Raw genomic sequence first — 280294 nt, forward strand, 5'->3', positions numbered from 1 at the left:
TAATAATTAATACCATTCCAAACAGAAAGCACAATGCCCTAGGTAGGTTCACTGATAAATTCTATAAGTATTTAAGAAAAAAATTATGACAATTCTCTACAATCTTTTTTAAAGGATGGAAGCAGAGGGAATACTTCCTAACTCATTCTGTGAAGCCAGCATTACCTTGAAACCCAAATCACACACATTACAAAAAAAGAAAACTGGGCTGGGTGTGTAGTTCAGTGGAAGAGTGCTTACCTACCATGCATGAGGTCCTGAGTTTGATCTCCAACACTACAAAAACAAAAACAAACAAAAAAGGAACATAGATGCAAATATCCTCAACAAAATATTAACAAATGGAATATATAATACAACAATATATAAAAAGAATTATGCACCATGACCAACTGTGATTTGTCTCAAGTCTAATTCAATATTTGAGAATCAATTAATGCAGCCCATTGCATCAATAGAGAAAAATAATCACATAATTATATCACTAGATTCGTGGAAAGCATTTGACAAATCCAACACCTATTCATGATAAAAACTTTTAGTAAACTATGAATAGAAGAAAACCTCCTCATTTTAAGAATATCTATGAGCCAGTTATGGTGGTACATGTTTGTAATCCCAGATATTCAAGAGGCTAACAGGAGAATAATAAATTTAAGGCCAACCTGGGCAACTTAGCAAGGCTCTGTCTCAAATTTTATAAAAAGAAGCAACTTGTATTTGGGGTAAAAAATGGGAGTTCATAACCCACTTGAATCAAATGTATGGAAGATGATATGTCATGAGCTTTGTAATGTTTTGAACAACCAATAAAAAAAAAAAAAGAATTGAGAATGTAACTCAGTGGTAAAGCATTTCCTACCATGTGCAAGGCCCTAGACCCTGGATTCAGTCCCTAATAGTGCTCTAAAAACATAATCCACAAAAAAAGTACAACTAACATCACACTTAATGGTGATAAACTTGAAACTTTCCCACTGGGAACAAGACAAGAATGTCCCCCCATGGGCTGGGGATGTGGCTCAAGTGGTAGCACGCTCACCTGGCATGCACAGGGTCCTGGGTTCGATCCTCAGCACCACATAAAAATAAAATAAAGATGTTGTGTCCACCAGAAACTAAAAAATAAATATTAAAAAATTCTCTCTCTCTAAAAAAATCTTTTTTTTTAAAAAAAAGAATGTCCCCTTTCCCCATCCCTTTTTAATATACTAGAAGTATTAGCTAATGCAATAAGACAAGAAAGTGAAATAAAAGATATACACATTGAGAATAAAGAAATAAGACATTGTTTATAGATGATATGATTATGTAGAAAATTTAAAAAAGGGGCTGGGGTTGTGGCTCAGTGGTAGAGCACTTACCTACCATGTGTGAAGCACTGGGTTCAATTCTCAGCACCACATGTAAATAAATTAATAAATAAAATAAAGGTCCATTGACATTTTAAAAAAGGAAATTCAAAAGAATAGACAAAACAAGATGCATGGTACTAGTCAATTATTGCAAGATTACAGGATTTGAGGTTAATATGCAAAAATCAATGAACATTCAAGTGTGTGAGTGCATATTTGAATCCCAGCTTCTTGGGACACTGAGACAGAAGGATTGCAATTTCAAGAACAGCATGTCAACAAGACAATGATTCATATAAATAAAATAAAAAAGCATTGGGGAGGTAGCTCAAAGGTAGAGTGCTGGTCTTCCATATGGGAGGCCCTGAGTTCTATCTGAGGACTGAAAAACAAAAAGAAATGGAATTTAAAATTAAAACCAGTACCATTTATATCAGCACTCAAAAATTAAATACTTAGGTATAAATCTAACAAGATATATACAAGATCTATATGAAGAAAACTACAATATTCTGATGAATAAACTCAAACAAAAGCTAAATAAGTGAAGAGATAGTCTATGTTCATGGATAAGAAGACTCGATAATGTCAAGTACATTGTTTTTCTCAACTCTTATTGTGTGTGTGTGTGTGTGTGTGTGTGTGTGTAGGAGTAAATCAAGGACCTTGTACATATTCGGCAAGCTCTTACCAACTAAGGTACATCCTCAGGTTTTTCTTAACTTGATCTGTAGTTTCACTGTAATCACAATCAAAATCTGAGAAGTGAGTTCAGTGGCAAAGCACTTTCCTAGCATGTCTGAGGCCATGGGTTTAATCCTCAGCACTGCAAAAACATTTTTTTCTAAATATAAAAAAGAAAATCCCAGCAAGTTATTTTGTGACTATCAACAAAATGTTCCTAAATACTTTAGAGAAAAAAGACCTGGAATAGCAAACATAATATTGAAGGTAAAGGAACAAAGTTAGAGGACTGAAACTACTCAACTTCAAGGCTTGTTATAAAGCTACCATAATCAAAACAGTGGGTATTGGTGAAAACATAGAAAAGTCAATGAATGAAACAGAATTAAGAAAGAGAACCATAGATATAGTTAACTGACTTGACAAAGCAAAGATACTTTTCAAAACAAGTGATGTTGGAACTGGAAATCCATCTGCAACAAAACTGAATCTAGACATGTCTTACACCCTTCACAAAATTTAACTAAAAATGAATGTTAGACCTATCTGAAAGATGCAAAACTATAAAACTCAGAAGATGACAGGAAAAATTCTAGATGACCTCGGGTATAGTAATACCTTTATTTCATTTGTTTGTTTAGCAGAGCTGGGAATAAAACTCAGGCTCTCATACATGCTAGGCAAGCATTCTATCACTGAGCTATATGCCTAGTCCTAGTGGTAACTTTTTAGACACAACACTGAGAGCATGATCCATGAAAGAAATCATTGATAAGCCGGACTTTTCTAAACTTCAAACCATCTGCTCTTAGAAAGACAATGTCAAAAGAATGAGAAGATATGCCACAGCCTGGGACAAAATATTTGCAAAAGATGTGTTTTACAAAGGAATATTATCCAAAATAACAAAGAACTCTTTTTAAAAAATGGTTTTAAAACATTGGCCAAAGACCTAAAAAGCACCTCATTAAAGAAGATATGCAGATGGCAAATAAGCATATGAAAGAATGTTCCACATTATATAGCATCAGGGAAATGTAAATTAAAATAAGAATGAGAGCCCGGTATTGTGGCATGTATCTGTAATCCCAGTGATTGTGGAGACTGAGGCAGGAGGATTGCAAGTATCTAAAAAAAAAGTCTGGGATGTAGCTCAGTGGTACAGTGTCCCTGGGTTCAATCCCCAGTATTGCAAAAATAATGATAAGATGTCACTCTACACTTACTAGAATGGCCCAAATCAGGAATACTAACACCAAATGCTGTGAGATGTGGAGAAGCAGAAGGTCTCATTTATTACTGATGGAAATGCAAAATGGTACAGCTACTTTGGAAGATGGTTTGGTCATTTCTTGCAAAACTAAAAATACTCTTACCATATAGTCCTGCAATCATGCTTCTTGGTATTTACTCCAGTGAGATGAAAACATATGTTCACACAAAAACCTGCACACAGATGTATATGGCATATTTATTCATAATTGCCCAAACCTGGAAATAAACTGTAGTACATCCAGATGATGGAATATTATTCAATGCTAAAAAGAAAGACATGGAGCCATGAAAAGGCATGCAGGAAGCTTAATTACTAAATGAGGGAAATCAATATGAAAAGCACTCAAAATATAGAACATTATGGAAAAGGTAACACTCTGGAGACAGTAAAAAGATCAGGGGTTGGGTTGGGGGAAGGTTTACTAGATGGAGCCCATAAAAGTTTTAGGGCAGTTAAAAGGGTCTCTGTGATATTACAATGATGGATACATATCATTACACATTTGTCCAAATCTATTGAATGTACAATGCCAAGAGGGAACTATATTGTAAACTGTGGACTCTGGATGACAATGATGTGCCAATATAGCTTCATCAATTTTAACAAACATACCAGTCTGGTGAGAGAGATCATAATGGGGAATGCTATGCATTTATAGGAGCACGGAGTTTATGGGAAATTTCTATAACTTCATCTTAATTTTGTTGTGAACCTACAATTACTCTAAAAATATAGATTTTTTTTAAAGCATGATATTGGTTCACAGCACGGTGTTTTTATCCAAGAATCCACTATACCATGATGATAGTCTCTCTTCAAAACAAACCCAAAGGGGCAGTTATACCTGAAATAAACAATTGATTCAGAGTGGCATGGAGATGCTCAAATTTCCAAGACTTATATTTCTGCAGGTTTCCCTAAGGGCTTAAGGTATATGCACCCTTAGTTGAACCAGTGATTTGGAAGGAATTTGGATAATAATTAATGCATTCATTATAAGGAAATTGTCTGGTTCAAGTTATAATATGTGCATGTGTGAGCATTTATAATACAAACATCATCTCAGAAACACCTGCGACTTGATTAAAGCACTTATGGTGGATGACTATGGCCTTCTGAGCTGCAATCATTTTCAGTTGATAAGTGGGAAAATCAGAGCACTTCTAAGTACAAAAACAACTCTAACATCCTCAAATATTTGAACACATTTGAAGTAAATTGATTCAATAAGAAGCTCTAGATATTTTTTCTTTAATTAGTCTTTAGTTTGGTATTTATATGCAATACAATTTTCAATGTATTTCAATAAAAATTAGTGCCTATTCTCATATGTACTTACTGAAGTGTACTTAGCTTCATTGGGAAAATTTTTATTACTGATTTTTATTTAATCGTATTTTTTTCTATTTTTCTGCAAAGTATATAGATACATGTATACTTTTCCCCCTAGTACTGGGGATTGAAACCATGGGTGCTTTGCCACTGAGTTACAATCGCAGCCCTTTTTATTTTATTTTGAGACAGGGTCTCATTAAGTTTCTGAGGCTGGACTGAAAACTTGCAATTCACCTGCCTAGACTCCCCAGTCACAGGGATTACAGGGGTGTGCCACCACACCCGACTCTCATTTGTATATTGCTATTTTACATTTAAATGTCAGATATACTAAATTTTTATTTGTTGCAATATTAAAGCTGATTAATATTTAAAACTTCGGTCTGAAAGTTATTGAAATAAACATATTGAAAAAATTAGAAAAGGATAGTGCACATAAAGAGTTAAAGGTTTGATATTTGTTTTTCCACAGCATCAACAAAACAGTCCGCTACTTGAGTTTTTTTTTTTTTTTTCCCAATGTAAACAGCAAAGAGGTGTTTATTGCAAGCTAGCTCGGTCCTCTGTGCCCGCTACTTGAGTTTTGTATTAGGACCCAAACTTGCAGCAAAAGAACAAAGATGATTTGGTAGAGACAAAGTTAAATTGGCCAATTCATGAGGGAAAAAAAGAAAAAAAAGTGATTCTTAAAAATATGGTATGTCAGTAAAAGGCGAAAGATTTATAGGATCTGAAGAGAAACCAGTTTTAAGAGGGAAATTCATTGCCTGGAGTTCATTCTTCAATAAAAGAAAAAACCAACAAATAAATGAACTCACACTCCATCTCAAAACCCTAGAAAAGGAAGAGCAAAACAACAGCAAATATAGTAGAAGGCAAGAAATAATTAAAATCAGAGCGGAAATAACGAAATTGAAACAAAACAAAAAAACATTGAAAAAATTGATAAAACTAAAAGTTGGTTCTTCAAAAAAATAAATAAGATCGACAGACCCTTAGCCATGCTAACGAAGAGAAGAAGAGAGAGAACTCAAATTACCAACATACGAGATGAAAAAGGCAATATCACAACGGACACTACAGAAATATAGAAGATAATTAGAAATTATTTTGAAACCCTATATTCCAATAAAATAGAAGATAGTGAAAATATTGATAAATTTCTTAAGTCATATGATTTGCCCAGATTGAGTCAGGAAGATACACACAATTTAAACAGACCAATAACAAAGGAGGAAATAGAAGAAGCCATCAAAAGACTACCAACCAAGAAAAGCCCTGGACCGGATGGATATACAGCGGAGTTTTACAAAACCTTCAAAGAAGAATTAATACCAATACTTTTCAAGTTATTTCATGAAATAGAAAAAGAAGGAAATCTTCCAAATTCATTCTATGAGGCCAGCATCACCCTGATCCCGAAACCAGACAAAGACACTTCAAAGAAAGAAAACTACAGACCAATATCTCTAATGAACATAGATGCAAAAATCCTCAATAAAATCCTGGTGAATCGAATACAAAAGCATATCAAAAAAATAGTGCACCATGATCAAGTAGGATTCATCCCTGGGATGCAAGGCTGGTTCAATATACAGAAATCAATAAATGTGATTCACCACATCAATAGACTTAAAGATAAGAACCACATGATCATCTCGATAGATGCAGAAAAAGCATTCGACAAAGTACAACATCCTTTTATGTTCAAAACATTAGAAAAACTAGGGATAACAGGATCTTACCTCAACATCGTAAAAGCTATATATACTAAGCCTCAGGCTAGCATTATTCTGAATGGAGAAAAACTGAAGGCATTCCCTCTAAAATCTGGAACAAGACAGGGATGCCCTCTATCAACTCTTCTATTCAATATAGTTCTCGAAACACTGGCCAGAGCAATTAGACAGATGAAAGAAATTAAAGTCATAAAAATAGGAAAAGAAGAACTTAAATTATCACTATTTGCGGATGATATGATAATATATCTAACAGACCCCAAAGGGTCTACAAAGAAACTGCTAGAGTTAATAAATGAATTCAGCAAAGTGGCAGGATATAAAATCAACACACATAAATCAAAGGCATTCCTGTATATCAGCGACAAATCTGAAATGGAAATGAGGACAACCACACCATTCACAATATCCTCAAAAAAAAATAAAATACTTGGGAATCAATCTAACAAAAGAGGTGAAAGGTTTATACAATGACAACTACAGAAACCTAAAGAGAGAAATAGAAGAAGACCTTAGAAGATGGAAAAATATACCCTGTTCATGGATAGGAAGAACGAACATCATCAAAATGGCGATATTACCCAAAGTTCTCTATAGGTTTAATGCAATGCCAATCAAAATCCCAAGGGCATTTCTTGTAGAAATAGATAAAGCAATTATGAAATTCATATGGAACAACAAAAGACCCAGAATAGCAAAAGCAATTCTAAGCAGGAAGTGTGAGTCAGGCGGTATAGCAATACCAGACTTCGAACTATACTACAGAGCAATAGTAACAAAAACAGCATGGTACTGGTACTAAAAACAGGCGGGTGGAACAATGGTACAGAATAGAGGACACAGAGACCAATCCTCAAAATTACAACTTTCTTATATTTGATAAAGGGGCTAAAAGCATGCAATGGAGGAAAGATAGTATCTTCAACAAATGGTGCTGGGAAAACTGGAAATCCATATGCAACAAAATGAAACTGAATCCCTTTCTCTCACCATGCACAAAAGTTAACTCAAAATGGATCAAAGAGCTTGATATCAAATCAGAGACTCTGCGCCTGATAGAAGAAAAAGTTGGCTCTGATCTACATATTGTTGGGTCGGGCTCCAAATTCCTTAATAGGACGCCCATAGCACAAGAGTTAATAACTAGAATCAACAAATGGGACTTACTCAAACTAAAAAGTTTTTTCTCAGCAAGAGAAACAATAAGAGAGGTAAATAGGGAGCCTACATCATGGGAACAAATTTTTACTCCTCACACTTCAGATAGCGCCCTAATATCCAGAGTATACAAAGAACTCAAAAAATTAAACGATAAGAAAACAAATAACCCAATCAACAAATGGGCCAAGGACCTGAACAGACACTTCTCAGAGGAGGACATACAATCAATCAACAAGTACATGAAAAAATGCTCACCATCTCTAGCAGTCAGAGAAATGCAAATCAAAACCACCCTAAGATACCATCTCACTCCAGTAAGATTGGCAGCCATTATGAAGTCAAACAACAAAGTGTGTTAGGTCTGTAAACAAGTCAGGATGGCGCCTGGCATTTTGCCAGGGGAATGTTAGAGTCTGTAAACAAGTCTGGATGGCGCCTGGCATTTTGCCAGAGGGAGTGGTTTGTGAAGTAATGCCAGCAAGCCATGGAGTGTGGAGATTCCTTATTGGTTGACTGCTGTATCGAATTTATGCTAATTAAGATAAGCTGTGTGGAATGTATAAATACCCCTCCTGTCCTATAATAAACGGCTCCCACTCCTGCTGTATCAATGTACACAAATTTCTCGTCACCCCTCCGATTATTCTGCTGCAGCCGGACTGCGGCAGATGGTGGCCCATACCGGGAGCCCCGGGACACTCGGGGGTAAGTGACGAAAAAAAGCTGATCGTCCATAGATAGGACAGGAGCAAATCTGCTCGTCCCTAGACAGATAGGACTAGAGAAAAAATGGCCATTTCGAGAAAATGGAGAAGATTGATGCAGTATGTTTGTGTCTTGTTTTGTCTTGGTGTATTGTATTGTCTTTGTGATGAAAATATGGAAGGGGTGAGAAGTAAATTACTAAGGGAAGGAGGCACCCCAGTGGAACCAAGAATAGTTAGGGCATGTGTTGATGGAAGCCCAGGAACTCTAGTAAGAAAGAAAAAGAAAGTTCAGAAGAAGAAGGATTATCAGGAAAAAAGTTGCAGCAAAAGGCTATTACTGAATACTTTTCGTTACCGGAGGGTGCGTGAAACGGCGCAGCGGCTGCCACGTGCGCGAGCCGGTCATGGCGCAGCAAGGACTTTCCAAGCAACGGCAGCGGGCTCTTCCCCGCTCCCCACCTGGGGAGCGGGATGCCACTGCGAGAGCCCAAATCCAGACCTGACCCGGAGGCCCAGTCTCAAAAGCTTTTGCTCCCTGTGCCTGGTAGCAGTTTGAGTCCGGGACACTCCCCAGGGCCATCTGGGGCTGCCCAGGACACTGCAGCCGGCAGAAGACGCTACCAGCGTCCCTGATGTTTGGTCATTTTCAATGCCAATAACTAAGCTACAATGGTTCTCCCATACCTGGAGGCTGATGAATAATGAGCACTATTAAGGCTTATTTTAAATGTAAAAAACCTTGAGATAATGTACTAAATTGTTCAGAAGGTTGTTTTCTTAGTGGAATGCTACAGGATTTTCTTTAGCCAGCGTTGCGGAGTTCCTGCCTTAGTCCCAGTGCCAATGAAGACGAGGGTGGAAGAATTTCCAGTGTTGCTGAGAACCGGACGAGACTTCGGATCAAGCTAGCTGCCTGCAGAACTTACCTGGACTGTGATTCAAGCTAGCTACCTGCAGAACTTACCTGGACTGTGATTTACCTGGACTGTGAGTTAATCTATTGAGACACTGCTTTACCTGGACTGAGACAACAAACTGTAATCTACAACAAATTGTAACTTGGTATCTTTACTAACGGTATCATTACTGGTATAATTTTTCCAAGGGCTTCTTGCATGGAGCCATCAAGTGGCTTGGTATTGTGGCATTTTGTATCCTCCCCTTCTGCTTGTAGCAGATTATTTATGGTGTTTGTGTAAAAACCACTATGGTCGTTATTTAAATTAAACAAAAGGGGGAAATGTTAGAGTCTGTAAACAAGTCAGGATGGTGCCTGGCATTTTGCCAGGGGAATGTTAGAGTCTGTAAACAAGTCTGGATGGCGCCTGGCATTTTGCCAGAGGGAGTGGTTTGTGAAGTAATGCCAGCAAGCCATGGAGTGTGGAGATTCCTTATTGGTTGACTGCTGTATCGAGTTTATGCTAATTAAGATAAGCTGTGTGGAATGTATAAATACCCCTCCTGTCCTATAATAAACGGCTCCCACTCCTGCTGTATCAATCTACACAAGTTGCTCGTCACCCCCCGGTTATTTTGCTGTAGCCGGACTGCGGCACAAGTACTGGCGAGGAAGTGGGGAAAAGGGTACTCTTGTACATTGCTGGTGGGACTGCAAATTGGTGCAGCCAATTTGGAAAGCAGTATGGAGATTCCTGGGAAAGCTGGGAATGGAACCACCATTTGACCCAGCTATTGCCCTTCTCGGACTATTCCCTGAAGACTTTAAAAGAGCGTACGACAGGGATACTGCCACATCGATGTTCATAGCAGCACAATTCACAATAGCTAGACTGTGGAACCAACCCAGATGCCCTTCAATAGATGAATGGATAAAAAAAAATGTGGCATTTATACACAATGGAGTATTACGCAGCACTAAAAAATGACAAAATCATGGAATTTGCAGGGAAATGGATGGCATTAGAGCAGATTATGCTAAGTGAAGCTAGCCAATCCCTAAAAAACAAATGCCAAATGTCTTCTTTGATATAATGAGAGCACCTAAGAACAGAGCAGGGAGGAAGAGCAGGAGGAAAAGAGTAACATTAAACAGAGACATGAGGTGGGAGGGAAAGGGAGAGAAAAGGGAAATTGCATGGAAATGGAAGGAGACCCTCATTGTTACACAAAATTACATATAAGAGGTTGTGAGGGGAATGGGGAAAAAAACAAGGAGAGAAATGAATTGTAGTAGATGGGGTAGAGAGAGAAGATGGGAGGGGAGGGGAGGGGGGATAATAGAGGATAGGAAAGGTAGTAGAATACAACAGACACGAATATGGCATCATGTAAAAATGTGGATGTGTAACCGATGTGATTCTGCAATCTGTAATTGGGGTAAAAATGGGAGTTCATAACCCACTTGAATCTAATGTATGAAATATGATATGTCAAGAGCTTTGTAATGTTTTGAACAACCAATAAAAAAATAAATAAATAAAATGACAAGAGTCACACAAAAAAAATATGGTATGTCGGAACGACCTTGAGCGCTCAAAAGCGAGGCGGCGGGTTCTCTTGAGGCTGGGTGTCCTCTGCGGTGCTCAAGGAGGCCTAGCTCTGTCCTCTGAACCCCATTGGTCAGACCTGCTCATATCTCAGCATTTCTCCAGGACCGACCTACCCCAGGATGGACTGGAACACAGCACATTCACCTGTCACCAAACCGCCATTCTGGTTTCAAGGCTGCATCTCTTCACTGGACTAGCGAGAGGGCTGTCAGTGTTTTGCTCCTGGGCCTGCTTCCAGCTGAATATTTGAATCCTTGCTCTGCAATGGACTACTCCTTGGCTGCAGTCCTCACTCTTCATAGTCACTGGGGCCTTGGACAAGTTGTCACTGACTATGTTCATGGGGATGCATCGCAGAAAGCTGCCAAGGCAGGCCTTTTGCCACTCTCAGCTTTAACCTTTGCTGGTCTTTGTTTTTTCAACTATCATGACGTGGGCATCTGCAAAGCTGTTGCCATGCTGTGGAAGCTTTGACCTTTTTGTCTTGAGAATTGATTGTATGCCTCTGCCTCTGTTCTGTCATTTAACTCACAATAAGGAGGAAATAACAGAAAGTTTATTGGTGGACAAACCTTCTTCTAATTACATGATTATTTTAGAATTTAATTGTTGAGGAAGAGGTTTGAGAGGAAATGTATTCAAGAAATTATGAGACCCAGTTCTGCATTCTGGTGAGTTAATGGGGTTGTCTTCAAGTTCATGAGACAGTATGACTAAACTTTACATATGAGCTTTTGCTTTTGTCAGTCTCTTAAAGAGAATTTAGCTTTATTATTATCAGTATATGATCATTTCTGCATTTGTCTTGGAAATAATGGACAAAGGGAAAGACTGTTAATTCATGACTTTGCAAAAATTAGATAGTGTTTACTTTTGGAAACTTCCCTGTCTGTTTAGTTGATACCAGCTACTGATGGTTTTATGTCCTAGGGAAACTTTAAAATTAGGAGATGCTAAAATCTCAAATTACAGATTTCTATATCCTAGGAAGGAAAGATTGGAGAGCTTCTGAATTTAGAGATGCTCAAGTTAGAGAAAGAAGTCTTCCTTGTAGACATATCAGAATATTAAAAATTCCAAACAGATGTAATTCTCCAATGTGTTTTACTTGTCCTAAAATAATCTGTCCACAAATATAATACTAAAAATAATAAATTACTTTCCCACTGTGGGAATTGGTAATAAGAAAATGCATTCCATGAAAAGAAAATTTAAAAATTAAATAAAATGTTATACAATAAAAAATATATAGTATGTAACATTTATTGACCTTTTTTTTTTTTTTTGGTACCAGGGATTGAACCCAGGTGTGCTTAACCACTGAGCCACATCCTCAGCTCTTTTTATATTACATTTAGGGACAGAATCTTGCTGATTTTCTTAGGGCCTCAGTTGCTGAGGCTGGCTTTGAATTTATGACCCTGCTGCCTCAGCTTCCAGAACCACTGGGATTACAGACGTGCACTACCACACCCTGCACATTTACTGATTTTTCACCACACTGTGCTAGTCACCCTGAAACTAAAGAATAAACAAACACTTTTCACAATTCTGCATGAATGGGCAGTAGAAGATGGTTTTCAACATAATGTCTCAATACTGTGACTATCTACAACTCCAAATTTTTAATCCACTCCTCTTAAGCAACTAGAGGACTGATTTAAAAATAAGAGGCATAAAAATGAAACCTCTAGCTCATATTTATTTATTTATTTATTTTTAGTTGTAGATGGACACAATACCTTTATTTTATTTATTTTTATGAGCTGCTGAGGATGGAACCCAGTGCCTCCCATGTACTAGGCAAGTGCTATACCATTGAACTACAATCCCAGCCCCTCCAGCTCATATTTTAAAGTAAGGATTCAAATGGTTCCCAAATAAGGATAAACATAAGATGTCTACTGACACTATTTTTTAACAAACAGCAAGAAAAACCCACATGGGACTTGCAAAGAAGTGGTAGAACAAAAACGATATAATAAAGGATATAGATTACAAATGAAGGGCACACTTTGGAAGAATAAAATTTTATGTAATTGTTTCAATTCTCAAGAAGACTGGAGAAGATATAGCCTTGGCAAAACAAAAAAAGAATGTTAAATAACTTCAACTCTATTTCTAATTATCCATATAATCTATACAGAAACAAACAGCAACATCAATAAAACACTTCAAGAATCTCTTTCTTGTTGGGTGTGGTGGCACACACCTATAATCCCAGCTACTTGGAAGGTGAGTCAGGAGGATTGCAAGTTTAAGATCAGCCTCTGTGGGACACTGTCTGAAAAAAAAAGAAAAAATGATGGGAGTACAGGTAATGTAAGAAACAGGCTACTTAACCCCAGCTAATCCAGTGTGGAAGAGATCTCTGAGTCTACCTATGAAAGTATCTAATAGCTTAAAAAATTCCATTATTTCATTTTAGACTCTGATGAAAACAATGCTAGTCAGCTGAGTCAAGTGTGTGCATTCCTTCCTCAACCCCAGACATCTTCCTAATGGTTCATTAAGCAGCTAATTAGGTTTACAATACTCTCAGCCACAGGATTACAAATCCCACCCAGTGGACATACCTTTGGCATGTTTTTTGCTCTTGGTGATTCTCACTGTTTTGCTATTCAGAGGCAGTACAAAAAAGATTTGTGTATTCTACAAAAGTTTATACTTTAGGCAGCCTGTCAATGCACTGATTTTGGTCTGCTTTGTTGAATATACTTCAAAAGAGGAGTAATGCTGGGCACAGTGATTCACACCTGTAATCCCAGTAACAGGAAATGCTGAGGCAGGAGGATTGCAAGTTGAAGGACAGCCTCAGCAATTTAGGGAGACTCTGTATCAATAAAAAGGGAGAAAGGGTTGAGGGATGCAGCTCAGGGTAACCTGTGCCCCTGGGGTCTATCCCAGTGTGTGTGTGTGTGTGTGTGTGTGTGTGTGTGAGCGACGTGGGTAATTCCACAGCTTAAATCTAAAAGAGTCCCAATGGAGTGGCTTGTGTCTCTAGTTCCAGCTACTCAGGAAGCTGAGACAGGAAGATCACTTGAGCCCAGGAGTTCAAAGCCAACCAGGAAAAAAAGCAAGACCCAGTCTCAAAAATAAAACAAAAAGTAAATGAAGAAACTCACTACAGTTGATGGGTAAGTGTCAAAACAGTGAAACAGACAGCACACCTAAGGTCAGATGATGATGTGTAGTTCTTTTGTGAAAAGGAATACTTTATTCTCATGGCCTAAAGAAAATTCCAATACATAGATACAAAATCCACTTATTTGGCTCTTAAGATGATAGAGTATTGTCATGGCCCTCTTATGTAGAATTTTTGCCCTGGTTCTGTTTTGAAAAAATACTAGTTTGTGGATAGCCACAACTTACAAAATGGCTATTTAAAATGGAATTTTTATTTTTGTTATAAGAATATTCACAATAATTGGGTTTACTCTGTTATTTTATAAATACATTATTTTATATACTTCAAACAAACATTTTGTTTGATTTCTGGAACTTTTTTAATCATAAATCATTGTCTTAAAATAAGAAAAAATTAAACTGACATCATATTGTCTGGATTACAGTTCATAAGTGCTGACATCTAGTGGTTGTTGCTAGTCTTTTGATAGCAGACTAGGTTGTCTGTGACTTATATCACAATACGTAGTTTGAAAAAGATTTATCTCAGAGACTAATATAATATTCCCATGTCTTGGGCATGTAATAAATTTTATGTACTTTTTTCCCTCTAAAAATGTATTTATTTTAAAATTTAGGGAATTTATTTCTCCTTATAAACCCCTATGAATTTTAAAATAATTTTGTTAAGAATTCTGAAAACTTTGAGGCTGGGACTGGGGCTCAGTGGTGGAGCACTCACTGTGCACATATGAGGTACTGGGTTCAATCCTCAGCACCACATAAAAATAAAATAAAGGTATTGTGTCTCCATCTACAACTAAAAAAAATACATATTTAAAAAAATAATTCTGAAACCTTAGAATTAAAGCAGAGTTCTTTTCTCCACTCCTCCATCCTCTTCCTCCTCCTTCTTTTCTTCTTTTTCAATTTAGGACTGGATATCAAACCCAGGACCTAACATATACTAGAGAAGCACACTGTCAGTGAGCTACATCTGAGCCTCAAATGCAGAGTTCTCAAAGTTATTTTCCTCTACAAGTATGACAGTCACAAGTGCAGTATTTTCCCATCATAACTTCCTGCTGTATGCATATAATTTTAAGTTTTTCTTTTTTGTCTGTTTATGAAAGCAGATAGCATCACTGGATATCCATGATGCTTAAATTTAATATGGTTTCATGGGAGATTAAATCTAGTACCATTGTGGTGATTAGAAAACTTTGGAATGAAAACATATACTTATTAGGTATGTGCTTTCCTAAGGACACAAAATGAATTCTCATGAACCTTATTGAGAAGTTTTAGGATAAGGAAAACAAATATGCCATTGAATAATTGCAATTTAGTGTGATAGATTATATGAGCTATGATAAAGGATAGCAGGGGGAAAAGAACAAAAAAAGGAGATTATTGGAGAGATGAGCAAAATACGTCACATGGGTGTAATCCCTGAACAAGGATTTGGAGTTATCCAGTTGACAAAATAGAGGAAGTCTGGACACTCACTTATTTATTAACCATCCAATAAATATTTATTGAGCACCTGCTGTCATGAGCCATTCGTGGACTGTGTGTGGACTCTGTTGCCCATAGTAGCCTCCTGAGGTGATAAGTCTGGCACTGGGAACTCCCTGGCGCACTCTCCTCAGGAATTGACCACCTGATGCAGGTGAACTTCCCCCTCAAGCTCTGCCTAAGATCCCACACAGCACCTGAGATGGATGTGACATGCCAAGATGTCAATCAACCTACTGACTGCAAGACATCACAAAGGAAGACTCCACCTTGAAACCTTACCCCTACCTTTGATGTACCCCCTTAAATAAAATACTGGAGCCATTTTGTCTAGTTCAATTTGTCTAGTTCAAGAACCCATGTGGTGGCTGGGGATATAGCTTAGTTGGTGGAGTGCTTTCCTCTCACGCAAAAGGCCTGGGTTCAATCCCCAGCATCACGAAAACAAAAAAATAAAATAAAATAAAAAACCTATGTGGACTAGATCTATCAGGGGCTTCATTTTTGTAAATATATTTCTGAGTGTTTGTGTTTTAATATTTGTTAATTATTTGTGATATTAAGATTTAAGGTGGCTATTTAGGGTGGCTTGGATTCCTCTGGTCAGAAGAACCCCCCAATGAGACGCTGGCTGTCCTCTCCCCGAAAACCTACTCTATACCTAGTGGAGTACAAAATGTGCAGAGGGTGGAGATGTAAATGGCATTTTCGGAGTATGTTGCTAGTAAAGCAGCAACTAGAAGAAACTGGGGAAGCAGGAGAAAATGAAGGTATGCAGTCAGAAAAGACAAATCCTATATCCACCACACTTACTTGCTGTATAAACTTAAGCAAATAACAAACATTAAATATCACATGCCCCATCTGTACAATGGGAGGAAAAACTGTTTCATAGGTGATTGTGCAAGTTAAATGAACCAATAGACATGAAAGTTCCTCTCCTGGTTTCAAGACTAAAATATTATATTCATCAGCTTTTGCTATATAAAAGCTAAAGAAATATTTGTAACATTTGTTTTCAAGCTCACTGGTTTTCAGACCAATTTCAGATCAGCCGATCTAGGCTTGATTTGAGTAGGAGATTCTGCTTCCAGCTGTGGATTCAGCCCACTTATATCATTCTGGGCTCAAGCTGTAGAGATACAGGCTACCAGGGTATGGTCTTCTCATGGTGATGCCAAAAGCACAAATGTAACCATGCAAACCTCTCCTCATGTCACATTCCTAATATCCCACCAATCAAAGCAACTAGATGGCCAATGAACTTTGTGCCTCTCTAGAGCCATGATCTATCTGGGTATAAATGTATATACTACTGAGGGGAATAAGATTTGGCAGTAATTTGTTTTGCTATATCTTTTATTACAGGGGTCTTATATGCTATCCTAAGGAGCTTGAATTTCATCCTGAAGGCAATGGAGAAAGACATGGTCAAATCTGTGATTTTAGCCTCTCATGGTGATACATGCCTGTAATCCCAGCTACTTAAGTAGCTGAGGCAGTAAGATTACAAATTCGAGGACAGCCTAGGCAATTTAGTGAGATGCTGTCTCAAAATAAAATTTTAAAAGGTCTGGGAATGTAACTCAGTGGTAGTGTGCTTGCCTAGCATGCAGAGGCCCTAAATTTAATCCCTAGTATCACAATAAACTGAATCTGAGATACTAGAATGCTCGTTCTTCTTATGCCACAGAGGGTGAAACTGAAAAGGGAAGAGACTAAAAACAAAAATGCCAGTTGCAGTAATTTCTTGGTCTACAGATGACAAAAATCTGAACTGGCAATACTCTTTTTTCCTGCGTGGATGTAAGAAACTCTATTAAAACAAGAGAGCAGTCCAATAAGGTTTAATCCTGGATCTCCATACTGAAGGATTTATTAGTTTTATTTTATTTGCCTTTTTTATTAGGTTATTGAATAAATCTGATCAGAGCAGTTCTTCCTTTTGACTTGAAAACTAGAATTAATCTTAAATCATATAAACCAATGTCTGATAAATAAAGAAAGTGAAGCTCAATCCGACATGTGTAAGAGGCACATCTTATACTGGCTTGTGAAGGTTGGTAGTCAAATTTTCAGGAATTTTGTGAATCTGTTGATTTACCCAGCCATCATTAAAAATCAGTTAGATGGGCTGGGGTTATGGCTCAGAGGTAGAGCACTTACTTGCCTAGCATGTGTGAGGCACTGGGTTCGATCCTCAATAACACATAAAAATAAGTAAAATAAAAGTATGGTGTCCATCTACAACTAAAAATATTTTTAAAAATCAATTATATAAACTTCCAATGAAATAAGTTATTCTAAAAATAAAGGATAACCACTTCTGCTTTCAGCCAAGATGAAGTAACAAGAAATGGATTCACTTGCCCAGTTGGAAAAAAAGAAAATTTCAAAAAAATCTGGAGGTGCTGATGTTGCCATACAATTTCTGAAGCTGTTCTTGATGAGTCCATTCATACAATGATAAACATGGAAAATGCCTCTCTTTCTCACTTACATCAAGCTATGTCCCTTTTGCTCCCAGGGTGCCATATAAAGTGTTCCTTGGATTTCTTTTAGTAATCCTCTCCTTGAGGATTCCAAGACAAATCAATGAAGCTGAGTCAGTACCTAAGACACACAATTTACTCTTTGATCCATCTTTTGTCTCAGGTTTATGGTTAGGGGAAATGTCCAGGTGTGGGAGATTGGAGGGGGAAAAAAGAAAAGTAAAAGAAGAAAAGCAAATGAAAAGTAGGTCCAGACATGTCTAAATGCTGGTTTTGACTCAATAGGAGCTATTGTGGTATTCAAGCTTGGGGTAGCTTTCCATTTTTCCTCTGGTGGTAAGAACTCGTCTTAAACTTTCTTTGACCTAATTTTCTCCACAAGGATAAGTCTGGGCAGTACATTTGGAGCCAGACTTTGGTTACCTAAGGAAATTGAAACAAGTGTCAAATCAGTCATTTCAGGGTATCCTGTAACAGAGTAGCCAACAGCTTGCAGAGCAACATGCCCAAGTTTTATGTTGACTCCTATGACACCTACCTCACCCATGATTCTCCATCCATGAAAAAGACACCCTGTGTAGTAGGAAACACAACAAGAATGTGAAAGACTACTATCAGAAATGGGCAGATAGCAAGCTGTGAGCCCAGCTAACTAAACAATGGCAGCATTTCAACAAGGAAGGAAGGAAGGATATCTCTTACTCTATTCTCTGCTCCTCATCTCCCTCCCACCTCTCCTCAGTTTACTGAGTCCTTCCTATTCTGGTATGATACCAGCACCCTATATGGTGGTGGGGTGTGGGGGGGAGGGAAGGTTATAAAAAGAGCAAACCTGGCCCCTGAATCTCTCTGGCTTCTTGTCCCATCAGGTGACTGCTCTCTTCCTCTCACATGCACTCTCAGCATGATGCCATCTAGCATGTTGTGATGTAGCCAAGGAAGCCCTCAGCAGGGGCTGAACTGAGGGGATCGCATGATCATAGACATTCAACCTCTAAAACTATGAGTTAAATATACCTCTATTCTTTATACCTGATCCAGCTTCAGTAATTTATTATAATAATAGAAAAAAGACTAAGATAATCAGTTTTGTATTACTTGTTCTACTTTGCCAAGAGACCATGGTACTATGATTCTGAGTGATTTCTAAAAGCATGAAACAGAAGATTTACTCCCTCTTCCTATCAAAAAGAGAATAGTTTGGGAAGAACTGGTAGGACCAAAAAAATGCAGTTATTTGTTATATGAAATATGAAAAAAAAATTGTCAACTCTTTTAGTTAAAAAAGTGTTGATTCATATTGTCTAATATCTTAGCTTCCTATATTTACTTAACCAATGAGAAAAGAGTAATTACATAGATTTTTAAATCCCATTAAGCTATTTCCTTAAATGATATACCAATGTGTATATTTTATGTTCTCTCTCTGTTACTGAATCTGGTATTTATATTTTTGTGGATCTCAAATGAAGGTTCAGAAGGATGCATGTGAAAAGGTAGGAAGAATGTAAAATAACTCTTTTTCCTTCTTTTGGATAACTTTAGTGTAAACTAAGGAATATATACCAGTATGAGATAACAGGAGAAAATGGAGGCACTGAGGGGTTAAATGTCTTAACTTCCCTTAAGGCAGAAATGAACTGAGTCTGTGTTTCTTGACTCCTGCATCAGCAAATCTCTGTCTGCTGCTTAACTTATGACTGCATATTATCTACTCAAATCATAGTCTCATATTATCTATCAAAGCAATCTGATAAATGCTGTAGGGGAACATCTATGTTGCATTTTGATATTTGTTCACGACTGCTGTCCATGTAGTTGCAGAAGATTTTCATGTTTAGGGTCTTTGTAGAAAGACACAAAAGTATTACAGGACAGTAGAGAGCATTTTGACAAATCATAACCCTCTAGGAACGCAATTTTGTGACAGTGTTTTTTTTTTTTTTTTAATATCTCTTGTAATTCTCCAGAGGCAGAATGCTGGCAAGTACAGGAAAATTTAAAACTCTGGAGGTTTAAAACATACTTGTAACTCTTCTATCAAATGATTTAGTTCAGGCAGGGGTTTTATAGAGCTCAATTCTAATATTAGACAAATCAGTCCACTTATCTCTAGCTGACCTATTTGTTCATCCATCCAAGTCATTATCATAATCTCTCTATAGCTTCTGTGTTCTGTAAGATAATTAGCACATATGGAATCCATTTGTTGTGGGCAGTACAACCTGCTTGACGATAAGTTTAATTAACCTAAATATTACATTTATGAAAACATTTTTCCTCCAAGACAAGTGGCCGGTAATTAAATAAAACAAGTAAGATGTACCTTGATGATAGTAGTCAGGCAAATGCAAAACCCTCCTCATTCCAGGTGTGTATTCTGTTCTATACAGCAATGCTAGAGACCTCTTTGCTACATCATTGAGTATATCCAGTATTTTATGGAGGTCTATCCAGATGGCTGTGCAGTGATGATGTCTACTCAACCATTATACTATATTAGCACCTTCATGTATTTTTAAATGATATTTGAAAACTGTTCACAAAATAGGAACTGTGTACTGCAGGAAATATACAAATGCATGTATTTATGTATTTATTATATATACATATTGTGCATATTCATGATTACATATGAAAATATGTATTTCCTATACATAAATATATATGCACATCTATATATTTTTACCATATGATATAGAAGGCCAGTTTTCTTCTTTAGGATTGCTGCTTAAACAGCTTTGACATGAGCAGGAAAGTTAAGGAGGGTAGTAAACACTTCACTTGAGTTTTTCAGTAGCCTTTCTTTTTCTTTTCACATTTTTTATTGTGCCTTATAGTTACACATAATGATGGGATTTGTTGTTACATGTTTGTACATGCACACAACATAACAATATAATTAGACCAATATCACTTTCACTCCCCAGAACTTCCCCCTCAGTAACTCTTTTAAGTTCACTTCTACAAACATAACTGCTCATATGGAATGGAAAAATCACATGATTTTCCAAGAGACAGAATAACATTAGTTGTCAAAGAAACCAAAATATGGATGGTATGGCCATACCTTTCTCTTGAGGAAAGATATATCATATCTTCTTTAGCAAGATATTTATATTTTCCTGATTCCAATATGTGACCTCACCCCAAAACTGTTTTGGGTTCAAGCAATTCTAATTTTCCTCTAAATGTTTTCCTTGCAGGAGATAACAAAGTATGTGTCCTGTGGGCCAAATCTAGCTGTGTCATCTATTTTCAGAGAGAACCACAAAGTAAGAATGTTTTTACATTTTTAAATTCTTTTTTGTTTGTTTGTTTTTTGTACCAGGGATTGTTGTTAAAATAAATAAATAAATAACATGACTTGGGATGTAGCTCAGAGGTATCAGTGGTAGAGTGCTTGCTTAGTTTGTCAAAGCCCTGGGTTTAAGCCCAGCACTTCAAACACAAAATAAAACAAAAACAAAGGAGAATATTTGACTAAAACAAAGCCTAAATAAACTCTTTACTATCTAGGCCTCTACAGAAAAAGCTTCTCAATGCCTCTTCTAGGAGTTGACTTAAAAATTCTTACTCACTGTACACTTGCTTTGTCCCTTCTAAAGAGATGGTCCTTTATTTAAAATATTTTAAAGGATAGTATGAGGCTTACCTTCTTGCCCTAAGTAAGAGATAATTTTCTTCCCAAGTGAAAAAACTTTTCCCTATAGGTAGGCATTGTGGCACACACCTAGCCACTCAGGAGGCTGAGGCAAGAGAATCACAAGTTCAAGGCCAGCCTCAGCAACTTAATGAGACCCTGTCTCAAAATTAAAAAAAAAAAAAAATGAGAAGGAAAAAAATGAAAAGATCTGGGGATGGAGTTCAGTGGTAAAGCACCCTGCGTTCAATTCCCAGTACCATTCCCAAACAAAACAACAACAACAAAAAAATTTTTTTCTCTATAAACAATGCTTATTTGTCCATTTCACCCAACTGTAGGAAGGCTCTTTTCCATTTCGGATAAATCCAAGATAGAAATTTGTGGGAAGCCGTTCTCGCATGTGATTGGGCACCTCCCTGACTGGGTGTGAGGCGTTCTGGCCAAGCTGTGTCAGAACTAATCCCCACCCTTTTTAGGTGCGAGAGCCCTTCCGTGTGGGGGTGTGACTGACCATTGACCCTGAGACCAATCACTGACCCTGACCTTGGAATGCTGTCCCCCTCGACCTTCATTGGATGGAATTTCCCCCTGAATTTCTTGTTCCCCAATAAAGGCCACTCACTCTCTGGCATGCTCCTTTCTCTCTCTCCTGCTAGTCTCTTGTGTAAACCTCGCTACCCCACCAGTGGCTCAAGGCAGGAGTGGAGAAGGGCCGTCTCTGAACTGGTCAAGAAAAAGGTAAATTGAGTTATGTGTCTTTATTTTGATCTCACTAGTTAACTTCTATGCTTAGGACCTCTAGTATGAAGCTAGTGTGCTGGTTGCGTGGCAGAGAAATTCTCAACTTAGGGGCTGGGGCTGTGGCTCAGCAGTAGTGCACTTGCCTGGCATGTGTGAGGCAATGGGTTCGATTCTCAGTTGTTGATAAAGGTTTATCAACAACTAAAAAAAATATATTAAAAAAAACTTAAAAAAAAGGAAATTCTCAACTTATATGCACATTTACACATGCATACACACAAATACACATGCTTGTGGTTTTCTCCCTAAAGCAAGTCCTTTTAAGGTTTTTTTTAATATTTATTTTTTAGTTGTAGTTGGATACAATAACTTTATTTATTTTTATGTGGTGCTGAGGATTGAACCCAGGGCCTTGCACATGCTAAGCAAGCATTCTACCACTGAGCCACAACCCTAGACCCTTTGTAAGGTTTTTTTTTTTTTGGTTGGTAGGTTGGTAGGCTTTTTGTCCTGAGAGATTAAAAAAAAAAGTTAAAGTGAAATAACATTATAAGATGAAGATGGGACTAATCATGTCAGTGCACATTGCTTTTCTGCTCATCAACTACCTTACTCTTCTTTTTATTGTTTCTTTTTATCTTCTCTGGGTTAGTGCAAAGGAATTGGTGGTGAATTAAAATATTTGCTTTCAAATGTCAAGGCCATGACAGCTTCAGAGGACCTGAGCCACGGGTGAAACCAATAGCACCTGTACAATCCTGTTCATACCTCTGAGCACTGCAAATTTGTCAGCTCTCATCTGTCCACAGCAGGATTACCGCTTAAACTATGATCTCACTGTTATTGGCATCACTGAGTGGCTTGTAGGTTTGAACCAATTTAAATTGAATTCAGTTCTAAGGGTAGAAAGATCTTGTTCTAGTTGCCTGCTCCTGTACTTGAAAGTGCTGTTTCTTGCCAGGCATGGTGGAGCAGGCATGTAATACGAGTGACTAAGAAGGCTGAGTCAGGAGGATCTCAAGTTCAAAACTAGCCTCAGCAATTTAGCGAGATCCTCTCTCAAAATATAAAATTGAAAGGGCTGGGGATGTGGCTCAGTAGTTAAGTGCCCATTAGTTCAATCCCCTATACCCCACCAAAAAAAAAAAAGTGTTTCTTGTTCTCAAGTCTGGATCCCTTCCCTTTCCTATTTTATTTATACTTCATTTATACCCTACTCTTTCCTTTGTCCTTAGATTTAACTTTTTCTTTCCCTGAGTATGATCCCCAAATATCTATTTTTGGATTTTATGGCCTTTATCATGACTCTGCCTGAGCTCTATGGATACCAGATTAGCCTCGGAACCTTGCCTGTGTCTTCAATTTTAGCTTCTCTGATACAAATTCTTTTCTGTATTTTTTGTCTATACAGTGAGATTGTTGCAGGAGGTGAACATCCATGTACACTGTCCATGGTTCTGAATCACCATTGAGCTGAAACATTGTTTTGTGTTGTGATCTGCCCATACTCCTATCATCCTGCTCTCCAGCCTGGTTCACAGTCCTGGCCTCCGAATTCTATTCTGCTACACCAAACAAGATCACTATTTAAGGATGCAAATGGCCTGTAGGAAAATGCTCTGTGGAGGCACTAAAATAGTGAACTGGGTCTGTGGCTGCCACATGATTATATTTTCATATAACCAAATGATGCCTAAAACCAAAGACCACAGCTTGAAAGAAAATGTTATGTGTGGATACGACTTTTAGATCTTTTTATCCTAAATTTTGTTTTCTGATCTCTTCTATTTTACTTTTTAACTGCTGGTGCACACTAAGTGCTTTATACACAAACTATCATTATAGTTCTTTGCAGAGGATTTTTATATTCTTTTATTGTTTCAGGGACAGAGAAAATCTAAGGAAATTATATTTAAGTAAGTTTGCTACAGATAGCAAACTTACTTAAATAAGCAATAAGCTTATTTAAAATAAGCAATCAAGTTATTAATAGAAGATGATTTTTCTTTCTTTTCCACAAGTTGCCCTGACTGGCCTCAAGCAAGCACCCGGCCTCAAGTGATCCTCTTGCCTCAGCCTTTCAAGTAGCTGGGATTGCAGCTACTCACTACCATGCCAGGGTAAAGTTGTTGAGAATGGTAAATGGATCAGAATCTAGATATTCACATCTTCTTTATCTTCAGAAAAAAAAAAGACAGACATAAAGAGAATAAAGTTATATAAGAGGAGAAAGTAAAATTTCATTTTAGGCAAACAAGGTTGGCCATAATTTGATAATCATTGAAACTGCATTATAGAGGGGCTGGGGTTGTAGCTTAGTGGTAGACCACTTGTATCACACACGTGAGGCACTGAGTTTGATCCTCAGCATCACATAAAAATAAATAAAATAAAGACATAAAAAAGACTTATTTGTTAAAAAAAATAAACTGCATTATAGATACTTTGAAGTTCCTTATGTACATATTTGCTCCATTTTTGTACATGTTTGGAAAACTCCATAAAAAAGGTTTCAAAAGTTGCTTTAAATTGTTGGAGGAAAAGATTAATGAATTAAATTATACTACATCTATACAATAAAATACCAGATACAAGCTGGGGATTAGCTCAATGGTAGAGTGTATTCATAACCTACTCAAGGCTCTGGGCTCAATCCCCAGAATATCTCTCTCTCTCTCTCTCTCACACACATACACACACACACACACACACATATACACACACACAGAGTCAGTTACATATTAAAATTACTTCTAGACTGTTTTATATAATGATGCTTATAGTATAATTGTTTCATAGTAACATAGTTATTAAGACCACCAAAAATTCTATTTAGCTAGGGTCAAATCCCACTCTACTACTACTATATGATATTGTCTTTTTTTTTTAATTTGCAAGATTAATAATACAATCTGGGATTAAAAAAATAAAACATTTTAAAAATGCAGAGATGAATAAAGTATAAAGAGCTGTGTGTGTGTTTTTTCATTCATTGTAATGGCCCTCCTTAGAAGTAATATCATTATCAGTTTTGTAGTCCTGGGGCTCAAAAATATGGCATCTTGTCATATGTGGTATCTTTTAAGATGAAGAAAATGAGGAAAGTTCAGAATTGGGAAGGTCATTCCTAGACCTTTTTGGCCTTTCTTTCCCTGAGGTGGACCATACAAAATCTCTCTAACCTACCTTCCCTGATAGTCATAAACCCTCATCCCAGAGGAGTTCTCCCTATACTCCAGGCCAAGGAGAATCTGAACAGATAGGAGTTGTTAAATGTCTTCCAGTTTATCATCATTAGATCATATACCTTTGTCCTCCAACTCTACACCTGCATGACTATCCATAAAACACACATTTTTTTCCCTGAGTTTTTGGATCTTCATTTTTGAAGGATCATACATATGTAAAATAAATTTATGGGGATTTTCTTTTGTTAATTGGTCTTATAGGGATATCAGCCAAGAACCTTGCAATGAGTGAAGAAGAGATATTCTTATTTTTTTCTACTACAGTGGGCAGTATCCCTGTAAAACCTTTTTTAAAAATATGAATTAGGGCTGGGGATATGGCTCAAGCGGTAGCGCGCTCGCCTGGCATGCGTGCGGCCCGGGTTCGATCCTCAGCACCACATACAAACAAAAGATGTTGTGTCTGCCGAGAACTAAAAAATAAATATTAAAAATAAAAAAAAATAATAAAAAATAAAAATATGAATTAATATTGATGTGTTAATGTAGAAATACTTGGTTCTATTAATGGCATATGTGTTAACATATTTTGTAATGTTTTTCTGCCTACTTATTTATTTATATTGGGGTGCTTTGCAGGACATGCAACTAAATCAGGGTCATTCCAAGTGAATTTGGGCTGACTAAATAAAGACACAAATACAGAAAGTATCTTTTTCTTAGGGTTCAGTGACTGCTCCTCAGCCATAGCTCCCACAAGGGGGCAAGGCAGACAAGAAAGAGAGGGAGCATGCCTATAACATGGGTTTTATTAATGGAGGGAGCTAATCCATGGAATATTCTATCCAAAAAAGGGCAGAAAGGTAGGATTACAACAAACAGGTGAGTATAATTCAATCCCTCAGGTGATGCCCACTCCCAGAGCTGCAACTTTCTTATCCAAGCAGAGGTAAAGTCCAGTTGCATTGCGGGGTAAAATACCAGTCCAATAGCTCTTACTCAGGACTTAAAGGTGTGTGCATAGCTCCTGGTCAGGGTGGCCCCAACAGTGCTTTACCATTGAGCTACCTCCCTAGCCCTTGTTATTTCTTATTTTGAGATGGGGTCTCATTAAGTTGCCCAGTCTGGCCTTGAACTTGCAATCTCCCTACCTCAGCTGGGACTGCAGGTACATGCCACCACGCCTGGCTTTCCAACTGATTTTTAATCTTATTATATTTGGAAGATGGTAATAGTCATTAAATAGGAATTTACTTCCTCTATTTAAAATACCTACTTCAGCTGGGTGTGGTGGTACACTCCTATAGTCCTAGCAACTTGGGAGGCTTCAGGCAAGAGGATCACAAGCTTGAGGCCAATCTCAGTAACTTAGCGAGACCCTGTCTCAAAAAAAAAAAAAAAAAAAGAGCTGGGTTGTAGCGCAGAAGTAGAGCACCTCTGGGTTCAAACCCTAGTATTAATTAATTAATTTTTAAAAATACCTACTTAAGGCTTGAGGATATACTGCAGTGGTATAATTCTTGCCTAGCATGTGCCCTAAGCTCTGGGTTGGATCCCCAGCTCTAAAAACAAAACAAAACCTATTTCTTTTAGGAGTAGATCTGTTGTCTCATTATTCTAATGACAATATTTGAGCCTTCCTGTGTCCTGTTATAAAAAATAAAACAAAGGATACAATTTCAAAGATAAAAGAAAATATTTGTCATCTGTCATTACCACAGGCAGTAGTGATTTGGAAATAGTTCTCTAGATTTTACAGTCATGATTCAGAGCTACTGGCCTCATTATTTATAGCCTCACGTGAAGAATCAAGTAACTTTATTTTGGGTCATCCATGTTCTCGAAGCTGCCTGTCAGTTGACCCTGTTGCTTTTATTGAGCAATTACTGCAGTTACAGCACTGGCAAGTACATAAACAATTAGATCTGATTTGATTAACAATAGTGACAGCACAAAGCCACTCCATAATATTGACATGTCAAAACCTTAAAACATTTATTTTGAGACAGGGTCTCACTAAATTTCCCAGGCTTCCTAAGTGGCTGGGATTACAAGAGTATGCATCACTGCAACCTTTCAACACATTGACTTTTTTTTTTTTGTATCAAGAATTGAACTCGGGCTGGGGATGTGGTTCAAGCGGTAGTGCGCTCGCCTGGCATGCGTGCGGCCCGGGTTCGATCCTCAGCACCACATTACAAACAAAGATGTTGTGTCCGCCGAAAACTAAAAAATAAATATTAAAAAATTCTCTCTCTCTCACTCTCTCTTTAAAAAAAAAAAAAAAGAAGAATTGAACTCATGGGCTGGGGATGTGGCTCAAGCGGTAGCGCGCCCATGCCTGGCATGCGTACGGCCCGGGTTCGATCCTCAGCACCACATTCAAACAAAGATGTTGTGTCCTCCGAAAACTAAAAAATAAATATTAAAAAAAAAAAAATCACTTGGTGAGGGACATGTGTAAGGGTCCTGCGAAACGTCGGAGAAAGAGACCACCAAGTGACCACTCATGCAATTGGCAGAAGGGGATTTATTGAACCAGCATGCTGGGGCTCCGTGCCCACTCAAGAAGGGAAAGCAGCCCAGAGCCCCGAGCAGGGGCTGAGCACTGCTTAAGTACACTTTTTGGGGAGGGCGGAGGGCCTTGTATACATCAGAACAAATCATCATGAGGCGAGGGAAAATTGAATAACAACTCCTAAACATGATTGGTTCATTCATTGGTGGGAACAGGTCAGGCTGGAGTGATAGGTCATTCCTAAGGAGGGGGTTACATTTAAACTGATTGGTCCAGGCCCTGCAATGCCTACGTGCGACCACACAGAGCCCTTATTAAACAACCAATAGTCAGGGGAAATATTTACTGGGCAGTTCCAAGTATTGTCTCAACAGCTACAGAAATTTCAGGTTTTGCAGGTAGCATAGAAACCTAACAATACCTAATCCTTTACATTTTAACTCAGACCTTGCAGCTTAGAAACTTTACAACACCCGGTCTTTTACCCTTTAACTTTTACGCTTTAACTTCAATTTCTTTTACCCTTACACATGGACAGTAAACTAACCTCTATATGGTAACATATGTATGCAAAATAGACTCCAGACAGACAGTGGGCCCTAACTCATGTAGAAATGAGCTTAGTCTTGAAGAAAGAGTGGTAGTTATGAGATTGGAAGAACATTCCAGGGAGACGCACCTTATGGGTACAGCTGTGATGTGTGAATGCAGGATATAGTTGGAGAACAAGTATTTTTTCACCATTGGAGTCAAGGGTCATATAGCAGAATATTGGAAGATGGTCAGGCTGAAAATGGGATGGGTCAAAATGGCTTTTTATGTCATTTCACTAATCTGAAGTTGATTCTGAATGGAATGAAGACTACCATTGACAGATTTTAAATTGGGGAACAATGTGATTTAATAGTAGAAAGATTTCTGGGTAGGAGTATAACCAAAAGCTCAGTAGTTGCGCCCAGTGCCAATTAATGCCAATTTAATAATGAGAACACAGTTTTGAGAAAAAAAAAAAAAGAAAAAGAAGTTTTATTGCTTTAGCAAAGGAGAAACACTCCGGTCCTAAAGGCAGAATCTCTCCATCAGGAGGGACGGGGTGGGGGATGGGGTTTAAAGGAACTCTTCAAGGGTTACATTCCATTTGTGCTCTGGTGGGGTGCGGGGTCCCAGGGCACCCCAGTTGGCTGTTAGGATTCACTTGTTAATTTGGGAGACATTCACGTCCCAGCTCCTCCGCAGGCATCTCCTTCCTGTAGTGGGTGTGTTCAAGGGCAATTAACTATGGGAAGAAACACTAACTCTGTCTTCCTAATCTTGTTAGGGAGGGGGAGAGGGGAGAAGAGAGAGGGAAAAAAATGTTCTTTTAAAAAATAAGCCTTAGAGCAATGAGGGGTATATTCAGAAGGTGAAGGGACTACTGTTATAGGAGCAGCATGAGAGATTGATTGCAAGGGATGAGGCTGGCTCAGGGGAATCACACAGGATACTACAGCTATTATCCAAAGAGACATTGATGAGGGTCCAATTGTTGTCATGGTGATAAAGACAGAAATTAGAGGTTAGATACAAAATGCTTAATAGGGGTAGTGGGGGCTGGGTTTGTGGCTCAATGGTAGAGCGCTTGCCTAGCATGTGTGAGGCACCACATCAAAATAAATAAAATAAAAGTATTGTGTCCACATACAACTAAAAATATTTTTTTTAAAAAAATAGGGATAGAGGAAGCAAAGAACCTTGAGAACTTATCAGATGTAGGGGTGAACAATTTGAAGATGATGCCATGATTTCCAGCTTATGCATTTGGATGAATGTAAATAAAGATTGGTATAAGTAATATAGAGTAACAAAATAATGGACTTTGTTTTTTGTGGTGGCCCAGCATTTCAACTCCCTTTCTTTTGGGGGGCAACTCTCCATATTATGAGTTTTAGCTCTTGTCAGAGGTCACTTCCCACTATAGAAACTGAAAATCAGACTCACTTTCCTAGCTTCCTTTGCAGCTAGGATAGAACTAACTCTAGATTCGGCTGATTAGATGTTCTGGCTCCAGAGTTTGAATTGGAACCAATGATATAAATAATCCACTCTTGTGGTAGCAGTGACAGTAATAGCCTTTCTGCTGTGTTGCTGTCAGCAGCTAACAGCTGGTAGCCTCTGTGTGGTTGTGTTGCTTGGCATTCACCATCAGTACTGTCACGTGGTTTGTGTGGAGTGATCCTGGTTGTCACCCCAACTGCTCTCCAGATTCCAAACTTGGCTGTCTAGGCTTTCTAGTGACTCCCCTTCAGAGTAAGTTCCTCATGCTTGCAACTAGGTCTCTGATGGATATTAGCAAAGTTAGAGGGTGAAGTCATGTGCTGCTGTGGAGAAAATATTACTGTGTTTTTGTACGGCCAGAACTTTGTGAAGAAATTTTACTGAAACTTGGTTCTAACAAGCCCTGAAAGGTGATTTCTGACTAACTAGATAGAGAACTCCAGAAAGATTTACCTAGGGAGGCACAAGTTTACAGTTCAGTGGGGGCTGAGAGCAAGGACTCCAGGCATCCCCTGGGTTATAAAGCTAGAGACAATGGTCTTATCTTTCCTAAGAGACATGTTTACTTGAAAATTCAGGATTCTTTCAATCCATCTCCAAAGAGATTTCAGTAAGGAAGAGACAGAGAGTTGTAACTCTTTCTTTTACATTTTTCTCTCTTTTTCAGCTTTCTTTTCCAACAACACAAGATTTGCATTTGTAGTGTTTGCCTTTTGTTACATTATCCCAGTGGAAAGAATCAGGGGATGGGGAGCCATACAATTGTTATTTGTTTTTAAGTTAATAATTGGTCTTTACTTCAGGAACCTCATGTGTGCATTTAAGATAATATCAATTAATATGGCTAGATAGGAGGGAATAGTGAATATGTCCATGAATCTGGGGATATCAATGGGCTGAAGGCAGCAGTTTTCGAGACATAATAGAGGAAGGATAAGGATATTGAAAATTTGAAGTAGTGACAACAGATTAAAAACTGGTGGCATTAAGAAAAAGTTGTACTGTGTTTTGGTTTGGATGTGAGGTGTCCCCCAAAAGCTCATGTGTGAGAGAATGCAAGAAAGTTAGGAGGAAAAATGATTGGGTTGTGAGAGTCTTAACCCAATCAATAAATTAATCCCATGATAGGGATTAACTGAGTGCTCTGAAGTGGTGGGTGTGGCTGGAGGAGGTGGGAATTGGGGACCTGACTTTGGGGTATATATTTGTATCAGGCAAGTGGATATCTCTCTCTCTCTGCTTTCTGATCACCATGTGAGCTGCTTCCCTCTACCACACTCTTCCTCCATGATATTCTGCCTCACCTCTAGCCCTGAGGAATGGACCCGGCCTTCTATGCACTAAGACCTCTGAAACCATGAGCCCTCAAATAAACTTTTCCTCTTTTACAATTGTTCTGGTTGGGTCATTTAGTCACAGCAGTGAAAAAGCTGACTAAAACATACTGGTAGAGGACTGATAGCTGGGGAGAAACTAACAAAGAACTGAGAGCTTGAGACCTGTAAAACATACGTCCCTGGGGACAGGTTCTAAACCACTAATCAGTAAATTAGAATATGAACAAATTTCCCCTTAACCTCATTTATGTTAATAAATATTTTTGTTCCTGTACTTGCCAGGTACTGTGCATGGTCCTGAGGAGGTTACTGGTTTAACAAAAAAACACACCCCAGTGAAGCTTCCAAGATAAAAAAAAAAAAAAAAAAGTTCTAGAGGGCTGGGAATGTAGATGAGGATGAGTGGTAAAGTGCTTGCTTAGCTCTTTGTGAGGTTCTGAATTCAATTCCCAGCACTGCAGGAAAAAATAGTTCTGGGGATGGATACTTGTGGAGAGTGGTGACTTGGCCCTTGGTCTTTGACTGTCTCTGGGCTATGGCTGCTGGGAACTGCTCTGGGAACTTCCTGTGTCAAGATGCAGGACAAGAATGCCCAGTTGCAAGGTACAGAACTATCAGTCTTGACCCTGAGTACCTTGTGATCCTTTTGCAGCCCAGCTACTGGGGATAGAGAATTATGAGTATAGTAAGATAACTATAATTTCTTACAAGCACATTGATGTTCAAGACTGACTGCTTTGAAGAAACTTTTTCACAGAAAGGCTTTTGATGATAAAACCTATATAATAAATGTGCTGAGCTAGCTCAGGGTCATTGTTCCTCCATTAAAGGATGGTGTCCCATCTGGTCCCAGCTTTCTCTCTATAAGTGTTTTTCTTTCTTAATCCCCTGTTTCCCCTTGATGGTTTCTCAGGTTTGGCTGTGCAGGTCACAGCAGATAGTGGTGACAGTTGCACAATAATGATCTGGTAAACTTACATTATGTGAGTTTCACCACAATTTTTTTTTTTTAATAAAAGGACCTTTCTGATAAGGAGAAATTGGAACAGAAGGAAGTGAAGAAGTGAGCCATGTGGACATCTGAGAAGCTCAAGAAGAGATTGACAGGATAATGGTAGCTCCCCAAATTACTGGAACATAGTTAACCCCAATTCAAAGATTCAGGGAAGCTGGGAACAGTGGCTCGCACCTGTAATTCCAGCAGCTTGGGAGGCTGAGGCAGGAGGATCATGAGTTCAAACCAGCCTCAGCAACAGCAAGGTGCTAAGCAACTGAGTGAGACCCTGTCTCTAAATAAAATATAAAATAGCACTGGGATGTGGCTCAGTGGTTGAGTGCCCCTGAGTTCAATCCCCACTACTTCTCCCCCTCCCCCTCAAAAAAAAGATTCAGGGAAATAAAAATTATAAAAGTGTTTACAAACTTTTTGATACCTTTGTTCAAATTAAATTCCAGAAGTGTGCTTTGAATTCTGCAAAGGCCACTCTTCTATGTTGGGAGAATCTGTTTCCCACTTAGGACCCTCAGGTCTCTTTGTCCTGGGAATAATAAACACGTTTAATGTATGTTGGCTGCTTTTTTGTGGCTCATGAGCCAGGGTACTTACACTGAGTGTTGTATCTATGAAAGTGGGGGAGGTGGTGGAGAAAGAAGAGGATTTCACCATCAAATATTCAGTGGAAGAGAATGCCAGAATTAACTAGCAGTGATGTGAATTAGGTTAATATGACAACACAGCGTCAAGTCCTCATTATTGGAGACAGTCTCAGCACATGGCAATCACAGAAGAGCCTCAGAAGGAAACACATGCCTTCAAACAGGTAGGTCAATCTAAAAAGCCATGTTCAGTTCTTTTCACCTTAGCCTTGCTTGGGGTCTGAACCCTGTATGTACTTCATGGATAAGCCAGAGATATGGGCAAATTTAAATGCAAAATTGGGGTTCTCCTGTTTGGGCTTATCTTTTCAGAATTTCCCTACAAACTTTGTAGGAGTTGTTTTCCTGTTTGAGCTAGTGAAATGGTGATTTTTCTACTTTAATTGTAACTATCTAATGCCAACTGGGATCTGACCCACTTCCTGCAAGAATAAGAAATTCACCTGTTGTCCCTTCTTTCAAATGTTGACTCCCATTTAGTTTTTGCCTGCTTTGTTCCTTTTCCAGTGCCTTCAGGTAGTTACTTTTAACATTTTTTTCCAGAAGGTTTTTATTTTTTATTTTTGAGAGGATCTTGTTTCAATAGGAATGTAAAGGTCAGGCGAACATCAGAGGAAAAGACCACCAAGAGACTGTCTCATGCAACAGCAAAGGGTTTATTGGGGGTCCAGCATGCTGGGGCTCAGAGCTCACTTCAGAGGAGCAAAGAACAAAGAGCCCCGGGAACAACTTGAGCAGAGCTTATATACATTCTTTGGAGGGGGCAGGGACTTTACATACATCATAGTATCCTTTAGCAAATCATCACATACCATGGGAAAATCAAATAACAACTCTAAAACATGATTAGCACATTCACTGGCGGGAACAGGTTGGGTGGGGGTGATTGGTCAGTACTAAGATGGGTATATATTTAAACTGATTGGTTTAAGCCCTGAGGTGTGTACGTGCGGGACTGCACGGTTTCTGAGGAAAAGGGGTTGTTCTCCTTGAGCAACTAGGTGGTCAGGGGAGATTTCGACACACATCTAATGGGCAGTTCCGGGAATTGTTTTATGCTTTCATAATTTTCAGGTCCCAGGAGAACAAAACTTAATCTTACTTCAGAAATGTGTAACTTAACAGAAGAAAGACTTTATAGAATCAAGTTTTATCCTTTACATTTTAGCTTCTTCAACCTTTCAGGAACAACATGGTCATGTCTCTTATCCAGCTTTGACTCCTCAGTTGATCACCGTAGTTACTCCCTTGCAAATACCTAAATTTCTTTTTTTTTTTTTAAATACAGTAAGCATTTTTGAGAGAGAGAGAGAGAGAGAGAGAGAGAGAATTTTTAATATTTATTTTTCAGTTTTTTTGGCAGACACAACATCGTTGTTTGTATGTGGTGCTGAGGATCGAACCCAGGCCACACGCATGCCAGACGAGCGAGCTACCACTTGAGCCACATCCCCAGCCCAGCCACATCCCCAGCCCCTAAATTTCTTTGCTTCTTTTGCCTCTCGTTATACTCACCTGGAAATCCCCAGGCTTAATGAAATACAACTTTCCATCTGGTCCAGAACTACATCCAAGAAGCCAAATTTGGCTATATAAAAATACAAATGCTAACTTAGTCTCATTTTAAATGAATGACAAAGCAGAACTGCTATACTTCCTTAGTTGATCCCATCTCTTATTTCCTTAAGTAACTATCTCATACTGCTTTGTCTTTCCACTAATTCCAGTGCTTCACTCTCAGCTTGCCACTTATTTAATGAGTATTCATATATCCCCACCAGTACATCTGCCAATTGTGTGCTTTTATACCAATAAATTTTGCCTTTTCTCCTGTGACATTGGTATCTGTCCAACTTCCTAAAGTCTCCCTTGAGCACTGGGTCCCATCCTTACTTCCCTATTCACAAAGAGCCATTGTCCTCTCTTTCTCTCTTTTATTATTCACTCCCCTCCATACCTTAATATTTCTATCCATATATAAACATGTTATAATATTGCCCAACTTAAACTATAAATGAAACCTACCAGTTTTCTACATGATCCTCCAGTTAGTGCCCCATTTTCTGCATTCTCCTTTAAAATCAAATTAATTGCTGGGCTCAGTGGTTCGCAACTGAGTTTGCAACTGGTTCGCAACTCAGGAGGCTGAGGCAAAAGGATTGCAAGTTTCAGGCCATCCTTGGCAACTTAGTAAGACCCTATCTCAAAATAAAAAACAAAAAAGGGCTGCAGATGTAGCTTAGTGGTAGAGCATCCTGGTTCAATCCCCAGTACCAGAGAGAGAGAGAAAATTGTGAAAGAATTACTCAGACTACCGTTACTTCTTCACCTTGTATTCTCTCTGTTGTTGTTATTATTATTATTTACTGGGGATTTCACCCAGGGGTACTCAACTACTGAAATGTACCCCCAGCCTTTTTTTATGTTTTATTTTGACACAGTGTCTTACTAAGTTGCTTAGGGCCTTGTTAAGTTGCTGAGGCTGGCCTCAAACTTGTGATTCTCCTGCTTCAGCCTTCTGTGTTGCTGGGATTACAGGTGTGAACTACCATGCCCAGCATTTTCTGTCTTCAAAAAATTAGTAAGTAAAACATTTATATAAATTCAAATTTAGATGTTATAAGAGGGTACCCAGTGTTCCTGTGTCCCAATAAACTAGTTTTTCAACTTGGAGGCAACAGTGTTAGCAGTTAATCAAAATATGCAATATACATACAGTTATGTAGTCTTTTTTTTTTTTTAAAGAAAGAGAGAGCCACATTCCCAGCCCCAGTTATGTAGTCTTTTTTCCCCCCAAATGTTAACACAGTATGAATTTCCTTCTGTACTTTGATTTTTACCCCTACTTAACAATACATCCTGGAGATTATTCAATATCAATAGAGTCCTTTCTGTATAAAATATAAAGCATTGTTTCATTATTTTTATGATTCTTGGTGACATATGATATATCACAATTTCACCAGTTCTTTATCACCACTACAAACAATGATATAAAAGTCAACTCTATATCTGTTGTTTTGTATAAATTTAAATATATCTATAGGATAAGATTTATGTTGAATTGTTTGATCAGAAATATGTGCATTTGAATTTGGATAGATATTGCCAAATTGTCCTCCAAATGGGTTATATAATTAAAACTCAGCAGTCATATAGGAAAGTGGTTCCATTTTCCATTAAATCTATTCCAATCAGGTTTTATAGTCATAATTCCATCAAAACCACAAGCTTCTAGGGTATGAAACCTCTATGTTGCCAAACCCAATTTTTTATTTCAATTTTCTTACTCTAACAGGAGCATTAAAATACTTGACAAGTTTTCTTCACGTGGTTTGGATCCACCAACTTTCCTGATTGCTCCTCCTTCTATTGCTTTGCTAGATCCACCTCCACTTGCCTATCTGTAAATGTTGGATGTCTTATTACCTCAAATTTCTCTATCTCTTATCTTCCCTAAGTGATTCCTTCCAGTTGTATGGTTTTAATACAATCCACTGCTGACAACTCTTTTTTGTTTCTTTGTTTATTGTGGCATACTGGAGATTAAACTCAGTGACACTTTATCACTGAGCTACCTTCCCAGTCCTTTTTAGTTTTTATTTTTAGACAGGGCTTTGCTAAATTGCTGAGGCTGACCTTGAATTTGCAATCCTCCTGTGTCACATGACTGGCTCTTCTTACATATCTAATAAACATCTAAAAATTTAAGGGACTCTGTTTCCTCTGTACCCCAACCACTCTTCTTCTGGTATCCTCCATATCAATAACTGGTGTCTCGATCACCTGGTAACTCAGGACAAAAATCCTTAGAAGTCTTAAATTCTTAATGCCTCTTTTTTTTTTTCTTCCTATCCTCAGTAAATTCTTAAAAGCCATAATTTCTCACCACCTTTATTAAAATAATTCTGGTCCAAGACACTGTCATCACTCACTGGGCTCTTAGCTTGCATCCTTATAGCCCCTAAGTTTGCTCTCTATTCAATAGCAAGGATAGTATTTTTAAAAATGTACATTTTTTACATCAGTCCACCAGTTCAAATCATTTAGTGGCTCATCAAACTCTCCTAAGCTATCCTACCACTTCTGTTGACCAAATTTCCTAGCTCTTTCACCCCGGCCGCATCTACTCTTATTATATTAGGCTTTGCACTATTCCTCAAACAGTCCAAGCTCTTTCCCACATTGTGATTTTGAATTTGTGATTCCTCATTTTTTTTGTGTGTGGGGGCATGGCACTTTTAAATAGCTAACATCATATTATTTATCCTTATCCTTATTTCTGTATTTTATGTTTTCTGTAATGGACTATAAATCCACAAGGACAGGGTATTATCTGTCTTATTTAATGCTATATCTCCAGCACCTAGAACAGCGCCTGGAACAAATTAGACACACAAAAAATATGAGTTCAAGTGTACATATAGTAATCTGTTTCTGCTATATCTTTTACCTCTCTTCCATCTCCACCAAAAGCTCTGACTTGTTATTTTCTTCTGGATAAAGGTAGTGTCTTATATTTATTGGTATCTTTTTCAGTACAAATTATAGTTCAGCATCTATGCCATGTGTTGAACATATGATGAAATAGGGATTCGTACAAATGAAGAGGTATTGGAAAGATGAAACCCCATTTCTTTTAATTTCATTGTCTGATGGCATCTTCCAAAAATGTTTGAAGTTATAATCAATAAGGGGGCTGGGGGAGCTGGCTCAGTGGTACAGTGTGTGCTTACCATGTATGAGGCCCCAGGTTCAATCCCCAGCACCAAAAATAAATAAATGAGTAAAGAAAAAGCCATAGTGGTTGTGAACATAATTTTGCCTGCCAAGTAACCCTGGCATACGTTAAGATAATCATCCAAGTGTTTTGTCCTCATCACTAACACCTGGATTGTTTTTCTTTCTTTTTCTTTTTCTTTTGTAGGGTCTCATGCATGCTAGGCAAGCACTCTACCACTAAGCTATGCCCTAGCCCATTTTCTTCTCTTTTAAACAACTCCTCTGATTTTCTTTTTTGAGGTGGTAGGGAAAGAACCCAGGGTCTTGCACATGCTAGGCAAGGGGTCTACCACTGAGTTATACCCAGCCACCAGACTGTATCCTAACTGATGCTTTGATATGTTAACAGTTTTTGAGAAAACACAAGTACGTTCTGGCTGGTCCATCTTGTCTGAGCATTTAAACTCTTTCCCCTTTCCTCATGGTGTAGGGACCTGCATTTCTTGCTGCTGCCTAATTCTGTATTTGTCCATCTCTTTCTTCAGTCTCTTGGCACCTTCTGCCTTTATCTATTCTTGTACATGGGTGTCTTTTTTTTCCCAGAAAATATTATCCCATTGAAAGTGATTTTATGTAAATTAAACCTGCACAATGTAGATGTGGAAAACCTGTACTCAGATGCATTTATGAAATGGACGTAGCATGGGATTATTCCACACTCCAGACTCAGGCTACTTAGAAACACAGCATGTGCATATGAACAGCAAGAAATATGGTAATATGCATTCATCCGCAGGTCCACTGCATTGAAGTGCAGGAAGGGACAAAAATCAAACATGTATAACAATAAATTCGAATGCCTCAGACCTAGCTTTATGAGAAATGGATGACTCACATTTAAGTACTGTCTCCTCCATTAAAATCTGTCAAAAGGGTTTTGCTGTGGTTGTAGCTGTGTGGTGGAGCACTTGCCTAGCGTGAGATCCTGCATTTGATTTCCAGCACCAAAAACAAAAGTGTGCATAGAACTTTTGAATTCGCATTTGTCCCTCAAAAGGTCTTCTGTACTCCTGGACTACCACTGACTTTCAAGTCATCTTCAGCTCTTACCCATGTAGTCCATCAACCATTTAGATTCTAGATTCTGCATCCTGATAATCCACAGTGCTTATCCTCATCTTCATTACTCACTTCTACCTTAATATGCTATATTTCCACTCACCTATATGATTGCAGTAGCCTCTTAGCTCATCCAGCTGTACTATTCTTTCTCACTACACTCTTGATGATGTTACCCCTCACTGCTTTTTAAACTGGCTTCAAGCTCTTAAAGCATGTCATTCATGGCTAAGTGAAATCAGGCTAAACATGTAAGCCTTAATTCTCCAATTACCCATAAGCCTTGGCTAAATCAGCTATTAATGCTCAACAAATATCAGCTGTTATTATTTGTTGTTAAGCAGATTGTCCTGCTCATTTCTATTCCCCATGTGTAAATGTGACCTGCTTTAAGGCATGAAATCTCCCCGATTCTCCCCTGCCCCACCCTGAAAGTGGTGCCTCTCTCTCACATCCCCAGGTTCATTAGTAAAACTTGAAGGATTTCTCTACAATTTACTGTATATTATTATCACAATTACATGTGTCTTAACTTTCTAGAAGTTGAACTCCTTGAGAGTATGAAAAATGTCATGCTCTTTATTGTATTTAAACCTCACATGAAAATATATGTGGTGAACTTGGGACTAAGTTACCCATAGAGAATTCACCAGCAGCTTTTATCTAACTGAAATTAAATCTTTAAAAAAGACAGCACTTCACTGAAATGGGGGCAGGGGGAGGAAGCCAAAGTACAAAAAAAAAAATGGCTGCAAATACCCAAGTTCAATGATACCCAGGTTTTATATATGTGTATATTATTATTATATTATTATATATATAAAGGTGGACACAATACCTTTTATTATTGATTGATTGATTTGATTTTTTAAAAAATATTTTTAGTTGTAGGTGGACACAATATCTTTATTTGTTTGTTTTTATGTGATGCTGAGGATTGAACCCAGTACCTCACACTTATGAAGGGAGTGCTCTACCACTGAGCCCCAGCCCCAGCCCCTGATTGATTGATTATATGTGGACTGAGAACTGAATCCAGTGCCTCACACATGCTATGTAAGTGTTCTACCACTGAGCACTGAACTCTACCACCCCAACACTAGTTTTCTTGACACTATTATTTTTAGTAGGAAACAATTTTTCAAGCTACTTTCTCAAGTGATCACTACAAGTTTCACAAAAATCATTTATAAGACTAATTTTTGATCTTATTTATTGTAAAAGTCACAGACTTCTACAAATTCTTTCATGGTTAAGATTTTAAGATTCTCATATAAGTCACATTTTGGATGTTATCTGTGTCTATTGATATCCTAATGCCTTACCAGGGAAGACCCAGTATTGTTTTTATATTAGCAGATACCCTGAAATTTGCAATAGATAAATTAAATTTTGAAACATTTATTGTAAGCATAGCCAAAAGCTTCTACTTTACACAATCAATTTATGTGACTTATGGAAATCCTATCATTTACATTTATCCTAAGAGCTAATACATTTTTAATCCTAACATAATATGAAAGTAGGCTTGCAAGAATCTATTCCTGAAAAAGTTCTGGTGACCTGACATTTCTTTCAGCTGCTGTTAGCATGTACGTCCCACTGTAGACACACAGGGAAGAGAATTGATATGTATGGAGCTGATTCATAGTTAGATATTGATTTTTTTTCTCTAAGTTCTAGGGATCAAACCGAGGGCCTCATACATGTTAGATAAGTGGTGCTTTACCACTGAGCTACATCTCCAGTTCCTAAAGATTTTAACTTAAATGTCCTCAATATGTGTTGTGTTATCTCAGAACTCAAGAAAATAGAAGTGTTTTTTTTTTAAATTTTTAGTGTGATTAGATTTTTCCAGGACTAATTCTCTCCCATATATTAAGTTAGATGTGACATCTGAAGAGGAAAACATCTTCTACCCTATCCCTTTATTATTTCATGTTAGTCTTAGAGAAGAAGCTTTTTGTCATTTATTCACTTTGTGTCATAAGAGAAGTTAAACTATCTTTCTGTTGTAGGGACCATGTTTTATACTTCTTGAGAGTAGTATAGAATAAATATCTTCAGTTTATTGGGTAATTTGTCTTTTGGTTGGTTGGAATTCTTCAAGTAAAAATGCTTTATGAGATATGTGCTTTGTGAATATTTTCTTTTTTTTAAAGTTTATCTTTTTTTTTTAAAGAGAGAGCAAGAGAGAGAAAATTTTTTAATATTTATTTTTTAGTCTTGGGCGGACACAACATCTTTTTGTTTTTGTATGTGGTGCTGAGGATCGAACCCTGGCCACACGCATGCCAGGCGAGTGCGCTACCGCTTGAGCCACATCCCCAGCCCGTGAATATTTTTTATTATGGAGAAAATGCCTAGTCTTTTTCACAATGATATTGTCTGCTAAGAAGTTTTTAAAAATTAATATCAAATTGTTGCCTTTATGCTTTTTTGCTTTCTGTTTCCTGTTCAAGAAGTCTTTGCCGGGCTGGGTTGTAACTCAATGGTACAGCGCTCACCTAGCACATGCAAGGCCCTGCGTTTGATCCTCAGCACCACATAAAAATAAATAAAAAAGATATTGTGTCCAACTAAAAAATAAATATTTACAAAAAAAAAAAGTCTTTGCCTTCTCCTAGATCATGAAAATAGTATCTTATATTTTCTTCTAAAAGCTTATAATTTTTGCTCTTATGTTTTATTTGTGATCCTTTTTTAATTAACTGGTGTACATGGAGTGGGGGTGGTGGGAGAAAAGGAGGCAGGAAAGGAGACCGAGACAGTGTTTGAGTTCCCCAAGCTTCCTCAGAAGGATAAAGAAAGTCTTTTCTGAGAGCTCTGAGCAACTTCTCATTTCTCATTGGTCTAAATTGTGAACTATGAATGGTCAGCAGTGGTCTGGGATGAGATTAGGCCCCTGAGCTACATGCCCTCAGTGTCAGGGATAGAGTCAACACATGGGCTGTGCAGAAGTGTGAGTACTTGAGTCAAAGTAGGATTATAATTAGGGTTAAGAGGGGGAAAGAAGAGTGGTACCACAGAATTAAAAAGCCTTCAGCCATATCTCAACAAAATGAGATATGTGAGCTCTTACTTGGATTCTGATTCAAATGAGTAAATTGTTAAAAATGTCTTAGACCTATGTCCACAGACCCAGCAACTCGGGATATTGAGGCAAGAACATCAAAAGTTTGATTTTTTTTTTTTAATTTTTTAAATTTTTATTTTCTAAAAATAAAAAGGGCTGGGGATGTAACTCAGTGGGAGAGTGACAAAGTGTTCCTGGGTTCAACTCCCAGTACCACATACACACACACACACAAAAAAAATGTGTAAGGCAACTGAGAAAATTTGAATATTCTCTGGATATTTGACGTTATCAATTAACTTTAGCAAATATTTTATGTATAATAATTACATTATAATTATTTTGTGGAATCCTTATCTTTGGGAGATAAATAATAAGTATTTATAGGTGAAATGCTATGATATCTGAAATTTACATTACAAAAAATCGGTGTGAAAATGGTAGAATAAATGGGGATATTGACAAAACAAAATTGGTTGGGTGATGAGTTTTATTTTGCTGTTTACTTTTTTTATAAGAAAATTTTGTAATAAAAATATAAAAGTCATCCACCACCCCCTCAAAAAAATGAGGATATATATTGCCACAAAAAATTGACTAGATGTTTTGGATACAACCACGATGCCCATTTTATGAATACTTTTCATACACAATGCATCTTTGATTTGGGTTGTTTAAAATAATGTTACCACTCCTGGGTGCAGTGGCACATATCAGTGGCTCAGGAGGCTGAGGCAAGAGGATCACAAATTCAAAGCCAACCTCAGCAACTTAGCAAGGCCCTAAGCAACTGAGAGATACATGTCTCAAAATAATAATAATAAAAAATTAAAAGGGCTGGGGATGTAGCTTAGTGGTAAATCACCTCTGGGTTCAATCCCTGTACCCCCCCACCCAACCCAAAATCATTTTTTAACAGGTTTGACTAGGCAATGAATCTGTAAAGGTAAGAATTAGAAAGATCTGAGGGGGTATACAATGATAAGTCTTCCTCACATGACTGGCCTTGACACACTCAGAGACCCCCAGGAACAACAGGACCCCCTTTGGACTAAGGGATAAAACCTTTCATAGGCAATAGGAGAACACAGCTAGCTTTTAGTCCTATGGGGCTAACTAATGGTCATATTAGAAAATGAGGAGTTAAAAAGTGAACTAGTTTTTGAGGCTATGGGATTAAAATAACAAGACAGAGGATAAAAGTCTGGGGAAGTCAACTCAGCCTTCTGAGATGATGATGATGGTGGTGGTGGTGGTGGTGGTGGTGATGATGATGATTGATACCAGGGATTAAACCTAGGGGAATTTAACCACTGAACCATGTTAGAGTCTGTAAACAAGTCAGGATGGTGCCTGGAAAATGTTAGTAAACAAGTCTGGATGGTGCCTGGCAAAATGCCAGAGGGAGTGGTTTGAGAAGTAACAAAAGCGAGCCATTAAGTGTGGAGATTCCTTATTGGTTGACTGATGTATCTAGTTTATGCTAATTAGATAAGCTGTGTGGAATGTATAAATATCGCTCAGGTCCTACAATAAAGGGCTCCTACTCCTGCTGTATCAATCTACACAAGTTATTCGCCCCCCCCCCCCCCCCCCCCGGTTATTTTGCCCAGCCAGCCGGGCTGTGGCAGAACCATATCCCCAACACCCTTTTAAAAAATTTTTTTATTTTGAGACAGGGTCTCACTAAGTTGCTTACAATCTTGCTAAATTGCTGAGATTGGCTTTAAATCTGTTTTCCTCCTCCTCAGCCTCCTGAGCCTCTGGGATTACAGGTGTGTGCTTTTGAGCCTGGCTAGCCTTCTGAGATTATATGATCAGCAGAAATATCAGTTCTGAAAGTAATAATCTTAAAGACTTTGCTAGATGATAAGGGCATACCAGGTGGGTGAGGGACAAATGCATGCATAGAATTGTCATTAAGGTAACTCACAGTTAACTTTACCTATTAGCATGGCAAAACACACATCCCTAGGTATAGACTCAAGATGGTTATAAAACATGCAACACATGAAAAAGCATAATAAGGAAAAGCACAGGCATAACTGAAGTCCCACCTCTTCATGCAATGATATCAAGAGACCAATATCCTGGGGCTGGGATAGCTCAGTTAGTAGAGTGCTTGCCTTCCATGCACAAGGCCCTGGGTTCAATCCCCAGCACCACAAAACAAACAACAACAAAAACACCAAGATCCTACCTACCCTGGGGATGGCATGAAAGATATTCTCCCTTTGTTCTTTGCTTGAGCCAACCTGGGTCTCTGTCCCTCATGTGATGTCTCCCTTCTGGCTCAAGCAGAAGTCCTTAATAAAGCCATGCCCATGTTTAAATTCCTTCCAGGTCCATTGTTTGTTTCTGAACTCTGAGTTCAAGAACCCAAGGTCAGTAACAGTTCTTGTTACTTAGGTCAATACTATTCTTTTCTCATATGTATCTTTTTTTTTTTTTTTTGGTACTGGGGATTGAACCCAGGGGTGTTTAACCACTGATTCACATCCCAAGCCCTTTTTATTTTTTATTTTGAGACAGGGTCTCACTAATTTAGCCTCGCTAAACTGCTGAGGTTGGCCTTGAACTTGTGATCCTCCTGCCTCAGCCTCTCAGGTCACTGAGATTGCAGGTATGCACCATCACACATGGCTCATATGCATCATTTTTAATGGCTGAAAAATACTACATTATATAAATACCACAACTTAATGAGCAATTTTCTTTTTGGGTGTTGTTTTTTCCCCCTAGTTTTAATTAATTTATTTACGAAGCTTCCTGTGCTTTGGATCTTACATCATCATTACTCTTTCTCTGAAATAGTCACTTAGTTTCAACCAGAGCTTGAAAACACCCTCAATGATCTGATAATTAAAAAAAAAAAATTTTTTTTTAGTGTCAATGGACCTTTATTTTATTTATGGATACATGGTGCTGAGAATCGAGCCCAGTGTCTCACACATGCGTGCTAGGCAAGCACTCTGCCACCAAGCCCTGATCTGATAATTTTTAAAAATTCAAAACAAAAAACCTTCCCTCAACCCCACATCCCACTCTATTTACTTCCTTATTAATACTCTTCTTTCCAACACAACCTGATCCAATATCAATATTCTACAGGGATAAAGTGCCTGCAGTGTTCATTGGACTTTTCAGGAAACTAACCTCCTGTATATGAGAGATCAACCTATAGGGGTGTCTTGGACAAATTAACCCTTCATTTCCAGTTACATACTCTCCTTAGGCTGCAAATGCCATTCATACAGTTATATTTCCAGATACGTATCTCTAGTTCACAATAGTCATGCAGGTCCAATCATCTACCTGGTATCTCTATTTCAATACCTTGAAGGTATTTCATATTTTCCATGACACGATCTTCTCTGAATCTGACTGTATTCCAGTGTTTTCTGTTCCAGAGAATTGTACTATCATACATGCAATTTGATAAGCTAGACTTTCCCCCCTATTTCTCTTACCCAATCCATCATTAAATGTTATTTATCACAAAAACAAAAACATTTCTCAATCTACCCAGTTCTCTCTTATCTTCAGATTTACCTTGATAAGATAATTATATCCTCCTCTGCGCAGGCGCGGCCTACAGCGTGCTGCCGGGATGCTTGGTCTGGTGCTGGCTCTACTACCGTGCAGCCAGTGGATCTCCAGTTCTCTCAGCCGCTGGTATCCGCGAAGAGGGCGTCAGCGACCAACCAGGTGGTGAGGAAGCTGCGCCAGTACCTCACCTTGAAGACGCAGATAGAGAAAAGAAGTTTCAGCCAAGGATAACTCCTAAAAATATGGAAAGGACTCTTCTACTGTGGGTGTAGTATGAACCCCTTCTGCAGGAGGAGCTAGCGAAAACTATTTCCCAACTCATCCATTTTGTTAACAGCTCAGAGGCTCTTAAGTTTCTGATGTTTTCATGTTTTTCAAAACTTCTCTGTTCATAGCATTTGTGCACCTGTTCATTCAGACCTTTTGGCAAACCATGAATAGAGAATGGAAGAGAATAGACGTGCTGCGCCTGCACAAATATATGTTGATCCATCTGGTCCGGAGGCAGTCTTTTGAAGTTTTGAAATGGAATGGCTGGGAAGAAAACTGAATCAAGATTTTTTTTCTGTATGTTCTGACGAAGTAGATCCTGTGTCCTGAGAGTCATTCTCCTGATGGAGTGAGATTCCACTTCATTAATATTTACCTGGATGAACTTCCCAAAGTGGGAAGGAAAGAGCTTTTGGCTTAGAACCTCAAGTTTATTGATCCGTTCTGCAAAATTGCTGCCAAGACCAAGGACCATACACTGATACAGACAATACCTTGGGGTGTTTTAGAAGTCATTGTAGATTAGTTTTCTTTTGTACCTGAAAAGACAATGGAGGAACAGAAAATGACAGTGTGTAATAGTGACCTCTGAAGAAGAGACTTCTGAAAATGAGGCAGCAGCAATCAGCTGAAAGAAGACAGCACTGGGAAAATACCACTCCCGGAGAGACAGAATCAATGAAGAAAGAGAAAGGACAGACTGTGGAATCTTCAAGGACACAGGGTTACTACTCCAGTTTGACTAAAAGGCTGTTGCCAACCAACTCCTTGAAATAACCAACAAGAAAAGCATCCCTCCTTTCAACCAGAAGCATCTCTGCAAACTAATCAAAAAGTTCCAAGTCCTCACTAAAGGTGACTTCTCAACTCAGTTTTCCTGAGGACATTTCTACTGATGAAGATGATCAAGCCCTCAGTCAAGGAAGGTGTGTGTGTGTGTGTGTGGGGGGGGCGGGGACATAAGCTTTTGAAGAAAGCTGACTTGGAGAAGGAGACAGCAAACTGTCTTTCTTTCTGAGAAAGAGGACAGTGAAGGCAGCAATCAGAAGAGAAAGAGGAAGAAAAGAAGAACCACCCCGAGCCTGAGACTTGGGACACCAGGGAAGTCGCCACACCCTCAGCATAGAGCAGGGACAGGGACCTTCAACTGCTCAGAGGCAGGCCCTACAGGTGCTTGCAACTTTACCCAGAGCAAGGGTAAAATCCAGCACCCAGGAGGAGAGTAGCTCAGAGCATCCCCTCCTGTTGTCCCCACACACAACAGGAGGAAGAGGCTAAGAAGAAAGAGGCTGAAGGCACAGGGAGAGATCTGGTATCCATAGGTTTTCCTCTGGAAGACAAGTCTCAGAGTGACCCTGGTAGGAGTCATCTTCAGAGATCAGCTGCCAGAGGTTCCCCAACAGATGAGCTCAAGTCCTGAAAAGAAAACAGAAGCTTGGAGCTGTCCTGGCCAACAGCAGTGACCAGGCCACACTGGCCTGTTCTTCCTTGAGCCTCAAAGAGGGAGAGTGTGGCCAGGTCACCCTACTCCAGTGCAGGAGGACACTGAAAAAGAAGGCAGAGCCCAGCAGCCCTGACCTCTACAATCTGTACAATTAGAAAACAACAGTTTTTAAAAAGAAAGAGAAGATGAAAGAAATGTTGACCTAGATTGAACACAGTGGAATACTGGGATCCAAAGTCAGGCAGATCCAAGATCTAGGAAGCATCAGGATGGTGGCCAATGAGAACAGAGAAGGACTTTGTGAAGTTTGTCTCCTATTTCTTACCAAACCCCTGTTCTTCAGAAAAGTCAAAAGCAGTGCTGCCCACTGCCCTGCATAGCTAGCTGTCCAGCTGAACAAAACACCTCTAGTCCAAGACAGTCACCTTTGGATTGCACAGAATTCAAGAAGACAGACAAGAATATGGTCAGCCCCATGGGCCCTGCCCAAGTGGCCTTTAACCCTGAGAAGAGGCCCCTCCACAGAGTGCTGAAGACCTCCACCAGCTCTCTGACCAGCACTTGAGATCCTCAAGTTCAAAGCTCGGGAGGCCTTAGCCTCCTGAGCTGTTGGGATTATAGGCATGTGCCACCTTGCCCAGCACCTTTGTATTTTTGTAAATCTAACATTTATAATTTAAAAGAATCTGTATTTCCTCTTTGTTAGGTGAAGTGAATGTTCATATATGCCCTTTAATGAGGCCTGTCATTAAATATTTTGAATGTTCTATATTCATACCTATCTTTTTTCTTTCTCTGTTAGTTCTATCAGTTTCATAGTGAAGGGTGTTAAAAATTTATGCCTGTGGTGGTAAATTTATTCTTGTAGTTCTGCCAAGTGTAGTTTTATTTTTAGTCTATGTTTTTAGGTATAGGCTGAGGACAATGATAAACTGCCTTTTGATTCTCCTGCACTCTAATAACTATTTTATTTTTGCTTTAATTTTGTTCATGTTAATATTGTTTATGATGGTTAATTTTATGTATCAAGTTGGATGATATTTTTGGATGAAGTTAACATTTAAATTTGTGAACTGTGGGTGAAGCAGATTGTCCTCCATAATGTGGGTGGGCTTTGACTTATCAACTGAAGGTCTGAATAGAACTAAAAGACCAGCTTCATAGAGCAAGAAGGAATTCTCCAGCTAACTGCCTTTAACTTCATTTGCAGCATTGGCTGTCCCTGGTTAGCAGTTTTTGGGTTGGAATTATACCATTGGGTCTCCTGGGTCTCAAACATGCTGGCCCACACCATAGACATTGTGTTTGCCAGCTTTAGTAATCATGGGTCAGTTCCTTATAATAAACCTCTTAAATACACACACACACACACACACACAAATTGGTTCTGTTTCTCTGGAGAAACTTGACCCCAGTGCAGGAGTACACTGAAAAAGAAGGCAGAGCCCAGCAGCCCTGACCTCTACAATCTGTACAATTAGAAAACAACAATATTAAAAAAGAAAGAGAAGATGAAAGAAAATGTTGACCTAGATTGAACACAGTGGAATACTGGGATCCAAAGTCAGGCAGATCCAAACACCTCATGTTTTGGTTAATATTTATCAGATATATGTTATCTCCAATTCCTCTTTGAAATTTGAGGAAAAGGTAGTCTCTTAGAGCAAATAGATGCTTTGTTTTATCTTTTCATATGTAAAAAATCAAATCAAATCAAGTTAGAAAAAACTTAAAAATTTATTGGCATTCAAAAAGTACAGATTGTGATCCAGGAGATTTTGAACTGTAGTAAGACACTCACCTTATTGCAGTTACAGCACAGTTTATCACAGTTTATAAAGCATTAACGGAGGGCTGGGGAGATAGCTCAGTTGATAGAGTGCTTGCTTTGTATGCATAAGTCTCTGGGTTTGATCTCTAGCATCACAAAAAAAAAATTAAAGGAGGAAGAACTTTGATTTCTTTTGTGATTGACTGGTATTATTAACATTTTTTTTCTTTAACATCAAACAGCTATTTAAGCTGATTTCTCTATAGCTGATTGGTTTAATTTCACTGAATCATGCTGACAGGGACATAAAGTTTATGTTTTGTTTATGGTTAGAGATAACATTTTGGGGAGTTGGAATGACTTAAGTTTTGGTTACATGGTTATAGACAGTTGAACTTAGGTAGACCTAAACTGTGGCTTCCACCTTTATTTTTCTTTCACACATACGACCTTCCCCCCACATCTCACATGGGCAGTGGAGATGTGGTTCCCCTTGGTGGAATGGGCTGGCTGTGGAATAAAAGCTAAGAAAAATAGAATGGTGGAAAAAAAAAACCACAGGATACAATACAGAAATAATTTCAAAAACCGGGGGTAGGACATTTAAGCCAATCATACAGAGGAAGCTTCTATACTAAAAAGCAAAATGGAGCCCGGGCTTGTTTTATTTATATAGGGAACATCAAAGACCTTCCAAAGAATGTTATTCACCATAAAAGACAGAAGGTGGGCTGTCCAGTTTCCAACAGGTTATGCCCATCTCCAGAGCTACTGCAAAGACTGGGCATGGTCCACGCTGGCTCACAGCATTTGACATACCTTCAAAGGGTTGACTTCTCCCATCTTGTTGCCAGACTGGTTTAGTCTTATCTGAACCAACAGGTTAGGTGAAGGTGATGGCAGTTATAGGCTAGAACTGATTTAGGATGGCTTTGACAGGGAACACCCAATCAGTACCAACCACAATCTGCCACTTCATATCTTGTATGGGCAGGTGAGACTCTCTTTTTTATACTTACTGCCCATCCATTGCAGGGATACTTTGCCTTTTTGAGGGAGAAGAAGTTGAGAAAGTCAAACCCTTTCCTTCTCCCCTACTCAGGCATCATCTTAGCACTGGTAACAAACTTAGGAAGAATTTCTTCCTTAACTTTTCATCATCAGTTGTGTTAACCAGGCTCCTATTAATATCCTGATGGGATTAATTCTTTCAAGTTTCAGGTGCTCAAATTTCCGTTGTAACCTGGCTTGGTGTTTAACTGCTATGCACAGATGACAAATACGATTTTTTCCCCACTGATATGCTTTCTATTAATTTCTTCCACACTTGTTGGTGTCAAGGTTTTTTGAAGTCTTTGTATTTACCATTAGGATGTCATCACATTGAGACTGCATTGTACCAAAATTTTCTTTCATGCTGTTTTTATTTCAATCATTCCCCAAGTTTCAATTTGGTGCTAGGTGTTGTGGTAACTACAAGGATCTAGCAAGGCTGTCCCTACCCCCAGGAAGTCACTCAGTATGAAACACAAAGTATGAAGCTATTGTTACTTTCTTACAGAGAAGGAAAACGCGCATTTTGCTTTCACATTTGTTTAACTTATTACTCCTCAAATTTGACATATAATATTTAAAGAGTTCATTTATCTGGAAAAAAAATGTAATCAATACCAGAATGGATAGTAGTACTCATTAAGTTATAGGGGAGTGATAGAATTGAAGGTAACTGCTCCTGTACAACTCCGGAGGGAACGCCAGGGAAGTCTCTCCAGGATTTGGAGGTACAAACAGCACTGCTCGCCTCACTGCCCTGGCCCAGTGGCAGAGGGGCTGGGCGGAGCTGGGCGGGGCGCACAGCCTCCGGCGTGGCTCCGCCCCAGGAGCGCGCCTTGCCAGCCCGGAACTACAGTTCCCAGAAGGCCGTGCGAGTCCAGAAAAAGAGCCCCGGCCGCGGTGGAGCGGCGGCCGCTGTAGGAACCTCGCGAGCTGAGGTGGCTGCGGGTGGTCCCCCGCGCTGGTGGTCTGTATAGAAGCAGAGGGTCCTGGAACCAGGACGCAGCTCCGAGCCTCTGTCACAGTCACGGGTGCTGGCCGGGGGGATTCCACTTCTCTGCCCACTGGCCGGGCCTGGGGCGGGATGTAGGGCGCTGGCGCGAAGGCCGCCGGCGCAGCACGGCGATCCCGTAGGACGCGCCGAGGATGGAGAGAGCGATGGAACAGCTTAACCGCCTGACGCGCTCGCTTCGACGCGCTCGCACCGTGGAGTTGCCGGAGGGTGAGCGGGGCTAGGAACCAGAGAGGTCTGGGCTCGGGCCGTGTCAAGGTGTAGTGAAAAAACTAACCTAAAGCCCACTTTACTTTCTTGAGCTGGTAGGGCCCGGACCGGGACCCCCAGCACCCCTCTGGCGGGTTGCTCCTGCCCTGGCAGGTGGGAGTTTGTGGGAGAGGCCCTGTCTATGAGGGATCTGCTGCCGGAACAATCCCAACAGAGGTCTTTCCTGACTGTCGATTTTGGGGGACTGAGCAGGAATACTAGCCAATGGTGGAGACCCGTATTCAGAGAACGCTAGTTACGAGCCATTTTACAGTATTGCTTGGGGGGGGGGGGATAGGGAGATGCTCCAAAGATCCTATTTACTTTATGCTGCTGGAGGGCGGGGGCGGGGGCGGGGGTAAGCAATTTTATTCTTAATAATTTAAGATGTAGGGCACTACTGTGTTTTGACAACAGACAAAAGATCATCAGTCATCACTTAGGTATTCTCAAAGTTGGTGTGTATACACAAATACATTTTTCTTTAATAGGCATGCCTCCCTTCATGCTTCATTTATTCAGTGGGCTAGGTGGAAACTGAGTTGCGTCAAAAAAGAGGAAGAAGACATGGTCCCTGTATTTCAGGACTCTTATTAGTTCAGTGTGCCAGCATTCCTTCAGGATAGGTAAAACTCTAATAATAAAAGAGAAAAATACTTCCGTTTTGTTTTGTTTGTAGCCTCACGAATCCAGATGTTTTAGTGCCTGAAGGAGGTGGCAGTGATGCCTCTAAGAGAATGGCTTTTTATGCCCTAGTGAGCAAGTGAGAGAAGGGTTAGGAGGGAGTTAGGGCTGGTGAATACCCGCCCACTTCATTGTAGTTTATGTTGTTATTTCATTTTTTAAAATAACTTTTTTTGAATTGGTGCTGGGAAAGTTATAGGTTATTGGAAGGAAGACTTGGGAATTTTTTTTTTTTAATATTTATTCTTAAGCTTTAGATGGACACAATATCTTTATTTTACATTTGTGTGGTGCTGAGGATGGAACCCAGTGCCTCGTGCATGATAGGCGAGCACTCTACAACTGAGCCGCAACCCCAGCCCGGGAATCTTTTTAAAAAATATTTATTTATTTTTGGTTATAGGTGGACACAATGTCTTTATTTTACTTTAGGTGGTGCTAATGATCTAACCCAATGCCTCAGGCATTGAGTGTTCTACCTCTGAGCCATAACCTCCTCCCCACCCCGTGGGAATCTTGAAAGAATTGTGGGATTGGGGACTTTGGGATAATTTTCTTGCAAAAAATTCCCCGAGTTTCTATTTAAGATTCAGAGTAAGGAAGATTTATGGCAGACATTTTGGTATTTTGTTAGTATGAAGTAGTTAAGTCCTGGATTTTAGTAACTAGATTTCCAGCTTCAACTTTTTCTCTCTATTCTAACTTCCATCTTTGAATCTGTTCTTTAAGTGCTGCTCTCACTTATTTTCCAAGTCAGATTATTGGTATAAGTTGATGAAGACTTTGTGTGTAGTTTCATTGACATTGGAATTTGTATTGCCCAGTGTGCATCCAATATTTTTTACATAAATATAATTTGAAAGAATTTGATAGTATTTCTACCACTATATCAATAATAAATATCAATAATAAATAATGTTAGCATTTCTTTATTTCCTTCCATTGTTAGTTCCTTTTCTTTACCCATCAAAATAAAATCGTACTGCATATAGTCTTAATGTGCATTTAGAAAACGTCTCAAACTTTTTTTTTTGGAGTGGTGCTGAGTGAGCATAAAACTCAGGTATGCCAGAAAAGTGCTCTACCACTGGACTACACCTCCAGCCCCTCATAAATATTTTTTTATATTCTTATATGCTTAATGACTTTGCAGGATTTCATAAGATGCATGATTTTTGTTTTTATAACTGATTTTATGGGTGCAACTTTATACTTAAGACTTAGTCTGCCTGTTTCCCCATGGTTAATTCTTAGAAAAAGAATAATAAGATTTAATTATATCAACATTTTAAAGGCTTTAAGCATCAGGTTCTCAACTTACACCTGGAAATTACCTTTAGCAGTCTGAGTGGTTAGAAACTAAGAGTATTACAATTAAAAGTAAGACTTTTTCCTATGTTGCTAGGAAAAACTGGTATCTTGTTTATCTGTTTTTTTTTCTTTGATTTATGATGAATTTATTCATTTTGTTTCTTAAATTTATCTTCGATCCTAACTTCTGATTAATATTTGAATTTTCTGAGTGTATAGTACATTCTACAAATTCACATTAACATGTTTGCATTGTGAGGAATGAACAGAAGTGCTAATAGTGTACATTTAAGAAATAATGAGTTTTTTTTGCCTTGTTAAAACTCAGCAGTCAGTAAGCATCTAATTAGACTAAATTCTTACAACTGTAAAGTTTTAAGCTGTCTTTGACTCTACAGTTAACTTTGTTGCATGATTTACTGACTTGGGGGTAGGGGGCACAGTTTTTTTCCTTGAGGTGGTGAAAACCTGAGTATGACCACCAAGAAATGGAGTCTAGGTTGTTGAGTCATCCTAGGCAGGGCTAATACAGAAATAGCCTTGTGAGAGAAAAAGAGGCTAAGGCAAAGAAATTATTTTAGGGATGTGGATTATCAAGGAACTTTAGAAGATTTGTGTATATTGTTTGCATATGTAGAGAAAATAGTTTAAATTATTGCATTTACAGTGAATGTAGTTTGTTTAATAAGAATTTGAGTACATTTTAACATACATATTTGAATGATCATTAGGATAATTATCAGCTTTAAAACAAATTATTCCCATTAATGGTTTGAAAAGAAATTATTTATAATAAATTGAGCTCCTTTTTCTTTAAGATTTTCCTTTTAATAGTTGATTGAATAAATCAAAACTATTAATAAAAATGGCCAACATATCTATAAAGCAAGAGGTTAAATTTTTCTTATCACTTTGAAAACTTACCTACGTTTCCTGGTATTTACTTAGGTGTGGAAAAGGAAGCATCTGGCAACAAATTTTATACTGTTCTTTCTTAGTCTAATATTTTTTAGTCTCCTTTTAGGAATATAGTTGTGGATATATTCTTTATTCTTACCTATCCTTGTAGTGACCTATATTTTTACAAGGTTAAATGTGACTTAAAATATAAGAGCCACATCTAAATTTAAAATTTTTAAATTTTATTTATTTTTGGTATCAGGAATTGAATGAATGCAGGGGCACTTAATCGCTGAGCCATGTCCTTGAGATGGAGTCTCACTAAGTTGCTTAGGGTCTTGCTAAGTTGCTGAGACTGGCTTGGAGCCTTGGATTCTACTGTCTCAGCCTCCTGAACTGCTGGGATTACAAGCATGTACCACCATGCCTGGCTTCTAAATTTTATCTAAATAAAAACCTTACAGATAAAACCAATGTAAATCTTATGATGCTCACTTACAATTATGTACTATTTTGATTTGTATTTAAATTTACAAAAAAGGGTATTACCTGTTTATCATTTTTTTTAAATTATGGAAATTGTCATTGTTTAGAGACTCAGATTTTTTTTTTTTTAATATGAGACTCAGATTTTTTTTAATTGGGGTGTGTATTATTGAGAGAAAGAATGTTGTTATACCAAAGGAGGCTTTGTGTAATCTTTTCAACTTCTGGTAGTGACTCATTAGTAATTATTGAGAACATTTTATTGGATTGCAGTTAGCATTTTAAAGAAAGAAATAGAAGAAGATAAAACAAATTAGAGTGTATCATATCATGGACTTTTTGGTTACTGTATATAGCATATTCTGGGTACACTATAAGGCATATAGTATTATGAGAGTATAGAATCCGTGGTTTGTTGCCATTACACAGCTTGTTACTTTGTGTTTCAGTTTTCTCATTTGTAAAATGGGGATAATGGTACTTCATAAAGTGATTGTGAAGAAAAAAGAGATCATGTATGTAGTTTTTAAAACAGTGCCTTTGGATCCCTAGCCTAGTGAAAACAAAAGTGCCTTTAAGATAATGGTTTTCAAGCTGGTTATGGTGGTGCATACCTGTAATCCCAGCAGCTTGGGAAGCTGAGGCAGGAGGATTTCGAGTTCAAGGCTAGCCTCAGCAAAAGCAAGACACTGAGAACTCAGTGAGACCCTATCTTTAAATAAAATACAAAACAGGACTGGGGATGTAGCTCAGTGGTTTAGTGCCCCCAAGTTCAATCCCTGGTAGCCCCCCTCCCCGCAAAATTCTCTAAAGTTGCTTTGTTTGAATTAGTATTCAGTCAATACATTACATTTAGTTGATCCATCTCTTAAGACTCTTTTTTAAAAAAATATTTCTAGTTGTAGATGGACATGATATCTTCATTTAATTTTTCATGTGGTACTGAGAATCGAAACCAGCGCCTCACATGTGCTAGGCAAGCGCTCTGCCACTGAGTCACAACCCCAGCCCGAGACTCTTTTAATCTATAACAGTCTCTCCTCCTTTAAAAATTTTCTTCCAGTAATTTTAGACTCATAGAAAATTTGTATAAATAATACAACATTCCCATAACCCTTCACTCAGCTTTCTCTGATGTTAATATCTTGTATAACCAGAGTACAATTATCATAACTAAGAAATTAATATTCATATAATAGTGCTGTTAACTACCTTACAGACTTCATTAGAATTTCACAAGTTTTCCTACTCATGTCCTTTTTCTATTTTAGGGTCAGTCCAGGATGCCACATATTTAGTTATGTTTCTTTATTCTTTTTTTTTTTTTAAATACCTTTATTTTGTTTATTTATTTTTATGTGGTGCTGAGGATTGAACCCAGTGCCTCACAAGTGTGAGGCAAGCGCTCTATCACTGAACCACAACCCCAGCCCTATGTTTCTTTATTCTTTCCCAAACTGTGAATAATTCTTCAGCCTTTCCTTTTATCCAGTGACCTGGAGATTTAAAGGGGACTGACTGATAAGGCATTCTGTGGAATTCCCCATAACTTGGGTTTGTCAGGTGTTTTCTCATAATTAGATTGAAGTTGTACATTTTGGTTAAGAATGTTACAGGTCTGGGGTGTGTGTGTGTGTGTGTGTGTGTGTGTGTGTGTATGTATACAAAAGTTATGTGTCCTCAGTTGATTATATCAGGAGCTACTGTGTATTGATATGAATTATTTTAAGTGATGTTATCATTTGTCAGTTGACTAAGGTAGTATTTGCTGGGTTCTTTACTGTAAATTTACCATTTTCCATTGTAATTAGTTAATATTTTGGGGAGATACTTTGATACAATGGAATACCTTGTTTCTCTTCAAACTTTAATCCACTGATTTTATTTGGGATTTTCAAGCTTTCCTCTCTGTAAACAATTTAAAAAATATAAACCTCTAAAATGACTTTGAGACATGACTATTAGTAATAATAAGTTCAAAACATTAGGTAAAATGTACATGAGTATAATATGGCATTATAGGTGTTGATTTTTAACCTTTTCTTTGGAATCATGTGTTTGTGAATTTACAGGATTACAAAGGATTACAAATCTGAATAGTGTAATGTAATAAGTAAAATTGTTTTTAATTCTGTTTCTTAAAACTTTGAAAGTAATTTCTTCTATTATATTATCAAGAAGGAAGTATCAGGTCTAAGGTTCTTACCTAAGAAGGTAAGAATAGTGCAGAATGGCAAAGGTAGTACAAAATTTACAACTACTACATAATTTCTCATCTCCTCTACTGTGGTCACAAAAGAGATGCAGCTTCCGGATATAAGGAGCAAACTGAAGAGCTTAAGGTTGCAAAATTATTTTAGTATATGCATTTTGGGGGGGGGGCAGTACCAAGGATTGAACCCAGGGGCACTTAATCACTAAGTTACAACCCCAGTCCTTTTCATTTTTTTTTATTTTGAGACAGGATCTTGCTAAGTTGCTGAGGCTGTCTTTGAACTTTTGATCCTCCTGCCTCAGCGTCCTGAGTTGCTAGGATTAAAGGTATGCATCACTGTGCCTGGTTTAGCTTAGTATATGTATCTTTAATATCCATAAATATTTAAAATTTCACAAAGTGTATACGTAAGTATGATAAAATACCACATTGGAAATACATTATGGTTATTAAAACTACAGAAAATATAAGCTCTTCAATTTGCTCCTTGTATCCGGAAGCTGCATCTCTTTTGTGACCACAGTAGAGGAGATGAGAAATTATGTAGTAGTTGTAAATTTTTCACTACTTTTGCTATTCTGCACTATTCTTACCTTCTTCTACCTCTCTTTCTCATTTTTTATGTAGAGTTAAGAAAACTCTAATCTTAGAGTGGGCATGGTGGTGCACATCTGTAGTCCCAGATAATGGGGAGGGTACTGCTTGATGATTGCTTAGGAGCTCGAGGCCAGCTTGGGCAACACAGTGAGACCTTGTCTCAAAAGAAAACTTTTTAATCTTAAATATCACCCTTTGGAAAAAGTAGACTATTAATTAATTCTTTTTCTTTTGTTTGAAACTCAGATAATGAAACTGCAGTTTACACATTAATGCCAATGGTTATGGCTGATCAACACAGGTGAGTGTCTTTTTCATAAATTTATGCCTTAGAAGTAAACTTTGTTCTGAATATTATGCACACAGACACACACAGATTCACAGTTTGCATATAGATATGTCCTGAGGCCAGTTTTAACATCTCTATTATAATTTTCTGTTGTGAAATAAGGAACAAAATTTCCCAAGAACTATATCTAAGCTGTAAAGTTTTATGGTAGGAGATTTTCTAAATGAATAATTAGATTTTATGTTCAGTATTTGATTGGTCATTGAAATAGAAAAAACATTGCAGTGGTTTCTTTTAAGGATTACTACTGATCTTTATAGGAAAGATTACATCTGAGGGTAGCTTACTTTCCTTTTGTGCTTCTACTTTGATGTTCTTTTTATAGAGGCGTGTTTAAAATACAGGCTTTGTGAAGGGATTTTTATTCTTGTAGCAGTCAGCTCTGCTGTAGTTGGCTAGTGGATAGTTGGGTGTACAATGAGAAGAAAGTGAAGAAAAATTATTTTGAAGCAATTTTAAAACATAAGTTATTTTTTGGCTTTATATTTTCTCTCTGGTATATTTAAAAGGTGTTTTTGTCTGACTTTTTTTTTTATTTGGCTAAAATTAATAATAGGTAGACTCAACTTTTGGCTAGGGGACCAGCTATGCCTATTCCCTTTGTTTCTCAAGGATCTGGGGAGAGCTGAAGCCAATGTACTCTGTTAGATATCCTCAGAACATGTAACAGCACAATTTGAGTGGCGAATTAGGAAACCTTCAGCACCAGTTTATGGTGAGGGCATTTCAATTATGGATAATATTTTCTGGCTACCATTCTGTACTTTACAATAGTGCTTTACTTTTTGGTTGATAAGAGATAGAACCTTTTGAATAATTATTATTATGTTTTTTTTTTTAGGAAGAATTTCTTATTTTTTTTCCTAGTTGTCCATGGATCTTTATTTTATTTATCTATATGTGGTGCTGAGAATTGAACCTAGTGCCTCACATATGCTAGGCAAGTGTTCTACCACTGAGCTACAGCCCCCAGCCCTTGAATAGTTATTAAGAAGACTTAAAGAGCTATTAACTTGATTTATTATGTTTAAATTTTTTTGTTTACATATTGATTTCTTTTTTTAATCTTTTTTTTTGGGGAGCATAGGTCTGTTTCTGAACTACTGTCAAATTCAAAATTTGATGTCAATTATGCATTTGGACGTGTGAAAAGAAGCTTGCTTCACATTGCAGCAAAGTAAGACTAAAGATATTTTTTGTTAAAATCTGGTCTAACCTAAGAATCATGAGTTTGACTCACCATTGTCTCATAATATTTATGGGGAGAGATAAGTACACGCAGTCAAATAGTCTTTATCCTGTTTAGGAAATAGTATGCTATGTATTCTCTCTAGATAAATGATTAACTTTGGGATTGAACTCAAGTCTCATGTTCCTATTGTCTTAGCTTGTTCTAGGTTAGGTGTGGGGTTGTTTTTTCTGGCATACACAGAGTGTGAATTCACCCAATTTTTCTTTTATCCCATCAATAAAAGGGATAGAAGGAATAAGCTAAATGTCTTTGAAGTCATTCGTTTTATATTTTTTTCCTTTTTTTTTATTCGTTGCTCAAGACAATACAATGATTTTGACATATCATACATTTGATTCAAATAGGGTATGAATTCTCATTTTTCTGCGTGTACAGATTGCAGGATCACATTGGTTATACATCCATGTGTATACATACAGCAATCTATATTTTTATCTTTGTGGGAGTACCATTTTTTTTTTATCTGTAGTCTTCTACTGTATAATCAATCAGTTAATTTATTGATACCTGTTCTTCTTTCTGGCTATAGGTAGATGTGTTTAAATTAATTGTTTATGATTAAGTTGATTCCTAGAAATCCAAAAATTGAGAGTACTATATAGCTTCTTTTATAAATGAATTCTTTATTTTGCTTTATTTGAACATCTCAAATCCTTTATAGCTTTCCTAATAGAATGTACCATTTTGAAGATAGAGGGTATTTGTAACAGAAGTTAAATCAAATTGTAGATAAATACAGAGTTTTAAAATAATGTTGTTTAATAGAAGTTTTTGTTTTTTATTTAAACTTTGCCAAGTGTGGCTTTCGTTGAATGTATTTTAACTGTCTTTTAATATTTTTTAGTTGTGGATCAGTGGAATGCTTGGTTTTGCTGTTAAAGAAAGGAGCAAATCCTAACTATCAAGATATTTCAGGCTGTACACCTCTTCATTTGGCAGCTAGAAATGGGTAAAATATTTAGTTTCCTAAAGTAGCTAAAGCTTTATTATTGGTATTTCACTCTACCTTGATTTGATGACCTTCCCCTCCATAATTGCCTTAGGGAGAAATTAGAAAAATAATACATTTTACTTGTTATAATTTTTTTGTTTCTTAAGGATATATAAGTATTTTTTCTCTTTAAAGTGGGTCTTGGATCATTGTTACATTTAAAAATATCATTTAATAACTTATTATTCACTAATATTTTTCTTCCTAAAAATATATTGCAATAGTTCATCATTACTTGTATTATAATGACATTTTCTGAAAAGCATAATTTTAACCTCTGTTTTTTGTTGTCTTTTTTCCTTGCAATCTTTTGCCACTCATAACTTCATGGCTTAATTTCCAAATTACTTGTTTAGTTAATTTTAGTAGTAGAATTAAGGACAGTGAGCACATTGTACCAAGTTTACAGTTGTTTGAGAATAACTGTATTGATGTAAACTTTCTAGTTAAGGGTAACTTTCAGTGTTAAAACTTTTTTCATTTTAACTGTGAAAAAAAGTTTCCTAAATAAATGATTGTGCTTAAAAAAAAAAAGTATTTTCAAAAAGTGAAAAACTTTGTGTATTGAGTATATTTTTGCTTCTTCCTGCCAATTCTTAATTCTGGTCATCATCTAAACATCATTGTGTTTTTGTGTGCTATTCTAAACCCTACTCTAACTTTTATGGTTTTTGTTTTTCTTTTCTATGAGGAATTCTGAGTGTCATACTTCTGTGTCTGCCTCTGCTACTGTTTTTCATCTAGAATTCTGTTGGACCAAGAAATGATACCAAAATGATTGGAATTAAATTTAAAATGAAAATAAGTAGATTTTGATTGAGGCATTGAGGAACTTTTTTGAGTACTATAAAACTTCTTTATGGAAGTACATTCCTGTTGTGTCTCTTGATTAATCTTGGAGATATTTTTGTTTCCTGTTCTAAACTGAGATAAGATTACCCACTGCATCAATCTGAGGCACAAATTTTGCATATAAGGATGAAAATTGAACCAAAAAGATAAAGAACCATAGTGATGTCTGGGTTGGGCAGGGGAAAGACATAGTCTTTTCACACTGTCTGATGTGTCTCCTTTTATGCGTTAACACATGAACCAGCTTAATTGTCTGTTGTTTTAACTGATAACAACATGCTGATTAAACAGTTGTTTTTATAAAAATCTTTAGGTATATTGTAGTGTGTCAACTCAAGATCATAGAGCTGAATTGATCTCAGATCTTTTGTCCCAGGTGTTAATAGGATAGTGACAACAGTCTTAACAGTCTTTTTTTTTTTTTTCCTTTTGGTACTGGCAGTTGAACCTAGGAGCACTTTAGGACCGAGCTATACCTTAGCTCTTTTTGTATTTTATTTTGAGAGGATCTTTCTAAGTTGCTTAGAGCCTCACTAAGTTGCTAAGGCTAACCGCGAATTTGGCAATACTTAGCTTCCCAAGTTGGTGGGATTACTGGTATATGCCACTGTGCCTGGCTACTGACAATAGTCTTTGAAAAGTTTATATGTGTTCTGTCAACCATCATAAAGGGAAGGACACATTGGTACAAGGCAGGGATTAAAAAGTCCACTGTAATTGTAGGTAGACTTACTCATACAGTTTCAATGTGAGGATCAAGAAGTATGTTTTAGACTTGAAAGACAGGATGTTCTTGATCTGCTAAAAGGATGTTTTATATATTGTTTTCCAGTATACAGGCCTTTTAAGTACATAGAAAATAGCTTTGATCACTGTTTTTGTCAATAGTAATTGAAAAGACCATTATACTTTAAAGATGAAGAAATTTGGCAGGTATTACATGATTCACTTATCAAGTCAGCAAGAGGAGGAATTAGAAGAGTTCATCACCCATTTGCTAATTTGGTTGCCTTTCTATTTTTAATAAAGTGTGCTTTTAATATCCAATATTTAAATATTTTAGCTTTTTAAAAATTGAATTGATGTCTTGTACAATATAGAGATGCTCAGTAAATGTTTGCTAACCGACTTGAATCCTTGTTACTTCCTAAAGCTATTGGTGTTTTCAGAAATAGCTGTTTTCTATGACTTCATTGTGAATTCAAATTTGTCCATACTGAAGTAGAAGTCACAGGAGAATTCTACTACTTTTGCTGGTCCATTAGTTTTTCTTTTGCTTCCTTTGCTGTCATTGTTAGATGGATAATATATTTCTGTTGGCCTGCTTTAGTATTTTTCTTGTCACTATTAGTGTTGTGTTGGATTGCCTTCCTTTCTAAAAGAAGCCCCATTAAGCTTCTACAGAAGCTGAGAATTTTCTTTTTTAACATCCTCAACTCTCTTTAAAAAAAACAAAACAAAACAAAAAAAAGCAAAAAAAACTTTGAAATAGGGTCCTCTTTGGTTGCCCAGGCTGGCCTCTAACTTGAGATCCTCTTACTTTCACCTTTGGAGTAGCTGGGATTATAGGTGTGCCCTACCATGCTTAGTGAGAATTTATTTTCTAAGATCTTCATAATGATGTGTTAGATGAGGAAAGTTTGTAAATATTCAAACTTAAGAGTTTATTCTGAGCTTTATTTTCTTCCATTTCTTTGATCATAATGTGATTTATTTATTTATTTTTGGCACCACGATTGAACCCAGAGGCACTTAACTCCTGAGCCACATTTCCAGCTCTTTTTATATTTAATTTTGAGGCAAACTAAGTTGCTGAGGGCCTTGCTAAGTTGCTGAGTCTGGCTTTGAACTTGGGATTCTCCTGCCTTAGTCTTAGCCTAGTTTATAATCTGACTTTTAAATGACATTTAACTTTGTTTTAAGTGTAAAACTCAAAACAAGAAAAGTAATTTGCAAAAAAAAAAAAAAAAAAAAAAAAAGTAATTTGCTAGTCATTTTTTTCTTTTAAAAGATTTATGTGATCATTAATAATTTTAATGATTGAGTAATGGAGTTTTGAGAGCCACTATGGGTCTGGCTATGCTTGATTATGAGTTGATTAAGGAAATATGATATAATACATAGCAGAAGTTTATGAATTAGTTGAATAAATGGTAATATATACATATCTGCCATTTACTCTGCATATACCACTATATACTATGTATAGTATATTATTAATACATATATTAATACTATATGCACTGTTTTATATGTATTTCTATTTATTCATTTAGGTCATAACTTCATGCCACAGATTATATTTCCTCAATCAGTTCAGTGCTGAGCATAGTTAAGCCCCTGTGTGTGTGTGTGTGTGTGTGTGTGTTGATTGCCAAATGAGTGATACCAGTAGGTAATATGCTTCCAGAGGAATATGAGGTTCCATGTAGTTCACAGGAATTCATACAGACTTTATTAATGAAGGGGAATTTAAGATGCATATTGAATAGTAACTAGGAATGGATAGGCTAAGAAGAAACTTTGGGAACAAAATGCAGTGAGTGGACTGTACAAAAATGGGCAAAATACTTGAAGAGACATGTCTCTAAAGATATGCAAATGGCCAATAAGCACATGAAAAGATGCTCAGCATCACTAATGAGGAAAATGCAAAATAAAACTGCAGTGAGATACCAATTCATAATCATTAGAATGACTACCATAAAAAAAAAAAAAACACCCCAGAAAATAACAAATATTGGCCAGTATGTGAGGAAATTGGAACCCTTGTGTAGTTGGTAAGAATGTAAAATGGAAGAGCTGCTGTGGAAAACAATATGATAGTTCTTTGGGGCAGGTGTATGTTGTTCAGTGATAGACTGCTTGTCTTACATGCATGAGGTCTTGGGTTCAATCCCTAGCACTGCAAAAACAAACATGAAAACAAAATATGGCAGTTCCTCACAATATTAAAAATAGAATTATTATGTGATCTAGCAGTTCTACTTCTGGGTGTGTATTCAGAAGAATTGAAAGCAGTGTATTGAAGAAATATTTCACATACCTGTGTACATAAGCATTATTTATAATAGTTAAAATGTGGAAACAAGTGTCCATCAACTGATGAATGGCTAAACAAAATATGGCATATATACATAATGAAATATTATTCTGCCTCAAAAAGGAAGGAAATTTTGACATAAGCTACAACATGGATGAACTTTGACTTTGTACTATGTAAAATACCACAAAACTTTACTCTTAAATGTTTAAAATGATAAATTTTATGTTATGTGTATTTTATCATAATAAAAATGAATGAAAAAAATGAAGTGGGTAGAGAGGAATGCATAGACATACATTTTACAGGTTTTCTGATTGTGTTTTTATAACTCAGTATTTAGTATTTCCAATCAAGAATGTGGAATACAACATTGAAACATTTTGCTATGCTTATATTTCTTATGGCAATTACTATTCCATTTAGTCAACACTAGAAGTTTCTGCAATTTGAATGATAAGTTTGTTCCAATGACATGAAAACTTAATGGTTATTTCTTTATCATGTTATCGTTGAATCATAGAAACAATTTTATTTTATTTCAAATAGTGTTCATTTAAATATTGCAGTTATAGTTGAAAATACAGATATATATATCAACTAATGTTGATTGTAATTAATATTTCAGTAAAATAATTGTAGTTTGTATATTTTTTCTAGTATCAGTTATCTGTGACTGTCTTTCTTTTTAGGCAGAAGAAATGTATGAGTAAATTATTAGAATACAGTGCTGATGTCAACATTTGTAATAATGAAGGCCTTACAGCAGTAAGTGCTATTTTATCTGAGATTTTTTAAAATAATTTTTTTAATACAATCTTGAATACGTGATGGCAATGAACAATGTAGTATGAGTGTTTCTGTGAGATCTTTATAGTATTTAAGAAGGTGTAGAATGATTTGAGATATAGTTTTCAGTTAAGTTGTAGTTCACTTCTCTTTATTAGATTATGACTATCATTTATTTTGAAGTCTTATTTGCCTAACTTTGGTCACTGACTTTCAAGGGACTTCTTAGGAGCATCTCTGTTAAGATATGTTATCAGTTCATTGTAGGAGAGCTGTTTTCATTATGTCCATTTGAGTACTGTTATATTTCATTTTAGGAAAATGGTGTGGCTAGAGAGAAAGGAATAAAGTAAAAACGAGAATTAGCACTTCTTATGATCCCTGGGTTCAGAGGTAATCACAGTTAATATTTGGCCTATATTCTTTTAGATGTGTTATATCTTAAACTAGTATTTTTATCCATTTTGCCATATTTTTTTTGGTACTGAGGATTGAACCCAAGGTCACTTTACCACTGAGCTACATCCCTATCCCTTTTTATTTTTTATTTTGAGACAGGTCTTAAGTTTCCCAGGCTGGCCTTAAACTTGTGGTCCTCCTGCTTCAGACTCTCAAATTGCTAAGAATACAGGCATGCACCCCTATGCCTGGCAGGTTAATCTAGTTTTGAGCCATATAAATATTGTAGGGAAGGTGGTATGAGCTATTACTAATAGGATTGTTGAAATCTCAGAATTTTAACCAATCATCATCATCATTTAATAGAGCCTTATTCGTTTTGAAAGTAGAGATAAAATAGAATTATTGAACAATAATTTTGAAGTCATGGCAGAAGATATTAAGTATTATTTGTTAAATTGAATTTCACCTTCCTTTGATAATACTTGTAGATTTTTATCTTTTTTTAAAAAATCTATTTCTTTATCAGAATTTTATAACTTATTTATTTAATGTGGTGCTGAGGATTGAACCCAGTGCCTCACACATGCTAGGCAATGCCCATCCTGATTTTTACCTTTTAATTTGTAAATAAAGAAGAATATTGACTATTTACTTACCAAGCCAGTTTTCAAGGCCTTTCTGATTAAAGACTTTTGGGGGAGATATAAGAAAAACAGTATTTTTTATATATGTTTATAGGTATATATAAAATTTAAAATTATATACAGAATATAAATCTATGTATATTTTATATATGTATTTTAAAATATGGTAAAGTTTATTAGAGGAGAAAGAAAAGATACCCTCAGTTGAGAGGGCAGGGTCCTTTCAGGAGAGGACCTTCCTTAAAATTTGAATTTTTTTGAGTGGCTTATTAAATAATAATCTTAATCATGATTATTATATGGGCTCTACAGGTTTTGTTATATATTAGCAATATAATATCATCTACTCTGTAAGGAAAGATTGTGTTCTGTGTATCTACAGAATTAGTGATTTGGTAGGTGCCACAGAGGTATGAACCCTTTGAAATGATGTAGATCTTTAGGATACTACCCAGTTTAAGCAATATAAGGTGTCTGTTGTTAATTTAATCTGTTGAATCACATATGTTTTTATCTGCTAATTTCTTTGCTTAATTCCTGAAATTCAAGGAAGATGGAGTAGAAAATAATTTTAAAATTTTTATTGAATAAAATTATTCATGCACAAATGTAGAGTCAAATGATTTGACAAGGGTTGGTGAAGGAAACAAGTCTTTTGGCCTTCCCAAACTTGTCCCCCTAAAGTCTACCTATCTCTAGGCAATTCTTCTCAGCTATTTTAATGGATTTAAAAATTTCATATCTTTGTGTCTAAATATTTCTGAGTGCTAATTTTGATATTTTTTGTATAGAATATATAATGCACATTTTGCTATAACATATTCCTGCCAATAATATTTGAGTGATACAGTTTTTCAATTTGTTGCCAGAATTTGCTGCAAGCATTTGCTGCCATTTTTCCCCCCCTTTTGTACTGGGGATTGAACATAGGGACATTCTATTGCTGAGTCACACCCTCTGCACTTTTTATTTTATTTTGAGATAGGGTCTCACTAAGTTGCTGAGGCTGGCCTTGAATTTGTGGTCCTCCTGGCTCAAGCCTTCCAAATCACTGGGATTACAGATATGTAGCCAGGAAGCTTGAATTTTTTTTTTGTGGAGTATTATGATGGATGTGTAATGATCTCATTGTGCTTTTAATAAGCATTTGTCTAATTGTCAGTGATGCTGAACATCTTTTCATAGGCTTATTTGCCATTTGTATATCATATCCTCTTATATGGAACGAAATGCCAATTCATGTCATTTATCCATTTTCTAATTGGATTTTTAAAAAAACTGTTGTGGGAAGTCTTTATATATCCAAGAGAAAAGGGCTTTATCTCAGGTATATGATTTTTAGATATTTTCTCCCAGTCTGTAGTTTGCTTTTCAAACTCTCATGAGGATCTTTTTTTTTTTTGAATTTTCATCAGGGTCTTTTGAAAAGTAAAAGTTTTTGATTTTGATGAAGTAGACTTTATCAAATTTTCCATTTATAGATCATGATTTTGGTATAAAGGCTGAGAGCTGTTTGTTTAGCTCAACATCCTGAAGATTTTATCCCTTTTTTTCTAAAAGTGTTAGTTTTACATTTTGCATCTATGTCTGTGATTTCTTTTGAGTTAATATTTGTATAAGATATGGGGCTTAGATTGAGGTTCTTTTTTTTTATTGGCATATAGATACTCATTTATTTCATTTAAAAACTTTTAATCTTAAGATATTATTTGTGAAATTATAAACTCATAGGGGACTACAGAAATAATAAAAATCCCATGAATGTTTTTTTATCTATGTTTCTTTTTTTAAAAAATATTTGTTTTTTTAGGTTTAGGTGGACACAATATTTTTATATGGTGCTGAGGATTGAACCTAGTGCCTCATGCTTACTTACTAGGCGAGCACTCTATCACTGAGCCACAACCTCAGTCCTTGTCTATGTTTCTTTAGCACTGTTTGTTGAAAAGGCTGTCCCTTCTGCATGGAATTGTTTTTGCATCTTTCTTAAAAATCAGTTGGGCATATTTACTTGGGCCTTTTCTGTGCTTTTCATTCATTCCATTGATTTATGTGTTTACCCCTCTGTGGGTACTACACTATCTTCTTTTTTTTGGTGGGGGGGAGGGTGCTGGGGATGGAACCCAGGGCCTTGTGTGTGCAAGGCAAGCACTGTACCAACTGAGCTATATCCGCAGCCTTGGTACTATGCTGTCTTGATTATTGCAACTCTGTAGCAAGACTTAATATCACAAGAGTAATTCCTCCCACTTTAATTTTTCTTTGTGAGGTTTGTGTTAGCTATTCTGGTTCTTTTTTATTTCTATACAAATTTTAGGGCAAATTTGTCTGTGTCTACAAAAATACCTTTCTGGGATTTTGATTGGAGTCATATTAAACTGAAAGATCAATTTGGGGATAATTGATATCTTATGTTGATTGAGTCTTCCAATCCATAAACACAGTGTATCCTTCCATTCATATATATCTTTGATTTCTTCATTAGCGTTCTGTACTGTTCAGCATAGGGATTTTGTGCATGTTTTATTAAGCATTTAGCCAAGAATCTCATTTTCTTTGGAGCAGTTGTGTAAATGGTATTGCGTTTAATTGTGTTTTTGCATGTTTAGTGTTAGTGTATATAAAGTGCAGGGTTTTTTTTTTTGTGTGTGTTAATCTTGTATTGTACAACCTTGCTGAGCTCACTTAATTAGTTTATTTATTTTTTCTCTTTTGCTTTGAGTTGTGTTATCTGAGTCTTATGTCTCTCTCTTTCACTTTGCTGGAGCACATCAACTGGTAGTTTCCTGAGAAAGGGTGCATGGGAGATAAATTTGTTGCCACTTTGCATGTTTGAATATGACTTGATTCTTTGCATTTGCACAATTATATAATTGATAATTTGGCTGACAATAAAATTCTAGGCTGGATATCATTTTCCCTTTGTATTTTTAAAGCATTGCTTTGTTGTCTTCTAGTTTTCATTCTTGAAGTTTGGTGCCATTTTGATTCTTGAGCCTTTATATGAAATCTGTTTTTTTTTTTTTTTTTTTGTCTTTAGAAACTTACAGAATTTACTTTGTGCTTCAGCATTCTAAAATTTCATGATTATATGTTTTGGTTGGATTTATTTTATTCATTTTACTGGATAACACTGAGTTCCAACAACCCAGAAACTTATATAATGGGAGCTCATGGAAATTTTCATACATTATGACTTGGATGATTCCCACTCCCCTGTTCTCTCTTTTCCTAACTCTTATGTTTGAATTTTAGACCACTTGGACTAGGTCATCAATTTTATTATGTTTTCTCTTTTGTTCTGTTTTTTTTTTTCTTTGTGCTTTATGGGAGACTTCTTCAACATCATCATCTAAATCTTCTTGCAAAGTTTTTGGTGATCCTCAGCCTAGGTACCATACTATTTTAGTCATCAAGTACTTGATGACGTAATACCTGATGGAGTAATCTGTATTTTGATGCCATGTGTCTTTCTCATGTTAAAAAAAAAATGGAAAAAGTATATGGGTTTAAAATATCTTTAATTTGCATATCATGTTCATTTGAGATAGTAGCATTATTTTTTGTTTTCTTATGAAATATTCTTGCACAAATATTAAGTAACTAAATGACTTCACAGATACACTGGCTGGCTGTGAATGGGCGGACAGAATTGCTCCATGACCTCGTGCAACATGTCAGTGATGTCGATGTTGAGGATGCGATGGGGCAGACAGCACTGCATGTGGCCTGCCAGAATGGGCACAAAACAGTAAGTACACCCATGAAGGCTTGAAGTTGCTTGTGCTTGTTTTGAAAACTTCACTGTGTGTTTTGGAACATGAAGCTTTATAATAAAATATTATTTTGTAAATCCTGTGGGCTTCTGGGGATTAAATTTTATGTAAGACAAAGGGAATAGAAGAAAATAATGCTCTTAATTCTTCAAAATATTTGTAATTTGTACTCTAATTTTATTTCTGATTCATAAATCTTAATAGCTAAATTAACGTTTTTTCGTGGTATTAGAACTTAAACTCAGGACCTTGTGCATGCTAGATGAGTACTCTGCCACTGAGTTACATCTCTAGCTGTTTTTTAAAAAAACTTGTTTTGGGACAAGTCTTGTTAAGTTACCCAGGCTGGCATCTAACTTGTGATCCTCCTACCTTGGTCTCTCAAGTAGCTGAGATTTTAGGCATGCTCTACCATGGCTGGCTGAGTACACTACAAATTTAAAAATGTATTTACATGTTTTCTAAGCAATTATAATTTTTCTTCCAGTTTAAACCTCAGTTATTGGAATTAGTGAGGAAAAAGAGTACTGATATTGCTTAAATAGTCTGGAACTTGTGAATACCAGTGTTTGTTTATATTTTTTGTCTTTTATCATCTGAAAACTAATCAGTGTTTTCAAGAAGTGTTCCTTCTCTTTGGTGCTTACTTTCTGAGTCAGTATTATTAAATTTAAAAAATATTCTATGTGAAGGAAAAAAAAAAAAAAGATCTGAGATATCTTGAATGATCCATTTTGTTTTAAAATGTGTGTGATGCTGGGAATCAATCCCAGACACTGGTGAGGCAAGCGTCTACCCCTGAACTACATATTCAGCCCCAGTGACCCAGATTTTTAAGGAACTACTGCATATTTGAAAGTAAGTTCTATATATAGCTCTCACAGGACAGAAAAGCACCTACTTAATTATAAAGGATCTCTGCTGTACCAAGTGAACAAAGTATCATAGTAAATGATACTTGCAGGCCTTTCTCTTGTATAGAAAACCCCTTGGGATTCAGCTTAGAAATAATTGACAAAAACTAATATTTGTTGCCTTGAGCTAGTGTAGAAACAAGAATTACTAAGAATACTTTGGTTTAAAACATGTGCATGGCAGGCTGCATTAAAAATTTAGAATAGCTTTTTGAAGTTATTGAAGATTAGGTTGTATAATATACTCCATATGGTTTACAACCTAAAGCAGGTGTGGTAAAGTAATAGAGAATTCCTCATAATCAGATGCCTTTGAACAATTGTATGCTCAAAAGATTTATAGAGAGCCTAACTTTACTAATGATGAGTTTCACAGGGTGAGATTTTTGCAGATATAGTAGAGGAGAAACAATACAGAAGCCATATTGACTTGTTGATTGCATTGGCCCATGAGGTTCCTCTTGTCATAGTTGATCAGTTGGGGTTATCTTTGAGGTTTGTGTACAGATAAAGGAAATATTTAGCACTGCTTTCTGAATCATTGTATATATCTTTCATTTTTTTTTTTTCAATCTGGACAAAAGAGCCTTAAAAATTAGTCTTATCTCCTTGTCTCCAGGCTGAATTATACTTCTAAAAGTATGTTGATAGTTGTGCTAATATTGCCTTTGTTCTAGAATTCTGGAACTAGTTCATATCTCAGTGGATTAGCTATCCTTGTCTCTTGAGTTGGATATAATGTACTGTTTTGTAAAATACGATAAATAGGGATTAATGACTTTTTAGAATCTTTGTGTATCTTTTCTTTTTTTAATTTTTTATTGTGGGTTGTTCAAAACATTACAAATTTCTTGACATATCATATTCCACACTTTGATTCAAGTGGGTTATGAACTCCCACCTTCACCCCATACACAGATTGCAGAATCACATCAGTTACACATCCATTGATTTACATATTGCCATACTAGTGTCTGTTGTGCTCCGCTGCCTTTCCCATCCTCCCCCCTCCCCCCTCCCCACCTCTCCCCTCCCCTCCCCTCCTCTCTCTCTACCCCCTCCACTGTATAACCCTGAGGGTCTCCTTCCATTACCATGCAATTTCCCTTCTCTCTCCCTTTCCCTCCCACCTCTCATCCCTGTTAAATGTTAATCTTCTTCTCCTGCTCTTCGTCCCTACTCTGATCTTAGTTACTCTCCTTATATCAAAGAAGACATTTGGCATTTGTTTTTTAGGGATTGGCTAGCTTCACTTAGCATAATCTGCTCTAATGCCATCCATTTCCCTGTAAATACTATGATTTTGTCATTTTTTAATGCAGAGTAATACTCCATTGTGAAAAAAAAATTTGTGTATCTTTTCAAAGTTGAATTTGGAGTGATATATTTTAGTGGCAAGTCAAAATGACCTTTTTTATTATCTCAAAAGTAGCCATCACTTGCACTAATTCACTAGAAAATCTCTAGAACTTATGTCCATGTAGAAAAATACTAGTATATGTAGGTTTCAAGATTTAAAAAAAATTTTTAAGTTTAAAATCTTGCATATTGATTGTATATATTTTGTCAGATAAAATATTAAACTTTCAAGTGGGAAAGAGATTGTATTAAAAATATTTTAAAAGTTTTTCAAATTAAAGAAACCAAGATAATGAAGAAATCCTTGAAATTTGCCTTCTAATCTCATTTTAGTGGAAATCTCAGGAGTGTATGAAAAGATTTTGAGCAACTGCCCAAGAACCTTAAAGCTCTGAAGAATTTGTAATTGAATATTCTTACTTGATGACCAGAAATGCTTTTCCAGATTTATATAACTTTGTTTTAAAGAGAAAAGATTTGGAAAATACATTAATTTTTGTAATAATTAAGAAACTGAATAATTTTTACTATGATTTTATATATAAACATCTGTCAGAGGTGAATATCATAAAGGCCTCATTATCCTTTTGTTAGAAGGATATGCTTCTGGCAGATGAAGAGTGCATTCTGGCTTTTTTGTCCTTGCAATGTAATAACATCATGATCTTAATTTACTTCTATTCCTATTTAAAAATAAGATGAAAGCAGTGATTATAATTAATAATTTTATTTTTATATAGTTTTCTTTATATCAACTGTTATACTGCATTATTAGGTACATACTACCAGAATTATGCTTTGTCTTTGAATATTGATTTTAAGAAATCATTTCAGACTATGTGAGAATGATGGTACATGAGAATGTGGCAGGAACATTGCTTGAACCCAGGAGTTTGAGACTAGCCTGGGCAACATATAGAGATCCTGTCTAAAAAAACCCAAAAAACGCCCCCCAAAAAACAAAGCAACAACAACAACAAAATTGTTTCAGTTTTGTTTTTTCAGTCTTTGGCAACTTTTTCTGCTCTTAACCTTCTCAGAAGGTATCTGCTGTCTAGTGATGATATAATTGAGGAAAATGTTGTGAATACTTTGATGGACATTTAACAGCATTAATATCTATTGCTGTTGTTACTGTCATTATTAATAATGTATGATGTGATTGTGTGAAGGTACAGAGAGCAATATGTAGACCGCTATATTCCTTTATGTTTGTGTAAGAAGCTAGTCTGTGTTGTTGGATTTTGTTGTTATTCTTTTTAAATTTTATTTTTAGAATGTTTAGTAAATAATGTACCCTTATTGTACATATGAAATTTACTCAGTTTTTTCTTTTTGTGACTATAAATTCAACTTCCTTTTTTGGTAATTTTTCCTTTTTTATCCTGTAAGATTTATAAATATGTTGAATTGCCACAAATGATTGTTTATTGTCTGGAATAACTTGGATTTAGTAACACTAGAGAACTGTCATATAGTTTAATCAAAATCTAAATGTTACATTACATAGCAAAATTAATTGAGGGATTAGTCTACAGTTTAGTTAAAAATAAATTATAGTTTATAAGAATAAATTTTATGTTCCTGAATTTATTAAACTGAATACGAAGCTTCTCAAGCAATATAAAGTGATGGTTGTACTCTCGTTTGGATAGATTTACACTCTTGTAACTTAAAAGAAATTGTTTTGATACTGAAATTGGACTGAATTTTGTAGATTTGTTAGTTGACAGTGTTTACCTACATTCATTTAGCTCTCTTGGTTGTTGTATCCTTAGCTATCTTATAAGCTTTTCATCCAGAGAGTTACCAGTTATGTGAGCTTAATGTAAAGTATTTGCAAAAATATTAATCAGATTCAGTTCTGAGGCCCAAAGGTAGGTAGACTAATATTTCACAAAGTACTTTTATATTCAGAGTAACTTTATTTATTTCAATGCTAGAATTCTCCTTAATTGCTTATGGGAAATATGAACAAAAAAAATAGAAAGTCCTATTACTGATATTTTTCCTAACACAACTGAAGAATAATCGTTATTGTGGGATATTGAATACAGGCTCAAACCCTCAATATATTTAGGTGAACAGGTTGCTAAAGAATCAGTCACTGATTAGTGGTTTGACAGTGTATAAGTTATGTGTACATTGTCATAAGTCATATCGTCAGAATTAATTTAATAAAAAATAAAGATGCTTTTTGGTTATTTAGTTCCCTTTTAGCAAATGATAATACCGCAACTTAGGCTTTTGCTTATAGCTTTATTATTGAATATCTATTGCTTTTTACTTTGACCAGCGTTATTTTGAGAGTTGACATTAATAAAGAAGAGCTGCTTTGGATTTTTTTGCTTTGTGATTTATCATTGTATTGGACTCAGGTGGTTTTAGTTATTATCTTCAGTTAAATGACTTTTGAGATTGACCCAGCATTAGCTTTGTACATTAGTTTTCCACTTAGGAAACTGTTTTATCATTTGAAACATTGTGAAGGTTATTGAAAGTGTGTTATTCCTTAAGGATCTGTTGAAGACCATATGAAAATTTCCTTTGTATGCTTTTCTTTCTAAGGTACCTCCTGAGCAGTTTATTTTCTAAAGAGAAGGGACCCCTATTCTAGATATTTGGGAATCAGGAGAATAGTTTTTGCTGGTAGTGGTTGAGGAAGATCGAGCAGGAAATTATAATTATGAAAATTTTAAGAGCTTATTTTGCTGATGTCATTTTATTCACCTATAGTGATCTCAGTTCACTATAGTTATTAAAATTATGTATGTTTTGGATAAACAGCTGTCTGTAGACCAACAGATATTTATGTTGGTCTACATGTTTACTTTTTTTTTTTTTTAATATTTTTTAGTTGTAGATGGACACAATACCTTTATTTATTTATCTTTATGTGGTGCTGAGGATAGAACCCAGGGCCTCACACATGCTAGGCGAGCGCTCTACCACTGAGCCACAACCCAAGCCCACGTTTACTTTTTTAAAAAAATTTAAAAAATTTTTAGTTATAGATGGACACAATACCTTTATTTTATTTATTTATGAGGATCGAACCTAGTGCCCCAAGCATGCAATGCAAACCTGTATCCCTGAACCACAACCCCAGCCCACATGTTTACTTTTTATTTTAAGCCACTGAGCTTAATTTTTATAAGAAAATGAAAAGCCAAAATTTCTCATTTTCAGAGAAATTATGATCTTATTCATTATGTTTTTTGGACCTTTTACAGATCATAGCCCAATGCAGTTTTTAGAGAATGTATTTGTGTATAGGGTTTACAGGAAAAGATATTTTCTAAAATAAATTGTATCCAAAAAATGAGAATCCTGGATTTCATTTTTCTGGCTACTACTGATTACCATTGAACACACTGCATGTTGTTTATTTCTATTTTGTCTATTGGCCCTTTGTACTATAATGTAAACTTCATGAAGACGGGGACCCCCCCTCCCCCCTTATTTCTTGTAACTCTAGAATCTAAAATAGTTCATTGTACATAATAGATATGAATTTTTTTTTTTTTAACTGAAGGATGGAATGAACCACTCAAATGCAATATCATTTTTTTCTGTGTTTTTTCCTAGCATTTGTGAATGTTTGTCACCTCTTTCCTTTTTTGTGTTTTTAAGTGGTGTGTTTATTGATGGCCCTGATTCTTCTAAAGGTTGTATTGGATTTATTTGTATCTACTGTCAAACTCTGGTTTTGAAAATCCTTAGGGGCTTTAAAAGTTAATTCTTTAATTATGTTGTGCCTTGTGTTTTGATGTGGTAGTGTTTTTCAGGAGCTATAATGTATTTAATTTAGTAAATAAATAATATTTTGTTTCCTCCTGAATTTTATCCTTTGTATACATATTAACAGTCTTACATAGTTGGAAACATTTGTTACTTTGTCATACTTTTGAAGATCATATAGCCTCACACTCTATTGTTAAACTGAAGTTGTTGAAGCTAGGCAATATGTATTTGCAATCTTATGTAGCTCTTTACCTTTCATGATATTTCACATCCAAATTGTATGTGTATATTGTCAACAAAAAAATAATTTGTTGTTGTGGTTAGATCTTTTGCTTTATCATTGAAGTATTGTCACTCTGGATTATTTGGGAATGAGAATTCATTTTGTACACTAGACTGTGTTTAATTGAGATGTAATAAGGGACCCAGGAGGACTTACTTCCCCTGCAGGGCTCGGTGGGAACTGCCAGAATAGTACAATGATAGGGTGAGTTGGGTAAGTGTTGTACTCTATGTGCCCCTGGTCTGACACCATGTAGGCCTGGCTTGCTTCCTTTACCACACACCACAATGTAGTCTACTAATTGTTGAGATGAATACCTCTTAGATCTCTTTTGCACTTATTTATTTATTTTTTAAAAATATTTATTTTTAGTTTTTAGGTGGACACAATGTCTTTATTTTATTTTTATGTGGTGCTGAGAATTGAACCCAGTGCCTCTCAGAGAAATGATTGGTGATAAAAAAACAAAAACAACAAACAAACAAAAAACTGAATAAGGTTATCTGTGACTTTCTTGCTACTTCTCCTGTTACACCATTGAATCAATAATTGAATTCTTTATTATCCTTTTCTCTTTTTTTTAATATTTATTTTTTAGTTTTAGATGGACACAATATGTTTATTTTATTTTATGTGGTGTTGAGGATCGAACCCAGTGCCCCTCGCATGCCAGGCGAGCGCACTACCGCTTGAGCCACATCCCCAGCCCTATTATCCTTTTCTCTCGTGTCAGAACTTTTACAAAAAGAAACCAGCAAACATTTTTTTTTAATCACAAAGGTTGATGGTTTTTCATTCATTATAGTGCTACAAGGCAATTTTTTATTCTTCACGTTGAAATTCATTTATACATTATTTAATACTTTTAAGAGAATTCTCCCCCCTCTTTTTCTTTAGGCAACATTTTATCTATAAGTGAAGCTATTGAAAACTTTAAGAAATGTTTCCTTTAATAGTTGTATATTTTGAAGGTCTTAACTGAAATAAATTTTTTTTTAAATTTTTTATTGTTGGTTGTTCAAAACATCACATAGTTCTTGATAAATCATATTTCACACTTTGATTCAAGTGGGTTATGAACTCCCATTTTTACCCCATATACAGATTGCAGAATCACATCAGTTACAGATCCATTGATTTACATATTGCCATACTAGTGTCTGTTGTGTTCTGCTGAAATAAATTTTTTAATACAGAAAAGCAGAAAGACTTCTGAATGGAAAATAAAATACTAGAATCAACAGTTTCCACTACCTTAATCAATCAGATGTTCTTTCATCTTAAGAAAGGAAAGTTTTTTTTTTTTTTTTTTTCCCCAGTGCTAGGAATTGAACCTAGGGATATTCCATTACTGAGCTATATCTCCAGGCCTCCCCTTTCTAATTAATTAATTTTTGTTTTAGTTGTAGATGGACACAATACCTTCATTTTATTTATTTTTGTGTGGTGCTGAGGGTCGAACCCAGTGCTTCACATGTGCTAGGCAAGTGCTCTGTCACTGAGATACAACTGTAGCCCCATTTCCAGCCCTTTTTAAATTTATTTTGAGACCGGATCTTGCTTAGTTGCCTAGGCTGGGTTTGAGCTTTTGCTTCTCTTATGTTAGGTTCCCAAGTAGCTTGAGAATTCAGGCATATGTCACTGAAGCTGACTTAAAAAAGAATCTTTAATGTCTTGTAGGGTGTACAATGATATGACAGGTATATAAGAAAAGAATTTTAATGTCTTTGTAGGGCAAGGATATGACAAGGGTATGACAAACATGTTTCAGTTCATACTATAAATGATGCCTTCTTGCTAAGATATGCTTATAAAGTTTTTCTCATTACTTTATTGAAAATAGTGGAGTAATATGTTAATCTAATGGCTAAATTGTTTTTATACTATAAGCTTTACAATATACATAAAAATACAGAAGCACTGTAAAAAGTATATGGTTTTAAAAATGGCTTTATTTTTAAACTGAACACAAGCAGCTGTTGAGTCACTTGAGCCTGGCTGTCTAATAGTTACTTGATAGGGGATTAGTAGATCATCTGTGTTTAATGTAGTTTGTGAAGGTATATGTCAGATTAGCCATAATAGTATTTAGTAATCTGAATTCAGAAAAATTAGAATTTCTACTTTCTGGTAAATAGGATTATGATTATGAACATAGGCTTAAGTTTTAATCCTTGCTTCACTGTGTGTTGGGGTACAAATTACTTGACCTCTTTGAAACCTTAGTTTCCTGCTTGTAGAAGTGGAGAGAATATCACATTTCTCACAAGATGATGCAATAAATGAATTGATAAATACTTATTAGGGTAGTGTTAGGCACATGTTAAGGTTATTCATATTCTTGTTACATAATTTTAACTATAATTTATCTGAATGTGTCCTGTATTTTGTTAACTTATTTCAGTTTCTGGCTCACTAGGTTTTAAATGTACATTAATAGATATTTTCAATGTATTTGCTTTCATCTTTCTTCTCTTGGGCTTTTTCAACAATGAAAGCTTATTGTCTATATTTTCTATAAGAGTTGTAGACACTGTTAGTGCTATTTCACTTCTGTTTTGAGATCACACACATAGAGCTGCTATGTCAAAAATCAGAAAGGTTGAAAACCAGGATCAAAGGACCGAAATATGTCTTCTCTTATAAAATAGTGACCTATAAATGCTTCTCATTTTCATATTTGAAAGTTCTTACTTGTGTAAGTTTAAAAGAGTTGTATAGCTGATAATATTAGTTTTATATAGCCATTTTTGTATTTAAGAGATTGAACACAATGCTTTGTGCATGGTAAGCATGTAGTGTATCTCTGAGCTACACCCTTAGCCCTATAACAGTATTTCTATTACTTAGATTTTAGAATTCATACTGGGATAGAAGTAAATTCAAATAGCAGTATGTGATAACTATATTTTTAAAATTTTTATCAAAATATTTTAAATAAAAAAATAGTTGTCCCTTAAACCAACCCTTATTCTTTATCAAATCATGATCATGAACAATTTTTGACCTTTTTAGCTTTTTCTCTGGTAGATAGTTCTAAATAATAGGCTTCTATGGTTTTACTGTTTTAATTTATGATGTTTAGATGTTACTTAATAATTTCTTGTTATGGCAAGTTAGGATTTACAAATTTTGGTTAAGTAACATTCATTTTATTTATTATTGGGTAAATGTTGTTTACAGTTAAGTCAGGTAGGGAACTATAACATTTTCTTTCTAGAAGTAATTGACTTTGCTCAGTTTACTTTGTAAGAATCAGCAGTTCTTTCTATATTTTATATTCCTGTAAGTATCTCTCAGTACTGTTTTCTACAAAGACACATTTGTTAAATAATCTTGTCAGTTTGCCTTTTTTTTTTTTTTTTTTGTCCCTTTAAACTTGGAGATTTCTTAGTGTCTGTCTTGTGTTTGACCTCCAATATTCTGGTTTCTACATCTTCTATTTTGGTTTATTCCCTTGTTTTGGGGGAGGATATCGTTCAGCTCCCAGGTATGCTTTTCTTGAGAAAAGATACTTTTTAATTTTTTAAAAAATTTGAAATCTTTCATAGTTAAGCATGTTTCTAAACTTATAACTGATATGAATAATAGTGTGGTCGAGAAGAGAATTTTGTATTTTAAATAGTTTATCTTATAGCTTTAAAGGCTTTTTACCTTTTAGATTTTGGTGTTACAGTTGAAATATATCTTATCAATCTGATTTTAGTTTATCTTTTGAGATTTTATATGCTTGGTATTATGAAATTTTATTTTGTTGCTTTGTTGACATATTAGACTAGGGATTTGATGAGCCATTTAAATTTGGCAATTCATTCTCTTTAGTTCTGGGGTTTTTTTTGTTTGTTTTTGTTTTTTAAAATTTATTTAATTTTTATTTGTAGTTGGACACAATACCTTTGTTTTATTCATTTTTACATGGTGCTGAGGGTCAAACCCAGGGCCTCACACATGCTAGGCAAGTGCTCTACCACTGAGCCATAACCCCAGCCCCTGGGGTTTGTTTTAGTATTATTTACTGATTCCTGTGTTGTTCCCCAACTTCTTCATTTTCTTTATGCTTACTTTCTGCAATGTGTCTCCTTGGATTGATCCACTGATTTTCTCATCTTTTCTATTTTCTTCTTATTTGTCTTTTCATTCTGTTTTCTGTCTTGTAGATTTTCTAAGCATTGTGTTTCTCCAGATTGTTGAATTGTTGTGTCTTCTTGATATTTTAATTTCTTATTCTCTGAATATTTTCCCCTTGGGTTTCTATTGTTTCAAGGATATAATAACTTTTTTCCTCTCCTCTCTGAGAATATTAGCAATTCTAATATTGGTTGTTTTCTTTGGTGTTCCCCTTATTTTTAATTTTTCTGGGTTTCTTTTTAAAAATTTTTGCTGTTTGGGTTTGTTACTTCACTGTGTCTTAAAATATTGTCTGTCCATCTGTGTGTAAGGCTGAGATACTAAGATGTTGACTGCAAGCATTGTATTTGGGGGCCAAATTTGTTGGATGTTTGGCTTCTTTGTATACCAAGTTTTCTTAATCTTGGCACTGTTTATATTTGGACTTTATAATTGTTTGTTGTGGGGACTGTCCTGTGCATTATAGAATGTTTAGCTGTATCTCTGGCCTTTCCTCCCTAGCTAACAATAGTCCTTCCCATCCCTAGTCTCAACAATTGAAATATCTCCTGGGATTGCCAAATGTCCCTCATGGGGAAAACATTCTTTGGTTGAGAATCACTCCATTGTAGAAACATTGCCTTGAACTGGATTATTTCATTAGGAACTCTACAGTTAATATCCTTAAGGCTAATATCTTTAGGGCTTTCTTTCTGGTGCCAGGCTATAGAGTGGAAACTTTCAATTTCTCATGAGGTTTGAAGCCTGGCTGCTGGATTTTGGGGACCCAAGAGAAATATGGGGTTAGAGGTTTTCACTTAGTTTTTTCCACCATGGCTCCTGAACCTTGCTTGTACTTGTATTTCTTGTTTGCCAGTCTAGAGCTTCCATTTTCACTTTGTCTAGAGAATAAACCACCTGTCTTAACATAGTAGAGTCTAATACTATGGCATGGGAGGAAGGGTCCTAGCTAAGGAGGAATTATTTGTTTTATAGACTTTTAACTATTCCTCCTATTTCTCAGCTCTGTGTAAACATCCTATTTTCAGAGGTATCCCGGTACTCGGTACTTCCTGTGGTAGGTTTTTTTTTTTTTTTAAATTTTGTTATTGTATATGTGCTATATTAAGAATTTGGTTGCTTCTTATTAGAATTCCCATTTGGACTCAGCTTTTTTTGATCTGCTGAGTCAATTTACTGGTCCTCCATTTGTTTGCCATCTTTCAAAAACCTTTTGGCTTATCTAGTACACTGGTGTATTCTTTCTTGTTCTTCCTTGTATAGGTGTATGTTAACACACTACTAGGTTTTAGAGCAGCAATCAAAATGAATACATGTGTTCAATCCAGAATAAATAAAAAAGTTTTGTTCAAAAAAAACTATATTTTTACATATTTTATTTCTTTTTGCAGGAGGAACTCAAATGAAGATTATAGAAATAAAACCAGAATAAGTGTGTGTGTATTTTTATATATATAAAATGTATATGTGTGTGTACACACACACACACACACATACACACACACATTTAGTTTTTAAGGCTTTTAGGTGTACTTTGCCTTATCTCTAATCATCAAGTGTGAACTTTTAATATTTTTATATTAGCTATGAAACAGTGCTGCTCAGGAGTTTTTTTCATGCTAAAACAGTTTATCTCACACTGATAATTCCATACATAGCATGTGATGCCTGAGAGACTCAGAGCTTATCAAAGTTGAGTTTGTGCAGCCATCATAATTGTCATATGCCCATTCATTTTCTCTTTAAAGCTTTTGAGTTATGGGAAGAACTTTCCTTATATGAATTTAAATTCTGAGAATTGTATCTTTTGACTTCTTTGATTTTAATTGTTTTTTTCCCCCCTCCCTAGACAGTGCAATGCTTGCTAGACAGTGGTGCTGATATTAACAGGCCAAATGTGTCAGGAGCCACTCCATTGTACTTTGCTTGCAGGTATGATATTTTATATTTTCATATATCCAAAAAACAAAGTTGTGTATCTACCATATTTTCAATCAAATATTTCTGTATATTATCTACAGCTCTAATTTCACAAAAATGTTATGTTCTCTTTTAAGATGAAGAAAAGCATTTTGGTTTTGTTACTTAACTACATGAGGGAAAGCATTTTCTCTTATATTTCATCGCCAGTGTTTTTATGCTGTAGGTGGGAGCTTTTGATTTAATTGATTATTTCAGTTTTAAGAAAAATCAATAATCCAGTAATTCCCATAGGTCACTTTATTAACTAACCAGGTGAGTTTCTTTGGGATAAGCTATTGAAATATGTTTTGGTCCAGAGCCATGGTTTTGCTTTCTCTGTATCTGTAACTTTAAAATATTGAGTCAGTTTTGTTAGTTACTAAGTTATACATTATTTTTGTGCTTGTTTCTTGATCTTTTCTTGACTTGGACATTTGTTCACTTATTCATTCACTTAATTGGCAAACACGTAGCTAGCACTGCATGTTATAGGTATTAGTGATATAGTAATAAGTAGGGCTAGGATGTAGCTTGGTGGTAGAACACTTGTCTGGCATGTACAAGGCCCTGGGTTCCAGATCTATCATCATAGAAAGCAAAACAAATAATAACAAAAACAAAACAAAACAAAAAAACCCCAGTATCTAAAGAGCAACATAAAAATTACACACATGTATTCACACCCACTTAGATATACGAGAGTTTGTGTGTTGGGATGGTATATAAATGTAGCTTACAGAGAGAAGCCGTGCACAAAAAACTATAGTGGTTCTTCTTTTTTGATTTAAATTCTAGTGCTTTCTTGGTGTCCCCTAGTATTGGTTCTAGAATTCTCCCATAAATACCAAAGTTCTCTAATACTCAGATCCCTTATATAAAATGGCCTAATATTTGCATATAAACTATGCATATCCTCCTGTGTACTTTAAATCATCTCTAAATTACTTATACCTAATACATTGTAAATCTTGTACAAATAGTTGATATACTGTATTGTTTAGGGAATAATGACAAAAAGTCTGTATGTTTGTTTTAGACTGAAAGACCTGCCTTTCCTCTTTAGCTTCTTGTTGGGTCTCTGATATTATCTTGATCAGACTGATTCAGATTATTTATTGAACAACCTTTGTTAGGAGCAGTTCACCAAACATTGTAGTGAATCTTGTCTTTGATTTAAATTTTATGAATTTAAAAATTTGTAAAATTTTAGACTCTTATGTTCAAGGGGCCCTTATGTACAGGAGCTTTTGAATCTTTATACATCTAGATTTTGTCTAAATCTAGTCATTTTCTTATACTTAAAATTTGGTTGGTTGGTTAGAATAGCAGTTCCTTCCATAGTGTTCTTAATTTATGAATAATATAATTGTTTGATTACCTGAAATCATACCCTATTTAGAATTTATCTTTAGATCAGAGTTTTCTTTGAACCTCTGAATTTGATTGTCTCTCATCACTCAAAAATCTCATAGAATCTCAGATGTTAACATGTCCAAAATACAGTTTCTGATTTTCTTTTTCAAACCTTTCTTTCAGTTTCCCTTATTCTCCAGTTCTTTAAGCCAGAGACCAGATCATTATTTTTTTTATTTCTCTCTGAACCCTCAGCTTGGAACTTATTTAGTAAGTTCTGTAAATTCTACATTCAGAATTTGTTTTGAAACTTTTCCACTCTTAAACTCATTGAAACTGTTACGTCTTGACTAGAGTACTGTAGTAGTTATCTTCACTTAGCATTATATTCTCCAGCTCCATCCATTTACCTGCAAATGCCTTATTCTCTTTTATTGATGAGTAATATTCCATTGTGTATATATACCACGTTTTCTTTATCCATTCATCTACTGAATGGCATCTAGGTTGGTTCCACAGTTTAGTATTGTGAATTCAGCTGGTATAAATATTGGTGTGGCTATGTTACTATAGTATGCTGATTTTAAGTCCTTTGGATATAGACCATGGAGTGGGATATCTGGGTCAAATGGTGGTTCCATTCCAAGTTTTCTGAGGAATCTCCACACTGCTTTTCAAAGCGGTTGTACCAATTTGCAGTCCCACCAGCCATATATGAGTGTACCTTTTTCCTCACATCCTCTCCAGCACTTATTATTGCTTGTATTCTTGATAACTGCCATTCTGATTGGGGTGAGATGAAATCTTAGTTTTCATTTGCATTTCTGTAATTACTAAAGATGTTGAACACTTTTTCATATATTTGTTGATCACTTGTATATCTTCTTCTGTTCAGTTCCTTAGCCCTTTTATTGATTGGGTTGTTTATTTTTTTGGTATTAAGTCTTTTGAGTTCTTTATGTATCCTGGAGATTAGTACTGTATCTGATGTGCTTGTGGTAAAAATTTTCTCCCATAATGTAGGCTCTCTCTTTACCTCAATGATTGTTTCCTTTGCTGAGAAGAAGCTTTTTAGTTTGAATCCATCCCACTTATTGATTCTTGATTTTATTTCTTGTGCTTTAAGAGTCTTGTAAAGGAAGTCAGGGATTAACCCGACATGATGAAGATTTGGGTCTACTTTTTCTTCTAGTTGGTGCAGGGTCTCTGGTCTAATTCCTTGGTCCTTGATCCATTCTGAGTTGAGTTTTGTTTATGGTGAGAGATAGAGGTTTAATTTCATTTTGGAAGATGTTTTTGAATGAATTGAGTCACTGTAATTTCATGCTTGAAAAATATTTTATATGAAACAGTGACATTTATAATAGTAAATATAAGTATGGTAATATAGAACTGAGATATTCCCATAGTCTGAATGTTGGAATGTGATAAAAAGATGTTTTTAGAAGTACATTCTGCTACTACTATATCCCCCTATATCATTAAGGGTTTTTTCGTTTTTTTGGTACTTAGAATTCACCAAGGGCCTTGTACATGCTTAGGTTCTAAACTAGCAAACATCAGATAGCTTTGAACAAAGATAGTTATACAAGTCCGTGTTGAGAAGTAAAACCAAAAAACATTTACAGGCAGACTTTTAATTGTACTTGTGATATTTAGATTTTCAAGTATTTTCTGTATCTTCAGATAACTTTCATTCTGTTAGGAAAAGTAAGATTTTGTTGAGATGTATAGATACAGTAAATTAGTGAGACATGTATTGAGTTTTAGAGCTTTGTAATAGTTATAAAGGGATAAAATTCAGAGCATGGATTCATAGTTCCTGCCAGGCAACTCCTTTTAGTTATCAAACTCTGTAAATAGCCAGTAGACCTTAGACTCAGAATTATAAACTTAGATTTGGAACATCCCCTTTGAAAATACGGTCATTTTGTTTCAGGCTATTCCAAAAAATATTGCTTCTATTTGTACAATTATATATTCTATCCAAGTTCTCAAATTCACAAAGTCTGAAGTTAGAAGAATGAAAGTGTTTGAGAGATCACTTCTATTTCCTCTTCAAGGAAGTGAAAATTATCTGAATCAATGTTAAAAAAAAATCCATTTTGTTAAGTTTAGTTGCTTTTCTCACTTTCAAAGTAAAGTTTTTGTATTAGATGGTCTTTTTAAATTGTGGAACTTCTTTGAGCATTTGTTAAAATCAGCCTTATATTTTAATGTCTCTGAATTGTAAATTTATTTATTTTTGTTGACTTTATTTTGAGTCAGAGGAACTCATTGAATAAAAAGACCTAGGGTCTAGTGATTGCTACCTCCAGAGTATAATGGTTCTAACTGAAAGAGTAGTAGTACAAGGAGAGCTATCAGAGAAAGGCATGTGGATAGGAGAGTTGTTTATTCTAGACTAGATTGAATAGCCAAACTGAGTGGGTTGATAAAGGTTGAAAGCTAGATAGATATTTTTTCCTTGTAATTCTCACTTGTGTTCTTCCCTTAAGTTCTTATTTTGATGCTCTTTTCTTTTTCTTTTTTTTTTTTTTTTAACAAAGAAAGTGCTATGAAATGTGTTTTTTAAAAAAATATTGTTTTTTTGTAATCATAGTTGGATACAATATCTTTATTTTATTTATTTATTTGTATGTGGTGCTGAGGATTGAACCCAGGGCCTTATTTTTAATATTTAAATTCTTTTGGAGTAAGTAGTCTAAAAATTTGGGTGTTTGTGGTAGAAAGGAGGTCAGGATAGACTTGAGAAAGGGATTAGGAAGTGAATGGAAGGAAAAAAATTGATCAGAGTTTGATAAATAGTTACATATCTCAAAATGTTATGAGTTATTGTAGGATTCATATTAACCATCCATAATTCATAGAGAAAGACTTTAAAAGATTTTATTTTTGTTATGGAATCCAGATATTTTACTTTTCTTTTTTTATTAAATTATTTTTTCTAATTTATCACATTTGACGGCAGAATACATTTCATTTCTTATTACACATATAGAGCACAATTTTTCAAGTCATTGTTGTACACAAAGTATTTTCACACTTTTTGTGTTTTCATACATGTACTTAGGGTAATGATGTCTAACTCATTCCACCATCTTTTCTACCCCCATGCCCTCACTTTTCCCCTCCCTCCCCTTTGTCCTATCTAATTTTTCTCCATTCCTTCCATGCCGCCCCCCCCCCCCCCATCACCATTATGAGTCAGCATCCTCATATCAAAGAAAACATTTGGTTTTTTGGGATTGGCTAACTTCACTTAGCAGTGTATTCTCTAACTCCATCCATTTACCTGCAAATGCCATGATTTTATTCTCTTTTAATGCTGAATAACATTCCATTGTGTATATATATATCAAAGTTTCCCTATACATTCATCTACTGAAGGGCATCTAGGTTGGTTCCACAATTTAGCTATTGTGAATTGTGCTGCTATAAACATTGATGTGGCTGTGTCCCTGTAGTATGCTGTTGTTTAAGTCCTATGGGTATAGACCGAGGAGTGGGATAGCTGGGTCAAATGGTGGTTCCATTCCAAGTTTTCCAAAGAATCTCCATACTGCTTTCCATATTGGCTGCACCATTTTGCACTCCCACTATCAATATATGAGTGTGCCTTTTCCCCCACTCCTCACTAACACTTATTGTTGTTTGTATTCTTTATAGCTGCCATTCTGACTGGCTTGAGATGAAATCTTAGAGTAGTTTTGATTTGCATTTCTCTATTCGCTAGAGATATTGAACATTTTCTCATGTATTTGTTGATTGATTGTATATCCTCTTGTGAGAAGTGTCTGTTCAGTTTCTTGGCCCATTTATTGATTGGGTTATTTGTTTTTTTTTTTTTTTTTTTGATGTTAAGGGTTTTGAGTGCTTTATATTAGTGTTCTATCTGATATGCTATTGGTAAAGATTGGCTTCCATTCTGTAAGTGCTCTGTTGACTTCACTGATTGTTTCTTTTGCTGAGAAAAAGCTTTTTAGTTTGAATCCATCCCATTTATTGATTCTTGGTTTTAATTGTTGCACTATAGGAGTCTTATTAAGGAAGTTTGGGCCTAATCAACATAATGGAGATTTGGGCCTACTTTTTCTTCTATTAGGCACAAGGTCTCTGGTTTAATTCCTAGGTCCTTGATCTACTTTGAGTTGAGTTTTGTGTATGGTGAGAGAGAGGGAGGTTTAATTTTATTTTGTTACATATGGATTTCCAGTTTTCCCAGCACCATTTGTTGAAGAGGCTATTAAAATATTTTATTTTTAGACTTACAAATGATTTTCAAAGATAAAAACTTGATCTTCCAAGATGTTTATGTCTGTTTGTGTATGTAAAGCAAATATATCAAATTAGTAAAATATGATAAATTGGCTATTTAAGTAAATTTATTAAAAATAAAAAAATATTTTATTTTTAATTTGGTTCTATTTCTATATAGTCATGGTCAGAGAGATACAGCACAGATTCTTCTATTACGAGGAGCCAAATATTTGCCAGATAAAAATGGAGTAACCCCTCTGGATTTATGTGTACAGGTATGTTTTCAATATATATTTTGAGCCCATTTAAGATAGAAACTGAGAATAGTAAAATCATTTTTTTCATAAGTGAGTGGGTGAGTGCAAAGATTTTTATACTGTGAAGTATAAATGACTGTTAAGAAAAACTTTATTTTCGAAGTTGAGTAATTTTAAGTCTTGTTTTTAGGGTGGATATGGAGAGACTTGTGAAGTATTAATTCAGTATCATCCTAGGCTTTTTCAGACTATTATTCAAATGACACAGAATGAAGACCTCCGAGAAAACATGGTAATATAATTGTGCTAGTAACTTGGAAATGAACAAGCTTTATTCAGGCTTATATATGTGAAACTTTCCAAATGTGCTTAGTAATTTTATTTATTAATACAAATATTTTAATAATTTGAATATGCTTATCTGCACTATAGAATAAGTATGAATTCCTTTTATTCCTTCATATCCATGGGTTCTCCATGCATGGATTCAACCAATCAGGGGTCAAAAACATTTTTAAAAATTGCATACGTACTGAACATTACAGTTTTTTTTCTTGTTGTTTCTTAAACCATATAGTACAAGAACTATTTGCATAGCATTTTTATTGCATTTGGTATGAAAAGTGATCTAGAAATGATTTAAAATATGTGGAAAAAGGTTCATAGGTTATATGCAAATACTATGCCATTTTATATAAAGAACTTGAGTATCTGCAGATTTTGATATCCTTGGGAATTCAGGTGTTAGTCCCCAGAGATACCAAGAAACATATGTAATAATTAACAAACTTTGGGCTAATATTTGGCCTTCTAACTCTTCTGTTCTGTGGATCTTTGATCTTCCCTTAGGATAACTATTCCCTGGGAAAGAGGAAACGAATCTGAGGAGGAATGTCATGTTATGATTTGTAATCACTAGTTTACCAAGCACTGTTTTTTTTTTATTTTTGGTTTTCTTTTTGCTATGCTGGAGATTAACTCCAAATCTTTCTGCTGCTTGGCTACATCCCCATCCCTGAGTGCTATTATTTATAGTAGCTATAATCTTAGAAAAATTATGGAATTTAAAATTTTCTGAAATTTGAGAAGTCTGGAGTTAAATTTTCAAAGATACACTAAGTGATTTTTATTCTCTTTTTTTTTAATTGTTTACTGTGTAATTTTCAACAAAATTTTATGTTATCATCTATCATATTAACTTTTAAATTTATACAAAGCAAAGTATAAAGGTTTCTATTTTAGCTGATTGGCTTTAAGGTGTTTATTAAATTAATAAGTACTTAATTTTTTGACAAAATTTAATAGTTTATTTAATCTCAATTTTTTACTTATAAATATTTAGCTACGGCAAGTTCTGGAGCATTTGTCTCAGCAAAGTGAAAGCCAGTATCTAAAGATTCTAACAAGCCTTGCTGAAGTTGCTACAACAAATGGTCACAAGCTGCTTAGGTAAGTGTTTCAGCATTTCAATAGGTAGCAGTTTCTACCTGAATAATTATTCTGTTAGGTGCCTTTTTTCAGTGGTAAGATATTATGAAAATTTGCTGACGTATCATTATTTTATTTAAAAGGACCAAGATAATCACCTAAAGAAACTTTGATCTTAAAGAAACTGAAGCATACTTGAATGAGTTTTGGCATATGTGTTTGGAATTTTTTGAAAGTATTACTTAGACTAGTTATGTAAGTAAATACACATGAAGAAGAATCCCAAAAGTAGTTCAGGAATCTTGCTCACTAATTTATAAAAGTGAGTATAGGCTTTTCTTCAACTTTTCAAAATACTTTTGAGATTTAGCATGAAGTTTTCTCCCTACCCTGTCTCATTTCGTTTCTTTATTCTTTTTTTTTTTGGATTTTTTAATATTTATTTATTTTTTTTTAGTTTTCGGTGGACCCAACATTTTTATTTTATTTTATCTTATTTTTAAATTTTTTTATTTTAAAAATTTTTTAAAATTTTTATTGTTGGTTGTTCAAAACATTACATAGTTCTTGACATATCGTATTTCACACTTTGATTCAAGTGGGTTATGAACTCCCATTTTTACCCTGTATACAGATTGCAGAATCACATCGGTTACACATGCACTGATTTACATAATGCCATACTAGTGTCTATTGTATTCTGCTGCCTTTCCTATCCTCTACTATCCCCCCTCCCCTCCCCTCTCCTCCCATCTTCTCTCTCTACCCCATCTACTGTAATTCATTTCTCCCCCTCGTTTCTTTATTCTTTCCAGAAGTTTTTGTGATTTTAGTGGCTCATCACTAAGTCCATGGAGTTAATGCTTTTATATTACTTCATTTTATATATATGGCATTTTCCCACAGCTACATTCTTTTGTGGTTAGAAACCCTAATTAGGAGTAAGTAGTTATTAAGAAATGCCCTTGAGCTATATAATTCTCTGTTATTACATATTAATTTATAAATTTGACCCTCTTTTAATTTAGATGCTTTTCCCTTTGTATTATTATTATTATTTTTTCACTAATCATCTCTATATTGATAGGTCATGATTGTCTCCTACCTTTTTAGTTGCTACTGAACTTTTTTCCTCCCAACAACATGCAGGTTCTATAATTCATCTACATTGTCAAATTCATGATTTTAGTCCTTTGTTTCATTTTCCCCTCAACTTTTCATATACTTCAGATGAGAGTCATTTTCTTTACTCTAAGACCCTTTATTTTTTCTTGGTGCCAAGATCACTTTCTTGCATTCTTTAAACTGTTCAAAGTTTCTTCAGCAGTTCTACTCAATATACAATTTGCTAGTTTAAAAAATTATTCTATTTGCAACTACTTTTAGAATCCTATCTATAAGAATTATTGAATTCCAGGTTCCCATAATGTGCCTCTCTTATTTTAGTCATTCCCAGTATTACACGTTGTTGATGAAGCCTTTCTAAGATTCAGATATGCTAATTAAAAGCATGGTCCTTGGAGCCTGCCAGACTCAAGTTTAAATCCACACCATTACTAACAGTGTGGCCTTAGCAACTAACTAACTAAAGACACACCATTTACTAACTGTGTGGCCTTAGCAACTAACCTTTTGGAGTTTCCTTTATTGTTCATCCATGCATCTAATGTGTATTTTTGAATGCCTGCTGCCAGACACCAGACATTCTATTAGGTGGTTGTGAATAAAACAGACAAGATGTCTCCTTATATTCAATTTGCCGTTTAGTTTGGATTTTGTTCCATTTTATTAGAAAGTGGTAGTAAATACTTTAATGAATACACATTTTCAATTCCCAAATTATTAATCCTTATTATTATTTTTTTTAATGTTAAAGGTATACTAGAAATGTTACCATGAATTGGGTAAAATATGCAGAGGACTTTTGATAATTAGATTCATTACAAACACAATTATGCCATTCTGCCTGAAAATTCATGAAACTCCTTACTCTGTTTGTGCAACAGTTATAATACAAAATAATTGATATTAGAGATTTCAAAATAAAATATTCCCTAGACCCCCAGAATTATTTATAGATATATTATTAAATTAAGTATGAATTTAACTGAAGTTCTTCAGCTTCTCTGTGGAAGAGGAATGATTGGTATTTGTGATTATGACTAATCCCAAGGTACTTTGGGGTTCTGAAGGGCTTTTCGATGTGTTTAAGAAAGTTTATATTTTGTATGATTTAATGTTAGTTGAATTTTTTTTCTTTTCCACATTGGGGTTTATTTCTTATGTTTATGTGGAGTCATAGTACAACCCATTACATAGAGAACAACCCTAATGCAATTAGTTGGTAACTTTAAGATTATTCAATTTGTGAATATTCTGTATGCCAATAATTGGTTACTCTTGTTGGACAGGGAGGGCTATGAAGTTATGGATAGACTAGATAGAGTTTCAGCGTCTTAGTTTAAACATTTGAGCAATGGGTTGGTCTGCTTTTGTGCAGCTGTATACTTTTACAACATAATATTTATAGAGTTGGTTCTTTGTGAAATGTTTTCAGAGTTCTAAATAGTTCAACTTAAAAATGTACTTTTGGAAGGGAGAATTGAAGATTACCTTGAAGTTGGTGTATCAAGATACCAATTGTTCTAGAGGAGTATTCCCCCCCCTCCCACATTTACACCTTGATCTTGGTTATATTCTGGGTACTTTAAAATTACCATTCTATTAATAAGCTATTCAAATAATGTATATTCGATACTTTGCTGTTAAACCATTTTGTTTCCTATCATGATAAAAAGAGAATTTTACCCCAGTTCTATTATGAAGCTAAAGGTCAGTGAAATGAAACTGTTGAAGATATAGTTTGTTTGCTCCATCTAATCTGTTCATGTTTTAATTTTTTCAGCCTATCTAGCAATTATGATGCTCAAATGAAGAGCCTTTTAAGGATTGTGAGGATATTTTGTCATGTCTTTCGAATTGGCCCTTCCTCCCCCAGTAATGGAATCGATATGGGTTACAATGGGAACAAAACTCCAAGAAGCCAGGTGTTCAAGGTCAGACAAGAATATGTTGTTGTTAGGCAGACATATGTAAAAGATGAATTTGACAAAGCATGCCTTCATTAATCAGACACCTCACAAACAGGGTGTAATTTTGGTTCATATCTGTACCACTTGTTTTTTGTTTTTATTTGTGGTCTTGGGCCTTGCACCTGCTAAGCAAGTTCTCTACTAAGCCACATCCCCAGCCCACCTCTACCATTTTTTAAATTAGGCACACCTTTTTTCTTTCAGTTCTCTCTAATCAACATAAAGTTTAACTGGTGAGCTTTCTATATTTTCTTACATATAAAATTTTTATTTAATTAGTGTTTTATTGTAAGCATAGAGATAGTTAATGTTTAAATTTAATTTTATTGGATGTTTTTAATGTAATAGGCAACTACCATTTAAAAAATTCTTATTAGAAAGAAAATATCTAGTTTTATTAAATTTTATTATTGTGTGTATGTATGTTGTGTGTGTGTCTCTGTATGTGCTTTTAGAAGTAAAGTTACTTGCTGGGTGTGGTGGTGCACACCTATAATCCTAGCAACTCGGGAGGCTGAGGAAGGAGAATATCAAGTTTGAGACCAACCTCAGCAACTTAGTGAGGCCCTAAACAACTTAGTGAGACCCTGTCTCAAAAAGTAAAAAAAAATGGACTAGGGATATAGCTTAGTGGTAAAGTGCATCTAGGTTCAATCTGTTGTACCCCCCTTAGAAAAAAGAAGTAAGGTTGCTTTTATTTACTAGGTGTACTAACAGTTAATTCCAGGGATTACCTCAGGAAAGAATCATTGAGAAATTTTCTTAAAATATTTTGTATTGCTTCTGCAACGTTTTTTAATACAGGTACAAATGAGTGGAAGATTGATCCTTGGAAGAATGATTCCATATAAAACCAAAGGCAGCATTGTTACCCATGTTAAATTGTAATTTTTTGAAGTAAAAAAAAAAATAAAAAATAATACACACACACACACAGGTAGATAGATATTACTTTATTGCTATTAATGCTTGTTTGTAGTACTGTATATATTTTATTTTTTGGTGATACTGGAGGGGTGCTCTACCACTTAGCTATATCCCCAGCCTTTTTTATTTTTTATTTTGAGACAGGTTCTTGCTAAGTTCCCCAGGCAAGCCTTGAACTTGTGATCCTTCTGCCACAGCCTCCCAGGTAATTGGAATTGCAGGCATGTACCACTGCACTCAGCATTGTGGGATTGCATTTAAGTTAATATATTTTAATGGTTATTATTATTATTACATATATTTTTTGTGGTGTTGTTTATTAAACCCAGGGCCCTGTGCATGCTGGGCAAGTACTCTGCTTCTGAGTCACACCCCCTGCCCACTAATGTTGTTTTTCAAAAGGTAATTTTTCTTCAGAGATTTTCATGGTATAAAGTTTTCTTTTGGCATTCATGAACTTATATTTATTTTTATTTTTATAGTTGTAGATGGATAGCACGTCTTTATTTTATTTGTTTATTTTTATGTGTTGCTAGACATCGAACCGAGTGTCACACAGTACTAGGCAAGTGCTCTGCCATTGAGCGCCATTACATCCAAAAAGCAATGTTTTTATGTGCTACTTCCTTGAAAACTAAATTAATAACTCTGCTATCTATAAAATTTGAAGCTAAATTGGTAGTCTCTGTTAAATGATTCTTTTTTTTGTAACATGGAAAAACTGGCAGATACTTAAAAATAAATGTTTTGCAAACATTTTGACACTTGTGTATTTTTAAGTATTAGAATAGGTATAAGAGAAAATCAGTGTTGGAAATAAAGTTTTCAGTTGTATACATGTATGTACATTTATAGGCCTTCCTCCATCGTGCTACCTTTTGGATGAAGAAAATTATGCATCATCTTTTAATTCAAACTGACTTTTCGTATATCACCTCCTCTAACACTAGTTAGGATTGACAACTTGCTGTCATTTTAAATCTCAGTCTAAATTATTGATTTATTCTTTTAGTGCTGTTTAAAGTGAGTTTTGATTCTCATTCATATCATATTTAATTGTTCTTCATGCATTCTGGCATAGCTCACTGTTAGGACTGATTCTACCCTTGATTTTACTTTCAGCTCATCCTTTCTGTTCATCTAAAATGATAAGTAGAAAATCAAATCAGTTATAGATATGGTCACTGTTATCTAAATTCGGTATAGATTATATTCAGTATTGTCTGATTTTCATTGTTTTTAAAATTTAAATCTGTCACTTACTTGCTAATTGATATCAGAAATCAAGTGTATGTTTTTTTTTTTTTTAATTTTTTTAAGTGTATGTTAAGTAGTCTCTCTACAGGTATTTCATGCTCGATTTAAATGTCAATTTTCTATTTAGGCAGTCAGTACACTTAGGGTAAAAGAAGATGTCATTCTTTTTCCTTTTTATGGAATTCAAACTTTGTGTTTGTCATGTATCTGTGATTGATATATATATATATATATATATCTCCAGCTATCTCGATATCTGTCTATAAAGTTGTTTTCTTCCAGTTTATTTTTTTAGTATCTTCATTTTTTTTTTTATTTTTTTTTGTGGTGCTGGGGATTGAACCCAGGGCTTTGTGCATGTGAGGCAAGCACTCTACCAACTGAGCTATATCCCCAGCCCTTCATTTTATTTTTAAAGGTGTTTTCTGCATCATGAATAAGTGCTTTTGCCTCTTTGACCGCTTATTTTCTCTTTAAATTTTTAATTTGCATTTTGGTAAAATGTTTTTATTCCAAAACTCAGGTAATTAAAAAACAATTAACAAGTGTTGACTTTTAAGAAATTTATTAGTCTCTTTCTATCCAATTTTATGAATAAAACATGGCATTTTGGGGAGATAGCAAAATGATCTGCCTTTCCACCAGTCTGGCTGAAAGTAGACATTGTACATTGCCATCATGCCTATAAGGTCTCCTGCTTTGTGGGGTAATACAGATTAAAAATCTTTATTGCTGTTGAGTTGCACAACATTAGACTGGGAATACTATTTTAACTTTACCACATTTTGTGTAAGGTAGCAATTGATCTCTACTTTCCATTTCAGTAACTAGGTACTCTAACATGTCACTTTATTGTTAGGATTAACTAATGGGTTTTCCATTAAGAATGAGTGGGTTTATAGGCCATGTGTTTTTAGTAGGTGAAATTGTTTAACATCCTGTTATTAGTTTTCTGATTTATATTAGAAGTCCTTTAAGTTAATCTCAATACTAACCATTCTTTCAGTGTTTTCAGAGATTTTCATCTAGAGCCTTTGGAACTTTGGAGTATTTGAAGGAGAAAGTTGTTTTTATTATTATAGTGAGTAAGCAAGCATGAGGAAGACAGTTTAGGTTATTTTGAATCTGATGTGCCCTTTTTTGAGTGTGAAATAGTAAGCTGTAACTGTTAATGGTTTCATAGAATTGTATTTGGAAAATTTGGAAGCCAAGAAAGATTGAAAAATTAAACTTCAATATCTTTTGGGTTGTGACATTTAACATTATTGAATTGAAATAGACTAACAAAGAATTTCAAGGCAGTACCCCTTATTAATGAACTGTTAGTATCAATTTCCTGTCACATTTCTACTTTACTTCAGTACATCTTAAAATTTAAAAAATTTGTTCAATAAATTTGGAATTCTGTATTATAGTGTAGAAATATAATTTTAAATGTTTGTAACTCATCTATGATTGTCTTATTGTTACTATAGAGGTAAATGTGGCAGTCATTCAATAACATGAAATGAAGCATTATTTTCAAAGTGCCGAGGAACCTGCTACTATTTTCTTTAGTAATTCACTTATTTTTCAGTAACAATTTATATGTATGGTGTTTTGTATCCTATCTAATATATTTATTATTTATGAATATTGAAAGCATCACAGATATGGTATGCAATAGTTTATTTTTATTTATATTTTTGCAATGCTGGAGATGGATGTTAGCCAACCACTCTGTACCAATTAGCTAGAAAACCAGACTGCAATATTTTATTTTAAAATTTAAACTTTATTTTAATCTTTTTTGTCTGTGGCTGCTGCCACAATTATAAATTAAAGTTATTTTTTATGGTATTCTTGTTTGTGATTCAGGAGTGATTTTTTAAATAGATCTTCAAAGAGACAATTTCTTATGTAAAGTTACCTCATGGTTTGAATTTAGGTTTAGTGTATGTGTTGTGAAAAAAGGAAAGGTGGTAGGAAAAAGAAAAGTAAAGAAAGACCCCTAGTGGCTTATATTCTTTTTCTTTCTATTCCTTATTGAAAACTCTTAACTTTTAGGATTTTTGTATCTATCTTTTCATACAGATCCATTGTATTGTTATTATTTTGGATTATTCAAAGTTTGCCTTTAAATTTTTTTGCACATTGCCAGTATTTGAAAATAGGATTGTGAGAGTTTAGGCCCAGTGTTCATCTATATGATCAGCCTGTATCATTCTTGCCTTAGGCCTCATCTCTATCCACTGTGTCCGTTTCCAAGGTTTTATCACTTTTCTTTTTTCTTTGGTTTGAAGTAATTTACGTGACCACCTGTTCTTTCTATTTTGGAGTTCTTTTTCTAATGTAAAGCTAAATAGTTTGTGACATAAAAAGTTCTTATTCAGCTTCTATAGCAGGTTTACTGTTTTGCTCATGAGGAGTAACTGTAGGCTCAAACTTGGATGGTGATTATAATTCTAAGCCATTTTCAGTAAAAGTGTCATGTCACTGTTTATAGCAACTGCCCTTCCTTAAACAGCAGAGGCCTCAAATCTTTCAGCTGTGGCCTAAATTTAGAAAAGCCCTGTTTGTGGATGAGTGGGGTCCTTATTTCAGTCTCATCCAGGGTAATATTAATTTCTCTTTAAAAAGGAAACTGCTTTCCTGCTTAATTAGTTAGTGTACTAAGTTTTGTTGATTGTAGTAGTGGTAGTTCAGTTTATTTGTTTTGTTTTTGCTTTTTGGTTCACCGTATGAATGAAGAACTAGGGATGATTTAATTATTTGCAAATAATAAGTACAATATTCTGGTTACTTCATAAAGTTCTGGATTATTGAATAAACAATGAAAATATTGTAAAGGTATTGTTAGATAATAATTGAGAAGAATTTTCTGGCATAACAGGTTATTAAAACATTCTCTAAGATTTCAGAAACAAATATGCTTGCGTGATCTTTTTTCATAGTATTTTCTAAAAGTAAGATTATTTGTTTAGTTAAAATATTTTAAAATATTTAAAATACTGTGTAAGATGAATGATAACCCCTCTACTCTCTCTTTAACTGTTAATCCTTATTTGGGATTAAAAATATTCTAGCAGCTCTTTTAATAAAAAGTAGTTGGACATTTATATTTGTTTTAAAACTACTAATTATTATAGATCATGTTTGTATTTCATTTTTTTTAGTATTTGGTCCTATTGCAGCATTTTTTATAAAATGATTTAAATATAAAATGTTATTTACTCTTAATTCACAGAAGACATTTCACTATTCTCAGAAATATTTGAAATATTGTAGGAGTAAAAAAGCAGTTTGATTCCCCTCTTCCCCCTTATTATTTTTAAATGTTAATCTTTTTAAATATATATATATATATATAAAAGTTGTAGTTGGACACAATCTTTATTTTATTTATTTATTTTTATGTGGTGCTGAGGATCGAACCCAGTACCTCGCACATGCTAGGCGAGTGCTCTACTGCTGAGCCCCAGCCCCAGCCCCATTAATCTTGGAATTAAGAGTTTGCAAGGAGCTGTGAAGGCATAGCTGAGTGGTAGAGTTTATGCTTAATGTGTGTGAAGTCTTGCATTTGGTTCCCCAAACCACAAAAAAAAGAATTTGCTAATTAGTATTTTGATAGAAGTTTGGTAATTGTGCTTCTTTATTAATTATTTGAGATGGAATGTATGTATAAACAAGATATATTGTATGATTATATACTTATTCATAGAAATGTCATATTTTAATCATTTCTTATGATAAATTATCAAAATTCTAGGAATTCATGTAAGAAAGGAGAATTTTAAACTGTTTATTAGGTTCTTTGGGAATTCTAATTTTATTTTAAGTTGGAAATGGCTTATTTTTGTTTTATTGAAAATTATTGATAATTATTGACAGTAAATGTTAGGGGTGTTATGAAAGTAATGTATAGTCTTAAAACTAAATTTTTGAAATTGAAAGAAGAACAATTGCTTATAATTTATTGTTAGATTTTAGTTTTATCTTTTTATTACCAGGAATACATACACAAATAATTAAATTTTGCTATAAATGAAGAAATTATAATTTATATGAAACATATATTTTTGTTACTTACCTTGAAGCATTATTGTCATTTTAATATGGGAAAACTGAAGTATCTAGAGTAAATTTTCTCTTTTACACTATATTTCTGGCTGTGTGGGTTTTTTTTTTTTTTAATTATGCAGTTTAAGAATGATGTCTAAAAAACTTTTCTTTTCTTCATAGCCTCTGGAATTGCTTTGGCACTCATTAGATGAATGGCTAGTTTTAATAGCTACAGAATTGATGAAAAACAAAAAGGACTCAACAGATATCACTTCTATTTTACTGAAACAAAAAGGCCAAGATCAAGATGCCACTTCCATTCCACCATTTGAACCTGGGAGCTATGAAAATCTATCCACTGGCACAGGGGAATCTAAACCAGATGCTCTTGCAGGGAAACAGGAAGCCAATGCAGATTGTCAGGATGTTATTTCTATGACAGCCAACCGGCTAAGTGCTGTCATTCAAGCTTTTTACATGTGCTGTTCTTGTCAGATGCCTCCAGGGTAAGAAGGTTTCAGCTTATTATTTTTTGCTCTCATAAGTGAAGAAGAGATATGATGTTTTTGTAATTTCAATAACAAGAAGTAATTATTGATGTTTAAAGATCCTATTCTAATCTTGTTTTAGAGTACTCATTGTACTAATCTGCTTCTAGTACAAAATTTCTTTGTAGAATGGAGAATGTCATTTTATATAGGATATCTTAATTATATGTTTGAAATTCATAGAGCAGAGATGCTCATACTTTCAAGATTTTTTAAAAAGTTACTTGTTTATGTCATCTGTTATTGAGAAGTTTTATATATATTATATATATATATATATATATATATATGCACACACATATGTGTGTGTGTGTGTGTATATCTATACATACATATATACTATTTCATTCTACGTATTGACTAGGCATGCCTTAATTTTCTGAATTTATAAAGAAGATCCAAACCCAAGTTCTTTCTTATGGTCTACAAGCCTGTCCAGTTCAATACATATTTATCAGATTTTCTGTATCTTATCACCAATGTTTGTCTATGTATTCTGATTTTTGCCTAATCCCCACAGAATGACTTCACCCCGTTTTATTGAATTTGTCTGCAAACATGATGAAGTTTTAAAATGTTTTGTTAACAGGTAAGGGTTTCTGAGATTTCATGGATTGTCTTGGCACTCTTTCTTCTCTTTAAGTTTGGTTTCTTCCAAATAGAAAAAAATGCTATTTCTGTTTCCATTCAAAATGTGTTCAATAACAATTCAAAATGCAGTAGGAGAGGATTAATATATTTTTCTTTTATTTCAGTTATCTATATATCTGAATTTGCATTTCATTTAATGGTATTTGTATTTCTTGTCCATTTAACAAAATATATTTTTCTTTTAGAAATCCTAAAATTATTTTTGACCACTTTCACTTTCTCCTTGAATGTCCTGAGTTGATGTCAAGATTCATGCATATCATAAAAGCACAGGTAGAAATTTTCTTCATCTTGTTTTTAGTCTTAGTAATGAAATAAATTTTTAAAATTCAAATATTATTGAGTGTGGTCAGCATTATACTTAAAACCTCCTGTAAGTAAGAGGGATGGAATTACATGTTGCTTTAATATGAGGAATAAATTTTCTTCTTGAAGAAATGTGTATTGAGTGCCTACTATGTGCAAATGCCCGTGCAAAGACTACAGAATACATTACTACATTTCCTGAAGTGAGTTTCATGAATCAATAGTCCTGTGTCGTGGATGGTCTTTGAGAAAAGGATTTTATCCCCAAATACATTTGGGAAATAGACTTATGTCCTGTGGAAATATGTAAAGTACATGAGTAGCATGTTAAAAGGCTTTGAGAAAATCTTTGGATAAAAATAGTGATTTAACATTGCTAATCTTTCTAAACTTACTTGACCTGACAATCTTTCCCCTTATGAAGATTGTACCTATTTATTCCATATATCTCATGTTTTGTGAAAAAATGCTAGGGAAAAACTTGTTTTGCTTCTAACCAGTTATATGACTTTGGGCACATTTCTTAACATCTTTGACCCTTGATTTCTTCATCTATAAAAGATAATGAACCAACTTTGTAGGACTGTTGTGAAGAGTAACTTGTGAAGAGTGCTTGGTATATATGCTTAATAAATGGTAGTTGATTTGGAGATAGAAATCACATTTCTCCAAGAGGATCCGAATTCAATCTAGCAGGGAAGGTAATATATATACCTATAAGTCAGTAGTTATGTATCACCTGGTTTTTCAGGAGTTTAAGGAAGGAAGAACTTGCTTTTGGTTGCTCTAGTGAAAGGAAATTTCAAAAAGGAGGTAGATTTTAAATGACTTTGAAAAGCTTGAGAAACGTGCAGTATTTTGATGGGAGTAAAGAGGAGGACAAATATTGTAGCCAAAATATGGGCTGGCACATGCAGGTGGAAATTTCAGTTAGGTGGAAGTACCTGGAAAGGTAGAATAGGTTCATATTGGAATATTGTATTGAGCCTTGATTGCCAGATTGCAGAATCTTCTTTGTTTGCTAGACTGTTTGGAAGCTTCAGGAGAATAACAGATCTTGGCAACATTTTAGAAAATCATTTTAGAAAATAATTTATCAGATGTAAAGGATAGAATGGAGGCTGTGATTTCATTAGTAGTCATGAGATAATAAATACCATAAGGTTTTTAATGTCTTTAGGAACACGAACCCTTTCAGAAGTTAAAAGAGCTAAGAATTCATTTTTGTAAAATTATACAGATGTACATAGGGATCTTTTGATTCCTGTTTAATAATGATTATGTAAAAGAAGGCAATGGTAATAACTTATGCTTATTGAATGCTAATTATAGGTTTAGTACCATGTATTTGCTTTACATTAATTATTTAATTCTCCGAACAATCAGCTGCTTTTACTGAATTGAAGGGGTTAAATGACATGTTTAAGCCATTCAGCTATTAAGTGTAAGAAATAGGATTTAAAAGTCTATCTGGTTCTTATGTTTATTTTTGTTGTGGTGGTGGCAGTGATGCTGGGTTTTAAAGCCAGGGCCTCTCACTTGCAAGGTAAACTCTAACACTGAGCTGCATCACCAGTGTCTTAAATCCATATTTTCTCTCTCTCTCTCTCTCTCTCTCTCTTTTTCTTTCTTTGTGTGTGTTTCTGTGCATATGTGTTTGTTTCTAGGGATTGAACCCAGGGCCTTGTGCATGCTAGGCAAGTACACTACCACTGAGCTATATCACTGGCCCCTCAAGTTCATTTTGTTGACCTGTACTATATGGCTATCTACTAGGGCAAATGAGATACTAGGTAAAAGAAGCTTTTAGTTGTTGAAAAAGATATAATTTGCTATTTTTAATACTATTTCTGTTTTTCATTTTTCCCCTTTCCCAAACAGTTTAGTCGAAAAGCATCTGCATTAGATATCTGTCCTTTTAACCAAGTGAGAGAGTTTTGTTAACTTACCAGGATGAAGAATATTCACATGCATCCTGCTGGCCTAATGTGGGGCTTTGGAGTTTGGGTGTAGTAAAGAGGTATCTGTTTAGAAGAGGGCTCATGATGAGATAGATGAATTGGAGTGGCGTAAGGAGGAGATCCATGTGGAAGATGGTGGCAGCTTCTCATAGTTACTTGACAGAGCCTCAGTGGGGTGGTGAACATTCTACAGTGAAGGGGTCATGTCAACAATAGGAAGTTGGTTATATATGGGAGGTGGAGAGGAGGTGAGTGTTGATCAGATAAGTATGGGAGCCTAATGTTGGAGAAAGGAGTTACAAAATGGAGGAAACTAGAACAAATTCTGTGTTATTAAATTTGAATTAACAGATATCAGTGTGAACAGAGTTTTCATTCTTTAAGATATAGCAAACTTGGCATATAGCTCTTGGTCTTTAAATAACGTTCTAAATGAAGCAGGGCCCATTGGAGAAATGGTGAATTCCAAGGTCAGGTTATGGAAAAGTACAAGATGAAACTGTAACATTTTCTTGTGCAGGAAAGTAAAGATGTGTTCAAAGAATCATGGAATTATGTCAAAATGACTCAGAATCCAGTTTGAAATGGATTCCTATTGGCCAAATTTGAAACAATTGGAATATCAAAATAAGTAATGATAATAGCATATTATAAATAAGATAGGAATTCATGTATCTATACTGGAAAAATTAATGAATGAATTTGGAAAGTTCTATAAGGGGTGGGTATTTATAGTCTCAAAATATCTCCTCACAGAGTACTTATTACAAAGAGAAAATGGGCGCTTTACAGTGGAGAAGCTTTGCAGTAATCAGAGCAGACATAGAAGTGTGCCAGCTAATAGGATACACTAAGAAGAACATGGCCTCACTTCTGTGATGTTTTTGCTAAAGATGCATACCCTAAATCTAAGTATGAGGAAGCATTAAGCTAACTCTGATAACAGGGATGTGCTACAAAATTAAGTGAACTGCAATCTTTAAAAGTGTCAAGGTTATGAAAATTAAGAAAACATTGAATAACTGTAACCAGAGTGAAGGAGATAGAGAAACAAGATAATTAAATGTAGTTCATGAATCATTATGCTCATAAAGGATATCTTTGGGAAATTGTCAAAACCTGAAATGGGGTCTGGGAATTGGATACAGTAGTGTACCCCAGTGTTCCTGATTTTTAATAGTTGTTAACTGGTTATGTAGGATAATTTCTCTGTAGGAAATATATATAGAAAGTATTTATGGGTGTACTGGGCAGCATGTTGGCAACTTACTCTCACATCAAAAAAAAAGTGTTCTGTACTCAGAAATTTTTTGTAACTTGGAGACTGTTTCTTCCAAACAAGTTGAAGACCAGCTATTTCTGAAGGATTGACTTCTTCTTCTGTTGGTGGTTTTCAGGTGGCCAGTAGTTAAAGGGAGACACATTTTGTGTTGCTGTACAAATGCTATTAAGAGGAGCCTCTGTAATCAGTCCTGTTTTGTGAATTATATATGGAAATGCAGGTACTCAGAAAGTTTACATACAAAAATGTGCCTTTCAGCTTTGTAGAGCTGTGTATGTATATGTGTGACTGTGTGTGCACGCATGCGTGCACATGTGTATATTGGTCTTATAGATATCTTTATTAGATTTTGAAGGTAGCAATTGGTACCTTTTAATGTTCTATATGAATTACTTAAAAAATTGCATTTGTTTTTATTTCTTGGTTCACATTTTATAGATCCAAGACAGTTTAATATCTTAAAATGGCAAGTAAGCTTACTGTCATGTATTGTCATAATTATTGACAATTTTAACATTTATGGGAGTGGTAATAGACCATCATCTATTTATTGTTGTGGATGTTGAGTATTTCCACAAATTACTTAGCTTCTTAGTGCTACATATCTTTTGCTTCTGTAGATGGGGCTAAGCGTACCTTTTTTTCAGTGTTACGAGGGTTGCATGTGATTAATGCACCTTAAGGTCTTGAAACAATACCTGGCTTATTGGTGCTTAAAAAGCATTAGCTAATTTGTGATTATAATTATGATTATTATGTTCTGTTGCATTATTTTTTAAATCCTCACAATAAATCCTTGAAGTAGGTATTATTTTATCTATTTTATGAGTAAGAAAACAAGTTGTGAGGGAATTAGTAATTTCCTTAGGATCACAAATTCAGTAAGTGACTGAGCCAGCATTTTAAACCATGCTTATGTGACTTTAAAGCTCATACTTAAATATGTTGCTTCAGTGTAAAGTTTTGTTTTCTCCTCTTTTACCAAAATTTTAGAAATAATTAGCATTGAAACTTCAAGTACGTTATATTCCAGTCTGTTTACTAAAAATTAAGTACTTAGATGCATACTATATGTGAAAGAGCAAATATTAAGAGATAGAAGTTAATCTCTCACCAGTTATCTAAACTAATAATATTGGTTATCTAAACTAATAATATTTTATTAAGAACTAATAAAAAGCGTTAAGTCTTTTAAAGCAAAACTAATATTTAGTTTAGCTCAACTAAAGAAGTTGACTGATAACCTAGAAACTTCCTGAAAGGTAACTTCTTTGTGGTATTGGGGGGTAGTATTGCTCATCCTTACCTTTTGAAACCTGTAGCTTCTGCGGTATTGTGCCACCTTGTTTATCCTTTAACTTTGTTAGTGGTGTGTGTTATTTGCTGAGCAAATTCTCAATCCTGACCTCGGATTGTAAATTTCTTTCTTCTTGGTGGTTATATTCTGTTCTCTTGAACAAGGTACCTTAGCTTGTTTCCAACTTCAGCTGGACTCTGTTTTCAGTGTTTCAAGTGTAGCAGAGTCAAGTATTTATTTCCAAACCCCTAATAGTTATATCCTACAATAAAATTAAATTCAGGATACATAAAACCTTGTTTATTGTTTTCCCATCAGTGCCTTCTAGGAGTGTGGCAATAAGTTGTGGGAGAAAGTTTCTTTCTCTCCAAGTTATATCTGTTAGTAAGTTCTATCTCTAGCGATCTTCTTTTACTTTTCATTTTTATTTAGAGGAGTAATGGCTCTTAGATTTACTTCATAGTTCCTCTTTCCTACCACTATGTGGACCTCATTATTTAGTAGCTGTTTTTATAACTTGTACTTGGATAATCTCCCTTTAAATTGGTGCCACACTCACTTTAATTACTGTATTATATTCTTCTAACCAATATACATAGTGGCTCCTGTATGTTTTACTGAATTCTCAGGATCCTTTATTATGTGCTCAGTTTACTTATACAAACATTTTTCTTTCAACATGTATAGAAGTAGAATTCTGTTTATACCAGTGCCTTCACTACATCTTCCAGAGGGACATGATTTCTCCTTCTGTACCTTTCTCTTTGTCTCTCTTTGTGCCCCTTTTTCTCCTTGCTTGAGCATGTCCTACTGAGCTTTAAATTCTAGTTCAGAAAATGACTTGTGAAACCTTTGTACTCCATTCATCTTCAAGTTTCTAAATTCTTAGTTGCATCAGTAGTTTGTACTTCACTTTTTAGAATTTGATATACACTATTGTACTGTTCTCTGCTATTCTCATCTCTTCAACTTTACTAAGTATTAACATGGAGAGTGACACTTATACAGCTTTTATGTTTTAGTATTGGCACATACTAGGTACTCAATAATACTTTCAGATTAATCATAAAAATTATAGATCACTTGCAGTTTGCTTTACCTGTTAGATGAATAAAAGGCAGAAATTTTCTTTACCATTTAAGAGATCTTATTCTTCAATGTTTAGGGTGGAGGAAAGAAAGACAGAAGGATAACAAATAACTTTCTAGTTGCTGTCTGTATTTCAAAAGAGAAATAAGAATGAATATAGGTATAAAAGATTATTTTCATAAAAACTGAAGTGGAACATTCACTGTAACTTTTTCTGGGTGTGAAAATTCATTCTTATAAGCTTTGTTGGGTTTAAAATAAATTGAGAATAAATATGTTCAATTATATATCCAACATTAAGTTCTTAGATATAACTTATCAGTATTTCCTATTGAAAATGTGGGAATTTTATGTTTGATCCTAGCCATATGGCCAAGAAGCAATGAAAATATAAGGATGTTAAAAAATACATTGTCTAGGTTGTCAAAGTATTTCAGCTAACATCTGCCTTTTTGTGAATAGTTACTGAAATGTTTGAACATTATCTAATAAATACTTATTGCGAATTAGAGGTCTAAGAATGATTATTTGTAGAAATTTACTAGCATTTAGTATGCTAATAAATCTGGTAATTAGGTGACTGAAATATTATTAATATATTTTCCTGTCATTTTTTTGGGTAGCCATTTAAAGATCGCTGTGAATGGTTCTATGAACATTTGCATTCAGGACAACCAGATTCAGACATGGTGCACAGGCCAGTAAATGAAAATGACATTCTGCTGGTTCACAGAGGTATGTTTAAAAAAGAAAATGATATATGTGTGAGGCACAAAGTACTTGTTATTATAAATTTTAATATGTAAAATTAACTAATGCTACATATTTAGATTCTATTTTTAGGAGTAGCTGTGAAGTTGTATCAAAAGCAAATTGTGCAAAGCTAAAACAAGGGATTGCTGTACGATTCCATGGAGAAGAAGGCATGGTGGGTATAAAAATAAGTTATTTGGAAATCACTGTATATAAAAGAAACACATTTGAATGAAGCTTAATATTTAATTGATAAACAAAGAAATTTAATGTTTTAATTTTGTTCTCATTCAGAAAAAAAGTTTCCAGCATAATATATTTCTGTTGATGCTAAATTTCATTTTCTTGAACCTTAGGGTCAAGGCGTTGTGCGAGAGTGGTTTGATATTCTGTCTAATGAGATAGTCAATCCTGATTATGCATTGTTTACCCAGTCAGCGGATGGTAAGTTGTGTGGTCTTGATTTTTTTGGTGACTTGTCATATTTTTCAAACTACTTCAGTACATTTTGTTGATTCCCACAGTAACCCTGTGAACTAGATGAGGCATTCCCATATCAAAAACTGTAATTCAGAGTTTTTGTCTATATTGACAAGCTGACAAGTGGTAGAACCGAAAGTGGAACTTAACTTAGTGTAGTAGAGTTGGTTTCCAAATGCTTGTCTTGAGGTCCTGAACAAGTTCTTATCTGCCCTTTGAAATTTATTCAATTGATATTTATCCTTTAGCCTACTTTTTTTTTAATATTTATTTTTCGGTTTTCAGTGGACACATCTTTATATTATTTTATGTGGTGCTGAGGATCGAACCCAGCGCCCCGCGCATGCCAGGCACATTACCGCTTGAGCCACATCCCCAGCCCTAGCCTACTTTTTTGGCTAACGTTTTCTTCCATAAAATAGTGTTGCTAGTAATGGACTTAAAAAAAAGTCCGTATTTGGAAAAATAAAAATTTGCTAACCCTATTTGAGTTTCTACATCTAAAATTTAGTGTGATTCCTCCGTTGTGAGAGTTCTGCTTCCTTTATGTTTCAAAAATAAATTCTGTTACTTTATTCTAAAAAGAAAAAAAGATATTGGTTATGAAAACCAAAATCTAGAAATTGTGATGTTAAATCTTAACTCATAATCTATTTATGCATGCTGACTTTTTTTTTTTTCAGTTCTTTTAAGAGATCAAGACCTGACAACTACAAAGCTCTTACCTAACCATATAATACAGATGAACAGCTCTCTTTGTGGAAATGGTTTTTGGACCTATAGAGTTGTAATTTGATATTATAGACTCAATGGAATTGGTTACCACCTCATTTTTGTGAGGGTATGTTTGAGAGCTCTGTAATAAAGACTTATATTTGAAGTGAAAGTAGGATTTTAGATTTCAGATGCTTTGCGCACAGTTCCATTGTTTTTTCCTGCAAATTTTTTCTTTCTCCAGTATTTACATTCTTTTACAAGGAGAGAATACCTAATTAATTGTAGCTTCTGACTGCTTCCAAACAAGTGTAGCAGCAAATCTCCATTTAATAAGAAGGATTACTTGAGGAGAGGCCAACAGGAGTGGGCTGCAATGAAGCTAGGAAGCTGCAGGCATTCACCTATGTAATGCGCTCCTTGGGTATTTGAAATTACTTAAGAATATGGGACTGCCTGCTTTAATTTTGTAACCTTTGATTGTTTGCTCTTGGTGAATTTAGTGTCTTTGTGAACAGTATGACAAGTTCAATGAAGCGCTAAGTTTAAAGATTTTAGGCCTAATCTCTAAAACTCAATTCAGCATATTTTAGGCTTTGCTTTTCTTTATAGTCCCCTCATTCTGCCTCTGTTTAGTTTCATACCTGAAATTCAGATTTGATGTGAAAATCATTACTAGAGGTACTTCCTTAATACCACGTAACAAAGCAAATGTTGAGGGGATAGACTGTAAAAATTGTGGTTCTTTTTGTAAACTACATGATTTCTCTTTAGGGTCATGGTTTTAATAATAATTTAAAAATCTAGGTGAAATATTATCTTGTTATTAAGTTTAGTTTCATGAAGGAATTTCATTTAGGATTTAAGAGTTCCTGAATGTGGGGAACATCTGGAGAGACTGTTATTTGTAACAATTTTTTTTAAAAAAACTTATTTTCTAATCAAATTAAGATGCTCATGATAGAGAAGCAGCTTATGATACTGTTTGAGTTTGGATTTTGGGGTTACATTAGGTGTTAATATTGGCTCTGCCACTTTTTAAATTTGATATTAGACTAGTGAAGTTAACCTTTAATTGAAAATGGTGATAACTTGTTTTATAACACAATGAGAATTCAGTTAGTGGATACGTCAGTTAGCTGAGATGTGAAAATGTTTATTTTGATGCTTGGCACAAAGAAAGCATGAAATAAGTATTAGATACTGTTACTATTATTCTTTGAAAATAATTATGTAGTAGGATTTCCTTCTTGAAATTGTATTTTCAGGGCTTGAGATATAACTCATTGGTAAAACATTTGTCTTGTGTGCACAGGGCCCTTTGACTGCCAGCACCACACAAAAAAGTTTTTCATTATATTTTGAAAAATATCTCAATGAATCATATTTATCTGAATAATAGTTCAGAATTTACACATGCCAATGTTCAGTCATCCCTCAGAATCTGCTAGTAATTGGTGCAGGCCCCCTCTAAACACATCATAATTTGTGGATGGATGCCCAAGTCCCTTCTATAAGATGGTCTGGTATTTGCATTTAACCTATGCATATCCTCCCATATACTTTAAATCATCCCTAGATTACTTATAATTTTTTTAAACATTTATTTATTTTTTTAGAAGTAGTTAGACACAATAGCTTTATTTTATTTATTTATTTTTATGTGGTGCTGAGGATCGAACCCAGCACCTTGCATGTGCTAGACGAGCACTCTACCACTGAGCCACAGTCCCAGCCCCAGAATTTTTAATAGTGAAAACAAGAACCTGGGACCGTCATAGTTGTGAGTATTTTGAACTTAAAAATCTTAATATAAATTTTATACTCTGTTTTAACTAGTTTTCAAGTTAAAAACTATTTATTATTCCTGTCCTGAAGATTTTTATCCCATTTGCTTCCTTTTTTTCCTTTAAATTTCTCCTTATCTATTCTTTTTAAGAATCCAAATTTCCCAGAAAGTATTAGATAGTGAAAGAATTACACAAAGCTAGGAGAGGAAAATAGACTCATCAAAAATAAGTGCTGGTTCACCAGTAACCCTAATGTTCTCTATTTGAACAGATAAAAAAAAATTGTGATATTCTCATTATAAAATAATATGGTTTTGGAATTATGGTTATGCTGATCTTTGATGTCTTTCTTCTTCTCCAAGGCCTTGCTCTGTCTTTTCATATCCAGTCATACCTCGTGACTGGAAATTATTCAAAGGTATTTAAGAGTGAATGATGAACTTCATGTGGCTTATTTAGGCCATTCAACCATAAGCTTCTAAATTTTTTCCCTTACATCTAATTAAATGGGTGACAGCAGTTTAATCCAATTTCAACAATGATAAATCAAAGCTCAAAGTATTATCACAAGTATGTATTCCAAATGACCAAACATTTCACTAATAATATTTTCTACTTTATTTTTCTTTGATTCTATTTCTGTTATATTTATCAGTTATCCTTTCTTTTAGCCTCAGTACCTAGAAAGTAGTACATAGCATGAGTTCATGTTTCTTGAATGAATGAATTTTTAATCCAGGTTAATGATCATCACAGAAAAATCAGTGGAGTTGAAGTTGAGAAGTTGACATTAGATTTTTCGATTGGACTATGTGTTTTTGTGTGGTAAAATATGTAGTATTGATCATTTCAACCATTTGAAAGTCTGCAACTTATTGACACTATTGACCTATTATGCTGTACAACCATCACCACTGATTCCAGAACTTTTTTGTCAGCCCAAGCAGAAATTCTGCTTGTTAAATAACTCCTCAGTCTTTCCCTAGCCTCAAGTAACTACTTGAAGTATAATCTACTTTGAATATATATGAATTCACTTATTCTAGATATTTCATAAAAGTGGAATTATACTCTTAAAATTAGATTTTGACACTGTAATCAGTAACTGTTACTCTTGCCATTTTTCCTTTTACCTCAGCATTAATTGTTTAAACTTGATTATTTGCCATGTGAAAGAAGTGGTTGACTTGGAAACTTAGATGATTTTCTGATCATTGTTTAACAGGCATTAAGTTCAATGACTAGGTCTATTAAGAACAGTTGTACATTTAAAAGTTTTAGTCTTTCTCATAACTGTTTGCTTTCCTTGAGAAGCAAAAATAAGTGAATAATAATTGCCCTGGACATATATAGATGAATGAGACAATATCTGCCCTAGTTTATAGCCTAGTATTTATTGCCACACTGCCTAGGAAAATGGGTGTTCATACGTGTATGTGTATTATCTTTTACTAGGTTTTTTGAAGGTATCTAATGTTCTTCCAACTACTTTAGTTGAAAGTATTCTAAAATTTTCTCTTTATATTTGGACTTGTCCTGATAATGTATGTGAATTAATGGTTATTTTCAGTACTTCCATTTCTACTGCCTGTTTGTGTATCCACAAAGAACATTCCTATGGAAGCTTAATATGATTAGCTTTACTGAAGTTATATGTGAATTAATTTATTTGCATTTAAGTTATCTCTCTTCTGCATATAGATTCCTAAGTATAATTTTTTGGTATTTATTTTAATAGGAACAACTTTTCAGCCTAATAGCAACTCCTATGTAAATCCTGATCACTTGAACTATTTCCGGTTTGCTGGCCAGATCTTGGGATTAGCTTTGAACCATAGGCAGTTGGTCAATATTTACTTCACACGATCATTCTACAAACACATTCTTGGTATGGTTTTATTTTTTATTTCTGTACACATGTTTTTACAGTAATTTTCTTAAGCTTTTAAGGGTGAACTAAGTAGGTAATCAGTGGCATTTGAATGAGATAATTTTTATTTTGATTGGACACCATCTATGTGTAAGGCATTTGGGAGTCAGAGGCAAAAAAAATGACCTATTTTTAAAAAAACACTTCTAAATTTTTGTTTTTTATTTTATCATGTATATGTTTGTGCAAAGAATACAATTTAATAAGATATTTGGTACTTCTGAAATTTTATGACAACTTACGGAATATCTATTTTAAAGAAAGATTTCATTGTAAAGATGTGGAAAAAACAGGCTTAATATTTAGAATTACACATTTAGGAATTAGATCCATTTAAAGCCATGCTGTGAATTGGATTCTGTTTTGCAGTTTTTCAATGTATCCATAGAGGGCAGTATTTTACCATTAAACAGATGAGGAAAGACAGAAAAATGGACTGTAACTGCTGTGTTTTTGCATTTTTTTAGGTATTCCTGTAAATTACCAAGATGTAGCATCCATTGATCCAGAATATGCCAAAAATTTGCAGTGGATTTTAGATAATGATATTAGTGATCTAGGTCTAGAATTAACTTTTTCTGTTGAAACTGATGTGTTTGGAGCAATGGAAGAGGTGCCTTTGAAACCTGGGGGTGGAGGTATTCTTGTGACACAAAATAACAAAGTGAGTATTTGAATGTTTACCTTAATTATTGTTTGAAGTTTGGATTTGATAATTTGCCAGTTACGCTAAATTGTTCTGGTACTTGCTAGAAAAGCTTTTATGCTGTAGATTAAAACATTTGAGTTAACAAAACTATCAAATGTCAAACTTGAATTGGAAAGGATCATTTCAGTATTGTTTTACCTAGGTAGGCTGAGATGGTTCCTAAAGCAGTCTGGACGCTTCAGTTGATCATACCAATTGTACATTTACAAATGCATTTGAAAATTTTAATAATACAAACTTAATCAAAATATAATACTTGTAATAATCACTATTTCAAAAGTGTGATTAAAGAGTTTTAATATAGGACTGGGATTGTGGGTCAGCGGTAGTCCACTTGCTTGGCATATATGAGGCACTGGGTTTGATTCTCAGCATTGCATATAGATAAATAAAATAAAGGTCTATCAACAACTAAAAAAAATATTTTAAAAAATATTTTAAAAATATTTTAATATAGAAAAGAAGAAATACCAATGTTTAAACTTTGGAAATGCTTTTAAGTTCCAGTAAATCTGTTAGACCTCTTAATGTATATATTTCTAATTTTATATCTTGGTTGTTTTTATTATTGTATCTTCTCTATACATGTTATCACAAAATCTTGCATTTGTTTTAAATGTTGAAAATCATAAACTTTTGAAAATCATAATCAAATATACAATACAGTATTATATTTTGCTATATTATGAAGGACATTCGGAATCAGAAAATCTGGTTTTGAATTCCAGTTATGTATGAATAGCATCTTCTTGTTAAACAAACCTAAAACCTTTTTCCTTTCCTTAGTCATGTTTTAATTCCAAGACAACTTCAGAATTAACCATAAAGATTGTCTGTTAAACCATTTTGTAGGTTGTAGACTTTTTGTTGTTGTTGTTATTATAATAGTGCTGGGGGCCAAACCCAGACAGAACCTTACTCAATGATAGTCATGTTCCCTGCTACCACTGAACTGCATTGCTGGCCCAAGACTTAGTCACATTTTAACAACTCATTGAGCCTCAGTTTTCTACATCCTATAGAACTAGAATAATAATACCTACCATACGGAATTGTCATTGACATTCTGTAAAATGAAAAGTAGCACAAAAGTTGTAGTAGTAGTAAAGAATGCTATTGGGTAGTATTCTTTAAAAGTATGTTCTTAGTTTCACATATATAAAGGAAATTGTGAACCTGTATTAAGACATACAATTTTACTTCTTAAAACTCTTGTGCTATACTTACACAAAAATATGCAGTTGAGTTATTAGAAATAAAATCGGGAGTTGAGCTTTTATTCACTATACTTAGAAATTTTTAGCTTTCCCTCTGATTTTGTATACAAGGACACTGAATCCTAAAGAGTTAATGGCAAAGGTGATACCAAAACTCAGGTCTTCTAATTTCAAGTCTAATGTTCTTCATGCTGTATGCAAAATTAATCATATTGAGGAAAAACCTACCTAGTTTTTAATATAATGAGTCATGTTAGAATGTTGAAAATTAAGATAGTAAAGTGCTTAAATTAATTTTGAAATTTGTATGAACTTGGGAGTGAATGAAAATATTTTAAAAATCTTTAGATTGTTCACCTTGTAGTACATTTATTATTTTATTTTACACCAAAGACCAACCTTCAATTAAAGGTTATGAAGTCATAGAATCTTTTTTTTTTTTTTTAGTTGTAGATAGACACAATATGTTTATTTAATTTATTTTTTCATATCCTAAGGCTCGAACCCAGTGCCCCACACATGCCAGGCAAGCGCTCCACCACTGAGCCACAACCCCAGCCCCCATAGAATCTTTATTAAGCAGGTGATTGCTTTTCAGGGAAGAACCATAAATGTAATTCTTATTGGTGAATACTGTATCTGGTGAGTAGTTTGATGAAGTGGAATGACCATTTAACAATTCAATGATACATAGCTGTGTTTATACTTGCATTTTTTAGCCACTCCACTAATGACATGATTTTTATTTAGATTTTATAAAATACTTATTAGTTTTTACATTCATGTTTTTTATTGGAATCTAGAAAGAAGGAAAATAGTAATTAAATAATTATAAATTAAAATATGCTCATGGAGGATGTACCTTTCATTGTGAGTCTTGTCTGAGGATGGAATACTATGGTAATTAAAGAGTTTGAAACATTTATTTCTAAGTGTAACACTTTTTAATTTGACCAGTTGCTTGGTTGATAATGGGCTAAATTTAAAAAAAAATAATTAGGATTGATAATAGCAGGATCTCAGTCATAAATATTTTAATAATTATTCTCAACTTTTATTTTTCTCATATAAAAATTTCTCACAATAAATCGAGTCTCCATTTTCTAAAGTTACCAATATAATTGTATTATCAAATTTTTGGTTGTTTAGACATTTAATTTTTTTTTAATAAACAACCAGATTAATTTAAAAATCTTTAGGAACATACCACATCTTAAACTGATTACTTGCCTTAAAATTGTTAAAGTATTTAGTACATAAAATGTTCATTTAAAAAATCAAACCTGAAGAATATAATTTTTTTTCAATTTATGCATTCTACCATGAACTTTACTGTCACTTTAGAACTAGTCCATTATTTACTTATGTTTATAAGTATATAGTTGTAATTGTCATATCTAGAGTTGAACTTTATAATTTTAACTGTTTTGAAATTTAAATGACTTGCCAAACTTATTAGTAAGAGAGAGCCTATTTAAACTGATTTCCACATGAGGGAGTTATTATTCCTAAATTTTATTAAAGGCCTTTGTTAATTACAGAATGAAAACAAAATGCCTTTTCTCTAAAATCCAGTATATTAAATGAATGCATGTAATACAGGCAGAAGAATATATATTAGTTCCACATTTGGATATATAATGTTTTTAATTTTGTAGCTGTCAGTGATTTGTTTTAAAAGCTAGAGGGGAAAAAATCCCTCATTGTTTTCATTTTGGAAAATAGTTGTATTATCAGAAGTTGAAATTTTAACATTTAAAGAGTTTTTCCATCTCTTTAAAAATAATTTTGATTATTAAACAAAACCTGAAATATTAGAGCCGTAATTCTTGAGTTAGATGCATCCTTTTTTGCTTAGATCTTCAGTTTCAGCCCTTGGAACTGAATGATAAACTACATGGATTTTAAATACTAGCATTGCTTTTACAATATTAATCATAAAGTTCATGCAGACTTGGATAGTGGAATGAGCATGGGGTAGGGCAGGATCTCAGGGAATGGATGGAGGAGGCAGTAGGAAAGTTGAATTATAGAGAAATATAAAGTGGTCAGGTAAGAATAAGGAAAGGAAGAAGGAAATGTTCTGGGCTCATCAGAAGGCACACAGATGACACAGAGCATGGCATATTTGAGGACCCACAGTAGCTCAGAGTCTTGGAGCTTGGCTTACATTGCATAACGAGTGAGAGAGAAAAGATGAGGTGGGGGAGGTAGACTGGGGCCAAATTATGAAAGACTGCACCTATAACGAGAAATTTGAGGCTATAGGTAGGGATGATTGCAAATGTTAAATAAGGGTTCTGGGTTTTTGTTTTTGTTTTTTTTTCATTTTTGCTTTAAACTTAATTTTGAGCATGAAGAATGTGTTGAAATGGAGCAAAAAAAAATATTGTAGTCAGGCAACCAATAGGAGGCTGTTGCATTGTTTTCAGGGAGCAAGCATGAGGAGTTTTCTAAGGCAGTGGTAGTGAAAATGGAGAAGAGGACATAACTTTAATAGAATTTATAGAACTTGGTTGTAATTGTTTGGAAAGATGAGAAAGAGGAAGGACTAAAGGGCGATTGCAACTTTTGTGGATTCGGCTCCCAAATGATTCATAATGTTGCCATTCTACTCTCTATTTATCTCATTGCCCTTTAGTTCTGTTTTCTAGTGATAATAATAGGATTACCTTTTGTATATTTCATATACTTGAATTATATACTTTTAAATTTTTCATTTACTGTAGTAACCTTTTGATTGAATTATTTCTCTTTATCCAATATGAAAATAGCCTTAATATTAAAACTATCTGACATTTATTAGGTGCTTATAATGTGCTAGGCAGTGTTTGAAGTGCCTTATGAGTATTAGCTTAAACAAACCTGTACAGGTGAGGAAATGGAAATATATAGGGCTAAATGGCATCACCCAAATCACAGTTAATAATTGGTGAGGCTAGGATTTGAACCCCTGTGCTAGATACATTTTTTTTAAAATAGTTTTTTAGTTGTAGATAGGCACAATACATTTATTTTATTTGTTTTTTTTCATGTGGTGCCAGGGATCGATGCTAGGCAAGCGCTCTACTGCTGAGTCACAACCCTGGCCCCTTAGATATATTTTTGAGCCTGCTTTTAAGCAAGATACTGTATTCTTTAGGAAAAAAAAAATTGAGTTCTCAATGGAGAAATTTTGAGACAGAGTCTTGTTAAATTGCTTAAGGCCTCACTAAGTTGCTGAGGCTGGTCTTGAACTTGAGATTCTTCTGCCTCAGCCTCCTTAGCTGCTAGGATTACAGATGTGCACCACTGTGCCTGGCCCTTTTATTTTTTGTATTGAGATAGGGTCTTGCTAAATTGCTGAGGCTGGCTTCAAACTGTTGATCCTCTTGTCCGGAGTCACTGGGATTACAGGAGTGCGATCCCATACTCATTTGAAATTTTCAGTAAAAACTATTATATGCCAGAGCAATAATAATCAGGGAGATAAATCCAGGAAGGAAGGTTTTGTTACCAACAGTTTATATAAACAGTGAATTGAATTATGTCAGTAATAGTACCATTTAAACAGTTGATTGGTTAAAAAAGAAAATCCAACAAATGAAAAAACCCACAAACCATTCCAAACAATTTTATAAATGTGGCCAAGAATATCAATCTACTTAAAGGGGGAGAAGAGCATTTTGTTTTTACTATTAAAAATTATTTAACTGTTATTCAAATAACTGTGCTTTATTTAGGTGTATATCAAGAAATAGTAAAAAAAGATTTTCAAGAAGGAAATTAGTTTAGAGAAATGTGTCAATTTTCAGTGTCCCCAATGCACTCCATAGGAGGACATAATTTAGGCCTAAAACCTGAAGAAAAGTTAAAATTTTAAGGAATATCTTTGAGGGATGATGTTATTCATTTCACATATTAAGAAGATTAGGAGATTACTGAAGCAAAATGTTTCTATAAGTAGACAGTAATTGAACTGGAATGTAAATGTCTGAAAGTTGAATCACCTTAGTCTTAGTGTGCATTCCGTTTATAGTTACTTTTCTCTTATATCTTTATATCAATTATCAGGCTCGGAGGTTGTGCTGGAAAAAAGTTGCTAGAGCTCTTTTTTTATTCTCTGTTGAGGCTTTCTAGGTTGAAATTTTCTGTATGTTAACGTATTATCTTATATATCGTCACTTCTCCAGTTTAATTCCATAACATCTCATATTTTATGCCCTCAAAGAATTGACTGCAAAACTTATTAGGAACAGTATATGCTATCTGTTGGGGATAAAATATCTTTACTCTTAGCTTTTATCAGTTTTATTATTTTAAAAAATTTTTAATTATATTTTAACAAATTATGTTTGTATATATTTTATGGATACAAATTGATGCTATGACTTATGAATAAGTCAAGCTAATTAACATATCCATTACCTCAAATACTGACTATTTTTTGTAGTGAGAATGAATATATTAGTTTTTTTAATACCTTAGAGAAAAGTCAGATTTTAGATTTGATTTATATTTATTGCTTAGTTTTGAAACTTGTCATTCCACTGTTTTATGGATTGGCTATCATCTATGTGTGTACTGTTTCCTTAAAGCTTATATGAAACAGTGTAATTTTGCAAGGATATAAAATCACCTATAAACCCTTTATAGATAATGGAAGGTAGCTGTTATATTTCTGCATAACAAAAACAGTTGGAATGTTAGTGTGTAAAATTAGTAAGTGTTCATAGTAACAATTGGATTGCCAAGAAGATGTTAATTTGTGTTGTTTTATTTGAAGTTGTGCTATTTAAAGAGACAGGGAAAAATATTTTAGAGGCAGTTTGATTAATCACAGTTATCTTTCACTTATCTTTATTCTACTAAACAACTCAAAGTTTATAATGACTAGGATTTTATTATTTTACTGAAAGGTAATTTAAACCAAGAGACAGTCACATTTAAATTCCTTAATTGCTATGAGGATTAGGATGTGAAGGAGCTGATTTTCACAAATCCATATCTGGTAGCTATGGACTGGTTACTGAAATAAATACAGAAAATAATTAATGTTTGAAGGAATAAAAGATAAAAGTGTGAGGAAAGATTAGCACACATAAAAATTTAAAAATTGAATGTATGAGGACATAATAGGAATTGATAAAAAAGAATGTGTATTCCAATAGATATGGAATGCAACTAATATAGGTAAACTTTACTTGGGCAATTCACAAATCTTATTTTCATACTTTATAATTCATTAAGACCTTTTTCTCCTCAGTGTTTAGAGTTATTGAGAACTCTACATAGCATATTGCTTTTTAACTCTCAAAAGTTTTACTTAGGCCAGGTGTGGTGATGCATGCCTGTAATCCCAGTGGCTCAGGAGGCTGCAGCAGGAAGAACTCAAGTTCAAAACCAGCCTCAGCAATTTAGTAAGGCCCTGAGTAACTCAGTGAGACCCTGTCTGAATGTAAAATATACAAAAAGGCGAAGGATGTTGCTCAGTGGTTAAGCACCACTGTGTTCAATGCCTGGTACTAGGGAAAAAAAAGTTAGAAGTAATTTAGAAAAATATATAAAGGATAACATCCAATAGTTTATATACACATACATGTATATATGATAATCATTCATTCTGGTCTGTGCCAAAATACATTTTTTATTATCAGTTAAATTTTAATAATAATGTGTGAAAATAGTTTAACTCAAAATTGAATTGGCTATGATAAAATGAGTCATTTTATTAAGCTTAAATTGTGTGTTGTTAATTTGTTAATGTATGCATTCATTTTTATCACTTATTTATTAAATATTTACAAAGTAGCAGCCACTCTTAGGAGCAGGGGATATATACTGATAGATATATAAAACAAAGTTCTTGTCTGCAGAGAGTTTATGTTCTAATGAGACATTTCAGTTAGAAAGCCTCAAAGTGTAAAGACAGAGAGGCCTAATTGAGCTTGTGTTTGGGGAATAGTTGGAGGGCCAAGGAAGAGAATTGAGTGAACCGACCTAGGGGAGGAGTGAAAAGGAATGGGATCAGTGAGCAAAGCAGAGCTCAGATCAATAAGAGCCTTACAGACTGGGAAAGGTTTTTATTTGGATTTTACTGTGTCATGTGAAGTCATTGTAGGGTTTTGAGCAGGAAAGTTATGTGTTATATATCTGTATTTTTTTTTAAGGAGAGAGAAGAGAGAGAGAGAATTTTTAATATTTATTTTTTCAGTTTTCAGTGGACACAACATCTTTATTATATTTTTATGTGGTGCTGAGGACCAAACCCAGAGCCCCGCACATGCCAGGCGAGCGCGTTACCGCTTGAGCCACAACCCCAGCCCAATATATCTGTATTTTTAAAAGCCACTTTAGCTGTGGCAGGAAGCAAAATGGAAACAGGTGTTGCTGTAATCAAGCTAGAGATGATGATGGCTTGGATCAGGATGCTAGAAGTAGAGGTAGTTAAGACTAAGTCAGATTGAGAATATTTTTTAAAGGTAGATCTTACCGACAAAATCTGAGAGAAGTCATGGGTGATTGATTACTAGGATTTTGGCCTAAACAACTTAGTGAATGGTGGTTTACTGGTTTGTTGAGTTTTATGAATATTGGCACCAAATTAATTCCAAACCTTTACCTCTTAAATGAGAAATTTATTCTATCAACATTATCTTAAATGAGATTTAAAAAGAAGTCATCACAAAAACTTTTTTTTTTTTTTTTGTAGGCAGAGTATGTCCAGCTTGTTACTGAACTTCGAATGACAAGAGCCATTCAGCCTCAGATCAATGCTTTTTTACAGGGCTTTCATATGTTTATTCCACCTTCTCTCATACAGCTTTTTGATGAATATGAATTGGTAAGGAAAAATGTGGGTTTTGTTATTGTTGTTATTCAAGAGTGTAGAACTCTAGTTGATTAATTCAGAAATAATTTTAGAGTACTATAATGAATGGAATAAGGTATAATGAGGCATTATGGTTTAGTATTCATGTTTGAGATTTGTTATTAGGTTTGTGGTTGTAATTCTCTTAAACTTAATAAGCAGATTAACAATTCCCTAATGTGAAATGGGGTGAGGTTTTGATAAACAAAAATGGATGTATTTCTAATGTCTTTTACATAGGAGATGTTGAAGGCCTGTCTTCTTCCTGTAAGAATATTCCACATTACTCCTGAAATTTTTATTTGGCCATATCAAGTAAGGATGCTGATAGTAATTTGTTGTGCTTACAAAAGGAATTCAAAGGGCTTTTTCTTATTTTATTTATCTGGTCTTCTTCAGCTTCTTATTTTATCATATATGTAATTTTATAAATTTCTACTTTAGACCTCTGTAGAGTCCACTCTCTTTGCTATCCTTTAGTCCCTAATGTTTGTTTGTTTTGTTCCTGTAACTTATCTGCCATCTACAGTGATCTAACAGGATTTCTAATTTTATATGATTTATGTCTGGGTTTTTCTTCCATATCCTTTTTCCTTTTTTTGTAATAAGTTATTTTCAAATTCTTTGCATTATAGTTTTTAATAAAACAGTATTTTAAGTAGAAATAGCTTCTTATTTAAAAATTATAATTAGGAATAGTAAATTCACTTTGCCTTTTCATTTTACTATATGATGGACACTGATGTATACCTTTACTTTTACATATGTTGATATTTTCAATTTATTGTTCATAGTATATCTTAGTTTAGTAATGAAAAAAATTTGCTAATTTTGAAGTTCATTGCAACTTAATTTCATTAAATGTAAGTTTTGCAGTTGTTTCATGCTGAAAGATTAATGGCTTCATTTGGCATAGATTCATTTTTTAGGTAATTATAAAAGTTTTAGCATTTAAAAATGAAGGAAGTACTTTTGAACTGTTACTAGACATTACTTAAAACTGACTTTTTCTATGTAGTTGTGTTAAATTAGCCATGTGAAGTTCAAGAAAGAATTAAGTTATTTTCTAGACCTATGTGTATGTAAAAAACAGCAACAACAAAATTAATTGGTGAAAAAATTGCTTGATAATTTACTAATACTGATAAATTTATAAAAATAAAAAGCTTGCATAGTAAATGGAAAGCTCAGTGAATCTTAATGAACTGAACACACTTGTGAAAATAGCTCCCAGATTAATTCAGAAATCCTAGTACCTGAGATTTTCTTCTTGTGTTCCCCTTCCAGTCAGTATCCCCTCTCAAGTATAATCATTCTCTTAACTTCTAAAATCATATTAGGTTTACATATTTGTAAAATGTATGCCAATGGAAAGAGCTCAGTTTTTTGTTGTGAGAATCACACCTATTATTACATGCAACTGTAATTTTTTCATTTTCATTGCTGTGTAGTATTTCATTGTGTTTGTTTCCTATTGTCATTTCTACTTTTGATGAACATTTGTGGCTTCTTTTTTATTAAAGGCTAGTTCAAGTAGTGCTACTATAAGCACTCTAGTATGTCTTTAGGAGGAAAATATGTATATGTTCTGTAGTAAGTACATCTTGGAATAGAATTGCTGGGATATAGAGTATGTGTGAATTCCATGTTAGTAGATAAGTAGCAAATAGTTTTCAAAATTTATGTGTCAATTTACACTCCACTCAGCAGTGAGATTTCTGGGTGTTCCATATCTTCAACCAGTATTTGATATTTTCTGTTTTTTCTTTTTTCATTTTTGCTATTTTGGTGGATCTGTAGTGTTTTTAAATGATATTAATTTGTATTTCCCTGATGACTAATGAAGTTGTTTATTGGTTATTTGTGAATTCTGCTTTTGAAGTGTCAAGTAATTTGTCTATTTTACTATTTTCTGTTGTTCTGTTTGGAGGATTCTTTATGTGGGTCCTTTATCAGATATATGTATTGTGAATATCTGATATCTTTCAGTGAATAAAAAATTTTATTTTTACACAGTTCAGCCTATATTTTTAAAAAATTTTAATGATGCACTTAAAAATTTTTTTCCTAATTGTTTTTTTTTTTTTTTTAGTTTACATGACAGTAGAATCCATTTTGACATAATTATACAAGCATGGAATGTATTTTATTCTAGTTAGGGCCCCATTCTTGTGGATGTACATGATGGTGGGATTTACTGTGGTGTTTTCATATATTTACATAGGAAGATCAAGTCAGATTCCTCTCACCACCTTTCCTTTTCTGTTCTTCCTCCTTTCCCTCCAGTCCCCATTGTCTAATCTATTGAACTTCTGTTCCCCGCCCTCCCCATTGTGGGTTAGCTTGTACATATCAGAGAGAGTATTCAACCTTTGGCTTCTTAGGATTGGCTTATTTCACATAGCATAATAGTCTCCAGGTCCATACATTTACTGGCAAATGCCATAGTCATTCTTCTTTAGGCTGAGTAATATTACATTGGGTGTGTATGTATATGTGTATTTATCTATCATATTTTCTTTATTCATTCATCTGTTGAAGGGCATCTAGGTTGATTCCATAGCTTAGTTATTGTGAATTGAGCTGCTGTAAACATTGATGTGGCTGCATCACTGTAGTATGCTGCTTTTGTGTGTGTGTGTGTGTGTGTGTGTGTTGCTGGGGATTGAACCCAGGTTCTTATGCATGCCAGGCAAGCACCCTACCAACTGAGCTATCTCCCCAGTCCTAGTATGATGATTTTAATATATTTTTTTTAGTTGTACATGGACACAATATCTTCATTTTGTTTATTTATTTTTATGTGGTGCTGAGGATTGAACCCAGTGCCTCATATGTTTGAGGCAAGTGCTCTGCCACAGAGCCACAACCCCAGCTCAGTATGCTGATTTTAAGTCCTTTGGATATATACTGAGGAGCAGGATAACTGGGTCAAATAGTGGTTCCATTCCCAGTTTTCTTTCTCTTTTCTTTTTTTGGTACCAGGGATTGACCTCAGGGGCACTCAACCACTGAATCACATCCCCAACTCTATTTTGTATTTTATTTAGAGACAGGATCTCATTAAGTTGCTTAGCTCCTCGAGTTGCTGAGGCTGGCTTTGAACTTAAATCCTTCTGCCTCAGCCTCCCGAGCTGCTGGGATTATAGGCATGCGCCACTGTGCCATTCCCAGTTTTTTGAGGAGTCTCCATACTGCTTTCCACAGTGGTTGCACCAATTTACAGTCCTTAATGGTGAACCTTTTTATGTCTTGTTTAAGGAACTTTCTTATTTCAAGGTCATAAAGATACTTTTCTGTGTTTTAAAAGTTTTTATTCTTTCACATTTAGATCTGCTACTGGGTGTTTTTGATTGTAGTACTTGAGTCAGGTTTCTTTTTTTTTTTTTGTGAGTGTAGGGGATGGAGTTTTTTATTCTTTAAATTTTTTTTTTTTAAAAACACAACAGCAGTGGAAAGCATTACAATTCTTATTACATATATAGGCATAATTTTTCATATCCCTGTATATAAAGTATGTTCATACCAATTTATGCCTTTATACATGTACTTTTTTTTGCATTACAATTTTAAATATACATACATACCACAATTTTTCGTATTGAATCAGGTTTCTTAGTTTGTCTTTGACTCAGGCTTTAATTGAGTTGATTCAAATTTGAGTTTAGCAGCATTGTAGTTATGGCTCTGATTTATACAATTTAAAGCTTAAATAAAAAGGGCTGGGGAAGCAGCCCAGTAGTTCAATTCCTAGTATCAAAAATAAAGAAAGAAAGAAAAAGAAAATGTTGCCAACGGTGTTGTCATTAATCCATTCTAATACTGTTGTTATTGAGGGGTTCCTACCTAATGTCTGAGAAACTATCCTTCCATTCTGTGGTGCTCAAGAATTTACCCATGATGGTACTAGAATAAAAAAATAACATTGAGTAATGTGAATACTAGGTAAGGTTATAGCTATGAACATTTGCATGACTCATATTCTGCTAGTATTGATGATAAACATTATATCCAGTTTCAATAGACATTTCTTTTGTTATATTTTAAAAATTTAGTTCTTATGTTAATATTTTTTAAATGGGTAAATTATTCATTGGGACTTAATAGTTTTGTTATGTGCTTTTTAATGTGAAATTTCTATTTATCTATTTGATCTTGGTCAATTTAATAACTTTTTTTTGTGTAGTTGTTTAATAGGAAAATAAAAGATTTTTCCTCTTCACAAAAATTGGAATATGATAGTCATAAAATGCTTTAAATTTCTTGAGAGACTATAGTGCCCGTCATTTTTATTCATAATTATTAACAATAAAAGCACACTTAATATTATTAAAAACTTATCTTTAAACTCGTGAATTTTAAGAGACATGTAAAATTCATCACTACTTCCTTTTGGCAGATCTATCTCAAATTCCTCCCTTGAATTTCCTCATATGGCTCAAAGAAATTTTACAAAGGGATTATTTACAGAGGTGTTTATAAGGAATGAAGAAGTTGTGATGAGGCATCCAGAGACTGGCAACAGTGAAAAACCTTAATCATAACTAGGACTGGAGATACAAGTGGAAGAATAAGTGTGAAGAGTCTGAATTGCCTAGAATGTGTAGCTGTGGCTTAGGAGACAGGCTTATTGCACAGACATGGTTCTGAGCAGGGAGGGAGCAGACTCTTCCCTGTGTTTCCCAGTAGTGAAATTCACCTCCAGACTCTTCCCTGTGTTTCCCAGTAGTGAAATTCAATCTGAAGCCAGTAGCAAGGGAGCCAGTCTGTAGTACAGAGGAAGGTGGAGAATATGTTTGGGGGTGGTAAATGGAGATCGAAACATTTTTATTTAGTAAGAGTATTTAATAATACTGTGGCAAGGAGGAATAATACTTTCTATACTGGCGTTCTAAAACTTGATCTTTGGATCCCTTATAACAAAAGAGTTTTTGTTTATGTGGGTTATATCAATGAATATTTATGATATTTGAAATTCAAACAGACTTTTAGTTTATTAATATATATGACCATTCACTACATATTAACATAAACAACATTTTAAAAAACCTACATTTCCCAGGAACAAAGCAAAAATAGTGGAGGAGTGGCATGTTTTAGCAGGTTTTTGCAATTTTGTGATGTCTGCTTTAGTAGAAGACTACTGGATTGTCCTATCTACTTCTGCATATAATGAGTTGTGCTATCTTGCTTGAAGTATATGAAGACACTCCAACTTCACACATAACTTAGAAAAGGGAGAACCTTGCAGACCCACTGAATAGGATTCAAAATCCCTAAGAGTTCTCAGACATTGGCTTACATTAATTTTGTTCAGAGTACATTCTATATTAGTCAGGTATATGTTAATTATTGCTGTGGGAGATATAGCTTTGAACTACATTGTGTCTAGTCCCTGTTACAGCAAACATACTGTTTTGCTTAATGTGTAAGCACATATACACAATCATTGCCTTACCTCACTGTGTGAGCATATCCATAGTGAAATGACCATGCTGAGAGATATATATATATACAAGCTCATGTTCTCCTTTCCCTTGGAAAATCTAATTGTAAATACTCTGCCATTCTCAATTTCCTTTTTAGTTATATAATTGAGATTTTATGTATGTGTGTACTTGGTGATCTTCCTGAAAATAAGAAGCCTATCAAGAGTGATTAGAAGGCTTAGGGATATAGCTTAGTGGTAGAGCACTTGCCTAACATGTGTAAAGCCCTGCGTTCCATTCCCAGCACTGCTCCCCTGCCCCACAAAAAAAAAAAAAAAAAAAACACCACTGTGGGTGTTCCAAAACAGTTAAAAACAGATAATGCCCCTGGTTATACTTCTACCTCTTTTAAACAATTTTGCTCAACATTTGGCATTACTCATATAATAGGAATCCCATACAATCCACAGGGACAAGGCATACTTGAAAGAGCTCATCAAACTATTAAAATGTACTTATTAAAGCAAAAAGAAGGAATTGGGAAGGGGTATATATTCCCCAAAGATAAACTTAAAATAACCCTTTTTACTCTAAACTTTTTAAATTTGGATTCATCAGGACTTAGTGCTGCGGAAAGGCATATGTGTCCAAAAAATGTGCATAAGCCCAAGGTACTTTGGAAGGATATTCTAACAGGACAATGGAAAGGTCCTGACCCAGTAATTGTCTGGAGTCGGGGGCCCAATGCTCCGGGGCCCCAAACCACAAATATACGGAGCACTGGAGGAACCCAGCAACCCCATCAGGGTAGTGCCCAGGACACATTGTCCATCAGATCCCTCATCAGACAAACCAGAGGGAGCACAGGGTTGGACATCTGCGCCTCCGCCAGAGCAGTACTAACTCCAGAGATGGGAGTTCAAATCATTCCCACAGGGGTGAAAGGACCTCTTCCCAAAGGAACAGTAGGCTTATTATTGGGACGCAGCTCTTCTACTCTAAAAGGACTTATGATAAGTCCTGGGGTAATTGATCCCGATTATGAAGGTGAAATAAAAATTATAGCCAGTTCTCCAAAGGGTATATCAGTAATTTCACCAGGAGATAGAATAGCACAGTTACTAATAATACCCAGCCTACATGATAAATTTTCCAGTCGTACAGTAGAAAGAAGTTCCAAGGGATTAGGCTCCACAGGTGTAGATTGGGCTATGCTTTCTTTAAATTTAGATTCTCGCCCCATGCTAAAACTAAATATTCAAGGACATGAATTTAATGGGCTACTGGATACAGGTGCAGACCTTAGCATCATCTCTCGTCAAGAATGGCCAAAACATTGGCCATTACAACAAGCCACTCAAACGCTTCGAGGCCTAGGAGTGGCAACTAATCCCCATAGAAGTGCAATGGTATTAGATTGGAAGGATCCTGAAGGATGTGAAGGAACTATACAGCCATATGTATTGGATCATCTTCCCGTAAATTTATGGGGACGAGATGTCCTAGATCAATTAGGTTTGACATTAACAAATAACATCAACCAAAATGCACCCACTATTATGACTAGACAAGGTTTTAGGAAAGGAAAAAGATTAGAAAAACAAGAACAAGGTATAGCAGCACCAATACAAATAGATCAAGGAACAGACAGACATGGGTTGGATTTTCAGAAAGGGCCACTGAGACAATCAAAATTACTTGGAAATCAGAAAGACCAGTATGGGTTCCTCAGTGGCCCCTGACTAAAGAAAAGATACAAGCAGCCCATGACCTGGTCAAACAACAATTAGCGGAAGGACATATACAACCTTCTGTATCTCCCCATAATACTCCCATTTTTGTCATCAAAAAGAAATCTGGTAAATGGAGATTATTGCAAGATTTAAGAGCCATTAATAATGAGATGGTTATTATGGGACCTGCTCAATCAGGGATTCCTCAGTTGTCTGCTTTGCCAAAAACCTGGTATGTTTTAGTTATAGATATTAAAGATTGTTTTTTTTCAATTCCAATTCATCCTGAGGATAGTCCACGTTTTGCATTTACTATCCCTGCACTGAATCATGAAGGTCCTGATCAGAGATATGAATGGAAAGTACTCCCTCAAGGGATGGCTAACAGCCCAACTATGTGTCAAATTTATGTTAACAAAGTAATCCAGCCACTTAGAAATCAAAATCCTGAACTACAAATATTTCACTATATGGATGATGTATTATTAGCACACAAAGATAAAAACACATTGCTAGAATGTTATGCCACACTTACAAACTTATTAAAAAATTATAATCTAGAGATAGCAATAGATAAAGTACAATTAAATTTTCCAATTAATTATTTAGGAGTTCTATTATCCTCAACCATGGTCCATCCACCAAAAATTCAAATACGAGTAGATCAACTCAAATCACTTAATGACTTTCAAAAGTTATTAGGAGACATAAATTGGATAAGGCCTTATTTAGGTATACCAACAGGAGAGTTGGGACCTTTATTTGATATCCTAAAAGGTCCATCAGATCCAAATTCACCCCGAATGTTAACGCCTGAAGCAAGAAAGGCATTAAAAATCATTGAAACATATATGGAAAATATGCATTTGGATAGAATTGATATAAGTTTGCCTTTATTATTTATTGTACTACCAACAAAAAATATTCCTACAGGAGTATTTTGGCAAGAAGGTCCATTATTATGGATACATTTATCTTATTCTCCTAACACTATTCTTACTAGGTATCCTGAGGCTGTAGGACAATTAATACTCAAAGGAATAAAAGCAGCAAAGGGAGTGTTTGGAATTTCTCCCAATAAAATTATTACTCCATATACTATGAATCAAATTGATGAGTTAGCTAATGAGTTAAATACTTGGGCAATAATCATGTGCAAATCTAGTGTTTCATTTGATAACCACTTACCATCTAATCCTTTATTGTCTTTTTGGTCATTGCATCCTGTAATTTTTCCAAAAATGACAAGAAAAACACCTATCATGAATGCTCCAAATATATTCACTGATGGGTCAAATAATGGTACAGCAGCAGTAGTTACCCCTGATCAAACTTTTACATTTTTAGTACCCAAACAATCAGCTCAAAAGGTAGAGCTTAATGCAGTTTTACAAGCTTTTGTGATGTTTAAAGATTCTGTATTTAATTTATTTTCTGATAGTCAGTATGTAGTTAATGCTATAGTATCTCTTGAAGATGCTGGTAGGATTTCCCCTTCTTCTACTGTTTTCTCTTTGCTTTCCACTATACAAAGTCTAATCTGGGACAGAAAAGATCCATTCTTTATAGGACATATCAGGGCACATACAGGATTGCCTGGAGCCCTTAGTTTGGGCAATGATTTAGCAGATAAAACTACACATGACATACATATTTTCTCTACACTAGAAGAAGCTATAAATTTTCATAAAAAGTTCCATGTCAATGCTAATACTTTACAAAAGCGTTTTAAAATAACTAAGGAACAAGCTAGACAAATAATAAAACAATGTCAAAATTGTGTGACCTTTTTACCACAAGTTAATCTTGGAGTCAATCCTAGAGGATTGATACCTAACCATATTTGGCAGATGGACGTCACACACTTGCCAGAATTTGGAAAATTAAAATATTTGCATGTTACAGTTGATACTTCTTCTGGATTTTTGATGGGCTCCCTTCATGCCGGAGAAAAAACTAAAGATGTTATAGCTCATTGCTTACAAAATTTTGCCACTGTGGGTGTTCCAAAACAGTTAAAAACAGATAATGCCCCTGGTTATACTTCTACCTCTTTTAAACAATTTTGCTCAACATTTGGCATTACTCATATAACAGGAATCCCATACAATCCACAGGGACAAGGCATACTTGAAAGAGCTCATCAAACTATTAAAATGTACTTATTAAAGCAAAAAGAAGGAATTGGGAAGGGGTATATATTCCCCAAAGATAAACTTAAAATAACCCTTTTTACTCTAAACTTTTTAAATTTGGATTCATCAGGACTTAGTGCTGCGGAAAGGCATATGTGTCCAAAAAATGTGCATAAGCCCAAGGTACTTTGGAAGGATATTCTAACAGGACAATGGAAAGGTCCTGACCCAGTAATTGTCTGGAGTCGGGGGTCTGTTTGTGTGTTTCCACAGGGAGAACAGCAGCCGATTTGGATTCCAGAGAGATTAACCAAGGTCCTGACCCAGTGATTGTCTGGAGTCGGGGGTCTGTTTATGTGTTTCCACAGGGAGAACAGCAGCCGATTTGGATTCCAGAAAGATTAACTAAAGCGATTTCTACAGACCAAAAAGAAGATGATTTGGCTCAAATCCATAACAACTGATATCCAAAACTCCAGTTTGGCTATTCTTACATCTGCAACAGAACCAGGATGCTTTTTTCAATATCTATTTTATTATTGCCCTTTGCCATATCATGAAGTTCTATTTTGTTTTTTGAGCTCATACAGACCTAGGTTAATGTTTTGCTGATCAGTTCTATTTTTTGACTATAGAGTTTTTAAACATTGCAATGGAGATTTCACCTGTAAAAAGTTATAAGGCCTTTACTATAATGTTATGTGTTGCATGTATTATATTATGTGTGCACACTTGTGTTTTGTGTTATATGTTTGAATGTACGTATGTCCATATATCATATATGATGAGCGCTCATGATAAAATGGATCCAAATATTTTTTCTCACGTGATTTATATGGTTTAATTTAAATTGGGTAAACAACTGTTGAGGATTGTTTTAATATGTAAACAAAAAAGAAGGTTAACAGATCTGTTTGTTTACTTTCACCTTTCCTTTTCATTATATTTAATAATTCTCTTAAAGATAATGTAAATTGTTAAGAAAATTGTTTTCTTTTAGTGCCTTCTGTAGTGTTACATAATTTTTTCTTTAGCCATTATTGCCAGAATTCCTATCTTCATCCCAGTGCCGGTGAAGACAATGTAAATTGTTAAGAAAATTGTTTTCTTTTAGTGCCTTCTGGAATGTTACATAATTTTTTCTTTAGCCATTATTGCCAGAATTCCTATCTTCATCCCAGTGCTGGTGAAGTGAAAGATAAAACCAATCTACAGCTTCTACAATAGCCATCACTGAACTGCTTGCAGAACTTGCCTGGACACATTGTGAGCTCACCTGTACGCATTGTGAACTATCTGTTGGTACAGCGAATTGTGGTAGTGCTGGAGTATTTTTGCTGATGGTGTCACCGGTGGTACAATTTTTCAAAGGAGCCCTCAATTGGCTTAATGTCATGGCATTTTGCATCCTCCTCTACTAGTGATGGTCTAAAATTTGGGGGCCAACAGAGGTGAGGCAAAGAACCTCACCCCCCCACAGGTGCAAAGGCCTAGCCACAAGTATGGCTGTATGCTGGACCGGTAGTCAGTGACGGGTATGATCCAATTGCAGTGGTACCAACCTAAGACAGGAGGCTGACGCCTAGAGGTCAGTTCATCCGATGACGGGTAAGGACCATATGTTGAATTGGACTGCCTAACAGGCACGGTCCCTAAGCCACATGCTTGTTGTTTAAACAGAGAGGGGGAGATGTTGAGAGCCACAGCCAAAGGGGCCCCAGCAAACTTCCAGCTGCCAGCAAACTTCCAGCTGCTGGCTGATGATTGGCTCACAGCGGCCCCAGCAACATCTAGCTGATTGGCTCCTCGGCCCCAGCAACATCTAGCTGATTGGCTCCTCTGCGGTGATGCTCATTGGACTGTTTCCCTGCCCTTTCAGACCACGGAGCTGCTCATTGGGGGACTTTTTTGGCTCCGCCCACGTGACCCAGCCAATCGGCCTCAAGAGCAGGAGGATTGTGGGAGGTGGAGAGAAGCTTGTGTGGGAGAGAGAGGCTTGGGGAAAGCCGGTGGTGGCAGTTGAGGCTCTGAGGGTTTTTCCTGAGAGACTATTTTGTTTGTCGTGTGTGGTTCTAAAAATAAAGTTAGTTTCTTTTGACAAGTGGCTCCTGATTGTGCCCAGCCAGACTGCGGCAAGGAGAGTTTTATTTTTTTACTGTCTTGGGGAAAGTTGACTTTTGATATGAATTATTCCAGAATAGAGTTCTTAAAAGACTCTATTCTGGAATAATTCTTTTTTTGTAAACAATTACTTTTTATTATATTACCCATTTTTCCTAGTGATAAGGATTTTTTGAAGAGCTTTCTTTGTTTAATCTTATATTTATTTCAGGACTTTGTTGTCACTTTCATTTGAGAATATGGTCTTCTAATAGAATTTAACATATTTGCAAAAAAATCATGAAATAAAAATAAAGTAAATCAAAGGTAATATTCATAAAATTGTTGCATATTTAAACTGTTGTTGTGTATGTTTATGTATAAACTTATAAGCATTTTCTTTTTATATTTTAATTGTACTAAAGTGATAACATCTCCACATGTCATAATATTTGAAATGATCAGTACAGGGATTCTTTCCCATGTAGTGCTTGTAATGGATGGCATGCAGAAACTGTCACAAAAATAAATCAGTTTTATATGGGATTAGTTTCTAATGAAGGCAAATTTACTATTTAAATGTAATAACCTTTTTATTTCCCAAAGAAGATTAATGAAATATTTTCCTTCTCCCCCAAAGGAGCTACTGCTTTCTGGCATGCCAGAAATTGATGTGAGTGATTGGATAAAAAATACAGAATACACAAGTGGCTATGAAAGAGAAGATCCAGTTATTCAGGTAAAAATCTCTCTAGAGCTTAAAATGAAGTTAAATTTGCCATTTAATTTTGTAAGCTTTTCAGCACTATTGGATGATAACCTACATTAATTAACAAAGTAAAGTTTCCCCCTAAATTTTTCTTGTGGGAATATTGCATATAAAAGCTTTGTGTGAAATCATTATTGATAAATGAGTTTCATAGAATAAAATATGCTTTATGAATATTGCATATTTCTTTGGTATTAAGTCTATATTTATTCTGAAATATGAGTTTTTGTTGTTAGTGGTTCTGGGAAGTTGTAGAAGACATTACTCAAGAGGAGAGAGTTCTTCTTTTGCAGTTTGTTACTGGCAGGTAAGAAGTGTTTTTATGATGACATAGAAAGAATTTAATGTATTTTATTTCTAATGGCTTAGAACAATAACCATAGAGAAATATAAAAATAACCATAGAAAATAACCATAGAGAAAAAAAAAGCTGTTGGTATCTTACCTCTTTTTTTACTATTTTAGGTATTAAATAAAGATTTATGTGGTATTAAAGATAAAACATTTATAGTAGTACTTGATAAATGTTTAACACATTGAAAAGACAGTTCCAACTAGGACTTTTAAACAATAACTTATTATACTTAAATAATCTTATTACATCTGAATAATTTGTTTATCTTTGAAGTATATTTTATAATTTGGTAGTCTTTTCATTTTACAGGTAAGTGAATGTTAGTAGCCAAATTTATAATATTTGTATGTTGCTGACTTGGTTTAGTACAAAGGATATTCAGTTTACCCTGGATAAATCATAAATACACACATTGACACACAAAGCACATTTTATATATGCATAGCAATTTTGTCAAATTTATATATGCATAGCAATTTTGTCAAATAAGAAAATTCTTATCAAAACTTTGCAATGTTAAGATTCATGGTCTAAAAAATAATTTGTGATAAAATATTTCTTTGAAGAGTTCACTTATAGGGTCAATTAAATATAATAGACATTAGAAAATAAAATGTCTTTAATATCGGATAAGTGGATTTTCAGTTTTTTAAAAAATTTTTTATTCTAGTTTGTTATATATGACAGCAGAATGCAATACAATTCATATTACATGTATAGAGCACAATTTTTCATATCTCTGGTTGTATACAAAGTATATTCACACCATTCCTGAATGTACTGTTTTCTTCTATTGATGAAAACATGGTTCAATTTTTGCATGAGTAAATGTGTAGATCTTCTGAAAGTTAGGAAACAGAAAATTACTTCACCAGCAGTAACTACTATAAACAATTTGATGTTTATCTCTTTCTGCACATTTAAAAAAACAACCATCAATGTGTATCTATATAAAACATATATAATTTTGTAAAATCCATTATTTTCTTATTTTAAAAGTAGCATATAACCAGTATAGAAAATTTAAAAAATGGAGACAAAAAGAAAATTTTGTTAAGTAATCTCACTAGAGATAACTACAAATAATATTTTGCTTTATTTTCCTAGTCTTTTAACTATATAAATAGAAAAATAGTTGAGTCATACTATAAATCTAATTTTAATTAGTAAATGAAACATGACTTAACAGATTGTAGGCTAAATGTATGAAAAAAACTTTGTTTTCAGGTTTATTTGGTGTCTGAGTGCCAAAAGATACTCAAGAGATTTGAGTGATTTAATAAAAAGAATTAAACATTAATTATATTTTCTATGTAGAAAGGTTAAAAAATTCAGATAAAAAAGATTCCCCTCCCATCTTAATCCGTAACGATTACCATTATTAACATTTTGGTTATTTTTCTAGAATTATTTCCATATATATAATATTTTACTTTTTAAAACCACTGTTCTTATTTATATTTTTTTGAATTTAGGAGTAGATTATTAAAAATTGTTCTGTTTATAGATCTATATAATTTCTCAAATGACTACCTCTCCTCTTTATTGAACGCCCTTAATTTCGCTTATTCTTTATTTCTAAAATTTCCTATTTATAAATAATGTTGTACAAATAAGGAATTCTAATGCTTATATCCTCATGGGCCACTCTGATTATTTATATTGGATATGTTCTTAGGAGGAAAATATTTGGATATAAGAGTATTTGGGGCAAGGGGTATAGCTCAGGGGTAAGAGTGATTGCCTTAGCATGTGCAAGGTCTTGGGTTCAATTCCTAGTACCTGGGGGAAAAAAAAAAAGAAAGCAAGATGTTAATTTTTATAACATTAATACATATGATTCATTTACCTTTCAAGGAGGTGTCAGTATTAACATTTGGAATGAGGAGATTTAGTACCTATTTTTTTTAATCAACACAATGTATGATCATTTTTATTTTGCTATAATTTCTTATCATATATATAACATTTTGTGTGGTATGAATTGCCTTTTATTTTTGCCATTATTCCACAGTCATATTTAAAAACTCATTTTCGCCCTCTTTGGGAATGAACTCAGGGCTTTATACATGCTAAAAAGTGCTTTACTTCTGTGCTTTACACCCTTATTTCTTTTTAAAAATTTTGAGACAATTCCCCTAAATTGCCCAGGCTGGCCTTGAACTTTCTGTCCTACTCCCTCATCCTCTGAAGTAGCTGGGATTACTCAGGCTGGCTCACTGGCTCCTTTGTTTTCTTCCTTCCTCCTCTCTCCATCCATCCATCCCTCCCTCCCATCCATCCATCCATCCATCCATCCATCCTTTTCGTATTAATAATTGTCTTAATGAGTGTAAAGTGATATTTTATTGTGGTTTTGATTTGCATTTACCTGGAGATTAGTGATGTTGAGCATCTTTTCTTGTGTTTATTGGTCATTTGTGTATCTTTGAAAAAATGTTCAGTCCTTTGCTGATTTTTTTTTTTTTTAAATCATGCTATTTTGTTATTGTAGGAGTTTTAAAATATATATTCTGGAAATCAGTCCCTTATCAGAGTTTTGATTTCTAAATATTTTTCCTATTTCGTAGATAATCTTTTAATTGTATTGACAGTGTCCTTCAATGAACAAAATTTAAAATTTTGATGAAGTACAGCTTATCTGTTTTTTATTGTGTTGCCTGTGCTTTTGGTGTCGTACCCAAAAAATCATTGCCAAATCCAATGTCCTGAAGTTATTTTCTATATTTTCTTCTAGGATTTCACAGTTGTAGCTCTTGTGTTTAGGTCTTTGGTGCATTTTAGGTTAATTTTTGTATATGATTTAAGGCAAGAGTCCAACTTTTTTTTTTTCTTCCTTTAATCTAGTTTCCCCAGTGTATTTTGTTGAATAGATTGCTCTTTACCCATTGAGTGTTCTTGGCATTTTTGTTGAAAATGATTTGGCCATCAATGCAAGAGATTAGTTCAGGGCTATCTATTCTACTACATTGGTCTGTATGGCTGTCTTTATGCCACCATGCACTGTTTTAATTACTATACTTATAAGTTTGAAATCAGGACGTGTAAGCCTCCACCTTTGTTCTTTTTCAAGATTGTTTTGGCTATTTTGAGTTTCAGCATTTTTTTAAGTGGACTGAATTATGCTTTATACTGTGAATTGTGTTAAAAATATTTCAAATTGTAGTCATGTATTACCTATTTAAATGCTTCCTTGTCATAATTCTTATTATCCAAAAAGCATCTTATTAAGCATCTCTTATTTATTTATTTACTTATTTATTTCTTGCTTGCGGTTCTGGGGATTGAATCTGAGATCTCATGCCTGCTAGGCAAGTACTTTACCATTGAGCTACATCTCTATCTCACAGCATCTTATTTTAAAAATAACCAAGTTTTTTCTAGGATCAGTTTGTTTAATCATGATATATACACAGACTAATTTTAAATATTAATTTATTTTCAAATATGTAGGAATTGAGAGCTTATAATTAAATGCTCTACAGCATGTACCCAATATTAAAATTTCTAGTAATTTGTGTTATGCATTAACTTTTAGCTTTCCTGTGGCCTCATTCTGTTAGATGACATTTTTTTTTTTTTAAACACAATACCTTTATTTTATTTACTTGTTTTTTTAATGTAGTGCTGAGGATTGAACCCAGTGCCTTACACATGCAAGGCAAATGTTCTACCAATTGAGCTACAACCCCAGCCCCGTATTAGATGACATCTTAAAAATACATTTGGTGGGTCTGGGGTTGTGACTCAGTGGTAGAGTGCTTGCCTAGCATGTCTGAGGCACTGGGTTCAATTCTCAGCACCACATATAAATAAATTAATAAAATAAAGGTTCATCAACATCTAAAAAATAATTTTAAAAAATACATTTGGTATTCTGTTTATCTAGAAAGAGAAATGTAAAGAATTTTCTACTGTAAAAAGAAAACAACAGAAAACACTTTAGATCTAGATATTTTTCACAAAGAGGGAAACCATTTGGATTGCAACATGTAAGAGCCTTTGTTGCTTAAATTAATCAATCAAACATTTATTTATGTAGCAAATATTTAATGTCTACTAGGTGCCAGGCATTTTTAAAAAAAAATTTTTTTAGTTGTTGATAGACCTTTATTTTATTTATTTATATGTGTTGCTGAGAATCGGACCCAATGCCTCACACATGCCAGGCAAGTACACTACTGCTGAACCCCAGACCCAGCCCAGATGCCAGGCATTTTGCTAACTCCATTGATACAGATATAAATATGACATGTTTGAGCCATCAAATCAGTCCCAGTTTAGTAGGGAGGCACAAACAAGAAAGCAAACTACAAATGCCCCTTGCTAACTTAAATAGTAGATGTATGTGCTGTGACCATTTTTAAGTATAGTATATAGTTGATGGAAATTTGGAAGGGTAACTGGCCACAAATGCAAGAATGAGTTGGGAATTTTGCAGACTAAGAGCATCTCTTATTTATTACTTATTTATTTCTTTCAACGTGCTATCTTTTCATTGTTCTAGAGTTGAATATATTCTTACTCTAACTTAGAGCTTGAAACATATCTGTTGGACAAAAATGTTTTCTTTCATGATTAGAACTTATGATACAAACTCTTAGTTCCAGGGTCCCGCATGGTGGGTTTGCTAATATCATGGGTGGAAGTGGATTGCAAAACTTTACAATTGCTGCTGTGCCATATACCCCAAATCTTTTACCAACTTCAAGCACATGGTAAGTTAGTTTGTTTAAATGCATTGTGCATTATTTTGGTTAATTTTAAATGATCAGAGGTCTAACTGTTATATATTGAAAGGAAAATCTCAACTATGATCTCTGTTCAGAATTTTGGAATCATATATACATAAGTCATTACATAGCTTTTGTTGCCTTCCTTTTTTTGGTTGGGAAAATATTTTGGGAAACCCTAACTACCTAATGTTTGATTGAATATGGTTCAAGTATCACTAAAATTCTGTTGTCAAAAGTATCACTGAATTACTATCACTTGCCCACCCTTATAAATTGCCCACCCTTGTTTATTTTACCCTAAAAGGAATTTATTTTCTTCTACTACATTTTCATGCTGAAAGAAACTGCAGTGCAGCAGTTTTTTTTCTTTTTAAATGCTACTTCAGGGTTTTGCAATTTGAATGCAAATTTGAGAGTGGTTTTATGTTAATTATGAGTAGTATTTTCACTGCTAGATAAAACAATGAGAATTTTCATGGATTCTCTGTTTAAAGGTAGTATATTTTTATTTTAAAGCATCAACATGCTCAAGTTACCTGAATATCCAAGTAAAGAAATACTCAAGGACAGACTTCTTGTGGCACTACATTGTGGCAGCTATGGTTACACAATGGCATAATGGAGTCCAGAAGACCCATCTGACTACTGATGCACAATTCAGAGTGGCAGAATCAATTTAGAAAACTGTCAACAGAAAAGCAGCCTAAATGCAACCCATAGGCAGGGCTGATGCTTAAAATTTATAAAGGATCAAGTTTTCTGTTTTCTTTCTCTTTTCCCATTTATGTTTTCTCTGTGATACAGTTTGAGAATATAAAAATCACAGTAGACTTCATTTTAAAAATGTTAATTGGAAGTAGAAACTTTTTTTTCCCTATTTCTTTAATCTGATTTAAGATTTTGTTAAGGCAAAATCTTATTCTACATTCCACATCTGCTATGTAACTGTACTGTTAAAAGGGTATTTTCTCTTATTTTCTTATATATTAAATTATATGAGGACATCCAACTGGTATGTTCTATTGCATGTAAAGTGCCATATATATTTTGGAAAACTATTGTATAGAATGGATTAATTTAGATTGTGTATAAAGTTACAAATATGTATTTTCCCACGTTGTATCTATATTGCAATGATTTTTTTTTAGCTTTTTAGTATTTTAATATATAATATAAAATTTAGGCTGATTAATAACAAACAGCTGATGAAATTAAATCTGATTTATATATTAGAGCTTAGACTATATTATGAATTATTTGCATTTTTCCATGGTCAGTTTTCACATGTACAATATTGTGGCTTTGAAGTTTTTCTTATGCCTTATTTTAATTTGTAATGAAGGTAAAATTAAAATATAGTATTTTACTGTATTTCTTTACGTTTGTCTATAAACTCTGATGGCATATTTGAAGAAGTAATCTGTTCTGTAGATTACAATTTAAGTATGTAATGTTTTATTTTTTAAGTTTGCTTTTTGTAATTGAAATGTTTTGCTCAAATGAAATGCCTAAATACAGAACATTGGGTTTTTGAATTTTTGGATGATCCAGTCAATTTGTTTGTGTATTTATTTATTTTGGAAAAGCCACACAGGATAAGCACATGCATTTAACATGAGGCAGGCATGTTCCAACGTTGTATACTGATGGAGCACCTTGCTTCTGGCAACTAAAAATATCCAGTTATGTTATTGTTGATGAGCAGCCAGTGTATTTGTTTAGTGACATTTAATCAAGAGATTTATACACTGAAAGTAACAAAAACATGACCCAAAACAATATAAAAATTTTTCTTTATTATCTGGGGCTCTGTTTTGTTACTTTTTTAATATTAAGAAAATAATCTCTCAAGAAATTACATGAAATATTAGGAATTCTTTAAAAACTAATCTAGTTTTGAAAGTCTTAATTGTTTTTTGTTTGTGATTCTAGAATCTAACAGTTCTCAGCACCAGGATGAGTTCAGAGAACTACAGTCTCCTGTGTAGTTGAAAAGCATTAATGGATAGAAAATGGAAATGAGGTACAGAGATAGCCCTATTGGTTATAGCTCAGCATTGGCCTGTTTGAACGTGGTTAAAACATTTTACTGCTTGCAGGTTGACTGAAGCCTGTCTGCTGTATTGGCTGAGACTTAGCTATTTGTTATGAGAATATACTCCTAAATGATGTTTTCAATTTGTTATATAAAGGTCCAAATAAGAGACTTCATCAGGCCAAATTAAGTTTAATGATTTCTCCCTTTTGGTTGTCCTCCCAATTTTGAGAGATTGACTAAAACTTTGGACTTTGGCACCATTCTCTGCCACCGTTATAAATAGACTTAGTTGGTCTCAATATGGAATTCACATGTGAAAGTGTCACTTCACTTGCATAATTCTTTATGTTCTTGCCGGTCTAGTTGAAGTGAGATCATTCAACACTCAATGAATGACTGCATACAAACATTTAAGGTTTGAGTGGAGATACGGTGCCCCAGGGGATTTTATGATGACTACCAGGAGAATAATCCCAAAAGATTGAAGTGTACTTCTGAACAAGAGCCTCTATAAACTGAAATAATCAAAATTAATCAAACTTCAGGCAGTGTAAATATAGTTTGACACTATTCAAGTCCAGTTGATCTATAGTGTTGTATTCGGCCTATGTTGTTGGTGAATACCATAGTTTGGTATAGAATGGTCTGGTTTAATGAAGTATCCAATTGTGTTGTTAGCCTATCATTGCAATTAGTAGTGATCAGGAGACTCAATAGACATAAAAGGTAGGAAACCTGGAAAAAAACAGGATTTTTGCCATCTGCCACTTAGGTTGCCTGAAAACCATCTGTTAGCTGCTTTTGTAAACACATCACACATTCTATTCGTTTGAAAATTTCCTTAATGTGTTTTGTGGCAGTGTCAATGGTAATATCAGCCACTTTTTAAATTGCTTTAGTAGCAAAATTGGGAAAGATAGGTATGACATTTAGGCTTGTAAAATTCCATACGTGAACTTCCACTCAGCAAAAAGGAGATCTAAAGTTGCATGATATTCCATTAAGTTTTTTTTTTTTTTTTGTTATTGTTGATGATGGGGATTGAACTGAGGGTCTTGTGTGTGCTAAGCCTGCATTCTATATCTGAGTTAATGTCCCTAGCCCAATTAAGTATTTTAGAACACATGTTATCATATATTTTTTAGAGGGTGACTTAAAGATTTTTAAAAATTTTTATTTTTTTGAGATGGAGCCTTGCTAAATTGCCCAGGCTTTCTCCAATTCGGGATCCTTCTCCCTCAGTCTTCTGAATATCTGGGATAAAAGGTGTGTTCCATGGGCTGGGGTTGTGGCTTAGCAGTAGAGTGCTCGCCTCGCACGTGTGAGACCCTGGGTTTGAGCCTCAGCACCACATAAAAATAAATAAGTGAAATAAAGGTATTGTGTCTACACAACTACAACTAAAAAAAAAAAAAAAAGGCATGTTCCAGCCCCACTGGTTTTTGGTGGGTGACTTGATTTATCTACACCTCTGGGAATGTCTGGTTGGCCACAAAATGCAAGATTTTCTCCCAATCGAATTAGTTTCAGGTTTAATACTACTGGTACCCCACTAGTGCCAAGAGTGAGCCCTCTAGGAACCCCAGTGGGAACCTTCCCTTAGTAGAGAGGCTTATGTTCATGAGCCTCAACAATGGCTCTAAGAGGGCTCCTGTCCTTTAAATGAGAGCAATTATCATGGCTCCTGCTTTCATCATAACAAAAATCAGGGCTCCAGGGTTCCCAGAGAGCTCTCAATTCTGCTTTTAGGACACAAGAATGCCATCCATAAAAACCTGGAGATACAGCAGGAGGCAGAGCTTACAGAGTGCTGTAACCCTGGGGCACCTGACATAATTTGGATGTATTCAAAGGAAATATGTATGGTTTGTCTTTTTTCAATATTGTGGGGTTGGGGGAGTCCATCTGCCACTTTCTACACTCCAGCCCTGCAGAGACTGGCAGGAGAATCGGGTTGGAGCTGGGTGTGGTGGGGTGGTGGTGAAAGTCCAGTGAGGAAGGGCAGCCTGGTGCCACCTCTGCCCCACCCAGCACCATCCCTGCTGCAGCGGCTCTGCTGAGCTCTTGAGGTTGCTTTGGGAACATCTTCAGTTCACACTTAACCCCATGGTGGTCACTTCCCTTTATATAGTGGCAGGAAAGAAATGTCCACTTTGGCTACAGTAGCCGGGCAGTAAAGTCTGAGTTGTGACATGATTCCTTACACTAAATTCACCAAAGCATAACCTCAGAGGATGTTAAGCAAGATTCCTCGTTTTTTGCATTAGACTCAATTTCTCTGCAATTTTGACACCACCAAAATCCTAAGCTTGGGTCCATCGAGATAGTCATGATGAACTGGATCACTAGAAACATCTACATCTGTCTCTTCCTGGTGGCAGTGGGTCTTAGGTGTGTCAGTCCTGAGTGGAAACCTCCATCTCCTGGAGTCCCAAAAATGTTTTCCAAAGCATTCTTTTAAAATGCCATCTCTCTCAGAAGTGCCCTCTGCTATATTTTCCTTTATGAAAAAATGGGAAAGTAGTTTTGAAATCCCACATTACCTATCGGGAGAGTTATACAAGATGTGAACCAGACGCCAAGTGTGCAAGGATGTCACCAATGCCTGTGCCTGCAACCCACCTGCAGGGAACCAGACAGAAGCCACTGCCCCCAAACTGGGCCATCTGTTCACCTGACCTTCTGAAACAGGAGAGAATGCAGTGAAGTGTTTTTTTTTTTTTTTCTTTTCTTTTCTTTTTTTTTTTTTTTGTAAGGCATCTCTTATTTTGGTTTGGGGTTTTTCCATATTTTATATATATATATATATATGTGTGTGTGTGTGTGTATATATATATATACATACATATACATATATATGTGTGTGTGTGTGTATATATATATATATATATATGTATATATAATATGATATATACATATATATATATATATATATAATATGATCAAGAGAATTCCAAAAGTTTTGGTTAACAGGAAATAAAAATGGAAGTGGAAATAAAGAATGGAATGAAACTCAGCTCTCCCCAGATGGAACACATATGGGCATCACAACCTATTGAAACAGCTACACTTTTCCCTGCTGGGAAGACACCTGTGGCTGGAAGATCTTAAAACTCACTTTTTCTGTCCCAGGGACTTTTCCAAGCTTTTTTTTTTTTTTTTCAGACACACTGACAGTGGAGGAAGAGCCGTCCTCCGCCCTCCCTGGTTCAAACGGTTGCCATTGTTCTTTTGCTCTGGTTTTCTTTTTATTTTTTCATCAAATCGAGACTTTCGGGAAACTCTGGAAATATACTCCTTTTAAAGCAGCAAACCAGGAAATATATCCCTTTTAAAGATAATTTGAAAATTAAAAAACAAAACCGAATATCTCAATAATTGCAAGATGCAGTGACTTTTTCCTCAGGCCGGGCTTAGAGGTATCCCTAGGTCTGACTCTGGGGCTAGAATGTCTCCCAAATTGCCCAGGGTGGTCTGGGGACCAAGTCAGCTGAGAAGGTGGCTCAACCCCAAGCCCTCCTTCTGAGTCAGCATTCATCCGAGAGGCAATCGCTGCCCAGGAACTCTGTGGCCTCAAGCTCCACGCTGGGCAGGAACCTCCTCAGCATCTTGTGGCAGTTGTAATCCAGGGTGGTGGTGTAGATGGTCTTGGGGTACTTCGGGTAGACAATGGTGGTGCTTAGGAAGCGGGTGGGCTTGTGGCGGGGCTCAAAGCGCACCTCAGCCATGTAGTTGCGCTCTGTGCCATTGGGGATGCAGGTGACTGTCTGGCTGCAGGAGGCCACTGCCAGGCCCAGTGGCAGCTGCACATCATCAATGAAGTGTCGCTCCGAGTCATACTTGACTGAGGAAGTGTACCTTACTTCTGTAAGGAGTCAAACTCCACACCTTCGCCAAAGGACAGGGGGCACAGCTTTGGTGAGGAGCTTACAGCCAGGGTGTTGGGGAGAGAGGCTGGGTTCGGGGCCGCTGGGGTCACCACCGCATCTGGCTCCTACGTCCCGGGGACCGGCGAGCGCTCCCCGCCGCCGCCGCCATCCCCGGCCACAGCCAGTCCCCAGTGGCTGGGGCTGGGGGGCAGCCCCGAATCCGGAATCCGGCCTGTCTAGGACGTCATCGCCCTTCTTCTTCGTGTCCACGAGCTCGGGCACATCCTGCAGGCTCAGCCGACCCACCATGGCTGTGTGCGTGGCGGGCTCGGGAGTACACGGTGTGGGGGTCGCGGATGAGAGAGGGACTAGAGGGGCTCACAGGCGGGCTGGGGCGCTGCCCTCAGGGCCGCCCTCCCTGCCCGGCCGCCCCGCATCGTCGGGGTCTCGCCCGCAAGTATCTAGGTTTTAGATATGAAGGATTTGATTGTCCTCCATTGTTGACTCACAAAAAGCTCCCTTTACCTGGTTAAAATACCCCTGGGCATCATGCATTAAAGCCTGACATCATTTATTTATTCATAGGAGTTTAGGAGAGTGGGGAAAGAGGAGATCCTGTTATCTTGGGCATAGGCTTCCCAGTGCCTGTTTCAAAAAGGGATGGACTTTTGTTTTCCACAGTGGGGTCATCCTGCAATACCTTTGGCCAGGGCCATTCAGTTGATTCAGTTAGCTTTGCCTAGAGCTATTGTAATATTTTACTTACTATTTTACAATTTATCCAGTGAAATGGATACACCCCTGTTGCTGATTTCTCCAGTAATTCCCCACAAGAGAAACACATTTCTGAATAACCTTTTAGTTACCTGTTACAGCACCAGGTTTCCTGCATGAGTAAGTTTCTATACAACCAGAAAACATGCACTGAAAGTGCCAGTCGAATGAAGTCCCCTGTAAATTTTCAAATGGCCCATTAGGTAATAGAAACATACTTAATGTTTTGTCTGCTCAGGGTTGTGGGTTACATAAATGGAACATTGGTCATAAACCTTTTTAGCAATTTTAGAACAGTCACCATACCAATATTTTCTCATAATTTGGATCATTTATCTTTCCATGAGGAGTCATAAAGTGAAGAGCTTTTAGTAGTGGAAGTTTTATAGAGACTCAGACTGGTGGCTGTCCAGGCACTCATGAGCCTTGGCTTGGTACTAGATTTATAACTTGTACCAATTTTATTTGTTCAATTCAGGTATAGCACTATTTATTAAATAGATTGTCATGGGTAATTTGACTTGGATCAATCAATCAGATATCATTCCAATTGCATATCGTCACAATTTTAGTACTGCCTGACCCAGCATGAAAATCTGCCTCAGTATTTCCTTAGTATTTAATTATTCTTGTTCTGCTTGATATTGGGTTAGCAATTTTTTTATTCTAATTTGTTATACATAACAGCAGAATGCATTACATTTTATATTACACATATAGAGCACAATTTTTTATATCTCTGGTTGTATATAAAGTATATTCACACCATTCGTGTCTTCATACATGTACTTAGGGTAATGATATCCATCTCATTCCACCATCTTTTTTTTTAGCTCCATGACCCCTCCCTAGAGTTTATCTAATCCTCCCATGCTTCCCTTCCCAACCCCACTATGAATCAGTCCCCTTATATCAGAGAAAACATTCTGCATTTGGTTTTTTGGGTTTGGCTAACTTCACTTTAGCATTATATTCTCTGACTTCATCCATTTACCTGCAAATGCCATGATTTTATTTTCTTGTATTGCTGAGTAATATTCCATTGTGTATATATGCCACATTTTTTTTTATCCATCTATTGAAGGGCATCTAGGTTGGTTCCAAAGTTTAGCTATTGTGAATTGTGCTGCTATAAACATTGATGTGGCTGTGTCCCTGTAGTATGCTGTTTTTAAGTCCTTTGGGTACAGACGGAGAAGAGGGATAGCTGGGTCAAATGGTTCCATTCCTAGTTTTCCGAGAAATCTCCATACTGCTTTCCATATTGGCTGCACCGATTTGCAGTCCCACCAGCAATGTATGTGTTCCTTTTCCCCCACATTTTCACCAACACTTATTATTGTTTGTGTTCTTAATAATTGCCATTCTGACTGGAGTGAGATGAAATCTTAGAGTAGTTTTGATTTGCATTTCTCTAATTGCTAGAGATGTTGAACATTTTTTCATATATTTGTTGATTTTATATCCTCTTTTGGGAAGTATCTGATCAGTTCCTTGGCCCATTTATCTATTTGGTTGTTTGTTTTTTTTTTTGGTGTTTAGCTTATTGAGTTCATTATATACCCTCAAGATTAGTGCTCTGATGTGTGAGTAGTAAACATTTGCTCCCAAGATGTGGGCTCTTTATTCATCTCACTGATTGTTTCTTTGTCAAGAAGAAGTTTTTTAGTTTGAATCCATCCCATTTATTGATTCTTGATTTTAATTCTTGTGCTGTCCCACTTATTGGTTCTTGATTTAATTCTTGTGCTATAGGAATCTTATTAAGGAAGTTGGGGCTGAGATTCATCTGGAAAAATAAGAGACCCAGAATAGCTAAAGCAATCCTTAGCAAGAAGAGTGAAGCAGGTGGTATCACTGTACCAGACCTCAAACTATACTACAGAGCAATAGTAACAAAAACAGCATGGTATTGGCACCCAAATAGACTGGTAGACCAGTGGTGCAGAATAGAGGACACAGAAACTAATCCACATAATTACAGTTGTCTTATAATAGACAAAGGTGGCAAAAACATACATTGGAGAATTGATAACCTCTTCAACAAATGGTGCTGAGGAAACTGGAAATCCATATACAACTAAATGAAATTAAACTCCTGTCTCTCACCATGCACAAAACTCAACTCAAAATGGATCAAAGAAAGGAATTAAACCAGACACACTGTGCCTATTAGAAGAAAAAGTAGGTCCAAATCTCCATCATGGGTTAGCAATTTTATAAACAAGTAACATTATTAATTAAGAGTTCTGAAAATTCTTATCCAGCCCAATAGTATGATCTTAAAGTTACTAGAAACCTATACTCATCAGAGTCCTTTCCATGAATCACCTTGAAGACTCAACAATTTAGGTTACAGTTTCTTGCAAAGAGCTTCCATAAAAACATCAGAATAGAGCAATTAACTTTGGAAAAGACTTAAAATGGCCAGGTCTGATGAGAGTTCTTTACATTAATAATGAAAAAAAAAAAAGCAAGGAAAACCAGCCTTTTCTTTTGTTTACATTTAAAAATTAACAATTATGACTAATAATACTATACAAAAATATGAGATTTCTGTGAAATTAATCTACTTTTTGAAGCATATTAATAAAATCATGTAAGTATATCCAAAGAAGGTTTAGCACTTCTTATTTGTCAGTACTCCCTTATAATCTAGCATATCAGATAAATATAATTTGTTTAGTGTCTCTCTCTCTCTCTCTCTCTCTCTTTTAAAGTTCTCACCGGGTATATATCCTTTATAGCTTTCCAGGGAACTGGAAAATCCAAAAGTTAATTAAGGTCAAGAAAAAGTGTTGATTTAGAATCTGATTCTGGGAAGTTCATAAAAAATATCAAAAGTTTAAAACATTTGACCAAAATACGAACACAGGTCATGGTGAACAATAGTCATCCATTTAACCAAGGTGATAATTAATAGTGTTTAAAGGCAAATATAGAAGATTACACAGATTAAAAAACCTTTGCTCTATAATCCAGAAGACTCAGTTTTCTCAATGATTTAATATCAAAGACTTAATCAGAGACTTAATAAAGACAAACTGAACCACTGGAAACCATCTTGATAAAACAGAACTTTTGTTTCCAAGGCATTTACCTCTAGGTATAAAGAAAAACCTTTCCTAATAAGAGCAGATCAGTAGCCAAGAAAACATTTTGACAGGACCAAATTTTTGTTTTGCATCATTATACTTTTTATTTGAATGCTCATTTTTTTAGAAAAGCACAAGCAGTTCTCTTCCAGTGGGGGCCATCTTTGTCGTATAAAGTGTCTCCCACAAAATCACTCTTCCACCGACCTTCTAAATCTTTTTATGTCCTTTCAGTTATTTGTCTTGTACTTTGCCTCTTTGTCATTTTATAACAGCAATCATTTTACTGTAGGACAAAAATTATTCTCTGTCAAAAAAAACACATCTTTCATTTAAGATTCTCTTACCCAAAACATGTTTTACTTCCCTCATATATGGGGTTGTTTAAATTCCCATGTATTAATTAGAATTTTTATTTCTGCTAACCTTAACTTATAGTGAAACTTCAGAAAATAGGATTTTTAACTGTTGTACACCAGAATTTTATGAATATACATTTCATAATTTCTAGAAATATGTAGATCATTTTTTTTCCCTTTTAGACACACTGTGTGTGTGTGTGTGTTTTTTTTTTTTTTTTTTTCCCTCAAGGCTGAGGTTTGAACTCCAGGCCCCACACATACGAGGTAGGTGCTCTACCACTGAGCTGCCTGTCTCCAGTCCTAGTTTTTTCAGTGTGGAACAGGACATATTTACTAACACATTCAATTATATTTTGTCTTTCAATAAAATTAAAGAAGCCAAAAGTAAAAGAAACTTTATGTTCAGCAATTAATATTTCAGCACTTTATCTTATTTGGAAATGATCTGATTAGTCAATGACTATTCATCATTCAGCTTAAATTAACAAAATTCTAAAGGTATAAGTTACCTTTAGAAGATTTGAAAAACTTTTTAGGTAAAGATATGAAACATAATTATTAGGGGCTGGGATTGTGGCTCAGTGGTAGAGTGCTTGCCTGATATGTATGAGGCACTGGGTTTGATTCTTAGCAGCATGTATAAGTAAATGAATAAAATAAAGGTCTATCAATAACTAAAAAAAAATTTAAAAAAATAATTATTAAATAGTTCATTTATAAACTTTTATCCCACTAACACCTTAATTTACTTATTCTTAACAGTTATGCTTAGACTGCTGGTGAAAATTCCAGGAGACATTAGAAAAAAGCTAGCCATCATCTCAAATTTTTATTTCCCTGTTAACCATTTTCACAGCATCTACTTGTCAGGCCCATCATCAAAACAAGAAGTCTAAAGCTAAATTTCTTTCTTTCTTCCCAGATATCACAGGCTTTTTCATTAAGCCAGCAACATTAGTCTTATTTACCAAAGATTTAGCCATGTCACATAAACCTGAAAAATATTTGAGTTAGTTCGTGTTTTTATCGGATAATACAATAGTCCTCCTTATCTACAGTTTTGCTGTCTGTGGTTTCAGTTACCTTGCAGTCAACCCTGGTTCAAAACTATCAAATGGAAAATTCCAGGAAAAGTTCATAGGTTTTGGAGGGCTGGGGATATGGCTCAATTGGTAGAGTGCTTACCTTGAATGCCCAAAGCCCTAAAAAGTTCATAGATTTTAAATTATGCATTGTTCTAAGTAGCAGGATGAAATCTTGCACCAGTCTGCTCCATCCCACCTGGCAGTAAATCATTGCTTTGTCCAGCGGATCCATGCTGTATGTGTTATCCAGGCATAAGTCACTTAACACTATTGTAGTGCCTATGTGAACAAAGATTTGTATCTTGGTGATTGCAAAACCAAACAGCACAACCAGAAGATAAGGGTGGAGGTTGTATTACTTGCTGCAAGTAAGGAAAGCACTGGAGTTATTTGCAAAGCAATGTTTTGCTGAACAAAGAAGGTGTGGGTGGAGGTTTTATTGAGAAACCTGTATATATACATATAGGAAAGTACATGTGTAAGTGGCCACATTTCTGAGCATGCATAGTTTAAGGTCAGAAAGCAATGTTCAAAATGAAAAGATGAATTTTGGGCATGCTCAATTCAGTATCAAAATGAGCCAAGTTTACTCTAAAGTCTCCTAAAAGAATGAGTCAGAGTGACTCAGTGACCTTGCCTTATTCCTAAGTTTTTTCCAAAGAGTTTTTAAAGTTAATTAATTAATTAATTTGAGATAGGGTCTTGCTATGTTGCCCAGACTGTTTTCTGTTTCCTGGACTCAAAGGATCCTCCTTCCTTAGCCTCCTCAGTGCTGTGACTACAGGTGATGCCACCATGCCTGGCTCCAAAAAGTTTTAGCTGAAAGAAAAAGAACAAGCAACATTAAAAATGCACTAACAGTCTTTTAAAGGAATGGCAGCTTTCTCCCCCCACCCCCCATAAGTGTAGGCATTTGCCCCTAAAGATGCCTGCTCTGTTTAGCAGCAAACATTTGTGTTCAAGAAATATATAGGGTTTACACTCTGTGGTTTCAGGCATTTATTGAGTGTGTTGGAGTGGATCCCCCATGGAGAAGGGGGTAATAACTGTATATAAGCACTTATTTTTCAAGTCAATTTGATAGAGCTTTTTATAAATTTTGGCAACATCATCCAAGAAAGAAAAATATCACATATATATAACATAACATATAGACATACATAAACATAGAAATAGATCTTTCATCTTTCATTATGTTTTTTTTTAGTTATACATAGACACAATATCTTTATTTTGTTTATTTATTTTTATGTGGTGCTGAGGATTGAGCCCAGTGCCTCACATGTGCAAGGCAGGCACTTTGCCACTGAGCCACAACCCCAGCCCTTTCATTTGATTTTTAACTTAACAGTTTCCAAATAGTTTTTCTCACCCTTTTCAACTCTCAGTCTCTCAGTTACCTATTTCATTAGTGTTATGTTTTGGATATGAGATGTCCCTCAAAAGCTCATGTGTAAGATAATGCAAGAAGGAGAAATTATTGGGTTATAGCCTTATCCTAATCAGTGAATTAATCCCTGGGATTAACTGAGTGGTAACTTGAGGCAGGTGGAGTGTGGCTGGAGGAAGTGGGTCACTGGGGGTATGACTTTGGGATTTGGGGTATATATTTTGTATCTGGAATGTGGATTCTCTCTCTCTCTCTTTGTGCCTGACCATTATGTGAGCTGCTCCCTCTGTCATACTGTTCTGCCATGATGTTCTGCCTCTCCTTGTGCCCAGAGGAATGGAGCCTGCTGTCTATAGAATGAGATCTCTGAAACTGTGAGCCTCCAAAAAACCTTTTTCTCCTCTACAATTGCTCTGGTTGGGTCTTTTAGTTGCAGCAGTGAAAAAATTGACTAAAACAGCCTATGCAGTTGTTAGCAAGGCAGACTTAAATTTGTATTTCCTAAGGAATGACTCTTGGATAAAACAATTTAGGGAATTTACACTTCAAAAGCACAGACCTAAAAGTTTAATTTTCCCAAACCAAAAAGGACATTGGTCCAGTAAAGAAAAGCTGGCCAGAAAAACACCCTAAACAAAGGAAAGGCTTGCTATATAAATTTAAGTCAGTGCCTGCTCCATTGTAAGAGTTTCCAGTGACTTAATCCTCCTCCTTTTCCTGGTGCAGAGAGGGAGACATCTTTATAAATGGGTGATTTCCTTTATAGATGTGACTGTTTTAAAAAGCTTTTCAAAAATAACCAACTAAATACCAGAAGGTTGTATTTTGGAATCCGATTTAGTACCATGAGTGGTATTTGCAATTTAGTTTCTGTATTTTTAGCTAGATTACTGAGTTCAGGGCAGAGCCTGTTAACAAATAGGGCAGAGAAAGTATTTTCTATGCCTTGGCTCCTAAAGAAAACAAACTCACCAGAGTACCAACACTTTAGCTTTCTTTCTTAATAACTCTTAATAACTCTGAAAAGCTTAGCAGATTCATTTTTTCTTAATCAGTTACTTAACCTTTCCATTTGTCTTTTATAAAGAATCTTTTAAAAGGCAATAAAAGTTTTGTAACATTGTTAGAAGCTTCTAAGAATCAATAAGTGTCCCTGGTGGGATAAATTTGAGGTCCCTCTGTCTAAATCTATTTTCTGTGGCTGTAATAAAATACCTGAGACTGCGTAATTGATAAAGACTAGTTTGTTTGTCTCATGGTTCTGGAGGCTGGGATACTCATGAGCCTGGCTCTGACATCTACTCAACATCTAGTGAGTACTTTCTCCATCATAACATAGTGGAGGGTGTCATGTGGCAAGACTCAATAAACTTGCTATTTTAAAATAATTCTTTCTGCTTCTTTTAATGCCACAAATGCTATCACAGGGGCTCACCCTTATGACCTCATCTAATCCTAATAACCTCCCAAAAGTCCCATCTCTAGATACCATTAACATGGATTTGGGGATTATTTCCAACATATGAACTTCTGGAAGGGGCACATTCAAACCATGGAACCCTCATTGTAAAATGTACTTCTTTTAGTGTTGTTTATATGCAACATTGCACATACTAGCCATCTTAATTCTAAATTAAAAGAGATCTTTTTATCTCTTTTAAACATTTATAGCTTCTGAGACCATCATTCTTATATATGAAAGAGGCATGTGTATCAAGAGGCAAAGTACTCAGATTTTTAGAAATTAAGGATCCTATGTTTTCATTGGGTCTTGGGTTCTCTCTTAGGTTCTTATCTATCGGAGCTAAAATAAGAACCTAAGAGAGCCGGGCATGATGGTACACACCTGTACTCTCAGTAGCTCAGAAGGCTGAGGCAGGAGGATCACAATTTCAAAGCTAGCCTCAGCAACTGAGATCCTGTCTCAAAATAAAAAGTGAAAAACAAGGGGGGCGGGATTGGTGCTGGGAATGTTGCTCAGTGGTTAACTGCCCCTGGATTCAATCCCTGGTTAGTGTAGGGGGGAATCCTAAGAGGGAAATACCATAAGACTGGGGTCTATTAATGCTTTCACAGTGTACCTTGTTGCATGGACATTTTTCTTGAGGCTGGTGAATAAATGACAACTAGCTCATTCTCTCCTTTCCTGGAGTCCTACTGTTTGTGGTGAGAGCTCTAATAGCTTTTAAATGCTCAAACCATGCTTACCAGTCAGGTTTTGTCTTTAACTCAGATTTCTTTGACCAACTTAGTCAATGATTTTCCTTTACCTAAGTGTGCAAGAAAAGGAAACAAAGAAAATAGGACACGAAATCCCTTCAGGCCAAATTTAATTATAAAATAGCCTCTGAGTTTTCATACAGGTCACTATAACTTCTTTAGTATTATATTGCTTATAACTCTAATGTTTACAAACACCTATTTTTGTTTATAAAAAATTGCATTGTCAGATTAATCCCCTTTGCAAGTTTTTGAGGTGGAAAAGACCAATCTGAAGAAAACAGAACAACATTCTCATAGAATGAAAATATAAGACAAGGAAGCATATTGTTGGAAACTGATTAATAAAAATATGTGGGCAAGAGTAGATTAAATTATCTCAAATAGTTTGAGGAGACAGTGACCACATACTTAATAAAACCAATTTAATACTTAACATAGATAAGCTAATCCAAATCCAAAATGTAATATAGAGAAATTCCAGCTTCAAAATCATCTGCTAACCACAGCCCTACTATTGTGACAGTCTGTTGGTTGTGGGGAAAAAAGCAAGTTTTATAGTACAGGTTACAAGTTGAAATACTTACACATGTGTGTTTTGTCTGTCATGCTAATTCTAAAATTTTGAGTTATCAACATAAAGAAAACTTAGAGGTTTCCTGCAGATGTCCAGGTTTTTGGTTTCTTTCAAGAAATGAGACAATCTGAAAACATTGGGTGCACATTGCTACAAAGCAGTATTAGTGCCCTGGAATTGAGTGGAAGCTACTATTTGATGGTTGAGGTGCTCTCCAGTTTACTCTAATCTGCTTCACTACTGATTCATGTTACCTTCCTGGCTATTGAAAACTTTGGAGACTGCTGTACAGAATCTGTGCTCGTCAGAAACATCCCTCTGGAGTCTAAATTGGTATAAATTCTTTGGAAGACGATTTGGCAGTATCAGATTTGTAAAAGGCACACAGTCTTTGATCTGTGTGATGAGAAAATTGGGAATAATCTCAATGTCTAATAGAGTACTAATAATATATCCATAGAATAGAATATCAATTAGTTATTAACAATGAAATGGATCAATATATACTGATATGTAAATGTTTCTAAGATTTATTAAATGCAGTAATAGATGTATAGAAGTGATCAGTGTGAAATAAAATATATATGAGGATATGTGTAAAGAAAATTTCTGGGGAAATATCTGGGAAAGAATGATAAGATGGGATGGGCTTTTTCCACTGCCTAACCTTTTTTTCTTGTTTATATAAATCATATGTCTGTTATTTCCTATGTTATAGAAAACATATATGTATGTATTAAAAGAAACATCCAGTTCTAATACGGAAAAGAACTGTTAGTAGTAGGTTTTATTGAATTTGTGAAATGTCACAGCAGTAGTGATAAGTAATATTTTCATAGTCACAAAACTTATAATTTATAAGCTTAATCAACTAATTAAATTAATCTGGTTAATTTAAAATAACTCTCCTAATTAAAGTCTTTTGTAAACAGTCAGAAAAAGGGAATGCTCCCTTGTCCACAAAGCTGTTTCCACATTGCTTGATAATTAACAGTTTTTAGCTTTCTAAAATTCTACCACTTGGAGATTTATTTGAATTAACACTTTTCTCTCCTCATTTTTCTTTTTTAGTAATAGAGTGGTACTTAATTGGTATGGGAAAATCTAGGAAGTATGAACTAGCAATAGATTATTATTCTACTACCCAATAATTGTATTACATTTCCTTCTGTATTCCCCCAACCCCTGGTGCTGGGGCTCTAACTAACCCAGGACCTGTGCATGCAAGGCAGGCCCTCTACTGCTGAGCTATATTGCCAGGTCCCCTCAGTATATTTTTTGCAGTGTTGAATTCATAAAGAACATAGTATTTTAGTATCCTCTTTATTTCCTTAGCATTTTATTTTAAACATCTCTCATGACATTAAAATTATTTATAAACATTTTTGTGATGGCACAATATTCTGTTAAAAGGATTTCTAATATTTTTGCTTTTATAGATAATAGGCTGTCTCTTTAAAAATTGTTTGTAGTCTAGCTGTGGTAATGTTATCTGGGTTGTTCGTTGACATTTCCAGTTACTCTTTGGTCATAGGCTTATTGCTTGGAGGCTCCCTTTGGTAGGTGGGACAGAGTGGGATTGCTACATCCATAGTCAGAACTGGATGTCCTGATAGAGTGTAGGTGGGACAGAAAGGGAAGCAGAAGGGTATGGCCAAAGTCAATTATTTTAATAATTGCTAACTTCTAGTCTTCTTCCTAAGAACAAAGGAAGAAATTCATCTTCTGTATGACACAAGCTGTATTTGTAGGGCCCAGAACTTGAGCAGTGACTGTTGTATTGTATAGTTAAACTATGTCAGTGGTTTCTATACTCTTGTGAGCTAAGCTTTAATTTAGCTTGCATTTAGAACGTTTGTAACAAATGGAGTGGAACTTTTTGTATTATACAGCTATCTTTATCAGTAGGTCTTTAGCCAATACTGAATGTTAGTTATTTCCAGCACAATTTAAGGGATATTATCATATTTCAGTAGGAAAGATTTTTTTTTTTTAATGTGAAACATGCTTCTCTGTCTATGTGTCCTTCCACAGCTGTTAGGCAATGGAGTTGTCTTTTAAGGTCAGTAATAGTAACAGAAGTCCCAATTTTATCATTTGTTTTAAGTTATTATAATGTGGGCAGATTTCTGTTAGAATGCCCATTATAAATTTCTTGGGTTTTGGGTTAGGTTACCTGTCTACTGATCTGGTGCAAATTATTACAACTTTAATTTCCAATCAGTCCCTTCATTTCAGAGATGGGGAAACTGGGAGTCAGACAAATTCCATTTAATGCCTTGTATGTACTCAACACTGGTTTAGGGACTGTGATCCAGATACTGCCCTCAAAGGAAATAAAATTCAGTTGGTCAGACAAAAGGCATAAGTAGTGACCTATTCAAGGTTTTAGAGTTACTTGTTAACCAAACTGGAATTTGATACCTAGATTTTCTGATTCTTGGTCCGCTAGGTTTTCTATTGCACCATGCTGTCTCTTTGTGACATAACTTCATTATAATATCACTTGCAAAAACACCTGCAGCCTATTAACAGTCATGTACGAAAAGCCTGTTGAGAAACTATAGCTTAATAAGTTGATAGTTAAGAGTGATTAATAGGACTATATTTCTTTTTTCCCACTGTGCCACAACAAGCTGGGGTGGGTATTTTATCATCTCAAAATGAGAAAGAACAGATGTATTGTCAGATCATAGATCATGGGTAGTCATTAACTTTTATTATCTTTATAAAAATGTTCAATTTCAAGCATACTTGGTGCTTCAAAATATGTTGTGCATCTAATGTTGCAAAACCATTAAAACTATAAACTGAGAATCTAATGACTTCATGTACACTTGTGTGAGGGAATCAAATCCAGTTGATTGAAATGGAGAGAAAGCGGTCCTAGGTGGGAGCTGGCTAGACAGTTACTTTTCAAATCAGTTCAACAAATTCCATTTAATGCCTTGTATGTACTCAACACTGGTTTAGGGACTGTGATCCAGATACTGCCCTCAAAGGAAATAAAATTCAGTTGGGCAGATGAAAGGCATATTTTAAAACAGAGTTTAAAACTGTGCAGTGTGGCATATGATTAAGTTGTAAAAACTGGCTGCAGAAATATGTTAGTGCAGGAGATGGGTTTAATGTAAACTCATTGTCCAAGGCAGCTTCAAATATCTGACCCAACTGAATTCCTAAAGTAAATTTAGAATCAAATAAACTGATCAGGTTGTTGATTGAGCAAATAACTGGAAAGGGTAAAAATGATAAATAGAAAATAAGTCTAATGTATGACAGTTATTAAATTCTTAAATTTTTAATTAGTGCATGATTAGTTTTGTCAGCACTTAGGTCCTGGTTCTATTGAGTTCCATGATTTGGAGGTTGTTAGTTGTCCACATTGAAGATGGCCCTCCGTTTTTCTCAGAAGAGTAGTAATATCTGATTTATTTATGAAAGCTTACTGTAGGAGTGCAGAGAGGTGGCGTTTGTACAGTAGTCCTGTAAATAATCTCTCTCTTTTTCTAATGTCTAGCAATAGAGAAAAAATATATTGATATTCTTCAAATTCCAAAGCTTCATACAGAATGGCCTGCTTGAAGTATTCACTTGGCTTTTCCTTCTTTAGGAATCTCAGACCTTAAATATGTCCAGAGAGGAGATATTTAAGTTCTTTGCCATCTCATGCCACCTATTACCCATCCTAATCTCTCCAGGAAGTCTCTGCAGATGGGTGCCACCTAATCACTCTAGCCAAAACCTGAGAAGACTTCTCATATCCTTTCCTCTCTCTAATCTTTCTCCGGTACATCTAGCTCATCACCAACTTTTGTTGAATTTACCTGTTGAAGATCAGTTTTAAATCAGTTAGCTTCTTTTGCCCTTGTCTAAGTTGCCACCATCAGCTCCTTGGACTACAATGATCTAACACAAATGGGGGCAGTAGAGCATCATGTCCAGGACCTAGGTGGCCTGGATTTTTTTTTTTTCTTTCTGTTTTTTTTAGAAAAAGGAAAAAGAAGTGTTATTGCTTTTCTAGCAAAGGAGAAACACAGAATATACTTTGTATACAACCAGAGATATGAAAAATTGTGCTCTATATGTGTAATAAGAATTGTAGTGCATCCTGCTGTCATATATAGTTTTGTCAGCACTTAGGGAACTCTTGTCCCAGAGGCTGTGAATCCGCCCATCAGTCAGAACAGGGGGATTTTAAAAAGGTGATTCAAAGCCTATATTCCACTTGTTCTCTGTTAGAATTGTAATCCACTTGTTAATTTGGGAGATAGTCACTTCTGACGTCTTCTGGTGACATTCCCAAAGTCTGGATTACTTCATTCCTGTGTTGGGTGTATACTCAAGGACACATTAAATCTGTCTAGGATGGGGAAGAAAGGTAATCCTGATTCCCTGAGAATTGGGAAGGGGAGAGATTAAGGAAGAGCAGGGAGAGAGAGGAAGAAAAAGAAACATCCATTTAAAAAACAATTGCAGTGGCAGAGCAGCAAGGGCTATATTCAAAGCATAAAGTGGACCACTGTTCCCTACTCTCAATTTCTAGTTTCGATTTCTATGGAAAAATGGGCAACGACATCTCCAAGCCTCTTCCTGCTGAAGGAGGGTGAAGTTGGGGAAGTGACCCGAAGTCCTTGTTCTCTATCAGGTGGAGTATGGACAGTTAAGGGTAATCAGCATTAGGGCAGGTCAGAGGTCCACAGTGGCAGATGGCAGGTGACTGGACAAAGCATACATAGGGCAGGGATCATGCAGATGGCCAAGGGTGTCATGACTCTACAGAGTTCAGTTTCCTTTTTCTCAAAAGTGAACCACAATGGAACAACCTGTACCACTCAGGGAGAGAAGGCAGGAGTTCCCCTAAGCAAAAGAAGCTTAGGCAGCTGTTGGAATGATCCCTTCTTCCCTCACTTTACTCACAGGAATAGCTCCTCCAGTTTGACCCAAAGCAAGCTCACCCTTCTAACTCTCCAGTAGCTGAATCTCAACCCTGGATTTCAATTCCAGCCTTTACAGCTCAGTAGAAAATGGGGGAGAGAGTTGAGCTGTCAGGTGTTGAAGTAGCCAATTAAAAGAAGAAGCCAAAAATAAGAGTGAGGCCCTTAATTCCTTACTTTGATGGTATTACAAGAGGTTAAAACTCAGGGAGGACTTCCACATTCCATTTCTCCAGTGGAGCTGTGTACAGGTGGAGGATCAGCAGCACAGACACGGGAGTCATCTCATTGCTGAGGGAAAACCCACTAGGAGTGAACCAGTCGTGGGGATTGAGTCAAAGAGGAAAAAAGTTTTTTCAAGGTTTTTTCTTTTTATCCTCTATAAGGAGGTATTGGAAGAAATGTCTAAAGAAAACCTCTGCCCAAGGCCACAGATAATGACAAGAGTGAAGATGCCTGAGTTTGAATTGCAAATACACTTTCATAAGAGTATAACTGGCCAGGGAGTTGTGGAATCTTTGTAACTCTCTTCAAAGAACTACAGTGAATTCCTGGCCCACCAAGCCAAGCATAGAAAGAGCAATTTTTCTCCATGAAGACTCCCAGGAAATCAAGTTTTAAAACAGGAATCAGATTCTTCAACTGTGTGACATTGGGCAAGTTTCTTCTCTATGCCACAATTTATAATACAGAAGTAAAATAAGAATTACATATTGTATTAATTTCCTATTTGCCTCTGTAACAAATTATCACAAATTTAGTGGTTTACAATAGCACACACATATCATCAGTTCTGGAGGTCAGACTGAATGAAATGAGTATCACTGAGCTAAAATCTAGATGTCAATAGGTCTCTTTCTGGAGGGAGAATATATTCCTTGCTGTTTCTAGTGGATGAAAACACTATCACTATCACTGTTTGGCTTAACACTGAAGGTTTGGCCAATTCTATAGTGTTAGGAAAAGAACTGAGTAATCAGGATTAGAAAGGAAGAGACAAATTTGAAATTATTTGTAGATGTTATGATTTCTTTCTGTATAAGAAATAAGCAGAATGAGCTGACTGTTAAAACTGACTGGAGATAAGAATAATAACATTAATATTTATCAGCAATAACCAACCAGTAAATGTAACTGGAAATTAGATACTACTAACAGTAGCTGCTAAAGCTACAAACTATGAAGTAGCTTTTCAAAGAATGCAAAAAAACTTTATAGATAAAAGTTTAAAACTACTTATAGGGAGAGACTTAAGACCCCTAATATCCAAAACTTTTTTTAAAAATTAAATATTTATTTTTTAGTTGTAGTTGGGCACAATACCTTTATTTTATTTATTTATTTTTATGTGGTACTGAGTATTGAACCCAGGGCCTCACACATGCTAGGCGAGTGCTCTACCGCTGAGCCACGGCCCCAGCCCATGCCCAAAACTTTAGGTGAAAATTAACTACTGTAAATTATGTATTTTTTTTTCATTTGAAGAAGAACATAGACAAACTTAACATATTAGAGACTAGGAAAAGATATCTATGATGTCTAAATCCAACAGTTGATACCCAACAGATAATGTATAGAATAGGAAAACATATTCTGCATATCAACAAGGAGGAGGACAGGAAACCCAATAGGCAGGCAGACAGGCAAACAGAGGATATGGTTAGGCAGTTCACAGGAGAAGAGTAACTGGCTAACAAAACTATTGTGAAAAAGATGATATAAAAAAAACATTAGATTCCACATCAGAATAGCAAATATTAGGAAATACCAAACTTTAGAGAGGATATGGCACTCTTGAGCTCTACTGTTTATAGCATTGACTGGTTGGGCCACTCTAGAAAGAATTCTGGAAAACATTAGTGAAATTAATTACATATATGCCTGTGATCCAAACATTTCATGTTTTATTTTTCCCACAGAAATTTCACACATTTCCAGAGAAGGACAGTATTTATTTATTGTGGTCTTGTTTATGGTAGAAATTTGGATTGTTTCCCATTTTTATAAAAACAACATTCTTATGAATATTCTTATACATTTGTATATGTGCTGGAGTTAATTTTTTATTTGTATATGACAGCAGAATGCATTACAATTCTTATTACACATATAGAGCACAATTTTCTATATCTCTGGTTGTACACAAAGTATATTCACACCAATTTGTGTCTTCATACATGTACGTTGGATAATCATGTCCATCACATTTCACCATAATTTCTAACCCCATACTCTTCCCTTCCCCTTCCATCCCTCTTCCCTCTAGAGTTTGTCTATTCCTCCCATGCTCCTCCTTACTACCCCACTATGAATCAGCCTCTTTATATCAGAGAAAACATTCAGCGTTTGGTTTTTTGGAATTGGTTAACTTCACTTAGCATTATTTTTTAATGGTAGAATTTCTGAGTCACGGAGAATTTACATTTCCAACTTTAATAGATGATCCTATTTGCTTTTCAAAGTGGTGATATACCAATCAGTATATTCTCATTCATGTGTAGGAATTGTGGTTATTCTAGATTTTTGTCTTAAATTCTATTTTGTATCAGCTTTATTTTGGTTTGGTTTATTTGGTTGTGTGTGTGTGTGTGTGTGAGTGTATATAAAATGTAATTTTTTCACTCTAATTTTTCAGTGGTATGTTATACTTACATTGCAGAATTCTTTGAAAACATTTTAAAGCTGGATTTAAAAAATTTCTATTCATTGGTGAGGATGTGGGGAAAAAGGTACACTTATACACTGCTGGTGGAACTGCAATTTGGTGCAGCCAATATGGATTTTTTTTTCTAAGATTCCTTAGAAAAGTGGGAATGGAACCACTAATTGACCCAGCTATCCCCCTCCTCGGTCTATACTCAAAGGAGGCTGATTCATAGTGGGGTAGGGAGGAGGAACATGGGAGGAATAGACCAACTCTAGATAGGGCAGAGGGGTTGGAGGGGAAGGGAGGGGGCAAGAGGTTAGCAATGATGGTGGAATGTGATAGACATTATTATCCAAAGTACATATATGAAGACATGAATTGGTGTCAACATACTTTATATACAACCAGAGATATGAAAAATTGTGCTCTATATGTGTAATAAGAATTGTAAAGCATTCCACTATCATTTATTTTTAAAAAATCAATTAAAAATTTAAAATTTTTCATTCTGATAATGTCCTTATTAGATTTATTTTTGCATTTACATTAATATGTTTACTTTTGTCTTTATGTTTACTTCCACTGTCTTCATTCATGTTCTTATTTGTCCAGTTTTTCTTTTTTTTTTTAAAGGGGAGAGAGAGAGAGAGAATTTTAATATTTAGTTTTTAGTTTTCAGCAGACACAACATCTTTGTTTGTATGTGGTGCTGAGGATCAAACCCGGTCCGCACGCATGCCAGGCGAGCGCACTACCGCTTGAGCCACATCCTCAGCCCTCTGTCCAGTTTTTCTGTTTTCCTCTTGTAGTTTAGGACTTCATGAACCTAAAGATTTGAATAACTCAATCTGGAAAATCTAATCATTATTTCTTTGAATGCTATCTCCTAAAATTTTCCCTATTCTGTCCTCAGGAATTCTAATTTGACTTTAATGGAATTTCTACTCTACCATCTCTTTTATATTTTTCATATGCTTATGTCTCTGTTCTGTGTTATGCAAAACTATCTGCTTTATCTTTCAATTTATTAGTTCTTTCTTATATTATATACATTTTTTGTTTGATCACCCTTTGAATTTTTAATAGTAATTATTTTTCATTATTTGGTTCTTTTTTTCCAAGTCATCCAGTTCATGTTTTATAGTCTTTTGTTCCTTGTTCAGATTTAAAATTTTCAGGCAAGTAGTTTATTGAGGGAGGCAATTCCAAGGAATGGAGAGTGGTGAATGGAGAAAGTGGAACAGGAAGGAGGGAAGCCAATGAAGGAGGGAGCCTAATAGATTGAGCTGCACGGGGGTGGGGGGGGGCGGCATTTGGGACTGTATTCCATCAGGACCTTTGGAAGAGCTGACATTGTAAAATTGTCCTTGTAAAGGGGTGAAAGATGAGATCATTTATCCATTAGCTTTCATAGCCCATCAGTCAAGGGTCACCCCAGGGATGGCGGTCTTCCTGTCCTTCCACATTATGTGTGCATGAGTGCCTACTTGATTTCTGAAAGCATCCTTACTGACATCAGAGAAGCAGGGAGACAGAGCAAGAAGTAAATGCAAAGCACCATGAGAGACCATGTCTGCCCTTCCCTACTGTCCAACTGCACCACCTAATGTCTGTTCAGGTCTTGTTCATAAGACTGTGATGTCTGCTGGTTCCGCCCACCAGGTGCTTTGCTTATTTGCGTGTTTTGTGATTTTCTGCTTTTGAGTTTTTGTTCTGAGGTAGTTTATCTGTGGAAATTCTTTGACTTTTACTTAAAGGTTGGTGCCTTTAGAGCTGGTTTGCTATTGATTCTGCCAGACATTTGAGTGCACTCTCAACCCAGAACTATTTTAAATCATGTTCTTAATCTGCAATTTGTTGGGGCAGGAATTTGAATTAGAAATCCAAATGAAGGTCTATTTTGTGAATTCTTAGGAGAGAGATTTTTCTTTCTCTGTTAGGATTGAGAAGTCAATTTTTCCTCTTATCTCCAAGGTGGGAAAGTGAGATCTCTAGATTCAGTTTTACAATGAGGTTTCTTCAGCTTGTATCCCCATATCCCATGACTCTATAAAAATCAAATATCAAGGTCATCTGGATATGTGAATATCATTAGAGTGAAACTGATTTGGGGATTCAGCTTTCCTCTCTGTGTTTACATTTTTAAGTACTTTTAGCCACTTCAGTGCCCCTTATCTTTTTGTCAGTTTATAGGCACATTTAAAAAGTTTTTCCTTTTGATTTTATGCATCAATTTTGCATGTTTTCAGTAGAAGTGTCAGTCAGATTACCGAGGTTGTCATATTGCCTGAAATGGAAATATTCACTATTGCTTTTGAGTCAGAAAACTACTGAAATTTTTATAGTTGAAGAAGCCCTCTCAAATTCATTATTACTGTCACACTGGAATCAGAGCACAAGTTGGAGAATCATTTTGCCTTAGTTAGATTCTTCAAATATTTACTAGCTGTGTAGTCACAGGTAAGTTAACCAACCTCCTGTTGCCTCACTTTTCTCATCAGAACAGTAGTAACTACTTCATAAGGTAATGTTGAGACTTTAATAAACTCATACACAAAAGCACTTAAACTTGTGAAAAATATTAAATGCCCAATGTATATTAGCTATTTTAAGTACTATTATTATTACTCTTTCAAGCTTACCTTCAGCCAATTTATACTTTTTCATTGTTCCTTTTTTTTTTCTTTTTCTTCTTGGTTCTGGAGATTGAATTTAGTTACATTCTACCACTAAGCTACATCCACATCCCTTTTTATTTTTTATTTTGAGACAGGGTCTCACTGAGTTATCAAGGCTGGCATTGAGTTTGCAATCCTCTGAGTAGCTGGAATTACATATGTGCATCACTATACTGAGCCTGTTCTCTTCATTTCTTTTTTTTTTTAAATATTTATTTTTTAGGTGTAGATGGACACAACACAATGCCTTTATTTTTATGTGGTGCTGAGGATCGAACCTGGGTTCCACCTGTGTGAGGTGAGCGCTCCACTGCTGAGCCACAATCCCAGCCCAGTTCTCTTCATTTCTTACCTTAGTTTGGCAGAGTTCTCTGTGGAAGCAAAGAGATCCAAGCAGTACTACCTTACTCTATCTTACACCTCCATACCCAATGCTGGTGCCTTAATCTGTTTTGTGTTGCTATAACAGAATACCAGAGACTAGGTAATTCATTTAAAAAATTATTGGTGCATTATACTTATACATTATAATGGGATTAGCTGTTACACATTTGTATATGCATACAATATAACAATATAATTTGGTCAATTTTGTTCTCCAGTATGAGGCTGGGTAATTTATAAAGAAAAATTTATTTCTCATAGTTCTGGAGGCTGATAAGTCAAGCTCAAGGCACTGGCAGGTTTGGTGTCTGGTGAGGGCCTTGCCTCAGCTTCCAAGATGGTGCCTTTGGATACTGCATTCGCCAGAGTAGGCAGATGCTGTTCCTCACATGGCAGCAGAGCAGAAAGGAGTGGGCATGCTCCCCAAAGGCCTTTGGGGGCACTGATCTGTTCATGAGGACATACCCTTTATGATTTGAACACCTCCCTTTAGGGCCCACCTCCTAACACTGTTGCATTGGTGATGAAGGTTCCAGTGCAAGAGTCTTAGAAGGGACAAAGGCTCAAGCCATAGTACCCAGTCATACTAACAATTGGACAAAATCCCCAATAATACAATTTAAAACATCAGGACAGCATCAAAATCTGAAAAACAAGATCCAAGTTTAATTCTCAGTTCTGTGACTAATGAACGATGTAAATGATATTGCCACCTTCTGACCTCTCAATGTTGTGACATTAAACAACTTTGTATCCTTAAAGTTTTTGGTAACCGTAGAGCTCTAAATAACCCTTTATGTACCTCTAGAGGAATCAAGTATAACCTTGGTTTCTGGGTTATGCAACATGAAGCCTACTTGCTCTAACATCATTAAACATGAATTGACACCACCACACACAACAGTGTGCTCCTTCACCAGACTAAATGTGGTGATCATTAGCTTATGCATGAGAGGCTAGAGTGTGTATGTCAACACATAGTTCAGCTGTATGTACTTATTCCTCTAAGTACTTGTGACACACTATGTCAAGAGTTCAGTGGCTGAGTTTCACACAGGGCAGTGTGATTCATCGGGATTATTAGGATCCTCCTGGAATAACTTCCCTGAGTTGATTGGCTTTGACAGATCAGTTTGCTTAGATTAAAAAGCAATTGCTGCTGTCTAGTCAAATTTAAACACTTTGGCTAGAAGAAGCTGAACTCTAACTCCGTCCAGTCTATAGAAACACCTTGATGTGAAAATTACATTGAAGATAGTGAAGAGAAAACTGCGTTAGCAAGGCTCTGGGGTATGGTTTTGTAATAACATGAGGGAGCACAAATGTCAAACAAAAGTGATCCCAGGCATATGTGAGGGAGAGGAAAGTACATTGCTTTTAATAGTGACTCTATTTGTACCCAATGCACTGCTAAATAATTAACAGTGTTTGAAGTTCCACTGTGCTCTACATGCATTTAACATTGACCACCAGTAGAATTGGAGTAGAAAAGATTTGTCTTCTGGGCTGAACAATGAAGGTATTTTGGGATATAGGAATCTCCCCCTTTCCCCTTTCTGAATGGATCCAGGGATTTAATAGAAAAACAAGAGCAACAAGGAAGCTGAAATAACAGTATGCTAAAATCCGATTTCCATTTTATAAAACTAAATGGAATATCTGATTTAAGTGAAATTAAGCCTAATGCCTGAATTTACATTATCAGCCTACTTACACTGTAGATAAAATGGAAGCTGAGATGATATTGAACTGACCTCCAACCCATCCGTGGTGTTAGCAAATAATTAGTTTTGGAAGTAGTGCAAGAAGAGGAAAGACTCATACACATCTTCACTTTTATCACAGTTTGCTTTTATATTTAGGTTCCTTACCTTTTTGAATATGGAGGCCAACTAAGAAGTTGAAAGTGGAGGATATGAGGACAAGGCTTGATGGGCTTCTCTTTTTCTCTCTGAGGAGTTTAGTTTGCCCTGTGAACACAATCTTTATGTGGCCCCACGCTCAGAAAACATTGGTTATATGGTATTAATCATAGTGAATTTAATGTAAATTATCTTTTCAGGAAAGAGCATTGTTACATATCAATCAATTCTTGGACTTGTGCAATCATCATGATGATCTAAGTTTGGGACATTTTCAATACCTAAAAGAATCCAGGTACCCACCAGCAGTCACTTCTCTAATTTGAAGCAACTGCTGATCTACTTTCTTCCTCTATGGATTTGCTTATTTTGTACATTTCAGATGAGTGGAATTGTGGTCTTTTGAGGCCAATTTCTTTTACTTATTGTTTTCAAGATTTATCCATGTAGCATGTTGATCAGTACTTCATTCCTTTTTATTGTGAATAATTGTATTTCTTTTTAAAAAATATTTGTTTGCTTTTAATTATAGGTGGACACAATACCTTTATTTTATTTTTTTATGTGGTGCTGAGGATTGAACCCAGTGCCTCTTGCATGCTAGGTGAGCACTCCACCTCTGAGCCACAACCCCAGCCCTGAATAATTGTATTTCTATTGTATGTATATAACATGTTTTATCCTTCAGTTGATGGCAATTTGTATTATTTCCACTTTTTGAATATTATGAATAATGGTGCTATGAACATTTTTGTATGGAGGAACGTTTTCATTTCTCTTGGGTATATAAGAATGTGATTGCTGGTCATATGCTAACTCTTAACTGTTTAAGAAACTGCCAAACTGTTTTCCAGAGGGTTACACTATTTCACATTTCCAACAAATTTTTTTTTTTCCGGCACATATTATATAATCTGTCTTTTTGATTACAGTCATTCTTAGTGGGTGTAAAATATTATATCATTGTGGTTCTGATTTGTGTTTCCTTAGTGGCTGATGATTTTGGGTGAGCATCTTTTCATTTGCTAGTGGCCATGTTTGTGTATTTCTTTGGAGAAATTTTATTCAATCCCTAACTCATTTTAAATTGGCTTATCTTTTTGTAATTGTGTTGGAAATATTCTCAGTCCCATTATTAAATATATGATTTGAAAGTATTTTCTATTATTATGCAGTTTCACTATCTTGAAGATATCTTTTTAGCATAAAAGTTTTAGCATTTTATATAATTCAATTTATTTTTGTGGTGTATGCTTTTGATGTCATATCTAAGATAACACTATCTAAACCAAGATCATAGGAATTTAATTTTTTTGAGTTCTTCATAGTTTTGGCTCTTACATTTAGACCTATGATTCATTTTGAGTTATTTTTTGTGTATATGGTATAAAGAAGGAGTCAGCTTCTTCCCATTTTCAAATGAATATTCAGTTCTTGGTATCATTTGTTGAAAAGACTCCTGTTCTCTATAGAATCATTTCAACACATTGTTGAAATCAGTTGGTCATATGTATGGGTTTATTTATAGACTTGGAATTCTATTCCATCTTTCTATTTGCTTATCCTATGCTAACATCAATAAGTGTGAGTTTACCCAATTTGCTTTTATTTGTGAAATTTATTTTGGTTATTTTAAATCCTTTGCATTTCCATAGTAAATTTTAGAATCATTTTGTAAATTTTTGTTAAAAAGCCAGTTGGAATTTTAAAGGAAGTTTCATTGAATTTGTAGATCAATGTGAGGAGTAGTGCTTTCTTAACAATGACAAGTTTTCCAGAGATCCATGAACATGGGATATCTTTCCATTTACGTAGGTTGTCTTTAATTTTTTTGAACAGTTTTGTACTTTTCAGTGTACATATCTCATATTTCTTTTATTAAATTTATCCTCAAGTAGTTTATATTCTTTTTGGTGCTATTTTAAATGAAATCTTCTCTTTATTTTCAAAATTTCAATTGCTAGCATATAGAAATACAACTGATTTTTAATATTCATCTTAAATCCTGCAAATTTGGGAAACTTGTTTATTAGTTCTGATTTTTTTTTGTGAATTTCTCATTTATATATAAATTTTATCTGTAAAGAGAGAAAGTTTTATATCTTCCTTCCTTTCCAATATGAGTACCTTATTTATTTTTCTTGCCTGATTTCCTTGGCTAGAGCCTCCATTGTGTTGAATAGAAATGTTGAGAATGGATATTCTCATCTTATTCTTGCTCTTAAAGGAAACTAACTCAGTTTTTCATCATTAAATATAATATTAGTTGTGGGATTTTCATGGATTATCTTTTCTCAAGTCAAGGAAGTTGCATTCTATTCCTGTTTTTTTAAGAGGCTGTATCATGAAGGGGTGTTAGATTATGTTAGTTTTTTTTCTGTGTCTATTGAAATGACTACGAGATTTTTTCCTTTATTCTATAATATGGTGTAATACATTGATTTTTATATGCAAAACTAACTTTATCCCAGGCTATTCTGGGATAAATCCTATTGGCTTAGGTATTTAATTCTTTTTATCTGTTGCTGGATTTGGTTTGTTAATATTTTGTTGAAGATTTTTGCATCTATATTTAAAAAGGATATCATTTTTTTAAAAAAGGATATTGGTTATTCTTTTCTTGTGATGTTTTTGCCTAGTTTGGTATCGGGGTAATATTGGCCTCATAGGAAGCATTGGAAAGTGTTCTTTTTTGTTCTATATTTTTGAAAAGTGTAAAGAATTGGTATTAATTGTTTAAGTGTTGAGTACAATTCAGGCAAGGGAGTTGTCCAGTCAGGGGGTTTTACTTCATGGGAAGTTTTTAATTAATAATTTAATCTCTTTACCTATTACATATCTATTCAGATTTTCTGTTTAATTTTTATTCTGTTTCAGTAGTTTGGGTTTCTTTAGGAATTTTTCATTTGATGCATCTAAATTATCTAATTTATTAGCATGTGGTTGTTAATAGTATTCCTTCATAATCCTTTTTATTTCTATAAAATCAGTGGTAATGATCCCTTTTATATTCCTGATCTTGCTAATTTTAATTTTTTTTCTTGGTCAGTCCACAATATTATTTTATCAATAGGACTTCTATCTGTTGAGCTTGTTTAAATTTAGGGATCAAACAATAATTCCTTCCTTTTTTGTCTTCCCTGGATGTGATTTCCCTCTTTTTTCTTTACCACAATGGTACAGAATGTTCCTTTTTTCCTTTTTTCATCCCTCAGTTATGCTCACCTTCTTCTTTGTATATGAGGATAAAATTTCTATCTCACATTCATAAATCTAATCAAGGGGTCAATTGAAGAAGTTTTCAGTGTCTACATGTGTGTCTTTGGCATTCCATCTTGTGTAGCCCAAGTGACTTCAGCTCTGTCATTTTATATAATCACAATTCAGGAATTTAGTTTACTTCAAAGAGGTATGCTGTGCTTCATGCTCAGAACTTCTATTTTGTAAATGCTGTTTCGATATGAAATTTACAGCAAAATTGCTACAGTCATACTTAGATTATAAAGGTTGTTCCTGAAAGGACTTTGTAGATTATCTAGCTCAGGGATTAAGAAGCAGCCATTGTTCGCCAATCAGTAGTTGACAGATGGGAATGAAGACCCAGCGTGACTGGGCCTTATAATGGGGTTGGGGACCCCCAAACACAAAATACCCAATAACACAAAAGGAAACAGAAATCTGGATATTTGTGGGACATTTTCTTTTTTAATTTTAATTTTAATTTTTTTTTTTTTTTGTAGTGGGGATTGATCACAGAGGTGATTTGTCACTGAATTACATTCTCTCACTCTGTTGCTGAGGATGTTGCTAAATAAATTGCTCATGCTGGCCTAGAACCTGCAATCCTCCTGCTTCAGCCTCCCAAGTATCTGGGATGGTAAGGCATGTGCCACCAAGTACAGTCTAAATTTTAAAATGATAGCAAAGAATTCAAAAGTCCTAAAATTTGGTTAGGGTTAAGGACTCTGTTCTTTTAACTTATTTGTATCCTGCTTTTCCCTTAGCATTCTGTGGAAGAGTTTAGTTGAAGGAATTCAAGGAAACTGTAGGTCTAGCTAGATCTGAAGATAAAACACAACAAAAGGGATCAGCTTTGGCCTTTTAATATAAATATTGGCTATTTTGAACCATGTGTATTAAAAAGCTATGTAAACGAACTTTCTTCCCTCCTTAAGCTTTTATGCTTAACGAACAAGTCATTTATAGTGGTGGATCTTCAAAGAGACTTTATGTCAACCCTGAGAATTGTTTCTTCTACTTAACTAGAAATTGAGGAACTTCTTTAAAATCAAGCACCAATTCTCCTATTCAGCTCAAGGTTTAAAATATTAGTGTTTTCTGAAAGTGAGGTTTTCATTTAGAGGCATCCTGAGCAATTTGACCTTCAAGGAGAATGGCCTGAGAAGCATCCCTATAGAATCCAGCACGGTTATTTAAAGCAAAGCTCTCACCATATTTAAAACTGTACTTGGAAGTGACTGGAGACATTTTATTTATTTCGGTGCTGGGGATTGAACCTAGGGTTTCATGCATGCTAGGCCAGGACTTCACCACTGAGCAACATCCATAGCCCTAAAGAAATATTTTAAAAAATGAAAATGAATGTCAATTTTTTATTTTTTGGAGATAGAGGTACCTTGGCTGCTCTCAGGAGTTGATTTCTTAAAAAAACAAAAAACAAAATAAACCTTGCTTGAACATTTTGCTCTCTGAAGTATTTTGATTCTTTACAGATCACTGGCACAGTCTTTAGTTTCCTGATATCTTTTTTACTTAAGATTTCCTTCCTGAGGAAACTTTGTTTTACAGGGGAAGAATGAAGCCTCAGACCACATCCTGACATTCGGGAGTGTGGCTGGTTGAACAGCCTTTTTTAGATTTCAAGAAAAGGCAAGGTGAGATGGGCTTCTAACACTTCTCTTTTTTACCTGTAGACATTTAGAATGAGAGGCCTTTGGACCAACACAACTAGGTGTGTAAACATGTTTTCTAAGTAAGGAGCTCCTTTTAAGAAGAGACTAATTTATGATGAAAATGAGAATCTTAAACATTCAGTCTGAAAGATGACTGATACTCGAGAACATCAATTGATGCAGTTCAAGAATCTCTCTACTGAAAGACCAAAGCACTTTTACACCCTTGTTCATGAGTTCAGTTTTAGATTTCATTTAGGTAGGATAGATTTTGTTTCCCCTTAGTAAATAGCAGTTGAGTTATACATTTTATATACTAAAAGGTGAGTATGAGGTGAAAATTAGCCACTAGCAAGTACATTTCATTATGAAGGAACATCTAGGCAGATGGGCTCAGCTCTAAGTTGGGACTTGTCTAAATAATCTCAATTTTGAGCATCGCAAATTAATTCCAAGTGGAACCCCACCAAACCTTTAGGCATTGAACAGAGCCTGGTATAAATGCTTGATGTGTATATCACACTCAATGATATGACTGGCCTTTCTAATAAAAAGTGGGTCCAGAGGCTAGACATCTGGTGATGGTGTTTATGCAAAGTACATTGTCAAGTTGTAGCATATAGAAAAATAATGATTGTCATTCTCTTTTGCTGTCATTTCTCCCAGGAGGATATTATTGTCTGCTTTCCTGTCAAAATTGTGTTAAACAACAATAATAAAACATAAGCCTTATAGTTTTCCAAACTGATCATTCTCTCTTGGGCACAAAGAAATGTGACTTGTGCTGTCTCCTTTGGGAGGCTGCATCCTCTGACTTTCTCACATGTTATCTGCTCAAAGGGTAAAGGAGGAGGATGTGTGTTTCACATGCTGTCTTTCCTTTACCACCTGCTTTTATTCATATTGAAGAACATGTATTTCTTCCTTTTCTGAAAGTAATGTAACTACATTTCAGATTGCTTTTCAGTTTGGTTTAACATTTATTACTTTGGAGGTCTTGATTATTACCCAACAGATTCTTAGTTTTACTTTTGTAAACTTTAAGATCTGTGACATCAAATCATTCCTTTATCCATTGTAAATATCTGTTAGGGGTTTAATTTACTGGAGCATCAAAATACTTAACTTGATGAAGATAGTATGTGTAGTAGTGGTTTAGATGTACCATCATAATTCCAAGTTTGAAAAGCTCTGGATGAAGAATGAGTCTGATTCTTATGTCTTACCTCTTTAGGCCACGATCTATAGGTTGGAGTGGGAAAGGAATGCAGGTATCCATTCACCTCTTCTGTCTAGAAAACTTCCCTGGACTCCTTTGTGTAGCTGTCAAATCCTGCTTATCCTTCACGTATCTTACTAACATAAATTATGTGTTCTCTGAGCTTTTTGCTTGATGCACAATGCAAAGCTTCTTTCATTCACTGTTTCTTTACATATGGGAAGTTTTAAATAGTCATTTGGGACCATGCTTTCAATTACACTTTGAAGAGACTTTCCCCCAGTTGCTACTGTCAAAGAGAACCCAGACCTGTGTTTAAGGAGGGAAGTACAAAGCAATTTATATCAATGAAAAAAAAATCTGAACTTTATCGAAATCACTGTATTGTTCACCAAGAACAACAACAAAAAAAAGGAGACTGCTATTTTGCAGTTCTCTCTCAGACACTGAACTGCCACTTGGCTAAATTGTCCTGGCTGTGAGTGAATCTCTGCCCATAAAATGAAATCTCTTTGTTGCTTGTGGTTGTAAGTTTTTGTTCTTTCATAATAAATCTAGCCCAAAGACATTTCTTTACTGTAAATTTGTCTCCTCTGAAGTGCTCATAAACAGTATCTGCTTCCATTACCTGTGGAAGATCCAAGTTCGAGCATTTTGTAGAGTAAGCATATGCACTAAGAATCAATATGTGTTTTATTAGCAGCAAGAGACCCATTGGATTGATTTTTTTTTCTTTTACCTTTATGGGCAATTGCTATAAAAAGGTAAATTAAAAAGTTAACCATCTGCTACCTCACTTTTCATTTAAAATCTTTTATTTGATTACTCTTTCCAGGTAATCAATGCTTTCTATTTTGCTATTATGCTGGCTAGTGAATGAAGGTGGTTTTAATTTATAGCTTTTATTTATCTAACTGTATTGTCAAAGTCACAATCTTTATGCATCCTATTAGTAGTCTGGAAAATATTTCTTACTACATCGAAACAGAACAAAATTCAATTTAGAAATATAATTTCCTGCCATGGAGACACTTGATAACAGGGGGGAGATTAATGGAGCCCAGTGACAGAAACGTGATTTAAAGCAGGAGATTAATATTGCTTTATCAGCCTACACTGCAAGTGAATTGGCTCCAAAAGAAAAAAACCTGTTTGAAGTTGCTGAGTTGTCTGCTTGTCGGTTGGAAAAATGTCTCTGGACGTTTATTTTGTTATTGCTGAGTATTTGCCGCATGCTTGTCTATTTGACAATATAGGAACAAACCTGCACACAACACCAGACTTGCTTATTTTACAGTAGTAACATGTTTCTTATTATTCCTTTTGATCCCACAGGAAGTTTGAATGCTGTGGAGGTCAGCTTCTGACTTAAGGGGATTATGTGCAGTAAATCATGTCAAAATTAACGAATAGAATTGCGCTGACACTCCACTTTAGTTGGATTTAAGTAAAATGTTTAAATGGTATTTTTAATTGCAAAGCTCCTGTCCCTAAGTCCCATTATAAATATTTTTCCATCCTTTAAAGAAGTCATTAATTTCCTTTCCCAGCTATAAAAGTGTGAATCTTCCAGAAGAATTTAAAGCAAATCTGAAGATTAGCTCAGTAGGTTGAAATACCCACTATGTATGTTCTGAAACAAAATATAGAGCTTGCTGAATGGTTAAAAATGAGTGCTAAAGGAAGTGGGTCCAAATTTTGCTTTTGATTCTCAGGAACTTAAAGTATTCCTATTGCTGGAATTAACTTTTTTGAACTTACTCTTGAGCTATGTGAATTTTTAGACTTTGTATTTGCCTGAGTAATTCTTCCTGGAAAATAAAGAAGAAATAGAATAATTTTTTTTTTTTTACCAACTTTACACTAATGTCTAGAGTTTTCAAAAGCTTGAATTGTGAAAGTAGTAGCTTACAGACTAATTACTTAGTTACCACATACGGGAAGTTTTAAATGGACATTTCTGAGGGAAAGAGATAGGTGTAACACATTTTACTTGGTTTAACTGACTTAAATTTTGTAGAACCAGAAGTATTTTGTCAGAAATCAGAGGATCTGTTTTGTTATTTAAGGTCATTTAATAACTTTTTGTGTTAAATTTTAAAACCACTTTGCTTCTAAGAAAGCTGAATAGTTATAGTAATATCTGCTTTACCTTATCACCAGGTTGTTGTAAATATGAAATAAGGTGATTTTTTTTCCAAATGTTTAGACATGCGGAAGACTATAGTAATAAGCCATTTTTACCTAAAATAACAGTAGTATATCTAGCCTAAACATTTTGCAATTAGGATTTTCTTAGGAGAAGTTGCATAATTTCACAGACAACTACCTTAATTTTGTTTTAATATAAAGACTATCAGTATGTCTTGGAATCAATCCACTGAAAATTGTTAACATTTTAAAAAATATATGAAGTGGTGGGGGCTTGGATTTTGACGCAGTGGTAGAGCACTCGCCTAGCACATTCGAGGCCATGGGTTCGATCCTCAGCATCACATAAAAATAAATAAATAAAATAAAGGTAAAAAAAATCAGAAGTTTGAAAAAAAATATATATATATATATATATGAAGTGGGACTAGCGTTGTGGCCACTGAAGATGGTTTATGTTTTTAAAAATATAAGAAGGGGGGCTAGGTAGAGTGCTTGCCTAGCTCATGTGAGGCACTGAGTTCGATCTTCAGCAGCACATTAAAAAATAAATAAATATGGGCTGGGGATGTGGCTCAAGTGGTAGCGCGCTCGCCTGGCATGCGTGCGGCCCAGGTTTGATCCTCAGCACCACATACAAACAAAGATGTTATGTCTGCCGAAAACTAAAAAATAAATATTAAAAAATTCTCTCTCTTCTCTCTCTCTCTCTCTCTCTTTAATAAATAAATAAATAAAGTTAAAAAATATATATGAAGAAAAGTGGCCTGTAGCACATTGCTCTTTGGAATTAAATGCATGAAATAATTGAGTCAGAGAAATTTAGAGCCTCTTTGATTTGTTCTTTGTGGGCTCTCAATACTTTAAGGGGATGATGTCTGACTGACAGCAAAGATGGTCAGCCCAGTGGGCATGATTTCTAAGGACTCTGAGCCAGGTGCTTTGTTTGGGTGGTGTTCTCCTGTCCCCCATGCAGCTGGTTCAGGATTTATTAGCTGGACAATTCTGTTTGGTGCTGGGAAAACAAAACACAACAAAACAGAAAGACTGCAGGGAATATTAGGCCCCGCTTTTCTGTCTTAAAGGCACATACCAAACCCCCAGGCAAAACATCTTTAAGAGGCTAAATATTCACTCAGAGGCGAAAGGGCTTTGAATTATTTTCAAGCCAGAATTTAGCAGAGAGGAAAACCTAAGAGGGGTTTTAATTTCAAGGAGCATGCATATGCTTTTCTTCCCTCTTGTTTCACAGATCCAGAGGGACCTTCAGGGAAGGTGCCCCTTTGACCTTTTCCTAGTCATGCAATTATCCTCATCCTGCTTTTCCTCTTTTGCACTTCCTTTCCCAACTGGCCTTTCTTTGGTGATGGAGTTTAAATTGTGCAGTGCCTACTCCAGACATTGCCACTTGGATTAACCTTAATCCTCTGCATTCTGATTTTGCTGGGACATGGCCATCAAGTGTACTGCCCTCTTGGGAGCTAGTCTGGTTTTGCCTGAGGTTCACAACATTCCCACATATTTGTGAATAGCTCATTTTCCATCTTTGGGAATGAAGTAGTGAAGATTTGACTACGACTTCTTTTTTATTTCAACTTTCTCTTCTGTGTGCTGAAAGTGATTTGAAAGTACCCAGGTATGAAGATTGCCCACTGTGGCAGCTCAGCTGTGGTTATGAGTTCAAATGGAGAAATTACACTCAGGAGATACCATAGGCTTTAATCTAATACCACTTCACTGAGCTCTCCGAAAAAAACACAGGCAACAGCACAAAGGGACAGAGCCTTTTCAGGCCATGGGGAGGCATAGCAACCACCCTAATAGCAACTATCTTTGCCCCTTCACCCACATGCGGCCAAGTGTGAGAGCCAAGGTGTGGGGGGTAACCTTGTTACAGAGAGGCCACAGTCCCCACCAATTTTGTGTATGGTTTTCATCAAGCTTGAGGCCTGCACGCCAGCTCACAGATCCCCCAGCCCAGGTTCTGTTTCACACAATGAAGGAGAGACAACTGTTCCCCATTTATCTTAATTCTACTGTTTCCAAGGAAACAGGGCCATGACAGAGGTCATTCTCAAGCAGGCCTGCCTTGGGGAAGGCCTGGAGTTAACCCTTTATTCACACACTTCCAGCTGTAGAAATGGGAGCATCACTACATGTAAAGCTAATGCTCAGCTCTAAGGGGCTACATAGTATCTTCAGTATTAGCATTTACTGCCACCCATTTTCTAAGGCAGTAAATAGAAAGGCTATGGTAGATATCCACCCATCTATCCACTCACCCATTATCTAACTCCCCACAGACCTCACCTGATTTTAGGTACTGAAGATACAACAATGAACGGGACCCACTTCAAAATCTGGAGGGCAATCTCTGTATAAGGGTTACTATAACACAAGCCTCCACATTCCACAGCATTCCATGAACACTGTGGAGGTACAGAGAAGAGAGCAACTCAGTCTCTTGCCATTTGTGTATCTTACAGACACTATTCAGCCTTTCCTGAATAAGCATATTTATGGAGAACATTAACTAATGTTCACAGTGATTCTTTTGGGATGTGGCAAAGATTCTGAAGTGCCCTGTGAATCACTGAAAAAAAGATGTTAGAGTCACCTGTATTTGATTATATTCTAGACTATTAAAAAATGAGGATCATCTTTGGTCACTTCATAGCACATTAATACAATATTAGGCATTTAGGAAGTGAACAATAAAGGTTTGTTGAAATAAGCCTAAACAATAGTCCTAGGGGTCATTGCCTGATATTCAGCACATGAAAAATAATCAAGATGTACCTTAAATCCAAATTTATGAAGCTTATGTCTTCTAAGATTTCATACCTGTTGAAAAAAGAGAATTATTTAAAAACACATTAGGCAGGTCCATTAACTTCATTTCTGCAGTAGGTTACAAGAGAGTTCAGGCATGTTACATCTCTGACTTTGAAATAGATGCCCAGGGCATGATTGCTCCCTGCCACAACATGGCTCTAATGTCGCCATTGGACACAGTTGTAAGCTGGGGAAGCCATGATTCTGACCCAATCATTCTAATTTCATTACTTGGGACACTCATTAGGAACATTCACATATAGTTTTTTTTTCTCCTCTTATCTGAGTACGACACTAATTTATGAGGGTTTTTTTTTTCTTTTTTTGCCAGTTTGGAGAAGAATTCAGTTTTATTGTTGGCTGGGGACATGATCAATATTCAAATTCAGTTTTAACAAAGGAAGGAACACAAAGTTGAGGAAATAAGCCAGAATGTAGAACAAAAAATAATCTAAAAAATAACTCAGAATTGAAGGAAAAGAATTTTTCCAGAATCTAAGAGCCTTCAGGCCCATGGGAGTGCAAACAGATCCAACCAATCTGGAAAAGTTTTGCATTGCTCGCATTGCAGAAGGGGTAGTTTTTTTATAACAGGACTGATAACTCCGTTTGACTATTGAAAATACATGCATGTGCAACTTTGTTAAAAAGCAAATATTTTAAAGAAAGCTATAGTACCAGATTTTTTTCCTTTTCATAACAAAAATTGTTTACTGAGGACCTTCTGTTAAGCCTCAAAACAAGCTGTTGTTGGATATTTTTCTGAGTTATACATGACCCTGAAAGTGGGCTATTTTCACCTTTTACAGAGAAAAAAACTACACGTCCAGAGAAGTTAAATGACTTTTTAACACCACATTTACCTCGCTCCAAAACCCACCCTTTGCCTTCCAATAGCCTTTATTTCTCTGAGAGAGTTGCCTTGGACCTACTTGGGGATAAGCATGTTCCTTATTTTACGAGACCCTTGGAACTGAAGGTCATATAGTTTTGCAGTGTGACATGTATCTATGATGGTGGCTACAATAACAGGATATTCTGAATGTGATCCCAAGAAGAGAAAACTTCTCTTCTAGGAGTGGGAGGTATATGGGGGGCTTTTCTGCTGGTCCCTGAAGGAGCAAGAGCTCTTGGACACCAGGGACCTTCCCTGTAGAAACATTGAGTGGAACTGTGAGGCAGCATGGCAAGTGTCATCGTGCAGATGAACTATGGCTTTTGATTCCCTATTTAGTGAGCCAGCCTTTGACTGCCAGGTTCTGTACAGATAACTTCCAAGTAAACTAGAACTGACAGATAATAAACATATAGCTAGGGCTACAGCAACAGAAATCGATGCATTTCAAGTTCCACATAAGAGAGAGCAGTCAAGGTGTTTCAAGTCCTTTTAGAGTGATGAATGCAATTTACACAATAAGCAAGAAAACATGATTGGGACTAGATGGTGTAAGATCCCATCTAGGAGATGGAAAAGAGGTGTCTAATGGAGGTGATGTTGCTAACCTTAGAAACTGCCAGCAAAATCAGTTCTGAAAGTTGTAAAAAAACAAAAACAAAAACAAAAAACCCCAAACCAACCAACCAACCAACCAAACAAACAAAAAAACAAAAAAACCCCAAAGCAAACAAAATACAATGAACTCATGAATATATGCCAAAGAAACAGGAAAAGCTTAGGGTATGTGCTGATCACATTTGTTTTGGAGGCAGAGCTGAGTCTGGACTGTACAGCTGACTGTATTTGTTTTAAATGATTCTGCTTTGTTTAATTGAAGTGGAACCAAATGACAGTTGGGCCTACAGACATTGAGACATTCTTTGCAGGTAGGGCAAGATAAGCCTGTATGTTTCCAGAGAGCTTTCCCCAAGTCACTGCTGGATCTTATACTATTTGTTATAGTAAATCCAAATGATCCATTCCTCCGATGGAGCCCTTGGGGCCCTAAAGTAAACTCCTTGAAGTTTATGATGACATCGTTATAAAATTGACCAACCTGTAAAGTCTGTATATTTCAATAATCTAATAACAAGTCATGTGAGTTGAGGGAGAGGTTTCTTTTCCTTCTCCAAAGACCACACTCTTGATGTCGAAATCACTGCTTTCCTTTTCTTCTTCTACAGAGGTAGCTTTTAAGAATTAATAGAGCCTCCTGTGGTGGTCCAAGTCTGGGCTTTGAAGTTGCCAGAGTAGGCAGGCTCTGTTCAGGCTTTTGGACCCACCTCCTTGCTCCCACTTTGTGACCTTGGGCAAGTTACTAACCTCTCTGAAAATAGGTACCACTTGTTGTAAAGTGGGGGTGATGATATTCTCTCCTTTCAGAACGTGGCTGCAAGCATCCAGTGGGATGATGCATATGGTATGTGCAGCAGAGACTGCACAGTCAGCACTTGATGGATGCTAACTTCATAAAGATATTTCATTATCCTAAACTTCCCTTCCTTATTACTAAATTGTGCATAGAAAACCCTCCCCATGGACTCTTCAGTGGAATTAGAGCTAGTATTTGTGAGCCCTTGATGAATGGTGACCATTATCCCTTTGCCTGCAAACCCCGTCAGAAGTTAGAACTGCAGAAGGGTTCAGCAGCATGGGGGCTGATCTCAGACAACTGAATGGAGATGAGTAAGGTTAATAAGATGTAGTCTTTCTTTAATCTCTTTACATCACTGAATCTGGCTTATTGGGATAATATACATCAGGTTCATCTGGCTCCAGGTTGAGACTTCACTGCAGAAAGTGACTTATCGGGATTTGCTTGTTTACTGAATTCCAGGCTCAGTTGCTTTCCTAAATTATCTACTTTTCTTGTTTAATAGCTAATAGAAGAAATGGTCTAAAGACAATATTTCAATCCATCTTTACTTGTTCTTCTCTCTTTATTGCACAAAAAAGATTAAGAGCTCATGTGTTATGGAATCAAATCTATTCTGGCATAACCCTTTGTGCCAATTAACTGTTTTGTCAAAAATCAGTTTAAAATGTAAAAGCTTAGGACACTGACAACCATTTTTGCTATCTCTAATAGTTCCTGATCAGAAATTTGGAAGAGTTCAGCTGGGAAGTTGTGCCTCTTAGTCTCTCATGTCCTTGCCCTTAGATGAGCTGGAACTGGAGCAGCAGGGCCCTGGCGAAGCCGGGGCCTTGGCTGAGCATGTCTTTGTGTAATCTTGGCACTTCTGCATGGGATGTGTTTGGTGGGATAGTTTGGTTTCCCTACAATATGGTGGCCTCAGGGTCTTTCTGAGGGTTCATGTGGTAGCTTAGAGTTCTCGGTTCCAGAGAAGAAGCTGCCTTGCTTTGCATGACCCAGTCTCAGAAGAAGGACTGACTTCCTAATTTATGGACACAATGCAAAATGAAAACCTGGGTCTTTTGTTTGAAAATTAGCAAGAATTTAAAGCATGCAGCAACAGAATATTAAACCAAGTGCAGGGCCCTTCTGAGCACAGGGCTCTCTGTGACTTCATGCCATACATGATTGATCAACCAGTTACTAAGATCAACCCAGTTTCAAGTAGAGAGGACACAGAACCTACCTTTTAATGATAGGATTTTCAGGAAAATTTGCAGATATGCATTAAAATCTTTATATCCAGATTCCCCTACTTTTATTGCCCTGTTCTCTTTTGGTCATTCTTAAAGTTTTACATAAATTCTTATTTTGTGTGGATTATCATTTTTTTTTTATATTAGAGCCCTTGGTCCTATTTGCAGAGTTTTCTTTTCAGTTTTCATTTGGGGTTAGTCAATCAGAACAAACATCTTTAACAATTTTATGGAAATAGGACTTTCAATTTTCATTGATGAAATGCTTCCCACTCACATGGAAATGGCTTTTCAGTTTTCTGTCTTCCACTGAGCCCTTTGCTCTATGGCCAGCATCTGCTGGGTTATCTTTTGTGTTCAGCATCTGCCAGGCCAGTAAGGGGTTGAATTCATTGAATACCTCAAAGAGGAAACATAGTTTCTTGAATGGGGATCAAGTTGAATAGAAAAATATGTCTTCCCCAGGCCCAAATGTCTTTGCACATGTGTGAACAGTGCCCCCTTCTTGAGCTCATTGAGCATCTTTGTCTGATGCAGTTGAGGGCTCTTCTAATTAATTACTCCTTATTATCACATGACCTTCATTAACATTTTCCAGGTTATTTTCTTTTATGCAGATGAAATTTCTAACTTCTCACAAATTAGATATCAACTAGCTTATTTATGTCTCTAGGTTTACATGGTACCCAATTCAGTTTTACGTGATAACTTCCAGTTATATTACCCAATTGTGACCCTCAAGAATTTGTCCCTATTGATAGTTGAAAACTGATGTTTAAAAATGTAAATGCCTTTTTTAAGATTGCACAGCTTTTAAGACAGGGAATTGAAAACTTCGTGAAACAAGGCCATCCAACAACAAACACTGACTGTGCATTTGAAATGCTTCATGCTCTCTCCTACTGAATTTAGGATTTCATTGAATTTCAGTGCAAAACTCTTCATTATCCATGTCAACAACAAGGCTCAGTGGTGCTGGCAACTGTAAATCACGGATAATCTGCCCCAGTACTTCAAGGACTTGCTTGAACATTTTCTTTCTCATCTTATATATATAAAATAAAAATTTATTTTTTTTTTTATTTTTTTATTTTTTTTAGAAGTTTATTTAAACAACAAGACGCTTGACTTGAAGGGAAAACTATCTAGGAATCTTCTTTAAGAGTAATTTACCCCTACTTAAAGACAGATTGCCCTACATGTAACAGCTACGTACAAAAAAGTTATAAAATTGTCCTTGGTTTTACAATGATAATTGAAAAACATTAAAATTCTCCAATCGAACAAGGTATGCAAGGATTTTTATGTTATTCAGGGTTTTTTTTTGTTGTTGTTGTTTTGTTTTTTGTTAAAACAGTGAGAGCAAAATAACTTACTGGAATATAAAGATAAGAGCTGAATGAGCATGCCACTAATGGAGAAAGGGGATATTTTCACAGAACCAGTATTTTTCCCCATCCCATCTCCATTTGATGTCAATCAAAACATATCATTGGCCATTTAGTTTAAAAAAAATGCAATATGCTTGTGCACATACACCAGTTACTTTATGTACAATAAAGGAATGGGGAAGGGGAAAATGAAAGAATAAAGACAACTATACTGTAGTAGTCAGGATGTGGTGGAACCAAATTGCAGTTTTCTTTTTTTTTTTTTTTTTAATTTTATTTTTTTTTATTGTTGGTTGTTCTAAACATTACATAGTTCTTGATATATCATCTTTCACACTTTGCTTCAAGTGGGTTATGAACTCCCATTTTTAGCCCATATACAGATTGCAGAATCACATCAATTACACATCCATTGATTTACATATTGCCATACTAGTGACTGTCATGTTCTGCTACCTTTCCTATCCTCTACTATCCCCCCTCCCCTCCCCTCCCCACCCCTCTTCTCTCTCTACCCCCTCTATTGACCTTCATTTCTCCCCCTTGTATTATTTTTCCCTTTCCCCTCATTTCCTCTTGTATGTTCTTTTGTATAACCCTGAGGGTCTCCTTCCATTTCCATGCAATTTCCCTTTTCTCTCCCTTTCCCTCCCACCTCTCATCTCTGTTTAATGTTAATCTTCTTCTCATGCTCTTCGTCCCTACTCTGTTCTTAGTTACTCTCCTTATATCAAAGGAGACATTTGGCATTTGCTTTTTAGGGATTGGCTAGCTTCACTTAGCATAATCTGCTCTAGTGCCATCCATTTCCCTGCAAATTCTATGATTTTGTCATTTTTTAAAGCAGAGTAATACTCCATTGTGTATAAATGCCACATTTTTTTAATCCATTCGTCTATTGAAGGGCATCTGGGTTGGTTCCAAAGTCTTGCTATTGTGAATTGAGCTGCTATGAACATCGATGTAGCAGTGTCCCTGTAGCATGCTCTTTTTAGGTCTTTAGGGAATAGACCAAGAAGGGGAATAGCTGGGTCAAATGGTGGCTCCATTCCCAGCTTTCCAAGAAATCTCCATACTGCTTTCCAAATTGGCTGCACCAATTTGCAGTCCCACCAGCAATGTACAAGTGTACCCTTTTCCCCACATCCTCGCCAGCACTTGTTGTTGTTTGACTTCATAATGGCTGCCAATCTTACTGGAGTGAGATGGTATCTTAGGGTGGTTTTGATTTGCATTTCTCTGACTGCTAGAGATGGTGAGCATTTTTTCATGTACTTGTTGATTGATTGTATGTCCTCCTCTGAGAAGTGTCTGTTCAGGTCCTTGGCCCATTTGTTGATTGGGTTGTTAGTTATCTTATTGTCTAATTTTTGGAGTTCTTTGTATACTCTGGATATTAGGGCTCTGTCTGAAGTGTGAGGAGTAAAGATTTGTTCCCAGGATGTAGGCTCTCTATTTACCTCTCTTATTGTTTCTTTAGCTGAGAAAAAACTTTTTAGTTTGAGTAAGTCCCATTTGTTGATTCTAGTTATTAACTTTTGTGCTATGGGTGTCCTATTGAGGAATTTGGAGCCCGACCCCACAGTATGTAGATCGTAGCCAACTTTTTCTTCTATCAGACGGCGTGTCTCTGATTTGATATCAAGCTCCTTGATCCATTTTGAATTCACTTTTGTGCATGGCGAGAGAAAGGGATTCAGTTTCATTTTGTTGCATATGGATTTCCAGTTTTCCCAGCACCATTTGTTGAAGATGCTATCCTTCCTCCATTGCATGCTTTTAGCCCCTTTATCAAATATAAGGTAGTTGTAGTTTTGTGGATTGGTTTCTGTGTCCTCTATTCTGTACCATTGGTCCACCCGCCTGTTTTGGTACCAGTACCATGCTGTTTTTGTTACTATTGCTCTGTAGTATAGTTTGAAGTCTGGTATCGCTATACCGCCTGATTCACACTTCCTGCTTAGCATTGTTTTTGCTATTCTAGGTCTTTTATTTTTCCATATGAATTTCATGATTGCTTTCTCTATTTCTACAAGAAATGCCTTTGGGATTTTGATTGGCATTGCATTAAACCTATAGAGAACTTTTGGTAATATCGCCATTTTGATGATGTTAGTTCTGCCTATCCATGAACAGGGTATATTTTTCCATCTTCTAAGATCTTCTTCTATTTCTCTCTTTAGGGTTCTGTAGTTTTCATTGTATAAGTCTTTCACCTCTTTTGTTAGGTTGATTCCCAAGTATTTTATTTTTTTTGAAGATATTGTGAATGGAGTGGTTGTCCTCATTTCCCTTTCAGAGGATTTGTCGCTGATATACAGGAATGCCTTTGATTTATGCGTGTTGATTTTATATCCTGCCACTTTGCTGAATTCATTTATTAGCTCTAATAGTTTCTTTGTAGAGCCTTTTGGGTCTGCTAGGTATAGAATCATATCATCTGCAAATAGTGATAATTTAAGTTCTTCTTTTCCTATTTTTATGCCTTTAATTTCTTTCGTCTGTCTAATTGCTCTGGCCAGTGTTTCGAGAACTATGTTGAACAGAAGTGGTGAGAGAGGGCATCCCTGTCTTGTTCCAGATTTTAGAGGGAATGCCTTCAATTTTTCTCCATTCAGAATGATGCTAGCCTGAGGCTTAGCATAGATTGCTTTTACAATATTGAGGTATGTTCCTGTTATCCCTAGTTTTTCTAGAGTTTTGAACATAAAGGGATGCTGTACTTTGTCGAATGCTTTTTCCGCATCTATCGAGATGATCATATGGTTCTTATTTTTAAGTCTATTGATGTGGTGAATAACATTTATTGATTTCCGTATATTGAACCAGCCTTGCATCCCAGGGATGAATCCTACTTGATCATGGTGCACAATTTTTTTGATATGTTTTTGTATCCGATTCGCCAGAATTTTATTGAGGATTTTTGCATCTAGGTTCATTAGAGATATTGGTCTGAAGTTTTCTTTCTTTGAAGTGTCTTTGTCTGGTTTAGGTATCAGGGTGATGTTGGCCTCGTAGAATGAATTTGGAAGTTCTCCCTCTTTTTCTATTTCCTGAAGTAGCTTGAAAAGTATTGGTATTAGTTCCTCTTTAAAGGTTTTGTAAAATTCTGCTGTATACCCATCCGGTCCTGGGCTTTTCTTAGTTGGTAGTCTTTTGATGGTTTCTTCTATTTCCTCAATTGATATTGGTCTGTTTAGGTTGTCTATATCCTCCTGACTCAATCTGGGCAGACCATATGACTTCAGAAATTTATCGATGCCTTCACTATCTTCTAATTTATTGGAGTATAAGGATTCAAAATAATTTTTGATTATCTTCTGTATTTCTGAAGTGTCTGTTGTGATATTGCCTTTTTCATCCCGTATGCTAGTAATTTGAGTTCTCTCTCTTCTTCTCTTCGCTAGCATGGCTAAGGGTCTGTCGATTTTGTTTATTTTTTCAAAGAACCAACTTTTAGTTTTGTCAATTTTTTCAATTGTTTCTTTTGTTTCGATTTCATTAATTTCAGCTCTGATTTTAATTATTTCTTGCCTTCTACTTCTTTTGCTGTTGTTTTGCTCTTCTTTTTCTAGGATTTTGAGATGAAGCATGAGATCATTTATTTGTTGGTTTTTTCTTTTTTTAAGGAATGAACTCCAAGCAATGAATTTTCCTCTTAGAACTGCTTTCAATGTGTCCCACAGATTCCGATATGTTGTGTCTGTGTTTTCATTAATCTCTAAGAATTTTTTAATTTCCTCCTTGATGTCTTCTATAACCCATTGATCATTCAGTAACCTATTGTTCATTCTCCAAGTGATGTATGCTTTTTCCTTCCTTCTTTTATCGTTGATTTTCAGTTTCATTCCATTATGATCAGATAGGATGCATGGTATTATCTCTACTCCTTTATATTGTCTAAGCGTTGCCCTGTGACATAATATATGATCTATTTTTGAGAAGGATCCATGTGCTGCTGAGAAAAAAGTGTAACTGCTTGATGATGGGTGGTATATTCTATATATGTCAATTAAGTCTAGGTTATTAATTGTGTTATTGAGTTCTATAGTTTCCTTATTCAACTTTTGTTTGGAAGATCTGTCCAGTGGCGAGAGAGGTGTGTTGAAGTCTCCCATGATTATTGTATGGTGGTCTATTAGACTCTTGAACTTGAGAAGAGTTTGTTTGATGAACATAGCTGCACCATTGTTTGGGGCATATATATTTATGATTGTTATGTCTTGTTGGTGTATGGTTCCCTTAAGCAGTATGTAGTGTCCCTCTTTATCCCTTTTGATTAACTTTGGCTTGAAATCTATTTTATTTGATATGAGTATGGACACTCCTGCTTTTTTCCGAAGTCCATATGAGTGATATGATTTTTCCCAACCTTTCACCTTCAGCCTATGTATGTCTTTTCCTATCAAATGCGTCTCCTGTAGGCAGCATATTGTTGGGTCTTGTTTTGAGATCCATTCTACTAGCCTGTGTCTCTTAATTGGTGAGTTTAAGCCATTAACATTTAGGGTTATTATTGAGATATGGGCTGTTGTTCCAGCCATATTTGTTTATTTATGTTACTAAACATGGTTTGTTTTCCTCTTTGATTATTCCCCCCCCTTTACTGTCCTACCTCCCACTGTTGGTTTTCATTGTTATTTTCCATTTCCTCTTCCTGTAATGTTTTGCTGAGGATGTTTTGAAGAGATGGTTTTCTAGCTGCATATTCTTTTAACTTTTGTTTGTCATGGAAGGTTTTAATTTCATCTTCCATCCTGAAGCTTAATTTCGCTGGATACACAATTCTTGGTTGGAACCCATTTTCTTTCAGTGTTTGAAATATGTTATTCCAGGATCTTCTAGCTTTCAGAGTCTGTGTTGAAAGATCAGCTGTTATCCTGATTGGCTTGCCCCTAAATGTAATCTGCTTCCTTTCTCTTGTAGCTTTTAAAATTCTCTCCTTATTCTGTATGTTGGGCATCTTCATTATAATGTGTCTAGGTGTGGATCTCTTATAATTTTGCACATTCGGCGTCCTGTAGGCTTCTAGAATTTGGGATTCTGTCTCATTCTTCAAGTCTGGGAAGTTTTCTCGTATTATTTCATTGAATAAATTGCTCATTCCTTTGGTATGGAGTTCTATACCTTCCTGTATCCCAATGACTCTTAAGTTTGGTCTCTTAATGTTATCCCATATTTCTTGGATGTTCTGCTCATGGTTTCTTAACAGTCTTGCTGAGCTGTCTATGTTCTTTTCAAGTTGAAATACTTTGTCTTCATTGTCTGATGTTCTATCTTCTAAGTGTTCTACTCTGCTGGTAGTACTCTCAATTGAGTTTTTAAGTTGGTTTATTGCTTCCTGCATTTCTAGGATTTCTGTTTGTTTGTTTTTTATAACCTCTATCTCCCTGTATAGTTGATCCTTTGCTTCCTGGATTTGTTTGTGTAATTCCTTGTCGAAGTGATCTTTCATTGTCTGATTTTGCTGTCTAATTTCTTCCTTGATACTCCAGATCATCTGAAGCATATATATCCTGAATTCTTTATCTGACATTCCATCTGCTGCAGCTGTTACCTCTTCTAAAGTTGAGCTGAACTGCATTGCTTGTAGTCCTTTCTTTCCTTGTCTTTTCATACTGCTTGCGTTTCTTTCTTCTTGGTGAAACTGTTGTGTTTTTGAAATTCCCCCCCCCCCTATATATTTATATTGCTCTTGTATAGTTGAAAATTCTCCCTTGCAGGTGCGGGCAGGGGCTCTGCTCTGCCCCTCCTCCAATTGGTGTGAGGTGTCTACCATGCCCGCGGACCCCTGGGCCTGATCCGCTGTTCTGTCGCAGGTCTGCCTACCTTGCAGGTGGGGGCGAAGGCTCTGCCCTGCCCCTCCTACCACGCCCGTGGACCGCTAGGCCTGATCTGCAGGTTGGTCGCAGGTCTGCCCACCTTGTGGGCAAGGGTGTCAGTTCCGCTCCGCCCCCACTCCAATTGGGGTCACTTGACCACCACACAGGCCAGCCGCTGGGCCTGATCTGGGCGCGGGCTAAGGCTCTGCTCTGCCCCTACTCCAGTTGGGGGTGAAGTGTGTACCACGCTGGCAGGCCGCTGGGCCTGATCCACAGGTCTGTCGCAGGTCTGCTTACCTTGCCGGCGAGGGCGGTGGCTCTGCCCTGCCCCTCTTACCATGCCTGCAGACCGCTGGGCCTGATCTGCAGGTTGGTCGCAGGTCTTCCTACCTTGCGGGCGCGGGCGGTGGCCCCTCTCCTCACCTCTGGCTCGATGACAAAGCGAGAGAGACTCGGGTATCTGTGACTTACCCTCCCTACCAGGGGACCAACTGTTTCCGTCGCAGCTGGCACCGATGAAGTTTTCTCCTCGTCCGCTCTCCGATGACATCAGATCTCTGCCATGCTGGCATCCCCTGTTCTATGGCTGAATCCCATTTTCTTCTCATCCAATAGGCGGAGCTGTGCCCTCTGAGCTGAGCTTCTGCCCTCTATGTGCTGACAGAAATCCCTGTACGGTGGCTCCTGGGAGTCTCTCAATCCTGTTAGTCCAGAGCCCTTTCACTTATCCGGCCCCTCCCCCTGTTCCTCCTCCCAGCCAGCCAGCCAGGTCCTGTTCACCAGAGGCGGTTCCCCAAGGATCTGATTACACTTGCAGCCCCACCGCGTGTCCTATATCCCGAACGATGAACACCCTCTCTGTCATTCAATTAAGCCCCAGTGCTGTGGTGGGGTGATCTGGGAACCAACAGTTTAATTTTTCAGGACCCCTTTGGTGGGCACGCCCCCAGAAACTGGCGGCTAAGATCTTGGGTGTCGCCCCTGGTGTTAAGGGGAGGTGGGGATCTGGAATCCCCTCTGCTTCCCTACAGACACGTCCCCGGTGGTTTCCTGGCTGCTTGTATCTGGAGGGGGTGGGAGTCACACACCTGCTAATGTGGATTCCGCTGGGAAGGAATTCTGTAGGCGGAACTCTGATGATGTCACCACTCTGCTATGGCAGGCCCCAGGCTCCTTGCCAGAGTGTCCGAAGGGAGGGGTGGGACTGGTCTGTCTCTGGTTGGTTTCAGCTCCTGGTTTGCTATTTCATGAAGGCTTGGCGAGACCTCTTCCTAGAGTCCCTGCACCGCTCCTGCTGCGCTGAGTCTCGGAGGCTATCCGCCCAGACGCGGGGGCCGCGTGAAGGCAGCCGACAGTCGCCGAGTCGCGCGGGCAGCGGCTGGCGGGTCTGGACCTCTGCGCTGCGTGGCGGAGATTCACTCGTCTAGCGCAGACTGTCACCTCCAAAAATCCTTCCAATTCCTGGCCGGTCTCTCTTTAGTGGAATTTTGCTAGGAGTTTCTCAGCAGGTCATATCTAAGCGTATCCATGCGTCTCTCTGACCCCTTTGTTGAGGAGGTACTGAAAGCGCTGCCTCCCCTCTCGCCGCCATGTTGGATCCCCCTAAAATAAAAATTTAAAACACAGAAGTCTTCCTCTGTCCTTGACCTTGCAGTGTACCTATATAGTTATACACTTATGTACCTTATATACACACAAATGGTGGGATACCCTATAGTCTATTCTCTACTTTGATTTGTTTCACATAAAAGTATAATTTGTTCATTCGTTGCACCTAGAGCTATTTCACTCATATTAATGAATGCAGAATGTTGTATTTATGTGATATCACTTATTTTACTAGTCTTCAACTAATAGGTCACTTATACATCGGAGTGTTTTTATTACTATGAACTGTTGCATTTAATTTTCCTTAATATATTTGTTGTATATATGTGAGAATACTATCATAGGCTATATTAGGATAAGAATATGTGAAAATTTTACAGATAATTAATTTTGATGCAAATGGAATTTGAGTAAAAATATGTATATTTATATTTTTAGATAACTCCAAATTTGCCTATTAAGAGGATGTTCCAAGAAGTAGAATGCCATTCTCACCAACATTGTATGAGAGTTCATGCTTCACTTCTTTAATAAACAATCAATTTTTTAAAATCAATCCTACAATTAAAAAGAAGAATCTTACAGTGTTATTTGAGTTTCATTTATTCTGAGCAAAGCTGACTACCTTCTAATATGCTGGAAAGACATTTATTTGTATTTCATTTTCTTTGAGTTACCATGTTCACCCATTTTTCCTTTGAGTTGCTGATATTTTCTTATCGAGTTGTTGGGATATTTATATATTTTGCAAATATTTTCTTCTGCTTATTTGTAAGGCAGAGAAAGAGCATATGCAGGCAGAGGACTAGCAAGCTAAAATACCTTGAGGCATGCAAGAAGAACAGAAGGAACCATGGGGCTATTTTTCTCCATATTATGATTTCTTTTCATGTAGAAATTAAAAATTGTTATTTTTTAATTTAAAACTCTAAATAGTTTCAAGACCATCTTAATCTAAGATTGTAAAAATTTCTGCCATGTTTCCATTTAGCAATTTTGCTATTCTCATTTTGTACTTTGAAATCATTTATACGTAATTTACTTTTATGAAAAGTAAAAAAGCAGAAATATATTTTCCTTAGATCACTACTTGGTTGTTCTTTTTTTTTTTTAAATGGAGAGAGAGAGAGAATTTTTTTAATATTTATTTTTTAGTTTTTCGGTGGACACAACATCTTTATTTTATTTTTATGTGGTGCTGAGGATTGAACCCAGTGCCCCGCGCATGCCAGGCGAGCACGCTACCACTTAAGCCACATCCCCAGTCCCACTACTTGGTTGTTCTTAAAAAATTTATTGAACAATTCATCTTTTACTTGCTGAATTTGAAAAAAAAAACTCTTATCATATCTTAAAACATTCCTGAGATGTAAGTATGTATGTGAGTCCATTTCAGGCCTGTTCTGTTCTCTTCTTCTATCCTTTCATGTGTAATATCATACTATTTTAATTAGTATAACTTTATAGTTTTCTTTTCCTTTCCGCTTGGGCTTATCTTCTCATTACTCTCCTTTTTTAGAATATTCTAGACTACTTTGGTAAATTTATATTTCCATATTAACTTTAGAATTAGTTTGCTTCAGCCAGGAGTGGTGACACACGCCTGTAATTCCAGCAGCTCAGGAGGCTGAGCAGGAGGATCATAAGTTCAAAGCCAGCCTCAGCAACGGCAAGGTGCTAAGCAACTCAGTGAGACCCTGTCTCTAAATAAAATACAAAAGAGAGCTGGGGATGTGGCTCAGTGGTTGAGTGCCCCTGAATTCAATCCCAGGTACTCAAACAAATGAATAAATAAACCAAATAAACAATTATTTTGCTTCATTCCAAATATTCTTATTGGTGAATTGTTGAGATAGCTTCGAATGGACATCTTGAATTTATTTATTTACTTGTTTTTGCTACCAGATATTGAACCCAGGAGCACTTAACGCTTGAGCCACACTCCCAGCCCTTTTTATTTTTATTTTGAAACAGGGTCTCACTAGTTACCTAGGGCCTTGCTAAATTGCTGAGGCTGGCTTTGAACTTGCAATCATCCTGCCTCAGCCCCATGAGCTGCTGGGATTACAGGCATGTGCCACTATGCCTGGCTGACATCCTGAATTAATAATTGAATCTTCCTAGCTATTCACCTGGATTTTAAGGTGATTCTTGAAGTCAGCAACTTCATGATGCAGGTATTAATAATATTTACCTTTTACAAAACAAGAGATCTCTGAGAGGTTGAAAACATTCCTTATTTCCCAGTGTTTGACAAGTCTTGGAGATGTCATGGATCCAGATGTTCCTGCTTATGCTAATGTTCCTAGTCCAGTCAGTGTCTACAAATCTAGTCAGTTTCCTTATGAAGGGGAAAGACAGATCCTGGACACTAATGATGCACCTGTTATAGCATTCACTGTCCAAAGAAACCTGGCATAGTTAAAATAGCATGGGCTTTGGTCCTGGAAAGAACTGTGTCGTTGCTATTTCTTGTCTGTGAGATCCTGGGAAAATCACTCAACTTTTTTTTTTTTCATATTTATTTTTTAGTTGTAGTTGGACACGATATCTTTATTTAATTTTATGTGGTGCTGAGAATCGAACTTAGGGCCTTGCACATGCGAGGCAAGCGTTCTACTCCTGAGACAACCCCTGCCCCAAATTACTAACTTTTATAGAAACTCAGTTACTTCTCTAAAAATCAGTGGATAGTACTCAACTTGCAGAAGATTAATGAGAACAAACTCTGTACAATATTAATGCTTTGGAGTTACTCAATATATGTTGCATTTCCCCCTCTCTTTCTTTTTTTGTTTTAGTTCCAGGAATTAAACCTAGAGGTGCTTACCCACTGAGCCACATCCCCAGCCCGTTTTTCCCCCAGCTCTTTTTTAAAAAAGTACTTTTTTTTTTTTTTTTTTTTTTTTAGAGACAGGGTCTTGTCAAGTTGATTAGGGCCTCACTAAGTTGCTGAGGCTAGCTTTGAACTTGTGATCCTCCTGCCTCAGCCTCTCCAGTCTCTGGGATTACAGATGTGTGCCACCACTCCCAGCTCCCCTTCCTTTCAAAAAAGCATTTAATGAATGAGTTATGGTGTCACATGCCTGTAATTCTGATGATTCCGAGTTTGAGGCCATCTTGGCAACTCAGTTAGACTCTGTCTCAATATGAAAATGAAAATAAATTAAATAATAAAATAAGGGCTGGGGTGTAGCTCAGTGGCAGAGTGCCCCTTGGTTTAATTCCCAGCACGCACTTATCCACACACACACAAATTTAATGATGCTTCCATGAGTTGATGTAATCTTTGAGAACACTTTGTATTGTTAAGTTTACCAGACTGGTGCTTTTCCTCTCACAGATGAAATTTTAGGCAGTAACTTGAGTTACAGGGGAAATCTTTGGCTCAGGTAGGGGAAAGGGGCTTTGTTTAAGGTCGGCATGTCTTGCTTTCACAGTCCCCTACTCAGCTGTGCAAAGGCCTCTTGCCTGCTCCTTAGATTATCTCTTACCCATATCCTTGGGCTAGTTTTTACTATAATACAGTCTCTGAAAATGAAGTCACTTAGAACGGAGACCAACACTTCTTAGTAAATAGTGAAAAATATTTAAATTGGTTATTTATCTTGAAAAATAAAAGTAAAAATTATGAAAATAGTTTTCTTTTTGTGGTAGCATTAACATAATCCAATTATAAGTTTAGATGGAATGAATCAAAATTGACTCTTTTTTTTTAGTAAAAACTTTCTTGAAGACAATTGTATTATTATTTGTGATATTTATTTTACATTCTTCTATCATGAACAAGAGGTTGAGGGCTTTATCAGTTTTTCTAAGACTCTTTCTTAAATCAGGTGATATTTAAATAATTTGTGCTTTGTTGTGCCCAGCTGTTATTATCCTTGCTAATTTTCTATTTTTTCCAGTTGTGAAGAATTCTATCTCAGCAGGACCCTCATTTGCCAGGGGCTTTGTTCATAATTCCAGTGGTTCTCAGCCATAACTTTTGTCAGTGGAATTTATTTATCTTCTGCAAGTCTGGCAATTTCATTTTGCAATCACCTTGCATTGAATTTGTACTGATTTTTTTTTTTAGATGCAGTTTGTGACATCTGAGAGCCAGTATAGTAGGCTGAATAACAAGCCCCAGTTTTGTCCACAAATGGACCTGTGAGCCTTGTGAATGTTATCTTACATGGCCTTGGGGACTTTGCAGACATGATCTTGTTCTGGGTTACTCAGGTGAGTCTTATGTAATCATAGTAGTCCTTATAAGAGAGGCAGGAGGTCAAAGTAAGTAGTAGGAGATGTGATAACGGAAGAAACAAGGAACCAGAGCAATGCAGCCACCAGCCAAGGAAAAGTCTGCTGCCTCTAGGAATGGCAAGGAATGGATTTTTTTTTTTTCCTGGAACTTCCAGAAAGACCATGCTCGGCCAACACCTCTCTCTTAGCCTCTTATGACTCATTTCAGACTTCTGACTTCCAGAAGAGAATAAATTTGTATCATTTTAAGCCACTAAGTTTCTAGGAATTTGTTTCAGCAGCATTGTGAAATTAACACAGCTCAGTAATGGTCAGAATTCTGACAAGAGCTTGGGAGTGAATGGAGGTGGTTGTGTGGAGTGTGGGATGGACAGATGCAGTTCCTTATCAGACATCTTCATGACTTTGGCTTCTCCCTGTAGCCCTTAACTATGGCCTATGGCATATAAGCATGCACGTGTGCACGTGTGTGTGTGTGTGTATGTGTGTACAAAGAAGAATTAGTATTAAAGGGCAATTAATAGACACAGTTTCTTTCTTTATCTTGTCAGGAGATAGGATTCTTCCTTGCAGAACGTTTATAGTCAGTTGGGGAAATGGTCAAAGAAAAAAATTAAAGGTGACACAGAGGTTTGAATATAAGAGCCTGAAACTATCTGAGGAACAAAGGAAAGATGCTGACCAGTTAGTGAGAAGTATAGTTAGCTCATGCTGGGGTATTTTAAGAGACAGAGAAAGTAGGTGACAAGAAGGGGAAGTTGGGGTGGGGTGGCAGAGCTAAATAAGGAAGTTGTTTAGAAAGTTTTAGTGTGCCTTCTAATTTATACCTCTGTGGCTTCTCAACCAGCTCCCCTTTATGAAAATCTTCAGAAAGGACCCAGAATTCAGCTTTTGTTTGTATTCATTTACTTTTATGACTGGGGATAAAACCCAGGACCTCATGCATGCTAAGCACCTGCTTTACCAAGGAGCTATATACCCTCAGCCCTATTTGTTTTTAAAATTGGCTCTGTAGATGTTATCAAACCAAATGTTTATGATTTCTTACCAGGAGGTCTTTCTGACTTGTGATCTAGGCTAGGACTAAAATGTTGGTAGCCCTAGTCTTAAGCATTTTGGACACAGCCTGCTTGTTGATCGTTTTCTTAGAACATGGCGTATGGCATTTGTGCTTTCTGAGCAGCTGCTTTGTGGCAAGACCTTTCTAACCTCAGCTTCATGCTTCTGTTTCTCATTTTCTTTGCTTTTCTGAACTTACAACAGTCAAACATCTGTCATTTTGGAATTCCTTTCTCTGGCCTATCTTGTAACTGACTATTTGGGTCGGATATTCCTGACGAGGACAGCTCCTGACCTGTTTTGATGAGCACTGTATAGGAATTTGAGAGCAAAGTCAATGAATTGTGTACATTTGCACACATAGCACTTATACCACTTCATACACCATCAACCAAAGTCTGGTTCTGGTCTATAACAACCATGATTGCAACCAGATTCCCAGCATGTGGCCCAAAGGAAATGCAGACTACCCCAGCCAATTTCCACACAGAGCTTGGGACTTTCAGCCTGAAGCACTGACTGGAGACTTCTGGGCAGTTTCAATTAGAGCGCTCCTTTATTGTGTCCTCTGTCCTAGCCCCAGAGAAATTAATGATGGTTTTCAATTTTGAAATATCCTCTCCATGTTATTGGGCTCATGGGCGCTGCTTGGGATTATCCTAAAATGTATTGTGCGATTTGAGTTTTTTATTGTTATTTTTTCCCCCTACTGAAGTTTGGATGAATGATTAACAGTTGGTCAGAGAGGTCATTCAGGGGGCACCACTTACTGGAATTCTACTGCAGACCCACATGTGCTCATGTTTCTCATTCTCAGTAAAGACTCTCTCATGGGAAAGAGGAAGGCTGTCCAAGTATTTATGACCCGAAGTGATAAAGTCAGGGAGAACATAATGGGATTTTTCCTTAGGTTCCGAAGGTCCTGCTTTGCAGTGTCCATATGGACATGCCAGTGTTCCATGAAACATGGCTGAATCAAAGAATCAGTGTCTCCAACTGGCCTGGTCAGCAGACAGTCACTAGGCATGGTTGGTGGAATGTTCTCTTCTGGCTTTGGGGGTGTTATTAAGTCCTGACCAATTACTACAGATAACTAGTGCTCTGGAAGTGCAAAATAAGAAAATTTTGTACAAATAAGGAAAATTTGCACTTACACAAATGAGTAGCAAAGATTTGTGTTGGTAAATTTTTGACAAAGATAAAACAAATGGACAGGACTGAGTTACCTTTCCCCACCCCTCTTCCTAGGTGGATTTGGTGTGACAAGATGTATCTGTTTAACACAGAATTATTTACTAAACAAAGATGAAAATTCTTAGATCAATGCCTATGTTTTTTGCCTTGTGGCTGGCATGCTGGGATTATTTTGGCAGAAAGTAAATAGAAAGGCGATATGTGAGACTTGAGAGAAAAAATTTGGATTAACTCATGTGTTATTCTGTGAAAATATTCAATCAATTTTACTCCCATTGCCAGAGGAAGAAGTTATGTAGCCATGTTGGGCAAGGCTCACAAATTACTCTATAATCAAGGAGTAAATAATCTCTAAACCCTAGAAATTGAATTTTTATTAAGAAATTCATCTCTGGTTACCCTGGGGTTTATAAAATCTTTGAGAGCTTGCGGAGGAAGGTGATATATCTCAGTGTTCAACGTTGGATTGATTGGGGTGAGGGATTTTAATTTTGGGGGTCAGGAATATACCTCACCTTTTAAAATTGGCTTAATGAGAAGGGTGCAGACAAATGTTGCTTTAAAAGCCATTCTAATTCTTCTTGAGTGTTCTTTATCTGTTATCACTCCTGTTCCTAGTTTTGTATACTTTATAAATTGGGATTAATGTCTTTTTTTTGCATAACAGTTTCAAGGTCACCATTTCATAAATCCAGCACGTAAATAAATCCCTCTCTACTGTTGATTCTATGTACTAATATCTATACATTTATTCCTTTCTGCATGCATAAGATGCCAGTGCTGCTATTAATAAAATTTGTATCTTCTGTACAAGGCTTGTAGTTAAACTAGAAAATATAAGTGGCAATGCTTAATATAACACTTTTCAAAGATGAACACGTGGAAATGTTTGTTCTGCTCTTGTACTTTCTGCTGTCAGAATCTCTTCTATAGGAATAGGTGATAAAACCAGCTGCAATTTTGAGAATCTATTAGGTGGAAGACATTTTGCATATAGGTTCTTGGTTAAGACAGGCATACATTATTATTCTCATTTTAGGGTGAAGGAAACTGAGGCTGAGAGATTTTTGCCTTTTTAATCAAATCCAAGCTGAATTTTGAACCTTGATATGTCTAGACTCTGAAAATGTGCTTCTTCCCACCATTTTTAAAGAACTATATTCCTTTGCAGTTCTGTTCCATGACCCCTTCCCTGACTTTCACCAGTCACAGAAAGCATTGTGCATGACAGAGGTTAAGATTTTCTGAAATGCATCAGTCAGGATATGATGGATTATATTGTGGTGTAAACAATCTTGATAGCTAAGTGGCTTAAAACAACAAAGACTTACTGTCCAATGTCATCAATACCACATATTTATCTTGGAGGTGACTTTGATGCATGATTTCCCCGCTCAGAGCCAGGTGGTTGGGGCCTCCATCATAGGGGAATATTGCAGGATCCTGTGGTAGGGTGAAGGGACAGGCCAATCAGATATTGGCTCTTAAAGCATTCTGTCTAGAAGTAATTCACCACTGTCTCTCTCATATCATTGGCCAGAGCAAGTTACTTGGCCTTTCCTAACTTTACTGGGCAGGTACAAATGATACTACCATGTGTCTGGAGGGCAGGGATCAGACAGTGAGTGGCACATATCACATGCATTCGAAAGAAAGCCACGTTGGTGTTCAATACATACTAGTTTTTAAAAATTCTAGTACTTAGTAGTTATACTTTAAAAAGTTTCCTACATTTGCTCCTAAGGTCCAGAAAAGACAGAACTTCCCACGATGGTTCTATTTGAGTTACTTACATTAATAAATTCCTTGAGGAAGAACTCAATGGTAATGCGTGTCTTTTCCCTGAAAAAGGCACTATTTATAATTATCTTTTTGTTAGCCAGAACTTAAAGATAGAGGTAGCTTTAAAAGCAACAGCACATATACCTTGAGAAAGTAATTTGAAGTATAGAAAAATTATCCAAGTTCATCTGAGTTTCCCCATGAAGTGTTCCCATTTGTCCAATCCATACGAGAGACTGAAAATTAGAATTTAAACTTTTAATTCAAATGGGATAGATCACTTAGTACCTTTTGGGATTGTTTTTGTAAAATTGAAAGGTGTAACTTAACTCTCAGGTGTCAACTTGAAAAGACTGTGAGGCAAATATAGTAAGATTGGTCAGAGAAATTTCTCTAGCAGAAGAGTACAATGCTGGTTGGGGCTTGGAGGCAAGAGAAATGTAAGCTGTCCTAAAATAAAAATTGTGTGCAGTGATTGCAATTAATAGCCTGTCATATAAAAATAGAAGGAAATCATCTGGAACTCTGTCCTGTAGTTTAAACCAGAATTGTGATTTGTAACTTTGGCATTTTAATTTTGTGCTTCTTTCAACATAAGCTAAGCATGGCAACTCCGCAAAGGCATAATATAACTGCTGGGGCTCTTAGCTTCTGCCTTGCAGTGCCTGGTGCTGCTCTTGTATGCTCTGTGAAAGATGCAATCACACAATCAAAGTAATATTTTCCCTGAGGTTTCCTGGGGCGGACAGGTTCTGCAATTTTCTAGTAATTGTTTTGGAAAGACAGCCCTAGATTTGGATTTTCTCTTAAATCTTTCCCTGCACTGTGGCTCCAGGCTTCTCTTTTGCCAGCCTCACTTCAGTGCCTGGGTTGGGGGTGGAGTGGTATGTACCATTAATTATGCAGTGGGAATTGGTTCCTCTATGAATGGACCCCTACTCTAGAAACCCCCTCTGTTTCTGCAGGAGGGAGTTCAGAGTATCATTCCACAATACAAGAAAAGGTTAATGAATTCTTGGGCATTGGATCCTGTGGCATGAATTGCTGAGGTAGCCTTTGGGATTAATGGGAATACATATGACTTATCAATCCCCACAGAAAACTGGTGAAGATAATAAGCCACGTGCAATTGCTATTGGTATTATTTTTTCCTTCCATTTTACCAATAACAAAATGGAGGTTCTGGATGGTTGGTCCAAAAACTGGAAAATGCTGGAATCTGCCTTTTAAGACGCAAAGTCTTGTGTTCTTTTCTTATTCAGTGCTTGTTAGTATTCTGGCCATGAGGTTTAATAACATGGAAACAATAATAGTAGTTCAGTGGATCCCTTCTGTGGAGTCCCCCTTGTAATGTGGTCTGCCGCCCTCTGCTGGTAGAGCAGCCTGCATTTCTGGTTGCTTGCTTTCCTCTGGACTTTTCTCCCCTTCTCCCCAGGTGCAATGTCTTTCTACAGTGTACCATCTTATATGAAGGTAAGAGACCATTCTGGTTGGCACTTAATAAAAATATCAGAGAGTCAAAGGAAGCAGGACTTGTCATTTCTTCAACCATGTACTCTTGTGTGTGAAAACTTCCTTTTCTCCTGCCATCTACTGAGGAGGCACTTTTGCTTACCCAAGGATATGTGCCAAAGATATGCCAAGGATACAGCCAAGAAGTGATTTATCATACATCTAGAAGACTGGCAGTCCTGGAAGTAGTTAGACTAAAATTCCTCAGATTCTCAGGAGCTAAGATGGAGAGAGCCCATGACTAGAGAGCAAAAAGGCATGTTGGCTCTAAGGGTGGCAATGTCGGGGGAGTCGGGTGGGGGTCATAGGTTCTTGGTGAGAACAGGTAGGACAAGTTCAACAGATGAGTTGAGACTGCAAGGGAGGCAAGTGGAAATTAAATAGAAATGCTTAAGCTAAACCAGGGACAGATGAGTGATTGACTAGTTAAGAACTGGTTAATGCTAAAAGGCCAGGCTTCTCACATGCTAACTTGAGATTTTTATTTCATTGTCTTCCCTGGAATTAGGAAAATAATTGTGTGGTTGCCCTGCTCAGTGTCAGGAGTATTTGACAGTTTGCATAATCTTAATCTACGATCTAGGGATTGTTAATTAGGATTCTCACTCTGATAAATCTTGGAAAATTTTATATAAATTACAACACCAATCACAATATACTCTGGAACAAGTACCAGAGAAATGTGGCAAATTATCTTACATCAAAATGTGATCCTTGGACCAGCAACATCAGTATCACTTGGGAACTTCTTAAAAATGCACCTTCTCAATTCCTACTCCAGACCTTAATCAGGAACTCTGGAGGGGGGCCCAGAAATCTGTGTTTTAATACGCCCTACAGATAATTCTGGTGTACACTTAAATTTGAGCAGTATTGCCTTAGAATATAAATGACTAATACCACATCATTTCTATCAAACAAAGACCATAAGTGTTGTTATGGGGTAGGGGGAGAAAAAAGACACAGAAATATAAAGCATACATTTGAGAAACACATGTCTCTGCCATCTCTCAAAGGGTTAAGATTGCTTGAAGTTTGACCACTAGATAAATGGAGGTAATAACAATACCATACAGCTTAAAGGTGGATTGCTAGGATCACAAAAGGGCAAGGTAGAGAGACTGAAAGAAATAACGACAACTAGGATTGATCAGGCCCACTCTATGATTGTTCTAGGGCTTTGTTATGAGGCTGCCTTGTATTCTGACACTGTGACCTTCTTTGATATAGATGCTGCAAAATCATATTTTTCTGAAAAGGTCAAGACCAAAATTATTTCATAGAAATTAATTTTCTCGGGGAGGGGGAAAGAAATTGGCAATGTTGTCTGAAATTTTTATTGAAAAAAATGTTTATTCAATTTGGGGAATAATAAACCATAAAGCATCAGAAATCTTCTTTAATCTTTTATTAAAACTATGATTCATAAGGCTTCAATTAAAAAAAGGTACAAAAGGTCTGTAGGTGTCATTCAAGTCTTCATCATTTATTATTTCTTTCTTGAAATACCGGCATTTCTTTAACATGGTGTCAGATAATAAAATGCTTCTGGAGAATTTAGTCCTTATGGCTACAATTCCTGAAATGGCAAAATAAGCCACTGATTGTCATTTTGTGTGAAGGAGATGGAGAAAAACCTGTTCTCAATTATTGGGCAGCTGGTATGTTTTAATTGTTTGCTTTTTATAAGCAGTAAAATAAAAGGAATATTCCACAAGTATCCTTATATACTATTAATGCAGTCCTTCTCACACTTGTTGTGCATCACAGTCCCCAGGGAACTTATTAAAAATGCAGACTGCTCACCCCTTGAGGTTCTGATTTAGTAGGGATAAGATTTTTAATAAGCATCCAAATGATTTTGGTGCAGGTGGTTTGAGGACCACACTTTTTGAAACCCTGCCCAGGGCCTACCCACCATTTATGTGCTTGTTATTTGAGCATATCTAAAAGTGACTGGCAATTCACTAAAAGTCAATTTAGTACAGATAAAGACTTAACTGTCAGCAATGGATGCTTATTCCCGTAGAACCTCCTTAGCTGGCATTTGGGGAAAATGAACAGTATATGCAAAATGAAATAAAAAATACTGTATTTTAAAGATCAGTTTTAGGTTTACAGAGAATCAGGCAGACAGTATAGTGTGTCCCATATACTCCTTCTCTTCATTGCCCTTCACGGTTTCCCCTCTTAATAACAACCTGCGTTAGTGGTGGTGCATGTGTTACAATTTAACCAGTATGGATACTTCACTATTAATCAAAGTCCATAGTTTTCATTAGGGTTCATGCTTTGTGCTGTCCTGTTCTACGGGTTTTGACTGATACACAATGCTCTGTATCCTTCATTATAGTACCCTACACAATAGGTTCACTGCCCTAAGATTTCCCTGTGCTTCACTATCCATTCCTTCCCCAGTCCCCTGTCTCAAACCCTTGGCAACCATTGATTTTATTGTCATTATAGTTTTTAGCTCTTCCAGAGTTGGAATCATACAGTTTGTGACTTTTCACCTTGATTCCTTTCACTAAGCAATATGCATTTAAGATTCCTTTGTTTTTAGCGGGTTAATAGTTCATTTTCTTCTTGGTACACTATAATTATATATAATATGGGATTCATTATGCCATATTTATACATGCACAGAGCACAGTTTGATCAGTCTCATGCCCCAGTACTTTCCCTTTCCCTTCCAGCTCATTTCTTTTTATTGCTGAATAATGTTCCACTGTATGGGTGTTTTACAATTTATCCATTTACCTTTTGAAGGATATCCTTCAAGGCAGGTTCAAACCGTGAATACTATTGTTTCCCAAGTCTGGTAGGCAATTTGTAAATGTTTATTGAATGTATCATGACTGTCCCTAGCATCAATTTAATTTTCTGCTTTCATCTGTTGTATTGCTGAAAAACAGAAAAACTTTGTTAAGAACTGTATGTTTAAAAAAGAGTCATTATTGCTGTAAACTAAGCCCTTACTAGTACAATCTTTGTGAGAGCTATTATGGCTATTGAAGAAGCATTGTGCTATATCTTCAGACATACAGAAAATATGAATACCCATGGTCTCCATTCAAATAAAATAATTTTAATATCTTGTTATATTTTCTTTCTTTCTCTCTTTGCATTGATGATTATACGCACTATATCCACAACATATGGGTGAACTGGTAATCAACTGCAAAGTCCTAAATGCTTCAATGTGCATCATCTAAGAATAAATATGATGGAAATACATCATTGCACTTGATAAATTAACAAAATTATATAATATCATTTAGGAGACGTTTTATGTTTAACTCTCCCCAATTATTACAAGCATGTTTTTTTAGGCTCCATTCTAGCTTCCCACTTGACAGGTGTGTTGTGTTGTGTGGTGTCACTCTGTGGCCTTGGGCAAGTGCTTTCACATTCCTGGCAGTACAGGCTCACCAGTTTGCATTCTGAGAGTCTGTTGAGTCTACAGGAACAACATTTTAGTTTATAATTTTGTGATTTATTTTTAAGTAACTATACAATTAGAAATGTTATGGAGCAGTTTCACAGGAACAGGTGAACTACCAAGTATTAGAGTGATGCATTTAAGTCAGATATCAAATACTAACCACACCCAGTCTCTGACCATGGAAATTTTTTAAAAAATATTTATTTTTAATTGTAGATGGACACAATACTTTTATTTTTATGTGGTGCTGAGGATCGAACCCAGGACTTTGTAAGTGATAGGCAAGTGCTCTACCACTGAGCCACAACCCCAGCCCCTGTCCACGGAAATTTTAAGTATTCTATGCAGAACTCAGTTGTGTGAAAACAAATATCTATCTATAATAATTGATGTCACTAAATACCACAGGGAACCAAGCAGAGAACTGAGGCCATTGATTACTTACTGAAGCTTTTTCCGGCCCAGAAACCTTAACTACTATGACCCTGCTCAGGAAGTAAGCTTTGTATACAACTAAATTAGTTTATCAGACCAAAAGAGTAAACATAATATTATTATAGTACAATAATTTGTAAGCATTAAAAAATCAAAAAACTTTTCATTTTGTGATAATTTTACACATTCAAAAATTATAATAGTTGTGGATGTAGTTCAGGGGTAGAGTGCATGTCTGGATGCATGAGGCCCTGGGTTTGATCCCTACTACTACTACAAAAAAAAAAAAAGTCATAAGAAATAGGAACCCTGTACACAGGGCACTTTCTACCCAGATTCCCAAATATTGACATTTTTGCAATAAGTACAATTATTGAAATTCCTTCACATTTTCTTCGAGGAAAAGGGTTTCTTATTTTAATTTAAGAAATACTTCTATTCAGTTTCATAGTAGACTGTTCACTAATCTTGAACTTTAAAAATCTCATGTCCACCCTGCCACATCCTGATACTTATCTTTAAAGATGCTTCTAATCCCATCTCCAATATAGAAGGAGCTTGAAAGACACTAAGCATATGGTAAGGTGGGTTCAGAATAATTTGCCTTTGGGTTATGCTTAAAGTTTGTTCTGGAGAACTCTCAGAATTAAACACAAGGGTGAAAAAAATACTAGAAAAGCCCTAGTGTTACAAAATTGGCTGTAAAGTCCAGAAATGAATGCTGGCATCTTAACTTCTTCCCAGTTAGATTTTTAAAAAACTTGTTATGCCCAGGGTGCTTAAGAGATTATGCCCTTTACTTTTCCATTTAATTCTAAAACGTCCTAAGAATAATTTACATTCAAACTGCTTATTTTTTCTCACTTTTGAGGTGAATTTGTTTAAATAGTGGTGGGTAGTGCTTTTCACCCCTTGCAGCTGTAGTATATTCTGTTATATCTTTCATACATAAGCATTTCATTTTTATTTTAATATGTTCCAGACTAAATAAGCTTAGCATCCTCAAGCAAAACATTTAAAATTTAATTGTAATTAACCTTGACTTGTGTTATGATTTATAATTAACACAGGCCTTTCGATTACTCTCAGTGATTTTATGAATTCTGACATTTGTCTTGATAAAGCTCACATAGAGAGGAGACATTTGGAAGTGGTATTGATGAAAATGACTTAAAATTCAGGAATTTGGAAAGAAGTTATATAAATTCAACATGAATTCACATTTTAATTTTGTGTGTACAATTTAATCATTTCAGAATTTAATAGAATATTTTTATAGGAAGTTCACCATTATGTTCATCTCCCTTAGAGGATTAGTGAGATTAAGAGAATAATGTTGACTCAAAGCTAAGAAATTAAACTGTGAACGCCAAATAGTCAGGCTTCAAGGAGTTGCTGTAATGAAAGTTTATGGAAAAAACAGTGAGATAAGAATTAGAAAGCTACACATAACTCTCTTTTTCTTTTTCTTTCTTTCTTTCTTTTTTTTTATTTTAAACAGGGGAAAAGAGTCTTCAGTCAAAATGGATATGTTTACCTATCAAAAAATACTATAGTGTCATATTGCTATTTCCATGACCTTATGAATGTAATTAGTGCCTCATGGGTATAGTAACCAAATATCTTTGATAAGATCACTTTTTAAAGATAGCCAAGGTAAAATATAAAACACAAGGATAAATTTAAATATATCACTGATGAAAGCTAAAGACTACCTATGAAGAAAATTTAATACCAATTAAGTAATGTTTAGAATATTTAAAATATTGGCTGAATAGGAGAAAAATGTTTACAGAAAGCAATTAGCCCATGTAACAGGAAACCCAAATGTGTGTGGGAGGGCATTCCAGATTGGATGACTCAGTTGCTCAAGAGCAGATGCCTCAGCTCTATGCATCTTTGTGTCCTGCAATCCTGGAACAGCTGATTTAGTTCACCTATGTCGTGGCCAGCTGACAGCCCCAGCTCAGGAGATCATCATGGAAATATGGCCCCCAGCAGGAGATGTTTATCCTCAACCTTGTCTTTTTTTCTGTTAATGAGCAGAGAGCTTTCTTGAGACTTCCTACACATCACAGTAAATCCGAATTGTATCATATGCTCATGTTCAAGTGAATCCTTGGCAACGGGAAGAGGAAACTTAGGCAATAATGGGGACCCCTCTCCTGAGTACCAGTATATAAAGAGATGACAGGATGCCTAAACAGCACAGATTCTCTTAGCATGGAGGAAGAGAGGTCTGGGTTTTGGGTTAATAAATGTTTTTCTTCAGCTATGCGTAGCATCACTTTCCCCATTCTCTAATTAAACTGAAATATTTAGTGTGAAAAGACTAGGAGAAACCAGCAAATTAATTTACCAGATCTGGGTCCATAAGTTAATAAACCAATGTGCTCAAATGAACTCAGCTGACGGACACTGAAGAAAAGAAAGAAATGGGAACTGATTGAGTCAATGATTAAAAGTTCAGCCCTGCTCTGAGGCTGAAGCACATCAGTGCTGTGACCCACAAAAGAACAGTTAACCTTGTTCATCTCAAATCTTTCTTTAGCTATCTCTGGAAGAAATTTTCTATTTTTAAGCCACAGAGCCTTCTGCAAAATATCTGGTCATAAAGTTTATGAAAAGCATTCAGAAAAAAAAAATGATGTGTTTGGTCTTATCTTAATAATATGTACTATCCTGGGGCTTGTTTAAACTTGGTAAAAAGAAACATGTTCTTCCAAAAGAGATTTTGGTATATATAACTCTATGAAAAAATGTGGAAATTTTAAATACTTTCGAAATTTAAAAATACAATTCACAACATCAAAATACATTATGGGGAAAAATGTGATTTGTTCTTTTTATCTTTTACTTTGAAGCAATATTGCACAGCCTGGCCCATAACATTTTGATCTTCCACTTAATATAGCAACAACATAAATGATCTAATACTAAGGCCCCCTTACCTCACCACCCAGACATGTGTAGTGAGTTACATAATGTTAATTAATTGCCTGTCCATATCCACTGGACTTTAAGCTCTCTTAATTCTATCTACATTTTTATATAGGACAGGCTTGGGCCAACAATTTCTTTGAATGGGTGGATATGTCAGGGGCTTAAAGTTTTGTCTTCCTAATACAAATAAAATCAGAATCCTTGTAGTGAGGGTAGGTGTGGGGGTTAGTTGAAATTGGAGCCTATAGTACCCCTCAAACCATCCTTTGTTTATGTTAAGTTCTTCAAATGCAGGGACTCTGTCTGGTTCATTGTAATATCCCCCCACCTGGCACCAACTGATGTCATTGGAATGCATTTTCTATAAACACTTGTTGATTTTTGGAATTACTTGAATCTGTTCATGTTTGTAGGAAGTAGACACTAAATAAATTGTCACACAAATGATAAGTGCTTTCTATTTGCCTAACTATAAGTTGCCTAGGAAGAGAAATGACAGATATTTTCATGTTCAAATGTGCAGATCTGCTTTATCCCTCTTCCTGGTTTTTGTGAAAAGGATACAAAATATATAAAATTTCTCAGTCCTTTTATGTCTGAATATACTTCTGTCTTGCCCTTTCATTTGATAGGGTCCCTGGGTATCAAATTTCAGAGTCAAAATGATTTCCTTCCTAAATTTGAGGCCATTGTTTTGCTATCTTCTAGCATTTAGGGTAACTGAGCTATATATATCTATATATTACTACATACGTGTATATCTGTATCTATATTATATATACTTACTTACCTTGTGATTTTGAACTTTCACTGTGTACACTCTGTGGTCTCCATCAACTATATCAGCTCTGAAAGGTCTTTATTTGAATTCATGGAAGGCTTCTTTGACTGAAAACAATTTCCAAGACAGACTCTACATTACATCTTTATCTGTACCTTACATCTCTATGTATACAATCTTTCTTTCTATATATAACATATTTCTTTCCTATATATATTTCAAATGTTGTATGTATATTACATATTAAATCTTTATATGTCTCTTTCATATATATATATGTATATACACATTATATATTATATCATATGTCTTGGAAATTGCTTTCAAAGCAGTTATCCATTAAGTAGTTCTCTTAGTTTTTTTTTTTTTATTTGCAGAGACTGACAAAGCATGTATACTTTTTTTTTCACATCTTCATATATGTATTTTGTATAGTAATGAGGGTCTCCTTTCACCATCCAGGCTATTCCCCTTCTCCCTCCCTTTCCCTCCCACCCCTATTCCCTATCTAGAGGTAATCTTCCTCCCTTGCTCTCCCTCCCAACCCCATTTTGAGTCGCCCCCGCTTATATCAGAGAAGACATTCGGCATTCATTTTTTTGGGATTGGCTAACTTCACTTAGCATAATCTTCTCTAATGCCATCCATTTCCCTGAAAATGCCGTGATCTTAATGCATAAAATATAAGAGATATAGTATCTATTTCATAATAGTTATGATAATTCAATGGGAGTATTAATTTAGCTTTTAGCACATAAAATGTCCTCAGTAAAATTTAGCTATTATTAATTAGTATAATTAATAATAATACTTATATAAATGTTTTAATTATAGTTAATGAGGAATCCTACCTATACAAGAAACACATTTCTTTTTCAAATATTAAAAAGCACATAAGAACATTGAAGTAAAAATTCAAACAGTATAAATGCTAACTTAAAAAGAAATAAAGACATTTTGTTGTCTTAAAACCTTAACCTGAGCCAGGTGCAGTGGCACATGCCTGTAATCCAGCAGCTCATGAGGCTGAGGCAGGAGGATTGCAAGTTCAAGGCCAGCCTCAGCAATTTAGTGAGACCCTAAGCAATGTAAAGACTGAAAAGCCATCCCTGCTGACAGATTTGACCACCACAGTGGAAATGAGCCTTCTATTTCTCATTAAGATTTTTAATTTTTCCCCCTTTTCCCTCCATATTCCCACTTTTTCTTTTTTTTATTTTACTTTTTAAATTTTAATTTTTTCAAACATCATTTCATTGTATTTTATTATTCTTCATTTTATCATTATGCTTGATTTTTTTAGAATTATTTTTATTTATTTATTTATTTAATTGGTTGTTCAAAACATTACAAAACATATCATATTTCATACATTAGATTCAAGTGAGTTATGAACTCCCATTTTTACCCCAAATACAGATTGCAGAACCACATCGGTTACACATCCACATTTTTACATAATGCCATATTAGTAACTGTTGTATTCTACTACCTTTCCTATCCTCTACTATCCCCCCCTCCCCTCCCCTCCCATCTTCTCTCTCTACCCCATCTACTGTAATTCATTTCTCTCCTTGTTTTTTCCCATTCCCCTCATAACCTCTTATATGTAATTTTGTATAACAATGAGGGTCTCCTTCCATTTCCATGCAATTTCCCTTTTCTCTCCCTTTCCCTCCCACCTCATGTCTCTGTTTAATGTTAATCTTTTCCTCCTGCTCTTCCTCCCTGCTCTGTTCTTATTTGCTCTCATTATATCAAAGAAGACATTTGGCATTTGTTTTTTAGGGATTGACTAGCTTCACTTAGCATAATCTTCTCTAGTGCCATCCATTTCCCTGCAAATTTCATAATTTCATCATTTTTTAGTGCTGCGTAATACTCCATTGTGTATAAATGCCACATTTATACAAAATATATACAAATATATATTCAAACTTATCCATGCAGTGAGGACATATACAACCACACATACTCACATACACACAAAATCAAGCATAATGCATTCATCTATTGAAGGGCATCTGGGTTGGTTCCACAGAAGAGCAATAGATTCCTGGGAAAGCTGGGAATGGAACCACCATTTGACCCAGCTATTGCCCTTCTCGGACTATTCCCTGAAGACCTTAAAAGAGCGTACTACAGGGATACTGCCACATCGATGTTCATAGCAGCACAATTCACAATAGCTAGACTGTGGAACCAACCCAGATGCCCTTCAATAGATGAATGCATTATGCTTGATTTTGTGTGTATGTGAGTATGTGTGGTTGTATATGTCCTCACTGCATGGATAAGTTTGAATATATATTTGTATATATTTTGTATAACTTACCCATTAATAGCTCTCTCTTGCATGTATTTATTATTTAATTTAGATTAGACTTAGGTAGGGTATAATTATATGAGGGTTCAATTTGTTTTGATCTTTTTTGATCTTACTTCTGCAGATTCAGTCATACCTAGGTTCTGGGCCCTCCTATCTCTCTTTTTCACTCTACTCCCCCAGTAACAGCCAAAAATTCCTGTTCCTTCCTCTTCTATTTTTCCATTACTTTCATTAATTATTCCTTCTTCTTTATAGCTGACACCTGCTTCCTATGTCCTGTCTCACCTCTGATCACTTTTCAAACACTATTTTCTTTTACTTAAGAAACTGTAATCCCACCAAATAAAGATCACAGAGTAGAGATCTTGCTGCTGAGAAACACATCTCAACCAAGCTACAGTGAATCTCACCCTCCCTGCACAATCTACACCCCCTCCCCCACCAAGACTTAACATTACTCTAACTTAAAGAATTGAGGAGACAAAAACCCCAAACCAAAATCCAGGACCCAAGGAGGAACAATCAGAGATGGACCTCAGGTTCTAATCCTTAGCATCCATTCATATGTAAAAACAGAGAGAAGTCCCAGAACAAATAGATAATTATGCAGAAAAGGACACGGGTAAAAAACAGGTAGGGGAATGCATCTTAATAGGCGTGAAAATCAAAACCATGAAGAAAAAGGGAAACAAATATCCCCCCAAAATTCATAATCCCCCAATAAAGAGTCCCACTGTGACTGAAGTGGATGAAATTCCAGAAAAAATAATAAAAATTGATTATTAAAATGTTTAATGAACTAAAAGAATATCTAAGGAATGAATTAGGAGAGCAAATGCAAGATATGAAAGACCATTTTAATATAGAAATAAAAACATTGAAAATAAACCAATCAGAACTCCTAGAAATGAAGGACGCAAATAAAAAATCTACTTGAAAGCATCACTAGCAGATTAGATTTTGTAGAAAATAGAACTTCAACACTCGAAGACAGAACTTCAGGCTTTGAAGACAGTGTGTATGAACTTGAGTACACAGAATGCAATAGAGGGGAAAAAATGACGGGACATGATCAGAATATACAGGAACTCTGGGACAACATCAAGAGACCAAACCTGAGAGTCATTAAGATAGAAGAGAACATGAAGATACAATCTAAAGGCATTAAGAATATTTTCAATGAGATAGTTGCTGAAAACTTTTCCTATATCAGAAATGAGATAAACATGCACAAACAAGAGGTATACAGAACTCCAAAAAGACCTAATCAAATTAGAAGTTCTCCAAGATGTATTAAAATACCTAACATAGAAAATAAGGAAAGAATATTAAAAGCTATAAGACAGGTCACTTTTAGAAACAAACCAATAAGGTTCACTTCTGATTTCCCAATTTAGATCCTAAAATGAAGGAGGGCCTGGAAAGAGATATTCCAAGCTCCAAAAGAAAACAATTGCCACCAAGGTTACTATACTCAGTAAAGCTCAGGTTCAAATTCAAGGGCAAAATAAAAATTTTCATGACAAGAATAAACTAAAAGAATCCATGACCATTAAACCAGCACTGCAAAGATTAATTACCCAAAGACAAACTGCACACAGAGGAACTCAAAATCCCAAAGTTCCCCAAAAGAGGAAGATCAATAGAAGAATAATCTACTAAATGAGAAGACAGTATTAAATATAGCAAAAAATCAAAATGGCAGGAAACCACAAATACATATCCATACCAACACTGACTGTTAATGGTCTCAACTCCCAAATTAAAAGACATAGATTAGCAGAATGGATCAAAAAACAAGATCCAATTACATGGTGTTTTTACAAGAGACTTATAGGCAAAGACACCCACAGGCTGAAGGTAAAAGAATGGAAAAAAATTTGATGCAAGCAGACTCCAAAAAGAAGAAGGAGTAATTGTTCTCATATCTGACCAAGTAGAATTTAAGCAACTAACCAAACTAACCAAAAGAGAAAAAGAAGACCACTATATCCTAGTAAAGGGAACAATCCAATAAAAAGATATAATGAGAATAAATATTTATGTCCCAGATGTCAGTACACCCAATTATATTAAAAAGAAAAAGTACTCCATGACATTAAATCTCAGGTAGACTCCAATACAGCAATACTGGGTGATTTCAATCTACTTTTATCACTAATTGACAGGTCATCAAAACCTAAACTCAATAGAGATATTTCCAACCTAAATAAAAGTATAAACCAGGCAAACCTAACAGACATCTACAGAATATTTCACCCTAAAATAGTGGAATTTACCTTGTCTGCAGCTCATGGAACTTTTCTCAAAATAGATCATACTCTAGGTCACAAAGTAAATCTTAACAAATACAAAAAACAGATATAATCCACTGCATTCTATCATGTCATAATGAAATGAAACGAGAAATCAACAGCAAGAAAATAATATAAATCACAAAAACACTTGGAGATTGAACAATATTCTTTTAAATGAAGACTGGGCCAAAGAATGAGACTAGAAATCAAGAAATACTTAGAAACAAAACCAGAAACAACATATCAAAATCTCTTGGACACTATGAAAGCTGTTCTAAGAGGAAAATTCATAGCATTGAGTGCCTATGATAAAAAAGTAGAAAGATGCTGAATAAATAGACTTATGTTCCACCTCTAGGTCTTACAAAAAGGACAAACTGATTTCAAAATCAGTAGAAGACAGGAAATAAGATCAGAACTGAAATTGATGAAATTGAGAATAAAAAAAAAATACACAGAATCAATGCAGCAAAGAGTCAGTTCTAAGATAAGATAAAAACGTTTGATAAACCCTTAGCCAAACTAACCTAAATAAAGAGAGAGAAGACTCAGGTTGATTAGAAATAAGAAAGGAGATATAACCAAAGACCATTCTGAAATCAAGAGAATTATTAGAAACTATTTTGGAAATTTATATTTTAATAAATTGGAAAATCTACAAGATATTGACAAATTTCTAGATACACATAATCCTGCCTAAATTGAATCAAGAAGATGTAGAAAACCTAAATAGATCAATATCAAGTAATTAAATTGAAACAGCAATTAAAAGTCTTCCAACAAAGAAATGCCCAGAACTAGATGATTTCTCAGCTGAGTTCTAACAGACCTTTAAAGAAGAACTAATACTAGTTTTCTTAAATTGTTCCATGAAATTTAAAGGGAGGAAACATTCCCAAATACACTCTGTGAAGCCAGTATAACCCTAACGTCAAAACCAGACAAAGAAAAATGTGGGAAGAGTACAGACCTGATGAGTACAGATGCAAAAATCCTTAATAAAATATTAGCAAACTGCATTCAAAAATATATCAAGAAGATAACACACCATGATCAAGTGGGTTTTATTCCAAGGATGCAAGGTTGATTCAACATATGCAAGTCAATAAATGTCAGTCACCACTTAAATAGAACTAAGATAAGAATCACATGGTTATCTCAATAGATGCAGAAAAGGCCTTTGATAAAACCCACCACCCATTCATACTAAAATGCTGGAGAAGGTAGGGATTGAAGGAACTTACCTCAACATCATAAAGTCTGTTTATGACAAACCCAAAGCCAACATCATACTAAATGAAGGAAAACTAAAAGCATTTCCTCTAAAATGAAGAACAAGACAATGCTGGCTGCTCCTACCACCCCATTCAATATAGTCCTCAAAACATTAGCTAGAGCAATGAGGCAAGGGAAGGAAATCAAAGGAATCATACCAATAGGAAAACGAGAAGTCAAACTATCACTGTTTGCTGATGACATGATCCTATGTCTACAAGACTCAAAAAAACTCTACCATAAGATTTCTAGAGCTTATAAATGAGTTCAGTAAAGTCGCAGGATATAAGTTGAACACTCATAAATCAATAGCTTTCCTGTACTCCAACAGTGATTCAGCTGAGTAAGAAATCAGGAAAAACATCCCATTCACAATAATCTTAAAAAAATCCTGGGAATTAATCTAACAAAGGAGATAAAAGAGCTCTACAATGAAAATTAACGAATACTGAAGAAATACATGAAAATTAAAAAAAGACCTTAGAAAGTGGAAAGACTTCCTATGTTCTTGGATAGGCAGAATTAATGTTGTCAAAATGGCCATGCTACCAAAAGCAATATACAGATTCAATGCAATCCCCATCAAAATACCGATGACATTCTTCACAGAATTAGAAAAAAAAAACAATACTTAAATTCATTTGGAAGAATAGGAAACCCAGAATAGCAAAGCAATACTGAGCAAGAAAAGTGATGCAGAAGATGTCACAATACCTGATCTGAAATTATACTACAGAGCTACAGTAACAAAAGCAGCATATTATTTGCATCAAAATGGATGCGAAGACCAATAGAACAGAAGACACAGAGACATACGCACACACAACCATCTGATACTTGACAAAAGTGCTAAAATTATGTTTTGGAGAAAAGACATTCTTTTAAACAAACAATGTTGGAAAAACTGGATAACTATATGTAGACAAATGAAACTAGATCCCTATCTCTTACCCTTCACAAAAGTCAAATTGAAATGGATTAAAGACTTTGGAATTATACCAGAAATCTTTTAACTGCTAGGAAAAAACATAGGGTCAACACTCCCTCATACAGGTACAAGTACTAACCTCCTTAACAAAATCCCCAAAGCACAAGAAATAAAACCAGGAATCAATAAGTGGAATGCCATCACTTTAAAAAGCTTCTGCACAGCAAAGGAAATGTTTAAGAGTGTGAAGGGAGCTTATAAAACAGGAGAAAATCTTTTACAGCTACTTCTCCAAAAGGGGATTAATATCCAGACTATATAAAGAATTAAAAAACCTTAACAGGACCCCCGCCCCCTCCCCAAATAAATCAATGAATGCTTACTCAACAAATTGGCCTAAGAACTAAACAAATTTCTCAAAAGAAGAAACACAAATAACCAACCAACATATGAAAGAATGTTCAACAAATATAGCAAAATTCAAAATCAAAGCTACAATAAGATTTCATCTTACTCCAGTCAGAATGATGATGATCAAGAATACAAAGAATAGTAAATGCTCGTGAGAATATGGGAAAAGGTATAACTGTACATTGTTGGTGGGACTGCAGACTAGTACAACCACTCTGGAAAGCAGTATTGAGAGACCTCAAAAAACTAGGGATAGAATCATCCTTAAGACCCACTTATCCCACTCCTTGGTATTTTCCCAGAAGAATCAAAATCAGCATACTATAGTGATATGTCATCTCAATGTTTATAGCAGCACAATTCACAATAGCTAAATTATGGAATCAACCCAGGTGCCTGTCAACAGATGAATGGATTAAGAAAATGTGGTATAAATACATAATGGAGCCATAAAGAAGAATTAAAGTATGGCATTTGCTGGTAAATGGATGGAAATGGAGAACGTCATGCTAAGTGCAATAAGCCAGACTTTGAAACACAAAGATCAAATGTTTTCTCACTTTTGGAAGCTAGAGTAAAATAAAGGAAAAGAGGAGAAAAGAACAGGATATCACAAGTATATGGGGAGATTAATAGTGAAGAAGGAGATTGAGAGGCAGAGAGTGGAGGGCAGAAAGTAGAGGCAATGCAGGATGAATTCTTAAAAAAATAATGTTATGTGCATATATAAATACTCTGCAGAGAATTTCACCTTTATGTATGAGTAAAAAGGACCAATCAAACGTAAATAAATAGATGAGTGAAAGGAAGTCTAGCAGAGTAGAGGAAGAAGAAAGGAGGAGGGGAGAGGGAGGCCAGAGGGAAAAGGGGAGATCATAAACTGAAATAGAATTCCATGCATGCATGATTTTATTGGGATGAACCAAACTACTATGCATAACTATCAAGCTCTAATAAAAAAATATTTCCTCTGAATTTGAGGCCATAGTTTTGCTATCTTTTAGTATTTAGTGCAACAGATGATGAATCTGATGCTGTTCTGGTTCTCATTCCTATGTTAGAAACCTGTTTTTTGTTAGTTGGTTTGTCTCCAGGAAGACAAACTTTTGGAACTTTCTTTTTATTCTCCAGGTTCTTAAATTTTATAAGAATAGGTTCATGTCTCCGGCTTGGCTCTTGCTTGGGCTCCCAATACAAACTCTTGTGTCTTCCTTCAGTCCTGGGAGCCTTTCTTCAATCATTTATTCTCACTGCAAACTGCACAGATGAGACAAACTGGGTTTAAAAGGGCTGGCTGCAACATTAAGCTAGGAAAGTGGCGAAAAATCACACAACACAGACATAATTTCAAATCAGGGGCAGGAAGACTCTTTGACTTTAAGGGTCAGCTTCTATGCTAGAAAGTGAGCATTAGAAAGAGAGCATGAATGTACCTTTTCCCCCACATCCTCACCAACACTTACTGTTGTTTGTCTTCATAATAGCTGCCATTCTGACTGGAGTGAGATGAAATCTTAGAGTAGTTTTGATTTGCATTTCTCTAATTGCTGGAGATGATGAACATTTTTTTCATATATTTGTTGGTTGATTGTATATCATCTTCTGAGAATTGTCTGTTCAGGTCCTTGGCCCATTTATTGGTTGGGTTATTTGTTTTTTTGCTGTTTAGCTTTTTGAGTTATTTATACACCCTTGAGATTAGTGCTCTATCTGATGTGTGAGTAGTAAAAATTTGCTCCCAAGATGTAGGCTCTCTATTCACCTCACAGATTGTTTCTTTTGCTGAGAAGAAACTTTTTAGTTTAATCCCATCCCATTTATTGATTCTTGATTTTAATTCTTGTTGCTATAGGAGTCTTATTAAGGAAGTTGGGGCCTATTCTGACATGATGAAGATTAGGGCCTTCTTTTTCTTTTATTAGACGCAGGGTCTCTGGTTTAATTCTTAGGACCTTGATCCACTTTGAGTTGAGTTTTGTGCATGGTGAGAGATAGGGGTTTAATTTCATTTTGTTGCCTATGGATTTCCAGTTTTCCCAGCACCATTTGTTAAAGAGGCTATCTTTTCTCCAATGTCTATTTTAGGCACCTTTGTCTAATATAAGGTAACTATAATTTTGTGGGTTAGTCTCAGTGTCCTCTATTCTGTACCATTGCTCTACCAGTCTATTTTGGTTGCCAAAAACATGCTGTTTTGTTACTATTGCTCTGTAGTATAGTTTGAGGTCTAGTATAGTGATGCCTCCTGCTTTACTCTTCCTGCTAAGGATTGCTTTTGCTGTTCTGGGTCTCTTATTTTTCCAGTTGAATTTCATGATTGCTTTTTTTTATTTCTATGAGAAATGCCATTGGGATTTTGATCAGAATTGCATTAAATCTGTGTAGTGCTTTTGGTAATATGGTCATTTTGATAATATTAATTCTTTCTATCCAAGAACAAGGTAGATCTTTCTTTCTTCTAAGGTCTTCAAATTGGTACAGCCAATATGGAAAGCAGTATGGAGATTCCTTGGAAAACTGAGGATGAAATCACCATTTGACCAGCTATCCCTCTCCCCAGTCTATACCCAAAGGACTTAAAAACAGCATACTACAGGGACAAAGCCACATAAATGTTTATAGTAGCACAAGTCACAAAAGCTAAACTGTGGATCCAACCTAGATGCCCTTTAGTAGATGAATGGATAAAAAAAATGTGGCATATATACAAAATGGAATATCACTCAGCAATAGAAGAGAATAAAATCATGGCATTTGCAGGTAAATCAATGGAGTTGGAGAAGATAATGTTAAGTGAAGTTAGTCAATCCCAAAAAACCAAATGCCAAATGTTTTCTCTGATATAAGGTAACTGACTCATAGTGGGGTAGGGAGGGGGAGCATGGGAGGAATAGAGAAACTCTAGATAGGGCAGGGGGTGGGAGGGAAAGAGAGGGAGCATGGGGCTAAAAAAAGATGGTGGAATGATATGGACATCATTATCCAAAGTACATGTATGAAGACACGAATTGGTGTGAACATACTTTATATACAACCAGGGATATGAAAAATTGTGCTCTATATGTGTAATCAATAAAAAAAGAAAAAAAAATTTGGAAATGTCCCCCCCCCCCAAAAAAAAAAAAAAAAAGAGCATGAACCTGTGTTTTATTTTATAGCGGGGATGTCAGAGGCAGGGATAAGATTTCAAGTGTGGAGTCTTACTTCCTGATTTCTTGTGGTCAGCAGATTGATTGACATCTTGGCAGGTCTCACCCATCTCAGGTGCTGTGTGGGATCTTAGGCAGAGCTAGAGGGGAAAGCTTACCTGCATCATGCTATCAGTCCCTTGACAGGGAGTTCGCAGAGCCAGGCCTATCCCCTCATTTGGCACAATAGTCCACACACACAGCCCATGAACAGACAGCTCGTGACAATTTATTTTGTTATTTTATCTTTATTTCTTCTTTACTCTTTCTTTCTGGAACTCATATCAGATGCATGTGGGTTCCTGAGGATTTATTCTCTGTGTATTCATGTTTCTTTCATGTTTTCTTTATCTTTTTGTTTTGATTCTGTGATGTGTGATAATTTTATGTTTATCAATCTTAGTTCCCAAGAGCACTTTTTTTGCTGTTCCCCTATTTTTTTTGAGGGTATATTATCCTTTCAAGCATCTCACTTTCACATTGGGTAGGCTGATTTCTTTGCTAATCTTTGTTCTACTCTTTTGGATTGTTGATGCTCATCCAGTGCTGTCAATACTTGATCATATTTATGAATGAAAAGCAAAGTTGATAATAGAGGTAGTTAATGATAATAGAATGAATTGGACATTATTACCCTGTGTGCATATATGATTACATGACCTGTGTGATTCTACATCATGTACAACCAGATGAATGAGAAGTTATACTGTATCTATGTATGGTGTGTCAAAATACATTCTACTGTCATGTATAACTAATTAGAAAAAAAAGATAATAGAGGTATTTTTAAAAAGTACCTGATTTTTTAAAAAAATATTTTTAATTGAAAAAGTTACTCCACACTGAGACTCAAACTCTGAATGCAAAGAAGAGTATATGACAAAAATAATTCTTCTTTACTCAAATCTTTCATAAACCTTCTCAATTGTTGACCTTTGTCTGGTTTCCTTTGTCTCCTTCTGAAACATCTTTAAGTAGATACAGGAATATCCACCCCCATATGCTTTTTACAAAAACTGGTAACATGGGCTGGGGATGTGGCTCAAGTGGTAGCACGCTCGTCTGGCATGTGTGCGGCCTGGGTTCGATTCTCAGCACCACATACAAAGATGTTGTGTCCGCCAAAAACTAAAAAATAAATATTAAAAATTCTCTCTCTCTCTCTTTAAAAAAAAAACTGGTAACATGCTATACATGTTGTTTTACCTTTTTTTGCTAAGCAATTTATCTTACGGATATTTTGCCTGGGGGATATTTTTTTCTTTTTTTAAATAATTGCAGAGTGTTACATTGGACCATGAAATTTATTGAACCATTTTCCTGTTGATAAGAGGCTCTTTCCATCTAATTGTTTGTATTATAAACATTATTCACATCCTTGTACAGAATTCTCTTCTTGGTGTTTATTTGCAAATATATTTAAAGAGAAATTTTAAGGTCACAGGGTTTATATGTTTGAATCAAGAATTAAAAAAGAACCTAATTCATGCTATTATATTTAATTTCCCGAATATATAATACATGTTCCTTGGGCAAAACCCCAAAGGTACTAAAAGATGCAGTAAAAGTTAGATTTCTTTCACCTCTTTGTTTGACTATGAATTCACCCAACAGCCACCCTCAGTCTCCACCACCATTTCCACACCTGTGTAGGTATGTGAGTGCTTATTTCCTCTTTATGAGCTATATTTTTAGAAGGGTAGTAGCTGACTCAAAGGTTCAGGAGAACATTTCTTTTTAAAAGTGAGTAAAACCTTTTCTGTAAAAGATTTTCAACCTTGTCTACTTTTAAATTGAACCCCAGCATTGTGCTGTGAGCCAACTCCTGAGAGTCCATCCCATTTCTCCTTCCTTCATTTAAGCTGTTCCCAGCTTCACATTTCTTCTGGATGCCAAGGGGTTTTCCAGGGCCAAACAGTAAAGATTCTTGCAGTCCTATAATCTCTGTTTCTTCCTTTTAGTGTTGGAATCTATGGCAAATGACAGTAATACAGAAATGACACTTTCTTTTGTTCTGTATTTGGCACTATAGAAGGTAAATGTTGCAATTAAAATTTTGTAGAACAACATAAAGAGGCAAATATTTGACAATGGAAGCGTTGTCTAGTTGGTGAAATGCTGTTTGCCTTCCTACTTTCCATTACTATTATTTTTGTTCAACTCCAGGTTTTTTGTGAGCTTTCATTCCTCCATTGGTGGATAGTCCTGTGTAGATGAGGTTTATAAGACACTCATCTACAGAGAGGTGTATTTTCCTTCTTGTAGCTCTAAAAGAGAATGGCATTAAGAAGCATAACTTTAGCATTAATAAGCTAAAAGGTAGGTAGTTTATTTTGTAAATTTTCATTGTGAGTTTTTGTAAACAATGTGGAGACTTACATTAATAAATGAAGCAAGACTGGGTAGCAAAATATTGATAGGATTTAAAAATCAGATCTGGGATTGAAAATCCTCTGTATCCCTTATAAACTGTGTGACCTTGGGAAAATCAAAATAATATTCCTGGGAATTGATTTCTCCATCTGCAAATATCCATAGGATTATTGTGTGGATTAAAGAGATAATATAAGCAAAGTACTTTGTTAAGTGCCATCAGATGACATAAAATTACAGTCATAATATTAAAGTAAGAAGTGGGCAGTCTTATTAGATTCAGCAAGAATTACTTTTATTATAACCCAAATACTGCATATCATGTTGGAGTTTCAGTTTTAGAAATGTTGGATCTTTGTAATTCAATAAATGAAAAATAAATGATTCCTTTTTCATCTGCAAACAGCCTGTTGGGACCAGAGCCGGGGGTAGGAACACAGATGTGGGGGGATGAGGCCAGAAGGACTGGTGCAGCAGACTGGGAAGGGCCTGGAAGACCAGCCCAGAAGCATGGATCTTAGTTATTAGGTGTTGGAGATCTGTGGGGCTGTCACATTAGGAAGCTGATGTGGAATATACAAAGGTACCAACAGACTTGATGAGAGAATAAACAATTCTTCAATGGCCAAAGATCTAGAAACATATCTATTTGGAAGTAACTAAAACCGGAGACCTGCTGTTCCCAAGGTAGAGACACGGGTCTCTTAAAGTTTCATGGTGACCATGGCTGCTGCTTAATTTACATTTGTGGATGAGGACGTGAGCTGAACTCTCACCTTTGTATTCTGTAGGGGTTTTATAGCCTCCTAGTGCCTCCCTGCCTGCCTACCTATGCAGTAGATTCTGGCTCACCATGTGCAAGAAACTGTTTTGGAGAAGCTCAGCATATCCCTGAGTCCTCACTCAAGCGACTGAGTGATATAGGGATGTAGCTCAACAGATCTATGATAGAGGTTGCTCAGTTATTCCTGTAGGGTTACAAGAAAGGTTTGTAGGGAAGAAATGCAACATAAAGCACAATAAACTGATTGAGGAAGAGGCTGGAAGCAGGAGATTACTGAGGCCAAGTTACTTTGACTGCAGTTGTTGGAAGGTGGTAGTTGGAATGAGGTATAATTAGATAGGAAAAAGTCTGAGTAAGAATCAGCATTAGCTATCTTTACTGTGTCAAGATTTCATACTCCAATATCCGGGAGAATGGGAACACCAAAATGGAAACTGAAGAAGAAGAGATTTGAGAAGTAGGGAGAAGAGAAGCGGCAGTGTCCACCAGGTATCTGGAAATGCAGAAGGAAAGTATGCAGAGTTGAAGAAACAGAAAATAGATTTGGAAGTTTTCCATTTGGAAGCCAAAACAAAAACTTTGGTGTAACCGAAGGTTCTACATGTTTTGCAAAGGAAGAAACACTTTCTTTTTACAGAGTTTGTTCAGATTATACAAAATACACTCAGAGGACGTACAACAACCTATGTTGGCTTAGCCATGCCTTTTCTTCCTGTGTGCATTTATTAGGCACCTGGGCAGGGGTTCTAAGTTCAGGTTCTTAGTGTTTTGAACAAATAATTGAGACATGAGTGGTTTGCAAGCAAAGCAAAGTTTTATTGAGAGCAAAAGTACACCCTAGGAGAGCAGAGTGGGTGAAGCTGCAAAGTAGCTCAAGGCCCTCTCTACACAGTGGAGCTCACTTTTATTGGGCTATGCTAGTTCTCCCCCTTCCTCCTTGGGTGGAATTGGGGTTGATTGACACCTCAAGTGATGGCTAAATCTGATATTATTTCTTTTCTACTGTGCATGAATAAATTTTTCTCCCTGACTGCCCAAAATGCATGGAGGGGGAGCAAGCCACAATGCTAATGATATGTTAACTAGCAAAAAGTTAACTTTAGGTCTGTTCCTTAGGCTACTGTGCATGGCCAAGACTGGGACCTTCTCTTTCAGGGTCTTTGGTTCCCCTTGCCATGTGGCCTAGCTTCTTCCCTTTAATCACAACATGGCCCGGTTTCCCCTCATAGGATGGGCTTCAGTGGGAGTGTTAGGTGGGCTGAAAGTCTGGGAGTGGTTACTTTTTTGCCTTTTCTATCCCTTCCCCATGCTCCTACCTAATACATTGATATAGGGCTCTTTGTAAAACTCAGAAACTCTACTATAAATAAGTGGAGTTGCACTGTCTGGAAGAATCTGAAAGTATCAGTTTGCATTAGGTAGAACTCACCAATCTTGTGTAGTCATCCACTTACTTATCACCATGTACAGCAGTGGTGCTTAACTTGGGTACACATTAGAATTACCTGGGAGGTTTTTGAAAAATCCCAAGGTCAGACTATAACCCAGACCAATTAAGTACCTCCACTTCTCTTCTAGTGTTTTAAAAATGCATCCAAAGATCAGAAACCCTGCCAATTTTCCCTTTTTGCATGCAGAGTTCAGTTGATGCTTATTTTAAACAATGTCCTTGGGAAAGCTGCCTGTGGAGTTTTTTGTCCAGGCATCCTCTCCATGTGAACTTCCCACAAGTGAAAGGCTGTGTCACCAAGGTAGTATGGAAGGGAATGGGAGTATAGATAAAGAGGAGGAACAGCTGAGAAGGAAGTGAGAGAGGAAGGAAAGGAACAAGGAAAATACTGAAACCAGAGTTTCTCCACTTCTGCTGGCCTGTGGGGTCTGTGTTCTGCAGCCAAGAAATGTGTTGAGCCTGTTAATGGTGGGCTATGCCCTCCAGTGTTGTAGCAGACCCCATAAGCTCACTACCAAGTTTTTTCTTTCTGGGTTCTTGTCTGGTGAATTTGAATAATGAAATCCACAGACCGGATGAGTGAGTGTAATTTGTTCAAGTGTGATTAGAAACAGAACTCCTGCAGGGCGAGAGGGGACCCGACAGGGGTTGCAGCTTGAGTGTGCTAGTCTAGGGATTTATATAACACTTGGGTCAACACTATTGGTCCAAACTTATGATAATTAAGTTTTGGAAGAGTACTAATGCTACTGGTCCAAACTTATGCTAATCAGGGTTTGGAAAAGTACCAATGCTATTGATCCAAATTTCTGCTAATTAGTGTTTGGAAAATTCCTAACCTATCAGTTAGGCAGGCAATCCCATATAGGTCTGCTCCACTTGTGTTTTTGCTACTCTTGGAGAAGCAGGAGGTTGAGGTCATGGGATGGCAGATGCTTGGGTTCAGAGACTGTTGCTATGAAGAGATGGTTTCTGCAGTGGGAATCCTCCCTGGGCTGCTGCTGGAACACAGATTGGTGTTCCCTAGCTCTACTCAATGCTGGCCCCACTGTGCCCCATCACACCTCAGGCCCACAGTGGCATAGTGGAATCCTCAGGGCCCTGGCCTGTGCTTTGAGGCAAGCCCTTGCAGCTTGTGCACCATCTGCCCAGTAGGTGGCTCTGCTGCTCCACAACCGCTTCTCCTTGAGAATTATTGGGCTGGCTCTGCGCTTGGCAGTTGGGGGACCATGTCAATATCATGTCATGGAAACCAAGAGAGGGGACTGCTAGGAGAGTGAGTAGGCCATTAGTGTCAGACATTGATGTCAATTGCTGAGGCAAGTTAGGGTTGGTAAAGATTAAGAAGTCAGAGGGTATGGCATTGGGTTTCAGTATAGTGGTCTGACTGGAAATCATCAAAAGTTTTGTGGGTGCAAAACAAGTAAGGAATAGGGCACTGAACACAGGGAGGTAGCAGGAACAGACAGATGCAACACACGCCCTAGTCTTCCAGATGTGCTTTGATTGACATACACATTATTGTCCCAAATATTGTTCAAATATTTTTAAAAAATTGATTTTAAACATTTTAAATTTGGGAGGTTCATTTAAAACATAAGACTTGATTTCTCTTGAAAAACTAGGAGATCTGGTGACACTGGAATTTCATTCCATCTTTTCTTTTGGTACCAGGGATTGAACTCAGGGGCACTTAACCACTGAGCCATATCCGTATCCCTTTTTATTTTTTATTTAGTGAAAGGGTCTTGTTGAGTTGCTTAGGGCCTTGCTAAGTTGCTGAGGCTGGCTTTGAACTCAGGATCCTCATGCCTCAGCCTCCCAAGCCTCTGGGATTATAGGAATGTGTCTCCACGCCCCATCTTTCATTCCCTCTTGGCAACACTATGTTATCTTCTCCAGGAATGGTGTGCTTTCTCTCCATTCACAACATAGGCTCCAACCCCAGTAGGTACCCTGTAAACCCAGCCCACTTCCCTCATTCACATGGTCTCCTTGGCTTCTGAAGGCACACAAATTTCAGACTTTAATTGATCCAAATGTCTGGTGATTTGTCAGGGAAAGACAAAAGAGAAGCCCCGATCAACCTTTGCAGGAGAGGGGTGACAGGCAGCGGGAAGATGGAATAAAAGAAAAGCTTCTCAAAGTTAATCTGGGATAGAAGGACACAAAGTGGTGAAGTAAAAGAAAATGCATAAAGACAGATTTTTTGGGGGAGGAGAGGAGGAAAGATCAGAGCCCGTTAGATTCAACAAACAAAGGTTATCACAATGGAAGTAGGTAGAAAAAGTGGCACTGGGATCTGAGCAATAGGGAGATTTAGAACCACCATAATGGGAACTAACGAAAAGAAAATTTAAACTTAGGAGTGGGAAGGTGGGGAGAACTGGCCCTGAAGAGTAATGAGTACTTAAGGATTTCTAATGACTTATTTAGAAAGAGCTTTTCCTCATTTATTTGGAAATGATGGTTTTAAAAGTAGAAAATTATATTTTGTAGCTCTTAGAGTCATCTTACATTATTTTAAAACCAGTCTTTTTCAAATATTTAATTTCAAGGGCATTAAGGAATAAGTCCCATAAGAGCCATTAGTAGCATAATAAAGCTTGACTTTCATTTGATTGTATGTTGCAAAGTTTCTGTTCCATTATTTTTTCAATGGGAGTACCATTTTCATTAAATCATGTAAAGGAATGGTTTAAAAGCACTTCTGCCAAAATATTCAAATGTTGTGTTTCAATGCCAATATTTGTGTTTGACTGAACCCTTTCAGATAACATAAAAGCAATTTGTTTTTATTGAATGGAACAAATGTTTGTTTGTTTCTTAGGGAAATTTTTTTTGTTGTTATTCAGGTCTGCTTATTTTTAGAGATGGAAGGCATTATATGAGCTGAAATGATGTTGCATTGAAATTATCCTCCATCAATTTGTTTTACATCACTTATTTTTAATTGATGCTGGCAGCTCCTGGGTTGCTCAAGGGTAAATTTGTTTTGCTGATTTAAGTATTTGGAGATTGTTACATGAAGTCTGGAGAGCATTACAAATCCTGAGTGTATTTGAGAAGGCTAAGCCTTATAGAAAAACAGGAGGGTGAAAAACATAGTTTTATGGAGAACTTTATGATTTAGGGAGGAGATTGATTTTCATAGTAAAAGTTTACACCTCTCTTTTTTACTTCTCAGAATTATGTTACATATATAACTGGATCACTTAATTTTCTTCAAGGTGGGAAATCTTTCTGTGACTTATAAGACAATCTCACAAATGGTAATTAAATGATATAATTTGGGGGGATGTTGGCTCTTGGGACTTGAAGGGGCTAATTTGTTCATTCCAGTTGCCCTCCGAGTTCTGAATCAACTGAGAAATGGATATAAGAAACAGACACGCAGAATAGAATACAGAAGTAGACATAGGAAATTTTAGTATGGATAAAACTAGAGAATGTGCTTTGATGTTCGATTAAAATGGACTTTCTATTCTCCTCCATATGTTTAACTGGTGGAACCTTCATGGGAAATGGGTTGAGTTTCAGAGTGATATTTCCCTAGCCATCTTCCTGAAGACTTGGCCCAAGCTACTGGGCTCAGAGAACCCACAAGTGAGGCCACTCAGGTAGAGCAGTCATGAACCCACTGATGCACTCACCAGGGAAAAGTGGGCAATGGACGTTAGGCTCTCAGCTCAACATGGAACTGCTTCTCCTTTGAGGAGCCAGTGAATCAGGTCCTGATTCTTACAGTGTCTAGGCAATGTTTCTGGTAGAGAAGAAGTTCTTATTTTATGAGCCAGGAAGAATGTGAAGATGTGAACAGAAGGTTCCATTTATACACTAGGAACTCCTACATATCTCCAACTAAGTGCCATACTGTGCAAAGTTTTATAATTAGAGATTAATTGCTCTGGGCCAAATATTCCTTTTTTTTTTTTTTTGGTTCCTGTGATTCATTTAAAATTAGTTTGATGGATGGAGAAAGACAGTCATATCTGAAGTCAAAGACAACACATTCTGGGTCATGTAGCTCTTTTACATGTCGGGGAGGATAAGGTAGCCCCAGACATTCCTGGCTCCTTTCTCCTTTGTTCCTCTGGCTCTTCTTTTCTACTCCCTTTTGGCTGTCAATGCTGAGACAGCTCACAAACCCACTGTCTTTTGTGGCCCCTACTCCGGCCCCAAACTCATTTCTGTGTGTTAGTACCTGGGTCATTTTGTGGTGAAGCTTTTTATTCTTGCTCTTATTGAATAAAAGTTGCTCATGATTATTAAATAAAAAGGCAAAAATGTTTTTTATGCTTTTGCCTTTTTCCCCCCTGTGTTGGGAACAAGTTCTGGTTTGAATGGAAAGCATGAGCTCCTGGGACTGTGGGAAAATAAAGGTCACTTTACAGATTGATCTGTTGCCAAAATTTTATTTGCCTAAATGTGATGTGGTGGCTACACAAATGATGGTCATCTAAACTGGAACTTACACTGTTTTCCCAGCAAGCCTCCTAGCTTCAGAACTGCCCTCCTCCAAGTCCACTTCCACTGTCCACTAGAAAAGAGATACAAAATTATACGGAAGTTCAGTAAAGGGCAATCCCAAAAGTTGGGAGAGTGGTTACCTTGGGGTGAGTGGGTGGGGATAGGCAGGGATGGAATTTGGGAAGGCCTTATGGGGCCATTCAAGGGACTAGTATGTGTGTGTGTGTGTGTGTGTATTTTTTAAACTGGTAAATATTTTTAAAATGAGTGGGAAGTACACACATTTTATTGATATTCTTTTCTTCACAAATATTATTTATATATTTTATAAATTTGTAAAACATAAAATAAACATTTGATAGTTTAAAATTATAAAAGCTAACTAAAATCCAGATCACTTTTCTTCTTGGTCTCTGAAGCCTCTTAAGAACTCCCTGATTAATAAGGATATTCTTAACATACAAGGTTGTCTTAGTAGTACTCTGATAACAAGTGACAGGAATCCTACTCAAATTATTTCAACCTTCCCCCTCCCAAAGAGAAGGAGAAAAGGAAAAAAGAATTTGTTGGCTTTTGTAACAAGGAGGGACAGGTGCACAGTTAATTTTGGGTCTGGCCACACTCAGGAGCTCAAATGGTGATGGCAGTTCTCCGTGTTCTGTTGTTCTCAGCTGTTTCTCTTTACTTTGGCTTCAGACTCTCTTACTATACAAATGAGTTCCTCCACCTGGCCAGGGGAGGATGATCACATGCAGCCTGCTCATATTGTCTTCCTAACTTAGGGTCCTACCAGGAAATAAAGCAACCTTCCTGATAGACACATCTTACCATTCATTTTTATGTTGTGCAATGCCAGTTTTTCCATGTGAATATGAGAACATTTAATTTATACACAGAATCACCAAAATCACACAATTTTTGCTTTATATATGCACACATATTCTATTCTTATTAGAAGAGTGGAAACAGTACACAAATCTAAGTTGACTGTTCACATTTCACTTCTTTTCTTCTTTTGGTATTGGGGATTGAACTCAGACGCATTGTACCATTGAGCTACATTCCCAGACTTTTTAAATTTTAAGGCAAGCTTTTGCTAAGTTGCTGAGTATCTACATTGCTGAGGCTGGCCTCCACTTTGTGATCCTCCTACCTCAGCCTCTGAGTCATGGAAGTACAGGTGTGCATCATGATGCCTGGCTCCACTTCACTACTTACTTCACTCAATTCTACCAACGCTCTTCAGCTTGCTGGTGAGTAAGGAAGAACTGACTGGAAAAGCAACTGGGTAATCCTATCTTTCCCTTTTCTTCCATGTCACCATTTTTGGCAAGTTTGTTTAATATAAGGACATAACATGAATAAGAAAGAATATGATAAAGTTATTTGATCTTATTTTTAAAAACATTATTGCCTTCATTCTTCATGACCTCTTGGGACTGTCATCTCTGCCTCCCCCCATTTATTCAGTTTTTGATGGAACACACTTAATTTCTACTTATTCTGAGCTTTGTGGAACTGCCACAAAAAGTGGATCTCAATATGGAAAGCAGTATGGAGATTCCTTGGAAAACTGGGAATGGAACCACCATTTGACCTAGCTATCCCACTCCCAAAGGACTTAAATACAGCATACTACGGGGACACAGCCACATCAATATTTATAGAAGCACAATTCACAATAGCTAAACTGTGGAACCAACCTAGATGCCTTTCAGTAGATGAATGGATAAAGGAAATGTGCTATATATACACAATGGAATATTATTCAGCATTAAAAGAGAATAAAATTATGGCATTTGCAGGTAAATGGATGGGGTTGGAGAAGATAACCCTAAGTAAAATTAGCCAATCCCCCCAAACCAAATGCCAAATGTTTTCTCTGATTTAAGGATGCTGATTCATAATGTGGTTGGTGGGGGCATGGGAGGATTAGATGAACTCTAGATAGGGCAAAGGGGAGAGAGGGGAAGAGAGTGGGCATGGGTGTAGAAAAGATGGTAGAATGTGATGGATATCATTACCCTAAGTACGTGTATGAAGACATGAATGGTGTGAAAATACTTTGTGTACAACCAGTGACTTGAAAAATTGTGCTCTATATGTGCACAATTTTTGTAGTGCATTGTATTGTAGAATTGTAGTGCATTCTGCTGTCATATATAACAAATTAAAAAAAAAAGTTGATCTCTCGGGATGCTGTATGCAAGGTGCATCACAAATGCTGAATTGTAGTGGAGTGGGACTTCCCTCTGCCCATGTGCTTGCCTCTTGTCTGATTGGACTTCGCTTACAAAACACTACTTCAAAGATGAAGTTATTAAACATTAAAAAAAAATGGCAGCAGCAGAGTTTTAAACCAAGCCCAGGACCATTCTAAGGACAGGAATGTTGAAATCAACAGGTCATGTGCATGAAACTGGGCCTGTTGATAACCCTTAGGGGGATTCTGATTGTCCCAGTGTGGGCCGTTCATCTGCCCTTGAGCCTATCACATAGTTCAGGTGTCTGGAGCACTCTGACAGCAGAGGCCTGGCTTCCTTGTCCACCACTGAGGCTGGAAGTAGAGCGTCTTCGCATCACCACCAGGAGAAGTAGGGGAGAACTTTCACAAAAGAGCTAGCAATGGTCAAACTATGTTTAATGTAGGGAGCATTCCATCTGCCCCCTTCCTGCCCTTTCCTTTTATTTCTTGCTGGTATTTTAATCCTCAAACATTCCCCATGATGGTTTCAGGGACCTTTTCTTCAACCACTCCTAGGACTTCTAGGTTCTTGCAGGTTTGTGCACCTGCACTTTTTTTTTTCTTTCTTGAAACATGTTTCCTTTTCTCCTGGAAAACTTTTACTCATTCATTAGCACTCAGTTTAAATTCATGTTTTCTGGCAGAATAGTTGGACTTTGAACATTGACAGTTACTTTTTTTTTTGAGTCTCTGCACTTATTACTTGTATTCCAAAGTATTTTTTTTTGGGGGGGGGCTACTTTCCTCCCAGATTCTGGGTTCCTTGAGAGGAGGTATGGTGTCTTATGCTTTTCTTCAGTGTTCAGTGTAAAGCAATTGCCTATTATGTTATAAACTCAGGATATGTGACTATTGAATAAAGAAATGAAAACTAGTGTTATAAAATAGTGTTTTTTCACTGCCTTATCTAATACTAATCTTGTACCCCAAAAGGATGTTTTTATAAATGAATCCTGCATTCAGGATATCATAGGATTCTTTCTCAATCACTGTGCTCTCTGCTGCTGAATAAACTGAAGCATCTTTTGGTTAAAACTCTGAAAGGAAACCAATTAAATGCTAAACTCAGGAAAGTAATATTTCAAATTCTGTTAAATTTCCCAGAGCCTGTTTCCTAAGATGAAGCACCCTGTCTCAGGGCCAGTTCTTGGATACCAGATAAAGAATCAAGATGAGAGCTATCTGTGGAGATACAGCACTGTTGTTTCCCACCTTGCCTGCTGGCCAGATCAGCCTGGTACTTGGGGACTCAGGAGCTACACATGTTATGAATATGAGCCAGGCTATTTCTCACCTTTTGTCTCAGTGCTCATCCTCAGATAATTCTGCATTTCCCCAGTGCTGTCTGGGGGTGTGGGAAAGCAAACAATATGATCCTGTACTTACCTTGAGATCCTCTTTCCCAACACTGCATTTTTAGAAGCTCCATTCCAGCATACGTCAGATTAAAGGACTGTTGCTCAAAATTCTGCCTTTGCAAAATGTGCTACATGGAAAGAGCAGCCATTGCACAATGCAAGCAATTTAGTCATCGTGGAAAGAGGGGTAAGTGGAGAGTCTGAAGTCCTTCTGAAACTAAAATGTGTAATTCCTAGGTCCCAACAGGAAGAATAAAAGTGGGACTAAAGAATATAAGAAAAAAAGAGGTGAAACCAAATCAAAAAGTCATAAGAATCAATCCAAAAGAATCAATGAGTTATTCATAAGGTAACTAGAATGTGTGAATTAGGCTGAAGAGTAAAAAACAGAAAGTATTATTACAGTTGAGAAGTTTGAGAGGAAACCTTTCATTGTTATAACATCTCCGTTGTGCTTAGCAAAATCTTGATCCATTCCATGTTACCAGACTTTAGCTTTAATCTTTCAATCTTGGTTTTCTCCCAGGAAGCGCTATGTATCGTTTTATACTGTTCTACCTAAAATATTGTTTTCTCTGGATAAATCATACTACACCTGTTATTTGCAAGTTGACATCACATTAAAGTGCAGAAATAGCTTCCCTGTTTGAATCTATTTTCTATGACTCCATAATGATAAAAAACAAGTGGATTAAAAAACCTTAAATAGAAGCCCAGAATGGTATTTATAATTAAAAGACTACTGAAATTTAAATAACATATAATAACATAAGAAGTCATGTGTCATCTCCCATATTTCTAATCCTAGATACATTTTTGCCAGTTTATTGATTCTTAAAATGTTCACTATCCATCATACTTATGAGAATACTGTAAACCATGATTTATGTACTCTGTGAACATTATGTTTGATAGCTCAGGATGCTATACCATCACAGAAAATTAATCACTTAAGTTAATATGGAATTGAGATATATGGTTAGGATATTTAAAAACTCTCTGTCTCAAATCATTATCTGGTAATTTTTCTAAGTCCTGAAAGGAGATGAATTCCTTATCAGCTAATGACATCTGATTTTAGGTCATCCTGTAACTAACAGCCCCTAACGAGAGAAAGTCCACTAAAGAAGGCTGTTATAAAGGGCAAAAGAATGAATTTGACAAAAAAATTATAAGTACCAGAAAAAATAGGCTGTAAATTGCTAGTAATGAATAGGTTGTTTTCCTCTTACATGGCAACAGTAATCTATCACTTCCCACGCCCTTCTCATATGAAGGAGCCTAATTGGCCTTGGACATAACATCTACTAAATGTAGTGTCAGAATAACAGGTGGTTAGAAATGTGTTAAACTGCACACTAATTAAATTGATGTCCATGAATTTTTAAAACTTTAAAACATTATTAAATGTTCGCATACATTTGAAACAATGTGTGTCTTTATTTGCAAAGTGGAGGTACTCCAAATCCATCCAATGGAAAACTGTCATTGACTTAAATTGAGAATTAAAGTAAAACCCATTTTTAATATTTTGATAGCTCATAACCAGAAAAAGAAAGAGGATTCTTAGGGGGAAAATGTTTAGGTGAGCAACTGAATGCTCAAAGGCTTTTCATAACCACATGCATGTGAAGTACATACAAGTTGAATCAAGCAAATGTTATAACATCGTTCTATTAAATTTAGCATATACATGAACAACAATAATGCAACAAAGGCTTTCTACTCCCAAGTTTGACCATCATTTAGCTTAGTTTTTGTTTTAGATTTCTATAATTCAAATAATTTTTTTTTCATATAACCATATACAAGTACTTGCTACTGCATAGGATTGTTTTCTTTCAGAAGATACTTTGAATAGGCAGGTAAATTCCTCGACCCACTTTGTTATGAATACACATTGCTGGTTCCCAGATATATTGATACTAATAGGCAAAAGAGTTTTGTACTCTATTGATTTTATAAAAACACCTGGTAAAGTAAAGTTAAACATTTTTTTTAACATATAATTTCTTAAAGCCTATTATGTGACTGACGCACATGGTGACTCTCTGAGAGAGGGAGGTACAGTACTTAGCATTGCCCCAAATATCCTGGATATGACAGTGGAATCCTTGACTATAATATGGAGGAATATATTGCTCTAAACCAATTCCCTGTTTGTGAAGATCATTGTTTTCCTCAGATGGGGGTTAGAAGCTGAGCTTGGAATAAGAAAAGAAACTCATCTATTAATCCAGGTCAAAGGATGCCCCCCAACTCTGGAGTCTTAAATGTTTTCTCCACGCATAGGATGGACCTTGGAAAGAATGGATGATACAGATTTGTATTCTGAATGGCACAATTAGGAGTGGAAGAGGCTGGGTGAGGCGAGTAGGGGAACTTCCTCCATGTCACATTTTGAGTCATTTTTCAGTTTCATTGATTATTTTATAGTATTTACATGCACTGCCTAATTTTTATGCTAATCTATTGATTAATAATTTACTCATCAATTAATGGATGCTGAGAGCAAACCAGGGTCTGATCCTAATGGAGAAACTGAAGGACAATTCCTTTGGTTTCAGGAGGTTGAAGAGTAGCTTCTTGAATGGTTTTTCACTTGGTCTCTGGGATTTTCGTGTGCCATATTAGAGCTCTCTCACCTGATCACGTCACCTAGACATATTTTGAAGTGCTCTTAGTTAATTGCTACCCATTTTGTACCCTAAGATCTTAAATATTTCCTGTTTCTCAAATATTATTCCATCCCTACTGACGTATTTGTGGCACTAATTTGTGTCATTGTAGTATATCTAAGCACTTCTCCCATCATGGCCCTCTGAAGTACCCTACCAAGAGCAGTGGCATAGCTGCTGTCCTCAGGTCAGGAGTGCATCACCGAGAGAATTTAAAGGCAAGAGTAAAACAGGTTGTTCTGCTTTTTATTGTCATCATGCTCCAGTGATTCTAAAAAATTCCAGTAATAAAAATACTTCTACCTGCAGGGGGAGATGGTTTCCCTGCTTCCTAGGGACTCTCTATTAGAAACTTGTACTGGAAAAACGAAATCTAATTTATTTTTGTGTTTTATGCTTTATTCTTGTATCAATCAATTTAATTTCTCTTATGGTAAAATGGAATTATTTAAAATTAAGACTCTTACCTACAAAAATCTAAACCCAGTTTCTCCTTGTACAGTCTCTTCTTGGTGATAGAAGGAAAAATTCCTATGTGATAAAAAGTATGAGGCTTAGTATACATTAAATCCTGAGCTTTTTTCTTTTTGTTTGTTTTGAGAGGCAGCCTCATATAGTAGAGTTTACTCTTCAATGTAAAGAGCTTAATTTCAGTGATGCCCTAAAACAAACCAGGTGACCTCAGGGCATTATATCTCTGGGCCTCAGTTTTCCTCTTTTAAAGTCAGATTGATGTACTTAAAGGGTATTAATGAAGAAACTAGTCAGATTACTTAATGGTCAACTGATTATGCCAAGTTAAAAGGCGATTTTTAAAACCCAAACTTAAGAAGTAATAATTGATTATATAGCCTTTGAAGTCTTGTCCACTTTCAGAAAAATAAAGATTTAAGTTCTACCAACTCCTAAATACTAAACTTTGGGCATTTAGAGATGGTCTCTACAGATTTCTAGAACTCTTAAGTGGAAAGAGAAGGAATTTTGGAAATGATCTGGAAATGCTCTTGTAGACATTAGCCCCAAGGCATGATGTTGGCAGATGGCAAATGCTTGAGCATCAGGCTGAAATTAGGTTGCTCTGAGGATTTTGCTACCCTTGCTGGCCTCTGTTCCTTGTCTCATCATTTGCTTTAAAGAAGTTTCTCCCAGATCTCCTCTTACCTTGGAAACTTTTACAGTATATAAAAACAATTGGATTCCTTGGTGGGCACAGCTGAATCTTCCCAGTTTTCACCTGGCAGGATGTTCTAGACATATTTGAAAAGTTCCACGGATGTCTTTTTTTTTCAGGGATCCAGAAGGCTGTTTTTATTCATTCATAAAAAACAAAACTTGCTTAGCTAGTGCTAACATCATTATAGGGGCTGGAATGCAGCAGGGAACAAGTTCTCTGCCTTCGAGGAACTTGCCTTCTCTTTATGGGATGGGTGTAGTAGAGAACAGATGGAGCCAAGATGTGCAGATGTATTTTTGAGATGCACTTAGAGTCCAGGCACAATACCCTTTTTATTCTAAACATGGAGTGCAGCAACGTAAGAATAATGTACTTTCAGGGGTCAACAAGTTCATATGACATAAGAGCAATATACTTTTAGGGGTCAGAAGTTCCCACAAACATTTCCAGATGTCAATTAGACCTTATAGTTTTGACTTAACTGAGTGGCCTGTCTACCTTTCAGGTCAGGCCAATCCAAACTCCCTGGGCCTGGCCCTCATCACTTTCCCCAAACCAATAATTCAGAGGCTTCACTTCATTTTCTTTATCTGTGCTTCCTAAACTTGGCCATGTCTCAGAATCATGTAGGAGATCACTCTAAATACCAGTTAAAATATATTTTATAAATATATATGTGTATTACATACATGATATATACATAAATACTCTCTTAGGCTTGTAGAATTGAAATTTCTAGAAAACAGGGACCTGGGAAGTGCAGGATTCACCATGCTCCAGGCGATTCTGATTAAGCTGGCTGGCCTCATTCTCAAACCAGATAGGAGCCATTCACTACCAGATTACTTTTTTTTTAAGTACATCTTTATTATTATTATTATTATTATTTTAATTTATGTGGTGCTGAGGATTGAACCCAGTGCCTCACACATGCAAAGCAAGTACTCTGCCATTAAGCCACAACCCCAGCCCCAGATTACTCTTTTTAATGCAAGGATTTCTCCAACTTTCTTTTCCACATGTTCAGAACTTTCCATGATATAGCACTGGGCCGTTGAGGACCTGGCCTACCTTTCTAGTTCCATCTTTCCTTGCATCCTTGCTGGTCTTGTCTACTTCAGTCCAACCCACTTATGACGGCTCCTTAGAAAACATCTGCATTCTCTGTTTTTTTTTTTGTAAGTCTGTATTATTTTATGCTTTGCTTAAGTCCAACCTGTGATACAAGCACCTTGCACTGCAACAACCTGAGCATTGTCCTTTCTGAATTCCCTAACCTTTATCATTTGGGTCTAACTTGCCACTTGTGTTATAGTAATTTGTGACCATGGAGTCTAGTTCAAATCTTAGGAGGGCTTACTGAGTGACTGGTACACATGACACGTCATTTACAGCATTTCACTCATGATAAAAGGGTAAAGAACATTTACAACTACTCCTGAGAAACTAATGCTGCTATTTTGTATTTCAGAAGATGCTTTGCAAACTCAGCAAAGACATGCCTGTCTTATTCACTAGAACAATGTTCAGTGCCCTGACATAAAGTCTATAATTATTGGTTGAACTAAGTTAGGAAAAAGCCTGTAGTATCATCTCAAAATCTTTGGTGTTGCTTTTTATTAATTGCTGGGTGTCTGCACTAGGGAGAGTTTGAAGGTTTTCTTTCCACTCTTGTGTTCTTGTCATTTCTTTTTTATCACATGGTAAGATTTGAAGCTGCCCACTGGACTCCATGCCTGGTTCCTGTCCCAGAATGAAGCTGTTTGTCTTGACTTTAGAAGGTAAGTAGAGTAACCTGAATTACCCCATTATTAATGTATAAAACTAGAGGCTACCCCACAGTGGGCATTCTACCAACTCACAAAACTCACTGTGCTCCATAAAACTTGATCTTGTGGCTATCTGGGCTTGTTTATTGTTATGGGATTTAGGGCTACTTTGAGGATCTGACCCAGATTCACTAGAGGAATTTCTGTTTTATATTCTTTTTAAGCACACTGAAAAATTCTTCTGATTTTAATTTTGCTCATGTCTTACAATGTGTTCTATCTTCATTGGATATGAGTTTTCTGATAACTATCAGAAATAGGGCCTATTATGCTTGAACATTCCATCAATTCTCACAGTAAACTCTGTAAAAAAAAAAAAAAACACGTGCAAAGCAGTAGCTTACAAATTTCTGGATTTGAAAAGCATCTGTCTGCTGCCAATTTTGCAGTTCTAAGTATTCTTGGGTAACACACATGTCTGTGTGAACAGCAGCCAAACTTTGCTTACTTTAGTGTCGATATTTACCAGAAGCTGAAAAGTGTCCTTTGACATTTATTGCATGTTTACTGAAACATACAATGAATACAGTTTGATTTTAAATGGAGCATTGAGATTCAGGCTCTTTTACCTAGAGCTGAAAGCGTAGACCCTAATGTCTTGACTAGCACCAACTGAAAGTTTCATTCATTAATTTATCCAATAATTATTTTTTAAACAGCTTCCTTGGTTAGATACCATGGGAGGATCTGAGGTATAAAGATGAAACAAGGTGGGTATCTCAGTGAAGGTGCAGCTTATTTAGATAGACAGACCCTAAGTGGAGACACTATTGTGATAATGGTATAAAGTAAAAATCTAGTGTAGAGAGAATATAGAGAGACCCAACTTCATCCAAGACAGTAAGTTGCAGGAACAGTAGCAGTGGAAAGTGTTCAGAAAAGCCTCCCAGAAGAGGAGTTATTTACTCTAAAGCCTGGAAAAGAAGTGGGAGATAGTAAGGTGAAGAGAGGAGTTGTCAAGTTCACAAATCTTATAAGAACAGTGAATGTTCATAAAGCTCATTCTTATGAAAAAGTCTCAGTGATGCTTGATTAATTCTACTGTTCTGTCACCCATACTAGACAAGGACTGTATGATTTGCAATACCTGGTTAAAACAACTAAGTTATGAAGTATCCAAATGCTGCTAAGGAAAATTTGAATGTCAGGAGATGAAGCCGAGATTGTAAATGTTTGCAAGTAAAAAACTACCTGTTATAGACATCTCAAGACACTCATAGTCCATTCTGATAATCAATCCCTTATGCCAAATAGAAGAAAGTTTTCTTTGATATATTTCTTAACGTAGTAACATTTTAACATTATGGATCAAGTTGTACCTAATATATTACCCAGTTATAAGGAAATGCTTAGAATCTTGGGTGTTTAACAAGTAACTATTGCGCTGTCCATATGTCCACAATACTGAGAGAAAGCAATATAGAAAGAAGGAAAGTCAGGCATAGAGAAGAAGAATCAGACAGAAAGACAGAAAATAAGCAAAGTGAGTAAATTTAATGAGCTATTTTATGAGAAATGTGTTTTAAATCAAGTAATATCATTTTTCATTCTCCTTCAGAAAGTTATATGCTCATTAAGAATTAGAATCATTTTATATGATGAGAACAATAAAGATAATGCTGACTGGAAAATAGTATATGATTTTCTCTATCCCTCAATTTGGAGCCACTAGTTCTTGAGGTGAATCCAAAACATGGTTCCTATTTGAAATTCACTTGTGTTTTCTTGCTAATTATGGATGCTGTACCAGGCTTAAGGGCCGACAAGGGACAGGAAACTAGCCTTGCAGTTGCGGTCAGATGTCGACTGGGGCTGCCGTCTCCTGAGCTAGCCACTTGACTTATATTATTGAATTTAATTCTAACAGCAACTTCTTTTTACGTGTGGGAAAACCAAGGCTCAGAGAGATTAACTAATTTGCTGAAGTATTTGAGCCAGGATTCAAATGAAGTCCAAAGCCCATTTTATTTCTTCTAAATTAAAGAAAAAAGAAGCCCCTCCCCCCTGAGAAAGAATGTCTGATTTTTTTTATTATTGTGGATTAGTGGCTGTCTATAAAATTTTGAAAGGTCTCATAAAGGTAAACTTACATCTGGTGTGTGGTTCAAAGAGAATTTTCTTAACTAGATGGTAAAATGTTTCTTCAAAGAGTTGTGCATAGAAACAGAACTTGGATTGCTAATGACTTTCTTGTTCACATATACTTCTAACATTAACAATTTTTTACTTTCTTTAATTGCAATTATAAGTATTTCTATTCTACAAAATTAGAAATACACAAGAACACAAAGAAAAATGAAGAGCCAAAAATGACATCCCACAAGGACAACTGTTTTATTAAAATGATTGTAACATTTTCTTGTAGCCTATTTCCTTTGAATATATATTCCCAAACATATATTTTTACCACATATACAATCTTGCATTGTTTTTAACTTAATACTATAGTAAAAGGCTTTTTATGTCTTAATAAACACTGGTCATAAAGATCATTTTAACATGTGTATATTATCTCATTGTGTAACTTAGGAACAAGTATGTGAAATATTCACTTAGTAAGTCAATCATTATGACTCATGTGTAGAATCATTAGAGGAAACACATAGTATAGTAGGATTAAGTCTTTTCTTCTAGTGAAAAATCTTCTAAAATAATAAATTTCCTCCAGATTAAGACATTTGCCAAATGAGGTAAATCCACAGTAAATCTCTCAGTCAGAATGTGTTTCTTCTAGACTTTTGGAGAAAATTTTGATCTGAGTCTTTAAACTTTATTGTGATTTAAGACAAAGCATTGCTTACCTTTTTTGCTCTTTAAAAAAATATATTTGGTAGGAAAGTTTTTATTTTTTGATTTTCAGTTGCATAAAGCAAGTAATTCAAAAATTATTGAAAGTAATAAGCATATCCCTTTTCTTGACTTTTAATCAAATATTTTATCCAGGAAAACCTAAAACATTAAGATTATATATGTGTGTGTGTGTGTATATATAATATATATATAGCATGTATATAATATATAGCATGTATATAATATATAGCATGTATATAATATATAGCATATAATAATTAGCATGAGGTCAAATTTTGGTTCTGCCACATAGGCATTGTGTGAATTTGAGCAAGTTACTCAAATTAGACCTCATTTTCTTGGCTTTAATATAGGCATAATAAAATTATCTACCTTAGAGGCCATCTGTGAGGATTAATTGCATTATAGTCATCCTTTGGTATCCATGGGGGATTGGTTCCAGAAACTCCAGTAGGTACCAAAATTTGTAGATGTCCTTTATACAAAATGAGTACATCATCTCTAAGTTATTTATAATACTTCATACAATGCCAATGCTATGCTAATAGTTGCTATGCTATATTATTTAGGGAATAATGACAAAAATCTGCATATGTTCAGTACAGATGCAATTTTTCCCCCCAATATTTTCAATCTGTACTTGATTGACTCTTAGAGCATGGAATCCATGAATATACAGAAAGCTACTGTAAAACATGTACAGCATTTAGAAAGCGCCTGGTATACCATGAGTGATCACTAAATGTCAGCTATTATTGTTATCATGCCTTTATCTTTCTAGTGATCAAGATTTTTTAAACCAGATTTTTGGTTAAAACATGCTATCTTCAGATTAAGAGCCCATCGCCATGGGAGGCAAAGGGGAGAACATCACCTGAAGACAATGATTATGCCAGTCTGGTTAGAGTGGAGGTTTACTACAGGGAAGGCGGGGTACAAACTGGCAAATGTAGATTGATGGTAGTTCACAAAAAGCCTTGAAGGCTTCGATAGTCATTGGATTCTATTCTTCAGATTCCAGAGAGTTTACAGGATGAAAGAAGGACATCAATCTAAAGAACTCAAGGGTATAAATCACCAAGTTGCTTATACCACAAGTCTCCCACTTCTTGAGGTTTTAAGTTTAATTCATTTCTTTCTCAGTTGGTGTATAAGGAGGGCATTGTCTTCACATTTCTACTAAAACCCACGTCTCCTGGTTGTTGAAGGAGAGTTCTTGGGCAGATAGCCCAGAATCTTCTGCAATCCTTAATCACTATGAGCAGATGGCTGCTGCTTCTGTTCCTGTCGTGTTGACCTTGGGCTTCAATGCTGTTTTGGGTGATAATTCTATTCTTTGGGATCTCAAAAAAAAAAAAAAAAAAAAGAGAGATTTGGCTGTTATAGAAGCATGATTATGCAGGTTATAATCTTTAATCCCTTAACTATAATAAACTCTTATGAAGAGTTATTTGCTAGGCTTTATGGACTACATATTCATGCAAACCAGATGCTCTTTTTTTACATTGTCAGCGTCCCTGAGAGTTGTGCCTAGCAGTAAGTGGCTGCCTTAGTCTAAAAGGTTAATTATTTTATCAGCTAAAGAGGTTCTCAAGAATCTTCCAGAGTAGAAATGACTATAACAACATTTCTGAATAATAAGGAGAAACATTTCCATTAATAAAAGAGTGAAAGAACTGGGAGGCAATTGCAATGAGGTTAAAGGGTAAGAACAAAATACCAGAAGGAAGTAGTTAATCGAAAGGCTATCTAATTTTTATTATGCTTCACAAATACACTCTGTGGAGATTTTATGTACCATCTTAGACAGAAGATGGCAGAAATTAATTATATCCAACTCTGTATTTCCACAACTTGTTTATGCCATCATTTTAGCATTTTGTATATATACATGCAAACATACAATTATATACATAGTTATTATATATAACTAGTTATATATAACATATAGAATTATATATATGAATTAAGATGAATAAATGTAACTTTATGTATATATGTTTAACTATATTCATATATAGTCATATATAATTATATGTACATATCTGTGTCTATATATTTTTTGCAGTACTGGGCAATTAAACCAAAGCCTCGTGCATGCTAGGCAAGTGCTGTACCATTGAGCCACATTCCTGGATTTTTATATCATATTGTGATTAATAAAGTTATATTTGTCTTCCTCACTAGGCTGTTGCTCCTTGATGATGGGGATTAGCTCTCTCTCTTCTGGTCCCCATAATCTTACATAGGCATGACACATAGTATATGGTTAGTAAACGTTAGATTTGATTCTTGTTGAATGAGAATCTGTGTTCAAAAAAGTCAGCGTAAAATAATAGATGATTGCCACCAATCAGTGACAATTTAAAAGAAAACAAATCTAACAAGGGAGAATCAGACTTAGAAATGAAATATTCCACAGGGGTATGGTCAACATGATAGGAGCTAAAATGGACCTTTGTTCCAACTCTGTAATCAAGGAATAGACTTACTAGGTAATATTCACAAATTATGTTGTGCAACACTTTTGGTGAACAGTAGGAATAAATAAGAGATTGATGGGCTCTGTGTCATTGGTTCACTGATGTAGACTTAGGAGTGCAATAGGACTGCTCTTTGCCTGGACCCTGATTTCCTCCAGCAGATAGCAAAGAAGCAGCAGTTGAAGTAGCACTCAACTGCAGCTTTTTCCCATATCTGGAATTCCTTGGGTTCCTAGAACTACTCAGTGACAGTGTAGCTTCTGCCCTGGCTGGACTGGAGTTGGTCTGTGCAGCCCACATGGGTCCCCCAGACTCATTTCTGTCATTCCATTACCAGTCTATCCTTGGATCATGCCCTATTCCGTGGCATAGTATGTGTTCTTCCCAGCCATGCCCTTAATGTAGGTATCAAAAATCTGTTCCTGGCATTGATAGGCAAGTGGTTATAGCTTGCCCTAACAGGCCCTAAATGAGATTCACTCAAATATGTCCACTTGCTTCCTCTCCATCAGCAGCTCTCATCCCACCCACCACTGCTGTTGTGTTAATTGTGCTCACTACATGCCAGGTGTGGCACAAGGTTCTTTCTGGAAATTGCTTCATCGAATCTTGTCAAGGATCCTGTGAAGAAGCACCTCAATATTTTTAGAAGCCTGATAAAATTGGTCAGTATGAGTCCAGGGAGCAAGTATTTCCCCAAAGAGTAATAAGACAAAAAGCTAGAATGTTTTGCCATTTGTGTGGTTGGCTGCTGGTGACAGAATTCACTTTTGATGCTCACTTGAGGTTTCAGAAAGGGAAATAGAAGTAAGGCGTGTTTAAACAGGAGAAAAAGATTATGATTTATGTGCTTTCCTCTTCTCATTTAAATGGTGCAGATGCTGATTTGGATGGAAGTCACGCAGGGAAACCCTGGTCTGAAATGTCATTTCACTTCAGTCTCTTTAGTGTTATGCAGTTTGGTTGCAAGATATGCTGAAATGGAAATTTAAATGCTACTGTATTTTGAGATATATTTATATGGTGTTTTTGTAGTCTGTGCATGTACTCTCTGTTTATTACTAAATAAGCTCTATATTCATTGTTGTTGATTCAGTCGGAGACTGACATAATGACATTGAAAAGATGGAGCAAGATTATATCTCAGAGTAAAACATGCAAGGTAGAAAATGGAAACTCAGAAGTAAATACTGAAATCTGTGAATAAAGAAGCAATTTTCAGTTTGCTTTACATGGTTCTTAAGGAGCCTATCACATTTATATCTCTGTACATTATTTCTCACTACAAAACTAGTACATGCTTGTTTAATACCATCAGATAAGGGTGATATTTTACTGAGGACTTGATTCTTCCAGAAAAGCCAAGAATAACAAGAAAAAAATGAATGCAACAAATCACTACCTGCCCTGATTGCAAATACCTTTTTTCCCCTCGAAGGCTTCTGGTTGTTGCTACCCTTATATAAAAGGAGAGATGTGTTCAGAGTTGTCATTTGTGGTGTTTGTCTTCAAATTATAGGCTAAAGATATGTCAGGACGTGAATGGAAATATTGTCCTCCTGAAAAAGGCGCATTCAAGTTCCACATATGATATGAAACGTGCCTACTGCCTCATAGATTCTTTCCCTGTATTAACCACCTCTTTCTGCTTCAGAATTACCTACAAAGAAATGAAATGAAACTGGATTTTATGTATAAATGGTGGGAATTTCTCTTTGTCTTTTTTCCAGGTTTGAAACGTTTCTTTTCCAGACAGAAAGATTTGCTGACACCTATATCTCTAGGCTTTACATAGCTGATAAACAGCCCATGGATTATATAAACATAACTGCATTTCTGTTATCTACCCCCGACAAATTACAGCCTGCCAGGAGAACTGCCGCAGCAGAGAGCAAGCATTTGGTTTTCAACTGTTTTCTTTTTCTTAAGTCTTTAAAACGAGGCCATGATTTTTCATATTCAGTTGAAATAGAAAATGCTCAGGCTCAATGCACACGAGGAAATTGCAACCTCTCTCTCTTTGTCCCACCCTCTTCCTTTCACTTGCACCCCAGGCTGCATTGCAGTCCTTCGAAGCTCTCAGGAGTGGGAACCACACTGCTGGGGGTGGAACTGCATGCTAAGCACAGCCATCTCTTTTATAGCCAAACCACAGATTCTCGCTTCAGGTCATTTTTTACATTGTATTTCGATTTTATAGAGCTGCATTCGATAAAGAGAATACAGATAACATTACTGAGATGTGTGCAGCATGACAGTTTAATGAGAAGGAAAGAAAAACCCAAAGGTTATTCAGTTACTTACCAGTCTCATTTAATGCTGTAATTTTGGAAGAGGTGGTTGGAGAAAGAAAAATTAGCATTTCAAATGTGATGGTAGATCTGAGAAGCTGTCTTAGTCCCATTAATTTGGTTGATTTTCCTTGAAGAAATATTTAATAAAAGAGGATTTGTTACCTGCTTTGTTTTGTTGCAAATTTTTATATTTATTGTGAAATAAGATCAGATTTTTAAGTAATGTTACCTCTTTGATAATGTACATTCTTAAGATTTGCTTCTACTTTGCTTGGGTTTCTAGAACTGTGGGGTGGGATATTTCCCAGAGGGAAGCCTAATCTCACACTTCCCAGGTTATTTAAGGAGAGTCTTGTCCTGGTCATGGCGAAGTCTCCTGGGTCTGGCTTCTTTTTTACACATGACATCTATCTAGGCAGCCCAGCACACCCTTCTCAATGCGCTGAGATGTATGAAATGCTCAGGGCGGGTGGGACTTAGTCCCCTGATTCTCTAAGCAACAATTTTCTACTTTCTAGTCTGAATAATTGAAATGATTAAAAATTATAAAAACTAAATGGGTTAATGCATGTGAAAAAAAATGTTCTATTATAGATTGATCACTCCAAACAGCATTTTTGCTGTTGTTATTGAAGGAAATGAATATTGTTTTCCTTTTCTTGTCTCATCTTCCTAATTGAACCTCATGCTGACTCCACCTTCTCAAATTCTTCTTTTCTATCAGATATCAGGGCAAATTAAATATTTGGTTTCTTGCTGTCTCTCTAATGAGGCATTAACTCCAGGTGGGAAAGCACCATATTATTTTTCCCAGCCCCATTTCCTCGTAGCCCAGTGCCAAGCACACACTAGCCATTCAAAAAGCTCACACATCTACTGGTTGAGTGTAAAGATGCCTCATTTTTTTTTCTCCTCCACTTTATCCCTCCTAAAAGGGCTGCCTTCCCGGGGACTGTAAAGATGTGGGAATATTTTGGGCAAGTGTGAGTTTCAGTCTAGAATAATGTCATGAATTTACCACTCACCCAAATATTACCCAGTTCCACTGTGGTTTCATTTCTAAACACCAGCCTTCCTTCTAGGAAAGCAGGCCAAATGCCTTTACTAAACTGTTGGATTTTAAAAAATGTTCCAGAGGATTAGAAAATTAAATATTTTTATACTTGTTCATTGAAGGCATACTTCTAGTTAAAAATGCTTGTTTCATTGCTGACCTCTCATTTGAAGCCAGTTCATGTGAAGCCCAGATTGTTTTTACAATTAATCTCAAGTCACGAATGTGGGAAGAAAATGGACAAATGTTCATTTTATTTCAGTGCATGCTCAGAACTCCTGGGGATCCGTGTAATGGACTGTGGTCTATGAATGTAGTACATTTATGATTTGATAGGTTGAAAAATAATTGTTTTCACTAATATTTAATTATTTATGTTAAAATCTTAACAAAGCATAGAGCTTTTATAAACTCTAAAAATTGGTCCCTATTCTGACTCCATATGTGATATTGCAGAGGGCTTTGTGATTTGGGGATTTGGGTATTTAAAACTAAGATAATAAACAACAATTTTTAGTTATCCCTTTGAAGGGATAGAGAGGAAAATTGAAATGGTGGTAATTTACTAGTTTTAAATGAAAACATAGCCAAATGAATGACACTTAGTTTGTAGTACCCAGAAATAAGGCTAGGTAGAGTAGCACTCAAGGAAGGTTGATGGGTCAGCTAAGTCCACCTGCCCTCATGGACCCCTCCAGGCACAGAGTGAAGCCTCTGTTAGTGTAACCCTATTGACCATTGAACAGGCAGGATCATGCAGAGCTAGATGCATTCCTTAACTCAAGTTTAAAACAACAAAGGTATCAATTGTGAATGATTGAACCCATGGAATAGATGCATAGATTTTATGATATGATTTAAGAATAATTATAATAAACAAAAATATCAAATGGTATTCCTGGGGAACACACCTATTAGTTTCTGGCCCCTCCTGACTAGGCTTTGATGCCTTATAATTTCATGTCTGTAATCACCATGGAAACTGTTTCTGCTGTGTTCTTGTTCCAATTTCTGTTGTGGGTAGTTGTTCAGGTTCTCTACACCCTCTTTTTTGTCCTTGTCTCATTGTTTGTGCTGGAATCAATACCCTCTTGTTATTGGAACCCTTTTTACTAATTGCAGGGAATCTTCATTTTCTGTATTAGCAGTTACTCAAAGTTCAGATTTGGTCTCTTAAGTCCTCATCATCTATAATACTCCCATAGGTTACTTCTAAAATGCTACAAAGTGTATCCAGTATTATATTAATATGGCTTTTTTTTACACACCTGTAGTCTTAGTGATTTATGAGGCTGAGGCAGGTGGATTGCAAGTTTGAGGCCCCTTGGGCAACTTAGTGAGCCCCCTCTCAAAAAATAATAAGGGTTGGGGATATAGCTCAGTGGCAGAGCACCTCTGGATTTGATTCCCAGTATTGAAAAAGATAAAAGGATATGACTTTTTTATTTTCTCAGTTCTGCATTTTTACCATTTTCATGAGTCATTGTCTCTTACCTCTGTGCTAATATGAAGAGGAGGTTATGGTTTCCTTAGGCTTTTGGTAAGAAAAGTAGTTTTCACATTGGGTTTGAACTGACATGTGTTTCTTCAGTGGACAGACATGTAGACACCATTGCATGTTGGTATAATGAGATTTCACTGTTTATTAAGGGATTATATAATTTATCTGCCAGCTGCAGAGACTTCAGAATTCTCCAGTCTACACACACACATGCACACACACACACACGCACACCCTGAATGTATGTATGTGTGTGTGTGTGTGTGTGTCTGTTTGAAATATTCCCATGTATAGTGAACAAGGACAGGCAAGTTCAATGTTCTGCCTTGTTCTCTACCTATGAATTTTTCATAACAAGTGACTTTAAAAATGCTTTGGTAGTTTGGAGAAATTTGTCCTAGAAATAACTGCTTCCCCTTCTTTTCTGTGATTGAAAGTACATGTTGATTCGCAGAGACTTTGAAAGGTCGTGCTCTGAGTGAGAATACAAATCTATTGTGCTCATGCTGGAGTCCTGACCCCTTTGCCTTAGTGTGGTCTCCAGAGCTATAAAATGGGCTGTCAGAAGTCAATTGAGAACACCTGTTCTCTCTTGAGTGCATGCTTATGAATAGACTCCAAGTAAAATGTTAGGCGGCTTTCATTTTCACATGCCCATCTTAAGTTGAAATTCAAAGAATAGTTTTTAAAAAAAGCCCTTTACTTATCAATAATTTCAGATTTACAGAAGACTTTTAAGACAAAGAGTTTTTGTATATCTTTCACCCAGCTTGGGCTAATGGCAACATCTTCATGGTACATTCATCACACTAAGAAATGAACATGGGAACAATACTATTGCTAAAACCACAAACTATATTTGGATTTCACAAGTTTTTCTACCTGGGAAAGATAGGGTTTTAAAAATAATTTTTATTTATAGATTATTTTTTAAAAATGCTCAATAAAATTATACTCTCAAGAGATTGAACAGTGTAATAGAGACAAAATTTAGGGAGCCTTTAATTTAACAAAATTAAATAATTTTATAAAGTGAAATGTTAGAAAATTCAGCATCTTAATTTTGTTGTATGGAATCAATTATTTTCTGACCAACTTGTGGAATGAATAAAGGGTGATTTATGTGGATATTTCTTTCAAGTGCATGCAATTTTGTTTTTCTTAAAAATCAGGAATGAGGATATAAGGGAATACCTGTAAAGGATCTCCTTTCATCCTGCAATCTTGGGATTCAGTGACTCTCTCACAAGCTTTTTCCGATAATGAAATTTTCACATGTGAAAAATACTGCCAGTTTTGATGAAAGCTTAAATGATTTTTATTTCTAAAGGGTGCATAGAAAGCACAACCAACAACCTGATGCATAAAGAAGATAAATACAAAGATGCAAGGGAAAGTAACAATTATTTAATTTCATTTTCTTCATAAAAAGACATTTTGTGAATCGGCCTGTGTTTTTTTTTTTTTTAAATTTTATTTGGTATCTTAGCAACATTATTATATTTTAAAACACCATTGTCTTTGTCCCATTTTGCCCTTTTGTACTCATTTGTGTTTAGACATCATACAGTACCTTAGATTGCTGACTTTTCAAATGTTCTGCTTTCATAAATACCTCAGCATTAGCTCAATAGAACATAAAGCAACCATGTGCAGCATAAAAAAAAAAAGGAAAAAGGAATTTTCTCTTTAAAAAGCTCCTAATGACTCAATACTCTAGAGAGTTAGAGAAGGCTTAGTCTTTGGGGCTTCTGATAGGATTGCTTTGTTCTCATCTTTTATATACAAAACACATATATGTGCACAGACACACATATATATATATTATATTTTATATAATTTATATATAAAATATTTTTGTTTCTCTATTCATATATATAAATATGTAAATACATGTATATCTATAGCTATAATTTGAAGTACTTCTCAAGCGTTAACCCCTTAAAACATATGTTGTGATTTTCAATGAGAAGTTTAAAATGTGAAGCTGGAAGAACCCTTATGAAGGTGAAAGTGAGGGTTATGGGTGGAACATTGATTAAAAAGTAGGTGCCTGAATGTTTATTGAATGTGGGAAAGGACACTATAAAATTGAAATTAGATTTCTTCATTTGTAGATGATCTATTTGAAAGAGAGGTTTACAGGAAAAGCACGTTTTTCCATTGCTTCCCATAAAGTTCCATTTGTGAAGGTAAATTTTAAATGGTGGCAAGGGTGATGGAATGTTGTTAGGGCCAAATGCTAATTTAGGTATTCTCACTTGGCATTCAGCAGTGCCAGAGCTGAGAGTTTGGCCTTAAATCTATGGCTATTCCTGGAATGGGAGCCTATTTAAAAGAATGTTGATTATGAGAGGTTGGCTTATGTATTGATTTTTATGTAGGCCAGTATTGTGGAAAATTTTAGACAAAGAGGTGGAAGCAGGGGCGTTCTCTGAGGCTTCCCTTCTTTGGACCATCTCTGTTGGACTGGTTTCCCACATTATAAGGCCATGGCACAAGGGAGGAAAGCTTTCCATCGTCTTTTAAGTGTATTTTTTGTCTTTTTATTTGGAGGTTCTCTGTAGTGCAGAACTGCCTCTTTGAGTTTGCAAAGGCTGATATCACCATGGTAGCTGTGGTTAAGAGGACCTACTATGCAGTGCCTTGTTGCTGATGGCCAGTGACAGGTGCTATATAGAGGCTGTCACTTTTGATTAGTATTGCATTTATTTTGGGATTATAGGAGCAATCTTGTACTGGTTCTGGAGAAATTCCTTATTTTTTCAAAGATAAGCAAGGAGGTTATTATTCATTTAGAGATGGTAAGAGCTCCTCTGTGGCTCATCTAACTAAATTTGTTAGAGAAACAATGGTGTTTAATGCAAGAGTAATTCAATTTGATTAACAAACACAATACTATTAATTGATTTAATTTTCTTTGCTGGTATTAGTTGGAAGTATATCATATTAGATTTGCCTCTCTGGTGAAATCAAGGTGGGGACTTCAGGGTACCACCAAAAAAGGGTTGCAGTTGGAGAGATTCTTTGCCTTTGCCAAGATGTATTTCTCTTCTCTAGGTGGAGAAGGTGTGGAGTCCTTTGGTTTCCCGAGCTTAGGGAAACCTCAAATTAACTGCAGGAAAGAAGATCTCCCAAGGTCTGACTGGTCAAACAAATAATTAAAATTATAGACAACAGACACTTTCTTAGGGTTTATTATTTTCTCATGTGCAATTATAATATATATTGAGAATGTAATGGAACTTAGGGCCAACTGTAATTATTATCCTGTACCTTGCTGTCTTTGTACCTTACCTTTGGTCTAATCTTTAGCATACGCTCAAAGAGCCATGGGGGAGACAGAATTTTACCCCATAAGCAGGACTGGGGAAAGCATAAAATATAAAAAGGAAGTAGATCACAATTGGATGTGTTTTCTTGATATATGTGTTAGGTATCTACTGCTGAGTAACACTTTAACCCACAGCTTAGCTGCTTCAAACAGCAAACATTTATTATTGCTCAGTGTCTGTGGATCAGGAATCCAGACATGACTTAGCTGGATGCCTCTGCCTTAGTTTCTCTCTCATGAGGCTGCAATCAAAATGCTGGCTGGAAATTCTGTCTTGTCTGAAGGCTCAAATGGGAGAGGATCTGCTTCCAAATTCACTTAGGTGTCTTTTGACAGGGTTCAGTCCCTCTTCAGTTTCTTGCCCCTTGGGCCTCTGCCTAAGGCGGCTCCTAGAATGGCACCTGACTTCTCTGAGTGGGCACGTGAGGAGTAAGAGGGTATGCAACATGGTAGCCACAGCTTCTTTGCAACTTAATCTCAGAAATGACCTCTTATTGCCTTTTCTGTATTATATTCAAAAAAATGTATCTCTGGGAATTAAAATAGTAAAAAAGAAAAGAAAAAAAAAAGAAAAATAATGTGTCTTTAGGTTCAGCCCACACTTAGGTGGTTAATTCCATACAGAACCTTCCAGGAGATGGGACTCATGAGGGGTTATCTTTTTTTTTAAATTTTTTATTTGTAGATGAACATAATGCCTTTATTAATTTTATGCAGTTCTGAGGATCAAACCCAGTGCCTCACACGTGCTAGGCAAGTGTTCTACCACTGAGCTACAACCCCAAACCTAAGGGGGGAATCATCTTAAAGGTGAGCCACCACAGTATATTACCATTTTTCCTACTACAAAAGAAAATTGAACAAATATTACTTTATATGTTATCTATGTTGAAGACACTGATTAAGAATATGCCATCTCTGGAGTAAGATTATTGGAGAAAACATGGTTAAATCTACTGGACCATACTGCTATAATTGTGTTTAAGATCTTTCTATCCCTTTCAGTAAATACTTTCACTTGTTTTCTTCAAGGTCTAGTTTAAAGTTTGAATCTGTGTTCTGTACCCATTGTATTCTTGTCAATATATTGAATATGGTCTATTTTCTATTAAATATGATTCTCTTTTTTGTATAGTCCTACAAGGTGATTTGCTAAAAAAAATTCTGAGAATTTAATTCAGAATGAGATTTTAGTGATAATTTTTGAAAATAACTTACCCAGGTCATAATTGGAATTTCCCTTAAAGCACCTCATAAGTCCTCAGGTGCTGAAATGTCACCTCCTGAATACAGTCTTTCTTGACCACCTGAAATAGTCATCATATCCCTTTCTGGTTCCTCTCCACATCATCCTGTTCATGACCTTTCTAGCACTTCCCATTACTTGAGATCGTCTACCTCATTCTATGTTTATTTATTGTCTCTTTCGCTCACTAGAACTTGAGCTTTTTGAAGGTTGGGATATTGTATCTTTTGTTTACTTTTGTGCCATCAATGTGTAGAGGAGCACCTACTCATAGAAGGGACTTCAGAAATGTGTGTCATGTGGATGAATAAGAGATTTCAAGAATCAAAGCAGGAATGAGGAGAACTGGTTTGGACTGGGAGAGCCTTGAGTACCTCTCTATCCAACCTGCCTCCTGCAACCTTGTCCTGGGTTTGTTTGGACTTTAATGTGGTTGGCTGACTTCACAGGACCTCTGAACCTGAGAACGTTAGTGGAAAAATGGTGCTAGTAGGAGCTGCTCCCTCTACAGTTAGGAGGCTTATACAGGTGTACTGCAATGTCTTCCAGCTTTAAAGCTGTGAATCTGGGATTGTTTATTTTGGCCACCACCACTACCACCACCACCACCAACAGCAGCAGCAAGAAAAAGAAGGAAGGAATGGAAGAAAGAAAATATATGGCTCTGGCAGAAGGAGCCATTGAACCTTTGCAAACCGAGTATCCTATTTTTGCAGGAAGGGCTGATTCTGGAAACCCCTGAATAGTTGTGGGATGGCATGGAAAATGACAAAGAATACAAGCAAATCGCAAGAAACCATATTCTGATAAATCTGCAGAAGACAATTGCTTAAGGTAGGGATTTTAAAAAGAAAAAAAAATCAGTGAGGATGGGATTGCTTTGAATAGCAATTTAAATTAAAAAAAAAGTCTTATTCTTTCCTTGCCTTGGTTTCGTTTTCACCCAGGGTGGAGCGTGACTTGATTGTTGTGTATTGTGGTTTAATACAACTCATCATCGAGTTTCTTTCCCATTGCAGAAAAGTGGGCTAAAAGCTTGAGGGATTTCTCTGGCAGTAATTCTCCAGATCTCATTCCTCGTCAGCACCGTGCAGCTCATTTCCATTAAGCAGATAGTCCTCCTTTTTCTTCTTTGCTCCCAGACTCATAATTCTGCGCTTATCTGCACTGAACTTCATTTGCATTTATTAGCTGGGTAGGTACTTGAAATATCTAAAACCCTTTTATCTGCCTGCTTTGTTTCTCATTATTTGCTGTCTCTTCCAATTTAGTATTAACTGCAAACTTGAAATGTTTCTTCTGAAACTGTTGTTCAAATTCTTTGCATACCAATGTGGCCCTGGAACTGAAGTCTGCTGGGATCCCAGTCAATCACCTGGTTCTGCTGTGCAAAGCTGGAACTTCTCACATTTTACTTTTCTCACTTGACTGCCTGAGTATGAACTGTTTATGCAGACTCAGTTATTAGCTGTACAGGTAAGTACTGAGCCTCTCCACTGTGGTAGATGGTGTGTTCCAGAACACAGCAATGAACAAGAAAGGGGATGCTTGCCCTCATGGAGTGTGCAGCCTGTTTTGTATAATAGAGAAAAGTATGCACTATCCATGTCATTTGCCCTCCTCTCCATTCTCCTAACTGCAGTTTATGCTTTGGGCCCTCAGTGAAGAATATCATACACACAACATTGTGAAATTCAGGATTATTTAATCATTTGCTTCCCCTATTTCACATTTTTTTTTCTTCCACAAATTCTCAGAGATACTTTTTTTAGATTTCAGCATCAGGAATCCTGAACCACTGTTTTTTTGCAGGGTACCAAGGATTGAACTCAGGGGCACTTGACTTCTAAGCTATCTCCCAGCCCTATTTTGTATTTTATTTAGAGACAGAGCTCACTGAGTTGCTTAGAGCCTCACTGTTGCTGAGGCTGGCTTTGAACTTGCAATCCTCCTGCCTTAGCCTCCAGAGCTGCTGGGATTACAGGTCTGTACCACTGTGCTGGGTGGGTTTGTTTTTATATTATACTGATCCTAGAAATTCCTATTCTCTGTGTTGGCTGCCAGGTGGTTTAAATGCAGAGTTGTAAGCTACTCCCAGAAAATGAGGCAGGTCTTATCATGAAGCTTTAGATGCCTCTAACAAGACTGAGTGTAAGTGAATAAATAATTTGTGTGAGTATGAAATGTGTTTGTGTTGGAGTTTGAGGTCTAGGTTCAGATTCCTGACCTTTCTGAATTGAGGTTCTGGGATGGGCCTGGACTGCGTGAACAGTTGTATAAATTCGAGGGAGTCACTTAGCCTTGCAAAATTATATGGTTCTCATATGTGAATTGAAAGGATTTGTATGATTAGGCCTGTAATATCCTTAGCAGTCAAACTTTGTGTTAGTGCAATAAGCTTTGTAACTATGCCATTGATTGCCTCCTTTACATCTGAGACCTCATTGGCTTCCTGGCAGAGTCTGACTTGTTCAGGGTCTCAGGCAAGTGTTAGGAGACTGAGCAGAGAACTGGAAGTGAGGCTCCTTTCTGGTAAGGGCTGAGGGAGAGGTGAGGGCAGACTGGGAGGGCTACCCAGAGGTAGGGACAGACTCAGGCTTCAGGAGCTAGAGAGAACATGGAGAGAAGAGGATTGTGTAGCATTTGGAAGGGCAGGAAGGAGTTAGCCAAGAGGGCATTGTTGGCTACCAGAAACTATTTGCCAGCATACTAAGTCAGGAACAGTAGTGATATTGTCCCTGTGGAGAATGGAGATGGTAGGGGGTGAGACTGGAGAGTCAGCAGAGACTGGATACTGAAAGGTTGTATGTGCTCTGCTGGGACATTTGGACTTCATCTAAAGATCAAGGTGATCCACAGAGGAGGGATTCTAAATGTGGAGAAATGATGTGAATTGATTTGAAATTTGGAAAAGGCCCCCTCTTACACAAGTATGGATGGATGATAGATTCCAGAGGTTAGCTAAAAAATTGGGGAAATTTTTCTTCTAACCCATAGGAGTGTGTGTGTGTGTGTATGTGTGTGTGTGTGTGTACACGGAGCAGCAGTTACCCAGAGTTCTCATTTGAGAAAACTGGTGAGTTGCAGGGACATTTACCATGAAAGAGAATGCAGAGGTGTGTGCGTGTGGGGCGGGGGGCAGGCTTGTAGGAGAAAACACAGTCTCTGTTTTAGACAGGTTGAGTTTGAAGAGCTACTGGGATATATATTGGGATAACTCAGGTAATTTGAGAAGTAATAATAATAATAATAGCTATTATTTATTGAATATGTATTAAGTGCCAGTTGCTTATATATGTTTCTCATTTGATACTTACAATAGCTCTGTTATCCCATTTACAGACAAACAAACAAATGAACAAACAAACTGAAGCCCAGAAAGGTTAAGTACCCTGCCCCAGGTCACGTAGCTGGTAAAGGGTGAAATCGGCATTGTGAGTCTCTATGTCTCTCCTTTAACTACAACCCCAACCCCATGCCCTGGTTTGAGTGTAGGAGTGAGGTCTGGGGTAGACACGTACATTTGACATGTTATAGTGGCTGATGGGTGAAGATAGAAGCCTTGGATACAACAACAAATTGGGGTCCAACTGAAGAAAAGTCTGTGAAGGAGGCTAAGAAGTAGAAGCGATAGAAGACAGAAAAACATAAAGAAAAACACTATCATGTGGTGTTCAGGAACACTCATGCTACCAGGCACTGGTTGGGTTATTGATGGCAATCTATTTCTTGTCTCTGAGTCTCCTAGTTTTTCTTTGAAATTTAGGATAATAATACTTAAAAAGCTTCTCTCAAGTACTGAACAAGATAGCATTTGTCAATCTGCTCCTGACTAATAGTAAATGGTCAGTCCTTGGTGGCTATTTTTATTACTTCAAAGCAGAAAACAATTAAAGGGAGAGTTGTAAGGACAGAGTAGCCATAGCTATCAAATGCTGCAGGGAATTAGATTGGCAAGGGAGATAGCATAGTGTGTGGGTTAGAAGCGAGTAGACTCCACGAGTTTTAATAAGTATGAAAGCAGCAGGAAAAAAATATCTCCCTCAGTCATTCATCTGCTATTAATTTTACATTACAGAGAACAAATATCCCTGGTATCAGTTTTCTTCAAAATCAATCACAGTGAATTCTGTGAATTATGAATGCCAATACAAATGAAATGAAGTGTCAATCATTTATAATTACTTGAAAATAACATTGCATTGAAGGAGTTTTACAACAGTCTTATCACACAGAGCATTAAAACCTGCTGTATACTGATGATCAATGAGGGTATTTGACAGACATAAGAGGAGTGTATAATTCAAGATTTAAATCTCCTTTGTTAAAACACTCTTTCTTCCACCCGCATCTCATGGTGTCACTTTGCAGAAGCAAGCTTGTTCAGGAACCTAAAAATCAAGAGGCCTTCAGATGGAGTGGCCATTTTTCTCTTGATGGAGTCCTTGACATGGACAATATCCTTTACCTCCTAATTACAAATTTCCTCATCTGTGGAATTTTAGGGATACATTTTGGGTCTCCTAGTTTAAAAATCATTGAAGCTAGTCTACAAAAATCTACCATGGACCAAGCAAATCATGTTTGAGGGCATAATCTGGCTTTCAGATCACTAACTTGCAACCTCAGATTCACATGGATCTCAACATAAATCTGAAATTTTAATTAGAAAGGATCGTCAGCACTCACTGTGTGCTCAGGCAAAATGGAGCTTTTCGCTTTAGGGGTCATGATCTTTTTTGAAAGATTGAATTTACCAATAAGAAACTCAGAATATAGGGTTCTAGGAAGAGTGAAATTATCAGGGAATTGAGATACTTCAGGGATATCCAACTATCCCTTTTTATAAGTAAGAAATCTAAACCTCAGAAAGACTCAAACTCAAAGACCCAAGCTCACAAACTGGTGGAGGAACAAAGCTGTTTCTTGAAGAAGGCTTTCCAAGCCCAAGTCAAGGTCTCTTTCCAGTCCCCTCTGCTGCCTGCCACAAGACAGGAATCTTCTTGTACTAATAGAGCTACTAGAGTTCAGAGCGGGGAGGGAGCCATTGGGATAAGCGTTTTTCTTCCAAGATATACTGCAGTCCAGTTCTGGGGATAGAGGAAGGCAACCATTCACTTGGCCTGAGGAGAAAGCATGGGATAAAAGCAAAACCAAAACCCAAGCCAGAATTTAGGGGGATAGGGAAGAATAGAAATCCTTTGGATTAGACAAAAGAGAATGAAGGGAAGGGAGGGGAAGGGGAATAGGAAAGACAGTAGAATGAATTGGACATTACTTTCCCATTTGAATATCTGAATGCATGACCAATGTCATTCTACATCACGCACAACCACAAGAATGGGAAGTTATATTCATTATATGTATAAAAATGTCAAAATACATTCTACTGTCATGTATAACTAATAAGAACAAATGAAAAATGAATTTAAAAAAAGAGTGAACATGCTCTATTAAAGTACCAGGAAACAGAAACCACACCATTGATTTTGGCAGGGAGAATCTAATCTAAGGAATCACCAACTAGCACTGGAAAAGCAGTGGGGACCAAGGTGCTGTCCCAGACCCAGTAACTGCAGGAAGCAGCATTCATCTCTAGGGGGAGAGGAAAATAAGAAAACATTGGTATCAAAAGAATTTAGATGCTTGGAAGAAGCTGTGAATAGCGCCACGTCCTTCGTATACTAGGCTTTTATCCTATACACACAATAATAATAAACTAGACAACAACAACATTATGCTATGATAAAAGTTATGCAAATGTGTTTTCTCTTTCAAAATATCGTATTCACCTCTCTTATTCTTGGCTGCAGGTAACTGAAACTGCAGTTAAGGGGCAACTACTGTATAATCATTCAACTGTATCTTTGTACAAAGCCTTTCTTTGGTTAGGTAAACAGATGGATAAAAGATTTTGGGCTGGGTGTGGTGGAGCATGCCTTTAATCCCAGTAACTTGGGAGGCTGAGATAGGAGGATGGAGAGTTCAAAGTCAGCCTCAGCCATGGTGAGGCACTAAGCAACTCAGACCCTGTCTCTAAATAAAATACAAAACAGGGCTAGGAATGTGGTTCAGTGGATGAGTGCCCCTCGTTTCAATCCCCAGTTCCAAAAAAAAAGTATGATGGTTTTAAGAGAATATGGTTAAAGTGTGTTATTTACATGTGTAGATGAGCTATAATGAAACTCATGATTCTGTATAATTAAAATGCACTAATTTAGAACAGAAAAGAATGGATCTTTCTCAGGAGCTAATAAAAGGAAGCAGTAACAAGTCAAGTCCTGGTCAATGGGAGGCAATGGGAGGAAGCTGTTGTACAACAGAGAGGCCATGACAGAATGTACCAGGTAAAAGATGATGTTGACAGCCCACCATTCTACACGTCCACAGGTGGTTTCACCCACTAGCTCACTGGCTTCCAAAGGGAGAAATTATACCACACCACTTTGTATTTGCCCATAAATAAATGTGCAGTTGCCTTATTTGTGTCATTGTTTGTAAAACATAAAATCTTTGTGACAGGGAGTACGCTGTGCATCTGTCCAGATAAGAATCAGTCTCCCAACAGTTAATGCATCTTTGTCATTGTGTATTATTATTAACATCATGTTAATGTATGTCAATAGTGTATTATCATACATTATAATAATGTAGATACAGAGTTAACATGTATTATCATTTATAGCACGAATTGGATGCAATGCCATAAACTATCAAAATGTGGTGGGTGTCACAGAAATATATTAATCAGCTTTTGCTGCTAATCTTTCTGTGCACCAAACAATCCTCAAAAAATGTCAGTGCACATGAAATAAATAGTTTTTTTTCCCCTGAATGTCACATGTTGGTGGCTGCGAGTTGCTGGCTTTGCTCCAGATGTTTCAATACCTAACACATGATGCAATGTTCAAATCAGGGTAGGGCCTATCTATGTCCTCAAACATTTATTATTTCTTTGTATGAGAACATTCAAAATCCTTCCTTACTGGCTTTTTGAAATATATAGTACATTATTGGTATCTTTAGTCACCCTAATGTATACTAGACTACTAGAACTTATTTCTCTTATTTAACTGAAACTTAGTTACTAACTCTGCCCCATCCCTCTTACCTCTATGCTCCCCCAGCCTTTGGTATCCTCTAATCTACTCTCTACTTGTATGAGATCAACATTTTTAGATTCCACATATAAGGGAGATCATGTGGTGGTGGTCTGGGTCTTATTTACTTCACCTAACATAATATCTTCTAGGTTCCAATCATGTTGTCACAAATGACAGGACTTTATCCTTTTTTATAGTTGACTAGTATTCCATGGTGCATATGTACCACATTTTCTTCATCCACTCTTCAGCTGATGGAAATAGACTGATTCTATTTCTTTGATATTATGAATTTTGGAGTGCAAGGTGTCTCCTCAATGTACAGAGTTCACTTCCTTTGTACATATACCGAGTAATAGGATTTCTGTAGCATATGGTTCTATTTAATTTGTTGAGGAAACTCCATTATCTATAATTTACTGGTTTTGTTTCTCTGGAGAATCCTGACTAATAGTCTTATTGATCTTGGTTTGCTACTTTGCTTTTGTTCCTTTGCCCAGTTTGTAACAGGTAAAGTATGATCAAGAACATTTCTCTTTGCTGGGCATAGAGGCACACACATGTAATCCCAGCTGTTTGAGAGGCTGAGGCAGGAGGAGCACAAATTCAAGGCCAGCCTCAGCAATTTAGTGAGGCCCTAAGCAACTTAGTGGGACCCTGTTTCAAAATATAAAATAAAAAGGGCTGGAGATGTTGCTCAGTAATTGAGCACCCCTGGGTTCAATCCTTGGTACCAAGGGGGAGGCGGAGGTGCGGAGAAAATCTCTTGTCCTAGGAGGACTTACCCTTAGTGAGTGAAGTTTTAGTTAAGAGTCAAGGATTCAATGATAAAGAAAATAGGTCAGGCCCTGAACCAGGCTCCCATATCAGCAGCATAGTGGAAGGCAAGATAATTAAGAAATGGATGAATTAGGTAAAAGGTTCTGGGCTGCAGTCCACTCATAGGAATGTGTCACAAACCTAAAACACAAATACTTGAACTTATGAAATTGGTTTTGAATTCAGGTTTAATGAATTTTGGGGTCCCTTAGATTATAACTCATTGGGGGTCTATCTTGCCCACCTCCTCTTGATACCTGATATAAACTGGCTTTTTGCTTATATATTATTAATTTAATATTTTAAAAAATGATATTCATTGTTATGTACAAAACATTGTCCCAAGGCTGCAGTTAATTAATACATAAAAGGTACACAGTTCCTTCCCTCCTGGCGCTTATGTTCTGGGAGAAGACCTAGAGACACCGGGAGACACCACTGATGATTTAGTTCCTTTTGCGGCAAGTGCTTCAAGAGGCCAGGGTGCTGAGAGCTCACCTCTGGAGAGGCTGATCTAGCCTGTGGGGTGGCGAGGGCGCAGCGTGGGGCTGGAGAGGTGCCCCAGGCTGAGGGCGTGTGCGTGAGCACGGGAGACAGAAAGGGTGAACTTCTTTTGAGGCACCAAAAGAAAACAGATGCTGTTGGAGCTACAGAGCTGGAATGGAAGGGCGAGGCCCCAGGATGAGGGGTGGCCTGGAGGTCCCTCAGGGTCCTGAGGCCCAATCAGAGTGGTTGTCTGTATCCTGGGGCAACTGGACAGTCACTGCAGGTGTTAAGCAGGGTGCGATGTGTTCCTTGAGGAATGAAATAGTCTGTTGGGTGTTTCAGTTACAGACATAGGTAAGTGTGTTAGCACAGGGAGACTGGAGCTTTTGATCATTCTATACAATTGCCCTGATTTTAGAAAATAATTTCTATACTCGTAGTGTATATTGTGTGTATGCATCAGAGTGAAGATGCATTTTATATCTCTATATAGAGAGATTTCTTTGTTGTTTTTGGCCAATGCCTATAAACAGAAAGTGTATGTGAGCAAAAATGGGGGTCAAGTTTATGATTTATAAGAAATGAAGACCACCACCACAATCACGAATAAGCATGATTTATTAGAGAAATGATTTAAAATTTTTAGGAAGTTAGGGTAAATGAGAGAAGAATATTTTCCAAAGTAATGACAGGTTTAATTACTAAATATTAAATAATGTGAACAAGGAATATTTTTTCAGTTTTATTGAGATATAATTAACCAATAAAAATGATAGGCATTTAAGGTGTACAATATGATGTTCTGATATACATATACATTGTGAAATGATTACCACAATAAAGTTAATGAACATACTCTTCATCATGGAAGGATACTTGAAAAATTTCTCTAGAGCTGCCACTTTTAGTATAAATATTATAAACCAGCCTAATATATACTGTACACTATTTGTAGTGAATGGCTGGATCATATACAGTTATAGCTAATCAAAAACCATTACAAATGTATTTATTCTCTTTAAACACTTTCATATTTCATTACAAATGGCCAACTGAACAGTTCCGCATCCATTACTGTATTATATTTCCATTCAATTTACTATTAAGATTTCCTGAACAGCTACAGTGTAATAGTAGCAACTGCGCATTATAAATATTTCATCACTTCTCTATGGCAATCCATTTCTCATTTGCTTGCCAAAAGTTATGAAGTGCTCATTAAACATTGATAAATAATCTTACAACACATGATATAAAATCTTGTGGTCTTGCAAATCAGTTTATTGGTAAACCTCAAAGTTGGTATACTTTAATCTGCATTATCTGGTCTTTGTAATTCATTAGAAGCAATGAATATTGCTGGGTTATGGGATTGGGAGAAAATAGATCATTTCCAGGGGAAGTTTCTTGTTACACAGAGTCAATTAGGTGTTAGCCTGTGAGGGAGTGAGTAGGAGGAACACTGCTCTTTTCCATTTAGGAACTTATTGGAATCACAGAGAGTCTTAAGGACTGCTAAGCCCAGCTTTCATATTTTATGCATTTTATTTATTTTGAATCTCTCATTTGTCAAGTTGGGCATCATCCTGCTCAATATTTCCAAAGTTAGTGGCTTAGATCATTCTGCTATGACTTGAGAGAGACATATAATCATTTCTGGCAAGTGAAACTCCTCGACAGAAGAATGTCTTTTTTTTTGTATTAGAATTAGTAGAATCACAAAATGTCACAGTGAGTTGAAACAGAATTTTCAAAATCATTTAATCTGGTGATGATTGACCTGTGCTACAATGCCTCAACCTTCCCTTTCTATGGCAGACATTACTAATTGAATTCAACTCTCTTTCCTGATTCCTCTGGATTCTTCTGAGAATCAAAACACCGTCTTCCAGGCAGCCACTACTCGTTCACTATCAGAGAGACTTGGGTGAAATCTGTTTGCTGTCCCTAATCACATCCAACATCTTGTGTTTCAGACAAGGAAATAGAAGTTCACAGAGGTAAAACCACTTGGCCAGAGTCACTCTCCTGGTTAGCATCAAGACTAGGGTCCAAGCCCAAGACTCATGACTCCGAGCTAGCATTTATCCTAACGTTCTGGCTAAATCTTTCTTTCCAACACTTTTCTGCTTCAGGGGTCCTTTCAAATGGCAATCTTTATTTTCTTTTGCAATTTCAATGATGGAAATCATTTTTAGCTTCCTGAAGTATTGGAATTGTGTTGCTACTCTTGCTGGCCATTTCTTTCCTCCCAGCTTCATGTTCTTCAACAGAGGTTATAGACAAAATGTGTCTACTCAGCAATGTAGATGGAGGTAGAAATTTTTGTGCTTTAAATGCATGCAAATCTAATTTTGGTAAACTTTTAATTTCATGTTGCTTCTCTTCCCACTAGAGCCATTTTTTTTAAAACTCTAAGTTCAAATCCATTTCTAATGGGCAACTTAATAAAGGTTTTATTTTAATAAGTGAAAAATTTTTAGGAAAGACAAACATCATAATTGTCTTTTTTTTTCTATTTAAAGAGAAATGGGTCATGGGTCATATATAGTTCCCTGAGAAAAAGACGAAACCTTGGGGAGAAAGATGTTACCTTTTCTTTAGAGAAGAATAATGAAGGAACCACTCTGATTATATTTAAACAGATGCTCAGTGTGGTACCAACTTTATGGGTCCTGAGAATGGTAATGGACCTCCAATTAAAAATCACATTAACCCTCTATTGACCGTAATCCCTCCTGTCTTCTGGACATTGGTATTCCTTCTTTATTCCATGTGGGGCTTATTATCTGGAGAGAAAGTTAATAAGCTTTTTCCCAGACCTGCTTGGCCAAGAAACCTTGTTAAATTCCAAGACTAATAGGAAATGAATTGAGCTAATAAAAAGATACAGTTAAAAAATCTTGAGGAAAGACTTGAAAAGGCAATTGGCAACAGCATTAAGGAACAACCATAGCATTAGTTATAGAGCTCATAATGAAATAGGTTTTGTAAATATATAATTTGCTTGTCCTGATGATTCATGCACACTTCCACCTTATCTGTATTAGTGCCATGATTAACTGTTTGGAATACCCTTCATGGTAACTGGGAGCTAAGAAGCTTCTTGTCAGTTAGCACCAAGTGCTGGTAATTAACTTCCTAAGGCACCTCTACTGTTGGAAAAAAATAGGTTCGATAAATTTATACCATGTCATATGGTATGACAGAAGCTCATGCATCCTCTGATTTCAAACAAGGTATTAGAAACAGGTAGGGTTTCTTGACAGATATAACCCAAAATTGACATTTATATAAGACCAATTCATTTTATAACAGTGATGACTCATTTCGAAAAGGATGTATAGTAACAAACTTAGCAGGTATTTTGAGCTGACTAGGAGTGCAAATTCATGTAATTTGACATTGTTCCCAGGGACTCTTGGGAAAGTGAAGTCTAAGTTACAGGAAGCCTGGGGACTTTCAGTTGCTATTTGTGGACACCCGGGGAGCTCAGATGAGGGAGAAATGTCATTTCTACAATTTGTAATGGGTTGGTTGGCACAAACAGCATGATAGGAATCTGAGGAAAATGAGAAAAAAGAGTTTCTTATCTTTTGAACTAAAATGAAAAAAAATGTGCTACTGCAATGTTCTTTTTTAAAGGTTAACAAAAGTAAATACTGCAAAATTCCACCCATATCTCTTCCTAAAGTGACATATCTTTTAAAATTAAAGAATTAAGTCATGGTTAATATACTTCTTAAAAAAGTAGACTTCAGTCATCCATTTCTGTTTCTTGAACCACTAAATTTTCCTCTTAATGGAGATAGCAACAGTTTTAAGTTGCTGTGTTCAGTGCTGACATGGCTTTGGACATGTTACATAACCTCCCCAGTCTTCTGTTTTTCCCACCTTCATTATGGAGTCAATAGTACCTGACCTACTTATTCTGCAAAGCTGGTGTATTGTGTGGGTTGAGGTCTATATAAGGAATTGGTGATCAGTGAAGAATTAGAAAGGAGTTCCAGCTAAATCTAATTTTTATTTGTGGAGGTGTACTAAATTTCTCTGTGCATTTCTTTTTCTCCCCTAATCTGCATTTCTAAGTCCCACTGTGCTTATCGAACGTTGCCTTGAAGAACGACTTAGCAATTGTGAGATCGAGAGGCCAAGTGATCCCACTGTCTCCTCCAGATATAACCTCACATTTATCTTCTTGCTTCTCTGGTATTTCTTTGTTATTTATGCCTTATTATATACTGTGCTTTAGATGGATCCCCCAAATAGGAGAATCAATAGTTCAATATCTTTGGTGAATTGGATATGTTGATAAAACAGTTGTAGCAATGGAAAAGTTATATAGTAGTTATGTTCCAGTTTTGAGATCAGCTATACATTACAAGCTTGCAATCATTGCAAATAACAGAAGTCAAAAGGAAAAGAAAACGCTATTCCCAAATCTCAGCATTCTAAAATGCAATCTTTGTAATAGTAGAGTTATTGTGATAGGGACCTGACCACTTTTTGTACTCCTTCCTTTACTGATTGCTAAGTCAAGATTGAGAATAGCAGCGCTGATGGTGAGTAGCCCCAGAGCAATGTCATGTGCTCTGGCCAAGGGCATCATAGGTGCAAGGCACAGTGTTGGTTGCTCAGGTGTGTTTCACATTCACTCCTCGTAACCATCTGTCAAGCACTCCTGTTTTATAGACCAGGGTCTAAGGCTCTGAGAGGTTAAAAAATGTACCAAAAAATACATAGCTGGCAAATAAAGATGGTAGGATATGAAATCAGTGGGATTCACCCCTAAATTCAAAAAATTTGAAGCTCTACATTACATTGTCAACCTGCAAAAGCTGTGAGTGCCTTTTTATTTATAGTGTAAGATACTAACTTCTGTATAACTCACTGATACTCTGGTTATCTGTATTGTTCAGACTTATTTCTTTTCCTTTTCCTTACTGGTATAACACAAGGAATGGGGGGAGGGAGGGAGAGAGAAGGAAGGAAGGAAGGAGACAGAAAACCTCACTTAGGTTGAGTTGATTTTTGAGGGTTTTAGTTCTTATTTAATGACAGGATGATATACTTCTGTTTTAAAAAAATTATCTTTTCTCCTTCTGTAACCAATTTGTTAATCATGATTTGGTGATTGACTTTTGGGCACATTTCCCAGAAACTTTAAGGCAACCCTTAATAAACACTAATAAGTCTGCATGCAGAAGCAGCCTATTATTATTCATGGACAGTATTACGTAGAATTAAACTTTTGGAAACTGCACCAAACACATTCAGCTAGACATGAAAGTAAGCTGAATTTCCATTTGGTTTGCTTCTTGCTGAGCCTTCAAATTATAAAGTGAAGCAAAGCCAAAAGATTAATACAATGAAAACAAAGATTGGGAAATTAAATGACACGATGCAATTTTCTGCCTCATCGGGCTGGCACCAATAATATGCAAAGGAAAGTCTGCTTAGTGTTGGTTAGCTGCTGGATAAACGCAGGACAATCAGTCTCCTTCTCCAGGGAGGCTATTTTCTTGACTCATATAGCTATTGACTCTTCCAATTACCAGAGCCCCCACACACGTTTTGCCTTTATCAATTTTTTAACTTGCTTCTTTACTCTGCCATGGTATTATTATTAGCATTTACACAGGTACATGCTTTTACATTATCTGAAATATTTTAGTGATAGCTTCAGGGCATACATAAAACCCCGAACCCAATGCCCTGCTCATAATTAAATAACAATAATATTTTAGAAAGTGCATCTTTATGGGTAGTCAAAGGCCATAAATGGACTAACTTTAAATCACAACTATCAGAGGAACGTCAGCTCATGGTTGATGTCTCACATTTAGGCTTCTATTGACATGCCACCCACAATGTGTCATTGCTCATCAATGTCAAGGGTTCTTCTAAAGTGATTTGAGTGATAAGAAACAGCTCTGAGTCAACCCTAATGCTATTTGAAATTACTTCTATCACAGTTGTATTCAAAGGCATCACATCTGTACTACCAAAATTCTTCAAGCTTCCCTTTACCATAACAAATACTTTAGAGAATCAACGTATAATGAGAAAAGGGTTGTTTTGCTCACAGTGTTTTTGGAGATTTCAGTCCATGATTGTGTGGACCCATGACCTTTTGGTCTCTGGTGGTGGTCAGGGGAGTGTATCATCGTAGGAGTGTGAGGTGTAGCAAAACCCTTCATCTCATGTCTGGGATGTGGAAAAGGAAAGGAAGAGGAAGGGACCAGGATTCCACAGTTTTCTTTGAGGGCATGCTCCTGGTAATCCAAAACCTCCCTGGAAACTCCATTTCAGAAAGTTTCCCCTACCTCTAGGTAGTGCCTCGGGCTGGGGACTGGGCCTTTAACACTGGGCCTCTGGAGGATATCCAGATCCAAACTACCATAGTCAGCCACCCACTTCCCCCATGAGCTGAGGTCTTCAATAGAATTTTGCCTTTTTCTTCTGAAGACAAATCTTTTCAAAAGAGAAATTGGTGTGTACATGTGTGTGCATTGGCTATCATTCATTAAGGAATCATCGAGGGTAAACTGTGCCAAGGAAATAATATTTATTACAGAGGATAATCAACTCTCTACTTGTTTGAGGGGGCTCAGTTATTTCTACTCTTAAATTTCCTATATAAACTCATTTTTGGAAATTGATCTCAGAACTGTTATTTCCCCTTCAGATTTCTCAAGTGTCTTTGTATTGATTTTGAATTTCCTCTCTCAATAATCAAAGTGCTTAGAAGATGTATATTTCAAATAACAATAAATTAAAATCAAATTGCCTACTGAGAAGGGAAAGATGGCAATGAATCATATTGAGTAGAACACGGCAAAGAGAAAGGATCCTTATAGTTGATAGATTTTCTCTTGTTTCCTTTAACTTTTTGCCAACTTTTTTTTTTAAGATAGACATTTGAATCTTAGAATAATTAGCTTAGGATTCACACAGTTTTTGCAAAAGAACACACTTTGTTTTTCTTTTCTGGTTGCCTTCTGATTTGTATTTGCTTATACCCCACATGTGTTGGGATGGAGGTACTCAAAACTTGCATCAGGGCCATCTGCATTGAAGATTCTCTGATATGGTAATTTGGAAACATGATACTAAGCCTTGAAAATAATGAAGCTGAAATACTGTCCTTCTCATCCTAGTTCTTCTCATTATAATTTTTTTCTTCCTCTTAATGGAAATAAACCACCTTTACCCTAGAAAGAGAATACCTCACATTTTGTACAAAATTCTGAAATGAATTTAGGAATGACATTATTTCACTTGAGAGAAATGCACTGAAATGTGTAATCTTGGGGCCTTAATCGAGTGCACAGAGACTGAGGAATTGCTTTTTGGTTTATTATTAAAATGAAAGCTTTGAGTTTTCCTCACTGCCTTTCTTGAGACAGCGAGGCATGCATAAGTGCTCAGGTTCCGGAGTATGACTGCCTCTATTTGAATCTGGCCTCTGCCACTTATAGTTATTGGCCTTGGGTAAATGACTTCACCTTTCTGTGCCTTGGTTTCTTCAGCTGTAAGAGGGGGATCATAATAGGGCTTTTATCCTGAGGTCACTGGCAGTACAAATTGACTTAATACATACGAAGGGCTTAGAATAGTGTCACTCTTCTGAGTTACTGCTCACGGTCTAAATAGTCTTAAATAATAAAGTAGCTCAAGAAAAATAAAAGTTAATAAAAAGATGGTGACAAACCCCTAATGATTAGTAAAAGTTTTCTGGGCTGCGAATACTCCATTTGATTTTTTTTTCTTTATCTAATATTTCAGGGCGGCTTGATGCTGTCATTATTTTTTTTGGGGGGGGGGGAAGAAGGAATGAAATGTAAAAGTGCAATGGGCAGATTTTAATAGAACGTCTTCCCAGATGAAGCAGAATTACCAGTGCTTGGTCTTTAGCATAATCTATGGCTGCCGGATGTAATAATAAAATGCATTTTGGCTCTGTCTACTTTTTTGGTTCAGTTACAGAGAAACATGATATTTGGTGCGGCATCAAGTAAGAAGAAGCTTTATCAAATTTCAAGGGACATAGTGTTCCTACAGTGTTACAAATTTGTTCTCATAAAAAATGATCATATCTTGAAAATAGAAATAAAATGGGAAAAGGTTTGGGGGAAGTTTCTAAACTTTCTAGAGTATATCTAATTATGTTCTTGACTATTATTACTAAAAAGGTTTTGTATGGGATTGATGGTAGAAATTGTTGTCATTTCCTTGTCTCTGTCTGAATTTTTGCTAAATCATTTCTCTTCAATGGTCTATAACTTGATGCGACTGTCTCTGTTCTCAACCCTGCATGATTCACTCCTATTGAAACATTTTTCTGTAATGTGTTGATTTTTCCATTTCTCTAATAAAGATGGAGTTGCTGGGATTTTTTTCTCTCTTGAAAATGTAAAACTATGTTTGGAACCTCATCACCTGTAGGGATAATTTTTAATGTAAAGGAAAATATATTTTGATAATGACTCTGTAAATGATACCAGTAAAATCAACACTTGCTTTTGGCACATGGGAGCATACTTTAAACCACTGTTTCAGGATACCCTTGGTGGTTCTAAAAAGAGAATATCTTCCTTTTCACTTAATTCGCACTCCATTGAAATTCAGAAACAGGAGTTAACCCCACAAGAGTAGTAATTTTCAAGTAAGCGACCACAGGAACCGCAAGGTCAAACTACCCTGGGGTTATTTAGTGATAGTTTATAAAGTTTAGACTTTTGCTTCAATCAGACCATCAATTACTGAAGGGTTAAAGATGAGCTTAGGAAAGGAAGAAGGGGGTGTAGGGCCATTTCCTCAAGCTCTTAGCGTTCCTGCCTGGCAGGTTGAGTCACACCAGTCTTTATTAAATGATGCATAATTCACTGATAAATTGGTTTAGCTCTGCCTGTTACAAGTCGGGCCTGAGGTTTTACAGGGGTCAGTGTAGAGGCACCGTGGCTGTTTCATGTCATTAGTTTCCAGTCACTTGCAATGTGTAACCACTCTAGCACATGTCTTTCATTAGTGGCCACAATGCACGCTTTGTGTGTGAACATCCTTAGATGGTAAAAGCCAATTTAGAGCGTTCTCACCTTCCTTTTATGCCAGTGGATTCCATCAGACCCACATGTGTGTGGAACTCAAGGCTTTTGTAGCAGGGTCAGCCTCATTTCCCATTTGTATTGCATCCTGCCCAGCTGATGCAGGCTAGAAGCTCTCTCTGAAGTTAATGGGTGTTGAGCACTGAATAAGACCGTAGTGTCAACCTGCCAAACTTCCTCCTCTCTGGAGTTCAGAAAGCTCTTGTAATTCCACTTCCTTTATAAAGCTTTCTTTTGCTAAATGGAAGATGGTGAGTTATTTTCTTCCATTAACTCAGAAATAAAACCCAGACTTTTGTTTTCTATCAACACATACACCCGTTACCTGCCCCCTACTGGTCCAAATACTACTAACAAAGTAATTAGCTTTTGGTCAGGTTTCTGTGTGTGCAAGTAGTTACCTGCATGTTAATGAGTCCCTTGTGATCATATATATCATTGATTACTACAAAGGTAGGACTTTTAAACTCATTTTGCAGTCCATCTCTAGTAATAATGAATGCATAGCATTTTACAAAATGGATGAAGATCATGATTTCTGTCTCATTCAGTCTCTCCACCTCATTCTTAGAATTGTCTTTTCGGTTAAGATGAGATTTGTTTGGAAAGAAAGCAGCCTATTTTACAAAGGGGAGGTTCTGTGGAAATATGGTTTTGAATTTGAATCAACATGTTCACATCTGGGCTCTGTTACTTCATATGCATGTAATATTCTCATGTGATTCTCCAAGTTTTTGTTTTCTCAGTGGAAAATGGATTTTATAATACTGCTTTCTTCGTGTTGCTATTGGCATTAAATGAGATATCGTATGTAAATGTGCCCAGCAGGGCTTGGCACAAGTTGGTACCCTTCATTCATTCATTCATCCATCCATTCATTCATTCATTAATCAGGTGTTCTGAAGGTCTGCTATGCACTATTCTAAATATGAAGAATGAAAGACAAATAAGAAAAAAAAGAATCCTTGCAGTGACATGAGAAAAATAAGAAACTTAATAAATAAGTATTCTATATTATATGTTAGACAGAGTAAGGGCTATGCAGAAAAACACAGTAGCATATGTGCACACAGAACAGTACCAGTGCCACAGAATGGTTAAGGAAAGGTGTCCTTGGGAAAATGGCATTTGAGCAGACTGGGAAGTGAGCAAGCAAACTGTGTGAATATGGGGGAAGATCTTTGAGAAAGGTATGTACTGGGTACATGCTGAGCTCGTGTGATCGGGGCCAGAGCAGTAATTGAGGAGCAGTAATTGAGACAACAGGGCACTGTCACTTAGTACCCTTGACCATTGTGAAGATGCTGGTTTTTTATATAAAAATGTAGGATCATAGGGTCATTAGAGGTTTTGACCTGAGGGATGTTCTGATTTAGTGTCTTAAGTCTATCTCCTGGCAAACAGACTTTGAAGTGTATAGTTGCATGCAATGGATTTATTTTTAGGAATGTTTTAGAAGAACACCTCTGAGGGAGTGAAGCAGCAGGATTGGGTAGAGGGAGGAGATGAAACATGATATAATCGTAACTGAGGTCTCAGCTGAGCAGCAGAGAGTCTGCCCAGCTGGCAGGTCCCTTCAGAGTTGTCCCAAATCCAGGCAAAGTGTAGGGCTTTTGTATGCTCATATCACCAGGGGGAAGGGACATAAACACCAGGAAGCAATTCCCTTTGGCTGAGGGAAATTCCCAGAGGAGCGTTCAAGTGTAAGGATTGCATCCAACACATCCAGTGACTGGTGTAGCAAGTGCCCAGTCCTGGGTGGGGGATCTAGGTGAGGCCCCACAACATCCACTACATTTAGATGTTATCAAGACCAGGCTGGCTGCTATGCTAAGGATATGCCATAGGGAGATAAGATTTGCTGATGGATTGGATATAAGATGTGAAAGTAAGAAAGGAGTCCAGGATAATTCCCAGGTTTTTGGCCTGAACAACTGTGAGGATAGAATTGCTGTTAAGGAGTGTGGGGAAGACTGTGAGACTTGCGGGTTTGGGGGAGGGGGAGTGAGGAGCTCAATTTTAGACATTTGAGTCAGATGTGCCTACTAAAGTCCAAGTGGGTGTGTTCAGTAGGAAGTTGGATATACGAGTTTTATCTGGGGAGGTATTTTTGTAGTTCTTGACATATACATAGTATTTAAGACGGTGAAACTAGATGAAATCACCAGATGCAATAAATAGACAAGAGAAGATCTAGGGAGGCTCCCTGAGGTCTGACTTCCTTTGGTCACCTTTATGATTAGTGTTAAGTTTCCTCCTCCAAAAGAGAAGATCCTTTGCCCAAAGAGCTATGGTGATTGTCTTACAGAGAGCCAGTGGTAGGCAGAACAATGGTCTCCCAGAGGTGGTCATGACCTAAGCCCCAGAACCTGAATATGTCACCTTTCATGGCAAGAGAAGCTTTGCAGATGTGATTAAGAATCTTGAGATGGGAAGATTAGCCTGAATTATCAGTGTAAGCACAGGGTTTATAAAAGAGGAAGGTGAGAGCGTCAGAGCTGGAAAAGGAGATATGACCAAAGAAACAGAGGTTAGGTATATGCTTTGAAGATGGAGAAGGAGCCACAGAACATGGAATGGAGGCAGCTTCCAGAGGTTGGAAATGCTAGAGCCTTCAGAAAGAATGCAGCTCTGCCAATACCTTGATTTTAGCCTATGAAACACATTTAAGATTTCTGATTGTCAAAATAGATTTATGGTGTTTTAATGTTTAAGAAAATTGGAATTTTTCTATTGTAGGATATTTGGATATCAGACTCAATAGAGCAAAGTGGTTGAGAGTGAGTTTTGAAATCTTGGAGTACTAAGTTTAGTTTCTGGTTTCGGTCATGCAAGTTACTTGGGGGAGTTACTTTTCTGATCTGCTATAGCATCAACAGGAAACTATTGAGGTACGTGCAGTTTCATTGTCCAATAGGAGTTAAATTTTGTGATGGAGAATTATAAATAGATACCTTTTAGGGTCTGAAATGCTGATGTTTGCTTGTAAATAAAAATGCTTCTAACTATATGTTTTCTCTATCTCCTTCTCTCTATCCCTCCCCTCTTCTCTTCCCCTCCATTTATCTCTTTCCTCCCTCCTTTCATCCGCCCATCTACCCATCCAACTATTTATATATCTGATAAATTAAAAGAAGTATAGTTTTTACAAATTGCCCAGTTCACTAGTGTAATTTTACTACTTTGTGAATATAAGATTTATACCACATTGGCTAAAAACCACAACCTCCCTTTTCAATAAATCATTTATAACTCACGGTTGAGGGGTACAGATGGATAAATGTAATATCTACAATTCAACGTCTATTTTTTTGTTTCCATTGGATGTGCTTTGTGGTTTCTTTACAGTATTTATGTTTGTGTTGGGGTCTGCTCTGAAAGACATCCATTCAAATGGTGCTTGCTGAAAGTACAATGTGAAGTTCATTAAAAATTGTCTTGGTTGGCCTTTTAACTTAATTTAAATCAGTGAGATTTAGTTCTATGATTAGATTTTTTAAATCTGTTTTTTTTTAGGCTGGGTGATTAAAAATGGAATCCTTGTTTTATTTTTTAAACTGTTTATATATTTTTTTTTCGCTTTTGTTACTTTTCTTTTTTTTTTTTAATTTTTTTTATTGGTTGTTCAAAACATTATAAAGCTCTTGACATATCATATTTCATACATTAGATTCAAGTTGGTTATGAACTCCCAATTTTACCCCAAATACAGATTGCAGAATCACATCGGTTACACATCCACATTTTTACATAATGCCCTATTAGTAACTGTTATATTCTGCTACCTTTCCTATCCTCTACCATCCCCCCTCCCTCCCCTCCCATCTTCTCTCTCTACCCCATCCACTGTAATTCATATCTCTCCTTGTTTATTTTCCCATTCCCCTCAAAACCTCTTGTATGTAATTTTGTATAACAATGAGGGTCTCCCTCCATTACCATGCAATTTCCCTTTTCTCTCCCTTTCCATCCCACCTCATGTATCTGTTTAATGTTAATCTTTTCTTCCTGCTCTTCCTCCCTGCTCTGTTCTTAGTTGCTCTCATTATATCAAAGAAGACATTTGGTATTTGTTTTTTAGGGATTGGCTAGCTTCACTAAGCATAATCTGCTCTAGTGCCATCCATTTCCCTGCAAATTCTATGATTTTGTCATTTTTTAGTGCTGCGTAATACTCCATGGTGTATAAATGCCACATTTTTTTTTATCCATTCATCTATTGAAGGGCATCTGGGTTGGTTCCACAGTCTAGCAATTGTGAATTGTGCTGCTATGAACATCGATGTAGCAGTATCCCTGTAGTACGCTCTTTTAAGGTCTTCAGGGAAAAGTCCAAGAAGGGCAATAGCTGGGTCAAATGGTGGTTCCATTCCCAGCTTTCCCAGGAGTCTCCATACTGTTTTCCAGATTGGCCGCACCATAAACTGTTTATATTTTTTAGAAACATTGATATTGACAATTGTACTTCTTTGCCTTCTGAGAGAATTGAAATTTTTCTATTGTGGGATATTTGAATATCAGACTCAATAGAGCAAAATTGTTAAGAGCATGAGTTCTGAAATCCTGTAGTACTTAGTTCCTGGTTTTGGCCATGCAAATTACTTGGGTGAATTACTTTTCTGATCTAAGGCTTGTCCATAAAACGATAACAATATCTTGTCCATAAAACGATAACAATATCTTCCTCATAGGAGTGTTCCTCATGGATTAAACAGGGAGTGTATGCAAGCCCAATCCTTGGAACATAGAAAGTATTCAAGAAACAGTGGCTTCAGTGACAGCTGTCATGAACTTTCCTTAGCAGCTGAGTTAGGAATAGAAGCCTCCTCGTCTGAGAATAGTTCTCATTTATGCCCCTGGTGCTCTTTTATTTTAATAATCCATTTATCAAGCCATTGGTATTCTGCTGCCAAAACAATTTATAAGCCAATTAACCCTGCTGGCCGGACACTTTTAACAGCATGACATTGTCATATGTGTCACAGATGGCTCAAAGGAAGAAGAGTTCACCGCCTCGAGAGGCACATTATTTACCAACTCCTCTGCCGTAAAATGTGCTACATCTGTGGAGCATCCCTTGGTGATATTTTTATTTTACAGCACCCTGCATTGACCACTTTGCAAAATAATGATGCTCTCCTTATCAGCTCATCTTCAGCCAGTTGATAATTTATCCGAATGGATTCTTTCAGTATCAATATACAGTACAGGTGTAGGTGAGATATGGACTGTAATAACAGTGGACCACAGTGTAGCAGACAGGATTTAAAGTACCATTGATTATAGTGGTGAAATAGGTACTAGGCAGAATTTGCTATTTCCTGGAAGGGAGAACATCTGGAACTATGTACAAATTGTTCCCAGAAGAAAGTGAACCTTTGAATTTGTGTTAAAATCTGCATGCTGCTATTTATTTGGAAGTCTTGCAAGTATGCATATTTAAATCTGTGCTTTGTTTATGTCTTAGAGTTGGTGCTTCATAGAAATGGAGTCTCCTATAACATAATCAGGTATTTTGTAACTTTGGGAGCAGGAAGGAGACTCTTAACTCCTTTTTTTATCTCTTTTTAAATTTTTTCCATACCCAGAGCAATTATTCTATCAAGATGTCTTTAAGGAAAGGTTTAATTTTTATCTGGTCAGCCCCCTTGGTCCCACTTCTTTAAATTATTTAAAAAATGTTTTAGTTGTTGATGGACCTGAATTTTATTTATTTATATGTGGTGCTGGGAATTGATCCCAGTGCCTCATTCATGCTAGGCAAGCACTCTGCCCCTGAGCTACAACCACAGCCTCCTTTAAATGATTTTTAAAGTCCTTTAGGAAGATGCTGAATATGTAAGATCATCTGTATGTCCATTGTCCAGGATTAACTGCAAAGCAGAGATTTTAAAGAATGATGGTTTGAACTATCATTGAGTTGAGAGGAAATTGTAGGGAGAGCAACAAAGCATGTGTTGTTGAGGGAGAGTGGGAAACTGCAATGGCTTCAAAATTTTTGTATCTTGTCTCTTTAGTGGCATGAAAACCTCTGTTGAAGATATAGCATTAATTTTGCTGTTTCTACCTTTCTCCCCTTACCTTTTATATAAACTGACTGCTGGCATAAAAAAATGGAATGGGAATATTTTCCTCATAAGCTTAAAATATTTGAGCTTTCTATGTCAACTTTGATGTTGTGAGGGGTCATACTGGTCATTGTCACAGATGATGAAAGCAATCTGGCTTCCAAATATTTCTGCATAGGATTTCAGTAGAGCTTTATGCATAACATTTAAATTATCCTTAAGCCAATTCCAATGATTAATATTATTTTTACAGTATTCTTAGCCCCCTCCATTTCCAGCCCTCGTTCCAACCTTTTCCCAGATTTCCAAACATAGATTCCTTGGAACAGGCAATCAGATATGTTCCTTGGATTTCAGTTTTCCTGAAGAAATTGATCAGATCTCCTATCTCACGCGTTCCATAGTCAGCCTTTTTTTTCTTTGGGTCTGTGATCACATTTGATAGAGCAATAGATTCATGAATGACGATTGTGAGACTTAAAGAATGGCTTCTTGCTGTCAAGGCAAAGGATAGTGACTTAAAGCATTTGCCAGCATTAGGCTATGAATCACACAACTACACATGCACATTTAGGGCTGCAGTGCGGCTTCTGTGAGTAACAGAGCTGCATTCCCGAGGGAGGAGGCATTGTGGCTGTGCTTACTGGCTGGATGGATGGAGTTTCCTGTGCTCCAAGGAGACTCTGACTTACTTCTCAAGACCTATATGCATGATTCTCTTGGTGAAAAGAAATTTCCTAGAAATGGGAGTCTAGGGAAATAATAACTATTCTTTTATGCTGCGGAGACTTGGGTGAATGTTTAGCAAGGCTGTTTAAATTTGTAACTTGGGAGAAAAAGTTTTAAGGCAGCTTTTGTTCAGTTGCAAATATAATTATGCATTTGACTAGCAATCAAGGTATAAGTAATCTACTTTGAACATTTTGTAATTAGTTGAGACATAAATACTGGATCAAGGGTTTCAGTGAGAGAGTCTCCTTTGAGTTTCAGCCTTTTCTCTTCCTTTGATACAATTAAAACACTTCTAAATATACTGAAGCATATGTGCATGTATAAACACAAATGCTGACATAAGTAAGAGCATCATATGCTATGTCCAACCTCAAGAAAGGCTAAAAATTTAATGAACAGTGCAAGCCTGTCATGAATTCTGTTTTCTGATGAGATAAACAATGACTCTTAATTAGAAGCTAAAAATTTTAATTAAGATGATTCTGTAGTAATTATCCCTGTTGTCTGCTTCACTGGATTTTAATGAAAAAGATTGATTAGGTATAAAACTAGTAGCATAATTAAACATTCAGGGTTGCACTGGCCGCTGAGGTGAAAGTAATGTGATTAAACCCTAAAGTATATTCCTTAACAAAGTATCTTAGACTGTCAAATCTGGTGCAGTGTCTGCAAGCTTTATTTTTATGAATAGCTTCAACATCCTTAAGTAAAAACAGATTCAGCTACAACTGGTTCTTTTATGCAAAAATATTTATTGAGCACTTACTATGTGGCACAGTAATAACAGTGGCATAAAGCATGATCTTTGGAATTAGATATACTTGTTCAAAGTCTGTTCTTTAATTAGGCAGACTTGAGACATTGAAAAAAACACCTTAACCTCTTGTTACATTAGTTGAACCATCTGTAAAAGAAGATAACTAATATGTACGTGGTTATTGAATTTGTACATGAATCAGTGCACATTCCTACCACAGTGCCTAGTACTGAGTATGCACCTCTATATTCATAGACTATCATTACAATTTGAATCAGCGAGTACAATCTGTAGACTCCCAAAGGTTACAAAAAAATGTAAGGCAAAGAGAAAATGTTTACAGGTGAATTGGGACTTAAACCCATGATAAAACAGTAATAAACAGTTGTCAGAAGTTCAACAAGTAAATATTTCCAAAAATAGAGAACACTCCCTCTCTCTTTTGCCTTAGCAATCCCTTTCCTGGAAACACAGACAAATTGACTGCTAGAATTGCTTCATTTTCTTATTTGCTTTAGAATGCAGAACAAATTTCTGCATCTTCCAATTCAAGTTATCTCAACCAGTCTTTGTTGGCCGAGCATACTTTGTGCAGAAGTTGGAGTGAGTGAAGAATGTGTGCACAGAGTTGGATGGATTAATCCCACATAACTTTATAGGCATGTTCTAGCCTCCCAACCTTGTTCTCCTTGGCCCTGTGCTGTAACATCTGAGCCAACCACCCACAGACTGTGTAAACATAGTGTGTGTGACTAGGCATAGTGAAGAAATTCAGAAAAATTCAGGTCGCTTGACATTAATCACTAAATACTTCATAAGGCACTGAGGGAGTTTCAGGCAACTTGGACATGAGGTGGTCAAATGTATATGCCAATGACGTCCTAAGTCATTCTTGAATGTTTAGATTAGGAGTGCTGCACTTAAATCCGGGAGGGTCTGGGTTTAAAACTTAGATCCTTGATTTATGAGTGGTATAATCTTATGCAAAATATTTATCCTTTCTGAGATCATTTTATTATCAAAATACTAAACTATGTGAGATTAACGAACAAGTCATGCAAAACATGACACATTCCTACATTTGTCAATCTATCCACCACCCAATATATCCCAAAACATCACCCAGCAGTGGAAGTTCAAACATGAATGGGATACACTCATGCCTTCAAGAAGTTTCCGTTGAACAAAATGTAAGTCAACAGAAAATTACTATGTAAATGAGAAAGGGTTGGGCCAACAGTATGCTTGGGATGCTTTGAAAGCAAATAGAATAATCTAATCCAGACTGAAGAGGTAGGACATGCTTTCTGGAGAGATTGATACTTGACCTGGACCATTAAGGATGAATGAATTAGCTGAGGGATCAAGGTAGCAAGGGCATCCTGAGCAGAGAGAGCTGTTTGAAGGAAAGCCTAGAGGTGCGTATGAAGGAGAAGAGTGGGCAGGGAACTGCACTGTCAGGGATGGAACATCATAAGATTTTCCTTGAGGCAGAGGGAGTGGCAGAAGATGATAGAAGTGTTAAGTATGAACAAATGAACATCCAGAAGGCCTTTAGATATCAGAAAATGATTTTAGCCTGGTGTGTGCTATAACAAAATTTATATTTTAAGAAAATTAATTTTATAGTACTGTGGAGGCTAGATTAGAAATGTCTATTAATGGAAAAAGTTGAGAGATACATTTATTCAATAAAAAATTATTTCTGACTCTGATATATATATATATATATACACACACACACACACACACACACACCAAGTTGTTTATTTTTTGTTTGCCGAAAATGTCATGTGAGACATGAATCTGCTCTCAAGGCAATCACAAAATATGTAACATACTTAAACAGTAAAATGTCACAGGGCTATGTGGTAATGCATGGATGACAAGGCTGTTGTGGATGGATAAACTTGAGAGAGAGTAAAGAGGTTTAATTGGTAGGACTTATTTATGAATGGGCAAGTAATTATAAATCTAATAGACAGGATCTTTCTCCTGGGCATCCTGGACCAACCAGCTTGTGGTGGATATTAAACCCCATCAGAATTTTATGATTCCACTAAACTTGAACCTGAGACTTCTACCACATATTTGGGAACTCCTTGTGCCTTTGGGGGAAATACAGACAAATAAGAATTTGTTATTGGACAGTTTATTTAATCTTACCAAAGAGAAATAATGCTGCCTGCTTTTCATAAAAACAAAGAAAAAGTACCAAAATCTTAAATATTTTTACTAGAAGTTGCTGTGGCCAGCTCATTAATATTCTTTCATGATTATATATTGAATGTAATAAGAATGGCTAGGTGAACATTTAGAGTGTAGATTACATAATGATGAAGCAAATACACGTGGATGATTTCACCAGAAATCTAGAGAAGATATGGGTATCACCTTGAAATAGAGGTTTCTGACTGTCAGTCAGCCTGTGAAGCAACCTGTCCAATTTATCTCTGAATGCAGGTGCTGAACTTGACACTGGGTTGCCATGTTGATGATGATTCTTTGTGATTGTGCATATTGTGGATAATATGTATTCCAGTGGGGACTCTCTTAACCTTTAGAAACAAGATGAATGTTGCTGTGGCAGGCCTAGTGCCCTTTTGTGCTATGTAACATTAGAGCCACTTCCCTCTGCTAACTGTGCTTTGGTACTTACTATTCACTCTCTCACCATCCTGAATGATTTGTTGAAGAGAATTTCCTTTTTCCAGTATATGTTCTTGGTGCCTTTGTAGAACTGTCAGTTGGATGTGCACATATGGACTAATTCCTGGATTTTCTTTACTATTTCATTGGTCTAAATGTCTACTTCATGCTTGTATCATGCTATTTTGATTACTGTAGCTTTGAAGTATGTTTTGCAATCAGATATTTTGATACATCCAGATTTTGTTTTTTATTTTGTTGTTTTTGTTTTTTTCCTTCCACTAGGGATTGTGTGAGCTATTCTGGGTCTTTTGTGGTTCCATATTTATTTGTGATTTTTTTCTAGTTCTGTGATGAATGCCATTGGTGTTTTCATGGGGATTGCATAGAAACTGTAGAAGAATTTGGATAGTATGAACATTTTTACAACATTAATTGTTGCAATCCATGAACGTGGTATAGCTTTACTCTCTCTCTCTCTCTCTCTCTCTCTCTCTCTCTCTCTCTCTCTCTCTGTATGTGTGTGTGTGTGTTTGCTATGATTTCTTTGATCAGTATTTTCTAATTTACATTGTAGAGATCTTTCATTTCCTTGGCTAAATTTATTCCTAGTTTTTTTTTTTGGCTAATATGATTTTTTGGGGGATTTCTTTTTCATGTAGTTCATTACTGCTGTTTTAAAATGCTACTATGTTTTATATATTGATTTTTGTATCCTGCAACTTCACTAAATTCACAAATCAGTTTTTAACGGTTTTTAAGTGGTGTGTTTAGGTTCACATCACCTACAAAAGGGGATAATTTGACTTGTTTTTCTCCTTTAGATGGCTTTGATTTATTTCTTTTTGCCTAATTTCCCCAGCTAAGTCTTCCGGTACTATGTTGAATAGAGTGGTGAAATTGACATTCTTGTTTTGTTCCAGACCTTCAAGGGAATGCTTGCAGTTTTCCCCCATTTATCATGATGTAGGCTGTGATTTTGTCATATATAACATTTGTGTTGAAATATATTCATTCTAGGTCTAATTTGTTGAAGGTCTCTATCCTGAAAGGATATTAAATTTACTGAATGCTCTTTTCTGCATGTGTGGAGCTGATCATGCTTTTTGTCTTTCAATCTGTTGATTTGCTGTATTATGTTTACTGATTTGCATATGTTGAACTATTCTTGCATCTCTGCAATAAATGCCACCTGGTCTGGTGTATAATTTTTCTGATGTGCTATTGGGTTTGGTTTTCTATTGTTTTGTTAATGATTTTTGTATCTATGCTAATCAAGGTTACTGGCCTACAGTGTTCTTTTGTTTATCACTGACAAAATAAACTTAAAAGGAGGAGAGGTTTACTTTGGGTCATGATTTTTGGTCCATGGCCAGTTGGCTTGATTGATTTTGATCCTGTGATGAGGCAGAGCATCATGGCAGAGAAGCTGCTCACCTCATGACAGTCAGGAAGGAGAAGGAGAGGAGGGTGAAGGGAGAAAGGGAGGTGGGTGGGAGGAAGGGTCCTAATATTTCCTTCAAAGGCATACCCCCAGCGACCTAACTTCTTTCTCCTAGGTGTCACCTCCTAAAGGTTACATACCTCCCAGTAGTGCCACAGGTTAGCAACCAAGTCTTTAAAACTCCTTGGGAGACATTCCAGATACATGTCTAAATAAATGTCCGCTGCCATTTCAGGTCTCCATGTCTTATAGGGTTCTTGTCTTTCCCTTGCTCAGTTCCAATGCTCTCCCTTGGCTACTCACTTGGAAGGCAGCTGTTTATTTGTTGGTTTGTTCTTTGTGGAGGAGGAGAAGGAGAGTGCTGGGTACTTCTAGTCATCTACCTTGGAATGTTCAAGATGAATTTCTTTAGATTATAATGACATGCTTGTCATGATAGAGTCACACCAAGGAGTCTTAGAGTTAATTTGCAAATTCTTAACATCATTATAGCCAATTTGCTGTTACCTGGCTGGTAATTTAATTATATTAAATTATTATAATGTATGAATTTATATTTTTCATATCTGATGTTAAGGTTTAGATGTGAGGTGTCCCCCCAAAGTTCACTGTATTAGACAATGTGAGAGGGTTCAGAGGGGAAATGATTGGCTTGTGAGAGCCTTAACCCAATCAGTGAATTAATCCCATGATGGGATTAACTGATTGGTAACTGGAGGCAGGTAGTGTGTGGCTGGAGGAGGTAGGTCCCTGGGGGGCGTGGCTTTGGGGAATATATTTGTATCTGGCAAGTGGAGATCTCTCTCCCTCTCTCTCTGCTTCCTGATCATCATGTGAGCTACTTCCCTGTGCACCACTCTTCTGCTGTGATGTTCAGCCTCACCTGGAGCCCTGAGGCATGGAGCCAGCCTTCTATGTTCTGAGATCTCTGAAACCATGAACCCTCAAATAAACTTTCCTCCTCTACATTTATTCTGGTTGGTTCTTTTAGTCACAGCGATGAAAAAACTGACTAAAACATTTTATTATTCCCTTTTATTTTCCTCCAACATTAAGCATTACATATATTTTAATCAATAGCATAATATTTCAATTAGGTATATTTCATTTTTAATAGTCTTCAGATCTAAATTTACAACTTTCAGGAATTTGAATGTTTTATAGTCTACAGTTGCAGTAAACATTATTCATCTTGTCAATAAGATAATTTTATGTTATTGTTCTGAATCTGTGAGCTTTGGTAAACTCCTTCTTACAACTACTTAAAGGAGGAGCTTCTGAGAGAAGTTAATGAGTGTATTTACTTATTTCTCTGATTGTGATTTTCTCCCATCAATCTAGTTTGTGACCTAGTAAGGACTATGACTGGCTTTCATTACAAAAATATGTACAATTG

At 36.1% G+C, this 280294-nt stretch overlaps 1 protein-coding gene and 3 pseudogenes across 6 annotated transcripts; 3 read left to right on the plus strand and 1 right to left on the minus strand.

Annotated features, from left to right (window-relative positions):
- The first annotated feature begins 10723 nt into the window (after window positions 1-10723).
- Window positions 10724-11694, plus strand: LOC124083170 (succinate dehydrogenase [ubiquinone] cytochrome b small subunit, mitochondrial-like; annotated as a pseudogene).
- A 21445-nt stretch (window positions 11695-33139) lies between these two features.
- LOC124083186 (ribosomal RNA processing protein 1 homolog B-like) lies at window positions 33140-47768 on the plus strand (annotated as a pseudogene).
- A 3133-nt stretch (window positions 47769-50901) lies between these two features.
- On the plus strand, window positions 50902-138953 carry Hace1 (HECT domain and ankyrin repeat containing E3 ubiquitin protein ligase 1). Of its 6 annotated transcripts, XM_058575380.1 has the most exons (26): window positions 50902-51249; window positions 57134-57210; window positions 57728-57782; window positions 58918-59007; window positions 59927-60031; window positions 64661-64736; window positions 69423-69554; window positions 81857-81939; window positions 87761-87857; window positions 88030-88131; window positions 89182-89288; window positions 92173-92323; window positions 98765-99090; window positions 99653-99721; window positions 99969-100056; window positions 106342-106453; window positions 106549-106646; window positions 106828-106915; window positions 111194-111343; window positions 111853-112049; window positions 120003-120134; window positions 120402-120476; window positions 132199-132297; window positions 132564-132634; window positions 137287-137400; window positions 137935-138953. In XM_058575380.1, exons 3-26 carry the CDS (start codon window positions 57754-57756, stop codon window positions 138035-138037), a joined length of 2694 nt encoding a protein of 897 aa, XP_058431363.1. In that variant the 5' UTR covers window positions 50902-51249; window positions 57134-57210; window positions 57728-57753; the 3' UTR covers window positions 138038-138953. The 6 variants fall into 6 exon arrangements, with proteins under 6 accessions (XP_058431363.1, XP_058431357.1, XP_046286653.1 ...); XM_058575374.1 differs by lacking the exon at window positions 57134-57210; XM_058575382.1 differs by lacking the exons at window positions 50902-51249; window positions 57134-57210 and adding an exon at window positions 51252-51297.
- A 4019-nt stretch (window positions 138954-142972) lies between these two features.
- LOC124083033 (refilin-B-like) lies at window positions 142973-143634 on the minus strand (annotated as a pseudogene).
- Window positions 143635-280294: the final 136660 nt, after the last annotated feature.

This window comes from Marmota monax, unplaced genomic scaffold (assembly GCF_021218885.2).
Source record: "Marmota monax isolate L192 unplaced genomic scaffold, Marmota_monax_Labrador192_F-V1.1 WCK01_AAM20220418_F8-fsc00013, whole genome shotgun sequence".
In the NCBI taxonomy this organism is placed as follows: Eukaryota; Metazoa; Chordata; class Mammalia; order Rodentia; family Sciuridae; genus Marmota; species Marmota monax.

Bases quoted from the DNA above. Each gene is read 5' to 3' on its own strand.
- Hace1 (XM_058575374.1), top strand. From the start codon at position 51,174: ATGGAGAGAGCGATGGAACAGCTTAACCGCCTGACGCGCTCGCTTCGA. The intron at 51,250-57,727 runs GTGAGCGGGGCT...TTTGAAACTCAG, and splicing joins CACCGTGGAGTTGCCGGAGG to ATAATGAAACTGCAGTTTAC. The intron at 69,555-81,856 runs GTAAGTACACCC...CCCCCTCCCTAG, and splicing joins GCCAGAATGGGCACAAAACA to ACAGTGCAATGCTTGCTAGA.